This window comes from Pleurodeles waltl, chromosome 8 (genome assembly GCF_031143425.1).
Source record: "Pleurodeles waltl isolate 20211129_DDA chromosome 8, aPleWal1.hap1.20221129, whole genome shotgun sequence".
Lineage (NCBI taxonomy): Eukaryota > Metazoa > Chordata > Amphibia > Caudata > Salamandridae > Pleurodeles > Pleurodeles waltl.
This window is the reverse complement of record NC_090447.1, coordinates 423,435,685-423,694,209: the sequence shown is the minus strand read 5'-3', so window position 1 is coordinate 423,694,209 and position 258,525 is coordinate 423,435,685. Positions and strand designations below refer to the sequence as shown.

General features: G+C 43.6%; 1 protein-coding gene across 1 annotated transcript; it reads right to left on the bottom strand.

Moving 5' to 3' along the window:
• Positions 1 to 29,057: 29,057 nt before the first annotated feature.
• JADE3 (jade family PHD finger 3) lies at positions 29,058 to 241,538 on the bottom strand. The gene is made up of 11 exons (XM_069204297.1): positions 240,986 to 241,538; positions 173,349 to 173,408; positions 167,054 to 167,136; positions 152,098 to 152,255; positions 124,220 to 124,410; positions 99,692 to 99,903; positions 80,053 to 80,220; positions 67,010 to 67,126; positions 60,162 to 60,635; positions 59,614 to 59,731; positions 29,058 to 32,341 (listed from the first exon to the last, which is right to left on the bottom strand). Exons 2-11 carry the CDS (start codon positions 173,398 to 173,400, stop codon positions 31,443 to 31,445), a joined length of 2,472 nt encoding a protein of 823 aa, XP_069060398.1. The 5' UTR covers positions 173,401 to 173,408; positions 240,986 to 241,538; the 3' UTR covers positions 29,058 to 31,442.
• Between the last annotated feature and the right edge of the window lie 16,987 nt (positions 241,539 to 258,525).

Sequence of the window (258,525 nt, the reverse complement as noted above, 5' to 3'; positions counted from 1 at the left end):
CAGGGGGGGGTCCAAAGATTGTGGCAGTGTGGACTAAAGTATTTGTCAAGAGAAGGCAAAATACACAGCATGATGGGGCACATTTTGTGATAGTATTACTTCATTATTTTTCTCCTTTTTACATGTTAACTCTAGCTGTACAATTGTTTAACCCCATTAGTACTGATTTACCATCCAAATACACCAATAAGCAACAGATAGGCGACCAGTCAAACTTTGTGAAAGGCTTTCCATTGTACAGCAAAACGTGCTGCTGTATTTTTAGTAACTTTTGATCTGTTTGAGCTAGATGCGCATTTTATTTGGTTGAAATATGCAGGTTATGCAGCAGATGGTGGATCATGTGGCAAAGGCAGCAAGCCCACAATCAACAAACACTATTATGGCTACAAACTCGCATAATTACACTGGCTCTTCAATTTGTACACAGTACTTACAATGTGGCCTGTTGTTCCAACAATAGCCAGCCCAGTTTCCTCCTGGACGTGGTTAGACTTACAAGAAAAGAAGATTCTTAGCACAACCCTATTTTGAACAGCTTGTAGATTGCAGATCAGTGGCAGAGAGATGTTCAGGTACACCGCTGAGCAGTCCAATAGTCAGAACTGTCAGCCATCTGGACTAGACCATTCTATGATATACGACCAGCAATGGAAATATATTGGAAAGTTTATAGAGGCACTAGCGTGCTACTTTTGAGACTGCTGCTGTTTGAAGAGCGAAGGAATGGTCAGAGTGGTATACGACCATCAAATTCCACGGAACAGTAATATAGTTTTGGCCGGTTACATTAATTTCATTCTTCATAGGCCAAGACATTTGAAAACCAGTAAGGATGAACGGGCATGAGTGTCAGCAATTTCCACGCCTAAAGTCATTTCTGAGAAATTACTGGAGATAGGAAAAGGAGACAGCCAAAGAACATAGGAAGACCTGCAGTGAGCCCACGCCACGGGACATGCTGGAGCAGCGGGTGAGTGCAGTGTCTGAATGCTATAAGAAGGGAAGGAATGCCGTTGAGGGACATATTTACCATTTTTTCATGTAACGCAATGCAGCAAGACACCTTGCTGTGTCTCGCTGCATGAAAGGGAGACGGCAGGAATGCAGCATATCTACCAAGAAATGCCACATTCCAGCTCTCACCTTGCACTGGTGCACCTTTGACTGCCTATCACCAATGCAGGCACCCTTCCATCATGGTGCAACAGTGCCTGCGTTGCAGGCAGGATTGTTTTCGTGCAGGAAGAGGCACCTCCCTGCACAAAAAGAAGACTTTGAGGCTTTCTACATGTGCTGCAGAATGGAGAACACATAGAAATAGGAAAAATTAGGAGAAATAAAAATATTTCTCCTCATTACTCCTCCACTGCAAAGACGTGGCATTTTGATGCATTCCCAGGTCTACTACTCATGGTAAATCTGAGAATGCGTCAAAATCCATGGGTGGATAAGTGGGAACATCGATTCTCCACCCATGGAACGCCTCCCTGGGGCAAAGTAATGCAAGGCAGCGACTTACAGTGCCTTGCGCTACTTCCGATTTACCAAGCACCACAGGTCCACGCACAGTGGCATTGTGTGGCTTGGTAAATGTCATCTAGGTTTTGTGTCACCATTGTATTACCTTGCATGGGGCAAGGGTGATGCAAAACTTTGATAAGTATGCCCCAGAGTGTCTATTTTGCAGCAGAGAAGAGATTCCTGCCTGCATCTGCACTTAACAATGAGGTCAAAAGTGTGCAGCAGTAGTGAGTAATCCCTGGACTGATCATCATCAACACCGAGTCACAGTACTCGTTATCTTGGGCTAAAGTGTAGAAAACAGACATTTTTAAGATTGTACTTTGAGGGTATATTATGGCCCCACAACCTGAGGCAAAAGGACTAAACCTGAACATAGAATGAAGAAAGTAAATGAGGCTTTATCCAAGAGACAAACTATATACTAAAATGTTCAGACTGGCTTTACAAACAATCAGATGTGCAAGAGGCCAGGCTGGTCACAATGGAACATGCTTTTGGATTATTGATTTGATAGGAACTCTGGGACCCAAATTTGGAATTTGATGATTCAACTATGAAAATAAAGATCAGCATTGGTAACCTCAGGATCCTGGATGTCTGTCAAGAAGTTGAAGAACATCTTAGAAAGCAATTTGTAGACCCCAGCATTAAGGCAGAGTTATCAAAGGCATCCTGTTTACCAGACAAGCAGGAGTCCCGATAGGAGGTTCTAGGGGTGAGAATATTGTTTTAACCACTACGAGTGTCTCTGATATAGGAATTCAGATGCACAAGTAAAATATAGTTTTTGTGCAGATTGGTCGTGAACAATGTCACAAATGAAAAAACAGGGAAAGTACTTTTGACACACACACAGACACACACACACACACACACACACACAAAAACACTATTACATATACATTGGCTGGGTGAACATCGTCACTTTCAAACGCAATCACACTCACAGAGTCAGTTGAAAAATAACACATAAGAACAAGTGCGGAAAACCGTATTTCAGTCACAGAAAGGTAATGCTATACTGCACTGCACAGTGCCTTCTGTCCCTTTCAACCATCAAACTATGAATAGAGCAAAATGGCCTGCTTTACTGCCTTGTGGCATGCTAACAGAACTGGTTTTAAGAGTTTTCACCATGGGATGTTCACCGACGCGTGCTTCATGCTGGACTCTGTTCCTTGGTGAATTCCCTCTCCACCGTCTTACCCCACTCCACCTTCCACATGTACTTTTTTTTTTTTTTTAAGAGAGCTACTTTCCCCCTGAGGATTGGACAAAGGGGCGGCACACAGCTAAGATGTTTTTCCTTGTTACAGCATCTTTGGCCTGCCTCCCTTTTGTTGTGCAATTTTGTAAGGGAGAATGTTGAGAGTAAAAAAGACAAGTCGGTGGGGATCCCTCACACTCCTATATCACTTTTCCTGAAGACACCTCAGTATCAGGGTCAACAAATGTGTTGAGACATCACCAAGACAGAATAACCATGCAGATAGGGCTCATCACAATCACTTGCGTTGTAGTTCAGGATATAGCTGAGCGTTCAAGGCAATACACACAAAAGAATGGGTGAAATCAATAACTTCTCCACCATCCTTCCAAACTATAAATCTGACACGCACAAAAAAGATGAGGAGGTAAGATTCAAAGATTATCACCCTCTGAGGACCAATGTATGGAATAAACGTGCCCTCACCCACTAATAGTGGCATGCTTCATCATATGGCGTGCTACTACATCCTCTGTGTAACCAACACCGGGGTTGGAGCAATGATTTTTTCAATTTCAAAAACACTCAAAGGGATCGTTGTATGCATTCTGTTCAGTGTATCATTCCATTCAGGTATCACCCTGGCTGGGAGTCATCTGGCGCCTGACTTCTAGATGCCAATGTAATGGAAGAAAACAAAAGCACATAGCGTATCATATCACAAGTATTTTTGAGAAACTATGATTCGGAGGCAGGTTTTTCCCTTTATTCAACACCCCATGTGAGAGATGTGTATGCACTGTAAGAAAGCAAGATATATATGTGCATATGTGTAATTACAATAACAATGATTTAAATGGCAACTAATTCATTTTTATATAGTTCTTTTATAACAGTACTCATCCCCGTGTAGGGTGGCACAGAGCCTTACATCGCACACAAACACACAGTATATCACACAAGGGTGTAAATCAGTTGATAGCAAATGTTAGTTAAAACATTGAGGGTTATAAGGTGTAGAAATCACATATTGTCCATACTTGGAGACATTATATGCTAAGAGTGAATGGTTGGGAGAAACAAAATGAGAATAAAAAACATAACGCTGTGACTGGTGTTGTCTCTACTAACAAGACATTTTTAACTCCAGGAGGAGTAGCCCTTCTTTGCAGTCTTAGAATAACAACAGATTGGGAAAAAAGAATAAGAATCTATATCCCTGATTTACAGTTTGTATGCAGCTCCTTGATGTCAGTAAACTGATCACTGTGCTATACTAGAAGAAATTCTATTTATGAACTGGAAGCAACAAAGTAATCTCTCTATTGAATATAAGTCGGAACCACGAATGCTGGAACCATGCATGCCTAAACAACGCGGTCGGAATACCGACCGTGTTGTTACCACGATTGCCTTTACCACAAATGCCTTAACCCCTTCTGTGCCCAGGACGTGATGGTTACGTCCTGCGGCACAGTGCTCGTGTGCCCAGGACGTAACCATAACGTCCTGGGCACAGAGCCCAGAGGGAGTGCTAGCGCGCCCTCTTTGGGGTTCCCCCCACCCCCCTAAGGCAGGGATGGAAGGGGAAGCCCTTCCCTTCCCTCCCCCGACCCCCCCCGTGACGTCAGTGCGCGATCGAGCGCTGACTATCACAGAGGCCTCCTCCCATTGCGCTGGATGCTCAGCTTCCAGCGCGATCGGAAGAGAAATGCAAAGCATTTCTCTTCCGATCACGTGGAGGAGGCCGGAGAGGCTTCAAAGGGAAGGAAATGAATTTCCTTCCCTTTGAAGTTTCTCTGAGCGTTTTAGCAGCCGGATTGCAAAGCAATCCGGCTGCTAAAACGCCCACTAGACACCAGGGATTTATTTTTTTATAGGAAATTGGCATGAGGGAGCGACCCCTTGGGCAAGGGTCGCTCCCGGGGGGGGGGGCATTTTTTTTAAGGCCTTTTCTGCCCCCCCCAGGGGCAGATCGGCCTATTATTAGGCCGATCTGCCCCCAGGGGGGGGCAGAAACCTCTAGGCACCAGGGATCATTTTTTTTTTTTTTTTTTTTAAGAGGTGGGGAGCGACCCTTTAGGCAAGGGTCGCTCCCCTAGGGTGCAAATTATATTTAGGCCATTTCTGCCCCCCCTTGGGGGCAGATGGGCCTATTTTTATGAGGCCAATCTGCCCCCAAGGGGGACAGAAACCACTAGACACCAGGGAGTTCTTTTTTTTCGTGAATTTCACGCAAGGGGAGCGACCCCTTAGGCAAGGGTCGTTCCCCTGGGGGGCAAATTTATTTTAGGCCATTTCTGCCCCCCTGGGGGGCAGATCAGCCTATTTTAATTAGGCCGATCTGCCCACAAGGGAGGCAGAAACCACGAAGCACCGGGGATTTTTGTTGTTTTACAGATGGGGAGTGACCCCTTAGGCAAGGGTCGCTCCCCTGGAGGGGCAAATTGTATTTAGGCCATTTCTGCCCCCTTTGGGGGCAGATCGGACGGTTTTAGGTCAATCTGCCTCCAAGGGGGGCAGAAACCACTAGGCACCGGGGATCTTTTTTTTTTGCGCCAATGTCACGCAAGGGGAGCGACCCCGTAGGCAAGGGTCGCTCCCCGGGGGGGTTGCGGTGCGGGGGGAAAATGTATTTTAGGCCATTTCTGCCCCCACCTGGGGGCAGATCGGCCTATTGTTATTAGGCCGATCTGCCCCCAGGGGGGGGCACAAACCTCTAGGTGCCAGGGCAAATTTTTTGGGGGTGTTTTTTTTTTTTTTTTAGAGATGGGGAGCGACCCATTAGGCAAGGGTCGCTCCCCTGGGAGGCAAATTGTATTTAGACCATTTCTGCCCTTGGGGGCAGATTGGGCGATTTTTGTTAGGCCAATCTGCCCCCTTGGGGGCAGCCCCTTGGGCAAGGGTCGCTCCCCATGGGGGCACATTACTGTTGGCCATATCTGCCCCCATTGGGGGCAGATGGGCCTATTTTTGGAAGGCCCATCTGCCCCCAAGGGGGGGGGGGGGGCAGAAAGCCCACCAGAGGCCGGGGAAGTTTTTTTTCCCAAAAATAAGCGGGTGGGGGTATGGCCATACCCCCACCCCAAATAAATGGGGCCAAAGTTGTTCTGCCATTACCAGTGATCCACACCCCGGGGGCAGAAAGTCTACTAGATGCCAAGGAATTTAAAAAAAAACTAAAAATATTGGGGTGGTGGCTAACATCCAGAATGGGCCTGGTTACGCCCCCACCCGAACTGAAGGGGGTAACAGTCTTTCAGCTCTCCCCCGCACTCTAAAACATCTTATCCCACCGCAAGCAAAAAGACATTTGATTATTTGGGGTTTTAGTTTTACATTTGGGCCATAAGAACTTGGCTTACTCTCAAAATCGTCCCACTTGGAATGGTGTGGGCTGCACTTTATGGACTTTGGGACGCTGCCATGGAGAAACCAAGTCATTCTCCCCAAAATGAATAACCAACAAATCTGGGCAAACACCTTGCTCAAGTCTTTTGGACAGTACATATAACAATTCTCCCCACCTCATACCACTCCTACCCACCCAACTAATCTTGATATTTGCCCCATCCAAACCCAATTGCCGACCAAAATGCCTTGATGAACGAATGCCCCACAATCCACAACGAACAAGCTCTGTCCGGGCCCCCGACACAACCTACAAAAGAACATCACAAACTTAAGTAAGTGCAATAACTTAAGTATCAACAGCAGGAAAAGGGGGGGGGGGCAGGTGGGGGGGGAGCGGGGCGCGATCGGAAAAGAAAAAGGAAGAAAAGAATTAAGAGTATTGCATCCTTATTTATAAAACCTCACATAACGCTGAAAACATTGAGACCTCTACCGCCTCAAGTCCATAATAGCTTCATCTGGTTTACCCAACCATTTTGCTTCTGTGGCAGCACCAATCCGAAATGAATGTGTCCCATAACATTGTGGACCCAACCCCAACCTCCTGATTGCCATCTTCAAAACCGCAAGCAATTGAGAAGCTGATAAAAGGGAACCGTCCTGATGAACAAATACCAACCTGGATGTTTTTGGCAACAATCCGGTGAAGGAAATCCAGAGTTTCAGAGGGCAATCACAAGAGTCCTTACCTCTCAAAATGACCTCCTGGCCCCTTCCCAACTCATCCGTTTTAGATGAACGCAACCAAATACAAATATCCCCACCTCTTACCTGAACATCCAAACGTGAAATATCTTCTTTTCCTCTAACTCCCAGCAATTCAAAAACCCGAAAAGCACCATGAAATAACCAAGACAATCAAAGTGACATCAACTGAACTTCCCACATCGAAAAACAAAACCTCCCCCAGAATCCCCAATAATGCCCGTAATAGCTGAGATGTCATAGGATGCCTACGATCTACTCGAGCACCCCCCAACCTTGCCCAGCCCGCTAAAATTCTCCTACAAATTTCACCCTCTGCAGGATCATAGCCCCAAAAATACTTACCGTAGAATGAAACCCCAGATAACTTACCCGCTATCGTAACCGCAGACAACCCAGACTCGATCTGTTGCATAATAAAACGAGCAGCATCCTCTCTCCTTCTTCCACATCCTTCAATCCCACCCTCCCGTTGTACAGCACCTGAATTCAAAAAATCCAACCAGGCCTGAAAATAACTCCTCCTCGTGGACGGAGCTATGGACTGTTGTACCAGCTCCAACATCCTCACTCTCCTATCTCCCATAACTCCCCAGGTACTGCAGTCTTCTGCGCATCCGCTCCCGGTGCCAGCCCACGGAATCTCTGCCACTGAAAACGAGACAGTGCTCCAGCAATATCGTTATTGATGCCAGGCACCTACTTAGCCTTGAACATTATATTGAATCTCAAACAATTCAACAAAAACATTCTCAACAACCTAAGCACTCTCTCATCCCTTGCTCTTTGCGAATTCACCAAATGTACCACAGATTGATTGTCCACGTTGAAAACCACGTTCCTATTAGCCAGGTATGGACCCCAAATGGACAAAGCAACCACCAGGGGAAAGAATTCCAAAAATGCAATACTATGCCGAACTTTCTTCCAGCTCAAAGGCCAGGCTTCTGCCGCCCAACGCCCGTCCCAAAAAAGGCCAAAACCATTAGCTCCAGATGCATCTGAAAAAATTTGAATCTGCCAAAACCAATCAGCCTCCTCCACCAACATTGTCACACTATTGAACTCCTGAAGAAAACCAATCCACATCCTCAAGTCATCCTTAACACCAGCCCGAATCCAAATATGATGTGGCAAAACCCGTCCACGCATTGCAAAACCCAACCTTCTGCAGAAGGCTCTGCCAACTCTCACCACCTGGCAGGCAAAGTTCAAATGACCAAGTAAGGATTAAGCTCATCGCAAGTCAAGCTTGGGTTTACGCACAGCCTCCTCCAACATTGAAACTAACTGCTGCACTTTGTCCTGTGGTGATCTCACCTCCATGTTTACAGAATCCAACTCAATACCCAACTCAATACCCCAAAAATTCAGACATGTTGAAGGCCCTTCCGTCTTCTCTTGCGCCAAAATAGGTCATCATCTGCTCGAACACCAACAACGCCCTACCACACTCACCCGAATCAGGCCTTCCAACCAAGAAATAATCATCCAAATAATGTGTCACAAACTTGAAACCACACAGACTGAAAAAACCACTGCAAAAATGTGCTAAACATCCTAAACAAGGAACATGACACCGAACAACCCATCGGTAACATCCTATCCACGTATATTGCATCATCAAACTGCATGCCCAACAAAGAAAAATCCTCTGTGTGAACCGGCAAAAGTCTAAAAGCTGACTGGATGTCAGATTTTGCCATATTTGCACCTCGTCCATACCTCCACGCCAATGAAATAGCCTCATCCACCGAGGCATAATGCACGACTGTATCCTCAGGGGCAATAAAATCATTAACAGAGGCCCCAGTCGGCCATGACAGGTGATGAATTAAACAAAACTCCCCTGGCTGCTTCTTGGGCACCACCCCCAAAGGTGAGATAGTCAAATTCGGCAATGGCCACTCCGAAAAGGGGCCCACAATTCTGCCCAACTCCAATTCCTGTTGAACGACCAACATGACCTGTTATGCAGAAACTGCCCTCTGTGTCCGAAACCCACCCCAAATTGGATGGGACGCCCCTGAAAGGGCTTATACTGCACAGGTAGACCACTCGCCGTATGCGTCGTAGGCGCATTCCTTACCGATCTTTACCACTACATCCAGAGCTCGTTATCAATTTCACCCCAAACCTTATTTGCATCCATGGCCTTTCTCGCTCGAAACTCATCATACCTAAACCAACCAAAACCTCCATTATCCATCTGAGCGCGACGCACAATGTCCATGTATTTAAACAATGCAACACAACTATCCCGATAACGCTCGCAATGTCCACTTGCATAAATTAGGAAAGCTGAAGTCCAATTCTCAATTGTGGTAGGAACTTTAGGTCTACGAGCTAGCTCCCACTCCTCTTCTTTCAAACCCTCTTTAGCCTGAACCTCCCTATGTAACAACTTAAAAACATCAATAAACTCACCCTTCCATATCTTTTCTTTCAAACTCTGTATGAGATGCCCCCCCAAAGGCATCAACACTCCCATATAAGGTAACCTCTTAGCCTTAGAAGTACCCCCGAACCCTCACCCATCGCATTACCTGGTGTAACCTGCCCATCATACCTTAACCATATCCGATTTACCTAAAACATCCAAACCCAACCCTAAGCTCACTGCCTGCTTACCTGGCAATTCCTCCGAATTGATACCTACCTGGATAGAAGCATCCACACTACCCTTCCCTCGCTCTTTACCCGCCAAACCACTCGTAACCTTATTGGTACTTTGCATAATATCACCCGGCCCCACCCTAACGTCCCCAAGCTCAACAGAAACCAAGCCAAAATCCTCACCTCTCTGTAAATTTCCAATAACCAGCTCCTGTCGACGTCCTCTACGATGATCGCTCTGGACCACTCTAGGCGTCTCCTTCACACAACCTTTCGGCACTGATGCTACCGGTGTTTCCACTTCCTCGTCATAATCAAGCAGTTCTTCCTCTATGTGCTCCAAATTAGAACCAGTGCCCCGGCTAGTCGATGGTCGCACATCAAAAACTGGATCAACACTCTGACCCAAAACTCCATGCTGAGCTGCCTCCCGTGATGTCGGGTAAACCGCTCCGGTTTTACCCTCCCTTCAGCCCGGAGTCTGACAGGTGCTCAGACACTCACTGGCAAACTCTGAACACCAGCCAGCCGCCTGACCTGCTGATGCACCGCATGATCCCCATTCCCGCCCAAAACATGAGGACTGTCACATCCAGCAAGGCCCTCATCCTGGCCCGGTTGCCAAAAATCCAGCATAACCGGAGGCCTACCTGCCTTCCCATCACCACTAGCTTCCCCACAAATCGTACCTCTAAGCACTAAACCACTCCTGTCCAGAAACTCTACCTGCTCTCCAACCTTGAATACCGCCTGATTGTCCACCTCCCGAGCCTGTACCTTATGCAGCATAGGGCTAACCACTCTAGGCACCCAAGGAATCATTTTCCCTTCTTTATAAATAAAAACACTCTCAGAAGTACCTTCCTTATTGTAATCCACGCCAATCTGGCCTCCCTGTTCTTCCACCTCTTCCTCAGAACTGATACTCACAGTGTCTTCTACATTAAATGTGGGCGCTGCCATCTTGCGTGCCCCGCCCAACGGTCTTTCCTCTAAACTCATTGCCCGATGCTGAGCAGAATCGGAGGGCGCCGCCATATTGGGAGCGCCTCCTAATGTGCCTTCCTCTAAAATTTTATTCAACCGCTCCCCACCTCTTTCCAGAAGTGGTGGAGCTTGCTTCCTCATTTTTAAGGCACACCGACGTGACTGCGCATGCGCGTCAACAGCCCTCTCCCCCTTGTGGCTGACAGCACGTACCACACCTGAGGAGCCGGCCCCCCTTCCTCCCGCGGCCACGCGCCGGAACGCCTCAGAAACTTGCACCCGCCCCGCAGATGAAGCCTAACCGAAGGTAAGTTGCCTGACGCTGCTCCAAAATCCTCAGGAAGCCTTTCCGGCGACCGCGTAACCTTTCTCCCCATAACACTTTTTACCTTACATTTTTTGGGGGCTCTCTCTCTGGTGACGTGCACGCCATGATTGCAGCTGTCACGACCTCAGCTGAAAGCCTCCTAGGCCTTCTAAGCCCCACCCAGGCCTGCTCTAACACTCCCTCCCTAATCAGGTCCTCCCTTCCCTCATCCTGCAGCACTTTGGGAGCCTGCAACACTTTATTGGGCTCCATGGCCGAATATACGCCACTAAACAACCACAACACCTGTATAACTCCTCCTACACACTCAAATACCGCCTATCCCCCTCCAAAAAACACCACTAAAAATCCTACCAACAACTTGAGTAACGCCTCCTGGGTGTGACAACGGCCAAAGAGGCCGCCCACACCCTGCCCCTGCCTTATAAACCCAAACCCACCCCACAGTCACCGCCCCATCCAGACACCTCAACCAATCCTCAACTCTGTCTGTGGGCTATCCCAGTGCTGCCCAATAAGCCTGGGGGAAGACCGGGCAAGCCCTCTGCTCCCCCAAGCCCTCACTCTTGCTGCTTTCTCCCTGTTTCTCTCTTTCTCCCTCTTTCCCATGTGTGTCTTTTGCCAGTAAATGCCTGATGCAGAAAAATAAGTTCCGGCACCCAAAAATAAGTGCCGGTACCCCGCACCAGAAAGCACTGGATAATATTAATTCAGATTATTAGTGAATGTGGTTCTCCAATAGTGCCGAGTGAAAACAATGCTCATGCAGTGCATCAAAAGAGATTCAAAAAAATAAAATCAATATCGCCGCAATTCTTGCTCGGCCTGGCCATAAATCTCCTCATAAAGTCTCTGAAAATTGACTTGCAAGGTTAATTCAATGTTACTTCCTTGCCCAGACTGGTCTAATGGTACCGGTCCAAAAGAAGTCAGTCGATGTTTTCACCCGTGCATTACTCATCTACCTGTATACATCAATGTGGGTCGTCATCAGGACTGTGGGGGGAGTGGTGATAATGGCTTACACAACCAGTGCCGTGCGGTCAACGGTACATCATGTGGGCTTCAATTAATCACCCCCAAAAGCCCTGTTCAGCATAGGATATGCGTCACTTCCCATCCTTCAGACATTGTAGCCACAAGAGAAACCTGCCGGTTTTATTAGCGGGCTTCTCCCGGTTGTGCAGTTGCCATCTGTGATGAGCAGGCAGTGTCCCCTAGGGACGAGAGGTCGGTGTTCGGTTCAACGGACCAAACTGTGTAGAACCAATAAGAAGATACGGACAGACACGCGCACATGCTATACGTCAGTGTCTGCTGCTCGGCGCGTTGAGCACGTGCTCAGCACCTCGGGACACTCTGTGGAGATGGCGGCTGTTAGGCAGCTGTGACGTGGGATGCTTTCTTCAGTCAATCTGAACCCGGCATTTCCTGCCACTAAACGTGAGCATCTTGCTACTTGTTACCAGTCCGCCTCAGGGAATTATTTTCTCTGGTGGCTACTTTAACACGTCAATGTCAGTGATATTTTGTAACATAGAATCTCACAGACTATTTTCGTAAACAAGAGTTTTGGCGTTGCTTACCCCCCAACATACCCAAACACCTCCCCCCCAAACACTTGGCAGACATTTTCACTGTGATAATCCTGGTTTCAGCCATAGGTCTGAACCCTTTTAGTATGAAAAGTTATCACAAAGTCAGGAGCCCTGATATATCTATTGTGAAAGGCATACGTTATATCCAAACAGTCTTTAATGTCAGATTGTTATTGTACCGTGTTAAAGATTGTAAACAGGTACTTTTTATGTGTAATCTCACGGATTACCATACTAGGCAAGATTTTTGGTGCTGGTTACCCTCTTTGACAACCTGAGGGAAGAAAATGCGCATAGTGAAAGTTCTTGTTTGGCCCTTTTAGAACATACTGCAGCCCTCGATAGTGAGTGAATTAAGTTTATTGATTCAGTTAATAACTGTTACAATAAATACAACACCAATAAATTAATTAAATAATACAGACAAGTTAAAGGAGATGAAATGATACTCTAAAGTGCACGTGGTGCACGATAAACACGATTTATACAGCATAATTCTCAAGTCTGGCATATTTCTTAAATTATAGACTTATATCATTTAAGAGATTTCAATTTGTTAAAAATTATGGACGTGCATTTACGAAACCAGACTAGTTCTGTGATACGACTGATATTAAAACATAGGTGTAAAGCTTCCTTGCATGTGGAGACCCAATTTTTTTTTGGGGGGGGGGGAATGCGATTTGAGCAAAGTGGGTAGGGCTAGTGAAAATTCAGGGCAACAGCAGAGTAAATGAACAGTGGATTTCCTCCAATAATTGCAAAACCTGCAGCGCTTTTTAAAGGTATGCTTGTTCTTCCAAGTTACTCTAAAATCTTCTATAGGTAAAGCCATAAATCTTGCTTGCAGAATATTGGTTCTGCGTGGCCTATTTAGTGGCAATTTTCAGAAATGGTTGAATTCTATTTTTTCATAAGAGTTGCAAATTGAATCAAAGGTCCCACATCTTCCAGTTTATTTAGATCAGTTTCAAACAATAGGGCTTTTACTTGCCTTTTCATTACAGGTAGATAGGCCACAATTCCTAATAGGCCATTCTTGATGAGGTTTAGATCCTTAAAGGCAGCCTCTAGGTATATTGACCAGTAGTTTTCCCAGATTGTACATTTCTTGGATCACCATTTTAAGTGTATTTGGTTTTGCCTTTGTAACCAAGTAATAATATTTAATGATTGCTCTTCATAAGCAGGACTTGGCATGCAAATTAGCAAACTCAATGCTCTTTGTGTACAATGTGCCAGATTAAATATCCTCCTGTATGTTATACCTTGACAGTGCTACCGGCTACTCACTTGTCACATTTCATCTGCTGTGCATCCCACATATTCACTAGTTCAGCTGGTTGTCTCGGAAGGGTCTTGTTCATAGTGTATGAGTTTTTTTTTTTTTTTTAGCGTTCCACATTGTTGCTTGTAAATGGGCTGACCTTTCTGGAACTTTATAACAATGACACCCTACATATAGGCCCATTGTAAGGTGGAAGAATGCTGCTAATAATAACTTGAGTTTTTATTGCAATTACATACCTACCACGTTTAGCCAGAGTCATGTTCGTTTTTCTAATGTTATTCTTTTAATTCAATTTGTATATGTTTGTTGAATGTATGCAACATTAGTTCCCAAAATAAAACCAACTTATGTTAGATCAAATCTTTTCATATGAGGCTGTGTACTTCTCTTGAGATATCGTATTTCCTTAGAAACTTATAGTGCTCTTTTGTGGGTCCATTTGTTATTGGAAGGCAGACCTTGCTTTACACGTCTCCATTGGGAGGGTAGACCGGTCGTGTAAACTGTCTTTGTTCCTTCTACCCCAGTCTGGTAATCCTATTTTTTGTTATTCCCTATTGGTTTTCACTTAGTTGTTCACAAAGATAAAAACAGAACAATCTATGAAACTGAGCCATAACATAACAAGGCAGATGCATGTAGGGTCTTCAGACATAGTGTGTTACACGAGTGGACAGGACAACCAGTTCTCAGGGCAGGAAGGTCGGCTCAGAGTACTGCTAGACATAATAAAGCAGGTAACAACACTCAAGATAATTCTCTATATGTTGATCACAATCTCACATCCCTATTGTGTGCATTCTAGACAACAGTGCCAAGGACAGGCATGGTCCTTGACACTGTTGTCTAGAATGCACACCCCACCTCACCTTAGAATATCCCGGGTGTTTCATTGGATAAGTAAAACATTTTAGCAGTGCTCCCGCATACAGACAGGCAACAGCAAGTGGCTCTGCCCTGAGCTATGCTGTCACAGAAGCCAAGTAGTGCAGCCACATATTATTACCACCCTTGGGTACTGACATTTGTTGTCTTTTCACTTTACGTGCCTTCAGACAACAAGCAATAACAATTGGTGGTTACAGTGTGCTAAGTACTAACTTGGGACCTTTTTAGAAGTTAAAAAAGACCATTCCACAGAACAGAGAGATGGGAAGGCATTTAGGAATCTGTAGTTAGAGTATCCACTAAATAGAGCATTACTGAAGATATGCAATTTTGGGGCATATTTATACTGTGTGCTGAATTAGCTTTTTTTTTTTTTAATGCTAATTCAGCGCAAACTTAACTCCACATTTATATTTTGGCGCTAGACATGTCTAGTGCCAAAATAGTGGAGTTAAAGTCATTTTGTGCTTGCGGAAAACTACCTTGCGTCAATGAGATGCAAAGTAGGCTTTCCTGGTAAAAAAATTACGATACGGCCTCAGCACCATATTTATTCCCTGTGATAAAATCAAGCACGGGGGCCTTAAATAAAGGCACTAAGCTTGCTTAGCACCATTATTTAACGCCTGGGTCAGGGAAAGCGTTATGGGACCTGTGGGCCTTTTTCCATGGTCAGAGGCCATGGGAGGAGCCCGCAGGTGCCCTTCCTTTGCTCCAGGGACACCCCGCCCCCACCCCCACCAGAGCGACAGCAGAGGATGGGGGACTCCATCCCAGGTAAGTATAGGTGAGTAGAGGTAAGTATATTATTTTAATTTTTGTAGTGCCATGGGGGGGGCCTAACTTGGGCCCCTACATGGCAAAGGGCCCAATGGCCATGCCCAGGGGACATATGTAGATTTGATCTCAGTGATGACAACAACGTAGAAGCTCATGGGGAGTTGCAGGAAGGCACAGTTCATTTAACTTCAGCTGCAGGGGGCTTTTTCTGCTACCCCCATTCTGAAATACAAGAGTGGTTGAAGCTAGGAAAAACAACAGCCCACAGCCTCTCAGACGTCACTGGGCCCAGAGTTAACATTTCCAGAGTTTGAGAATGCAATACCTCCAATTCAGGAGATTCTGAAAACTTGTGGCTGAGAACGAGGATCTCAGGCTCCTGTATCACTTGTGTTATCTTCCAACAGTTCTGGCTTTTAGTCAATAGTACTTGGCATGATAAGACTAAGGGGCATATTTATACTTGTTTTGCGCAGAATTTGCATCATTTTTTTTAATGCAAATTCAGTGCAAAACTAACTTCATATTTATACTTTGGTGCTAGACCAGTCTAATGCCAAATTTATGGTATTAAAGTTATTTTTTTGGACATGGAAACCTACCTTGCGTCAATGAGATGCAAGGTAGGCGTTCCTGTACAAAAAATGACTATGGCCTTAGTGCCTCCCCCTGTGCTAAAATCACGCACGGGGGAGGAGGGGTCAAATAATGGTGCAAAGCTTGCTTTGCACCATTATTTAAAGCCTGGGTCAGGGCAGGCATTAGGGACCTGTGGGCCTATTTCCATGGTGCAACACCATGGAATAAGCCCACAGGTGCCCTCCCCAGGCCCGAGGGACACCCCCACCCACACCAGACGGACAGCGGCGGATGGGTGACCCCATCCTAGGTAAGTTCTTTTTGGGGGCGGAGGGGGACCCTGAAATGGGTCCCCCTACATGGCAATGGGTGCAATGGCCATGCCCAGGGGGCCCTGGTCCCCTGGGCTGGCCATTGGGGTGGTGGGCATGACTCCTGTCTTTTCTAAGACAGGAGTCATGTGGTATGGATGGTTTTGCGTCAGAAAATGGCACTAGGCTGGTTAGTCATTTTTTCTTTTTTTACTCTAACCTGCCTAACATCGTTTTTTGGCGCAGAAACCCCCTTCTCCCATACCGCCATCCCCACCCGGCTAACGTAATTTTTTTAAAATGCTAGCCAACCCTTTGCGCCGGCTTGCTCCATTCCATAAATATGGTGCCCGGCTGGCACTCAAGAATGGTTCAAGCCGGTGCAAAACTTTTTGATGCAAAACTGCATTAGTGCAGTTTTGCATCAAAAAGTATAAATAAGCGCCCCTAAGTATTTCTTTTCTTTAAGTCAAAAAATAAACCACAAAACAGAATAAAAAATCCTGTTGTCTACACCTTTATCACATGCTCACTTTCACATCATCCCTTATCATGTTGTAATAAGGAGCAACTCGTGTTTATCTTTTAGTCAGCATGTTGATTCGCACACCACCAGGCAGCTCAAGCCCCAAAGAGAAGGTGTTAAGGTCCCAGGACCAGTCCCCAGACCACTGCTGAATGAATGTGGCAACAGGCAACCTTAAAACCATTGAAATGTTTCTTCAGACCAACACATACTCCCGCACACCATGCAGGGAATATGAATGTAATGATAAACATGCTCTGATACCTGATGGCTCTGAAACAGTTGATGCAGAAAAACATCCACATTAAAAAACCAAGATTCTCACTCTTTGCTCCCTAGGAGAAGGTGTTCACTTGTTTTTGTTACTTTAAGGTAGAGAGAAGAGGCGACTAGGACCACCACCCAATTCCCCACTGCCTTTTCCTAGCACAGAGATGCCACTTACGTTGACAGTAACACAGTCACTAGGATATTTCAATGAAAGTAATGAAAGAATGTTGACATTAAAACCAGTTTACTGAATACATGTGTTAAACCTGGTTTTGTGCAGGTTTCAACTTGGATTGTTTGAGTCTGAATTTTAGTTTTTTCTCTTTCCTTCTTTTTTTACTTCAAGGCTTCTCTTCTTTGTACAAACACTTCTAACCTCATACCGGATTGGTTTGGATGGGACCAAATAAACATCTCCAACTACCAATACTATCTCTGTTCTCAGTCTATCCGACCGAGCCATGCACATAAAGAGCTGGAAGGTAATGGCATCTTCCTCCAGCATCTCCCATGTTTGGGCCTTTCATGGCATGATGGTATATCGGGGCTCCTACCATAAATTCCCCCTTCTCCTCTACCTTTTCTAACCTACTAACCATATTCCTTGCACTGCCATATTACCGACATCCTTACCGTAGATGCACTCTTAAGGTACATTGTCATACTGCTTGCACCTTGTATATGCCTGGGATTGCCCCCTGTTGCTTATCGATAGACCTACATAAGCACTTACCATGATTGCCTGCAAAATGCTGCATTATTCTGTTTCCTCCTTTGTCATTCCTGAGTGGACATTTCAGGTCATTTCCTGTGATTGCCTGTATCCAGTGCATTCCATTAAGGTTGCCTTTTGCTGCTTTTGGGTAGCCTAGAAAAGACATTTACTATGGCTGCACTGTAATCCAGTGCATTCCTTTGGGTTTCTCCTCTGCTGCTAAAACCCAACAAAGAACTGTAACCCTTGCTCTGATTAGGATGGTAGGAAAGTCCAGATGTGCATCTATGTCTGACACTACTTCATTCATAAGTGCAGCAAACGCGGAAGGCTTTCAGTACTCATGTTCAACGAAGACCATCCTCAACCCAAACACTTTCAAACAGCTAGAGCTATACATTAATATAAAGCATGTTTAGCATCCCTCAGTTGTCGCCCCTCTTCTACGCAATTAGGGCCTATGACGTAAATCAGATTATGGGCACCGATTTGGTCAATCGCACATGTTTAAAGCACTTTCCACAGAGGTGACACTGCAATTCAACAAACATCCAACCAGGCACTTTCAAATGGTGCAGCGGATGGACTGTCTTCTGTGAATGTGCTTCGGTGCCTTATTGATGTGGTGAACCACGATGTAAAAGCAATTACGATAGAGTATCAAAATATATTTGCCATGGTTGGGGTTGAAATGCTCCTACTAAAATAAAAAGACTCTCTGGATGTGGCCGAGTCCGGCGGGGTGCTAAGTCCCTTCTTTTTGAACCCTTTACATCATTCCCATTTTTTGGTTATGGGAACTCTTATGGCGATAACAGTTGCCACATGGAGTGGTGGGTTCTAGGTTACAACACATGATTTGAAGGGCTCTCTCTTGAAGAGGGCAAAGATGGCTAGATGGAATCTAGAAGACTGGGACCATGCCAGTGGCACCAGTAGCACTTGAGAGAGAGAGAGAAGGGCTGGTGCAGCCTTAGATGTGGACGCACTGCCAGCAGCTAATCGAGTTGTGGGCGATTCCTGATTGGCTGGTGGATACAGCTTTAACTGGGATCGGTTCAGACCTCTACAGCTTAAGGGACAGAAGGTGGGTGAGAGCAAGGAGGTTTTTGATACAATTTTGACAGCAGTATACCCCAGCAACAAAGACAATGTTGATAAAATCCCAAGGAGAAAAGACCCCTTTTCCCTACCTTGCCTTTGAAAAGAAGGGATGGGAAATGCTGATGACATCAAGCCAGCTGTCAGACACCGTCTAAAAAAAAACACTAGACACTGTTGAAAAAGCATTCATCTTTGGCTGCTTAGGGACAACTCAAATGTGCGTTTTTGGTAATGGGGTCACCATGTGGAGCACTAATTAATTATTCACCTGCTTAATTGTTGGGTTTGTTCATAATAGTGGCATTTTTCCCAGGTTACATGAGATCTATGTTGGGCTACTTATGGTAGGAGTTGGTTTTGTTGCTGAAAAGCCTCTTGCAGTTGAAGGGCATGTCCATTCGGGCAACCTGGATGTCTCCAGAAAAGTATACAGAGCACATCTAGCTAGGTTTGCGGTGTGGTAACTGAAATAGCCATCATGTCAGCAGAGTCCATCCCACATTTAAGAATTTGGTTAGAGGTGTGAATACTGTTATTCACTAGTTTTGAAACTGGCTGCTTCAAGTGGTCTTGAAGATTAACCATGACCAGTTTAGTAATTGCCAACAGTGTGTTGGAAGTCCAACTCAATGAGGTATGTGCGTTGATCTAAACTGTCAGAGGCGAAAACTTTCTTGCCCACGGTCTAAAACAGATTTGGATTTATGGTGCAGTGGCACAGACGGTAAATCATTAGGGTTAACCTGAGCAGAAGATGCTTGAACTAGAACTACCAAACTCACTGGAAAGAGCCGTATTGACAAAAACTTGGAGTTAGAGACAGAGCACACCTATGGCACTGAGGGATCTATCTGTGTACTGCCGAGTCAGAAAATAAATTCTCAGGCATCCAGCACCAGTTCCAATAATGCCTTGTTAAATGACAGACGAGGTTCTGGGGGAATAAAAGGTGGTGGTAGATTTACATATACAGATATGTGCACACATACACAGATGTTGGATTAGGCTCAGAAGATGCAAGGGCAACTGGATCACTTCCTTACAGACAAAAACATGTAAAATAAATAGAAAAAAAACAAATAAAAACAGTTCCCTTCCAAAGGAGAGGCCAAAGTATGAGATGTCACCTCCTGAAGAGATACTGAGATAACTTGTGTTTTGAAGGTCCACAATTAGCTGAGCATCCGTGTGGTAAGCGAGGAGAGGAGTTATCAGCTATCAAATCATCCTCTGAGAGCTTAAAATCCATAAAAGTGTACCAAAAAAGTGATGGATGATATGCTGGAGTTAAACTTAGCCAAAAGTTAGTTCACAGTCCATTTTTATTTTGCACACAATATCACCTCAGTTTGGACACAGCCATATGTATATCATCACCCTGCTCCCAGGCGTGGTTCCATGTACATATTGCCACTACACACGGACACTGGAACCACGCTATACTGGACTGATGAGCCCTAATAAAGGAGACACTGGTCTTGAGTTGCTGTTCAGGGAGGGGCTGGCAGTTCTGGATTGACTGTTCCTACTGGTGCTAGGTGAAGACTGAAGAGGAGGCCCTCATCCCTGAGAGGCAGATCATTGTTCAGACTTGAAAACACTGTGGCTGAAAAACAGGCAGAAGCTGCTGGAAAGCTAGCACTTTTTGTTGGCTAGGATATGCTTTGCCCATAATGGCACTGAGAATAAGCACTAGAAAGAGAAGTTTGTAGTTGCTGAAGATAGGACTAATTTGCGTTTATGGTAAATCCCAAACTATGAAGAAAGGCAATAGTTGCTCAGTGTCTGAGAGGCAAAGCTGTTTGCTTATACTCTAACAGCCAATCATCTAGGTAGGGAAATAAACCTATGTCCCCCCCTTCTGAGATGGGCAGCTACAACTGCTAGGCATTTTGTTGACACTCATTAAGAGGTGGTAACCCTGAAAGTTAGTAGGTTGAAGTGATAATCTTGGCCACTTACCATGAAGCAAACCTATAGCCGGTGAGCTGGATGGGCAGGAATGTGGAAATAAGCTTCCTTCAGATCCAGAGCAGTCATGAGGTCACAATGCTACTGCAATGGAACAACATCTTGTAGGGTTGTCATATGGAAGTGTTCCCATATGAAGTACCTGTGGAGGGGTTGGAGATCAAGGCTTGGCCTTAGTAAGCCACCGTTCTTGGGAACTAAGTATAGGGAGTAAATCCCTGTACATCTCTGTTGTAGAGGCACTAGGTTCTATGGCCTCTTTAAAAACTGCAGAACCCTGTTGAGAGTGCCATCAGGCATGCGGGGACTACTCTGCCCAAATGGGGTGGTTGAGGCCTTTTACTCCCAATGACCAGGTGCCCGGCCTTCTATGGATCCTGCTCAATTGGGTCACGCACCCTTTTTTGCACCTGACTCAGTTGGGTAGCGTAGCTCATGCAGCCAATGCTTCTTCAGGAGAAGCTCAGATAAAGATCAGTGAACACGACTCCTAACTGAATGTGCGGGGAGAGAGACAATAAATCAACGTCCAGTTAAAAACTTGTTTTTGTATTAAAAAAAAAAAAATAAGTACTTTAATACTACACATGCAAAGGTAAACAACTTTCAGAAAGAAAGAACAATCCCCTTGAGGTCGGGGCTCTAATAGTTGTCAGGACACTCCCAGTACTCCCATGTCTAGTGCAAAGGGTTCAGTGTTATTCCTCAATTCCTCATTCACTGATGGTGGCATCTAGGGAATGTAAAGCAATAGGCCGTACTCACTAGTTCTTCCCTCGGACTCTGCTAGTAAGTGCAGTCATTAGAATCTAGAGGTTAGCAGCATGAATGTCGATATGTCTCCCGGGCCCCCAAAGGACTAATTCTCGGCTTTCTCGTTCTGCCCGTAGAGACCCTGCACGGTGCAGTGCAGGCCTGTTCTGGATCGGCTATGTTGGGCCACGCAGTCACATACAGCAGCATGTGGCAGGCGGTGGCTCTCTTCCTCGAGCCACGCTACCTGTGCATTCAGACAGGCAAGTTTGCTCCAGCGGTCATGCGGTAAGTCACTTCTCCCTCTGCATGAATACGAGGTGGTCTCCTTGCTCTGATGGGGCTCCGTTGGTGTAGTCCACACAATGCAGTTGGGCCCGCAGTTTCCCAGTTCCGGGTGACAACCTCTCAGCTTCAGTGTCTCTGGCAGCCCTTCCTGGCAAAGAGGGTCACCACTTCTATTTTCGCACTCCAATCACGCTGGCCTGATGTTGACGCCGCCAACAGCCCAGCCCCACTTGGCTTACAGGGGTTGCCAAGGCACTGCTGCCGAGGGGCTACAGCCCGATTTGTGCAGAAACTGGTTTCTCCTGTCACACTTCTCAATTCACTCAGCCCCTCCTGGTATAGAGTCACCAAGTCACTTCGGCACATGATTGATGGATGGGTGCGGGAATGGAATTCGCCCACCACAATTCTCAATTCAGTAAAAGGCGGCCAACAAGTCACTTCAGCATATGGGTGACATCCTGATATGTGCCAGGAGTGGGTTTCTCCCACCGCACTCCTCAAGCTCAGTTCATGGTGGTCCCTCGTGGCATACAAGGTGATTGATTCAGTTTGGTACACTGGCTATGGCCCGATCAGTGCAGGAATGGGTTCCTCGCACAGAAAGTCTTCACGCCAGTGCTCCCTTCTCGACTTCGCTCCCTTCAACGCTCTCCTCTTCCTCACAGGCACACTTGTCTTGGCGAACAGGCAGTGGCTGGTGCTCCAGGGCAGGAATTCTTGGCTTCCCTGAGTGATGTACCATTACCTAGTAGGGAGACTAGCACCTTTCACAGCTTGGCTGGCTGCTCTGCAGGTGACAAAGTTTGGGTTCTCCGATTCTTCTACTTACATTTCTTTTCCAGACACAAAATATACTTTATTGTCTGGTTCTATGAAGGGTTCTGCTCCTTTGAAATGGACACTCTCCCCTTTCTTCTTCTGCCTGAATGTCTGTCACAGCAGGCAGGATTCTGCAGTTAATTAACCCATAAAGAGAGTCATCTGAGTGACCAGAGTTCACACTTGGATGTCTGCAACAGTAATATGCACATCAAAAAGTTACTCTTACATCCTAAACCCTAATCATTATGAGTCTCTTATAAGCCCAATCTCCCTCTTTCTGAGATGTGTCCAGCCCCGTTCCTTGTGATCTGTCACTGAATCAAAGAGCTCTTTGAAATGCATAGGGAGAGCCTGGCTCTTCTCTCATCCTGTGCTTGTCCCTCCCAGCTTACAGCATAGCAGCAATACACAAATCTGTCTGGGGAGATTCCTCTACTCATGATTTCGCCAGCCAAGCCTGGACTTTTCAAAATGCAACCCAAGGTCCTCCATGTAATGTACTAATGCAGGCACTTCTGCACTCATTTACAGCACACTCTCGGCTTAGCACTGTTATCCTCATTATGCTACCACCAGCATTCTCACATTCAGCACACAGTCTGCACACACTGTTCCGTACTGCAGTCTCTGTAATGCACTAGAGAAGGGGTGCAGATTGGTGGGAAAAAGGGGCGCTCAAGGGTAAAGAGTCCGCCACTAGATCACTAAATGGTGCCTACACAAGGGACCACACCCATCCCTCAATCGTTTACCAAGGTAAACAGAACATTGCAATAACCTACGTGAGGCACTCATACACTGTTATAGCATAAGCATAAATACATACACAAGTATTACAGTGAAATAATTCCACGATTCCAAATTGGTAATATAGTCAGTCCATGTATATCAAAACGAGTCTCTCAAAGTTTATTATAAGGAACAGTTCTCCTGAAGATAAAAACAAAGTATCCGATCGCTGAAGCTTCACAAAACGATTTGAGACGCAAAACAGATCTTGAGACACATTCAAGCCAACACGTGTTTCGTCGCAGGACCAAAATCCCACACGACTTCTTCAGGGCTGTAAAATGCATAGACACAACATTTGAGTGGAGAACCAAAATCTCCAGGTGTTTGAAATGGGTATCAATACCCAGTAGTGTACAATCCAGAAGAAGAAGGAGAAAGACTCAAAAAAGAAGAGAATAACTGAGAAGAACGTGAAACCCAAACATCTCCCGAATGAAGACAAAAATTACACAGATTACAGAGTGCACAACAGAATAGATAAAAAAAAGTGACCAGAAACTCAAACCAATGAAAAATGTGCACTACCAAAAGTGAACCTGGAAGTTAAATCTGAACAAAAGCAATCCACATATCTTAAGCAAAATCCGATAAAACTTGGTAGTGGAACATGCAGATCAGAAATATAAAAAATAATAAAATAAAAATATATAATGTAAACTATAATAATGAACACCCAAGAGGTTACGTATAATATCAAATGAAATATACAAGTGTAGAAATACATCTATAAATAGCATGCACTATATCAGAATAACTAACTATAATGCTCACATTTACCTTAAAAGTGGAAACATCAAAGTAAGAAGAGATTTCCTCAAGACCAATACAGTCACGATGTCAACAGTCTCGGTCAAACTGAATAAAGTTTAAACACACACATTAAGAAAACGACCAACACCCTAACAAGTGTTACATACATCACCCGACCCGTTAAAGAGAATTAGAATAATAATTTGTGTACCTGAAATAAGTTCATTCATCAATAAACCAAAATATCCATACTGAAAGTTCCATATATTTAATTAGATCCCATCAGTTTAATCTCCACAAAACTGAAACGAGAGAAAGAATCCCAAGCTGAACATTAGACAAAATACCCTTAACCAATGTAATCACCAGCATTCTCACATGCAGCACACAGTCTGCACACACTGTTCCGTACTGCAGTCTCTGTAATGCACCAGTGTTATTGAAAAGCACACCCTGCCAGCACACACACATTTACCATTTGCACACTGTACCACATTTCACCCTTTGTGTAGTGTATTTCTTGCAAGTGCATATGCACTCTGCACATGATTCCATCATGCATGGACTTCCACATCAACCTGATGTATGCCAGTGGTGAGTTAAAGCACACAGCAGCAGAACCTTTAAAAAGGTGGGTGAGCATATAGACCTCACTCCAGTGACAGGGTGGAAAGAATGTGTTCATTACTACTGATCACTACAGAGTATGCTGCCACCACCGCACTTGTACTGTTTAACTCCTGGTGAAGGCAGAAGCCTTCTACCACTATGAGGGTAGCACTTTGTATGCCCCTTCCGGTCTAACAAGACTGCAATCCATGAGACAAGCCTACGTGGAGGTGCACTTGCATAATCCGTGCTTGCCTAGAGGACAAATGCTTGAACCGCTTTGTGAAGAATGTAGAGGTGTTAGGGTGTTTGTATGGGGTGGAATGTTTGGTGGGGCTGAGATGAGTCATAGGACATAAGTGTGTTCTATTGTTGTGAGGATCCATCTGTTTGAGGTGATATCCCCTCATTGTGGAGGAAATTATGTTTTACTTCATAACCTCCTCCCTTCACCCCCCCAAAATGTGCTGTGTGATCAAGGGGATGAAGGACATGTCATGCTTGATCTGGGGGCTCTTTTGGCAGGAGCTCCCCTACCTCTGCCTTTGTTGGTGTTAGTCTCCCTGAATGACTCCTATCTGTAACTTCTCCCTTTTAATAGGTCTGCTGCTGCCTCTGATATGATTGAGGCTGGTTAGGAGAGATGGTTTTGGATCTTTCTCTGTACTGCTGCTTGCGATAGGACCACCTGGTAGGTGGGAGTGTGCAGGGCACACATGGACTTCACCATATCAGTGTTGTTGAATTTTCCAACAACTGATCAACCTACGTTCCGAAGAGATGTTCACCATCGAAAGGCAGGTGGATAGGATGCTGCTGCACCACCTCTGGCTTAAAGCTGGATATGCCCAGCAAAGTGCGACAACAGAGTATGACGGAGGTGTTCATGACGGAGGTGTTCATTGCCCCAGCAACAGTGTCAGCAGCATCAAGACTGCAGTATATGGTGGCGATGGAAACAGTCTTTCCTTCTGTCACAAGTTCCTCTCCCTGAACTGCTCAGGGAGATGTTGCTTAGCTCCTTCACTGTGTACCACTGAGCCCCATCATACCTTGCAAGACGGCTGACTGAATTGGCTGCTTGCTAGTCTGTCTGCCCCAAATGCCACTCTTGCCTGCTGCGTCAATGCACTTGCTCTCTTCATCAGGTGGCAGAGCATTACCTGTGGTTTGCACAGAAGCCTATTTACAAGAAGTGAGCACCACCAAAAAGTCAAGGGACACACAGCCTAGATTTATAAGTGGTCTGATTGAGAGCCTTAAACATCTTTGTGAGGCGGTCTAACTACCCTGGTTTCGACTGCGTCTTTGGAGGATCTCATTTTGGCTCCTTATGTGCCAACCAGAGCCCGAAGGCAGTGGAGGGCCTGAGGGTAGCCATTTCCTATGCACATGGCTGGAAGTTTGACTGTCTCGAAGAGTGGTGCTCCGGCTCTGAGTGCAGTCTTTTATGAGACATGGGGTGTGCTTGGGCTTCAACCTGACTCACTAGGCTGGGCGAAGTCTTCATAGCAGGCCCGTCTCTCTTGAAGTGGATGGAGTTCCTGGTTATTCCTCCTCATATGCCTTGGATGCATCAGTCAATGATGTCTGGGCTGGGGTGCCCAAAGACTGGAGGTCCTCTTCAATCTCGGGACAGAATGTCTGCTTCCCTGAAGATGTCCAGGTCCTTCTCGGTACAGAGGTTGTCTGCTTCCCTAAAAATGTCCAGGGCTTTTTCAGCCTCTTGCCTGCTGATTGGAGAGGCAAGCACAAGCAGTGTTATATTCTAGGGAGAGGCAAACGTTGCATATGCTGTGGAGGTCAGCCCAGGAACACTTAGAATGGTAATGAGGACAGTTTCTAAAAGTGGTCCATCCCATCATCTACCAAGCCTAGACATTTTCTGGTGATGAAGACCAAAGGACTGCACTGGGTTCCAGAAGGGGGCCCAGAGGGTCAGCGGCTCAGTCGCAAGACAGTCTTCCAAGGATGATTAATGGATTAAAGGATGAAAAATTATCTGAATTAATACAGTGACAGTCTTTCTTGGAGTTAAGTGTAGGGAAAACCGTGAGGACCAGAAGCACGAATGCACCACATGTCAAATCCAGAAGCGCCATTGGTACACTTTTGAACCGCATGGCGGAGAAAAACGATCTACGAACTGAATCAGTGTCCATGCACGTTGACAACTAAGGGAGGAGTCACACTTTACCCTGTGACTTAAAAATACTTTGGAAAAAAGCCAAAAACTTGCAACATCCAAGCTTAACACTAGATGACCGGATTATGCAGAGCTTGCATTTCTACAGCCCACATGCTACAAACAAGTGATGTACAACAAGCACACATGGAATGGAACGAGGACTACAAAAGGAAAAGAAAATGAAAATGAGAAGGTAATGAAGCTGCTCACCATTACGAAAATGTCAGTCAGGGAACACTTGCATTCTTTTCCTTAAAATTCTAGCTTGCAAAATTGTAATGAAAAAGGGGGGTAGGAGGAAACATTCCTTAGTTTCGGAGGATGAGAGCCTACTGAAGAGAATTTAGTAACCCCTGATAATGCAGGCTGCAGAGAGGTCAAAGGGGGATCAAAATGCCGGTCTGTGCCAGGTCCAGCAATGAGCAGTTCTTCTTGGACAGCCAGTAAGGGGGAGATAGCAGATTCTACACTGAGAATGAACAAAGCCACTGAAGAGGTTGGTCTGCTCTATCTGTACAGACGATGATGCACTTAATATTTTCAATGACCTCTATGTAAAAGAATCAGATATAATCTGTAGTGATTTACAGTTTCTAGGTCAACCATTTGGTTTCACAACATCGGAGATATTAGAGCATGCTTGCTTTTTTTGAGAATGGTCTTCTCTTTCAAAAGAAGCAGGATTAACTTTGCGTTTAAGGGATGAGGAGAGGCCGCCAGACTGATTAATTTGGCATAGAAGATTAATTTGGCATAGAAGGTTGATTTGGGGTCAGCATATTGGATCATACCAATTATTCAATTTAGTTGCCCCTTGGCTGGGATTAAACTTCTGAAGATTGGTAGGGGAGACTGTTGCCAAAAAAGGTCATGATCTTGGAGGATTCTTGGCCTAGAATATGTTGCTATAGTCTTGGAAGAAGGCCTTACAGACATCAGAGAACTCTTGCCACGTCAGGCAGAGAACCCAGAAAAGGTATGCCAGTTCGATGCAGGCCGAGATTTTTTTTTTTTTTATTTGATGGAGGGCATGTCTCTAACCCCGGTAGAGTGTATGACAGCATTTCAACCAGTGTGTTTACAAGAGTCTCACTGGTACAAAAAATGTTCTTCTATTCTAGTTGGGATTTGTGTCTTCACAGTCACTCAGTGCTAGTCCTTCATAATCGCTTCCACTTTCCCTGAAATACTCCGAGCCTCATTCCATTGCATTTCTCTCCAGTCACACTCCATTTCTATTGCTTGCCAACCATGTTTCTGTCCTTGAGCCAGCCTCTCGTTTATAATATGCACCTTCACTCCATCTAAGTGTCTCTCGCTGCCCGCTTCAACGTATTTTGCAATCTCACTCCTTAGTGTTGATGACTTTTCATTTAAATGAGATCACATACTTTTCTTTCATCTATTATGTCCGCACAAAGCAAAATACATTTGTATCGAATGAGACAGATAGAATTGATCACTACTTATTTGCATTGTTGCACTAAAACTATGGAAACAATAATGGCTAGAAAACTGAATTCTTCCTCAAATTAACTTCTGTCAAGAAAAAAAAAAAAAAAAAAAAAAAAACCTTGACCAACCATCGTGGACTAACTGAATCCCTTTCTCGCCCTCTGTTAAAGGCCTGGCGTTCATTCTATATTCATTGTTCATAATTATTCCTCCCAATAACAAGCTGACAAATGCAGTCAACTTTCAACTCGCGTTTTCAAATACATCAACCATCTATCTTCTCTCACCTGACCATCAACTAGCAGTTGTACATTCACGAGTCATAGCCAGACTGGACTTTGGGAATGCAAATCTTGCAAGTGCTACTCCTACAGCCATTGCACCACTCAACGATGTCGTTCATTCTACATCTATATAAAGCAGGTGTATTGTGCAACAGCAAAACCAGTTATTAGATCGCCTCAATCGCAATATGGCTGCAAAGTATCTTGATTGCAAGCTTTTTGGAAATCAAGTCAATCAGAAAAATGTAATCAGGTCAAACGCTGAATAAAGAGAACCACAACAAAATAGATTTATTTTAGCAGACATAATTTAATGAAAAAAGTACTTGTAAAAAGGAGGACATCTTTAAAAGGCAGAGTCCATTCTGGAAAATTGAATATATATATTTATATATATATTTATATATAAAACAAAATGCATAACACAAAAAAAGATTTTACAAAAGGTTAAGAGGTAATACTTTCAACAACATTTAACAACCAAACAAGTACAGTAAACCTAGCAAATGCACTTTTTGCAGCAAGCAGGGACAATACTTCTGATACCCAACTAAAAGATATCCTTCATTTACATAGTAAATTGATTTAAAGAATATCAAAAATATTGCCCACAACAGAAACACCCTTAGCTAAAATTGGCAAAATGTGTTATTTGCTAAAGCACCAAAACATGTAGTTTCTCTCCATGCTTGCCTTGCATGATAAAGTACAGCAGCATATCTAGGTTAGTGCCTCTTTCGACTTAGAGAGAGGGTCAGTGTGTTAGCTCAGTGTCTTTACACGCTTAGCACGTGTAGAACTAAACAATATAAACAGAAATTAAGGAAAGAAACATTAGAGGTTGGTACAGTGCACAAGAGAGCTGCCTTTCTTTGTCCTAATGGGTAAGGCCCAGGTGACAGCCATCCTTTCACGGACAAGTGCTTAGACACAGATAAGGCCTTACAATTACCAAACGTTTTACCATTCAGAATACAGAGCTTTTGAAAATGAGACAGCTTTAGAGTTCAACTGTACGTCTACAAAGTGGGAGAAAAAAGTCCAGCACAAATTTAAAGAATGTAGGTAAAAAATGACTTTATAAATCGCAAGTTGTCTCAATGTTTGTGTTGGGATTTGCATGTGGTGGAAAGACAGGGAAACAGTCCCGGCGTTTATCACACTCACGTTCTTAGTTTACACATCAGTACAGATTAATTTCAAATATTAGTTTGTGGAAGTACAATTCCTAAACCCTACTGAGACTTTTAGTGTTAGATTCCCATGGCTAGTCTACAAGTGCCATGCATGGCTGCACCAGCTGACAATGGTCTGGCATGAGGTTGGAGTCTCAGTGAACAATACCGAGCCAGCACTCTTACTGTATTAAAAAAGATTATCACCGGCTCAGCTCTCCAATTTCTATCTCTAACCAACGATAGCGCCTGAGATGACAACATTACTTCTGACAAAACCTTACTCACTAACTCAGTGGGTTGCAAAAACGTTTCCCATAGCACCACACTTTCCTAGGTAAGGAAAGCCTGTGTAGTTGTGCAGATCATTTCGCCGAACATATTGCTTTTGCGGTTGTGTGTATTTGCGGTCGCGTGTAAATACGTTATCATTAGAACAGCCCTGAGGTTGAATGCTACTCAGTTTGTTTTAGCATTTAAAAAGTTATCAGCACAAGTGTTCTTAGTTTCGGAAACGGCTCTGACGGCCAAGGTTGATACGCATCCTGCAATGAATTAAAAAAGAAATGTACTCAAAGTAAAAGGAGATTACCACACACAAATGACCAAAGTGAGCTTGGGAGCGCCAATAAGATCATAAAAAGCAAAGCAAACCCCACTGATATTTCCACATTCCCAACCCCGCGAAAGCAGGCACAGCTCATCTGTGATTGCAGCTATATTAGCATAGGAGTCACTTTCATGTAGTGCATCTACTCCAGAAAACATTGTTTGAGAGCTAGACGTTTGTACTTGTTTGATGGGTAAAGGTTTATACAGAAGAACCCCATAGCCCATACCCATTTGTACAGAGCACCCACAACTGTAGCACCAGAAGCTGCATCCAGGTTTGGGGAAGAGGAATAATTTATGGTAATCTTGTGCAGGATCAAAAAAAAAAAAAACAAGTGTCGGGTACAGTGCGAGAACACGAAGTTTAGCACCCCTTTCAAACAAAATTCACAATATGTAAACAGGGATGCACGTTTTTGGTGTATTTCCACTTAATAGCCTTACAGGAACATTCAGTCACAGCAGTGGAAAAACCAAAGGATTACACGGCCTTTCACCAAATTAAAACATGTGTAAATAAAAAACACCTTTCCGGCTGACAAAGAAGCAGCATTTTTTCTTAACCAAAGACTAGGTAGGGCCCACCGATTTTCAAGGTATCTTAGGAAAAATTGAACCAGGAGTTACATCATCCACTTCTACATGCATCAATGCTGCTGCCTTTCACAGCCTTGAAAGAGACACACATTAGGTACAAGCTATTCCTGAAGGCTACTTTAAGGACTTGATTGATAATCCACATTGAATTACTGAAGGACATTTGTAGACATCAATTATATTCTAATATCACTGCACTATTCTCCTACGTTATGGACCTTTGAGGGACGCTCTGGTGCCTACAGTCTCACTAATCTATTGGAAATATATCACAGTTGTCAATGTTTAGAGTTTGTATCACCTTTGCAGTGAGCTGTGAGAAGGTAAGTTTGTTTTGCTTTTGCTGCGACAATTTCTGCCGAAGTCTTTAATTGGGCTTTCAAGGCCAGAAACATTTCTCCTTAGCTGGTTCTGCTCTCTGTTCTCGTCACTCTCTGCTTCAGAGTCACTTAGTTCTACGTCGGGACAGTACCCGTCATTGTCCTGGTAGGGAGCAACTGCTGCAGGATTGTCTGTCTGTTTACTCCATACCTGATCTTTTGTTGTCAATCTCCTATGCGACTTGTCAGAACTCCGGAGGCCTTCCGTGGTCCTCACTAAACTGTTAGTTGCCTCTTTGAAGGACCTACTAAAATGCTCCATAGTGGATTTTCTGAAGCTGCTCCTACTAGTTGAGTGAGAAGTGAGAACAGATTCTTGATCATAAGCTGTATGGCTGGCACGGCCTCTTTGCACAATGTCTCCTGCTCGGCTTACAGCTCCATTGCACTTGCTAATTCTCAAATTCTCATGGTGAACTTTCCCATTGCCATTGGAAGATTGTCCATGTAGCACAGCTTGGAGAGCTAAGGGTTTGCCTAATGTCTGACGCATGTGAAACTTTGAGGATTCTGTAGGTCCTGAATTGTGCAAATCCTTTTTGGCAAGTCTAGTCTCTCTGATTACTCCATTACTCTTATCATCTGAATGTCTGGAGTAGGATTTCTTCTTCAACTCTGCAGACCCCGTGGTTTGAAGACCTTTTTTATTGCGCATTGGGCTGCGGCTATTTTTCTCCACAGAAAAGGTACTATCCAATTTTGTCTGGGTGTTTAATTTAGAGTGACCCAAAGTGACTTTTGGCATTTTTAACTTCAAAGTGATGCGTGGAGGTGGATAGAAAAGTGTCTTTTCCAAAGCACTTGAGAGAGGATGGCCTGAGAAAGACAAGAGAAACAATATTTTAATAACCTAAACAAAATAATTGTAATGAACAATACTAAATACAATGTATTAGTTCTGGCCCATGCATGTTTATGTCGGCCAACCACCAAAAACCAAAACATTATAGAATAGCTATCAGAATTAACAGTGCAAGAAACAGTGGAAAAAACAGTGGAAAAGCTAATGTAGCTGTGCGTGGCCTACATTTGTGAAGGTGGAGCATTTCAGCAGACTTCCCATGTCAACAAATCAACAAAAGAAGGGGAGGCAGATTGAAAATGTCTTACAACTAATTGACGCATAAGAAATCTATGGTGATTCAATACATTTTTAAGTGACAATACATCTACTAGTTGCGGTTAGGTAAACCATTCTATAAATAAATGCTCTATGGAATAGGAGGAAAAGAAGTTAGCGTTTATGCAATGACTAATGAAAATGTCACTTACCCAGTGTACATCTGTTCGTGGCATCAGTCGCAGTAGATTCGCATGTTCTGCAATAGCTCGCCATCTGGTGTTGGGCCGGAGTGTTACAAGTTGTTTTTCTTCGAAGAAGTCTTTCGAGTCACGGGACCGAGTGACTCCTCCTTTTGTCTCCATTGCGCATGGGCGTCGACTCCATCCTCGATTGTTTTTCCCCGCAGAGGGTGAGGTAGGAGTTGAATTGTAGTAATAGTGCCCATGCAATGGAGTGACTAAGTATGCACCTATTTAAGGTTGAGATGATACATATATAAATAATTGAAGGTAACTTCCAAACTGCTACAGGCTCCCGGGGAGGCGGGTGGGCACATGCGAATCTACTGCGACTGATGCCACGAACAGATGTACACTGGGTAAGTGACATTTTCAGTTCGATGGCATCTGTCGCTGTAGATACGCATGTTCTGCATAGACTAGTAAGCAGTTATTTCCCCAAAAGCGGTGGATCAGCCTGTAGGAGTGGAAGTAGTCTGAAATAATGTTCTTAATACAGCTTGACCTACTGTGGCTTGTTGTGCGGATAACACGTCTACACAGTAGTGCTTGGTGAATGTGTGAGGCGTAGACCATGTGGCTGCCTTACATATTTCTTGCATTGGGATGTTTCCTAGAAAGGCCATGGTAGCACCTTTTTTTCTGGTTGAGTGTGCCCTTGGTGTAATGGGCAGCTGTCGTTTAGCTTTAAGGTAGCAGATTTGGATGCATTTAACTATCCATCTGGCTATACCTTGTTTTGAAATTGGGTTTCCTGCATGAGGTTTTTGAAATGCAATAAAGAGTTGTTTAGTCTTTCTGATGTTTTTTGTTCTGTCAATGTAATACATCAATGCTCTTTTGACATCTAATGTATGTAGCGCCCTTTCAGCTACGGTATCTGGCTGTGGAAAGAACACTGGAAGTTCCACTGTTTGATTTAGATGGAACGGTGAAATAACCTTTGGCAAAAATTTAGGATTGGTTCTTAAGACGACTTTATTTTTGTGTAGTTGTATAAAAGGTTCCTGTATTGTAAACGCCTGAATCTCGCTTACTCTTCTTAGGGAAGTAATGGCGATGAGAAATGCCACCTTCCAGGTTAGGAACTGTATGTCGCAGGAGTGCATGGGTTCAAAAGGTGGACCCATAAATCTAGTTAGGACAACATTTAGGTTCCATGAAGGAACAGGTAGTGTTCTTGGTGGTATAATTCTTCTAAGGCCCTCCATGAATGCTTTAATGACTGGTATCTTATATAGGGAAGTTGAATAGGTAGTCTGCAGGTATGCAGATATTGCTGCAAGGTGAATCTTAATGGAAGAGAAAGCTAGGTTAGATTTTTGTAAGTGAAGCAAGTAACCCACTACATGTTCTGGAGTTGTGTGTAATGGTTGTATTTGATTAATATGGCAGTAGCAAACAAACCTCTTCCATTTACTTGCATAGCAGTGCCTGGTGGATGGCCTTCTTGCTTGTTTTATGACTTCCATACATTCTTGGGTAAGTTGTAAGTGCCCGAATTCTAGGATTTCAGGAGCCAGATTGCTAGATTCAGCGATGCTGGATCTGGGTGTCTGATCTTTTGGTTGTGCTGTGTCAACAGATCTGGCCTGTTGGGCAATTTGATGCAGGGTACCACTGATAGGTCTAGTAGCGTTGTGTACCAGGGTTGCCTTGCCCAAGTTGGTGCTATCAATATGAGTTTGAGTTTGCTTTGACTGAGTTTGTTTACCAGGTAAGGAAGGAGAGGGAGAGGAGGAAAAGCGTAAGCAAATATCCCTGACCAGTTCATCCATAGGGCATTGCCTTGGGATTGTTTGTGTGGGTATCTGGATGCGAAGTTTTGGCATTTTGCGTTCTCCCTTGTCGCAAACAAGTCTATCTGAGGTGTTCCCCAGAGTTTGAAATAAGTGTTCAGAATTTGGGGGTGAATTTCCCATTCGTGGACCTGTTGGTGATCTCGAGAGAGATTGTCTGCGAGTTGATTTTGTATCCCTGGTATAAACTGTGCAATTAGGCGAATTTGGTTGTGAATTGCCCAATGCCAAATTTTTTGTGCTAGCAGGCTTAACTGCGTGGAGTGCGTCCCCCCCTGCTTGTTTAGATAATACATTGTTGTCATGTTGTCTGTTTTGACGAGAATGTATTTGTGAACTATTATTGGTTGGAAAGCCTTTAGTGCTTGAAAAACTGCTAGAAGTTCTAGGTGATTGATATGCAGTTTTGTTTGATGTACATTCCATTGTCCTTGTATGCTGTGTTGATCGAGGTGTGCTCCCCACCCTGTCATGGAAGCATCTGTTGTTATTACGTATTGTGGCACTGGGTCTTGGAAAGGCCGCCCCTTGTTTAAATTTATGTTGTTCCAGCACAGAAGCGAGAGGTAAGTTTGGCGGTCTATTAACACCAGATCTAAAAGGTGACCCTGTGCTTGAGACCACTGTGATGCTAGGCATTGTTCTAAGGGCCTCATGTGCAGTCTTGCGTTTGGGACAATGGCTATGCATGATGACATCATGCCTAGGAGTTGTAATACCATCTTTGCCTGTATCTTTTGTGTTGGATACATGCGTTGTATGATGGTGTTGAAATTTTGAATTCTTTGTGGACTTGGAGTGGCTACTCCTTTTGATGTGTCTATTATGGCTCCCAGGTATTGTTGTACCTTGCGTGGCAGAATTTTGGATTTTGTGAAATTGACGGTGAACCCTAGTTTGAAGAGGGTTTGTATGATCTGATTTGTGTGATTTGAGCACTGTTTGAACGAATGGGCCTTGATTAGCCAGTCGTCCAAATATGGGAACACATGTATTTGCTGCCTTCTTATGTGTGCAGCGACTACCGCTAGACATTTGGTAAAGACTCTTGGTGCGGTTGTTAATCCGAAAGGCAGTACCTTGAATTGGTAATGTATTCCTTTGAATACAAACCTTAGGTATTTCCTGTGCGATGGGTGTATTGGTATATGGAAATAAGCATCCTTGAGGTCTAAAGTTGCCATGTAGTCGTGTAGTTTTAGCAATGGCAATACTTCTTGTAGTGTGACCATGTGGAAGTGGTCTGATTTGATGAAAGTGTTCACTACTCTGAGGTCTAGGATTGGTCTCAGTGTTTTGTCCTTCTTTGGTATCAGAAAGTACAGTGAGTAAACTCCTGTGTTTATTTGTGTGTTTGGCACTAATTCGATTGCATTCTTTTGCAATAGTGCCTGCACTTCTATCTCCAGGAGATTGGAATGGTGTGTTGTTAAATTTTGTGCTTTTGGTGGTATGTTTGGAGGGAATTGTAGAAATTCTATGCAATAACCATGTTGGATAATTGCTAGAACCCAAGTGTCTGTAGTGATTTCCTCCCATGCTTTGTAATAATGGCCTATTCTTCCCCCCACTGGTGTTGTGTGGAGGGGGTGAGTGACCTGTGAGTCACTGTTTAGTAGTAGGGGCTTTGGGGCTTTGAAATCTTCCTCTATTTCTAGGGAATTGCCCTCCTCTATATTGTCCCCGAAAACCTCCTCTATACTGTCCCTGGTAACTGGACGGTGTGGCTTGTGAGGTGCTGGCTTGTGTGCTTTGACCTCGAAACCCCCCTCGAAAGGGCGTTTTACGGAATGTGCTGTAATTCCCTCTGCTCTGCGGGGAGTAGAGTGCGCCCATGGCTTTGGCAGTGTCCGTATCTTTTTTGAGTTTCTCAATCGCTGTGTCCACTTCTGGACCGAACAGTTCTTTTTCATTATGTTGAATAAGAAATCATCCTCGACCTTTTCTGAGTGGAGGCTTACGTTGTGAAATTGTGCTGCTCTAGCCACCACTTGAGAATACGCGGTGCTGTCTTCTGGTGGAGATGGCTTTGTAGGGTATGCCTCCGGACTGTTATCTGACACTGGGGCGTCGTATAGGTCCCATGCGTCCTGATCTTGGTCACCCTGGCTCATGGTGGTGTGAGCTGGGGAGTGTGATGGAGTTTGTGCTGGTGAGACGTTAATCACAGGCGGAGGAGAGGGTGGTGGGGTAACTCTTTTCACCACTTTTGGTTGTGGTGTCTGTTCCGTCTGGAACTCCAACCTTCTCTTTCTCCTAATGGGGGGAAGGGTGCTTATTTTTCCTGTCCCCTGCTGTATGAAGATACGCTTTTGCGTATGGTCCACATCAGTTGCTTGCAGCTCTTCCTCAAACCTATGCTTCTGCATTTGGGAGGTTAGCGAGTGCTCTTCTGTATAAGAGCCTGAAGCTGGGTCGCTTGCAGTTTGTTTCGGCATCGAAACCCTGTCTGCGTGTTTTTTCGGCTCCGAGGTGACTCTTTTCTTTTTCGGGGCCGAAACCTCTCGGCGTCGATCTGTTTCGGTGCCGCTGTCTCGGCGTCGAGCCGTGTCGGCACCGGCATCTCGGTGTCGAGGCTTGTCTCCAGCACTTTCTCGGTCCCGAGAAGGCTGCGTGCCGGTGTCTCGACCGGAGTCGGACGATCTCGGCACTGTTTGGGCCTTTTTCGGTGCCGACGGGCGGTCACCGAATTTATGGGTGGAGCCATGGCCTGGTGGCAGTGGCGTCCCCTGGGCCTTGTAAATGTTCTTCTGAGTGGATTTCGACGTCTTACTCACGGTTTGTGTATCGTCGAATCCTTCGGAGTCTGAGTCTTGGATCGAGAAGGTACCTTCTTCTTCCTGTTCCTCGAACTCCCGTTGGGCTGTCGGTGCGGACGCCATCTGAAGTCTTCTGGCTCGACGGTCTCGGAGTGTTTTTCGGGACCGGAACGCACGACAGGCCTCGCAGGTGTCTTCGCTGTGCTCAGGTGACAGGCACAGGTTGCAGACCAAGTGTTGGTCTGTGTAAGGGTACTTATTGTGGCATTTGGGGCAGAAACGGAACGGGGTCCGTTCCATCGGCGGTCTTCAGCACGCGGTCGGGCCGACCAGGCCCCGACGGAGGATCGAAAAACTACCCCGAAGGGCACCGGAGCTCTTCGATCTTCGATGCGGTGTGGAATCAAAGTACGCCGATCCCGAACGCAACAATACCGACGAAAATCTTCCGAAATTAGCTAATTTTCCGTTCCGAAACTCGGAGCGACAGGAACACGTCCGAACCCGATGGCGGAAAAAAAACAATCGAGGATGGAGTCGACGCCCATGCGCAATGGAGACAAAAGGAGGAGTCACTCGGTCCCGTGACTCGAAAGACTTCTTCGAAGAAAAACAACTTGTAACACTCCGGCCCAACACCAGATGGCGAGCTATTGCAGAACATGCGTATCTACAGCGACAGATGCCATCGAACATATCTGTTACAGCATGTGACCTCTGTTGTGACCTAGAAAAAAAGCGTCAAGATGACCTGGATGGAAGAAATCATGCAATAAACAGAGCCACAGTGCCAGAAGCCAGGCTGTAACCCACAAGAACACAACATACCGGTTTCTCTCTCACACCCTCACACATACACAAGATAACATAAATAACATGTACACATATTGCAACATATACTTAACATTTACATGCCACATAGCCTGTAACAATGCTCAGACCAACTAAACAGCTGAAGTTTGGTTTCCCAGGTAAGAACTGGCTTTTGGTTTAATGCCATTATACTCCCTGCAAGACCAGTTTGGACCGCCAATGATCTAAATATGTCCTATTGGGAATACGGACTACTAAACCCACAGCAGCCTCATTAACTGGATACAAAGACTCTATGAATGTGTTCACTGGCATTGTATTATTTGGATTGGATTGGATTTGAGAGAGAACCGGATTTATTTTGCGGTCGATTTTGAGTAACTTGGGTTAACTGAACAGTTTTTACTGACATTCCGGCTCAAACTCACCTGTGTGACGGCTGCCTCAGCCTCAGGAACTGGCTGTACTAAATGTAGCATTCAGAGAGTCTGACAAGGTTCTGATGCCCTTAGAATGACAGTGACAATAGCACCCTCGGTTTCATGCTTTGTTGCGCTTTAATGCTTACCTGCTATAATTGAGTGTTTAGTTGTATCTTCTTTTTGTGTTGTTCCCAATTTGATTACTTTACCTTTCTATCTATAAATCAAAGATCTATAGATGTTCAGATTCTGGCTGAGCATTAGGTATACAGAGTGTAAATATTTGTGTCATGAGGTGTCCAAGTCCCTAAACCCTCTACTAGCTCCTGCAATACGCCTTCATGTACCAAGTGTGGCGAGTTCAGTATACTGAGGGAGTACTTGGATAGCCATTTACAATACAATAGTTCCAAAGAGTAAAACATAGAGACAAACAATAGTAACTCAGCATGCTGGCTGAGGGCTTAGAGAAAAGGTCTCACACCAGTGATTTAAAATAAGGTTAATTCGATGAAGCCCTTGCTGCAGAAATTCTGAATACCAGAGATCACAATTGCACCCCCACAGAAAGAGATGCACTTTATAACAACTCGATAGATCATCCTGGGAAATTGATTTAAATGTCACCCAAGTCTTTACAGCTTTCACAAGGCGGGTAAGAGTACATATAGTAACGTGAAGATGGATTAATCCCTGAAACTATTTGATTAAAAAAAGAAGTCTGCTAGGACTTAGCACTCCGGGGAGATGAGAGGATCAGCAATTATTTTCACTGTGGAGAACAATTCTGAGCTGGAATATTTTCCATTTTGATGTTCTCTTTAATAACGGCATCAAATAGGCTTTTAGCTAAAAAATAAGCTACTACATGATCTCCAAGGTATAGAAATAGGCCACAATGCACAAGAACAGTTGCTCGATCATAGATTTATTGTTCCACATCAAATGAATTAATTGGAACTCAAAGAATGCAACTTGTGAACATAGGCACTGCTGTCGCAATAACTATAAACATCAACATTATCAGAGACACTCTGAAGAACAGGAAGGTTGTGGGTCCTCTCCTCCATACTGTCTGTCCCGTGCCTACGTTCAATGGCGAGTGTAGAGTTGGTCAGTCTGTGCATGCCAGTAATGGTTAGAAGAGAAAAAAACTGCTAACCGATGGTTACAAGTAATATTTTCAGCTTGCGGCATGTGTGTATGTTGTAGATTCATGTCCTCAGCATCATTTGGAAAGAGGTTCACCCCACTCCAATACCACAGTGGAGGGCACAGTATGGTCAAACCCCAAAATAACATCTTCAATAATGAAACATAAAAACACACTACCCTGGAGTGAATATCAAGACAATACTGTTTGGTGAAAGTGCAGATTAATGACCGCAAAGCTACTAACAAGCTTCAGCAAACGGTGTGTTAAACAAAAAAGCCCTCCCTTGTTAAGACGAAGAGTTGCTACAACATTTCTTTTCATGTGGAGCATTACTGAATCCATAGACAATCCTCTGCACCAAGCATGATTTGGAAATTGATTTCTCTTTGTGCAGAATGGCAGAAGAAAGTTGACTGAAGAATAGGTTAAGGGCAGAGAATATCCAAGTTCAATCAGTATCAGACATTATGGAGTGTGAATGTGTGTCACGTTGCAATGTTTGTGGTCCGGTGAAGAACGTTGGGTGTTCTACCATTCAACTGTCATGGAACATGGGGTGGTGGAGGTACCCTTGGTCAGAAGCATGAATGTGTGCGAAGTAACAATCTTGCCTTCATGAATATGCAAATAAGGCCCAGCTATACTAAGTAGCTGCTCCTTAAAAGATACCTTCCATGGTAATTCTTTGAGATTACATGGCTTTAGGGTGAATTCATATGCCTAGTCACCACCATATTTAAATCCCATAAAAGATTCTGGGACATGGTGTTATGGGTCCTTAAGAAAGATGTTGTAAAAATAGCTAGGTGGAGCAAGTATAATCAAAAGCAGAAGTGCCTCACTTGTCCACTGTATTTTATCACATCAGGCATTTTTCTTAAGCTATATATTGCCCACATCGGAGTCTCTTCCTAAAAGGATGTGCTCTGATCCACTCCAGGTAGGACATGGAAGAAGCATTAAGTTCCGAATTCATTTGACAAACTTCCTAAGTTTGTGTGAATAACTTATGCAATATAGTTTGACTAATTGTAAAACTCTTCGGATTTAAAAAAAACAAAAAAAGGTTTTGTGCTGCAGCACCCTAGTGAAGTTTAAAAAGGATTAGCCTTGGACATCCCTCTGACCATGGGGTAAACAGCAACAGTTAATAGGTAAGTGATAGAGCAAACATTTTGCATGTTCACAAAAGAGTTTGAATGTGTGGGTGTTGTGTGCTGGTGGATAACTTTAAAAGGAGAAAAACATTCTTCGAGGGTGCTTTCTGATCCTTTTTAACTTTGTTAAAGTTTCAACTGAAACTGATCAATAATGTCCAAACTCAAGCAATTTCTTTATTTTTACCTTACAGTTTAGGGTTAGAAAATACTTTGAGGTCTTCTATGATCCTAGAGAAGGCGTATAACCCTAAAGGTATAAGAAAGAAGGCAGAAACAGGTTAACCAAATAACCCCTTTGATACTGAGACTTTTCCACCCTAGTGGCTAAGGCCATTTGGTTTTTGGAGCACTTTGCGCTTAGACTTCCACAACACTTTTCCACAAAAGTCAAATTTTCATCCTTTTTTCCCCCCACATGTTGGGGATTTTGGAATTACTGATTGTTTGTGGATGCCCTTGGAAGGAACCAAGCGAATAGCAAAAAAATAGCAACATTTTGCTTTTTTTTGGGAAAAATGGGGAAAAGTGCTGTACAAGAAAGCAGATGTTCCCCCTAAAAATCAGATCCAATAAAAGATTAGATATGCTAAGGTCGCCATATTCTCAGCTTTCAGGAACAAGCACAGCTGTGAAATATATATATGTTTTTACCTAAGTTTAGCATTTTTCCAAGTGGTAGCCACTTTTTGCGGTTTCCATCTACATGCAATTTTAGGAGAAAACTGGTTTGAAACCCACTGGTAAACCTGAAAAGCTATACATTTGTGAAAAGCAGACAAAATTACCAATTCAGCAAGGGGTCATCAATGTAGTACGCTCAGTTTTCTCAAACAAACTCATTTTTTTAAAATAGAAAAAAATGAAAACAAGTAGGGAAAAATATACATTAGGTCATCTTTAGATTTTTGCTCCGACAGCCAATGTCCAAGCTTTATACATCACTAGGTCCATGAGACCATACTTGTCATAGGGATATATAGTGTATGCTGTTTTACAAAAACCCACAGTCAACAACTAAGCTGCAACTTAAAATATTTATTGTGCACCAATTCATATGGTAAAATCTAATGAATGAAAAATGTACATGGAAAAACCTATGCATTTTTTAAACATGCCCCAGCTGCTGATTTTGGGAATAGTGGTTATAAATTTACACTGAATTTGGGGTTACCCATACAGTCATGTGATTTAGAGGGCACTTCGCTAAAAGTGTTGATTCACGCACACTGGATTACATTTATAAGTCAGAATGAATAGAAATGCAATTGATAATAACAAATGTTCTACTATTCTTTAAACCCATACTTTTCTCCATAGAAAGAATACCTCATTCAGGGGTGAGGCATGTTGTCCACAACATGCTAAGCCCAAAATCGAAATGTAGAAGCATCAAATGTACTCCCTCAGAAATGACTAATTTTGGCACTGTGGTTCCCTGCTGTATTTGAACCCAGCCCGGGCTAGGTCATCACCCAGGAACACGTACTAAACCTAGACATTCCTGAAAGCTAGATTCACAGGAGAGTCCCCTGTAGTGTGATTCATGGGGCTCCCACAAAGTTTACTTACCCAGAGTTCCCTGCAAACAAACTTTGGCCAAAATCATTCATTTTTGTCAAATGTCTGTGTGGGAAGATTACGGAATATGAGGGGAGAAACAAAATTCATACCACCCAGCACTATCATGTTTCTCCAATAAAAGCTGTACCCAACTTGTTTGGCTAGACAGGAATGGATGAAAACTGTGACCATATGAAGTCAATGTGATCCTTGCACGGTCCATTGTTTGGTCTGTTTTCATATCAAGTTATTTTTTTTTGCTTAATAAAAAACACACTTTTGGTACCAGGAGAATTTTCGGTAGGGTGGTGGACAAACCATTCAAGTCCACCGCACTTCTGAGGTAATGCAGTAAATATGAATAATTCACCCACCACATTAAAGCAGTTAAAAAGTAAACAGGCAAGGAGAGCATACATTTCCAGCCATTAGTCTTTTTTTTTTTTTAATCCTTGCGATATTAGGAAGTGGAAATAAAAGCAGAATATTTCCCCAACACAGACAAAATAGGACCCTGTGCATGAACGAGAGGACAAAATGAGGAGCGCATGAGCCCTCTGAGCAACATCAGTTACTCAAGAATTGCGTCCCTATGATGAAGTATGGTACCAATGTGTGCATGTGAGGGGATTGCATTCTGGGCAATATCTAACTAAAAGTAAACACCAAATGTGTTCAAATTCAGAAGACAAATGAAAGCTCCTCTGTTTTTGAAGTATACTCATTTGGAAGACTTTGCCTGAAGTACAAGTTACTTACCTTCGGTAACGAAATATCTGGTAGAGACATATTCTAGTTGCAGAATCCTTACCTTTGAATTTCCCCCAGGCGTCAGCCTGGATCCGGAGATATTTCTTCGAGCAATACCCTTGCGTGTCGACAGGTGGCGGCGGTCGACTCGGAGGGTGGCGGCGTCGCCGTGATGACGTCGGGAGTAGTAGCCCTGGCGCAGTGACGTCAGTTTCTTTTAACGACTTTCCACACCAAAGTGCAGAGCCGCTAAGAACACTGAGATTGGTGTGTCAGAGTTAAGGACCTGAAAGGGGGAATCCCTGTCCCTAGAAATCAGTTTGCAAGCTGGGAGGATGGGTGGGTGGTAAGGAATCTGCAACTAGAATGTGTTTCTACCAGATATTTAGTTACCGAAGGTAAGTAACTTGTACATCTGATAGAGACTTCTAGTTGCAGATTCCTTACCTTAGAATAGATACCCAAGCAATGCCATCCTCGGTGGTGTGCTGTGAACTAAGATCATACTAGGAAGTCCTGCAGGACAGAACGACCAAAATAGTCGTCCCGACAGACCTGAATGTCCAGGCAGTAGTGCTTAGCAAACGTGTTCAGGGACGCCCACATAGCCGCCTGGCAGATATCCAGGACAGGAACTCCAAGTGCTAATGCAGTGGAAGCAGCAGTTGCTCTGGTGGAATGAGCACGCAAGCCTTCAGGAGGTTGCTTTTTGGCCAAAGCGTAGCACATTTTGATGCAAAGAAGCAACCATCGAGAGATGGTACGCTTTTGCACCGCCTTCCCTTTTTTCGCACCCACCTACCCAACAAAGGGTTGATCTCCACCCGGAAATCTTTACTACGATTGAAGTAGAACGGCAATGCTCTTTTTGGGTCCAGACGGTGGAATCTCTCCTCCTCACGGGAAGGATGTGGGGGAGGGGATGGGGAGAGGGGGGTGTAGAAAGTTGGCAGAGTGATGGACTGGCCTACATGAAAGTGTGTAACCACCTTGGGAAGGAAGGAAGCCCTAGTGCGCAACATGAATTTGTCAGGGTGCACAGACAAGTATGGAGGTTTTAAGGAAAGGGCCTGAAGCTCACTCACCCTGCGAGCAGGGGTGATAGCGACCAGAAAGACTGTTTTGAAGGTGAGGAGCCTCAAGGGACAATTATGCATTGGCTGAAAGGGGGTACACATCATGTAAGTAAGTACAAGATTAAGGTCCCACTGAGACATGATAAATGGAGTGGGGGGAAATAAATGGGGTGAGCCCTTTTAGGAATTGTAAGGAAATGCCTCCTTGGCATGGTTACCCCCTGACTTTTTGCCTTTGCTGATGCCAAGTTATGATTTGAAAGTGTGCTGAGGCCTGCTAACCAGGCCCCAGCACCAGTGTTCTTTCCCTAACCTGTACCTTTGTTTCCACAATTGGCACACCCTGGCATCCAGGTAAGTCCCTTGTAACTGGTACCCCTGGTACCAAGGGCCCTGATGCCAGGGAAGGTCTCTAAGGGCTGCAGCATGTCTTATGTCACCCTGGAGACCCCTCACTCAGCACAGACACTGCTTGCCAGCTTGTGTGTGCTGGTGGGGAGAAAATGACTAAGTCGACATGGCACTCCCCTCAGGGTGCCATGCCAACCTCACACGGCCTATGGCATAGATAAGTCGCCCCTCTAGCAGGACTTACAGCCCTAAGGCAGGGTGCACTATACCATATATGAGGGCATAGGTGCATGAGCACTATGACCCTACAGTGTCTACGCAAAACCGTAGACATTGTAAGTGCAGGGTAGCCATAAGAGTATATGGTCTGGGAGTCTGTCATGCACGAACTCCACAGCACCATAATGGCTGCACTGAAAACTGGGAAGTTTGGTATCAAACTTCTCAGCACAATAAATGCACACTGATGCCAGTGTACATTTTATTGTGAAATACACCCCAGAGGGCATCTTAGAGATGCCCCCTGAAAACATACCCGACTTCCAGTGTGGGCTGACTAGTTTTACCAGCCTGCCACACACCAGCCATGTTGCTGGCCACATTGGGAGAGTGCCTTTGTCACTCTGTGGCTAGTAACAAAGCCTGTACTGGGTGGAGGTACTTCTCACCTCCCCCTGCAGGAACTGTAACACCTGGCGGTGAGCCTCAAAGGCTCACCCCCTTTGTTACAGCACCCCAGGGAACTCCAGCTAGTGGAGATGCCCGCCCCCTCCAGCCACGGCCCCACTTTTGGCGGCAAGGCCGGAGGAGATAATGAGAAAAACAAGGAGGAGTCAGATGGAGGATTCCCCCAATAGGATTAGGGATGTGCCCCCTCCCCTCAGGGAGGAGGCACAAAGAGGGTGTAGCCACCCTCAGGGCTAGTAACCATTGGCTACTAACCCCCCAGTCCTAAACACACCCCTAACTTGAGTATTTAGGGGCTCCCAGAACCTAGCAAGATAGATTCCTGCAACCTGAAGACGAAGGACTGCTGACCTGAAAGCCCTGCAGAGAAGACGGAGACACCAACTGCTTTGGCCCCAGCCCTACCGGCCTGTCTCCCCACTTGGAGAAAAACTGCAACAGCGACGCGTCCCCCAGGGTCCAGCGACCTCTGAAGCCTCAGAGGACTACCCTGCATCTAAAAGGACTAAGAACTCCCGAGGACAGCGGCCCTGTTCCACAAAGACTGCAACTTTGCAGCAAAGAAGCAACTTTTAAAGACAACACGTTCTCGCCGGAAGCTTGAGACTTTGCACTCTGCACCCGACGCCCCCGGCTCGACCTGCAGAGAAACAACACTACAGGGAGGACTCCCTGGCGACTGCGACCCTGTGAGTAGCCAGAGTTGACCCCCCCCCCTCCCTGAGCCCCCTGACCGCGACTGCCTGCTTCTAAGAACCCGACGCCTGGTAAAGACACTGCATCCGCAGCCCCCAGGACCTGAAGGATCCGACCTCCAGTGCAGAAGCGACCCCCAGGTGGCCCTCCCCCTTGCCCAGGTGGTGGCTACCCCGAGGAGCCCCCCCCCCTTGCCTGCCTGCTTCGCTGAAGAGACCCCTGGGTCTCCCATTGAACTCCATTGCAAACCAGACGCCTGTTTGCACACTGCACCCGGCCGCCCCCATGCCGCTGAGGGTGTACTTTTTGTGCTGACTTGTGTCCCCCCCGGTGCCCCTCAAAACCCCCCCTGGTCTGCCCTCCAAAGACATGGGTACTTACCTGCTGGCAGACTGGAACCGGGGCACCCCCTTCTCCATTGAAGCCTATGCGTTTTGGGCACCACTTTGACCTCTGCACCTGACCGGCCCTGAGATGCTGGTGTGGTAACTTTGGGGTTGCCCTGAACCCCCAACGGTGGGCTACCTTGGACCCAACTTTGAACCCTGTAGGTGGTTTACTTACCTGCAAAAACTAACAAACACTTACCTCCCCGAGGAACTGTTGAAAATTGCACGGTCTAGTTTTAAAATAACTTATTGCCATTTGTGTGAAAACTGTATATGCTATTTTGCTAATTCAAAGTTCCTAAAGTTCCTAAGTGAAATACCTTTCATTTGAAGTATTACTTGTAAATCTTGAACCTGTGGTTCTTAAAATTAACTAAGAAAATATATTTTTCAATACAAAAACCTATTGGCCTGGAATTGTGTGAGTGTGTGTGTGTAGGAAGTTGGCTCTGTATGTACTATTTCAAAGTAAGAAATAGCATGCACAGAGTCCAAGGGTTCCCCTTAGAGGTAAGATAGTGGCAAAAAGAGATAATTCTAATGTTCTATTTTGCGGTAGTGTGGTCAAGCAGTAGGCTTATCAGAGGGTAGTGTTAAGCATTTGCTGTACACACACAGGAAAAAAAATGAGGAACACACACTCAATGACAATTCCAGGCCAATAGGTTTTTGTATAGAAAAATATATTTTCTTAGTTTATTTTAAGAACCACAGGTTCAAGATTTACAAACAATACTTTAAATGAAAGGTATTTCACTTAGGAACTTTAGGAACTTGGAATTAGCAAAATAGCATATACAGTTTTCACACAAATGGCAATAAGCTATTTTAAAACTAGACAGTGCAATTTTCAACAGTTCCTGGGGGAGGTAAGTGTTTGTTAGTTTTGCAGGTAAGTAAACCACCTACAGGGTTCAAAGTTGGGTCCAAGGTAGCCCACCGTTGGGGGTTCAGAGCAACCCCAAAGTTACCACACCAGCAGCTCAGGGCCGGTCAGGTGCATAGGTCAAACTGGTGCCCAAAACGCATAGGCTTCAATGGAGAAGGGGGTGCCACGGTTCCAGTCTGCCAGCAGGTAAGTACCCGCGTCTTCGGAGGGCAGACCAGGGGGGTTTTGTAGGATACCGGGGGGTGGGGAGGGAGACAAGTCAGCACAGAAAGTACACCCTCAGCGGCACGGGGACGGCCGGGTGCAGTGTGCAAACAGGCGTCGTGTTTGCAATGTAGTTCAATGGGAGACCCAGGGGTCTCTTCAGTGATGCAGGCAGGCAAGGGGGGGGGCTCCTCGGGGTAGCCACCACCTGGGCAAGGGAGAAGGCCACCTGGGGGTCGCTCCTGCACTGGAGGTCGGATCCTTCCGGTCCTGGCGGCTGCGGGTGCAGTGTCCATACCAGGCGTTGGGTTCTTAGAAGCAGGCAGTCGCGGTCAGGGGGCTCAGGGAGGGGGGGGGGGGTCAACTCTGGCTACTCACGGGCTCGCAGTCGCCGGGGAGTCCTCCCTGTAGTGTTGGTTCTCCACAAGTCGAGCCGGGGGCGTCAGGTGCAGAGTGCCAAGTCTCACTTCCGGCAGGAAATGTGTTGTTTTCAAAAGTTGCTTCTTTGTTGCAAAGTTGCAGTCTTTGTGGAACAGAGCCGCTGTCCTCTGGAGTTCTTGGTCCTTTTAGATGCAGGGTAGTCCTCTGAGGCTTCAGAGGTCGCTGGACCCTGTGGAACGCGTCGCTGTAGCAGTTCTTTTGAAGTTGGGAGACAGGCCGGTAGAGCTGGGGCCAAAGCAGTTGGTGTCTCCGTCTTCTCTGCAGGTTTTTCAGCTCAGCAGTCCTTCTTCGTCTTAGGTTGCAGGAATCTAGTTACCTAGGTTATGGGAGCCCCTAAATACTCGATTTAGGGGTGTGTTTCGGTCTGGGGGGTTAGTAGCCAATGGCTACTAGCCCCAAGGGTGGCTACACCCTCTTTGTGCCTCCTCCCTGAGGGGAGGGGGGCACATTCCTAATCCTATTGGGGGAATCCTCCATCTGCAAGATGGAGGATTTCTAAAAGTCAGAGTCACCTCAGCTCAGGACACCTTAGGGGCTGTCCTGACTGGCCAGAGACACCTCCTTGTTTTTCTCATTATCTCCTCCGGCCTTGCCGCCAAAAGTGGGGCCGTGGCCGGAGGGGGGCGGGCAACTCCACTAGCTGGAGTGCCCCGGGGTGCTGTAACAAAGGGGGTGAGCCTTTGAGGCTCACCACCAGGTGTTACAGTTCCTGCAGGGGGAGGTGAGAGGCACCTCCACCCAGTACAGGCTTTGTTACTAGCCAAAGAGTGACAAAGGCACTCTCCCCATGTGGCCAGAAACATGTCTGGTGTGTGGCAGGCTGCTAAAACTAGTCAGCCCACACTGGTAGTCAGACATGGTTTCAGGGGGCATCTCTAAGATGCCCTCTGGGGTTTATTTCACAATAAAATGTACACTGGCATCAGTGTGCATTTATTGTGCTGAGAAGTTTGATACCAAACTTCCCAGTTTTCAGTGTAGCCATTATGGTGCTGTGGAGTTTGTGCATGACAGACTCCCAGACCATATACTCTTATGGCTACCCTGCACTTACAATGTCTAAGGTTTTGCTTAGACACTGTAGGGGCATAGTGCTCATGCACTTATGCCCTCACCTATGGTATAGTGCACCCTGCCTTAGGGCTGTAAGGCCTGCTAGAGGGGTGACTTATCTATGCCATAGTCAGTGTGAGGTTGGCATGGCACCCTGAGGGGAATGCCATGTCGACTTAGTTGTTTTCTCCTCACCGGCACACAGAAGCTGGCAAGCAGTGTGTCTGTGCTGAGTGAGGGGTCTCCAGGGTGGCATGAGACATGCTGCAGCCCTTAGAGACCTTCCCTGGCATCAGGGCCCTTGGTACCAGTTACAAGGGACTTACCTGGATGCCAGGGTGTGCCAATTGTGGAAACAAAGGTACAGGTTAGGGAAAGAACACTGGTGCTGGGGCCTGGTTAGCAGGCCTCAGCACACTTTCAAATCATAACTTGGCATCAGCAAAGGCAAAAAGTCAGGGGGTAACCATGCCAAGGAGGCCTTTCCTTACAGTGTGTTGCTCATTTATTGCCTGTGTGTATACAACAAATGCTTAACACAACCCTCTGATAAGCCTACTGCTCGACCACACTACCACAAAATAGAGCATTAGAATTCTCTTTTTGCCACTATCTTACCTCTAAGGGGAACCCTTGAACTCTGTGCATGCTATTTCTTACTTTGAAATAGCACATACAGAGCCAACTTTCTACAGGAATCTACTCACAATAGGAGACTAAAAGAGTGAGGGCCGATCAGGTAGCCTAAGAAAGGCTAAAATGGCAGATAAAAACCCTTTAAGGGTGCCCAAAGCAGAGCCCTGCTGGGCCAAAGAAAGAATGAACAGAACAACCTAGGATAGAGAGGCGGAAAGGGGGATCAACAGATTTGTTGGTACACCATGCCACAAATGTATTCCAACGACAGGCGTATACAGTTTTGGTTGATGGACGCCTGACTGCCAAGATAACATTGCAGACTTCGGGTGGAAGGGCAAAATCCGTCAACTGGCACTGCTCAATCTCCACGCATAAAAGGTGGAGGTAGGACAGGTTCGGGTGAAGAACCGTCCCCTGTTGCTGCGACAGAAGATCCGCCTGAAGAGGCAGTCTGAGTGGAGGATCGATGGACATGTTCAATACCTCTGGATACCATACTATCTGTGCCCAGTCCGGAGCCACCAAGATGATTTGGGCCCGGTAGGTACCGATTTTCTTGAGAATTCTGGGCAGAAGAGGTATAGGCAGAAAGGCGTGAAGGAGGCCGGAGTTCCACTCGAGACAAAAAGCGTCTCTGAGCGAGTGCCGCCTTGGAAACTCCAACGCGCAAAACAGATGACATTGCGCATTCTCTGCAGAGGCAAACAGATCTAACCAAGTCTCTCCCCACTGCTGAAAGAGACCTTGCGCAACCTCCGGATGGAGACACCATTCGTGATCGGCTGAGTTTGTCTGCTCTGGCGTTGAGCGAGCCTGCCAGATGTTGAACCATCCGGGTAATGCCCTGATGTTCCAGCCATGTCCAGAGGCGTAGTGCCTCCTGACAAAGGGTCCAGGACCCTACTCGGCCCTGTTTGTTGGAGTACCACATGGCAGTAGTATTGTCTGTGAACACCTGCACCACTTTCCCTTTGAGAGAGGGAAGGAATTCTTTCAACGCAAGCCTGATCGCCCGGAGCTCCAGCAGATTGATATGGAACCCAGACTCCAGGGAAGACCAGAGTCTTCTGATCTCCGCCTCTCCCATGTGGCCGGCCCAACCCAGAAGTGACGCATCTGTCACTATAGATAGATCTGGTTGGGGAAGGGAGAGAGATCTGCCATGGACCCAATGCAGATTCAAAAGCCTCCACTGCAGGTCTTTCGCAGTCCCCTCCGAGATCTGAACCAGGTCAGAGAGATTCTCCTAATGCTGCGCCCACTGGAACTTAAGGTCTCACTGCAGAGCCCGCATATGCCAACTGGCATGTGTCACTAGCAGGAGGCCATGAGGCCCAGCAGCCTCAGAGTGAGTCTGACCGAAACCCAAGACCGAGGCCGAAAGATTGGAATCATAGCCTGAATGTCTTGGACTCGTTTTTCAGGAGGATAAGCCGGAAACTGCACTGTGTCTAGAACCGCTACGATGAAAGGGAGTGACCGAGAGGGAGTCAGGTGTGACTTCGGCACATTTATAGGTGAACCCCAGCGTGTGCAGGAGGTTCGCCGTAGTCTGAAGGTGGGAGACTACTTTCAGGGGCGAGTCCGCCTTCAACAGCCAGTCGTCGAGGTAGGGGAAAACTGAGACTCCTAACCTGCGCAGATGAGCTGCAACCCCCACCATCACTTTTGTGAAAACGTGAGGGGCACTGGTAAGGACGGTAAACAAAGTGCTCATGACCTACCACGAATCGTATTTAACGTCTGTGGGCAGGCAGGATAGGGATGAGGAAATAAGCGTCCTGCGGGTCGAACGCTACCATCCAGTCTCCTGGGTCCAAGGCAGACAGAACCTGAGCCAGGGTGAGCATTTTGAATTTCTCCTTCTTGAGGAAGAAGTTTAGGTCCTGAAGGTCTAGGATAGGACGTAAGCCCTTGTCCTTTTTTTTGGTTTAGAAAGTAGTGGGAATAACAACCACGACCTACTTCTGGCACAGAGACCTTTTCTATAGCTCCCTGGGCCAAAAGAGCTGTGACTTCCTGGCGGAGAAGCGCCAAATGATACTCTGGAAGGTGGGTTGAAGGATGGCGGTATGGGTGGTGGAGCATATTCGTAAGGGAAGGAGTAGCCCTTTCGAACGATCTGCAAAACCCACCTGTCCGTGGTGATATTTTCCCAGTGGGGTAGGTGATGGCGAATCCTGCCACCAACTGGACTGGAGTGAGGGGACCGACTAGGAGGAGGTGGATGCTGCAGTGGGGGCAGAGGTGGACTGGGTAGACCTCGGGTTCTCTGTCCCACGGCCACATGGGATTCCCCGACCCCAGCCACGCATAGGGTGAAAAGCGTGCGAGGCACGGTGGCTGGGTGGAGGACGCGACAATGAGCCCCTTCCGTGGCCACGAAGTTGAAAAGCAGACTGTGGTGGGCGAAGGGCAGAGGAAAGACCGAGGGACCGAGCCGAAGCCCGGGAATCCTTGAATCTCTCCAAGGCTAAGTCTGCTTTGTCTCCGAAGAGACGGGAGCCATCAAAGGGCATGTCCATGAGTGACTGTTGGACATCCCCTGAAAAAACAGAATTGCGTAACCAGGTGTGGTGTCGTAAGGCCACTGTCGTAGCAACCGATCTGCCCAGAGAGTCGGTCGTGTCCAGCCCACAACGGATTGTCAACTTTGCCGCATTGTTCCCATCGGTCACAGCTTGGGTCGGGGGTAGCTCCAGCAAACTCGGGGAAGCATGGAGCCGACCCAGACACGCTCCGAGGACAGAGGCCTTGTGCATGGACGATCTTCCCACATCAGCCGAGCGACGGGGCGTAGTCAGAGAACAATATGACTTCTTCTACTTCTTCTTACCTTGACCCGAGGATTTAGAAGAAGACGAGTGGTGATGACTCCGCGACCGATCTCCAGACCTTCCTCTCGAGCAAGAACGGGACCTACACTGAATCAAGTGCTGGGCCAACATTAGCTTTAGGGACTGCTCCCTCAAAGCCTTCGGGTGCATGACTTCGGGTCGTGGTCGCGCTCGAGACACCACAGACAAACCTGATGAGCATCAGTCACTGACATCGTCCAATGATAGTCCTCGCATGGCTTTGACCCGGTCTTCAGGGACTTCCTCGACACACCAAAGTTTCACAGAAAAAAGTCGACAAAACGATTGAATTTGGCCAGAAAATAGCCAGGGTAGCTCTTCTCCGGATCAGCGCGTAGCGTGGAAAGAAAACAACTGACGTCACTGCGCAAGGGCAGCGTCTATATACTACTCCCGACGTCATCACAACGACCCCGACAACGCCCACAGAGTCGACCGATGCCACCTACTGACGCACAAGGGTATTGCTCGAAGAAAAATCTCCAGATCCAGTCTGATGCCTGGGGGAAATTCTAAGGTAAGGAATCTGCAACTAGAACGCTCTATCAGATTCCTCCAATCTCTTGCTAACTGTGTGTCAAGCAACAATGGCTGCCAAATTTACAGGTTTTTATGTATATACGCGATCCCCAGCTTACGTATATACGCAAGCCACGGCATATGCATATACGCAGGCCCCCGGCATATATGCTTCAGGATGTCCTGGATAACGTGTGGTATCCCAGCATGCAAAAGGTTAAGGATCCATGCTCTGCAATGATCTCAAGATAGTTTTCATATTGCTCTGCAGCATAAATTGGGCATGCCTCCTGGTGGTCAAACACTCACAGAAGACTGGTGCAGATATATGAACTTCAGGACCTACGAACCATATCCCCAAATTCTGCAACTTAGAATGGTGGTATTACAGGCTTCCTCCTTACCTACTTAAAAGATAAAGGAGAGGCTTCAGTTTTTTGTGATTGCTGATAAAATCTTAGAACTGTGCTTTGAGACCGCAAGCTGGAGCAACCAAGAACATCATCCTAATAGTTTGGCACATATACCATACTACATAGGAAAAAAGTATACGCTAATGTCCTTGATCAATCTAGTTACAGCTCATTTCCCTGGGACTGGGTAGCAAGGCGCACGATTTTGGCATTTTACATAGAAGTGGGCCGATAACCTCTTATTTAATTCCTGATAATCCCGATTATCAATATCGTCCAGATAATTATCCACAACTGGCAGATATTCTGCCCACAGAGATATACTCCTTTCTACAGCCAAAGTCAATATTTCCTGTTACTGTTTCTTTAAATAGCATACTTCTAACAATGTCTGGGCAGAACACCACCATTTAGTTGGAATGCCTTGAAGGATACCTGTAGCATGGAGTTTCAGAAAGTTGACTGGACATGACCACTCTCCCTTTTTGAAGAGATAACCAGATGGGCACCCCTAAATACTTTGAGCTGCTTCTGTAGTAAAATGCAACTTTGTGTCTGCAACAGTCCACAAACTTGTTGCATGTGGCCACTGTAGTACTAAACACTCCTGAAGAGGATAAATCTCTGATCGGATATTCTGAATAAGGAGAAATCAGAAAGTCACCTGCTCACTGGAATTAAAGTTACTGTGTTACGTTTCTGTTCGCTGTCACGCAAAGACCTCCTTTCCCCTCAATTCCTGTATTCGGCAATTGTAGTAGCTAGATCATAGATATTTGCCTGATGCACACCTGAGTAGGCAACCCTCCCAGTGTGTTTGCTTACGTGGTTGTAATGATGGTGTATGTACATTGATTTTGCACCATCTAGTGTACATAGTCTTTGGTCATGGCAGGCTAGTATCTGGTGGATCTCTGAGCACTGCTGTCTACTCAGCTACATTTTCAGGGAGTTTCTCATGTTTACTTATTCTTCATAAGACCCCCTTATGCGGTGTCCATTTTATCATGTCTTTTCTCCAACTACTGATTATAGGTGCCCTTGAGTGGAGCCGTTGTTTAGCTGTGCACATTTGTCCAAGAGTGTCCCCAGCGCATCACATTTTAATTGGGAGTAAACTCAGAAGGCATTTAGTCTCTATGCTTCGCTGCAGGCTTTTTGTCATTTCTGCCCAGAGCAAGCATACAAGGGACATCAAGTCATGTGCAGAAAATCTGCTCCTTCTTGACTGCATCTTGGACAATGGGCTGCAGGTCAAGGAAAAATTCTGCTTACTCTGAATGGTGTCATTTAGGACACATAAATAAATGCCTTAGAACTATCCAAGATTTTACTTGAATGCGGTCTTCCTTTAGAAAATATTTAGACTTTGTTCCAGATGTAGACTTTGCCAGTCTTTTGGTGATACTTCCCTTTGAGGAGGCAAATTTGAAATTTGCTGGATCTTACTTTATCCTGCTCTAACATATCTGGTAAGGTCCACCGCCTTTCAGAAAATACTCTGAAGTTCCTCTAAAGCAGTATGTATGCAGGGAAACTCATCTTGGGGTGACCCTTGTTTAGGAATCACATTTTCCACATGGTGCTTACCTAACTTTTCTGCTGCTGCTCAATAATCAACAGAAGCTACCATCACTGCTGAACTTGAACTCTGCAGGGTGCTAGTCTAAAACTATTGCTAAACGCAAGTCTTTGATGCCTTGTTCCATTCAAACCTAGCATTACACTTGCCTTGGTTTGCCTTCCTTCTATGAATCTCTTTAACCATATGAGATTAAGAGATATTAAGGACTATGACAGAAAAATATTTAACCATCTGCTTCAACACAGATCCAAAACTTGAAAGTATTTGCCAAGTCTTTTTCCAGTTTCTCTGTCAGCCAAGGCTGCCTAACTTAATGCCAACATAAGTTCATTTTGGCTCCTGGACCGCAATGTTATCAGCTTTTCTCATGAGTGGCCATGCGCTACAGAGGCCATTTTGTTACACAAGTAAAGCAACATGCTACTCCAGTCCGAATACTAATAGGGCTAACATAGAGAGGCCTGGAAATCAGTCTTCAGTGCGCTTGAATCTTTGGATCTATGTTGGGAGCAGAGCTACGTGTGACAATAGTGCAACTACATTTAACGTACAAATAAAGAGAGTAACAGCAGCATGACCTAGATGAATAATTATACATAGAATATGTTAGTAGGCAGCATGTAAGATTTCATGGTGGGCTTGCAGAAGTTTGCGCGACAAGCAGTCTCCCCAATCAGTAAGCAACACATCTGGCATTGCAAAACCTGCCCAGGGTGTGTCAGTTCATCTGATGAAGATTCTCAGTTAGGAAAGGTTGGTCTTCGCCAACAACTGATGAATGCAAACATTAAAAGTTCATATCAAATGACACTGCGCTGTCAACCAGAAATGAAAGGGCCATTGTTTCTTTTGAAGACACAAAGTGCTTCTGTCTAACTTTAGAGTCAAAATAATCCACATACATAGCATAAGAAGATTCAATGTAAAAGCAATGTTTTTGAATACTGCTTTGAGATGCATCAGATTGGATGTAAATGTTGTACACCTGAGGGAGAGGGTCTTAATATACCTTCTAATAGCAGCAATATTCAAATTAAACAATAGTAGGCTAACAAATATTCTGTGTGAATGAAAGCTGACAAGATTAAGTAGTTTTAATGTTAAAACAAACAATTACTTCTAACACGATCACAAAAGCCTCAGTTTTTGTATGGATATTTATCAATGAATCACACTCACTGGTACAAAAACAGAACCTAGTAAAGGGTAGGACCAATGGAGAGGTCACCAAAAAGTGACTAGACCACCCTCGAGTGTTAAGCCATGAAGGACAAGAAATATCTTAAGTTTCATGTTTACTTTTTTTTTTTTTTATACAAAGCTACTGTGCACAACAAAGTTGTTTGCCAATCCTTGCAAGTTATTGGTTTTAGATTTACCTTGTTTCAAGTCAGGCTATATGTTTTCATGGTCCGCAAAGAGCTGTTAGCCGTTTTAATTTTGTTTTTATTTAAAAGAAATGAGAACATACTAATTTCACAGTATTAAAATGCTTCAGATCAATGTTATCCACTTGAGGGCAATTTTCATGCTGGATGAGCAGCCCAATGCAGCTCTTAACAGCTACTGCAGAAAACACATGGCATGGTCCAGGTATTTAGGAAGAGACCTGGGCTCACACCTACCCATAAAGAGATGCAATGCCCCATGTCTCGAGGCATCTGTGGGGCATACGATAAACAGTATTCACAACAATCGTACTCTTTATTTACATATGCAAGTTTCGTAGTACCATAACAATGGCAATTTAAAAAAATGACAGCAGTCAAAACTCTCAGCTACTTCAGTGTTTGAATCTGGCAGTCAATTTAAGCAAAGTGGTGAAGTTCACACTATGCTTAAACTGCCCATGGTGAGCATATTTTTGTTAAGGATGCAGTGCCAATCAGCAGTATTTTAAGAACATACTGTATGTGTTGTAGTAAAGCTAAAAAAGCATTTGGAATGCAGTAGGTCTCGCATTTGCTCGAGTTAGAGCTATTGGTGTTGTAAGGGCATAACTGGATATTTCTTGCCAAATAAATGGGTCAACCCTGCTGCATAATTTGGCCTTCTGCGGAAACAGAATTCAAGTGACCCTGCATATAACTAAGGTCTTCCATGTACCTTATTCCTATATCTGCAGCAAAAAATGAAACAATTACCATTGATAACTTATATTATAATTCCCCCCTCCCCCCATGCAACCTAGTGTGGGTACCCACAGAAGACCTAGACAGAGTACATTGTGCAGACGGTTTGGATGGTGGTCCGATTGTCCTAGGGCCACTACATGGTGAGTTATGGCCAAAAATGTTTTGTAAAAGGAATGCCGCAAAGCATTATGGGACGAGTTTCCGAGTACAGCAAATATTGTAGCATCTTGACTGTAATGCCCAGAACAAACCCTAGAGGGCACCACAATAAAACCAGCATTTGTAAGAAACATGGTAATTTAACCATATAGTCAGCCCCTAGGAGAGCATAACCTCATGAACACAGAATGGCAGAACGTAACAGTGCAACTGTATATTTACCCCCTAAAGGGTGCAGTGCATTACACATTTTCAGGCCAAGCAGGCCTACTAGATATTACAAACAAAGCCCTTAAAAAGCGAACTACTCCCAGCTGTAAAACAAAAGATCCAGCCATAAAAGAACTTAAAAAGCCACTGTATGGTGGGAGAGTTTATTATTTTGGGATCCCCCAGCCTAGCGTGGGAACTCAGAGACCTAGACAAACAGTGTGTCGTGCTGAACGGATTGGTGGTGGTCCCATTGTTGTAGGACCACCATAGGCTGGGGTGTGGGCCAAAATGTTTTGTGAAAGAAATGCCCCGCAAAGCGTAACGGGCATGTTTTCCCAAGTGCAGTGACTAGTGTAGTATTGGCCCTCCCACCGCACCATGAGAGCCGTGTTGAGGATTTTGGTGTGTTTTTCTGTTTAAAGTGTGCCAGTTTGTATATTTTTCAACTGCTAACCTTGTATGTAAGTGGCATTCGTGCACAGCAATATTCTGATCGAGTTCGCGCTATACATGAAACTTCAAAAATAAACAAAAAACAACCCCCCTACAGCTTGCAGCCTTTAGGCACAGCCACCACAAAGAAACAGCAGCACGTCCAAAAACAAGAAAGAAACAACATATGGACATGGAGCAGAAAGCGGAGTGGCAGAAGAAAAAAGTAGTGAGCCACATTAAGATATATGTGCAATAATCCATGTAACGGGGTCAGCCTCCAAGACAGTTTTAAAACAGCCTCAAGGCGAGACAAACAAAGCATTTGCCTTCGAAATCAAGGGAACTTTGAAAGCAGGCCAAATAACAAATGGAAGTGATGGGCGTGAGATGGGCATGGTGGAAGCCCACATAAGTAGATTACAACATGTCGAGAGGCAGCGCATGGTTCGACCTTAAAGCAACTCTGAAAAAAAGATCTTAAAAAAAAAAAACAATTTAAATTAAAAAGTCAAAAGGATGAGAAAAAAAAAATCTATTCTGAAGATTGTTTTTACAACAAATCAATAAGTCATCTTGCTTTTTGTTCTGCATGCTACTCCCTCGTTTACAGTTCGCCTCAAACAAGATAGGACTTTGAGTAAGAGGGTTAATTCTGCACTTGTGCTGAAGGAATGGGAACTAGATCTTAGCATCTAAACATAAGGGCTACAAAAGAGGAAAGAAGCGGCTCACAATCTCAAGTAGACAACCACCAAGATAAAACCTATGTCAAGTTTCCAGATATGTCATTCATACTTCAGGTTACTGAATCATCAAGTCCCTTATCGAAATGTAGGCCAAATCTATAAGAGTTTTGCTAAGTCTTCAACTGGAGTAAACTCAACCGCTAAATTACTTAAATTGTCAAGGAGCCCCATTGTTTTGTAGTGTGCAAAGACTATCCTCAAGTCACTCTGGTAAGATGGTGAGGGTTTATTTTCATGGAGAGCAAGCATATATGCAGTCAATCCCTGACGGGCAGTAACTATCAATAGTAGTATTTTCTCCCCAATATTCAGTGACTAGAAAGAATCCTTACATGGAATACAGAACTCCAGATATACCAACACATAAGAAACCAATGTAATAATTGTTTGACTAATTTTACTGTGCCACGTTTTAGGAAAGATGTCTTGGTGTCTTAAGTGGCTGGAGATCTAGCTTTTGTTATGTTATGAGAAGAAGTGTTACAACGGTAATCCTAAAGAACTCATAGATGCTGTACCATGCTCCTAATTTGTAAGGCACCTGTGTAAGTCTCATCGGTGGATGCTAGCGAGCCATGGAGACCTCAATATTGGTTTTACACTGACCGCAATCTTTCCAAGCAGGAGTTTGGAGGTTAAGGGAGGGAGAAAAAGTTAAGAGTGCAAATAATAATGCCCTGTTAGAGGAGCTTGGTATCAAGAGCATTTTGCTTTTTTATCCAAGTCTGTGTACCTAAATTCATGCAATGATTCATTGTGGGACAGAGGGCAAGGGAGTTAAGGTAAAATGACGGAGAAGGGAATGGCTGCTGCTGCCAACAACGAAGCGCAGACAAAGCTAAGGAACAATGGTAGTGCATAGTTATATATACACAATACCTGTAGTCATTTCCTGATTAACAAGCTGGACTTGTAAATTGAAGATCTGTTCGTGAATTTTGCTATGAGATAACTTCAGCTTCTCCCTCCTGCTCACCATGTAGCACAGATTTCTGACCTGTAATGAAGAAAGACATATTCACATGAAGTCTAAATAAGCAGTAATTTAATATGATTTAGGGGCACTATCCTTCTTTTCTTGGTAGACTAACTCAAGCAGAATGAAAGTTTGGCCAGCCTTCTCGGTCGAGAGTTTGAATACCTATATCAAATCAGATCTACATAACTTTATGGAAACAATTTCACAGAAGGGAAAGCTTTTCCCCAACAAAAAATGGCTTTGCGGTCAACATTGACAATGGAAGCAATTAAGGTTTTACATATACCAGCAAATAAAGACAGCCACCAGCTTCAGTCACTGATACGTATGCTTAAACCTTTGTATGTGGTTTGACAAGTGACAGATGAAATATAAAATGTTGCAATTTAAGCCCAACAACATGGTTTGCTCACTGTCCATCAAAAGTGTTTAGTACATCAAAACTCACCCTCTCTAGATCTTGCCTAAGATGCATAAACATCCTCATGCGTGTATGAATGCTGTCTTCTTTTGGCTGCATCAGGCCATTTTCTTCATCCTCCTTGGGAGGTAGCAATGGCTTATTGAAATTGCTTTTCCTTTTTAATTTCCAGTATTTGAAAATGAAGTCCACAATGAGCCATGGTAGTCCTAACTCAGTAGCCACTTCTTCGACTTTTACCAGTGTGTAGAACTCCTCCTCCAGCTCCCGAAGCTTCTGAGCACGCAGGCTGGTTTTCTCGCTCTCCGACTGCTTCTGGTCAATAGGACTCTTACTAGTCTGCTCAGGCTCTGGCAGCAAGCCCTGCTTATTCTTGCTATGTTTCAGGCAGTAGGACTTAAACTTTACCTCGTCACCCTCATCCAGAACAGTCTTCATCTCCAGGCTGTGCTCAAAGGCACAAGTGACGTGAAAAGGAGTGATGCAGCTTTTCACAGAGCACTGCAGAGAGGGGGCAGACAGAGATTGTCAGAATCAGAGTTTATTTCCGTAACTCATTTTCATGCATCACTAAACTGTACAGGTTATTGATCATCTCTTGATACTGCTGTATTTAGTTTAAAATAAACTGCGAAGTAAATATTATTGTAAATATTGTAAGACAGAAGCAATTCTGAGTTCTCTCTCAGGCGCCATTTTTCTCAATAATGAGCTTCTTGATCTGATTAGATTTAGAAGCAGTCTTATTTCAAGGGGGTTGAAACACCCTCCTATTGCCACTACACATCTACCACTCACGTATCATGAATTATCAAACAACTAGATTTTTTTTCCAGGTGTCTGCCTCATTTATCACCACATTCTCCTCTTTCTAGTCAAAGAAGCTGAACATGGTAGTGCTTAGAAACCACCCTTGAAAGCAACCATTGAGGTACTCTCCAGAAACTTCAGGCACAAAAATTATGCTCCTAGACAACCATCTGTCCAGAGATGGTATCCATACAACAATATATGCAAGGAGGGCATGGGGCTGAGTAGACAGCATATTTATGAATGCGAACTGGACATGTCAGGGTAAAATGCCATGCTAGACACTGCTTTGGTGGCATTACCGTATACTCCCCAAGTAGGACAAATTAAGTGGAATACATGAAAGTATTCATTAACCATGTTCACAAAACAATAAAACCTACTACAACACTGGTTTGGGCCACAAAGATTTAGGAAGGGGTTAGGATTGTTTATTTGAGGAAAGGAAATGGATCAACAGGCCGCGTTCCTCTCCCCTCAAACCGTTTTCTATTTGGGTTAAACACTATTTTATGGTGAGTGACAAAGGAATGCAGGAGGTAAACACTTGTGTGTGCATGCCCTTGTCTAGTTGAGACAGGTGCATATGAAAGGCTTTTTGTCCAATGGTGATAAGAAATAATTTCCCAATTCACCTCAAATGGCATCAAACAAATTAAGTCTTTGGGTTGTTAAATATTTATACGCTCTTCCACATTAGTATACAATTATTAGTCCAATAGACGTTATTAGACCCTTTGAAGCCTGGAGTGGGCTAATGTGCTTTCATACCCACCTTTATACAAAAGGGAACACAATCTAAGTAGGCATCAGACTTACAACGAAATGTTAAATCAAACTCATACAACTCTTTAATAGCCAATTCATTGGCAATGTGCAAGATATTTTTTAGAGAAGCGGACTATCTTGATAGACTTGTGGCACACCTTGTAACAGAGGTGCAAGGATAAGTATAGTGGCTACTGTAAGGTTTTGTCTTTTTTCTTCTCCTTCCTTAAATACCTACCATTTCCTTGAATATCATTGGAACTTTACCAGTCAAACAACCAAAATGCCCATGCATCACACGTCTGCCTATAAGATGCCAACACAACATGTTTTAACCTGTTTTCTGCTCCCCTGCACTCCTCGCTGCATGCTTCTTTGAAACCAAAGACTGATTGTTATCGTAAACAATTGTAAAGATGGTGGATAATTTGGGAATAATTCAACTTAGAACACAGAAGGTACTATACACCTCTGAATATTTTTCATACAATTACACAGAACCACTTTTACTCCCAGTCTGTAGGAAGATTTAAAAACAGCAAGTGACCTAAAAGACAAAGAGAACGTTGTGAGGGAGACCAGTCTTGGCAAAAGCCATAGCGCTCACTGTCTGTTTAAACAGTAGACTTTGCAGAACACATGGGGATGACCAAATGATTGCCTTGTGTTCTTCAGATAGTACATCCTCCTAGAACTCAATTTGGTCAGATGGAAAGTTCAATGCATGTATTCTGAGCCACCCTTCTATGGATCAACTATACAAGATGCGGGTTAAATTGTCAGCAGTATTCCCCTGTAAACCACAAGGAATTATAGTCACAGGAGTCTGGAGCTAGGTTAGTGGGTAATGCGGAATGATGGTGTTCTTGTGTAGTCAACTCACCTCTGATATCAATCCCCCTTTTCAGTAATTCGAATGGGGTCTATTCACACACTTGCTTCCAAACTACACACTCTTATGCCCCGCATTCATTGTTGCACCACCACTATATACAGTGATCAAGTATGATATACAAGTTACTAAAAATAGATTTAAAGGGTCCATCTGGTGAGCTGTATCACAATACATCTAAATACTCACCCAGATGTCAAATAAGGCAACATTTCTGAATGCCAATTGTTGCAGATTGTCAGTGAAATAGGACTGGTTAACGAGAAGTCTATTCTTCTTCTAAACTGGATGACCACCATCTTACAGTATATAGTGCATGCTATTCTTTATTTCAATTAGCATCTTATTTCACACACAATCTTTAATAGCAAGCCCTATCGCCTACCAGAAAAAGATCCCACAGCTCAAACTGCACTAGAAGCGGCAATGTATTGGAATACGTCTAACTGGTCATTATCTAACCAATGTGCAATGCTGCTAAAGTATACAAAACGGTCACAGGGATCAAGCTATACCCGACTAATTAGCCCCAACTATGGCAAAACTGGTCCTGGGTTGCTTGTAGTCTGGTGAAGGGAGGACCTGGCCTGGTAGTTCAGGCTGGACTGTTCCCACTGGAGCAGGGTCCAGATTGATTTGTGTGTGGCTGGGTCCAAGCGGAGGTGGCACGGTGTGCAAAATAACAGACTGGGATGCAGCCTGAGTAATTACCACAGGATGATATTAATTCAAGCATTCAATCTATTACTTTTTTGTATTCTTTAGCATACAGCTTTCTGTCAGTCACAATGTAGCAGTTAGAGAAAATGCTCATAAATTAAGAGTTGTGTTGCCTCTTTATCTGCTTGTAATGAGAACATATTAGCATACTAGAAATTGTGTATGAATTTCTCAGGGCATTGCCATTCACTCCTGGACCAAAAACATTAGGAGACAAAAGCTTTTCCCCAGGAACTTTAAATCCAAAAACAGTGACAGTCTAAAGCTATGGAGTAGATGGTCCGAGGTGGCCGATTTCTTTGGCGAGTTTCTCAGTAGTGACTGAGGTTAGTCCTGCCCAACAGTTAGTGCCCAATGTGACGTTACTGAGAGTAAATAATTTACACCGCAATTCTGTAGTACTATAAAACCATCTTCATTAATTTGTTTTATCATGATGTAAATCTGCAGGATGCATTCATCCTGTGGATACTCATCTTATCCCCACAATGCTTCCCCGTCCTACCCCACAGTGTTGCCCTATTTTGGAGTTGGCACTAATCTGGGGGGTACACTTCAGTCATATGAAAACATTTTGAGATCCAACAAATCTACATTTCTGTTGAAATGATATGCAAAGGTGAGAGATCCCAAAAGGCCAGCCTCTTGTCGCAGGCATAACCAAGAAAAATGGTGCAGATACTAACATGGAACAAAAACAGAGCGACAGAACTAATTAGCCAGGCTCAATGATACACAAAGTGCTATAAGAAACACTGAAGCACTTCTTCGACACTGAGTACATAACCAGACTTACTGGATGGGGTTGTATATGTGCAGTGTAAATAAGAAGGTGGAATGGCAAACTTCCTCAAAACTCAATAGGAGAGAGGTAATCATTAACAGGTGTTAAGGCATGAAACCTGAATCCTCTACCAAGCACAATTAAATATTTCAAGCCTGAGTTAGCAAGCAAAATAAATTATCTATGGAGAATTCTCTTTGGTAAGTCCTGGACGTCACATCTCTCAAACAAATGTGTAATTATGTGATTCTGTACAACACATCATTTAAAAACAGACCATGCAGGGCCTGACATACGGACATGCAATTACGCCAAATACAGGAAACAAACTAGCACAGGAGATTCTAGTGTCTGAAGAAAGACTGTCATTCCCCAACATTTGGCCTACCTCCCTCCACTTTTCTAACACTATTTTTGCTGGTTTTAGGACTCTGCGCACTTTACCACTGCTAACCAGTGCTAAAGTGCATATGCTCTCTCCCTTAAACGTGGTAACATTAGTTCATCCCCAATTGGCGTATTTGATTTACTTATAAGTCCCTAGTAAAGTGCACTGCATGTGCCTACAGCCTGTAAATTAAATGTTACTAGTGCACTTGCAACACTGATTGTGCCACCCACATAAGTAGCCCCTTAACCATGTCTCAGGCCTGCTATTGCAAGGCCTGTAAGTGCCATTTCACGGTCACTTCTACTTGGCATTTATAAGTACTTGCCAAGCCTTAAACACTCCTTTTCCTACATATAAGTCACCCCTAAGATAGGCTCTAGGTAACCTATACTGCAGGGTGCTATCTGGGTAGAAGGCAGGACATGTACCTGTGTGTTTTATATGTCCTGGTAGTGGAAAACTCCAAAATTCGCTTTCCACTACTGTGAGGCCTGCTCTTTTCATAGACTAGCATTAGGACTGCCCTAATCTACTTTTTCAGTGGTAGATTCTGATCTGAAAGGGGTAACCAGGTCATATTTAGTATGGTCAGAATGGTAATAGAAATTCCTGCTTATTGGTGAGGTTGGATTTTATATTACCATTTTAAAAATGCCACTTTTAGACAGTAAGCATTTCTCTGCACTTAAAACCATCTGTGCTTTCCAGCCGGTCTCCAGTCAACGTCTGGTCTGTGCTGGTTGACAGCTCCCTTGTGCATTTCACCCAGACAACCACAAACACAGGACACTCACTCACATCTGCATACTGAATGGGTCTTCCCGGGCTGGAAGGGTGAAGGGCCAGACACTTGCATTTCAAAGGCTAGTGGCTTGCCCTCACACAAAGGAATGATAAACCTCCACCCCACCCCCCACCCCCACTGGGATAACGACAGGGGAACTTTTGCACTTCTAAGTCTCCCACACTTCATTTTTGGGTATATAAACTGGGTCTCTGATCCCACCAACTCAGACACTTCTGGACCTGCACCTATCAAAAGACTGGCCTGGCTGCTCAAAAAAGATTCTGGACTGCTTTACTGGGAAGGACTTCTACCCTGCTGGCCTCTGACTGTGCTGGAAGGATTCTGCCTTCCCCTAAATGTGCTCTCCAAGGGCTTGCATTGAGCTTGCCTCCTGTTCTGAAGTCTCAGGGACAGCAAAGACTTCAACTACTAACTTTTTGCTAGTACTCTACTTCAGCGACTCCGGAACAACTTCACGGACACCGCAGCCTGCTCCCGCTCCATAGACCTCGCTGCACACAACGACAGCGGCCTGCAAAGCAAGTCTTAAGTTGCCAGGACTCCACTGACATCACTCAGGGTCATTGTGACACTGTGAAGTCGACATCACGTCATGACGGACTGGAACCAGCAACCTCGCCGGCTACACCGACTTTAGCCATGCCTCTTTCCGCCCCGTGTAATGTTCTTGTTCATTGTTTTCAAAAGGTACTGTACCTGGGGGTTCGTGTGACTCTGTGACCGGCACCAATGTTTTTGTATTGTTGGGAACGACACCATCAACAACGCCAGTCAGAGCTATTGTGTTTATAGGCACTTTAGTTGGATGTGAACTGTAAATATTTATAACTTTGCCTTTGTAAACTGGAGTTTCCTCGTTTCAACACTATTTTATTCAGACAAATATTCTCTATTGTGTTCTAAACATGTGTGGTGTCTTTTGTGGTGTTTCACTGTGTTATGGCGTAAGTTTTAAAGAAATACTTTACACATTGCCTTTTAAGTTAAGCCTGACTGCTCAGTGCCAAGCTACCGGAGTGTGGGCACAGAATAATTTGGATTGTGCTGGGACTTACCATGACTAGGATTGTGGTCCCTACTTGGGCAAAGGTGTATACCTCTGCCAACTAGAGACCCTATTTTTACACTGTGCTTTTGTCTAGCTGACATAAAAATAAACAAAGCATGTGAAGTATATATCAAAACAATAAACAGACAGCAGACAACAGAGCTAAATTGGGCACTGGACAATTAAGTGTAAAAGATACACTAGACATATGATAGCAGCAGGAAAACAAAAGTAAAGCTGGTGTAACAGCAATTAGTAAAACAGGGACTGTGTATTCAAGCTGAATTCACATAAACGTATCGAAAATGTATATTCTTCAGATCATCTAAGTAGAAGGGGCAAACAGAGAGAAATTCAATTTGAGACATGCTTTGGAATGGCGTAAGTAAGGATCTGTGATAATGACAGCTCTCAACTGATCACATCTGCAAGCATCAAAATGTATTCTTTATCTACACAAGTGAATGCGTCTGCAAAAACATACTATATTTATTATTTTATCACTTTTTAGATTATATCCACTGTGTCTCTGTCATGTCACATGAGTAAACTGACAAATTCTAAACAACAGATCCTCTCAGGTATAATCTGCTTTGAGTTGTGTGGCGTTTTAAAGGGTTATAATTGCTCACAAATTAACAGCTGAGAATGTACCTGAATGCAAGCACCAGTCTTTATCTTGCACAAACTGCAGACTAACGCCCATCGACTTGGTGGGATGTGGGACAATTTTGTGATTGGCTCCATCCTTTCCGGACAAGCAATGCTAACCTGTGAACAAAGAACAAAGTACCACAGGAATCACTTAAAATACAAACTTTAAAAATAAGCATCAGACATTACTGCATGGCGTAAGGGTAAACAGTATGCCCATTCCTTCAATGGTGGTAAACTTGAAGCGACTTCAACTGGAAGTTCACTGACAATGCAAGAAAAAGTATTTTTATTCTAGTGAGAAACAGGTAACAGTAAATTGGCTTTGCAGCCCCCAAAAAGTACATTCATAACGATGAACACTCTAAATGTTGCTTTAATGCTTCAAATAACAATCAAATAGCTTACCTCAGAGATACCTAAGGGGAAGGGGGTGGCGAGTCCCTCAGCAGTTAAGCTCCAGGCCCCAGGCAACCAAAAGAAAACGACTGAAAAAAGTATGTTAGATTATACTGCTTGAGTATTTATTTATTTATTTTTCATACTTTGGGAGACCTGAAGCACTGACTACCTGCTGCCAAGGGGTAGCTTCTGCTTCTTCATGAAGGCATTTGAACCTTACCGTGTAATGTATTCTAGGCAAAGCAACTGCAGATAAGTTGAGCTCCTCAGAATAGGAGTAAAGATCATGAAGCAGAATTAATGCGATTTATTACTCAGAATGTGAATGTGGATTCAAATATTAGAAAAGTATGAAGGACTTAAAATGTTACAATGTAGTCAAGCGTACCTTGAAATCAATGCCTTAATTTTATGAAGGCTGTCCTGCATTTATTGCACTGTGGCCACACTTCAACCAATGTTAAGTAGAGTAGTGGTAGAAAGTAAGTATATTAGGATACTTGTCCATAAAACATTCTTAAAACTACAAAACAATTACATTCTAAAATCATTTAAAAAATTCACAAGACCCCTGAAAAGTACCACAACTTATTTAAAACCATCTTTAAAACTCTGCTTAACAGCAAGAATAGAACATGCAGTTACTACTGCAACATCAAGATAGCGCATTTCAGATAAAACCCACATTGTGCCTAACCTTGAAGGCGTTTGGTGTTTTAAAAATAAGGGTCTTAAAAACTTGATACGGGTGGAGATCTAAAAACACAATCCATAAGTACATGAGACAAGGAGCACTTTGCATTGAGGAAGCACATACAGAATTCATTTCCATCCCAAATAACATTACGCCATAACTTGAAAATAATTGGGTTACACCCCAGTCTCAATTTTTTAATTTCATATGTAGCCTGGGGTCAAGTACCTGGGCCAAATAAGAGAAAAAATTATCTTTGACAAAAGAGCTTAATGAGAAGCTAATGGAAGGTTTCTCCCTAAGGTAGGCCAGGTCCAGAGAACAGTCAGCCTTTCTTAAAGATTCTCTCAATGCTTGTTTACTATGAAAGGGAGACAATGTTTTAATTGTAGCCAAAAGGAAATGTATTTTTTTAAGTCTATTATCCAGGACCAAGATTTCCTGGTCCACCTCCTTTACCTAGTGAGGATTTCTTCCAAACAATCTAGAGGCCATTAAAGCTTCGCTATCTACTGATAGCTTATTAAGAAATCTCAGAACGAGGAAGTTTGCCTGCAAGTTCCAGGAAACCAGATTCAATTATCTCCTTATTTCCTAAACCATGGTTCCTGGTAGTAGCGGCAACAGTCTCCTAAGGACAGCTCCCTCCAACATATCCCAGTTACAAGAGAGGTCAAGTGCAAGAGTGTTTGCTCCAGACAGCACCAAGAGGGTTATATTCCCTCTGCAAGCCTCCAAAAGAGAGGTAAGAGCCAAGCCCCCATACCTTTGGTTAAATTTAACCAGACATACAGTTTGCAGAATGGACCTCTGCTTGATGTTTCCCATGTGGGTATCCCATTTTAGGTTCCTATAGAAGGTCAGTCCTATGTACTTCTACCACTAGAGAGTTCAATTGAAATTATTCACTTTTTCCTAAGACCACTACCTTTGTTTTTTCCAAGTTTATTTCAAATGAGTTCGGTTTGCTATATGTCTCAAGGGCATCCAGTTTCCTTTTCAGACCGATAGGAGCGTAATTCAGCAAAACCTATGATGGATATGCTGTTCCACAACTTTGGGGGAGAATGAATTTGATAATTCTGGAAGGTTTGCCAAGAATAAGCTGAAAAGCAAGAAACCAAGACACACCTCTGTCGTAGGCCACTCTGAATTGTGATTGTTATAATCTACCTATTTATCAAGTTCAACTTGTGCCCAATTATTCGTATATAATGGTTGTATTGCCCTGAGGAGTTGAATGAATTAATGAATGAGCGAGTTTTCTAAAGAACAATATTACCCAAGAGTGTCTTGGAACCGAGAACTGCAACATAGTGAAAACAAAAACAGTGAAAAGCAGAGCACCTTGGAGAATAAGAGAAAAGCCATGATTTCAACTGTTTCCGACATTTAGAAAGATCAGATTGATTTCTGAGATGAAAAGGCATTTTATTTCACAGCTGACAAGTGGCATAAACAATGCTTCGCCCATTCCAAGAGTTTGATCTTGGTGACTTGCATATAAAATAATGCAGCTGATCTCAATTTTGGGATTGGTTGGTAGCATCTCAATTTCCCAGCCGGACAGCTGAATTTGGTACTATATAAGGCTCTGTGGGCCAGACAGAGCCTTAAACACTACACATTTCCTAACTGGAAGCCAATGCAAATCGCTTAAAACTTTAGCCACCAAACTGTATTTCAGGACTTTCTTTAGGAGGCGGGCAGCTGCATTTTGCAGCGTCTGAATTTTTCTTTTTTAATCAACTGCCGAATGCCCATATAAAGGGCATTACAATAGTCAATTCTCGATAATACCAGTCCAATAACTAGTTTTTTTTAAACCTGGAAGGGTAGAAACGGCAACACTCTTAAGGACCTAAGCAATAAAAAGTAGGATGATGTACGTTTGTTAACTTGCTCAATAAAGGATGAGTCCGCATCAAAAATTACCCCCAAGTTTCTCACCTTGGAGACAAGTTCTGGGGGAAATCCCAGTACTTGAGGCCACGAAGAGTGTCCCCAAAAGAGGGATTATTTTCCAAAAATAAGGACTTCCGTTTTAAGTAAATTTAATTTCAGACAATTGGTGGTCATCCAATGAACATCTGCGCTCATACAATTATTAAACCTGGCTGCAACTTCTGCCACATTACCTGGAATTGCTAACACAGTCTGAGTGTCATCAGCAACATATGCTACGGAAGAAAAAGCGCAAAAATAGACTAGCTTTTCCAATGATGCCACATAAATGTTAAAAAACAAAGGGCTGACCAATGACCACTGGGGCACCCCACAAGGGAGAGAAAAAAGGTTCAGTGGAATTGCCCCCCCCCCCAAACAACTGAGTGCACTATAGTCATTAAGAAAGAGTAATAAGGTTATGCGCTATACCCTTGATGCCAAGCTCAGACAGACGATCCAACAGGACACCATAGCTGACCATGTCAAATGCGGAAGAAAGGTCCAACAGGACCATCACTGCTCTGCCTCCATTATCTTCAATAGCTCTAATCTCTTCCACAACAGCAATTAAGGATTTCTCAGTGCTGAAGCCAGCTTTAAAACCATACTGTGAAGTCTCCAACAAGGTTATCTTCTAAGTACCTAGAAAGGCTTTTAAAATGTAGTTGTTTTTGAAGTAGTTTAGTTGGATAGGGTGTCAAGATATTGGTCAATTTTTTTTCCTCATTAGGATCCAAAGGTTTTTTTTTGTTTTTTTAATGGTAAATTTGAGACAACTTTCCAAACAGTGGGACGGAACCCAGTCGCAATAGTGAAATTCAACTGAGTCGTTAAGACTGGCGCAATGCGATAGCGGCAGCTTGCATGATCTTAGGTGGACAAAGATCAGATGGTGCTCCAGACTTTACCTGGTCAATAAGCTTGATAGTTTGGTCAATATTCAACTGTGAAAAATCCAAGAAGTTAGTTTCCTTGACATCCGAAATCAAGGGCTCTTGACTAATAGTGACCGCAGAACGAGAAGAACCGAATTCTTTGTAGACCATTTCTATTTTATTTCTAAAGAAATCAAGAAATCATCTAATCTGTCACAAAAAGGAACAGTAGGAGACTGTACTACGTTAAACAGTTCCTTTGTGGAATTTGCTGGCAGTTCCATTTTATCCATAAAGTTTGGACTTCTCACGGAAAACTATTTTTTTATATTCACCAATGGCTCTCATATAATTTTCTCTACCTAATTTGCTGTAATCAAATCTCCACACTCTTTCCAATCTGCAACACTTCTGTTTCATGGCTGTAAGTCCTGGGGAGAACCAAGGAGCAGATGGTTGTTTCCTATGAGACTTTTGTGTGGTGCTAATTTTCAGATGTCCCCAGTCAGTCGTGATTGATAGAAGCCGCAACATTTGGCTCCATGCAGAGGTCAGCTTTAGTCCAATCCAGGTTTTCTACCAAGACATTTTTATCTAACTTGTACCATAAATGGATGATATTAATTTGTACCGGTGTAGTAGTCTCCTGCTACCTAGAAAGAGTATTTAAGTGAAAATGAACTGCACTGTGGTCTGCCCACATCAGGGGTAGAGTAGCCTCATAGCTTAGATTAGGATAATTCGAAAAATATACCATCCCAGGTATGACCATTTTTTTGTGTAGCAGACTTTACTCTGACAGTTCGAAACAGATGAAGGTTTCTTGGAAAAGATAACAATCCTTGCTCCTCTCACCCACCGCAGTTCAAAAACATGTCTGTGAAGGGGGCTATGGTATCAAAGAGGGCAAGCAGAACTACAAAGAAGCATCAGATAAGATTGACAAACTGGGGGCCTTAGGGTTTACCAAATAAATCAACATACACACCCAAACAGATGGCAACACACATTTATTCTTTTAGAGTACATAAAACAAAAGAGAATCCCAACAAGAGGGCAAGGATTTCTGAGAAGGCTCGGCATCACACAGAAACATCAGCATAATCATCTTATGAGGAAGTATTTTAGAGATAAATGGCCCAGGTACTTCAAATACCAATACTATGGGCTATCTTCCATGCTTATGAGCATGTCCACACCATTTATTGACTTCCTTTTCTACTAACACCCTAAATCTTACCTTATCTAGTGGTATAGAAACGTTGGGCCTAACTGGAAACCTAAATGGACGAATACAGCAGCCAGTGAAAGGTTCAACTATAAATCAGCTAACAAAGAGAAAAGCACGAGCCATAGAAGGAAACTAAAAAATACACAAGTCCATGGACGTGAAGAACAAAATCAAGAGAATAATTCAAACAAGTTGCTGTTACAGGGAAGATGGTAAGTGAGAACTATTAAACTGGATCAGCAGACTGAAAATAGCAGCAACACTAGTGCAAGGAAAAAGATATTTGTGGCTGGTTTAACTCCTAAATCTTTCAACGGACAGATTACAATTGTCATATAGATGCACAAACTATCAGCTTAGCAGGGTATGCTACAAATGGACCACCACAGTGAAATCTCAAAATTGATAGTTCTATTTAGGAATCCAATAACAGTTCACATCTCTTCAGCCCTTAAAAGCGCTCCACTGACTTCAGTGGCAGAAAGAGTCAAATTTAAGGAATATACGGTATATGACGCCTTTGACTTGGAAGCAAATGCTCAGAACATCTACCTGGACTGCCTTTGCTAATTTCAACTAAAATAAACATTGTACACAACACAAAGGGGGTTATTCTAACTTTGGAGGAGTGTTAATCCGTCCCAAATGTGACGGTAAAGTGACGGATATACCACCAGCCGTATTACGAGTTCCATAGGATATAATGGACTCGTAATACGGCTGGTGGTAAATCCGTCACTTTTCCGTCACTTTTGGGACGGATTAACACCTCCTCCAAAGTTAGAATAACCCCCAAAATGTTATTATGTAAAGTAGGATCTTGCAGAGTGAAGCTGCTCTGGACTAGAGTAAAAGTTAGTGAATGTGGATCTTATGAGGAATAAACTTGGAATACCATACTTCGTTAGGAATGGACAGCACGTCTTTGCATTGCCCACTTTCTGCAACCAAGGCTGCAACTCGAGATAAGGCAATGTCAGACTGCCATGTCAATTCAAATTCAGGAGACATTAATACAGGAATCCCAGCAGAGTAAATAGTGTACTGTTCTTCAATACAAGCTTGCACCAGTGGGTCCTTCACTGCGTAGCAGCCTACAGGATACCGCTAAAAACCATTCTATTAAAAAAGCATGCATCTCTTGGCCAAGTGCCATCATGACCATTTCCTACTTTAAAAGGGACAGGATTCACGTCCTAGCAGCAGGAACTTGCGATACCCACTGGAGCAGAAAGCAGGCAAAGATTCTTGAAAATGGTTACACTCACATGCCTCTACAGGACCTTGGTTGCCTGCAGCCAACGCAATGAAATGGCTTTAACCAACAAATCAAAATAAACAGATGTGCAGTATATAGAAATGTTTCTGTTTGTGCATGTCAATCTAAAGAACAAAAAACCAAGAAACCTTCAAAACCACGAAACCTTCTGCACCATTTCTCTAATGTTGTCCAGTTTTTCATGTGGTAATCTTTTTCAGGGTGAAAGGCCAAAGCGATATACACCTCTGCACAGACTATACAGAAAAAAACGGTAATATTTCCAAAGGAATTTAGTAGCCGTTGAGGTAGCTCAGAACATACAAAGAATTACAGACACATTACCCTTTGTATTTACCCATTTTCAACAAACCCGGTAAAATCTTACTAGAACGTAATGATCTAACTAGACGTCTGGAAATTCTAACAGGAAAACTAAACAAAAGATAATAAAATGCAGAGGATGAACAAGCTGCAAATGTCTCTGCAAAAGGGCCTCGACAATGAAAATGTCACTTACCCAGTGTACATCTGTTCGTGGCATTAGTCGCTGCAGATTCACATGTTGTGCATAGTCCGCCGTCTGGTGTTGGGTCGGAGTGTTACAGGTTGTTTTTCTTCGAAGAAGTATTTTCGAGTCCCGAGACCGAGGGACTCCTCCTCCTTCGTTCCGTTGCGCATGGGCGTCGACTCCATGTTAGATTGTTTTCCCCGCAGAGGGTGAGGTAGGAGTTGTGTATGTTAGTAATAGTGCCCATGCAATGGAATGAATAAGTATGTACCAACTAAGGTTTAAGTAATATATTTACAAATGTACAAATGTTGAAGATAACTTCCAAACGGCTACAGGCTCCCGGGGAGGTGGGTGGGCACATGTGAATCTGCAGCGACTAATGCCACGAACAGATGTACACTGGGTAAGTGACATTTTCCGTTCGGTGGCATGTGTAGCTGCAGATACACATGTTGTGCAGAGACTAGTAAGCAGTTATCTCACCAAAAGCGGTGGCTCAGCCTGTAGGAGTGGAAGTAGTCTGAAATAAAGTTCTTAGTACGGCTTGACCTACTGTGGCTTGTTGTGCGGATAGCACGTCTACACAGTAGTGCTTAGTAAATGTGTGAGGCGTAGACCATGTGGCTGCCTTACATATCTCGTTCATTGGAATGTTTCCTAGGAAGGCCATGGTAGCGCCTTTCTTTCTGGTTGAATGTGCCCTTGGTGTAATGGGCAGTTCTCTCTTTGCTTTAAGGTAGCAGGTTTGGATGCACTTAACTATCCATCTGGCTATACCCGGTTTTGATATTGGGTTTCCTGTATGAGGTTTTTGAAATGCAATAAACAGTTGTTTTGTTTTCCTTATTTCTTTTGTTCTGTCAATGTAGTACATTAGTGCTCTTCTGATGTCTAATGTATGTAGTGCCCTTTCAGCTACTGAGTCTGGCTGTGGGAAGAACACTGGTAGTTCTACCGTTTGATTTAAGTGGAACGGCGAAATAACGTTTGGTAAAAATTTTGGATTGGTTCTTAGGACTACTTTATTTTTGTGTATTTGAATAAAAGGTTCTTGTATAGTAAACGCCTGAATTTCACTTACTCTTCTTAGAGATGTGATGGCAATGAGAAATGCAACCTTCCACGTTAAGAATTGCATTTCGCATGAGTGCATGGGTTCAAAAGGTGGGCCCATGAGTCTTGTTAAGACGATGTTGAGGTTCCATGAAGGAACAGGTGGTGTTCTTGGTGGTATAATTCTTTTTAGGCCTTCCATAAACGCTTTAATGACAGGTATCCTAAATAGTGAAGTTGAATGGGTAATCTGCAGGTATGCAGATATTGCTGCGAGGTGTATCTTTATGGAAGAGAAGGCTAGATTTGATTTCTGTAAATGTAGTAAGTATCCCACTACATCCTTTGGAGATGCATGTAATGGTTGAACTTGATTATTATGGCAGTAGCAAACAAATCTTTTCCATTTGCTTGCATAGCAGTGTCTAGTGGATGGTCTTCTAGCTTGTTTTATGACTTCCATACATTCTTGGGTGAGGTTTAAATGTCCGAATTCTAGGATCTCAGGAGCCAGATTGCTAGATTCAGCGATGCTGGGTTTGGATGCCTGATCTGTTGTTTGTGTTGTGTTAACAGATCTGGTCTGTTGGGCAACCTGACACGGGGTACTACTGACAGGTCTAGTAGTGTAGTGTACCAAGGTTGTCTTGCCCATGTTGGTGCTATTAGTATGAGTTTGAGTTTGTTTTGACTCAATTTGTTTACTAGATATGGAAGGAGAGGGAGAGGGGGGAAAAGCGTACGCAAATATCCCTGACCAGTTCATCCATAGAGCATTGCCTTGAGACTGCCTGTGTGGGTACCTGGATGCGAAGTTTTGGCATTTTGCGTTCTCCTTTGTTGCAAATAGGTCTATTTGAGGTGTCCCCCAAATTTTGAAGTAAGTGTTTAGAATTTGGGGGTGAATCTCCCATTCGTGGACCTGTTGGTGATCTCGAGAGAGATTGTCTGCTAGTTGATTTTGGATCCCTGGAATAAATTGTGCTATTAGGCGAATGTGGTTGTGAATTGCCCATTGCCATATCTTTTGTGCCAGGAGGCACAGCTGTGTCGAGTGTGTTCCCCCCTGTTTGTTTAGATAATACATTGTTGTCATGTTGTCTGTTTTGACAAGAATGTATTTGTGGGTTATGATGGGTTGAAATGCTTTCAACGCTAGGAATACTGCTAACAATTCGAGGTGATTTATATGCAGTTTTGTTTGATGTACGTCCCATTGTCCTTGGATGCTGTGTTGATTGAGGTGTGCTCCCCACCCTGTCATGGAAGCATCTATTGTTATCACGTATTGTGGCACTGGGTCTTGGAAAGGCCGCCCTTTGTTTAAATTTATACTGTTCCACCATAGAAGCGAGATGTATGTTTGGCGGTCTATCAACACCAGATCTAGAAGGTGACCCTGTGCATGTGACCACTGTGATGCTAGGCACTGTTGTAAGGGCCTCATGTGCAGTCTTGCGTTTGGGACAATGGCTATGCATGAGGACATCATGCCTAGGAGTTTTAATACCGTCTTTGCCTGTATCTTTTGTGTTGGATACATGGCTTGTATAACCTTGTGAAAATTTTGAACCCTTTGTGGACTTGGAGTGGCTATTCCCTTTGTTGTGTTGATTGTCGCTCCTAAGTATTGCTGTGTTTTGCACGGCAGAATGTGAGATTTTGTGTAGTTGATGGAGAAACCGAGTTTGTAGAGGGTTTGTATGACATAATCTGTGTGTTGTGAACACTTTGTTAGGGAGTTGGTCTTGATTAGCCAATCGTCTAGGTACGGGAATACGTGTATTTGCTGCCTTCTGATGTGTGCAGCTAGTACTGCTAGGCATTTTGTGAATACTCTTGGTGCGGTTGTTATACCGAACGGCAACACTTTGAATTGGTAATGTATTCCCTTGAATACGAACCTTAGGTATTTCCTGTGCGAGGGATGTATCTGTATGTGGAAATACGCGTCCTTTAGATCTAAGGTTGTCATGTAGTCTTGTTGCTTTAGCAGTGGTAACACGTCTTGTAGCGTGACCATGTGAAAGTGTTCTAATTTGATGTAGGTGTTTAGTGTTCTGAGATCCAGGATTGGTCTCAGTGTTTTGTCCTTTTTTGGTATTAGAAAGTACAGTGAGTAAACTCCTGTGTTTACTTGTGTACATGGTACCAATTCTATTGCGTCCTTTTGTAGTAATGCTTGAACTTCTAGTTCTAGAAGGTCTAAATGTTGTTTTGACATATTCTGTGTTTTTGGTGGGACATTTGAAAGGAGTTGGAGAAATTCTATGCAATAACCATGTCGGATAATTGCTAGGACCCAAGTGTCTGTTGTTATCTCCTCCCAGGATTTGTAAAACTGACTTAGTCTTCCCCCCACTTGTGTTGTGTGAAGGGGTTGAGTGACTTGTGAGTCACTGTTTGGTTGTAGGGGTTTTTGGACTTTGAAATTTTCCCCGGTTTCTAGGGAATTGTCCTCCTCTGTACTGGCCCCGAAAGCCTCCCCTTTGGTACTGTCCCTGGTAGGTAGACGGTGTTGATTGTGAGGTGCTGGCTTGTGTGGCTTGACCCCGAAACCCCCCCTCTGAAAGTTGTTTTGCGGAAGGTGCCGAAAGTGCCTCTGCCCTGCGGGGAATAGAGTGCGCCCATGGCCTTGGCTGTGTCAGTGTCCTTTTTCAATTTCTCAATTGCCGTGTCCACTTCGGGTCCAAACAATTGCTGTTCATTGAACGGCATATTGAGCACCGCTTGCTGTATTTCCGGTTTAAAGCCAGATGTGCGCAACCATGCGTGCCTTCTTATGGTTACTGCTGTATTTATTGTTCTTGCAGCTGTGTCCGCTGCGTCCATAGAGGAGCGTATTTGGTTATTGGAGATGTTTTGTCCCTCCTCAACCACTTGTTTTGCCCGTTTTTGAAATTCTTTGGGCAGATGCTCGATGAGACGCTGCATCTCGTCCCAATGGGCTCTATCATATCGCGCTAGGAGCGCCTGAGAGTTCGCGATGCGCCACTGGTTTGCAGCTTGTACTGCGACCCTTTTCCCAGCTGCGTCGAACTTGCGGCTCCCTTTATCCGGAGGTGGTGCCTCGCCTGATGTGTGCGAGTTGGCTCTCTTGCGAGCTGCCCCTACCACCACTGAATCTGGTGGCAGTTGTGAGGTGATAAAAGCAGGGTCCGTGGGCGGTGCTTTATATTTTTTCTCCACCCTTGGAGTTATCGCTCTACTCTTGACCGGTTCTTTGAAGATCTGCTTTGCGTGCCTTAGCATTCCTGGAAGCATAGGCGGGCTTTGGTAGGTGCTATGGGTGGAGGAGAGGGTGTTGAAAAGGAAGTCATCCTCGACAGGTTCTGCGTGTAACGACACGTTATGGAACTCTGCTGCCCTAGCTACCACCTGTTCATACGCTGTGCTGTCCTCAGGTGGCGAGGGCTTGGTAGGGTACGACTCAGGACTATTGTCTGATACTGGGGCGTCGTATAGGTCCCAAGCGTCTTGGTCATCTTGGCTCATGGTGGTATGAGCCGGTGAATGTGACGAGTCTGTGCCGGTGATATGTGAGTTACAGGTGGAGGAGAGGGTGGCGGAGTTACTTTCTTCACCATTTTTTGTGGTGTTTGTTCTTGAGTTTGGAACTCGAGTCTCCTTTTTCTCCTGATTGGGGGAAGAGTGCTGATTTTCCCTGTCCTACTTTGTATGAAGATCCGCTTTTGTGTGTGGTCTACATCAATGCTTTGTAACTCTTCTTCAAATCTGTGTTTGCGCATTTGAGAGGACAGTGATTGTTCCTCTGTATATGAGCTGGCAGTTGGTTCGGTTGCTGGTCATTTTGGCACCGAAACTGTGTCTCTGCTTGTTTTCGGCTCCGAGGCGAATTTTTTCTTTTTCGGCGTCGAGCTTTCTCGGCGTCGATCTTCCTCGGTGCCGCTGTCTCTGCGCCGAGCAGCTTCGGTTCCGCTGTCTCGGCGTCGATCTTTTTCGGCAGCACTTTCTCGGTCCCGAGATTGCTGCGTGCCTGTGTCTCGACCCGAGTCGGACGATCTCGGCACCAGTTCGGCCTTTTTCGGTGCCGATGGACGGTCACCTACTTTATGGGTTGAGCCATGGCCTGTTGGCAGTGGCGTCCCCTGGGCCTTGTCTGTTTTCTTGTGTGGTGCTTGCTTCGACGTCTTACTCACGGTTTCTTCGACGTCGAATTCCTCCGAGTCCGATTCATGGATGGAGAAGGCTTCCTCTTCTTCTCCTTGTCCCTCGAACTCTCGGTGTCCTGTCGGCGTGGACGCCATCTGCAATCTTCTGGCTCGCCGGTCACGGAGCATTTTTCGGGACCGAAACGCACGACAGGCCTCACACGTTTCTTCCTTGTGCTCGGGCGACAGGCACAAGTTACAGACCAAATGTTGGTCTGTATATGGATATTTATTGTGGCATTTAGGACAGAATCGGAACGGGTTCCGTTCCATCAGTGTCGATGTTACACGCGGTCGGGCCGACCAGGCCCCGACGGGGGATCGAAATTACCCCGAAGGGCTACCGGAGCTCTTCACGATTCGGTGTCGATTCTATTCTTACCCGATCCCGAGCGAAACAATACCGACGTAGTTTTCCGAAGTTAAGACTATCTTTCCGTCCCGAAACCCGGAGCGAAAAGGAACACGTCCGAACCCGATGGCGGAAAAAAAACAATCTAACATGGAGTCGACGCCCATGCGCAATGGAACGAAGGAGGAGGAGTCCCTCGGTCTCGGGACTCGAAAATACTTCTTCGAAGAAAAACAACCTGTAACACTCCGACCCAACACCAGACGGTGGACTATGCACAACATGTGTATCTGCAGCTACACATGCCATCGAACATTCCATGTTACTCAAGGGAACCTTTCCAATGAGATCTTATATGGATATTAGTTCACATTTTATGTTAAGTCTGGAGGCAACAAGGCAACAAGGACTAATACGAAACATATTCACAGAACTATGCTACTCCCACTGTTATATAATTGGCGAATGGCCCTTTTATTAGGCAAATGTCAATTTGTTAATGATTTTATGATCGCACAAAAACAGAAAGGTCACTTCTGTATTACCTCTGGTATCCAAAGTGCGCAGCTCACGTGGGCCCACTTAGTCCCCGTCCTGGTGGCTTTCATGGCTCCGCCGCTCTTTGGACATAAGATGCACTGTGGATGAAGCCCAAGGACACATGTGCGACAAAGCCAACTGCCTTCAGGAACTTTCAGGATACCATAGCAAGCCTGGAGGAGCAAAGGAAAACAAAACCCTGAATAAAAGTCCCTATATAAGCCATGCACCAAGGACGCAATCGGAGAACAAGCAATGCCATTAGGAGATACTCAACACATACAATCCCAAGTGCCTACAGAATTTGTTTTAGGACTTTGTAGCTAATTTTTACTGAACATAAATTGTAAGTTTTAGCATGCCATTCAGACAACATATTGAAAGTGTGCATTCCTTGCTTGCTGTAACAACACATTAAGTCTCCAGTTGTGTTCTCCTATTTCTATCCCAGGAAATTATGCAATTCGGCTACAGATTGATTTGACCTCTTCCATCCACCGACTACCCACCTGGCCTTCCTTATTTTACAAATCGCCCTTCTGCTGACAATAGATCACAATCCCTTAATTGGGGACCACACCTCTGTGGTTATTCATTCACCTCTATTGAATTCATACCTTTAAATGACCCTCATCCTATCTCATGCAGACCCTGTAGTATCTGCATTTCAATCCTCTCATCTTTGAGATTTCCTTTTGGATATATGACCTCCAGAAACAATACTTTAACGCTACACCTTGCCAAATGGTGAGATTTGCTTGCCATTTAAGCATGTCCTGATAGTCTTAGCCATCCTTGTGGCTTTGTCAGGCTGTTTGGGAACATTAAGGTTGCTGGATAAGATGTCACATGAACATCAGAGTCACTGAAAGACTGGGTAAACGCACATTCCATAGACTTCAGTGTTCCTACTATGCAGCCTGTACTGCCCTTAAACATTTATCTACACCAACCTGACTTCTTTCGGCTTGGCAGAAGTGAACTGACGTTACCACCACCGTAACACTTGCATTCAGGGCCAGATTCTATAGAAGTTCAATGATAGACATTCCTACGTAAAGGTTCTAGTAATATCTCTTGTGCACCCTCTCTAAAATGAAAACACTGTTCCCAAAAGGCTTTGTCTTATGTCACGTGTTCCCCATCTAGATCATTTCCCGTGACAGAGGATAAGAACTTGGTCATAAGCCATCAGAGTACAACTGTCAATGATCTGGCGGATAATCCAGTTGGTCCATCATGCTTGACTAATGCCACATATTACAGTCAAAGACATTAGTTAAACTTGTCTGGTGAGGTCAACATAAAAAAGTAATGGATGGAATGTCTGAATTAAAACAGAACCACTGGTAATTACTATGGTCCGAGTTTCAGCCCATCATTTGTTTTAGCCAAACTCCACAAGTAGAAACCAGTAACAAGCATTTGCAAAGCAGTCGTGCCCCCCCCCCCCCGAGTCTTTTAGCACAGCTAGCTCTGACTTACATTTAAGCACACCAACAACAGTCAGTGAGACTGAAACAAAATGTGATTGATGGAATGCTTGAAAAGATCTTGGTCACATATAATTAAGCTGGGTTGCATAACAATACATGATACTTTTTTTAGCCTCATAAGCAATGCCACATTGCTATAAATCTTGCGGTGTCAAGATATTCCATCAATCTTTCGTTCGTAAGCGTTTCCACTATATTCCCAAGAAGAGCAGTCCTAGAGATGGTAGTCTTCTCCACACTTAAATGTTTCAGAACCTGTGCTACATCTACTCTTAGGTCAAGGATTTTGGCACAGCTAAGCATTTGAGAGAACAACTACTTCCATTAAGAATGCAAAATCAAGCTTTGTGTTCACAAAAACCAAGTTTACGCTCTTAAATAAATTTCTCACATGATCAGTAGTTTAGTGTACCATTACGGTCAAACGCCTGCTCTAAGGGGCATGTTGCAATCACTCTGAGGCATGGATGGCTGAGCAAATGCACATTTTCAGGTATTGTTAGCAGCATTTAATACAGCGCAGAAAGCTCACTCCAACAGGAGTATTCTGGCGATATAAACCTAATACAGAGAAAGGCGAGTAGCAGGCAACTCAGAAAAGGGGGCCGATGGTTAAAATATCCAGGGTTTTAACCATAATGACGATTTCCTGGCTAGCTGGTAAAGGACAATGTTACTTAGCAAGGAAGCATCGGTTTGTGGCATTTAGTGCTGAAGGTTCTCATGCTCCGCATACTCCTGCCATCTAGTGTTGGGTTCGGAGTGCTGCAAATTGTTTTTCTTCGAAGAAGCATTTTCTAGTAACAGGATCAAGTGACTGACAAGATACTGTGCATGGGCATCGACTTCTTTGTAAGACTGTTTTCTCGCAGGCTGGTGAGAAAAGGAGTGTAGAGGAAGTATAGAGAAAGAAGTCCATGCAAATGAAACTACATATGTAGAACTATATACAAGTATAAGGCAACTGAAACGGCCACAGGTATCTATGGAGGATGGAGGGTGCATGTGAATCTACAGCACTACATGCCACAAACAGATGTTTACTGGGTAATTAACATTTTCTGTTAGATGGCATGTGTGGCTGTAGATACATATGCACTGCACAGACTGTAAAGCAGCCCCTCCATGAAAGCGGTGGCTAGTCTGTGGGAGTTGCAGTTGACTGGAAAAGTGTTCTTAGTACTGCTTAGTAGGCCTACGTTAGCTTGCTGGTGTGCAAGTACAACTGCACAACAGTGTTTTGTAAATGTATGGGGTGCAGGCCATGTAGCTGCATTACAAATGTCAGCTACGGACATACTTCCAAGGAAAGCCATGGTGGCTCCTTTCTTTCTAGTAGAGTGTGCTCTGGGAGTAACAGGAAGTTGTCTTTTGCTTTAGCATAAGAAGTATGGATACATTTTACTATCCACCTAGCTATGCCGTTCTTAGATATTGGATTGCCTTTATGAGTTAGTGAGAAGGCTACAAAGAGCTGTTCAGACTTCCTAAACTCTTTAGTTCTGCCAATGCAGAATATTAATACATGTTTAACGTCTAAAGTGTGAGGGGCTCTTTCAGCAACTGAGTCAAAGCGCAGAAAGAAGACTGGGAACTCAATGGATTGACTAATATGGATTTGAGAGACCACTTTAGGGTGGAATTTCAGATTAGAGCGAAGACCCACCTTGTCCCTATGTATTTGGAAGAATAGTTCTTCCAAGGTTAGTACCTGGAGCTCACCAACAGGTCAGAGATGTGATAGCAACTGGAGAAAAAAAATACTTTCCATGACAGGTAATGAAGAGGGCATGAGTGAAGTGGCTCCAAAGGGGGACCCATGAGCCTGGTAAGGACAATATTGAGATTCCATGATTGTGCAGGGAGGCACGCTTGGTGGAATGACCTGTTTAAGGCCTTCCATGAATGCTTTGATTACTGGAATCCTAAATAGGGATCTATGTTGTCTGTTTTGTAAGTGTGCAGCTATGGCTGCGAAATATAAGCAAATGTAAGCTAATGCAAGTTAAATGAGCTTTTAGTGGATGAAGCAAGTAGCAGACAATGTCTTGGACAGTAGCTTCAATGGGATTAATGTGTTTGGGGACAGTAGCAAACAAAGTGTTTCCACTTTGCAGCATAACATGCACCAGTAGTGGGTTTAAAAGCTTCTCTGAGGATGTCCATGCATTCTGCAGGTAAATGTAAGTAACCAAACTCAATGACCTCAGGAGTTATATCGCAAGGTTTGACCTGACCTTGGTTTTGAGTGAGAACGGACGGTTGGTGGGAAGCTTCTCATGGGGGGATTACAAGAGGTCCAGTAGTATGGTGAACGAGGGCTGGCGTGCTCATTTGGGAGCTACAAGGATCATGCGGAGATGTTTGCGTCAAACTAGAAATGGAACGAGAGGGAGAGGTGGAAAAAAGCATAGGCAAATATCTCTGACCAGTTCATCCATAGTGCTTTGCCCCTGGATAGAGGATCTGGGAACTTGGAGGTGAAGTTTTTGCATTTTGTGTTTTCTGCTGTGGTGAAAAGATCTATTTGAGGTGTGCCCCACTTCTGGAAGTGTTTTGGAAGGACTTGCAGGTGGAGTTCCCATTTGTGAACCTGTTGTTGCATCCTGCTGAGCAGCTCTGCAAAGTCGTTTTTCATTCCTGGGAGATACTCTACCACTAGGTAAATGTGATGGTGGAGAGCCATTCCCATATTATCTGAGAGAGTTGTGACAACCGTAGTGACTGTGTCTCCCTCTGTTTCTGAAGGTAGTACATCGCTGTTATATTGTCTGTGCAGACTATGACAACTTTGTGAGAAAGGTGACGAAGACATGCTTTGAGGGCTAGAAATACTGCCTGAAGCTCTGGGAAGTTTGTGTAGGGATTGATGATGAGGATCCCAATGGCCCTGTACTGAGAGGTCTCAAAGGTGAGTGCCCCAGCCTGATCCGAGTCACAGGATTTAGAAAAGGCAGCCCTTTCAACAGGGTGGTGGTGTTCCACCATTGCAGAGAGTATGGCAGTCTAACACAAGATCTTCCCAGTGACCCTGTGACTGAGCCCACTGACGAGACAGACACTGCTGTAGGGGACGAAGGTGGAGTCTGGCATAGGGAACAAAGGCAATGTAGAAGGCCATTATCCCTATCAGGCACATCACAGTCCTGACCATGTATGATGAGTTCCCTCAAAACAGAGAGAGACAAAGTTGTGAACACGAGCCAGATTGGGGTATGCAATCCCCAATTTATAAATAAGGCTCCTAGATAGGGCTGTATCTGGAGAGGTTGAAGGTGCAATTTGAGGGAGTGTGAAACCTTAGTTGTGCAGAAGGTCCACTGTCATCTGAGTGTGGCGTTGACATTGTGACGTGCTGGCTTTGATGAGCCAGTCATCTAGGCAAGGAAATAAGTGTACGTTTTGTCTTCTGAGATGTGCTGCTACTACTGCTAAGCACTTTGTGAAAACCCTAGGACCTGTGGTGACTGTAAGAAAGAACCTTGAATTGGTAGTGTTTTCCCTCAATCACAAATCTTAGATATTTGCTGTGTGCAGGGTGGATGGGGATATGGAAGTAGGTGTCGTTGAGATCTAGTGCGGTCATGAAGTCACCCTGTTGTAAGAGGGGGATAACGTCTTGAAGAGTGACCATCTGAAAGTATGTAGTGGTTTAAGGGCTTTAGGTCCAGAATGGGTCTGAGAGAGCCGTCTTTTTGGGGAATTAAAAAGTATAGAGATTATACTCCTGTTCCTCAGTATTGTAGCAGAACTGAGTCGATGGCTCATTTGAGAAGCAGGGATTGTGCCTCTTGTTTGAGGAGGTGTTATTGAGAGAGCCTGTGAGAACGAGGAGAGGAGGAGGAGTGGTAATGAGCTCCAGACAGTAACCATGTTGGATAATGGAGTGGACCCAGTGGTCCGAAGTGACGTTGACCCATTGTGTATGGAATTTTTTTAAGGTGACCCCCGGCAGATGGGGATTGGGAAGACGTAGCTAGTCACCGTTTAGATGTTGATGTAGAAGTGCAGGTGGTGGCGCTCTTACATCTACCTTGTGTGTTGTAACCTCTATAAGTGCCTTTACAGAAGCCTCATGAGTATGAACTGGAAGGCTGTATGGCCCGAGATGTGGAGGCCTCTGAGTTTGTTAGTTTGTAACCACCTCTGAATGGGAGGTGATGAAAAGTACCTCTTTGGGAGGGGGGATTGTAAGGCAACCGTGACCTTTGCGGTATTGATGTCTTTGGTATTGGACATTGGCTTCTACTGATGTTACATGACGTGAGGACAAAGGAGGCCGTGGTCGAAGCTGCAGAAGCCACTAGAGCCAGACGCAGCTGCAGATTTTCAATTTACTGATTCTGCTACCCTGCTACTCCGCCCTCCCCCTCTCTGGGGTCTCTGCGACCCTGGAGCTCTCTGCCTCCCCACATTCCCCCCGCAACACTCTGCACGCCGCATTGCACCACATGCACTTGGCCCTTAGTGGTTTTCTGGGTTCGGTTCTCTGCGCTGGCTGGCATTATCAATGGCCGGTTGAGTAGCTGGCCGGACCGCTGGGAGAAAGAAGGAGGGCAGCGGAGTTCAAGCCTGCTGGACACTAAGAGGTGTTGGAAGCAGAGATGGAGGGCAACAGGAGCCCAAGCCACAGTAGGCCTGGTACAGTGCAGCAGGAGTAGGAACTAGAGCAGCAGCAGCAGCAGGAGGAGGACCTGGAGAATCAGGAATTTCATGTGCAGTTTTGTGGGGTAGTTCCCACAGCTCAGGCTGAATCCACATGGTGGTAAAAGCAGCCCTCATAGGTGCGGCTTGCAGCCGGGTCACACCCTTGCTCCAAGTATCAGCCCACAAGAAATCAACAGGCTTGCATTTGAGAACAGCCCCCTTTGCGTGGTGATCTTCCTCCCCAGCCTTGCTGAACATCTTTAAACTAAAGTGCGCTCGTACCCCTACATTCCAGCCATTGACCGACATCCTGGGGAGGTGAGGCGGTACCCATCTGCCTACTAGCAAGATGGAGAACTCTGTGCAAGAAGAAGTCTGTGCTTCTTCCCTTCAGTTAGGAGGAGGGAGCTAGCGCTAACATAGAACGGGCTGAAGTGTCAGCAGATGAGATCCTGCCCCTTCTCCACTCTTCAGCTGTAGAAAACACATCTGTGGTGAGGTGGCGTCCAATGGTCAATTCACAAGAACGAATTTGTGTTTTGCTCCGCTCAGCCATGTGTGTGTTGGGGGGGGGGGGGGGGGGAGGGGGCGCACTGCTAAACCAAGAGAAAACAGCAAGTGACAAGTCACGGCGTGCTCGTGGCCCTCCCCACCTTTTAGTTGCTGGAAAAAGCCACTGTAAACACGCCAGTAGGCAAGGGATGAGGTGGTGTCCAATGGTCAATTCGCAAGAAGGAGTTTGTTTTGCTCCCCTCAGTCAGGTGGGGGGAAGCACCGTTAAACCAAGAGGAAATAGCAAGTGTCAACAAGTCAAGGTGAGCTTGTGCGCCTCCTCCACCTTTCAGTTGCTGGAAACAGCTATTGTAAAGATGTACGCAGGGGAGGTGAGACAGCATCCAACAGTTTGCCAAACTACGAAGGAAAGATCCCTGTGGTCCTCGTGGTATGGAGACCAATATCGTTCCAGTTAGCAGGTACCATGAGATCTGGCAAGGTAAGACAACAAGTCTCTCACAGCGAATCTGAAAAGCAAATGCAGGCCATGTCAGGCCATTGATATCGCCCATTCAAACACCTTTGGGGATGACAAGCCGTGACAGCGTCAATAAATTCATATTTCTAAAGGACTCTAGTGCAGTCATCTACGTGACATCAGAAAACATCAAGGACCTGCCAACCCCGCTGATGTCCCAAAAGTCAGTTCCCGCATGCCCTGACCAGCAATCTAACTTATACTAAAAAGAGGGAATGTGCGCTACATTTGCAGATATGAACGTAATGCTGGAGGGTGCGGGGGTACATTATCACAACAGAGGCCATGGTCCATGTCTCAAATCGGCACAACTACACAGCCTGAGCAACAACTGGACCCAACCAGGTTCACTAAACAGCTCACCTGCACAGGTGAACACCACAAGCAAGGATGCAAGTAATGCAGATGGTACTAACAACTCCTGGCTACATTCAATTTCGTTAACAAACAACTCGGATCTCATACAAGTAATGTAAGTGAAGATCATCAACATGGCCAGTCACCATGAAGAATGCACCCACTCAATTATTGAAATCTCAAGTCCTCTTGACCCTACTGCACAATGACACCCAAGTATGGAAGTCAAGCTGCCTAGACAGGCTACACCACCCTTAGCGCAGCACCAGGTAGACGACACAGCATTGTGGGCAAACAGTGATAAGAACGATGTAAATGTGGGCAATCACTGCAGCATGAATTCCGACATCTCAAAGGTGGCGAGTATTTCGAATCTACACTTCTCACTAGTAAACATCTTACAAACCACTATCTCGGCTCTCAATCGGCAATCAGACAAACTACATCTTCTGATTGAGCTTACGAACATCCTAGCCACCCATATCTCTGGCATTAACATCAAGATGGAAAAATTGACAGAAATGGTCAGCGTACAAGGAATAATGCCCCCAGGTAGGCAAGAAGTCTTTAGTCGTGGCCCAATCATTGATAAGTTAAGGTTCATTCCGACCATTTTAACTAGTATTATAAATGAGCACAAACATCGTGTTCCCGGCACCATAGGCTGGAATACCTGCCCTTAAGCTCAAACACTAAATATACAGCAGGACTCTGAGCAAAATTACGAGGCAAGTACCTGGGAGATGCAATGATTTTGGCACAGGCAGCCCAACCTTAAGTCACCTAATGCTAGGCATACCAATCAGTACAAACCTTTGACCCTAGTACAAACAAAGACAAAAGAAACGTGCCAGGAAGGCAAGAAGGAATGCCTGCCATCAGGCGAAGGAGAATGGGTGCAACAACAAATTATATCCCATCTTCGAAACTAGGCAGAGATATCAGGACTCCTCAACTGCTAAAACAGCTACAAATTTATTTAGAAGTGACAAACACGAAGATCTGGAAGCACCAGTAAGAAAGCAGATGTATCCTGAAACATTAGATTCTTCACAAGCATCTGTGGGTAGGATAGACACCACAGAAGTCAGGTGATAGGACAACACAATCTGGCTCAGAACGGAGTGGGCAGGATGGATACCGGGGTCGTTCGATTCCACAGCCAGTATCTCAAGTAACAGCAGATAGTTTTGACAAAATGCAGAAGGGATGTGAAACCACTGCAAAACAACGTGGTGCAGAGCTGCTGGAGAGAACGACGAGTGTGCGTTTTAAAAAACACACTCAAACCCCTCTGTAAGCCAGGACAATTCCCTTTGCCCCAAAAATAAAATCTCATCACAAGTCAAATTGGGTCACCAAAAATGCTCTTCCAACAAGGAACACAGGCACGATGTATAGCGACAAATGCAATAAAGGCCTAATTTCTGCAGGATGCACTGTACCATTCTCCAGCAATTCTCTGGAGGCCAATCTCCACAACTTCACTCAAAGGCAAGGCCTTCCTAGGATCTCTCCATGAAGTGGCAAGATCGTATCAAAAAATTATGCCACAAGTAAAGGGAGCACGTAAAAAGTCATGCACTCACAAAGCAAGGGCGAGGGCAAATTACAACATTCCACAGCCTCATCAAATCTCTCCAGGGACTTGGAAAGTGACAATCACTAAGTCCTTCCAACTCCTCAATAAGCCTCACAAGGCCATAGGATGCACTGAACAGAGGCAACATCATGAGGTTGCTTGCAGAAATACCAGCTTTGGAACAAATTAAATCATCAGATTGGTTATCTGTCAAATTTCTAGCCAGCGAGGACCACAGGCAGCCAGAGCAAACCCTAACCACATGGAGGTATATCGCTTTTAATTACTAGTGAAGCTCAACAATTCGAATCATGGGATATAGTTCTCTCCAAGCCCATAAAGCCACGTTACCCCTCTCCTCTACTGTAGGAAAATGCCTCTGTTGGCATGGGTACCCCCTACTTTTTGCCTAGTGATGATGCCAACTTTGACCGAGTGTGCTGGGATCCTGTTAACCAGGCCCCACCACCAGTGTTCTTTCCCAAAATCTGAACGTTTGTCTCCACAATTAGCACACCCTTGGCACACAGTTAAGCCCCTTGTAAAAGGTACCCATGGTACCAAGGGCCCTGTGGCCAGGGAAGGTCCCACGGGCTGCAACATGTATTATGCCACCAATGGGACCCCTCACCAAGCACATGTACACTGCCGTTGCAGCTTGTGTGTGCTGGAGTTGAGAAAAAGGCGAAGTCGACATGGCATCCCTCCCAGGGTGCCATGCCCACAAAACACTGCCTGTGGCATAGTCAAGACACCCCTCTAGCAGGCCTTACAGCCCTAAGGCAGGGTGCACTATACCACAGGTGAGAGCATAGCTGCATGAGCAATATGCCCTTACAGTGTAAGTCCATTCTTAGACATTGCAAGTGCAGTGTAGCCATATTGAGTATATGGTCTAGAAGTTTGTCATTGCGAACTCCAACGCACCATAATGGTTTCATTGAATACTGGGAAGTTTGATATCAAACCTCTCAGCACAGTAAACACTCACCGATACCAGTGGGGTATTTATTGAAAAATGCACACAGAGGGCAACTTAAAGATGCCCCATGTGTGTTAGCCAAACTGCTAGTGTAGGGCTGACGAGTCTGTGCCAGCCTGCCACATTCAAACAAGTTTCTGACCACATGAAGCGAGAGCCTTTTTGCTCTTGTGCTCAGAAATTAAGCCTGTCCTGAGTGGAGGTGCTCCACACCTCCCCTCTGCAGGAACTGTAACACCTGGCGGTGAGCCTCAAAGGCTCAGGCCTCGGGTTACAGTGCCCCAGGGCACTCCAACTAGTTGGAGTGCCCGCCCCCAAACAAAGCCCCACTTTTGGCAACAAGTCTGGCAGGAAAATTAGGGAAAACAGGGAGGAGTGACCACCCCAGCTAGGACCACCCCTAAGGTGTCCAAAGCTGAGGTGACCCCCACTCCGTTCAGAATCCTCCACGTTGGTTTGGAGGACAGGAACCAATAGGGTTAGGAATGTGCCCAGACTCCAAAGGGAGTGGGCCCAGGAAGGTTGTAGCCACCCTCAGGGACAGTAGCCATTGGCTACTCCCCTCTGACCCCAGGACCACCCCTAAATCCCAGATTTAAGGGCCTCCCTAAAACCAGCTCCCGAGATTCCTTGCCACCTGACAAGGAGTGCATAGCTGAAACCCCCATCAGAGAAGCAAGGCGACAACTGCTTTGGCTCCAGCCCTACTGGCCGGTCTCCTGCTTCAAAGAATCTGTAAAAGAACAGCAACACATCCAGCGGAACCAGCACCCTCTGCCAAGCTCCTGAGAACTGCCCTGCACTTGAAAGGACCAAGAACTTACGTGGACAGCGGCCCTGTCCAAGAAGAAACAACAACTAAGGACTCCAACCTCATTCCAAATGCGTGAGTCCTAACAACTCTGCACCGGACGCCCACAGCCCATGTCCAGGTGGACCAACCAAGCTAGAGAGGATCCCCAGGCGATTCTAAGCAAGTACCCACCATGGGTTGACCTCTCCACCCCTCCATGGCACCGCCTGCAGAGGGAATCCAGAGGACCACACTGACTATGAAGCTCCGGACAAAGATATTGGACGCCTAAAGACACTGCACCTGCAGCCCCCAGGCCTTGGAGAACCCAACCTCTGGTGCAGCAACGTTCAGCAGGTGGGCCTCCTCCCTGTTCAGCCTGTGGTTTGCCCGAGACGACCCTCTGGACCCCACCTGCAGCCTCTGAGTGATCCCCGGGGTCCCCTCATTGAGAAACATGGGAGACCAGACATCTTGTTTGCACCCTGCCCCCGGCCGCCGAGGGTGTGTTTGTTGCCTATTTGTGGTCACCCAGTGCTCCTCTAAACCCCCAGGGTCTGCCCACCGAAGTCACGGGTACTTACCTGCCTGCAGATCTGAAACCGAGAGCCCCAAGTCTCCATAGAAGCCCACGTTAATTTTGCCTACACTTTGACCTCTGCACCCGGCCGGCCCCATGTTGCTGGTGGTGGGTGTTTGGGGTTAATTTGAACCCCAACCTGTGGACTTCCTAACCCCCGGAGACTGGAACTGTAAGTGTTGTACTCACCTGTAAAACGATCCACCTTTTCTTCCCCCCAGGAACTGTTTCTGAAAATTGCACTGTGTCAAGTTTGCCAATATTTCAAAAACTGCATAACTTATCGATTTCAATACATGATACATATGTGAAATATGAATCTATTGAAGTACTTATCTGCAACTTGAATCTTGTGGTTCTAAAAATAAATTAAGAAAATATATTTTTGGTATATAAAAACCATTGATCTGGAGTTAAGTCATTGAGTGTGTGCTTCTATTGTCCGTGTGTACAAAAAATGCTTTGAACTACCCTCTGATAAGCCTAGCTGCTCGACCACACTACCACACAAGAGAACATTAGTATTATCTACATTAGCCTCTGTTAAGCCTCTGGGGAACCCCTGGACTCTGTGCACAACAGATCTCATTTTGATATAGTATATACGGAGCCAGCTTCCTACAACTAAAATCGGTTACAAAACCAAGCAAAATCTGAAACTCACCTTTGTGTACTCAGTTCTACAAAGCGCTCGCGGTCCAACAGGAACAAGTACACAGACGAAAAATCCGACAGCATCTGGATGGGAATCAAGATCAATGGCACTGGCTGGCTTCAACCATAAATGCTTCAAAAGGCGAGTGAATTTCAACGCAACTAACACCTCAGGTCAATCACCCAATAGAAGTTACAAGCAAATCCCAGGAAAGCATACTATGTATCCGCTCGTGGAACACTGCAGGAGCAAGGTGCGAGCTCTGTGAGGGAGTGCCTCCAGCAAACTGGGGAAAATTCGAGATCATTGCACTTAAAGAGACCTAAGCTGATCTATCCAGTGCAAAGGGCCGGCTATGTCTTCCACTACGTTGAGCTCAGAAAGGCCCAATGATTTGGGTGACCAAAAGGGGGCCTTACTATCTATGTGTCCACAGGATTAAATGTTGCCACTGAGCAGCTACCCAACTCAAGTCCCAATAAACAAGCTGTCAAGCTTACCATGCATATCTTAAAAACCACACAAATACTATAATCTTATTCAATGTCTATTTCCATCTTGAAGCACAAAAAAGGCTGCGCTTTTGACCACTCTAATTTCCAAGATAATAGAATTAAGGTTTACTAAACCAAATTGGAAAATCCTCATGACAGGCGATTTTATTACAAACTTAATATGTACCCCGGATGAAAATGAGCTGTTGGAAGCTGAGAACTCAATTTGGCCTGTCCCGCAACAGGCTGTTTGATCTGGTCTACGTCCTAATACCAAAGGGAGAAAATCAGTCACTGCCATTGAACACCTAGGCTTGAGAGTAATTAACGGCAGAACCCAGGATGATAACCCCCCCCTCATAGTTCATGCATTTTGGGGCGAATTCAAGGTCAATAATAGACTACACAATTATTTATTTACCACTATTTCAGCATCTAAGGAAATATATCTTCAAATACACGACGTAAAGCAACCACTCTTATCGATACCTGGAGCGGAAATTGAACCAGTCAAGCCACATGTCAGCGCCAAGTGAAATAAGAAACCTTAACACAACCAATTTGAAGCATCTAAGATGGACACATCATTCACTACCAAGGCTAGCCAATAAAGCAAAGACTATCTTAGAGACCAGATCCACATCTAAAACTACCTTAACTAATGCTTGGGACATGCTTTTCAAGAAGGTTGATATTATGTGGCCCTGTTCTAACCTTCACCAGAAGGGAAGCCGATCAAAGGAATCGATTGCCTAGATGGCAAGTCCTTAAATCTGAGAAACAAGATAAGGCAAACAGTAAGGGACACTAGAAAATCCAATACTGCAAATTATGTTTGGGATATGATCAAATCATTGATGATTCAATACAAAAAACAGCTGGAAGAGGATAGGAAAGCAACCTGCAACAAGTTCTAGACCAAATGACTTTGATGCCAAACAAACCAACACCAGAATCTTCTGGGAAACAATAAATGGTATCAACAGAAATCCACAAGAAATAAATTGCTCAAGCATCCCAGAGAGAGAGTTCATCTGACCAACGCATTCATTATGGTACACATACCTGAAGACTGAATCTTGAGCACAGACATGGCCCTTCTGAAGTATCAACCCTATAAAACCGTTGCCATACCCCAGACTGCCGGATCTACCAAACCGTTGCTATACCCCAGACTGCCCCCATTCCAGTCAAACCATGTTATACAGCAATAAAGGTGGTGAAAGTGATAAGGGCAAGACAAACCGACAGGGCACCAGGTCCAACAGGTATTCTGCTGGCAATCTATAAGCTTGACCTCGAATACTGGGCAAAGCCGCTATTGGTGCTGTATAGCACTGTGAAAAGAACAGGTATTAATTCCAAGCAGCTGGAGAGGATCAATAATAAATCGATCTTCAAGGGTGGCGATTGGTCCAAACTTGCCAACTACAGGCTGTTTGCTTTCAGTTTGCGAGGCCAAATACTAGGCAATACTTATTCTGGAGGATTTAGTTGACTGGTCGACCAATACCAACCTTGTGTCTATGAATCAGACAGTGTTCCAGAAAGGATTTGGAACCACAACGAATATTCTGGCCGTGATAGCAATAGCAGACAAATCCAAGCGTTTAAAGAAAAAGCTCCATCTATGCTTCATAGATGTTAATGCAGCGTTCGATCGAGTGGATCGAAGTCTTCTGTGGCAAAAACTCATCAGAGGGGGCTCACGTATAGTATACTGCGTGCCACTGAGCATATATATATATATATATATATATATATATACATACATACACACACACATACATACATAGACACCTGGATCCAAGTCAAATTGGTGGACGGTTCAAGACTTGAGGAGAATTCCAACAAAAGTGGGCCTTAAGCAAGGCGGCGTTGTGGCCCCGCATTTATTCAATCTGTTTATGGCAGATCTGTCCCCAAGGCTTGATCAGAGTTACTCTCATCCACCGTGACTGGGCCTATTAATGTTGTCACATACGTGGAACGATATTGTCCTCCTCAGCCACACAAGAGTGGGGCTGCAGTGATCACTCAGAGTTAGCAGCATATGCCAAAGTTAAGTTAAAATAAACACAACAAAAACAAAAATAATGTCCATATCGAGTTGACCCGGGCCTCTACTCAAGGTCACATTCGGAGATAAGACACTAGAGGAAGTCACCAGCTATAAACACCTGGGGCAATATCTAGATATGAAGTTAAACTTCCAAGCAGCAACTCCTGAGGAAGGTAAGCAGTTTGACCCATGCCTTCAGCGTTCTTGCCAAAAAGCTGGATGGGTCCTCCTTTAAGCCACTATTGGTAGTTATTGCAGCTAAATTATTACCAATGGTTGCCTATGCGAGTGCTGTCATGTATGGAACTGACACTTTAACCTTGGACAAACTGCAAACACATATAAGCGAGTATTTTGACTGCCTCAGAGCGCATCACCTGTGCAAGTCCTCTTGAAGTTTGGATTATTGAACAATCCATTGAAAGACGTTATGCCACTATTAAATCGTGGTACAACATATGGTTAAATTAAATCAGTCCACTCCGTAACGCTTAATGGCAGTCAAGAGACAAGGACCCTTGCTCCATCTATCGGAAATTTCTCTGGTCAGCACTAAAAGAAACAAATACAACTGACCTTTGGAGCCTGAACTCACCCTAACCTGCTTTTTGCAAACCAGTAAATAAAATAGCAAAAATGCACTCATTTACAAATAATAAAAATAACGCTGTCCCTCGTACGCAGGCCTGGATGGTAATCCAGTCGTACCGCAAACTCGAGCCATCAGCTTCCCTAAACACAATCTACTCAGCTTATTTAAAAAGAAAGCTGATGGCGATTTGATTCGGGGCCCTGCCATCCTTAAACGATCAACCATCTTGGAAATATAGCAGCCCACCGTCATGTAGGTTATGCGGTGCCACAAAGGAGGACATTATTCAAGTGGCCTGCATTTGTCCTTTTTTAAAGGCTGCTCGTATTGTGATGTTGAAAAAAAATCTTTAATAGCAGGGGTAACAGAACCTGCAGAATGGCCATTACAAATGGTCTTAACACTCTGGACCCCCAGATTAATTGTAACTTGATGAAATTATTATTATTTTTAATTAAAAACTATTTAAATAAATTATTTTATGCTAATTCATTGCTAGGTACCACACTTCTAATAAGATCTCGATGTAATGTATTATGTTATGGTGGTGCACAGGTCGGTTTACAAAATGATAGTTGCATGCCTTGCAGACTTATTCACAGTTGTGCAGGACGGTTGGTACAATGCAGTGTGATCTCATGATAAGCACCGGCTTAGCAAGCCGGTGCAAGGATTTATACGTTTTTATCTATGAGTTTCGTGCTTTACATTATATCATGTACACAGCAATATTGTGATGGTTTTTATTAACTTAAAACAATAAATTACTTACTTTTTGGTGTCTTTTTTCAGCTTCTCAATGGTGGAGTCCGCTTGACAGCTGAAAAGATGCTCCTTATCTAAGGGCATGTTTAATACTGCTTGTTGTACCTCAGGATTACAACCTGAGCATCTAAGCCAGGCATGTTTCCTTACTAGGATGCTAGTATTGATACCATGTGCAGCAATGTCTGCAGCATCCAGGGCACATCTGATGGAGTTAGAGACTGTCTGCACTTCTTTGACAATTGGTTATCCCCTTTAGAGGTGCTCATCTGGGAGATATTGGAGGAGCTCCTTCATCTCAGCCCAGGGAGCCCAATCATATCTCACAAGTAAGGCTTGTGAGTTCACGATGAACCAGTGATTGGCGGCTTGTGCAACCATCCTTTTACCTGCAGCGTCAATCTTTTGATTTCATTATCTGGCGGAGGAGAGTGACCTGTGACCTGATTAGTGGCCTGTTTGCACGTGGTACAAGCCACAATAGGATCTGGGAGGACCTGTGATCTTATGTATGGCGGAGCAGCTTTGTATTTTTTTTTGTCAACTCTGGGGGTGGACTGATTCCCTAAAGATTTTGTCAACATGGGAAAGCATGCCAGGGAACATGGGGAGGACCTGGATATCCCTATGTGTGAATATTAGGGTATAAAAAGTAAAGTCCTCTTCAATGGGGTCCCTGTGAAGCTTGACACTGTGGAAGGTGACTGCTCGAGCAATCACCTGCTGGTAAGATGTAGCATCCTCTGGCAGTGAGGGTCGTGCAGGTTATAGTCCAGATCTGTAGAGATCATGGAATCAGGGCCATGTGTGTCCCATTGATCTGGGTCTTGCTGTATCCCACCCAAACCTACCGCAGTGAATAACAGGGAACCCTGTGGTGTTACATCTCCTGCAGTAGAAGAGGCTGGTGAATGAAGAGGGTGGAGGAGAGGAAGGTGGTGCAGAAGGTGGTTACGGAGGAGGAGGAAGAGGAACATGCTTTTGAATAATGGTAGCCTTGTCCTTGGTCTTCTTTGGAGGAAATGTGTCCAGAGCCTCCTGAAAAGATAGTTTCTGCTTGAAGCCAACAGAGGGGGGTGGAGGATGGGGGGGAGCAATGATGTGCCCTGTAAGCTCCTGGATGTGGAGGCGGCATTGACAAGCATCCATGGTCTCCAAAATGGGTTCAAGAGCAGATGGTGTGGCAGAAGATTGGCTGCAGTTTTTCAGCTCCGAATAGGTTGAATCCCTGGTTTTCGAGACTAAGCTTTTCGGTCGATGCCCCTTTGTCTGTACCGAAGCGGAGGTGGAGCTTGGTCGTCTCAGTCCGAAAGTAGGCAGCTACAAGGTTCGAATGGAAATTGCCACAATGTCTGGGACTGAAGATGTTAATGTCAATGCCGAACACAATATCTTTAACTTGCCAATTTTCGGTGCCGAGCCAGAAGAAGGGGCATCCAAGCCTGTTTTTGAAAGTCTTAGGGGTGAGGGGGGCAGGAGGGGCCACAGTACTCCCAGATTGCGTGGATATAACCTTGTGGCTTTTGATATCCAACTGGATGTCGGAGTCCTGGATGGAAACGGCCTCCTCCTGGGGATGCTCCTCCCCAAAGATGTCCAGCATGACTTTCGGAGTCCATCTCCAGTCGACAAGCTCTCAGTCTTGAAAGGTCTTTTTCAACCAGAAGGATCTGCAGGCATCGCAGGTAGCTTCTTGATGATTGGGAGCGAGGCACAGGTTACACAACAGATGTTGGTTAGTGTGTTAGAATTTAGAGGGACACAGAGGACAGAAGCTAAACAGAGTCCGTTCCATCCGCACTGCACACTGGTCGGTGCCACACAGTGAGGTAGGCCCAAACAGGCGAGGACGTCCCAGAGGTCATTCGGTTGGTCCCCAGACCAACAGACAGACTAGCATGAGTGTGAGGAAACGTAATCGAGAACAATACCGTTGATGAAGGAAAGACGGAAAAGCAAGGTTTTGCAACCGGAGTGAATGGAAGATGGAGTGAAGAGACAGGTCTAAACCAGAAGGCGAAGGGAAAACAATCTAACAAAGGAGTCGATCCCCAGGAGCAGTATCACTGAGAAGGAGGAGTCACACGATCCAGAGACTCTAAAATGCATCTTTGAAGAAAAACTTGCAACACTCCAAACCCAACACTATATGGCAGGAGTATGCCGAGCATGTACATCTCCAGCCACACACATCATCGAACACCCAGTTCTTGACCGAAGGTAGCCTGAAACCTGACAGTACAAGGTTCTATGGGTGTGGAAAAGGAGCTTAAAAATACAGAGTTTCCAGACAGGTAGACAATTAAGGGATCTCAGAACCGAACCATTTGAGGTGCCAGATGATAAACTAAACTGGCAGCTGTGTTCTGGACCACTTGCAAGTGCGACATTCGAGACTCATTTGCCACAACTAGGAAAGCATTGCCATAGTCAAGACGGCTGATTAGGACTCCTTCTACAGTTCTGGGAGGCAGAAGTCCTTTCTAAGCAAGCAAAAGATTCTAAAACAAGTACTGCAAATAACAGTAACCTGACTTGCCATGTTAAGCTTGTCATCTAGCTTAACGCTAAGATTCTTTACAACTTTTCTGGTGCAAGGTGGTGTGCCCAATTCCATGGGCCACCAGTCATCAGACCAGACCCGAGAAGCTCTGCCAAATAATATGATTTCCGCGCTCCCCATTCAGTTGAAGACAATTCTGCTTCATCCAAATGCCACCACATGCAGGGAATCACAGAGCCTACTATTGTTGCTTCCAAGTTTTGCCCAATCTATAAAGGTATTAAACTCCTGGCAGACAAGTTCACATTCTGTTTACAGAAAGGGATTTCACTACTTTATCTGAGGTGGGGATGGGAATGAAATTCCGACAGGCAATGGCTAGGGAGAAAGGCTTTTTTTGTGGGATAACCTCAAATAGCTACCATTCCAGCTAAGAGAAGATGGTTCAGGTCCTGCCACTTGAAGTTGTACCCACAATTTTAGAATGCATTTTTCATTAATGAGGATTTGAATTCTGCATGCATAGTTGTAAGAAAGACGTGTATAGACTGGATGTACATAAATATCATACATGGTTTAAGTCCCACAGCCAGATTTGATATAGAAAAACAAAAACATGAGCCTACCAAAGAGGAGCAAGCAGATACACTGTCAATATTAAGAGATAGATCCTGTATGCATAGGCAGTAACAGAGAAGAGGAGTCTGAAATCAACTGGATAATAAATCAATTTATGTTTCTGGGCAACTAGGTGATTGATTTACAAGACTCATGGGTCAGATTTACAATGATGCCCAAAAAACCAAATGTAAATGGAGGTAATATCAAAGTTAGTCTCTCACCAACCATTCACTGTCAGAACCAGGCAATATGATGCTACCTGCACAAAGAAAGATACAAGTAGTCAATTGAAACATCAAAGATTATACCGTTGGGGCACTGGGACATAAACTTGTGGAGACAATCTGGTTGACTACAGAAAGGAAGTTGACTTTAGAATGTAATAAGGCACAAGCAAATACCTACTTTACAGATGACCACAACAATCTTCTGGAGTGACTTAGAAAGGAGTTTAAGGTATTCATAAGTTTTGTGGTAGGTACCTGATGAACACAGATGTTACACCGATCACAAAAGACCATGTCATTGCCCTCCTCACTGTCAGGTGACCGGCACACATCACAAATGACATCTTCATCGTATTCAATCCCCAACCCTTCCTCTGTCTCAATGGCATGGTTCATATTCACATGACAGTGTCGCTCCAAGACCTCAACAGTCTTCTCCATTGTGGCTTCGTCCACATGCCCAAATCCTAGGAAGAGGCGGTAAAAGATGTAAAAATTCATGCAATTAAACCACATGATAGATGCACAGAACAAGCTTTAAACATTTTTTTAGGTTAAAAAAGAATTAACAAACAGATGACAAAGCTGAATATGTCTTAACATGTGTCTGTACTAGGACTGCTATGCCTTGAAGATTACACATTTCTACTCCTTTACCCACACTGGCAAGTTAAACATATCTGCAGCCCTCTCCAGTAAGGAATGGCATTTGTTTCCCACTGTATGTGGAAATTCTAAAGGTGGCACTCCTGGCATGGCCTAGTCATTGTGCACTGTGATGCCGTTTGTGGATGTTCTCCAATTATCCCTCACCTTTAAACTAAAACTGGACCAACTTGCAACTTTTCACTAGATTCCTCATAATACCAGTGCAAGGGCAGTAGTGGCACATACTGTATACTGGGAAATCCTCCGGGGGCTTTGCTCGCTGATTAGTTCGAGTGAAACTTCTTGCAGTGGAAATATCACCAAAGCAGTTTGAAAGGCTAGGTCTGCAAATTTCTGATATAACAAATCAATCTTTTTTTTTTTTTTTTTTTGTAGCACTGCCAATGCATTAGTTGCTAGGTGGGCCTTGGGTAGTGGAAGCAATGTGACCGTAAGACGCAGAGACCGATGTGGAGGAAGGTGTGAACAAAGTAGAATCTTTACAACCTTCTTCCTCACAATACTTTTCCTCCAGTCATGATCTTGCAGGAAATGGATATCCAGCTGTTCTCTGTATTCCTCATCTTTATATTCCTCGTTTTCCTACTCCACAAAGATTTGCTCCACCTCAACTGACGCTACACACCTGATCAAAGATACAGTGCACAGTAAGGGGTAACTAGAAGAACAACTATAAGTGGATGTCAATAAGACAATTAGTTAAACACTGTTGATAGTGGCTATTTGCTAGTCAATGAGACAGTTGTTGGCAATGACTTTCTGGCCGTTTCAATAGGAAGAGGATCATTGACAGACCTGGTTAACTGAGCTATCAATGATGATCGTAAAATTGACAGCGATATGAATGTGTAACTCTGACAGAGGGGTCATTGATGGGGTCAGAGTGGTGAATAAGACACCTCCATATTAACAATAAAGGTTGGGCCAAGGAACAGGGCATTAATGAAAAGGGTCCGGTTGAAGAAGTAGATGCCAAAGAGTCTGTAGTTGTTGGCTGTATAAGAGGTTTTGAAATCTTCAAAGATGACAGCTTTCAACTTGAGACAGTTTCTTTGAAGGAAAATAGCATGAGTTACAGCAAGCAGGCATCCTACAGCTCACCATTTTCCACTCTTGTACACTGTCTTAGTAGGATTAACATTTCTAAGCTGTTTTACAAAGAAAAGACCGAGGGCAAACTTGAACAATTACGCTCCAGGTACTATGTCCCAAAGGTGCACAAGCAATTCAAGTATTATTTATACAACTTGTCCACAAATTGTTTTTTGATCAACAACTTTATTCCATAATGAACATAAAAACCATACAACAACACTTCATCAGGCACACCCAAGTGTCTTTCTTCAGCATTATGTTGGGTTCAAATGACCAGTCCGAGGGGTCTAAATGCCCAGTTCACAGCAGTCCATTTTTTTGTCCCAAATTCAGGCATGTTTCCTTGGACCGCCCCTGGCAATATAGATAGGTTTTCCAGCTGTACGCACCAGTTCATACCTCTGCTCGAAAATGGAGATAGCCAATCCACCTAACCTCCTTGAATGGCGCAATGTTCTGCTTTGCTGTCATCACTGCCATCCCAATCACAGCACAATACCCCCTCCCCCCCCCCCCCCAAGACCTCCCCTGGTTATCCCCCACATCATTAAGAATGCCCAGGAGTACCTATTTTTGGGTGAGATGGGAGCAGGTTTCTCCAGTATATAGACAAGGGGGCACTTAATACATTGTCAGTATGATGCAAGAAGGGGTGACTGTCATTGCCATACAACAAGAAAGAAGTCAGCATCCAGGCAGAGACATCAGGGGCATTCAGGACTTGGAACCCTACCCCGCCTGCCTAAGTCGCCATGGGGCAAGATAGGCGGCTGGGAGGTAATTGATCTGTATGATTCTAGCCTAGAAGCTATTGCTATCTCCTGAGAAGCAATAGGAACCAAGGTCTAGTCTTTCTCCTCAAGTTGCCCAACCAATCTCTCCTAATTCTGACTCTGGACTGGTATCAGTCAGGGGCATTGGTCACCAGTGTGCGGTAAATTTGTGACACCCCTTCCTTCCCCAAACTATCCTTCAATAGTTTTGCTTCAAGGGAAATGATCAACAAGATGGGAGATCTGGGGCTTATACAGCTGCAGGGTGTCTCTCTTTTGGAGGTATTTATGAAACGGAGTTAATAACCAAGAGAAGTGTGCTTGCAGGTCTTTGGAATTGTGCAACCCAACCAGACATCCCCCAGGGTAATGATATCCCATTTGGCAAATTCCTGTAACTGGATGCTGTGTTCAAGGAGATGGCCGTGTCACGTCAGGATTCTCCCCCAGCCATTATCCCTGGAGGCCTCCAGCCAGCTACCGAAGACCACCTTGGTAACTTCAGGAAGTTGATTTGGGATCAGGTCGTCAAAGAAGGTACCCATTAGTTGGTCTGGCCCTAGGAGTAAGTGTTCAGTCTGATAAGCTACCTGTCCCACCCACTTGCCAACCAGTCATTAATAATCAGCAATTGCATGGATTGTAGTATAACTGGATGTCCCCCATACCGTAATCTCCATCATATACTGATTTCCTCAGCTTGTCCCCTGCTATGCGAGGAGGGCATTTGGGCCACACAAAGGTTCGGATTTTGGATGAAAAGTTGGAAAACTAGATGTGAGGGATGGGGAGGGGTAAATTTTGGAACAGAGATACCAGGGGCGAATCATCATTTTGAAGAGGACAATTTTCCCTAGAATCTGCAATGGTAGCACCTGTCAGCACTGGAGATTCAGTTTCACTTTTTGGATCAGGGAGGTCAGGTTAAGATTCTGAGTCTCCTTAATATCCCTGGCGTTCTAAATCCGCAGTTATTTAAAGCTTATGTCGCGTACAGGTATATCCATATGCCACACTGCGTCCCCATCTTCCCCTTTTAGCAGCACCAGTAGTGATTTACTCAGGTTGACGGGGAGGCCTGAAGCTTTTTTTTTTTTTTTTTTTTTAAACACAGGTTCAGTATTTCTATACCTCAAGGACTTGAAGTCTGAGAACGTGAGAGGAAAAGGAGACCATCCACTTACAGAGGAATCTGGTCCTCAGTGCCGTCTGCTCAGTGCCATCCCATCATCAGGGTGTCACAACGCATCAGTCGGGCCAAAGCCTCGATTGCTAGGACGAAATGGAGTGCCGACAGTGGGTGCCCCTGCAGATAGGGAATGGGCCCAACAGAACTCCATTAACCAGGGCTAGGGCCTGTGGTTTGCTGTATAACACCCCGATGTATATGCAAAGCCTGGGGCAAGTCCCATTTTCTCTGAATCCCTGGCTAAGAAGGACCAGTCCACTGTGTCAAAGGCCTTTGAAAGTCAAGGAGGAGAAAGGCCAGTGGTTCCCGCAATGGTCCCATCCGGGCCATAGTTAGGTGGACCCAGCGGATATATAGTGTTGCTTACTGCGCCCTGGCATAAAGGTGCATTGGTCTGGGTGGATCAGTTTAGTCCATACTGGCTGGAGCCTATTGGCTAAGAACTTGGCAAATATTTTGACCTCAACATTGATCAGTGAGATGGTACTATATGAAGCGCATTGATTACATGGCCTGGTTTAGGCAGGACCATGATGGCGGCCGTATCCATGAAGGAAGTGACCTCTACCTGCTGGTAGAGACTGAGTAAATGAGAGGTAAGTAATGCGGAGTAGTTGTGATAGAATCCTGTGCGCAAGCCATCGGGTCCAGCATCTTGCCGGAGTTTAAGCCCTACATAACGTCACTAATTTCTTCTTCGGTAATTGGACAGTCAGGGGCTGCACAGTCCCTCAAGGAGGGCGTCTCAAGTGGTATTTCATCCAAGATTGAGTTCTGGCACTCACAGCTTGGGCGCTATGGGTGCGTATACGTGATTTGTGGCAAAGACTGCTGCTATCTCAATGGCGCTAGTAATTAGACAGTGATGAATATCTCTGGGACTAAACAGGAGGTCACACCACTGATGACTAGCCAGTACTGCAATTTCCCCATTTTGTCATCATGTTCAGACTCTGTGTGGAGGCCATCCAATACTGGCAGGCTTCCTCCAATACGGAATGCCAGAGGGTTGCTTTCGCTACTGTCAGTTGGCAGTTGACGGCCTCTGCTGGGTGCCTACTATATGGTCTTGAGGTCCTTGATGCAAGTTTCAAAAGCTACCAGGGTTCGAGCTTTCTTTTTTCCCGCATTCCTGGCATATGCCTTGGCATTCCCTCTATGGGTGGCTCTACCTGTTGCTCAGAGGATGCCCGGTGATGTGACTGTTCCCCTGTTGGGCGTAAAATAATTTTCTTATTCAATGGAGAGTAAGTCTGCACATTTCTCAACTTTCATATAAAACTCGCATTGAGGGCCTTGGGGCCCTACTGTTGTCCACCAGCGTCAAAGTCACTGGTGAGTGATCTGAGGTGCCTCTGGGGTGTAATGTTTGCAGAGGTGACCTGTTACATGTGCACCGCTGGGAGAAGCATGAGATCTATGCACAAGAGCGATATGTGTGATGGCAATCTGCGAGTATACTCTTTCCTTGTAGTATGCCAGGTTCTCCCGCTTTCGCAAAGGCCTAATCCCCCTGTCATGTGGTCTGTTGTGGAAGCTCCAGAGGCACCTAGGCCGGGTCTCGGGTAGAATTAATGTCCCTTCCGATCACTGTCAACCACCACAACATGCTCTAGATAGCCCGGGAGAACCCCGCGTGATACATATCTGTATCTACTAAGGAATGGGCAGTATGACACAATCAAATGGGTTTCTTGAATCATCAGGACTTGGGGCTGATAGCGTTTGGCATACTGAAGGACTGCCATCCCCTAATCCATTCTAGGAGACTTCAAGTTCAATGACCTAATGAGTTGTCTCATCTTTTAGGGCAGTGGAGACACAAGCATGGGTTCGGTGTATGAATGGATAGCTTTATGTATTGGTTCTGGGGTCCCCTTGGTACAGGCATGGGTAACGTGGTCCTAGCTCTGGGTGGTTTCATGAGTTTGGGTGGTGCAACACCCTCAAATATTTTATTGGATCTTTAAGTCTTCAAAGGCCTAAAGAAAGTTTTTTACGGGTATCGCAGGCAGCTCACCCTTAGAAGACAGGAAAACCAAGAAAGATCTACCATAGAGATGGACCTAAAGGGAACCTAAGGCGGCTCCTACTCTTTGTGGAGAAATCATAGAGAGAAGCAGCAAAGTTCTTATCTGTACAGTGGATGACCGGTTCTAGCAGCTCCTGTGCTTGGATGTATGTTTCACATAGCTGGAAGTGTAAAAAGAAGAACTCCCAAAGAGGGGTTAATACATACTTGGGGAGAGGGGGGTGGGATTGTGATATTTGGCGGTGGCTTGGCGCCAGCTTCTTTCTGAGCATACCAGCAGACCTCCCATCTGAGCTGCTTCTCCATTGAGACCCCATCAGGCAAGCATATGGCCGACCTTGCCCACAAAACTTAAGAGTGATCCCATAAACTCCCCTCCACCCCCAACCCCTTGCTGGTGAGATAGGTCAGTGCCGCTTCTCCAGACAAGATGACGGCTGCAGAGTCTGGTATGCAGGCCTGACACACAACGGATACTCCTGCCCGGCTTTCCAGCAGGTACTGATGAAAGCGGAGGGGGGTGTTGGCATTCAGACATCACCTGAGCTACCTGGGGCCCCTCCTGCAATGTGCGTATGAATGAAAGCAACGTGGAAATGCCTGGGTCGGCACCGCTGGCTCCGCAGAGCATCTCACATGAAGTGGCCAACCCTGGCGTGGCTGCTCTTGCCCGGCTGGCAGGCCCATCCTTTTGGGCACGAACTGACACGGTGAAGAGGCGGCGTTCCTCACCATGGGGAGATGTAGTGGCCCATGACCACAGAAGCCACAAGGACCAGGACAGGTTAGGAGGAGGCAGTAGTGGGAGCTGGAGCCCGGACGGAAGGGGCTACTCTCTGCGGCTTAGCGGAAAAGGAGATCTCCAGGAGTGCAGTGTGGCAAGTGCCCCAACAAGGCATAACACCCTGCAACTGGTGACTACCCAGTGAGGGAGGGGACTTGCACCCCTCCCCCCCCACCCAGCTGTGCCGGAGGAGGAACGCAGAATACGCTGGGGCTCTCTGAACAGCGAGGGTGAATCCCTGGGTGCCACCCCCGCACCTGCTAAGTTTTGAAGAAACATGTAGCGCCACTGACATCTTTTGTGCAGTGGGAGATGCTATATATATATATATATATATATATATATATATATATATATATATATATATAATATAATATGTCACTTACCCAGTGTACATCTGTTCGTGACATGTTCCGCTGCAGATTCACATGCTATGCACAGGTCCAGCCATCTAGTGTTGGGCTCGGAGTGTTACAAGTTGTTTTTCTTCGAAGAAGTCTGAGTCACGGGACCGAGTGACTCCTCCTTTTCGGCTCCATTGCGCACGGGCATCGACTCCATCTTAGATTGTTTTCCCACAGAGGGTAAGATAGGAGTGATGGAGTGTAAAGAGAGAGATGTCCATGCAGTGGAATAGAGATGTATATACATATGTACAAATGTATATGTAACTTAAACGGCTACAGGCTCCCGGGGAGGAGGGAGGGCGCATGTGAATCCGCAGCGGAACATGCCACGAACAGCTGTACACTGGGTAAGTGACATTTTCTGTTTGATGGCATGTGTAGCTGCAGATACACATGCTGTACATAGACTAGAAAGCAGTAATCCTCCCGAAAGCGGTGGTCAGCCTGTAGGAGTTGAAGTTGTTTGAAATAATGTTCTTAATACAGCCTGTCCTACTGTGGCTTGTTGTGTTGATAACACATCTACACAGTAATGTTTAGTAAAGGTATGAGGTGTAGACCAAGTGGCTGCTTTACAAATCTCAGCCATTGGTATATTACCAAGAAAGGCCATTGTTGCTCCTTTCTTTCTAGTGGAGTGTGCCTTTGGTGTAATGGGTAATTCTCCATTAGCTTTGAGGTAACAGGTCTGAATACATTTGACTATCCATCTGGCTATGCCCTGTTTGGATATAGGGTTACCAGCATGGGGTTTTCTGGAAAGCAACAAACAATTATTTAGTTTTACGAAATGCTTTTGTTCTGTCTGTAATACATTAGCGCTCTCTTTATGTCTAATGTATGCAGTGCTCTTTCTGCTACCGAGTCTGGTTGTGGGAAGAAGACTGGGAGCTCAACTGTTTGGTTTAGATGAAATGGTGATTTAACTTTTGGTAAAAATTTGGGATTTGTACGGAGAACCACTTTATGTTTGTGTATTTGTATAAAGGGATCTTTGATAGTAAACGCCTGTATTTCGCTAACCCTTCGTAGTGAAGTGATGGCTATTAGAAAAGCTACCATCCAAGTTAAGAATTGGATTTGACCAGAATGCATGGGTTCAAACGGTGGACCCATGAGTCGTGTAAGTACAATATTAAGATTCCACGAGGGTACTGGTGGGGTTCTTGGAGGTATAATCCATTTTAGTCCTTCCATAAAGACTTTAATAACTGGGATTCTAAAAAGTGACTTTGTATGTTTGACCTGCAGGTAAGCAGAAATTGCAGTGAGATTAATTTTGATGGAAGAAAAAGCAAGATTAGCTTTTTGTAAGTGTAGTAAGTAATTCACAATGTTTTGTATGGAGGCCTCTAACGGTGTGATTTGATTTGCTTGACAGTAGAAAACAAACCTTTTCCATTTATTAGCATAACAATGCCTTGTTGTCTGTTTCCTTGCCTATTTAATGACTTCCATACTCTCATTTGAAAGGTTTAGACAGCCAAACTCTAAGACTTCAGGAGCCAGATTGCTAGGTTGAGCGATGCTGGATTGGGGTGTCCGATCTGTTTGTGTTGCGTTAACAGATCTGGTCTGTTTGGGAGTTTGATGTGAGGTACTACTGAGAAGTCCAACAGTGTGGTGTACCACGGTTGGCGAGCCCATGTTGGCACTATGAGTATTAGTTTGAGTTTGTTTTGACTCAGTTTGACGACTAGGAAAGGAAGGAGCAGGAGAGGGGGGAAAGCGTAAGCAAATATCCCTGACCAACTGATCCCTATAGCATTGCCCTTGGACTGAGGGTGTGGGGACCTGGATGCGAGGTTTTGGCATTTTGCGTTTTGTTGCAAACAGATCTATGTCTGGTGTCCCCCAGAGGTAGAAGTTATCGTGTAGAATCTGGGGCTGTATTTCCCACTCGTGAGTTTGCTGGTGATCTTGACTGAGATTGTCGGCTAACTGATTGTGAATGCCTGGTATATATTGTGCTATCTCGAATGTTGTTGTGAATTGCCCAATGCCAAATGTTTTGTGCTAGGAGATACAGTTGTGATGAGTGTGTCCCCCCTTGTTTGTTTAAATAGTACATTGTTGTCATATTGTCTTTTTTGACAAGAAAGAGTTTGTGGACTAGAAGGGGTTGAAAGGCTTTAAGTGCTAGAAAGACTGCTAGTAGTTCTAAGAGATTTATGTGAAATTGTTTTTGTTGACTGTCCCATTGACCTTGTATACTGTAAGTGTTGAGGTGTGCTCCCCACCCAATCATGGAAGCCTCTGTTGTGATAATGGCGTGAGGCACTGGGTCTTGAAATGGCCGCCCTTTGTTTAAATTTACAGGTTTCCACAATTGAAGCAAAGAGTGTGTTTGGCGGTCTATCAACACTAGATCTTGAAGTTGACCCTGTGCCTGCGTCCATTGTTTTGCTAGGCACTGTTGTAAGGGCCGCATGTGTAGCAGTGCATTTGGGACCATAGCGATGCATGAGGACATCATGCCTAGTAGTTTCATTACAAACCTGGCCGAGTATTGTTGGTTTGGTTGCATGCTTGACCTTATATTTTGAAACGATTTAACTCTTTGTGGACTTGGAGTGGCAATTGCTTTTTGCGTGTTGAGGGCGGATCCCAAGTATTGTTGTATTTGGGATGGTTGCAAGTGAGATTTTTGGCAATTTATAGAAAACCCTATTTTGTGTAGAGTATCTATTACATACTGTGTGTGACTGTCACCGATGTTGTGTTGGCCTTTATTAGCCAATCGTCTAGATACGGGAATACGTGCATGTGATGTCTCCTTATGTGAGCTGCTACTACAGCTAGGCATTTTGTGAATACTCTGGGTGCGGTTGTTATCCTGAAGGGTAATACTTTGAATTGGTAATGGTTGCCTTGTATTACAAATCTGAGGTACTTCCTGTGAGATGGATGAATGTGTATGTGAAAATACGCGTCCTTCAGATCCAGTGTTGCCATGTATTCTCCTTGTTTTAGTAAGGGAACTACGTCCTGTAGTGTGACCATGTGGAAACGATCTGATTTGATGAAGAGATTTAATGTTCTGAGATCTAGAATTGACCTTAATGTTTTGTCTTTTTGGGGAATAAGGAAATATAGGGAGTAAACCCCCGTTCCTTTTTGATTATGGGGTACTAGTTCTATGGCTTGTTTTGCTATTAGTGCTTGCACCTCTATTTGTAGTAGGTCTAGACAGTTTGTGCGTCCTTGGGGGAACATCTGGAGGGATACTCTATGCAGTAACCATGTTGGATAATTGATAGAACCCATGTGTCCGTGGTAATGTCTGACCAATTGTCGTGGTATTTTATTAATCTCCCCTCCACTGGTGATGTGTGTTGGGGGAGTGGGACATTGAAGTCACTGTTTGCTACTAGCGGTCTGCTTGGCAGGCTGAAATCTTCCCCTTGCTCTTGGGTATTGTCCCCTGTAGGAACCACAAAACCCCCCTCTCTGGTACTGAGACTGGTAAGTGGATTTTGTTTGGGAGGTGGATGGCTCTGAGGGTTGGTGTCTAAACCCTCCCCTAAACTGTGGCTTCCTAAATGTTCCCCTATACTGGGAAGAATAGAGAGCACCCATGGCTTTGGCCGTGTCTGTGTCCTCCTTCATTTTCTTTATTGCGGTGTCCACCTCCGGCCCAAATAGTTGGTGTTGGCTGAATGACCTATTTAGTACCACCTGCTGTATTTCTGGCTTAAAAACAGAACTTCGTAGCCATGCATGCCTCCTGATAGTAACTGCTGTATTGACAGTCCGTGCTGCTGTATCAGCAGAGTCCAGTGCAGACCGGATCTGGTTGTTGGAGATGGCCTGTCCCTCTCCACCACCTGTTGAGCATGCTTCTGATGTTCCTTTGGTAAATGTTGGATAATATCCTGCATCTCATCCCAATGTGCTCTGACGTAACGGGCAAGGAGGGCTTGTGAATTGGCGATACGCCACTGATTGGCCGCTTGCGATGCCACTCTTTTTCCCGCCGCATCGAACTTGCGGCATCCTTTATTAGGGGGTGGTGCGTCCCCTGACATTTGAGAATTTGCCCGCGTTCTTGCGGACCCCACTACAACTGAGTCCGGAGGGAGCTGTTGTGTAATAAACAAAGGGTCTGACGGGGGAGGTTTATATTTTTTCTCGACCCTTGGTGTAATGGCCCTTCCTTTCACTGGTTCCTGGAAAACCTGTTGTGCATGTTTAAGCATGCCCGGTAACATTGGCAGGCTTTGATATGAAGCATGCGTGAATGCCAGTGTGTTGAATAAAAAGTCATCCTCCACTGATTCTGAGTGCATTGTAACATTATGAAATGTTGCTGCTTTGGCCAGTACTTGTGTGTAAGATGTGCTATCCTCTGGAGGTGAAGGCTTTGAAGGATAACACTCAGGACTGTTGTCTGAAACTGGTGGGTCGTATAGATCCCAGGGGTCTGCATCATCCTGCGTCATCCCAGTATGTGTGGGTGACTGTGCCATTGGTGTGCCAATTGGTGACCTTGTCCTTTGCGGCAAGTGAAGTGGGGACGTTTGTGGTGAGAAATGTGGGAGTGGTGACCTTTCTCTAACCACTTTGGCTTTTGGTTGCTCAGTTTCAGTCTCATGAAAAGCCAGTTTTCTTTTAAACTTGAGCGGAGGGATGGTTTGGATTTTCCCTGTGTCCTTTTGGATTTGTAGCCCTGGTTGAGTCTGGTCAAGCTCTTCCAAATCCAGTTCCTGCTCAAACCTGTGCCTCTCCTGGCGTTGTTGAGAGAGCCCATGTTCTTCCGTTTGGGAAGTCTTTTTCGGCTCCGAAGCCGTATTTTTCGGTACCGAAACCCCCATGGATACTGTCGGTCTTGGCTCAGAGTGGCTCTTTCGAGGCTTGCTTGATTCGACCAACCGATGAGGACTTTTTTCGGTGCCGGTTTCTCGACCCGAGTCGGAAGACTTCCGCACTATCTTGGCCTTTTTCGGTGCCGAAGATGGTATTTGGTCACCGCTTTTCTTGTGGGTCGAGCCATGGCCTTCCGGCAGTGGCGTCCCCGAGGCCTTCTGTTTCTTTACTTGACTTTGGGGCTGGGTCGGGGCAGGTGTACTCACTTTTTGTGCCGCTGTAGGTGGCCAGTCCCCGGAGTCATCATATTCGGAACCTTGGATCGAAATTGTAATTTCTTCCTCCTCGACATTGAGGTGTTGTGTCGACTTCGATGCCATCTGCAAACGTCTTGCGCTCTATCCTCTATGTGTTCTGGCAACAGATTGGTCTGTATAAGGATACTTGGCGTGACACGTCGGACAGAAACAGAAGGGGGTCCGGTCCATGAGTCTTCGACGACGGGTGTGGTCAGGCCGACCAGGCCTCGGTTGAGTGCGGAAGCCCCGAAGGGCTGCCGAAGCGGTTGTGTTGTCGGTGCCGATGTATCTATACTAAACCGGTCCCGAATGCAAACAATATCGACAGATTTAAATGTTTTTCTAAGTTTTCCTGATTCGAATTACAGAGCGAAGAGGAACACGTCCGAACCTGATGGCGGAAAGAAAACAATCTCAGATGGAGTCGAAGCCCATGCGCAATGGAGCCGAAAGGGAGGAGTCACTCGGTCCCCTGACTCGAAAAAACTTCTTCAAAGAAAAAAAAACTTGTAACACTCCGAGCCGAACACTAGATGGCAGGAACAGTGCACAGCATGTGTATCTGCAGCTACTTATTTATTTTGTTTTGTTTTTTTATATTTTTTCTTTTTGGGAGAACACTGGATGTCACCCTGTGAGAAATGGGTGGAAGGCTGCTCCGACATGAACTGTGACCACTCACTACGTGGGCCATTGCACTACATACAGCAGGGCCTTGCATCCCCATAGTGCGGCAGGTGCAATGCAGCTGACCAAGATGAAGTTTGGGGCCCTGGCAGGAGTTTGGACTAAATGCCAGGATGACTGCAACAACTGAGCCTAACCTGCAACACTCACTACCAGTGGCACGAGGTGCGCTTAAGGAAACAGCAGTGCCCCCACCACCACGGCACAATACCCCAGGTCCAGAACGAGAGGGGTAAATATTCAAAGTGAAGAGACGCCAGAGACTCTTAACAAGATCAGATCAGAAAGCTATTGCCACAGCGCCAAGGGCCATGGATGGGACTGAGGGCCCTAATAGAGGGACGCCATGGCGCTACACTGGACACTTTTCTTCTAGCAATAGCAGTGTTTTGCGAAGCATTGGAACTCAAAACAGATAGACCGGTCACAGACCTGGGACTCCTCCAAGACGATCACAAATTAGCAGAGAGGGTTTCAATGACAGAACGTACTGTGGAGAACATTAGTCCAGAGGTGACCTCAGTGACAACCCATCTGGTTGGGAAGGGAAACAGAGTGAAAGTATTAGAACTGCAAGCTGAAGATGCTGAGAACATAGCCCTAAGATATATTATATGGATCATTGGTCTACCAAGCGAATGGAGGGCCCTGGTGCTGACATGACTGCATTCTTGGAGACCTGGCTCCGCATTGAGATAGCACCTGAGGGCCTCAACTGCCCATTGACTACCTGCTATATGCCAGAGTATTGCATTTCAAAGACAGAGACCATATCTTATCAGCGGACACACGGAACGGAGAAATTACTGTGGAAAGTACCAGTCATGTTCTTTCCTGACTTTAGTAAGGCAGTACAACAGCAGAGAGCCTCCTTTACGAGGCTAAACAGCAACTCAGAAAAATGGGTCTCACCTATGCTATGCTGTTCCCTGCCAGGCTCAACCATACCAGCTCACATTTTTTTCACATCACCACTCCAGGGTTGAGAATGGATAGAACAACTCCCTAATTGAGAGTAACCCCTCCCTGGACATTCAGCGCCACTCCCAGAGGGGCCAGAAAAGAAGGGCTAAATCGAACACATGGGCAATTCCATCACATTCCCAGGCCTTGCAAGGGTGGCGACATGTGGTGAAGGAAGTCGCAGCTATCAGCGGGGTGAGGTCCACTCCCCCCCCCATCAGAGATGGGAGTTGATGAACTGGCAGACTCGGACGCAGACACAGACTCAAACATATTGTGTACCTCTGATGTTTCCCTTCCACAGCTTAAGCCTGGAAAAGCAGATGAACTGATTTGATGATATGTTGCACAAAGTAAGGGAGTTGACGATATGATTTTGGGGGGGGGGGGGGGGGGGGGGGGGGGGGGGGGGGGGGGGGGGGGGGGGAGGGGGGTGGTTCAATGTCAATAGTAGGAACCTAGCACTATACAATACTGTGTATTATATAGTGTAATATAATGTTGATTATGTGAACCGATATCTGCCAAATGTAATAAACGCTGACCCTGAAAGGGAAGATGTAAGACAATTCCAGTCACATGTTGTACAAAACTGGGGAAGGGGGGGCGAGATGGGCCTACTTTGGTGGTCCAACATTGCTGTCTCCTTTGCCTACAGTGCACCCGAACTCCCAAACCATACTCCTGTGATTTGCTGTTACAGGTCCTCAGGTCTTTGACTAGGATGGGAATGTTTAAAAAAAAAAGAAGAAAAAAAAAAGGGGGGGTGGTGATGTAACAGAATGGGAAACATATGGCATTACCAGGGTGGGCAATTTTTATAGGGATGGTGAACTGCTGCCTTTCCAAGCAATAATGAAGACATATGACTTGCCTTCCTGGGCAGTTCCTATTGCATCGTACAATGACATTGATGGTGCAAAACCATTCGGGACAGAGATTAATGGAATCTCCACCCCATCAGAGTAGTACCATATTCTGCACTACAACTGGCAAAAAATGGGCACTCACACTCTTGTACTTGGCACTTAGGGCAGATGTTAATACCCCATTGACAGAAATGGGACAAATACAGGAGATGGTGTGGGACTCCCGTTCAGACACCCAATGGGCAACAATCCTGACCAATATATACATAATGTCCAGCAACACCAGATTCGAATTGATTAACTACTACTATTGACACAGAGCCTATCTCACCCGGGGAAAATTATGTGAACTTATGGCTTGCAAGATGTGCGGTGCCAACGCTGTGGAGCACACCAAAACGAAATGTTACATATAGTGTGAAACTGTCCCCAGCTGAGAGACTATTCAAGAGAAGTGGTGGACAGCATTAACATTATAACAGATATCTCTTCACTGGTCTGCACTTCTTTGTCTTCTGGGAGGGTTCCTTTGCATCGCCAAACCTGGCAAAACCGGAGATTACAATGAAATGGAAAGCAGCCACGAGCCTTCTGTTATATAAATGTAAAGAGACCTTCACAAGGTGGGCAGGTTACAATGGAGGGGTACGGTTTCAAAATGTGAAGAGAAGGTACAGCACTATAGAAGCAGCAAGAACATGGGGTGCCCTAGTAGAATGTCTGAGAGCCAGATCCCTACTCCCCTGACGGTTCATTACTGCCTGAACATAGGCATGCCATACCTTGATCGTAACCAGTGATGGAGAATGTAGAAAATATAACTATTTGGGGAGCCCCACCAAAGTCTAATCCTGTGGGTAACCTAGAGTAGGAGGTGGCAAGAAGGTAGAAGATGCTCAAAGTTGATGAAAGTTTTAAATGCTTGAGTAGACCAAACCAAAATGAATAACATTGCAACTTGTTCTATACAATGGCCTGCGATGTTCACATTGATATGAAATATATGCATTTTAAAACTAACATCTGAAAGTACTCTAGTCAGAACTTCCACAGCACTGTATGTTCAAAAGCAATACAAATCTATTTAAAAAAAGAAAAAAAAAAGTGGAGTTTATGCAGACAAAGTGTAGATGTTCGGAACGAAACCGGCTTCCAGAAGGTTGATAGTTTTAAGGCACGCCACCTAATTGGTTGTCTAGCATAATCAAAATTAGTTGAATAGGCCACACAAAGTACAACCGTTTAATGCTGATTTACAGTCCGCTAATGGGAAGTAAGTCAAAGCATGTAAAACCATGAAGGAGTCAATGGTGGAAACACACAGGTTTTCCTGAAATTGGATTGCAGCTTCCCTGCTAACTCACAGGAATTTACTATGGATTCAGGTGTGGCTAATTAGTGGTGAACATTCACTTGTTTTCCAGGGTAGACAATAGAAATATGAAAATTTCTGTACTTCTCAAATCCTTTCTTGCAGCTCTCAAGGGTCCGACTGCACACTGCAGAACTTATTTATGGAACTATGAAGGATGATCACAACATTTGTGAGATGCCTCTATAGGTTTAACCTGGCAAGGCTGCTGTTCAAATGTAAGGCTCTGGCAACTCATAATGTAATGCTCTCAAAAGATCTAATTAATTGGCGGAAAAGGTAAAGCTCGCTGAGTGCTCCAGATTCAAAGAATAATTGATTCTATGGATCATAAGGTTAAGAAAAAAAAAAAAAGCACACAACTGAGGAGTCAGTCTTTTATTAGAAGGCACTGATGGCCTCAAATTTGCCATCTCTTAACCATCCAATCCCACCTTAACAATAACCCCCCCCCCCCCCCCCCGAAAAAAAGCCACCTAAAAACCCACTTTTTCAACGTTTACTTCTAGGAGGTTTTTTGCACATAGGAGTTTAGCGAATGTTCCATTGTTTTAATTGTTGTCTTAACATGATGTTTTATGATTTTAGTGTTGTGATAATTACCTATAATTTGTATAGCACTTTGGTGACTCCGGGAACACGGTAAATCGGTAAAAGTGAACCATCTATATTCTATAATGTTGCTTTAAAAACACATTCAATGAACGTCATCCTCCTAGAACACAGACACTTGGTGGAAAACAGTTTTGTTTAGTGGAAAATTGGCCTACGATGTGCCATAACTGTTTATGGTCCCAAACAAGATTAGGAGAAAGTACCAAATTGTGCAATCATGTAAAGATTAAAGATAGAAGATGTATGAAGAACAAGTTATCTACCTTCAGTAATGCCTTACCTGGTAGAGACTATCTAGTGCAGATTCCTTACATTAGTAAAACTCTAGACGTTAAGATTAATTTGGAAGTTTTTTTTTAGCAGTACTCCTGAGTGCTGGTACGTGGTGGCATTCAGCACTGCGTTGTCCGCACCTGATGTGACATGTCTGGATGCTATTTAGTCACCACCACAGCATGCAAATATCAATTTCTTTTCGCAACTTTTCACACCAGAAGCGCAGAGCCACGAAGAATGCTAATGCACTTGTGTGCGGTGCTAAAGGCCTTAGAAGAGTGATCCTAAAATGAAATCTGTTCGCAGAGCACAGAGGATGGGTGGGCCGGCAAGGAATCTGCAGCTAGGTAGAGTCTCTACCAGATAAGGCGTAACTGAAGGGATGTAACTTGTTCATCTGATAGAGACTTCTATCCGTAGATTCCTTACCTCGGACTAGATACCCAAGCAATACTCCATGGAGGAGGGGTCTGCAAACAGATTTTGATCACAAAAATCTGTAGGAGCAAACAGGCAAAATGCCCCTCACCACAGATCTGACTGTTCAGACAGTAATGTTTGGTGAACGTTTGCAGTGACATCCAAGTCGCTGCCTGAAAGATTTCCAGGACAGGGACTACGTGACCTAATGCACACTTCATAGCCTTGCCTCTGGTGGAGTGAGTGAGCAGGGGGCTGCTGTTTGGCCAATGCATGGCTAATTTTATGCAGAGTACTATCCATTGTGAGATGGTTAGTTTCTGCCTTACCCTTCTTCGCTCCCACATACCAAACGAACAGTTGATCGTTCACCCAGAAGTCTCATGTGCAATCAAGGTAGAAAAACAATGCGCTTTATGGGTCCAGTCGGTGGACCTGTTTCTCTTCTTTAGAAGGGTGAGGTGGAGCAAAGAAGGAAGACAGACGGATACTTTGGCCTACAAGAAAAGGTGTGACAACCTTCAGGAGGAAGTAGGCACGTGTTCTTGGAACCAGTTTGGGTAGAACGTTGTATAGGGAGGTTGAACAGAGTGATTGCATTTCACAGACCCTCATAAGTGATGTTATGCCCCTCAGAAAAGCCATGTTTAAGGAGAGTAGGCAGTTGTGGCTTGAAGTGCACCACATGAGAAATGTTAAGATCAGATTAAGGTGCCATTGGGACATGAAGAATGGACTTGGAGAGAACAGGTGCTGCAGTCCCTAAGAAAACAGGTCAGAACACACGACTTAAACAAAGAAGGATAGTCCAGCAACCTCATGAAAGTCGAAAAGGTTGACAATAACCTCTTACAGTGCCCAGAGCAGAGCCCTGCTGGGCAAGAGAAAGATCAAAACAATAGAACTTCAGAAAGGGGTGCCGAAAGAGGGTCGATGTTTTTGGATGCACACTATGTGACAAAATTATTTCAATGGCAGCCTTATACCATCTTCGTGGAGAAACGCCTGGCTGCCAGTATAACATGACAGACTTCAGAGTAAGGACGAAAGCGGTCAACTGTTACTACTCAATCTCCAGGCATGAAGGTGAAGGATGTGTAGGTTTGGGTACAGCACCCTCCCCTGCTGCAGTGACAGAAAATCCTCCAGAAGAGGCAGCCTGATCGGAGGCCGATACTCAGGAGTTTGGGATGCCAGACTCTCCATGCCCAATATGGAGTCACAAGAATGACTTGGGGCTAGTCATTCCTGATCTTCTTGTCTTCTCGAGGATTGTAGGCAGAAGTGGTATTGTCAGAAAGGTACACAGGAGGCCGGAGCTCCACTCGAGGTGAAAAGCGTTCCAGAGCGAGAGTCACCTTGAAGACTCCAGCGCACAGAACTGCTAACATTGCACATTCTCAGCAGTAGCAAACCTATCTGACCAAGGCTCTCCCCATTCTTGAAAGAGACCTTGCACCAACTCTGTATGGAGACGCCATTTGTGCTCTACTAGGCATTGACTGCTAAGCTTGTCCACTCTAACCTTCAGAATGCCTGCTAAATGTTGACCCACCGGGGAAATCACTGGGCGCGACAGCTATGCCTAGAAACGTGGGCCACTTGATAGAGGGTCCATGACTCAACCCCGCCCAGACTGTTGTAGTACCACATGCCGATGGTGTTGTCAGTGAACACCCGCACAAGTCTTTCCCTGACCGCAGGAAGGCAAGCTTTCAATGCCAATCGGATAGCCCGCAGGTCCAACAAGTTGATGTGGAATTGGGGCTCCAACGAAGACCAAGGCCTCTGATCTCCACTTCTCCCATATGGCCACTCCAGACCAGAAGTGAGGTATCTGTCAACTCCACTTGTGGAGGAAAGAGGGGTCTGCTACTGACCTAGTTGCAGTTCATCAGCCATCACTGTAGATCTTCTGCCATTCCAACAGAGATCTGGACCAGGTCAGAGAGATTCCCCTTATGTAGTGCCAAGAGGAAATTGAGGTCCCACTGCAGAGTCTGCATTTGCCAACTGGCATGTGTAACTAGCAGGATGCAGAGGCCATAAAGGCCCAGCAGCCTCAGAGTCAGTCTCATCACGATCCAGGATAGAGGCTGAAATGTCAGATTCATAGGCTCAATATCCTGGACTCACCGTTCTGGAGAACAGGCCTGAAATTGCACTGTGTCCAGAACAGCTCAGATCAGGACTGGGCCGATCTCTGGCTGGTTGCCCCCCCCCCCCGGTCTGTGGAAACAGTATCCACGAAAAGGCTAGGAAGCCTCCTGGCCTTGTTGGCTGGGCATGAAAGAACACAGTTGGTAGCCCCTCAAGTAGCCACGGACAGGATGAAAGGCAGACTGGGGTTGGCGCTGGCATGGATAGGCCCAAAGATCTGGCAGTAGCTTTGTTGTCTTTAAAGCGCTAAGTATACTCACACCAAAAAAGGTCAGCGCCATCAAGAGACATGTCCATAGGGGAAGCTTGAACATCCCCTGAAAAGTCAGTGCTTCTCAACCAGGTGTTGCGACTAAGCACCACCAACTATGCAATCGCTCTGCCATGTGATTCAGTTGGGCCCAACCCACATTTGATGGTGAACATTGGTATATATCCCTCATCAGAAATTGCTTGAGTGAATATGGCTAGGGCCTCCTTTGAGACCAAAGGCAGCACTTGTTCAACCAAGTACTACACAGTGTGGGTGTATCGGCCCAAAAGGCACACACAGTGTTCTCCAACCATGGTGCTAGGCTGGCAGAACAGAACATCCCCTTGCTAAAGGTATCCAGGCTTTTGGATTTCCTATTCGGTGGAGCGGTAGGGGACGCACCAGGGTTAACACCAGAAGTGGAGGATTAGACCACCAAGCTCTCTGGGGTGGGGGTGCTGGGTGAGGAACCTAAGCTCCCCAGGAGCGGGCGGTGAAGAGGGGCAATTGTACTTTGCTGGGTTTGGACCAGGCCCCAAGGAGGACATCTGTAAGGGCTTCATTGAATGGCATTAAAGGCTTGGAAGGGGCGACTCACGGCTGAAACACCTCAGTCACGACGTTCATCTTGGCTGCAAAGAAGGAAAGCTTAAGGTTCGGGATCTCAGCCGCCCATCGCATCACCACAGCAAATGAAGCTCTGTAGCCACCGTGGAAGGAGAGAACAAGCAGGTGTCTGGTGAGGTGTTAAAACTGCTGGCATCTACCAGTTTCTCATACCAGTTGCCCACTGATACTTCAAGGGGGTGATGGTATCTGTAAGGGTCCTCAGACCCTACCAATCGTCTCCCTCCCCAGGCCTATCGAAGGAAAAAGGCGCTGGCTCCTACTCGGAAGGCATGAGACCAGTTTGTATTAGAACGTGTGCTGGGTGGAGCTCATCCGGCGGCTCCATATCACAGATGGGAATGACTATGGGGCTGTCATGGAGGCGCTGTTGATGCCAGGAACAGCAGCACTGGAGCAGACTCCAAGGAAGGTCATGGTCTCACAAGCAGAGATGCCCTGGATCCAAGGGGCCCAACTGGTGCTAAGGGCAGACCCACCAGCGGAAATCCACTGGCACTCCAGAAGGGTCAGACCAACAAAATATGAGATGTATGACCCCACAGAACTCTTAGTTGGGCAGGGATAACTCTGGCAAACACTGGGGAGGTGTGGACCCACGCACAGGTTCCTTATTGATGCAGATCCTAGAGTACCGACATCCCCCCCACCTCGTCCTATGACTTGGACCAGCACAAAGAAGTCAAAGAACGCTTTGACTTCTTGTGTTTTTGGGACTTAGCCGACGACTTAGACTGGGGTGACAAATGCTAACAGGATCTTGAAAGGCAAGGGGTTGTCTGATGTCGTGCAGCGAGGAGCTTCAGGGAATGGATCCCTCAGTACCTTTAGGTTCATGGTGTGGCAGTCCTCGCAGGTCTTGGAGTCGTGGTCCTGCTATAAGCACCACAAACAAACCAAATGTGAGTCTTTCACAGACCTCTGCCTGTAACTGGCAACAACATGCCTTGAATCCTTCAGGTTTCTTATGGGACATCACTAGCACATCAAGTAATTTCTCAAAAATATCCTCAAAAAATGTTGATAAAAGGTCAGTGAAAAATTGGCTGAGGGTAGCTCTCTCCAAATCTGCAATGACAAGCATGGAAAAAACTGATGTCGGTGCGATGGGGTTGCACCTGATCAGGAACCACGCACATCACATCTGGCAAGGACGATGCCAACACCGTGCTGAATTACATCACATCCTAGGGTGCCTGGGTGCTGCTAAAAGATTTCAGATCCAGTTGGATGCCTTGGGATTATTCAAAGGAAAGGAATCTGCGGCCAGAAGTCTCCATCAGATATTATCCGGTTCAGTTCTGTACTGAAACAGATAGATTCTAGTTATGTTTACATGTATATGTTTAATATTGCTTAGAAAAGTGTTTTCACTTATTGACTTTAAAAGGTTATGAATTCCTTGCTTGCATCTGGCTGTTTGCATCCCTTTTTCATAACTATATCACTCCTCTGTGGAACTTGCACTAGAGGAATCTATTAAACCACACTGTTCTACGGTGGCACAAAGAAACAGGGGAGAGAGGACTTCTATGTGTATAATGTGCTTGCAGTGCTAGCTGAAGATCATTAATGCAGCTCCTCGCAGAATAAGACCAACCACTGATCAGATTTTGAGGTGGTCCCACTAGTGCAGATTGCAAAGATCCCAAACTGACACTGAGTGGCTTACTAATGAAAGACATTCTGGCTCACCTCCAAAAATCAACTCTATTGAAGCCAAGATGGCCTTTACAGAGATTGTACTGGAACAGGCAGGTGAAGGGTCTGATGGCAAACTCTGAATCTAAGGTGTGCCATCAGAGGTTAATAAAAGGTGGGATAGGTGATGTAGAAGGTGGAGACTGAATTCCGGTTGTGCAAGCAGTTTGATACCTGTGTAGTGATCTCAGGGACCCGTTTTGGCACGAAGTTGGAAACATGGAAAAATACAGTACGAGCCTCTTCAGTCAGGAACTTGGGGGCCGGGCAATGCAAACGTTTTTGAATGTAAAGGGCCTGGTGGCAGAAACTTCTGTAACCATCTATGTGATTGCGACAACATAAATGCCCACCAGGAGTAGTGTGAGTCAATCTATATATATATATATATATATATATATATATATATATATGCGAGGGTAACACTTCTGGTCAAACAGGAACATCCTAGGCAACAAAAAATAATAATAATCACAGTGATGGCGAACAAGATTCATGTCTATCTGGACCTTAGCCGCCACTTGCACTTGTTTAAAAAAAAGAGTAACACGAAAGAAAGTGCAAATGGTTAAAAAAGTATCTGCTATTGCATGGAACTGAATCTATATTATGGAACCCAGGTAAGCATAGAGTCAAACGAGAAGATGTTACAACTTTTGTACCCATTGAATGCTACCCAGGGCTTTTTGGAGCACAAGAAAAAGTAATACATCTGGGGCTGATGGACATCATTGCCTTGAGAAATTATGTATGTGACCACGTGAAGTAAGGTCAACACATTGTTAGACAGAGGACTGTTTCCCAGAAAAGGTGGAGGAGTGATACAATTTGCAAGAGTGTTTGGTGTTCTACTATTGGACTTTTTCGGAATTACTTTGTTGCCATATCAGTATGTTAGTATCATTCTTGGTTATGCAATTGTCCCCTCCTTCCAATCCATGAAACCCTTTGGCTTTAGTCTTGGATAAAAATAAAGGAATCTAACTGACATTTCTCCCGAGTCATTGTCTATACACAATCTGAACTCTCAAACGCACAAAGAAATACATTCTGTACGGGTGTATAGGTGATTTTCTAGGGAGCGGTGCAGGAGAGAACACTTTCTTGGAAGAAGAGAAAAAGGAAGCTTGGTTTTCCTGAATTTAAGCTGTACCAGAAAGCACAAATAATATAGCAACTGTCAAATTGGTTTAGGGACGGTAACTATTACAGTACGCCACGGAAGAACACTATGAATCCATCTACAAACCAACGAAAATACTCTTATCAGCAGGTACGTAATAGAAAGGAAAACCTAAATTGAAGTTTATATGATTAATTACAAAAAAGGGGTATTGTTTAATTTGCTTCAGAATGGGCCTTTTGCATACAGGTGCTATTAATAGTTTTTTCATGAAAAGGACGGACAGATAAAGACTCTGTGCATTCGATTAAGCTTAGCCTTGAGAATTTATTTGGAGTTTAGGGAAAAAAGGAAAATGACATTAATTTTACAATATTTTTAAGTATAAAATGCAGAAATCAGAGAGGACTATTTATGTATGCTAATTTAAAATTAACTACTGAAGAGCACAAATCTGCTTAACTTGAGAAACTTACTCTTTAACTGGCTAGAGAATAACAGAAAGATGATAATGCCTTATGTAGTGCTGGGTAAACAGAATTAACTGAACAGACTGAAACAATATTTATTATTTCTTACCCTGACAAAAAAAAAAAAAAAAAAAAAAAAAATCAATAAGTTGACAGATGGCTGTTGTATATTCTGCAATGATTTATTTTCTGGTTGGATGTGTAAGATTGGTTTTGCACTGGAAGATAACTTCATACTACCAGGAACGAATCTCATGTGCTATGGCTCAGTCAGAAAGTAAAAGCATTTGTCAGATTCTTCCAGAAGAATATATTTAACTCTAGAAACTGAAATTTAGAGTTTTCCCGATTGATTTTTGTTTTGTATTGGGGCATGTGTTTTAGTCATCTGGTATTAGCACTAACATCTGAAATCCTTCTAATTGTAAAAAAAGTAATCTTCAAATATGTTCAAGTAAAAAAAAAAAAAAGACTCCAAAACCGGAGTACTGGTTAGCTTTAGTTGCCGATTTAGATTCAGATGAAATATGGTCAAACTTTTTCCAACTAGGACATTGAAACTGGTTGTAGAGCTCAAATACGTGTCTAGAGGTTTGACTGCACCTTTTTCCCTTGCTTCTTATTTCCCCAATATTCCCAATTGCATCTATATTCTAAAAACAAGTCCAACATGACTATCTGTTATCAAACTATGTGTCATTGCTGTGGTCATGGTTAAATATTCTTATATACATAAAAAATGAGTAAATAAAAAGAAAAGAAAACAGATGTGCAAAAACTAATTTGCAGAAATAAGCTGCAAATATTCATTCACATAATCGGGGTTTGCAGAATGTTATGATCGTAAATTTCACTTCTACGGTGTTAAAGTCATCACTGAGGAGAATGTTTCATTATGTTTCCTGGGTGGGTCAGTAGTTGTGCAGCAGTCTCCGAAATACAAATTATTTTCCTTGCAGTGGGGAAAAAAACGCAGCATTACCTAGTATCACTAGGGACATTGAACAATTTAGAAAGTAAAAGTACTGGAAATCTGTGATTACAAGGAAAACCTGCCAGAATAGATTTTCAGCAGTATCTTTCTGTATCAGGTAAGAAGGCTGCAAAATTTCCGTGCTAACATAGCAAAATTTAAACACTTGGATCACTAGGACTTTGCGTCCTTGGCAATAGATGTACGCAGAACATTTTACCCATTTCCAAAAGTTCTAGGTTGAGTTCTTGCAGCCAGAAGATATCCACCTCATCCAGGTCATACCGGCACATCCTCTCGGCCAGCTCCAGAATGTTGATGTAACCTGGTTCGACTGGCTCTTGGGTGGAGCAGTGGATGTATTTTCTGGGGCGAGAGAACAGTATTTGCTTCTCTTTCTCTGCAATAACCCTGAATGGGGAAGAAAATAAGGCATCAGTTTTAAAAAAAACGTACACAGGTGAAAAGTATATCAAACAGGGGTTGTCGAAGTGACAATGCTTGAAAAAAAACACAGAAATATTTTTCAGTTTTCAAGATTTAACAATAGAAGACACTTGCCAGTTCCTCACACCTGACAAAAACGTGTTGAACTAGTTATAAAGTTTCAGTCCGATGTATGTGTATGGCACATTTAACAGGCTTGCAGGAAAGGGGTTCTTCACCATGCTAGTGTCCATGTTGTGGGTACAGACTGCCCCTCCAAGTCAAAACCTTTCATCAGCTTCAGAAATAACTTTACAACTCCATCTTCTCAAACCCAGAGACCAAAAACAGTCATCTTGCCATAGTGCAACATAGTGTGATGTTTGACTGATCATGAAGTAGCTAATTTGCATGTGTTGTGACAAAAAAAAAAATTCAAACATGAATAATGGGAAACTATTTTTCATACTTGTCTGAACTAGAAATATCATTGACACAGCAAATGTGAAGCACCAAAAATAGTCACATTTTAAAGCGACAGTCACAGCCTAACAACCCCTTTTAGAGTGCCAAGAGGGCAATCGGGGATTACTGGACCCAATCATGGGGGTAGTGGCTTTTTACTCCTAATGTCCAAGGACCTTGACCTTCTATGGGTCCTGAGCAAATGGAACAAGTACTACCCCTTTAGCACTTGATTGTCAGTGGCAGCACTGTTCTAGCAGTCCAAGATTCTTCATGAAGACCATGGTGGTGGTGCGGAGGGGAGGGTCAAAGATACTAGATGAGAAGTTCAAAAAGCATCCACAATAACCAGACTGTCCAGTCCAATACTTACATTTGGTGGGAAAAGGTGTATTTATGATACATGCAAAGTATACTTTGTAGGATACATGTAAAGTATACTACGGCACGGTAAATAATGCACACTAGTCTCACAGTGTGAGTGCTCTAGGGCTTTCCTAGGAAGTGTCCCTTGTCTCTTCTCCTTCCTCCAACCTAACCAACGTTGCCATGGCACTTTACAGCAGGCAACCCCATAGGTGCTAACTGCACTAGCAATGCACAGCAAAGTCTTACTTTGGTCCTGAAAGTTTAGCTCAGTATAGCGTTAATACACCAAGCTCGTATAAGTCTTGAAAGGCCTGCCAGCGCTGCTCCTGTCTTACCCAACCATGGCCTGAAGAAGTGTTCAGAAGCCAGAGAGTGTCTTCATGTGTTCTGGCTATGAGCAAGATGCATTACGTCTATTCAGTGGAAGGAGTTTACAGGTGCAGCAGGCAGCTTCTCCTTTGCAGTTCGTGCAGGTAAGCTGATGGGATAGCATTGATGAGGTAGGATATTTTGCTTCATATCCAGAGTCTCTTTTGGTCTGGGGGACTCCTCCCGTCAGAGTGGTAGCAACAATGATGTTGGTCCAACAGGCGATGGCCCCAATGGTCCTGGTGGCTTCCTCCTGGCATATGGGCTTGCAGAATACCCCGCTGGGGCTCGCTCCCTCTAAGCTCTCACCTCTTCCTAAAAGAGGAAAACTCGTCTTTACAGGAAGGCAGAAGGCTGGTGCTCCAGGCAATGGGAAGTGTTATTGGGCTCCTGGGTGATAGCCCCTCACCCAGATAGGAGAATAGCAGATCTTTGTCCCAAGTCATGCTTGCATCAGTTTGAAGTCATGGTGCTCTTGTCTACACTGAAGTACAGCTTGAGGGACACGTGCTTCCACTTCTATGGTCCATATTCAGACACAGATTTGATTTAGTGTCTGGTCCTTTGAAATTCTGGTTGTGAGTGTCGACTGCTTTAAAGTGCCCCCTCCTCTACCCTTTCCTTTGTCAAAGGGACAATCTGCACAGCAAGAATGGCTCATATTTTGATTAACCCACAGCACAGGCCAAAGGAGTAACCGGGGAACACACCTGGCTGTCAGCCTCAAATGAAATATGCCATACAAAGATTCCATGTTTTCCCCTCTATTAAGATTCACTGATTCTAGGGTGCAAACTTACCAGACCCACAATCTCGCTTTACAATGAGCCCAGCTCCCACAGACCAATAACTCTTCCTTTTATCAGAGAGCCATTTGATGTGCAGAAAATGCTCTGCTCACCCTTTCTCCAGAATGTAAGTTCTCATCCCAGTCATTACGAATTTAAAGCAATGCACATCTCTTGTCTTTGGGTCCTCAGCTCCACTAGCCTTTTCAGGCCCTTTGCTTTCAAAAAATGAAATCCAGAGGCCTCCATATTATGTACCACACACAGGCACACACACACCCCAAGACGCACATGGAAATATCATGCGTCGTCCAGTGCTACATACAGTCACCATGTAGGCCAAGGGTGAGTTAAGTACACAGCAGAGGAGCTTTACATGAATCAGCCAGTGGCACCACTCCAGTGACACAGGTAAAAAGGCCTGTTCACACTACTGATGATTATTACTAAACACAAAATGGGTGCCCTGCCACCACAGCACGTTTACTAACTCCTGCCAAGGGCAGGACCTTCTAGTGTTATGAGGGCTGGGTTATGTGTTCCCCTACCAGTTTAATTAGGCAGTATAATAAGACAGGCCTAGATCATGGCCCACATGCATGATCCATCTTCAGCCATTACCTACCATCAGTACCAGGGGTCCAGATACCCATGCAGCTGGCACACAGAGCAGGGCTGTATGTCCATCACCATGCATGGGACTTTTCCATCCCATCACAACCCCAAAAACCAACTCCCACACTGAAAGGTCCCAACTCCCTGATTCGCACCAATCACATTTCTGCCCACAACATGAAAGAAATCTGCCCAAATTATGAAACAAAAATAAAGCACTAGTCAATGTCCGAGAAGTCCAGATCAGAGATTTTTTTTCCCAGGATGTCGATCCTCTTGGGTATCTCAGCAGCTTTTGGTACTGTGGATTATGATTATAACAGCCTCCTCAGCCTACATCTGACAGATTTATTCGACAAAGCAGGCAAGGGGTCTCAATCTTTCCTGAACAACCATAGCTATGGAGTAAGAGTAGGTGACAGCTCCCTTGCCAAAGCACCGGGGCACAACTTCTCTTTTCTCTTTAATATCGTCATCGAAACCCTTATGAACCTCCTCTAGGCTTGCACATTGTGAACCATTTCATTGTAGGCAAACAGATATACCAGTCGTAGGCATATTCTACCTCCTCAAACAAAATGAGCATCCCATGTCTACCAAATCCACATTTGCCAAAACAGTGCACCATCAGGTACACAATAAGAAATGTGGGCATAGTGGAGATGCCGTCATTGATCTCAATTCTCAGACAGGGACTATAGTGAAAATTATCATTCACCTTAACGTCCTAAGAAAACCTTACCATTAATCTCTCCTAGTAACCATTCCATGAATTAGAATTTACTAGCCGACTAGCCACCTGACTATGGCAGAATCCTTTACAGAACATTACCTACACACCAAATCAGAAAATATGCATCAATCCCAAAAAGCACTAGGTCTGGTTTTTGGACTAAAACAATACACAACTTTCAAAGCCACCACTGACTTCCTGTCCAGGCAAAAACATCTTACAAAATAGTAGACAAGCCTAACCAATGTCTAGTGGGCTCTGCTGCAATACTTTCAAGGCCATATCAATTCTTGCAACTTCATCATTAAATCTCAATATATTGTATTTGTTACACATATATTCCCTTACAATGTAATAATGTATTTATATATTACTTTAGTCTTACTATACAAGAGAAAAATACATTTTGAAAAAATACCCTTGAAAGCTTTATTCTGTGTTACCCTCACCATATACCTCTATCAATCCATCCTCACTCTGACTCGTCTCAAACCCTTTCTACTACTGGGATCTCCAAAATAACCCCTCATAGACTCTTCCATCCTCTCCCCCTCCTGGCTCACCCCAAACCTCAGTTTACTACTATGATCTCCTAAACAACCCTACTAAATTCTCCTTTGACTCATTTCCACCCCCATTTCACTACTATGATCTCCCTAATCCGTTTCTAAAGACTCTTCCCTCCTCCATCTCTTTTAGTCATCCCAAACCTTATCTTACTACTATGATCTACCAATTAATACCAGGAGATTCTACTGTCTTCTTTTCCTCCATTATTCTCACATGTCCTCCGCTCAAATTAATGGCCTCGTACGAAGTTTTTTTGTTTATTTTTTAATAAGGGGGCAGTTAATAAAAGCTACATCAGCAAGCTGTATCCACAATTCCAGCCAAAATGACGGATTCACACAAAACGTGTGCAAAAAAGCTCCTCACAGGCCTCAGGGAGCATGGATTTAGGACCCTGCTCCAGATTCACAAACAGGCTAGCAGCCAGGGGGATGACATGGTTTCAAGTACAGCCTTTGTGCTATCATTCACACACAAACAGTGCTCTGATATGCACTGGCTTCCATAAGTCATGTGGTGTAAGGGACGGCCCTGACAAAATTAGCTTTCCTCCAACCCTTCACCCAAGTGGATCATGGGAACTTATTTACAAGTTAGGAACCTTAAGGGGCACGTACATGAGTGCATTTCATTATAGTTGTAAACCTAAATTAGACATAGTAAGGTAATTCAGTACCAAATTGCTCAAGGATCGTATGTGCATTTTTGAAGGGCTGCTATTATTGAAAAATATTTATTTTCAGTTGATGGAGGAAATAATGGCAAGAACATGCTTCAAACTTGTAACTTCAAAAGGACGCTCAATTCAAAATAAAATCTGGTATGTAGAGGGAGGAAACAACGGGTATGTAATACAAAGTTACACAAGGAATAGGCAATTGAGTCACTAAAAACAGAACTTGAATGACAGAGAATGAATTTAATGATGGCGTTTGAGTAACACACTGAAGGTTTCAGTGGAGCACGTAGACGTGGTACAATATAATGTGAGGCAAATATGACCTGGACACTAATGATTTCACAACAGTAACATTTTTTGTGGTTAGTTTTTGACTTAGAAACACGTTTTTTTTTTTTTTTTTTTAACTGTACAGGTTTATGAAATTAACCTAAATTTGATTGGTAAATTGTTGATATATTGATTGAAAGGTATAAGCATGGCTTTATGCTACACAGTCTAAGCTAAGCTTTTAGCATATTAATGCTTGAGAAAAGGACCAAATTAAGTGGTTGTTTTTTTTTTTGTACATTTAAATTTATTGGTAATTAAATCCTGATTAACAATCAAATGCCATACTCCAAGATCTGCTGCAGTTATATGACTCTCTCTCTATGACTGATGAAAAAACAGATAAGTATTCAGAGACATAAAAATGTTGACTTGGTGAATTTGAAGAACTACATTAAAAGAATTTAATGCGGCAACAGTAGTGAAGAAAGATTTCGAAAAAAATTGTGTGAGCTGCAGAATTAACATTGCGGCATGGTGTGCCCAAACACAGCACCCACAGTACTATGTTTAGGTGTTCACCAACATGTAGGTGAGGGAAAGTAGCACGGTTTACATATTTTATAAAAAGATGCAAGTTTAAAGGTTTGAAGATTATTAATGAGTGTGGAAAAATAAAAGTATTAAGAGAAACAGTGGAGTAAATCCTGCAATGCAGAAAAGGGAATTTTAATTTAGCGTTGGTACTATTGCACAGCTACAGACTGGCGCCGTGGAGAAGCACTGTATAGGAATGAGATGCGCGCTAAGAGCACACCCTGTCACAACAGGCAAGCAAAGAAATATGTGCCGGTCATAATTTTAGGCCCATTGCAAGGACAAAGGTTGTGCTTAGGGTAAACGTACGCAGTTTTTGTTTTGTAATGAAACCTTTGGTGCATTCGGCGCATTCGCAAATTTAGTTTGTGAATTACTATATGTGAAAATTGTTTTTTTCCTAAACATATCTGCGCTAATGAATATACTGGAAAAAAATCCTAAACCAAGCATTTAAAGTTTATATTCTCCCCTGTAAACAAAAATAAAACAAAAAAAAGCCTAAACAATAAAAAGGACACAAAAAAATGTGGAGTTTTAATTTTATTAAAAATAACCATACAGCATACACTTTTAAAGATAATAATATAGTCATTGCACAAACATAAAATCAGAACTGGCCAATCGAGGACCATATCATCATCGGTCACACTACCCCAGGCACTAGTAATATTTAATTATTTTAATTATTCACTCAGGTTAAAGAACATGGTTTTGATAGCAGCAGAGATGTCCTACTGCATTAATGGCGTGAAACCAAACAGCTGGCACTGGACAGATAAATAATTCCCAAAGTAAGTCGAAATAGAAATTCACTATTCAGGCTAAAACGGCTGCAATACATAAATAAATCTCCCAGTAGAATGTTTTCCTTTCACATTTCTGACCGGAGTTCTATTATCAAGGTTGCCTGAGGACAATGTAGGTCCGTGTTTTCAAATAGGTTGCGAGCAGACGTCCTGAGGAAAAGCATTAGAGTGCGACTGTGCCATAAAATAAACTTGAGGACAAAATAAAGGAAGGGTGAGGACCAAAAAGTGGTGCTTGCAACACTAAGGTCCTCAAAAAAGCTGCTCAAGAAGTAGTAATCGACAGGAAAGAAAGAAGGGCTGGAGAAAGCCTGTAAACACAATTTTAACACTGAACAGCAAGAACGTGGAACCATGTCAGGTAGGTAAAGGATTGTGAGAGGAAGGAAGCTGGACGAGGTGGCGAGCCACAGACTTCAAAAATAATTCACTGACCTGAAAGCCATAAGGCGAGAGAGGAACAAAGAGGGCAACTGCATTCTTGAGGTCAGGCCCTACGTACAGAATATGGTACATTGATTAGGTCCAAATACTGATGCCACTATCGACTCGTACTGCTCCTGTTTTCTGATTTGGATTTATGGACCTCGGCCACGCAGTATGGAAAAAAAGAAGAACATTCTCTTTGCCCGGTCCAGCATCTAACAATCACCTAGAAAGTTTTTTTGCTTAATGATGTTGAGAGAGCGTAGCTTAAACATATATTTTATAGACGTGAAATGCTTACGTTTGACAATGCAAATTAATAAATTGTATTAATAAACGTGAAGATATATTCGCTTGGAAATACTAATGCTGAATAACAGAAAATAATTATATGTAAAACTGTTTTCATTAGAACTCGTATATCTTAAGTTAGCATGAGTAGCGAACTAGCTGTGTAACTCATTTAAAAGCGTATTTTTCTGCTACTACAGTGTGCGGACTTGCAAACAACCATGACCCAGCTATTGTTCTTTTCTGCATTTATTAGATACATCGTGGAATTTTCTCATCCGCATGTTAGTAGCTTCTAATATGAAACTGTGAGGTTTTGAAACAAACATAGACACATCCAAGGACACTAAAGCAAGGAGAAGAGAACTCTTGACCCGAGACGTGTGCCAAGATGGTGAAGTAACCCCGGATATGCCACCTACGAAAAACGTCAATTATAAAGACCAATTGGGATTTGAGTAGATATCAAGAAATGGCAAATGCATTACTTAATGTATAATTTGATTGGTTACCAATAGTGGGGTGTAGTGACTGACCAATAGAATCTTGGGGGAATGTATCACGCAAAAGGGGATAAAAACCTATGACACGAGAAACGAGACACATTAGGCAGGGGATGATAGTGATTGCATCCAGAAACTCTGTCACTCTATTTGATGACTTGAGACTTAGAAAATCCGTTAACTTTCCCCTTAAGGGAAAGTGTTCCTTGCTTCCAATTTAGATAGACTGACGGTGACTCTATTGATGTCCTGAAGACGAAGACAAATCCTGAATGCTGACCTCTCTCGAGGAGGGTAATTATTGCTAACGAGTCTTTTTGCCTTTCTTTCTAGGTACCAACTGCTGTATGTTTAATTAGATAATATAGTTAGATGCTTTTCCAAATTGATATTCTAAATTGTTTTGCATGAAGCCCAACATGCTAATGCCAATTTGAGGTTAGATGAGGTATTCATTTGACTGACGGAACTGACGTGATTGACACATAACTATGCTGAACTGAAATCTTATGAATTATTATGCACTATGATCTATTCTTTGCTAACGTATCTATCCTATGATTCTGATCATCGCATTATTGAAAGCTTATTGTAGTTGCCATTTTGTGATTATGTTTTTATACTTCTTGGTTTTGAAACTAATACGTTTATTATTAGATTGTAATCAATAGGGAATAAATTCACAAAAATCTTCCTTCAAGGTGTGGTTATTTGAGTCTGAAAACTAATGAATGCGCCGAAGGTTTATTAATGGTTAGAGTGACATGTATTCTGATGTTAATTCTTATAATACTATTGATTAATGTCTGGTAATCTCGTCTTACGGAGACTCACCACTGGGTCCAAAGGTTCATCGACCTTAAACGAGTCCTGATGTGTATAAATTAACATAGACGGACGCGTTAACAGTTCTGGTAGCAGAGCGACGGTTTGGCCCTTGGGGGCCCTAGGACGGAGTTTTTATTGTTAATTTTGTTTTCTGTGATAATGAAATTTGGCACAACGAGGAGTGGCTAGGTTCACCATGGGCTTTCCTGGGATCTCGGAGCCTGTCTAGATGAGTTGGGAATGTTCTCGGCGCCATAGTATGTGTGGTTAGGGTCTTTGCGCTTGCCTTAAAGCTTATGTATCTTGCAGAAGATTGTGAAGACTTGTGTGTATTTAGGCCAAATTCAGTGTTGTTTAGCAGGAGTGGGTGTACTCCACGGTATGAGAGTAGGGAAGTCGGCGTACTTCATGTGAATGCAGCGCTTATTGTTCAAAATTATCCACGTGGTTGGTTAAATGTATACGGACCAGTTGAGGTCTAAGACTCCGGAGTAGGATGAGAAACATGGTTTATGTTGTAATCTGTGCGGTTTTATAGGTCAATCGGGCGTGGTTGACAAGTCAGGTTTGAATCACAACGTATGTATGAAACCTTCGATGGAGATTTGACGAGCTCTAAAGTGCACTAGAAGGAGTCATTGACAAGTCGAGAGTAGGATTTGCGGGTCAAATTCTGCTTGCGCATGTGGGAACTGAGAAGGAGAGAGTAGCGGCCGAGGCTTCAAGTGAAATCTCTGTAAAATTCTGAAGCGAATGCGTTACCCTTCCTGTAGAAAACCAGCAGATTTGTATTGTCATTTAAGTGTCTGCAATAAATTGCATTAGTTCATATGAATTGTATGAGTTAATAAAGGTGTGGACAAGCCGCAAGACTTTGTCAGCCGCAGTGTGAGTGAGTGTGACGTCAGTGGTGCCGCGCTGAGATAGGTCAGATGTTAACAGGGGTCGCGCACGGATTGGCTGCCGTCCGTGAGAGGCAATAGGCTGAGACAAGGATAGGTGAAGAGTGTCCTGGGAATTAAGCCGTTTTTCTGAATAAAAAGAATTGTAAAATGAATTTTGTTAAGGCATTCAAAAGCGCTTTGAGGGGAGATGTGTACATTGTCGCAACCGATGGGGAACCTACACCCCCCCCGAGGGTACTCCAGCTTATACGGTTATGGAGGAAAAGGGTGTTGCACCTTGTTTATGGATAAAACAATGGCGCAAGTTGACGGAGAAAGAAGGGTGTTTAGCTTTTCCGTAACATGGGACATTCAATCAAAGGGTATTAGAAAACTTAAGGTGGATGTTAAGTACGCAGAAACCACCCCGAGACCGGCACAATATGAGGCTTTGGCGATTTGGGACCTGATGGCTCAAACATAGGCAAGAAAGGTTTCACAGGAGATTGACAAGGGCAGAAAAATCCTATGCAGAAGCTAGATGGGACAATGAGAATAAAATGTGGAGACGGGGAATAGTAGATGGGTTAAAGCTGTTTCCAGCGATAACACAGGGAGAAGAAACACAGGGAAAGAAAGCTTCTAGTAAAACTAACAAAGATTCAGACAAAGTTAAAGAACAAAAAAGGTCCTGGGAAGAAGAAGATGATTCAGAGGATGAGGAGTTTTTGGATAGATTGTTACATGATCGACCACCACCTTATGCGGTGAGCGATGATGTTCCGAGAACTAGCTAGAATCCTGGGAACCAGACGCAGGAGAAGGGAGTTACTGATACGGCACAGACTAGCGATACAGCATGGTGACAGTGTACCTACTGCACCAGACGTACCAACACAGTTGCAGCCTCCATCGCAGATAAAAAGAATCTATCCCGATGTTCCAGTGCTTGAGACTACTACAAACTTGGTGGTGCCGCCAGATCCGATATACACAAAGCCAAGACTGATTCAAATGGAGTCAACTCCAAAGCTAGTGTCACAACCACCACAGCTGATACCAGGATATAACCCTGTAGCAGGACCTCCGTTAGTGCCTGTACCAGGTACATTAGAACAGACCTATGGTGTTGAAGCTCCGAGAAGCCTGGGAGCGGGTCAGACACCTGCTGCTATATCACTACCCATTACTGTCGGTCCTCCAGTGCCGTTATATGCCCAAGAGAAAACAAGAACCTGTGAACAGGGGGTTATGACTCATGACGCGATAAGAGGAGGGTCTATTAGAACTCCACAGATAATGGCACAGGAAGGACAGGTATGTGAGCAACAGAGACCCTTAATGGACCTCAGTCCAATAGGGGCACCTTTAGAAGCAATGCGACAAGCAGGGCTGGGAGTTTTGACTCCCCAAACTATGAGTACGAATGCCTCACATACTCCAATGATACATGCAGGAAATATCTCACTGCAAGGTTTTACAGTACAGCAATTAAACGAGTGGTTAGAGAAAACTTCTGCTTCTCGAAAAACGACAGTAACCGAAATTGATCCTGAAAAGGAAAGACAAGGCGAATATCTGAATCCTGTACGCCTAGGGGCAGAAGCTGCTGAGTTAGTGGAAGGAACAATGGGAGTAAATAGGCTGGAATCCTACACTGAGGCAGAACTGAGATACTTATGTCCTAAGATCACCAAAGAAGTAGGGAAGATACACCAGAGATTAGCAAACCTGGCAGACAAATACAACATTGATATTAGTAACACGAAGCATTTGAAAAGAAGTTACAGATTAGACTTTGACATCAAAGATTTTGATCACATGAGATCTGCAGGCATGAAGACACACCTGAAAGAATTACTACAGAGTGCACAGATTTGGGGTGCATTAGAAAAATGGGAAGGCCGGTGGGCAAAGAAAAGAGACAAAGGGAAAAAGGATAGCCCAGGGTCTACTGAAACCACAACCACACCCAATTTAGATTCAGTAAAAATTCTGCCTATGAGAGAAACGGCTGGTGGTGTTTTAGTTCATGTGCCTTGGTCCAGGGGAGATATTTTGTCCTTTACAAATGATTACCCGAGATTAAGAGAAAAACCGATCGAGTGGTATCAACAGACAGACAGATTTGTGAAGTTTGCAAAATGTCTTTGGGAAGACTTAAATACCTTGTTTGAGATTATTGTTCCACCGGATTTGTGGCTCGAGTGCAAAAGAGGGGTAGATTGGCCCACGAAGGAACCAGCAAGGGATAAGGTGACTGGAGCACCTTCTGAAGAGGTGATGAAATATTATCATAAGGTTATTGAGTTTTTGAAACAAAAGGTGTCGCCGAAGGTGACCGATTGGCAGAAAATCGACCGGACTTCGCAGGAAGTTAAAGAATCAATACATGCCTATTATGAGAGATTGCTAAAGGCATTTAAACATTACAGTGGTACTGAGACGATCGAACCGAAAGACATGATTCATCTTGTGTTCAGATTTGTTGAAGGGCTGAGACCAGAAGTTGGTCAGATGATTAAGAATCACTTGATTTGTTGGCAAGCTAAACCGATTGATGAGGTGTTACAATATGCGAAATACTGTAGTGATGAAATTGAGTTGAAGCAGAAAAAGCTGAAAGAGAAGGTGATGGTGATGCAGATAAGAGCTGCTCAAGCTGGAATTCAGGGAAATGGTGTTCAGCAAATGATGCACCAGCAACCGCAAATGAATGGTGGGTTTCAGGTACAGCCGAGAGGTAGAGGTCGAGGTTTTGTGAATCGTAATTTGGACATGAATAATGGCGTCGTTCAGAATGACGGACAGGTAGTAAAGAGGATGTCACCATGCCATGTGTGCGGGGGCATGGGACATTGGAAGCGCGATTGTCCAAATATGGTGCATGATGGTGCAGTTCAGCAGAGCATTAATGTTGGTACACAACAGAATCCGCGAGGTCCAAGAATGAGACATCAGAACCCGAACTTACAAAATAACAATGCAAATGCCAGGGGTACAACCTATGCAACAAATGTTAATGTCGCGTTTTCAAAACGTGCCAGTACAACTGATGCAACAGCAGATTCCTATGGTGCCTAGACAGCAAATGCAGTTACCCTTAGCTCCAATGGGACAGCAGCAGGTGACGCTTCCTCAGCAGGTCACAGGTCAGGTGACAATTCAAAACAACACTGTGCAACAATTCCCATTACGAGGTGAAAATGAAATGAATGAGGAATGGTCAGATGACAGTTCAGACAGTGAGGAGTGCAAGCTTGCAGCCTCATTAGAAGTAGATCAGAGAGGCCCATATGTAGAGGGAAAGGTGATGGGCTATAAGGTTTCGTTTTTAGTCGACACTGGAGCTACACGCTCTACAGTCCGCAGCATAGAAGTACCAAGACTACCTCTATCAGGGCGCACCATACGAGTGGTTGGTGTGTCTAACCAATACCTGACAAATCCAATTACTGACCCAGTACAGGTTGAAATCGGAAGTTTCCAAGGCTTGCATAGATTTGTCGTATGCAACTCAAGTCCAGTATCCCTATTGGGAAGGGACTTACTATGTAAGACTAAATGTTCAATTACCTGTTCCAACGAGGGAATAGAAGTCCAGACAAACAGTGATGATGAAGGAGATGAGGGTCAATTCATAGAAGGGGGTGAGACGAGTGAGGATTACCCTCTAATCACTCTATTCCCAGTGTTCACCCTGATCGACTTACCTGCTGACCTACAGGGGTCTGTGACAGAGAGAGTGTGGGATTTGACAGGAAAAGAGGTCGGATTAATTAAAGGGGTTAAACCAGTTAAGGTGCAGATAAGACCGAATGCAGTATTTCCACAAGTACCACAATATCACATGACTCAAGATGTACTCATTGAAGTGACACAGATAATTGCAGATTTTCTCAGACAGGGAGTTCTGAAAGAAGTTTTGAGTAGTCCATGCAACTCACCTATCATGGGTTTGAAGAAACCCTGTGGGAAGGTCCGAATTGTGCAGGATTTGAGAAAAATAAATGAAATTGTGATAAAATGTTGCCCTGTGGTACCTAACCCGGCGGTAATAATGTTCCAAGTTCCTTGTGATGCTGAATGGTTTACTGTGGTAGACCTATCACAGGCATTTTTCTCAATACCACTACATGAAGATAGCCAATTTTTGTTCAGTTTCAAATTCCTGGATAAGGTGTACAGTTGGTGCAGAATCCCTCAAGGGTTTTCTGAATCACCATCCTTCAATCAGATATTGAAGAAAGATCTGGAACCTCTTGTGCTGCCTTTTAACTCAACTCTTGTGCAGTACATTGATGATTTGTTAATTGCATCCAAAACCAGAGACAGTTGTAAATATGACACTATTGCATTACTGAACCATTTGGGGAAGAACGGGCATAAAGTGTCACCTAAGAAACTGCAATATTGCCAGAAAGAATTAAATATTTGGGGCACTTAATTGAGAAAGGATCCCGAAGGATATCAAAGGAAAGAATAACAGCTGTCTTGCAGATGAATCCCCCAACAACAAAGAGAGATGTCAGGATGTTTTTGGGAATGGTGGGTTATTGCCGTCAATGGATACCCAACTTCTCAATCATCGCAAAACCCCTAATAAAATTGACAGGGAAAGACGTCAAAGATGAACCATACACAATCACTTTGACAAAAGAAGAGCTTGAGTCATTCTTAGAGCTGAAAGAGTGCATGTGCAGGGCACCAGCATTAGGAATGCCCGACTATGAGAAACCTTTTCTGTTGTTTTGTCATGAACGTGATGCTTGTTCTTTGTCTGTTTTAACACAGGTCCACGGAGATGCAAACCGCCCTGTAGCATATTTTTCAGCTACTTTGGACCCTGTCGCAGCAGCCTTACCGGGTTGTTTGCGAGCAGTTGCAGCAGTTGGTCAAAGCCTTACGCAATGTGAAGGCATAGTCATGGGATACCCTTTGACAGTATTAGTCCCACATTCTGTCGAAATCTTGTTAACAAGAACGAAAACACAACACATGACGAATGCACGACTTACCAAATATGAGACGATTATTTTGGGGTCACCAAATGTTACACTGAAAAGGTGCACAGTACTGAACCCGGCAACTTTAATTCCCAATGAGAATACAGAAATCAAAGATGGGGAAGAATTTGAGCATGATTGTCTTGAGGTGACTGACCTCTGTACCAAACCTCGCCCAGATATACAGGACACCCAGCTAAAAGAAAACGACTGCATTATGTTCGTGGATGGGTCCTGTTTAAGAGATTCAACGGGAACATTAAGAGCTGGATACGCAGTATGTACTATATCTGGCATAGTTGAGGCCTCTTGGCTTGAAAAGGTATTCTCTGCACAGATGGCAGAATTAATAGCCCTTACAAAGGCCTGCCATGCTGCTGTGAATTTGAAAGTTACAATCTACACTGACAGCAGATACGGATTTGGAATTGTACATGATTTTGGTCAAATCTGGTCCCAGAGGGGTTTTATGACTTCCTCTGGATCACCAGTGAAAAATGGAGAACAAATAAGAGATTTGTTACATGCAATTCAGTTACCTCTTGAAATTGCCGTGGTAAAGTGAAGTGCCCACACCAGATCACAGGATTTTGTGTCAATGGGGAATGGTTATGCAGATCAGGTTGCAAGGTTTTGTGCACTGAACTGTATATCATTTAAAGAACAGTGGGAATTGCTACCACAGCCTGAAAACGACACAACTTTGAGTCTAGCATTACAAGTGGTTGATACTTTAGATGAATTAAAGACACTACAAAATCGTGCCAGCAAAGAAGAAGAACGTTCCTGGCAGAAAATGCAATGTGTACAAAGGGCAGATGATATATGGGTCTCAGATGATGGAAAGTTGGTCTTACCAAATAGTCTTCTATCACAATTCGCCCGATTATATCATGGGCAAGCACATTTAGGAAGAGATGCCATGATCAGATCTTTTAAAATTGATTGGTTCAATCCAAAATTCAGACATGCCGCAGAAATCACTTGTCACAGGTGCATCATCTGTCAACAGATGAATGCTGGAAAAGGGACAGTGGTAAATTTGAGCCACATTGGAAGAGCTGGAGGTCCATTTAATAGAATACAAATGGATTTCATTGAAATGCCTGTTTGTGGAGGATTGAAGTACGTGTTGGTAATTGTGTGTGTTTTCAGTCACTGGATTGAGGCATATCCTACACGTAAAAATGACAGTCTCACAGTTGCAAAACTATTACTTAGAGAGTTAATACCAAGATTCGGGTTTCCGGTTTCTATAGAATCAGATAGGGGAAGACACTTCGACAATGAGGTGATCAAGCTTCTGAGTGCAGCACTTAACATCGAGCAGAAATTGCACTGTAGCTATTGCCCTGAAGCATCAGGACTAGTTGGACAGATGAATGGTACCTTAAAGTCCAGGATAGCGAAAATGTGTGCAGCAACAAACATGAAGTGGCCAGATGCATTACCGCTAGTACTGATGTCTATGAGAAACACACCAGATAAGAAAACGGGACTATCCCCCCATGAAATCCTCATGGGTAGAGCAATGAGGTTACCAGCGGTTCCTGCAAATGCTCTAGTGAATATTACAGATGATATGGTGTTGGATTACTGCAAAAGTTTGGCTGACGTGATTCGCTCTTTCTCTCACCAGGTGGAAGCTAACACATTGCCACCAATCGGTGGACCAGGACATTCCTTGCAAGCTGGCGATTGGGTGGTTGTCAAGAAGCACGTGAGGAAATCGTGTCTTGAACCACGTTGGAAGGGGCCATATCAAATAATACTGACTACCACTACTGCTGTGAAGTGTGCCGGAATTCCCAACTGGATACACGCCAGTCATACAAAGAGGGTAACGTGTCCTGTCGAAGAGGAACTTGAAGAATCCGGTACAGTAACTTCAGGCGGAGAGGTCACAGAGACAGAGATCAGTCAAGAAGGATCTGAGACTACAGGTGAGCCCACTGAGGACAGCCTTGTCACCCAAGCTAACAGTGAGATCGAGAGGGGTGATAGAGTGCCTATCTCAGTCGAGGCAGCAGGAGAACTAAGACAAGGAGAGGTTCTCCCAGAAGCAGACGAATACAATTCTGAGTCTGAATACAGTATCGAAGCAGAAGTTGAAAGAGAAACTGTAGATTTAAACCAGAACGAATCAGAGTCTTCTGAACTTGTTGCAAATCAGACAAGAGAAAACAACACATCACAAGAGGAGGGTGCTATCCAACGTCCAGAAGGAAGACACCGAAACAAGACACAGAGGTGATAAATGGCCAGATAAGTCACATCTCAGAATAAGAGAAATAGCAAATGAAAAAATAATTGAAGAAAGTGATACTTCACAGGCAGATGATCTGAGTGAAGGAGAACAGCAAGGTGAACGAAGACTAAAAAGAAAGAATAGCAAACCGAAGGTACACGGGTCCTGAATGGGCATATGCTACAACTTCTGAATGGCAACAAGAGTTCTTAGCATTCTGTTTTGATCGAGAAGTACCAGGCCAGTACTACGGTACCTGAGGATAAACTACAGGAGAAGAAATTCTGAACTATCGCAAAAAACTGAAAAGAAAGAGACTTTATATACTTACCGGAAAGAGACATTAAAACTGGATTTGACATTAGGAAACAGAATTACGACAAGCTGCTAACCTGAATTGACAAGAAAAAGGTCCCAGAGTGAGAGAAGACGCTGTAAATACTCAGAAAGAGTTTGCCATCTTGAGTTGATTGTTGATCTGCTATTCTGATTCTATACAAACATGGCTAATAATAACAAAGGAAGTAAAGTGTGTGGTTGGTTAGGATTTATAGTAGGTGTTGTATGTGCAGTAATGATTGTGGGAGTGATTGTAGGAATGCCGTGGAAAGAGAGAAACTATTAATGCAACTTCAAAACCAGAGACTACTACTATTGCTAATAAATTATCACCATGGGAGAAATTGGAACAAGATACTAAGCATCTGCATGAGGGAACTAATACAAAAGGGGAACTTTCTACTAATGTCTTCTATCGCTTATTAAATGAGTATGCAGAAACTATGGATGCGAAAGAGTGTTGTGTGTACTAAAATTCCTTCATCTGTGCAGGAGGGGGTTACTTATCATAGCCTCCCTCTTACTTATGGGATTAGCTGCAGTTTGCTATTAACAAGATTCTATAATCAAGAGCATGTGCAATATTTCTATTCAAATCTGGATGTCGTGTTTTCTTTTGTGCCTGTGATTGAATTTTTGAATAAGTTAGCTAAAGAACATGATATTAAAATAGTTAGAGGATTCTTTGAGCCGACACTTACATTTGGAACTGCTTACGCACATCGCAATAACCTAACTTGCTTACTGTCTTCTGTAGAAAAGAGCTTTTTAGACCACACAGATGATAGACGCAAAGCATTAAAAGAGAAGTTAGAGAAAGGCTTAGAAAAACGTACTTATGCAAATGATTATGCTTACACAGCCATTAAAACTCAAGGCAAATTAGCTATAGATGCATTACACGTAGGTAGGCTATGTGTATATATAGGCCAAAATCTGATCAAGACAATTTATTTGTAGGTACGAGTGAATGTAGGCATGTGTTTTTGTTTCAGAGCAAATGGACCTTCATGTTAAATGGACAAGACCCAGCGATTCCTGGAATCTATTACATCTGTGGGTTAAATGCATATTACCGTCTCCCAAAGGGATGGTATGGGACATGTTATTTGGGAATAGTTTTCCCAAAGATATACCAGATTGATGACTTAAAACAAATACCAAAGTCTTCTGAAATACAACATACTAGACAAAAACGAGAATCAGTGGCGGCTGTCATTGGTGACATATTTGGAGCAATAATCCCATCAGTTGATGTTATCTTAAATTCTATGAAAATTCAAAAGTTGTCTACTATTGTGGATAACATGCTGACAAATTTTACAGGAGCAATATTATTAATGGATACTGAACTTGCTGCAGAAAGAGCTATGACTCTTCAAAATCGGCTTGCTTTAGACATTCTTTTAGCAAAGAATGGAGGTGTGTGCAAAATGCTTAATGAACGTCACTGCTGTTCATTTATACCTGATAATAGTAAGAAAATTAGAAGTATGCTTACTAACCTTACTAGAGATAGTACAGATTTGAAGGATTTAAAAGAACCTGGGGTTTGGGAAAAATTTGGAAAAGGAATAGCCCGAGTAGGAAGCTGGTTTACCAACATTTGGAATGGAGTTCTTGCAAAAATCATGTTAGGTCTATTAATTATCCTGATTTGTTTATTAGGACTATGGGGAGCATGCAAAATTAATGACAAAATTAAAAGAAATCTGTCAAAAAGAGCCCGACTGAACGAAGAAAGTGAAAGAGAGAAAATGTTCAATGAAATATGGGAAAGTTCACATAAAGGGCAAGATGTTGAAGTGCGTATTATGCGCAAGGTAAAAAATTGAAAATTGTGTGATGACTAGCGTCATCAGAGGAGGGACTGAGAGAGCGCAGCTTAAACATATATTTTATAGACGCGAAATGCTTACGTTTGACAATGCAAATTAATAAATTGTATTAATAAACGTGAAGATATATTCGCTTGGAAATACTAATGCTGAATAACAGAAAATAATTATATGTAAAACTGTTTTCATTAGAACTCGTATATCTTAAGTTAGCATGAGTAGCGAACTAGCTGTGTAACTCATTTAAAAGCGTATTTTTCTGCTTCTCCAGTGTGCGGACTTGCAAACAACCATGACCCAGCTATTGTTCTTTTCTGCATTTATTAGATACATCGTGGAATTTTCTCATCCGCATGTTAGTAGCTTCTAATATGAAACTGTGAGGTTTTCAAACAAACAGACACATCCAAGGACACTAAAGCAAGGAGAAGAGAACTCTTGACCCGAGACGTGTGCCAAGATGGTGAAGTAACCCCGGATATGCCACCTACGAAAAACGTCAATTATAAAGACCAATTGGGATTTGAGTAGATATCAAGAAATGGCAAATGCATTACTTAATGTATAATTTGATTGGTTACCAATAGTGGGGTGTAGTGACTGACCAATAGAATCTTGGGGGAATGTATCACGCAAAAGGGGATAAAAACCTATGACACGAGAAACGAGACACATTAGGCAGGGGATGATAGTGATTGCATCCAGAAACTCTGTCACTCTATTTGATGACTTGAGACTTAGAAAATCCGTTAACTTTCCCCTTAAGGGAAAGTGTTCCTTGCTTCCAATTTAGATAGACTGACGGTGACTCTATTGATGTCCTGAAGACGAAGACAAATCCTGAATGCTGACCTCTCTCGAGGAGGGTAATTATTGCTAACGAGTCTTTTTGCCTTTCTTTCTAGGTACCAACTGCTGTATGTTTAATTAGATAATATAGTTAGATGCTTTTCCAAATTGATATTCTAAATTGTTTTGCATGAAGCCCAACATGCTAATGCCAATTTGAGGTTAGATGAGGTATTCATTTGACTGACGGAACTGACGTGACTGACACATAGCTATGCTGAACTGAAATCTTATGAATTATTATGCACTATGATCTATTCTTTGCTAACGTATCTATCCTATGATTCTGATCATCACATTATTGAAAGCTTATTGTAGTTGCCATTTTGTGATTATGTTTTTATACTTCTTGGTTTTGAAACTAATACGTTTATTATTAGATTGTAATCAATAGGGAATAAATTCACAAAAATCTTCCTTCAAGGTGTGGTTATTTGAGTCTGAAAACTAATGAATGCGCCGAAGGTTTATTAATGGTTAGAGTGACATGTATTCTGATGTTAATTCTTATAATACTATTGATTAATGTCTGGTAATCTCGTCTTACAGAGACTCACCACTGGGTCCAAAGGTTCATCGACCTTAAACGAGTCCTGATGTGTATAAATTAACATAGACGGACGCGTTAACAATGTCAACTGGGGTTTTGAGATCCGGGGTGATGTGATATTCACCGGATGGCTCCTTTAAGACAATGCCAGTACCAAAAAACAAAGGCTTTCTAGCAGAATTAGAACGTGAACGCCGATATTCTAAATGCCTTATTATCAGAATCCTATAATATGCATGAATATAGCAAAGGTAAAATATTGTTTTCGCACCGGTCTCTTTACATGATTATATGTTCTGCTATAGGGTCAAACACCTTGGTTATGCATCCCCGCCAAGTAAAACTGACTATCCCTTTAGATTAGTTTTCCTGTTATGTTCTTTGCTTCTTTAATGAAAACATTCTCAAAGCTCCATAATGAGAGACATATATAACAGACCCGGGAAGCTCAGAGAGCAGCTCTGATAATTAATGTCTGCATGTCATCAGCTGTTATTAGGCACACAGTCATTAAACTGAAGCTCACAATGTATAGTCAGTGTGTTATTTGGGAGACCAAAATTGCTCTCTGTTGGTTACTGAAGTGTCTCCAAGTCTGTGTTGTTCATTGTTGGATTTTCGGTCCCAGGCCTACAATGGAGATGACCTCAGATAGATTCACGAAGGATGTGCAGCCAGAGTCTCTGCCTGCACTTTTGCTGGTTATCTACCTAACAGTATAATCAAAGGTTTGGTGAATAGATATGTGAATAAGTATATCTGTACTTTTTTTTTTTTTTTTATAAATCAGGCCAATTAATTCATCCAGCCGAAAAATGTTTAATTCAACTTGGATATACAAAAACATCACACTGTGAACATAAAATGGTAATCCCAACTCAAAGTCATGATTAGTACAATAAGTTGATAAAGTGAATGTACAGACACAGAAAACCCACCAGAATGCTGGATTTTCCATATTCCTAAATGCAATCAAAGGAGAGAAAAAAAAAAGGTTTGGGCATTTCTGATGGGGCATCCTACAGGAACTTATTCCCAAGAAACCACACACAAGTTTGCTCTTGTCAAGGGCACGAGTATGTCATTTCTAGATGCCAATGGGTGGCAATGATATGAGAGAGATCATATTTATTAGGGCTGTCGTGAAGAGTAGTAAAATAATATTTTGAATGAAGCAAAAAAAGTTTAAGTAAGCGTAAGCACATCCGCAGAAAATTAGGCATGGATAATTCTTACCCGGTGGAAACAGCAGACATTTAATTTTTGGCACGCACGTACACCTGCAATCTATGTAGGTTCTCCTTCTATTATTGATGAATACTGTAAAGAAATGGCTCCCTGTTGCAGATACCCCCCACTTTTTGCCTGATGCTGACTTGACTGAGAAGTGTGCTGGGACCCTGCTAGCCAGGCCCCAGCACCAGTGTTCTTTCACCTAAAATGTACCATTGTTTCCACAATTGGCACAACCCTGGCACCTAGGTAAGTCCCTTGTAACTGGAACCCCTGGTACCACGGGCCCTGATGCCAGGGAAGGTCTCTAAGGGCTGCAGCATGTCTTATGCCACCCTAGGGACCCCTCACTCAGCACAGACACACTGCTTACCAGCTTGTGTGTGCTGGTGGGGAGAAAATGACTAAGTCAACATGGCACTCCCCTCAGGGTGCCATGCCAACCTCACACTGCCTATGGCATAGGTAAGTCACCCCTCTAACAGGCCTTACAGCCCTAAGGCAGGGTGCACTATACCACAGGTGAGGGCATAGGTGCATGAGCACTATGCCCCTACAGTGTCTAAGCTTAGACATTGTAAGTGCAGGGTAGCCATAAGAGTATATGGGCTGGGAGTCTGTCAAAAACGAACTCCACAGCTCCATAATGGCTACACTGAATACTGGGAAGTTTGGTATCAAACTTCTCAGAATAATAAACCCACACTGATGCCAGTGTTGGATTTATTAAAAAATGCACACAGAGGGCATTTTAGAGATGCCCCCTGTATTTTACCCAATTGTTCAGTGCAGGACTGACTGGTCTGTGCCAGCCTGCTGCTGAGAGACGAGTTTCTGACCCCATGCGGTGAGAGCCTTTGTGCTCTCTGAGGACAGAAACAAAGCCTGCTCTGGGTGGAGGTGCTTCACACCTCCCCCCTGCAGGAACTGTAACACCTAGCAGTGAGCTTCAAAGGCTCAAGCTTCGTGTTACAAATGCCCCAGGGCACTCCAGCTAGTGGAGATACCCGCCCCCTGGACACAGCCCCCACTTTTGGCGGCAAGTCCAGGAGAGATAATGAGAAAAACAAGGAGGAGTCACTGGCCAGTCAGGACAGCCCCTAAGGTGTCCTGAGCTGAGGTGACACTGACTTTTAGAAATCCTCCATCTTGATTTTGGAGGATTCCCCCAAGAGGAATCGGGATGTGCCCCTATCCCCTCAGAGAGGAGACACACAGAGGGTGTAGCCACCCTCAAGGACAGTAGCCATTGGCTACTGCCCTCCCAGACCTAAACACACCCCTAAATTCAGTATTTAGGGGCTCCCCAGAATCTAGGAAATCAGATTCCTGCAACTTAAGAAGAGGAGGACTGCTAAGCTGAAAAACCCTGCAGAGAAGACGGAGACACCAACGGCTCTGGCCCCAGCTCTACCGGCCTGTCTCCTCCCTTCTGAAGAAACTGCTCCAGCGACGCCCTCCCCAGGGACCAGCCACCTCTGAATCCTCAGAGGACTGCCCTGCTCTAGAAGGACCAAGAAACTCCCAAGAACAGCGGCCCTGTTCACCAAAGACTGCAACTTTGTTTCCAAAGAAGCAACTTCAAGACAACTGCGTTTCCCGCCGGAAGCGTGAGACTTGCTACTCTGCACCCGACACCCCCGGCTCGACTTGTGGAGAAAGAACACTTCAGGGAGGACTCCCCGGCGACTCCGAGACTGTGAGTAACCAGAGTTGCCCCCCCCCGGGCCCCCACAGCGACGCCTGCAGAGGGAATCCCGAGGCTCCCCCTGACCGCGACTGCCTGCATCGCTGAAGAGATCCCTTGGTCTCCCATTGATTTCCATTGAAAACCCGACGAGTGTTTACACACTGCACCCGGCCGCCCCCGTGCTGCTGAGGGTGTACTTTCTGCGCTGACTTGTGTCCCCCCCCAGTGCCCTACAAAACCTTACTGGTCTGCCCTCCGAAAACGCGGGTACTTACCTGCTGGCAGACTGGAACCGGGGCACCCCCTTCTCCATTGAAACCTATGCGTTTTGGGCACCACTTCGACCTCTGCACCTGACCGGCCCTGAGCTGCTGGTGTGGTAACTTTGGGTTGCTCTGAACCCCCAACGGTGGGCTACCTTGGACCCAAACTTGAACCCCGTAGGTGGTTTACTTACCTGCAAAAACTAACTAACTCTTACTCCCCCCAGGAACTGTTGAAAATTGCACTGTGTCTAGTTTTAAAATAGCTATATGGGATTTATTTGAAAACTGTGTATGCTATTTTGATTATTCAAAGTTCCTAAAGTATCTACCTGCAATACCTTTCATTTGAAGTATTAGATGTAAAATTTGAACCTGTGGTTCTTAAAATAAACTAAGAAAATATATTTTTCTATACAAAAACCTATTGGCCTGGAATTGTCTTTGAGTGTGTGTTCCTCATTTATTGCCTAGGTGTGTACAACAAATGCTTAACACTACTCCTTTGATAAGCCTACTGCTCGACCACACTACCACAAAATAGAGCATTAGTATTATCTCTTTTTGCCACTATCTTACCTCTAAGGGGAACCCTTGGACACTGTGCATACTATTCCTTACTTTGAAATAGTGCATACAGAGCCAACTTCCTACAAATACCGTGAAAGCCATGAATGTACCCCAAAAAGGACCCCGCTTCTGACGCCTCTCTCATAATCCTTCATAACCACGTGTGGCTTTTTCCCTCTCAATTTAGCCAAATGAGATTAACCTATCTCGCCTAGCTTCCGTTAAATAGTTCTCCCTCTGCAAAGCTGGATGATGAAGGGACATCAACACCGCCCTGTAAGACCATGACTGTTGCTTGCATTTATTACGCTGTTAAAAAAAAAAAAACACCATAATTGTATTTGGAATTCTTCCTAGTCAGAAAATAATGAAACTTATTTTAAAAAGGAAGTGATGTGGCCTACTGGGCAGCATGCATGTCTGGATGCATCGCAGCAGATCGATGCTTTCTCCCTCCACGCAGAGAGCAGTATATTTGGGTTCATTACCTGGACCTCGTTTCTGTGAGGAGCACAGATTACGCCGCGCTCACTTCATGTTTTCCTTCAAGCTCCTACAATTTACATATCAGCACGGGTTACACTCTGGCCTCCACAGCGAGGGCACATTTGCACCAAACATTCAATGGAGCCAACACAGAAACACAAGGGTACACTCGGGACAGGAAGCTAATCATACAAGACCCTGGAATCACTTACCACATGTAGTACTCAACTCTCATGATAGATTTATGAGTCAAACTCGGTCCTTTTGATTTGATGGATGGATACTGTGATGGATACTGTACCCCCTTCTTAGCAGGACAGAGATCCCTTATAAGGAGGCCATCATTCGAATAGTGACCTTTCCAAAGGTATTGAAATGGGCACCTTAACAGCGCCATTCACCCACTCAACTGCAAAAGAAATGCAATCTTAATCATGCAACACACACTGCAAACAATCCACCATCTATGCCGGCTATTACACAAGCACGCATGGTAGTCTTGCTCATGCCTTGCCTTCATATTTTCTTTAATTTGCACTGGAATGTCAGACAGAATGTGTCTGCACTCGCTGACTAACATCTACTTAGGACGTCATTATCTTTAGGCAGCTTTTCTCATCTCTGGCCTCAGGGAAGCCAAGACTCTGATCCTGGGAGGCGCCTTAATGGATTTCAGCACTGAACAATCCACCTTACGCACTGGGAGCAAAGAATTAAAAGTGCTCCATAATGCCAGAAAAATGTATTTGATACAAGAAAAGGCATGTAAAATGGCAGGACGCATATGCACAGATACCAACACAATCAACGCACTTACTGCAATGTTTTACACAACACAGGAATGTAAAACATCCTTAGAAGTTACGAAAGGCAGAAAGCCTGCACACAACTTTCTTTTGCAGATCCCAAAACTCAAAATGTCTACATCATTAGGACAACTCTCAAATGATTAAATACTGTTAAAGATGTAAGAAAATATTATTATACATGCATAATACAGCATTTGTTACCTATGTTCAGTCAAGAGCACTGGATGTTATGACAATGGATGATGCAATATTCAATCCAATGGAAATGGAAGCTTTACCAGTAAAGAACATTTAATCTGTAAGCCTGGAAATGCAGTCAAACCCACTTGCTGAGATAAGTGTCAAACTCAACATCATGTTTCATGTATAGGCAAAAAAAAAAAAAAGGAAACCGGAAGCAAAACCTTCTGCCCAATATGGAAATCTCAACTGACAGTAGGAGCAGAAGATGAATGGCTATAAACATTGCCTGTGTAAGCTCTGTACGTTTTTAAAGTAGACAGAGCCTGCAGCTCTTTGGCTTCAGACTAAGGTTTGCTGCTACTAGAAAGGTCCTCATACATTCACAGAAAAATTGATGCCTCCCCCTACGGTGCCAAAAACAATATTGTTTTCAGTAGCAGATGAAGGCCACATACATAGACTTCTCAATTGTCTCTGACAACAGAAATGAACAAAGAACAAATCAGCTCATGCATTTGCAGAGGATCCAGTCTCTGCAGACTACCTTTTGCAGGCGTTTAAATATTTATGAGTGACCATCTACTTTGAACTCTCCCCAGCTTAGCCTTTAGAACCAGAAGCCAGCAAAAGGCGGCTTCATGAGGTAAGAACTCACCCCTGACTTCTGGCATCACAGGCATGTAAGGCATAAGTCTTTTTTATAAATCTTTTATTTTTAACAAGCGGTATAATAAATATTTGTCACCAATGGTACACCTGGAGTTATGAAACCCAGGGTACTTCCTTTTGAAAGATTCAGTGGTGCAGTCCCAGTTTAGAGCCCTGGATAGGACCTCCATGAAGACCTTATTTTCGCCCATTTCTTGGGGCAGCCTCTCCCTCATAGGCCACCTTCGCCGATTGCACGCACCAGTCCATGTCCTTTTCCCATTCCGTTGCCTCTGGTATTGTATAGATCCTGGTAGAGTATTTCAAACACTCATCCTTCTAAAGTTAGTAAACTGAGCACCATTACGTTGGGTAATAGTAGTACCTGCTACTTACACCATTTCGAAATGGGAAAGCAGCAGCTGTGATCACTAAATAAAAAAAGCTAATTATTAACTGAAGGGTAAATATCTGACTCAGCATAGACATTTTGTAGCAGTAAGATAAGCACACCGCTCGATGGGGTGGCGACAGCAGGCTATTGGTTTAATGCATTAATAGGCAACAGACAGCACAACAGTTGAAATAAAGTGCCAGCATCTTGCACACTTGGATGCCCCAGGTGCAACTGGAGCAGGTATTTAAACGATGGATAAGTGAAATAATGATATCGAACTGCAGAGGCTGCATTGCCAAAACATTAAATGTCCATAATATAGGGGTACAAACTGGATTTTGAGGTCTTGCTAGCTTTGAATATTCTTTGGACCAGTTAATGGGGATACAATATTAGTAGGCCAACCTTTTGCATGAGCAATCCAACATTCTGGATCCTCAGTTAACTTGCTTAGAACTTTAAGAATTAAGCAAAAAAATGTATAATCGGTTATTGAAGGTGGAAATACCGTGATAAGGAGATGCAGTACTCCAAAACATGTTGATGATATGTACTGTTTAAAGCACCAAGCAGGGTATGGTTCAAAAATTCAAAAACTGTATTCTAGTCATTCTAAATGTGGAGCACAGAACACGAAAGAACCCTCCATCACAAAATGTTTGGTTTATCGCTCTCCAGTGACAATGTGCCATCGACATTCTAAGCATCCACGAGTTAAAAGATTGAAGAAAAAAAAAAAACCTCTGCTACAATACGTATTAAGAAACAAAATTGTAGGGTCAGACGTCTGAATGGTTCTATCTATAGAAACACAAGGATGCCAATAAGTTAATGACTTCTGCATAGCTTTTGCAGCAGGACTCTATTTTTGATTCACATACTGTGCATTCCTCCATCAGCGAGTGATTGGAATGCAATGTTTTCTGAGTGTCGACCAAAAGCTGAGTCTCAATGACTGATTATAAAACCACAATGCTCCCCAATGTAATACCAGCTTCAGATTATGGAGTTTTTTGTTCTGATTTATGCTGCTGGTATAGAAACGCAAACACAATTTCATGTATCTTCAGGATACAAAGAAGCAGCAGCTGAGGATTAGCAAGGGATGGAAAACTAATTTCCATTCATTTCCAGTCATGCTGGGTCTGCGTTACATTTTCAGTTAAGAAAGCAATCAAGTAGTAGAAGTTGAGAAATAGTCAAAGTTTCGAAATAAAATGTTACCAAAGTAAACTGGTCTGAAAACAGTTTTTTTTTTTTTTTTTAAGCAAGCAAGTTAAACCCATACAAAATACGTAAAACAGTAACACCCCCAAGAATGCGAAGAGATGTTCAATATATTTTGAGTAATAGTTGTAGGCCATTACCTGAGCGAAGCCTGAGGTATAGTTTCGGGGCTGGCTGGGACCTGAACACCCTTCTCCCATTCTTGCTTCCATGAGTCAGCGAAGAGGTAATATTCTTCTAGGTTAACGTGGTGGGAGTCGGGAATTTTCATGGCACTAATGAGGTCCTTCCGGAAAACCTATGAGAGAAAGGACACAGTTATCAGCTTTGATTTGAGGGTATACTGAACTGATGCTGTATTAATACATTTGTGTACAGTACTTGGGATTTTTCTTCTGCAGGGGTGGTTTTTCAGCAGGAGGAGCTTTCACAAATTAAATATTATTCCCCAGGTTATCTGACCCTCTCCATTCAAGTACAAAGCCTCTCTTTGTTGTGTTCAAATCATTTTATTAGTATAACAACAATTAAGTAACAGAGACCAGGGGATACACTTAGATGGATAATCTCATGGGAAACACACATCATTCATGTACTTATATTGCATAAATTATCCAGAGAGCTAACAAGGTTGACATAAGGATAATTCACATACACATAGGTCAACGTAGAGCAGCCATTGACATTTGTAATCGTACACGTTTTAGACTGGTTATTACATGGAGGAATAGGTATCTGCTAGTCATAGAGGGAACAATATCAACTTGGGAGGCGAAGGAGAGGAGAAGGAGTAAAAGAAGGGCAGGGCGATGGTACGTATGTGTAAGTAGGTATGACTAGTGTGGTTGTCCTAATGAAGTGTGGTAGTATACAAGCAGTGAGAAACACTGAGTAAGATTCTCTTCTTTTTTCGTAAAGTGATCTAAGGTTCGCCATATATTATTCTGTGTCTTTTGAAAGCATGAGGGCGATTCAAATAGCTTATTAGCTCCTCTTAGATATGTTACCCATGCCCCCCCATGTGTGACAGAAAACATGTTTGAGGGATTTCCAATCTGCTAGGATAACCTTAATTGCAACGGTTACAAGGAGATCTAATAAGGCCATGTTGCTCTCATCAAGACTGGGTCTAGTTGAGATACTCCAAGGGCACAGGACGATTAGTGGGAAATTAAGGGTATTTGATGTCTCAACCATTTAATTCATTTGGTTAGATATATGACAAAAAGAAAACTAGTTGAGGACACTGGAAAAACATATGTTCGTGGGATCTCGGAGCAGTTCCATAGTTCCAACATTTGTCGTTTTTTCGGAGACCCAGCTTGTGCAGTCTAGTGGGGGTCCAGTGTAGGAAATGCAGGGTAAAGAATATAGATTGAATCAGTGAAGGGGCAACTTTATTTTGAAGGGCATAATTGCCTACATTAATCCAGTTCTCCTCAGAAATCTGTGTTAAATCTGACCCTCCTAGACGTTTTGACCATTTAGAGATAAGAGGTGACCTGCCCCGTGAGGTAGGTGATTGGAGAGCCTTGTATATCTTGGAGAAGATATGTCCTGAGGAGTGTCATAGTTTGTCGTTGGTATATGGTTGAATTTGTAGCTCAGTCTAATTTAGAGAGTTTAGCTCTAATTTTCAGAAAGTTATAAAAGTCGATTTTGTGGGGGGGGAGGGGGGGGGGGATGTCAGGGGGACTTGTGTTTCGCAGCCACAAAAGCAAACATAGGTTCTCCGCTGTCATCATATAGTTCACAAATAACGAATGTTTTTTGAGGCCCAGGAGCAATGTAGTTCATCTGTAGTGTCCAGTTTTATTCTGGGGTTGAGCCAAAGAGAAGCCATTAAAGATCTGTGCAATGGGGTTTGTGATTGTTTATCTAATATTTTAAAAGCGGAAGCAGTATCAACAAATATATCTTGCGATACAGGAGGTCTGAACTTCATGGATAAATATGTGGCGGGTGAGAAGAGTGAGCCTATAGACTTTAATTTCAAGCATCTTTGGGGGGTAGGGAGGGGGGGGGGGGGGGTAGATCATAAAGTAGCTAAAAAGCACCCTGTGCTGCCAGGAAAGCCGTTGGATATAAGCTCCAGTTTGGTAATCTGCATCCCCCTTTAAGGATTTAATGGAGATTCTAGCCCTCTTCCCCTTCCACAGAAAGGAGGATGTTAGGTAATCTGTCTTATGAAAAAAATGAGTGGGAAAGTTGCATTGGCAACAGAGGTATTGAAGTTAATGATTGGGTTGATCATCACTTTCACTGTCTGAAGTCTACCCCACCAGGATGGATGTTTGGGTGACCAGGCATCCAAAACGTTGTTTATCTTGTTGATAGTTTTCTTTTATTTGGAGTGTGCCTAGGATGTCTCCAGCAAACCAGATACCTAGATATTTAAGTTGTTTAGGTTGCCATGAATTACCCAAGTGTTAAGCAAAACATAAATTAAATTAAAAGGGAAAACCTCAGTCTTTTCTCTGTTAAGTGTATAACCAGAGAATTTAGAGAAGTCTGATATTATACTGATTAAGGCAGGGATTGCATTCTCTATATCTTACGAATAAATAACTGTGCCATCAGCATATGCTGAGGTTTTATAGGTGTTATTGCTGAATTTGAATCCCGCAATCTCAGATGCAGATTCAATTTGTAGGAGCAAGGGATCTTTTGCTAAGAGGAATAATAATGGGGATAGGGAGCAGCCCTGTCTCCTGCCCTGAAATAGATCAAATGTGGCAGAAAGTTCCCTGTTAATGTGGTATTTGCTTTAGGGATGGCGTACAGGACCATTGCCATGTTAATAAAAGATTCACCTAAGTCATGGGCCTCCACAGTAGCGTGTAACTACGGCCAATAAACCTTGTTGAAAGCTTTCTCAGGGTCAAGTGCTAGGGCAGCTGCTGGGAGAGTTGCAATTTTTGCCTTATTTATGACGTGGCATAAGGTACAGATGTTATCTCTTGCCATTCTACCCTTCAAAAAACCTGTTTGGGAATTATGTATGAGTTTTGGGATGAGCGATTCAATCCGTTTTGCAAATTTATTTTTGCTCCCATATTGAGTAAGGAAATGGGTTGACACTTTTTTGGGTCCGTGTGGTCCTTGTCCTCTTTTGGGATTGCTACAATCGTCGCTTAGGGCGAAGTTCCCAAAACCTTCCCTTGGTGTACAAAACATTTTAGTGTTTCTCTAAGGTGGTCGATCAGTGAGGTCTGAAATGTTTTGTAAGAAGAAATAGGGAACCCGACCAGACCTGGTGCTTTTCCCAATTTAATATATGTAATGGCATGTGCAATTTCAGTAATCAATGGGCTTGTCAAGTTAGTTTTTTTTTATTTTATTTTTTTACTCAGTTTATTTTTTGATGGGAGATTTCAGATAAATGTTTCACATTCAGATTTTAGGCATTGAATTTTTAGGGTATAGAGTTTAGCATAGAAATTTCTAAAAAAACTTCTAAAATCTTGCTAGTTTTGTATTTTAATACTCCATTGGGCTCTTTGATATGAGAAACATTGTTGGAAATATGTCTGAATTTCAGTGTAGCGGCCAGAGGTTTCCCAGCTTCGTTTAGGAATAGGAGTTGTTTCGATTTTTGTGTGTGGACCCAGAGATAGGATTGTTTACTAATGATAGTGTTGTATTTGTATTTCAGTTGTTTGAGCTCACCTAGAGTCACTTTATTTGTTGTTGGTCTAAAAGGTGGGTTCCTTAGCTTTAATTTTTGAGGCCAACTGTTAGAGTGATTCTTTTTTTTTTTTTACCTGGTAGTTTTTGTGGACATGCGTTTGATTTGTCATCTCATTAAGCATTTGCATGCATCCTATATCACTGGGGAGGAGACCGAGTGGCTATTTTCTCTGAAGAATAAGTCAATCTCCTTATCTAGGACCCCTATATCTTGGGAATTGTCAAGAATTTCTTAATTCATGCGCCAGATTCTATTATTCCGCTTAGCTGGTGCTAGGAGAATGTTCATGGAAACTGTAGCATGGTCAGACACTTAAATTGGGTGAATTTTTGAGAATGTGGTGTACTGAAGAAGAGAGTCTGAAACTAAGAGGTAATCAATATGTGAAAAGCTGGAGTGGGATGTGGAGAAAAACGTAAAGTCATTGCTGGTTGGATTATGAATTCTCCATCCTTCTTGGAGTCTGTGTGTTTGGCAGAGTTTTGTCATGTATTTGTGAGATTTGGGGATTCTAAACTGAGCAGCAGAGTAGCAATCTAGGATAGGGTCCTTTGGGAGGTTAAGATCGCCACCAACAATCAGTTTAGAGTTTGGTGGGATCTCAGTTAGTTTCTTTTCTAGTTGAACCCAGAATTCATGGGCGTCAGTGTTCAGTGCATAAATGTTCATTATGTATATTTCCAGGGTGCCATTGGTTACTCTAGTAAATAGCCATCGTCGTCTGTCATCACGTTCTGATGAGATGACCGACAGTCCAGAACTCTTAGACACGAGTGCCCCATTTTTCTTCCCTGCCGCTTCAGTGCTTAGAACCTCGGACACCCACCCTTCTCCTCAAAGAAAGGGCTACCCTATAGGGGTATAATATCACCTGCTAGTTCTTTACAGTATTCTAAAATGTTCATTCTTTTCACTGGATTATTCAACCCTTTAGTGTTTAAAGATACTATATTAAAGGACAACACATGGGGATATGTTATTGATTGACAGCCACTTCAGGCTAGAATCTGAGTAAATAATGAAGACCATCTCATAATCAATGTACAACAGTAATACCATCGCAAGGACTAGAGAAAGGCAAGTAGGTGTATGGGGGTTAGGCGTCATCCACAAGTGATCGGGTAGTAGCACGGCCCAGGCCCGCCACTAGTGCCCATGTCAAACATTTGGGCGAGTATATGGCAGTATGCATAATATGACGACCTAATAGGGAAGAATATGGTTTAAATCTGTGGCAATTTCATCCTGAGTGTGGGTGTTTGTATATAAGTAATATGTTTAAGAATCAACATTCAACATAATGAAAAGTAGCAAAGGTATTACTTTCTAGAGTTTATCCACATCATCTTAGAAATACATGTTAGAGCACATAGACTGTGTCCTTCCTGACAGTATTTAGGTATATTCTATCAACCTTGTTTGACAACATAATAGAGTTGTGGTGCTAAGGCTTAAATGAACATATATTGAGAAAAAAAGAGCCCAACTACTAAGGTGTTTGAGGAACCAGTCTCTTGACCATAGGGCCTAGGAGGACCATTTATCATGCGCAGGTGAAGAAACAAGTGGATAACTTTCGGAAAGCCCCAAACAACAAACAAACGAATGCGTTTCCAGTAAATATAGCGACAAGAAATAGCAACGGCAAAAAGGATATGACAATAATCACATGCTATAGCCGCCTGTGTAAGATGATCAGTTTGGAGTACAATTCGATGACAAGTTAGAGGGTTGAGCTTACATCCGTGACTCAGATATATTGTCTGGAAACCTTGTTAGCTCTGCAGGCTCCGATAAAATTTTTTGGCTGGCTTTTGTACGCAATACGGAACTTGGAGGGACCACTGAAGGCAAAAGAGATTTCCATCATCATGAGTCTCTTCCTTAAGGCCAAGAAGCCTTTTCGACAAATCACGGTTTCTTTTGCATAGTCTTGAGAGATGGATATTTTCAGAGTTTGCCACATTACCACTTTAGTTTTCCTTATCTGGGCCAGGATTTGTTCCTTGTCTTGGTGTCTGAGAGGTTTGAAAATCATGGCTCTTGGTGCGGTTCGATTGATTGGTTTGTAGGTGGGGACCCTGTGTGGCCTCTGGATCTCCAAATCTTTGCAAAGTCTAGTTGGAGGGCAGTTGGAATCCATGAGATAAGAAAGTCAGCGGCTGATTTATAGTTTGATTCAACTCCTTCTGGGAGAGCAAAGATTCGGAGGTTGTTTCTTCTATTTCGATCTTCCTGTTCCGTTATTTGGGATTTCAGAGTCGCAGCCACCTTTAAAACTCAGCAAACTTTCAGAAATTTTCACTGGGAGTCTTCCACTCTGCTTATCCGGGATTCTGCGGCAGTGACTCATTTTCTGATCTTTTAAGGTCACCACGTATTGCTGCTACTTCCACTTAGAGTAGATCCGTACTAGTCTTGGTGCTTTGGTCATGCACTGTGTTCGACTTGCGCAGAATTGCATTAATGTAGAGGAGGTAAAGGAGAAACCACATCATCTAGCAAAACATCAGAATCTATTGGCTTTGCCAGTTTTATTTCCTGCACAGTTCGGCTGCACCTACATATTGGTTTGCACAGGGTTAACTGTAGTTACTGCCTGGCTCTGTAGTATTCTCCAGGTCTGGCCAGTCTCCTTCGGGTTTCCTCTTAACATTAGCAACCCCCATGCCAGAGCAAAGCATCTCTTCTAATTACTGACAGAGGCTGCACAGGGGTACATGAATCCCGAGCTGAAATCCAGCCAATGGGAGCACACGAATCCCAAGCTGAAATCCAGTGAACGGAGCACACATCTTGAGCTGCAGTCCTGCTACTGGAGCAACGGAACCCTTGCTGCAATCCAGCCAGTAAAGCACATATACCTTAAACGGGAGTCCACTTGAATAAAATGCTCTAAAAAAAAAAAAAAAAAAAAAGGCTCTGCTACATCACAGCGAGAGACTTTGTAGCATGCACACTCAAGCACAGTCGACACTCCATGGCCGTCAGTGATACTGGCGAGAGTCTACTGCATTTACTTTAAGAATAGTGAGACTAAGTCAATGTCTGACCTCTCATTTGTTCTGCTGGGTAGCTTGAATACCTCGTACCCATAACCACGAGTGAGCTCTTCACACTCCTTACTGGAACTACTGAGTGCGCTGGTCGGTCTCATACATGAGAGTTTGCTCCGGACTGTCTCTAACTTATCAGTGAGTGTCTGAATGAGTTCTAACCATGCGTGAGTTCTTGGCTTTATCCCAAATAAAGCTCTCGACTTATCTCTTCAGGGGTTTAAACTTAAAAGCGCTCCTGGACATGGTCCTGACTATATGTAACTCAGAAAACGCTTCAATGAGCTCTTGAATATCCCTCTCCTTAAATTAACTTTTGACTGTCTCTTACACTGAATGAGACCCTGACTGTTCAAGGCCCTGAGTGAACTCTTGATCTGCACCAAAAACCTGAGCCTGGACTGGGTGCAGCTAAGCATGCTGGGTTCATCAAGGGTGGTGGTGGCGGCGGCGGTGTACCACTGTCGAGGGAATAGCAGTACACAGTGAGAGAAGTCTTAGGGATCCAGAGTGAGTGCTAATGTAACATAGCAGATAAATTCAGTCCTAGCACAGTGACCTCTGTCGCATCAATGCAAGATTGACTCCACTGGGTGTCGGAAGTCCCCGAGCTACAATCTATACATTTGCATCAAATCATGAAAGTGTAATGTTTTTTCGATTGGTATGTTTCAATAAAACAAAAAATGTAAGTGCCCAGACAGCATTTGAAATGCCACCCTCCATAGCTTTGAGAAACTGCATTTCAGTCCATGATGCCGGGACTTTGGCCTAGTAAGGTCAACCACAACCAAAAACAGCAGCTATGCTCCGGTCTGCTTATTCATCCTAGAATAACAGCAGTTTTCTACACATTTAGACATACCCAAATAAGAGACTCTCATCACCAATGCAGCACCAGCCATCATGGCACTCACATAGGCTTTTCCTATCTCCTCAAGATTCATTCAGGGGCAATTAAAATTAAAATGTCCTTGAGTTGTTTCTCTTGTAGAAAACATTTAAAAGCAAACACACACCGGTTCCAGGTGCAGCATTCAATCAAAGTTCAGAGCTTCCTGGTTCATAATTTGTAATGAGCCTCTGAAAACGGCCACACCACAGGCCGGGTCTGGTGGCTCAGTGAACCAATACGTTCAGTCCAAAAACGTGGGTTTGACTTCATGGCCATAGGTTTGAATCCTGGTGGGACCACTCAGTCTTTCATACTTGTGAAATCACTAAAATGAGTACCATTGAATTCAGTAGCAATAAACTCTTGTTACTTAGCACTGAGATGCCCCAAGGGGTGAACAAGCACTTTACAAATACACATTATTATGTAATATGGTTAAAGTGCTTGATGGCTTTCCCAGCTCTTCAGAGCCGATACTTGTTCTGGTTCTGGGTGAGTATTTGTCATAAAAGAAGGCAGTAAGTGCTACATCAATTTATGTGATGTGGGGTGTAACCTATATTTGGCTTTCCCCCCCCCCCTCGGAAAATAAACGTTTTTAAGAAGCAGATATTTAAGTACAATTACATTCAGACGTCATCTGGGATGAGACCACAAATATTTTTCAAGCTGTTCTTCAGTAACATTTAAGACTACTGAAGCATCCACTTATGATAGTATCATAATATAGAGAGATGCCAACAGAACTGAAAGAGGACCACTCAAGCAGACTGTAGGAAGTTGGCTCTGTATGTGCTATTTCAAAGTAAGGAATAGCATGCACAGAGTCCAAGGGTTCCCCTTAGAGGTAAGATAGTGGCAAAAAGAGATAATACTAATGCTCTATTTTGTGGTAGTGTGGTCGAGCAGTAGGCTTATCAAAGGAGTAGTGTTAAGCATTTGTTGTACATACACACAGGCAATAAATGAGGAACACACACTCAGAGACAAATCCAGCCAATAGGTTTTGTTATAGAAAAATATATTTTCTTAGTTTATTTTAAGAACCACAGGTTAAAATTCTACATGTAATATCTCATTTGAAAGGTATTGCAGGTAAGTACTTTAGGAACTTTGAATAATTACAGTAGCATATATACTTTTCACATAAAACACAAATAGCTGTTTTAAAAGTGGACACAGTGCAATTTTCACAGTTCCTGGGGGAGGTAAAGTATTGTTAGTTTTTGCAGGTAAGTAACCCACCTACAGGGTTCAGTTTTGGGTCCAAGGTAGCCCACCGTTGGGGGTTCAGAGCAACCCCAAAGTTACCACACCAGCAGCTCAGGGCCAGTCAGGTGCAGAGGTCAAAGAGGTGCCCAAAACACATAGGCTTCAATGGCGAGAAGGGGGTGCCCCGGTTCCAGTCTGCCAGCAGGTAAGTACCCGCGTCTTCGGAGGGCAGACCAGGGGGGTTTTGTAGGGCACCGGGGGGGACACAAGTCCACTCAGCAGCGCGGGGCGTCCGGGTGCAGTGTGTAAACTGGCGTCGGGTTTCCAATGGGAGTCAATGGGAGACCAAGGGGTCTCTTCAGCGGTGCAGGCAGGCAAGGGGGGGGTGGGGGGGGGGGGGGCTCCTCGGAGTAGCCACCACCTAGGCAAGGGAGAGGGCCTCCTGGGGGTCACTCCTGCACTGAAGTTCCGTTCCTTCAGGTGCTGGGGGCTGCGGTGCAGGGTCTTTTCCAGCCGTCGGGATTTTAGAGTCAGGCAGTCGCGGTCAGGGGGAGCCTAGGGATTCCCTCTGCAGGCGTCGCTGTGGGGGCTCAGGGGGGACAACTTTGGTTACTCACGGTCTCTGAGTCATCGGAGGGTCCTCCCTGAGGTGTTGGTTCTCCACCAGTCGAGTCGGGGTCGCCGGGTGCAGTGTTGCAAGTCTCACGCTTCTTGCGGGGATTTGCAGGGGTCTTTAAATCTGCTCCTCTGTAACAAAGTTGCAGTCTTTTTGGAGCAGTGCCGCTGTCCTCTGGAGTTTCTTGTCTTTCTTGAGGCAGGGCAGTCCTCTGAGGATTCAGAGGTCACTGGTCCTGGGGAAAGCGTCCCTGGTGCAGGTTTCTTTGGAAGGCTGCAGACAGGCCGGTAGGACTGGGGCCAAAGCAGTTGGTGTCTTCTTTCTTCTTCTGCAGGGGTTTTCAGCTCAGCAGTCCTCTTCTTCTTGTAAGTTGCAGGAATCTAAATTCTTAGGTTCAGGGGAGCCCTTAAATACTAAATTTAAGGGCGTGTTTAGGCCTGGGGGGTTAGTAGCCAATGGTTACTAGCCCTGAGGGTGGGTACACCCTCTTTGTGCCTCCTCCCAAGGGGAGGGGGTCACATTCCTATCCCTATTGGGGGAATCCTCCATCTGCAAGATGGAGGATTTCTAAAAGTCAGAGTCACCTCAGCTCAGGACACCTTAGGGGCTGTCCTGACTGGCCAGTGACTCCTTGTTTTTCTCATTATCTCTCCTGGACTTGCCGCCAAAAGTGGGGGCTGTGTCCAGGGGGCGGGCATCTCCACTAGCTGGAGTGCCCTGGGGCATTGTAACACGAAGCTTGAGCCTTTGAAGCTCACTGCTAGGTGTTACAGTTCCTGCAGGGGGGAGGTGTGAAGCACCTCCACCCAGAGCAGGCTTTGTTTCTGTCCTCAGAGAGCACAAAGGCTCTCACCGCATGGGGTCAGAAACTCGTCTCTCAGCAGCAGGCTGGCAGAGACCAGTCAGTCCTGCACTGAACAATTGGGTAAAATACAGGGGGCATCTCTAAGAGGCCCTCTGTGCATTTTTTAATAAATCCAACACTGGCATCAGTGTGGGTTTATTATTCTGAGAAGTTTGGTACCAAACTTCCCAGTATTCAGTGTAGCCATTATGGAGCTGTGGAGTTCGTTTTTGACAGACTCCCAGCCCATATACTCTTATGGCTACCCTGCACTTACAATGTATAAGGTTTTGCTTAGACACTGTAGGGGCATAGTGCTCCTGCACCTATGCCCTCACCTGTGGTATAGTGCACCCTGCCTTAGGGCTGTAAGGCCTGCTAGAGGTGTGACTTACCTATGCCACAGGCAGTGTGAGGTTGGCATGGCACCCTGAGGGGAGTGCCATGTCGACTTAGTCATTTTATCCCCACCAACACACACAAGCTGGCAAGCAGTGTGTCTGTGCTGAGTGAGGGGTCCCCAGGGTGGCATAAGATATGCTGCAGCCCTTCGAGACCTTTCCTGGCATCAGGGCCCTTGGTACCAGGGGTACCAGTTACAAGGGACTTACCTGGGTGCCAGGGTTGTGCCAATTGTGGAGACAATGGTACATTTTAGGTGAAAGAACACTGGTGCTGGGGCCTGGTTAGCAGGGTCCCAGCACACTTCTCAGTCAAGTCAGCATCAGTATCAGGCAAAAAGTGGGGGGTAACTGCAACAGGGAGCCATTTCTTTACACAGACACTAAAAATCTGGCTATGCTCTCAAGCATGGGCAAGTCATCACGGTCCTCTGGGGCACTTACAGATGGCCAATAGGGACTATCAATTTTAAGTTGCATAAAACAGTAGGACCCAAAGACATTCAGGTTTCAGCCAAGTTATAAAAATGAAGAAGGATGTCGGAGCAGTTTGAGGCTGAATGAACAATTTACTTACCTTTGGTATCACTTTTTATGGTAGAGACTAACCGCAGATTCTTCACCTTGAACATTCCCCAGGTGCCTGGACTGGATCTGGAAAATCTTGAGCAGTACCTCTGCGAGCCAGAGGATGACGTTCAGCCCTACGTCCAAAGTGACTCTAAAGTGCTTATATAGGCGCCACCCTGCATGCGGACATAAGTTTCCTTCATGACTATTTCTAAGCCGTAAACGCGAAAACAAAGGTTTCTGTTTTAACCAGTGTGCTGAGTCTATTTGGATCTTTTGGATGAAGAGGCCAGTTCCCAGAGAAGGGAGGATGGGAGAGTCAGTGAGGAATGTATGGTTAGATAAAGTCTCTACCAGAAAAAGCATTATCAAAATAAGAAGTCTATGTCAGAAGAACAAGTTATCAAAAATTCCTCAACTCAGGATAGATACCAAAGTAATACTCCCTGGAGGTGGGTCTGCAAACTGACTTACACCAAAAAGTCCTGGAGGACCAAAGAGACGAAATGCCCATCACAACAGACATGACTGTCCAAGAAGTAGTGTTTTGTGAATGTGTGTAGGGACGTCCACATAGCAGATGTACAGGATAGATACCCACGCGCTAACATAGTAGTGGTGACCTTGGCCCTGGTGGGGTGAGCCTGCAAGATCTCAGGAGTTGCTTCTTCCCCAATGCGTAGTAGATTTTTATGCAGAGTGCTACCTATCAGGAGATAGTCTGATTATGTACAACATTGCCCTTCTTCATTCCGGTGAACCCAATAAGAATTGGTCCGCCAACTGATGCTCTTTGGCACAATGAATGTATAGAAGGAGATAGCTTGCTTATGGTTTAAACAAAGAATTCTCTTCTCCTTGGAAGGATGAAGTGGAGCATAGAAAGTAGGCAGACTGATGCTCTGGACAATATAAAAGGGGATGACCACTTTCAGAAGCAAACAGGAATATGTCAGAAGGACCAGCTATACGGGAAGAAGTTTGTGTATGGAGGGGGAACTGACCGATCCTGAAGCTCACTTACACTCCTGGCCAATGTAATGGCAGCCAGGAAAAAGCGTTTTGATGGTCAAGAGCTGTCAAGAGCAGCGACACAAGGGTTTAAAAGGAGAACACAGATAAGGACCAAATTAAGATCCCATTGGGGCATCACAGAGAGTAGGTGAGACTAAATGCTGTAAACCTTTGAAAAAGCTAGTCACAACCTGTAGCTGGAACAGGAAAGGTTGACCCGGCAGCCACAGAAAAGCAGAGACAGCCAAATAGTGACCCTTGACAGTGTCCAGAACAAAGCCTTGCCAAGCTAACGACAGAACAAACAGCAAAACCTCTGACAATGGTGCTGAGAGGAGATCCACATGGCATGAGGGAAACTAGGCCACAAACTTATTCCAGCGGCAGGCAGACAGTTTTAGCGAATGGGCGCCTGGCTGCCAAGATGACATCACATGCTTTGGGAGGGAGGTTAAAAACCCTCAAATGCTACTGCTCATGAAGGAGGAGCGTGCACAGGTTCGGGTGCAGAACCCTTCCTTGAGACAGGAGGTCCTCCTAAATGGGCAGCCTGACCGGAGGACAGATGCTCAGGAATTTGAGATGCCATACTCTCCATGCTCAGTCCGGACCCACTAGGATGACTTGGACCCAGTGGATCCTGATCTTCTTGAGAAATCTGGGCAGGAGTTGCATCAGCAGAAAAGTATACAGGAGTCTTGAGTGCCACTCAAGGTGGAACACGCCTCAGAACAAGAGGTGCTTTGGAAACTCCAACGCATAGAAGTGCTGACATTGCATGTTCTTGGCAGTGCTGAACAGATCAAGCCAAGGTTCTCTCCATTCTAGGAAGAAACCCCGTGCTACCTTTGGATGTAGCCACCATTCGTGATCTGCAAAGCAGTGATGGCTGAATTTGTCTGTCCTGGTGTTCAACAATCCTGCCAGTTCCTGCATCAGTCAATTCCAGAGGCGTAGAGTTCACCCGCCTTATTTGTTGCAATATCATACGACAGTGGTGTTGCCCCTGAACACTTGGAAGGAAGGACGGCTTTCAAAGGCAACTGAATAGCCCTCTACTCCAAAAAACTGATATGGAGCAGAGATTCCACCATGGAGTCTTCTGATCGCCACCTCTCTCAGATGGCCACTCCAACCTAGGAGTGATGTATTTGTCATCACTGAATTCAGGGTGGGGAAGGGAGAGGGGTCCGCTGCTCATCAAATAGTGGTTAATCAGCCAACCCTGCAGCTATTTCACAGTTTCCTCTGAGATCTGGACAAGGACAGAAAGGTTCCCCTGATACTACGCCACTGGGACTTAAGATCCCACTGCAGAGTCTACACGTGCCATTAGGCACGGTTTATCAGCAGGATGTAGGAGGCCATGAGACCCAGCAGCCTCAGTCAGTCTCTCTGAAATCCATGTTAGAGGCTGAAACACCAGAATCATATCCTGACTATTCCATACTCACCAATCTCGATGGCAGGAATGGAAATGCACTGTATCCAGAATGGCTCCAAAAGAAATGGAGCATCTCTGAAAGGGTAGGTGTGACTTTGGAATGTGGACAGTTCGATGGGGTGGTTTTGGAGCTGGAAGATTGGTGTCCACAGGCATTTGCTGTGCTGCAAGGAGCTTCCTCGCCTGCTCGCAAATTTCCTTTGAATGCACCGACTTGCAGTCTCTGCAGACCTTTGGGTCATGTCCCAACTTCCGGGACCAGAGGCAGATCTGCCTGTGACAATCCCCGCAAGGCTTGAACCCTGAAAGGGTTGCATGGGGAAATGTGCCTAGCGCACTGGCTGTGAAAGATCAAAAATGTTGACAAAAAGTTGGTCACAAAATTACAGAGGTAGCATTCTGAATCCGCACTGTTGGTGAGTAAATAAAGGAACTGAAAAAGCGCACAGGGATGGCAGCTATGTGGACACCACTACATCACTTCGGACACGGTCAACGCCAAGATGAACAACGTGCCTACTGCTGCATCAAGGTACTGCTCAAATTTTTCCAGATTTAGTCGAACGGCTGGGAAACATTCTAAGGTGAGGAATCTGCAGTTAGAAGTGTATCAGAAATCAAATCTACTAGCTATAGTTAGACACAGAGGCAAGGAATATGCCATATTTTCTCAGTTTATTTCTCCAGCAGCATTTATCAATTGTTTTCATAAACTGCATTTCGCATGGTATTCCGGAAAGGGGGTTAAACCCAACGGTCACATTTCCAATCATCATTCTTCTGTCAACTGAAGAATTTTCTCTACTTCCTGTGCCCCCCCTTTCTTCACACACTACAGAACCACCGCAGACCCTCTGACAATTACACCACACAGGCTCTGGGAAGCCTGACCTGCAGTCAACTACGAGTGAAAAAAAAAACAAATGAACTAAGCAAGTGGTATTCCAAAACAATCTTTCGGTTATGTAAATTCCAAATGTAATCACATAGTTCAAAGAGTACTTATGTGCTGATGGGCAGCGTAGGAAGTCGTAAATAATTTTCAGTGGAAAGAAGTATGAGGATTAGTTATGAGACTGTCTGGTATTCTCACCCACTACTACTGCCAAGTCCCAAGGGAAATGTAGTTTATGAAATCCTTTGCCACTGGTGCTGCTGGAGAAATAAATGCAGAAAGTGAAGCAAAATTTGAGCCTCCCGTACTTAACCAGAATCACAGTGCTTAATCACAAAAGATCCTTTCAAAACTTCTGACATGTCTGAGAAGACCAAACAGAACGTCAAAAACTATGTAGCAATGGAGACTGTAACGAGGTAAGGCGGCTCTGGTTCTTCACAATGTTATACGCTCACCTCAGCAGGCTTCTTCTGGTCCTTTGTTGCACTTTTCGATTTGCTCCTGTACTTTGAGCAGTTGAAAAAGGAAGTGGAAGGACCTACAAGCGAGGAGAAAAAAAATGAAAAAGGGAAATAGTGGTAAGTGTTTCATGCAAAATGAGACACAAGCAGGAATGAAGAGATCGGTCAAAAGATACCGGCTAACAGAAGTACAAACAGAAAATTGATATACAACAAATATTTGTCAAAAATGGAAGAAGAGGGAAAACAATGGGATCAGAGTTCAGACCTCCATGTACACGGTTAACAGAAGCCCACCAGCAGTTAACAAACGAGTTGTCTTTGGCAAGACCAGCAAATTGTCCAGTTCACAATAAATCATTTGAAATTATATTTCAATACAATATTTGACAAAGATTTCATATACACCTAATTCAACAGTCAGTATTTTATCACAAAAAATTTACTGGAAGTTATTTTTCTCTTATGCACAACACTGAAAAGGCAATATTACTGCCTATACAATCTCGATGAAACATGTATTAAAATGGATTCCCATGAGACAACCGACCAGGAATAACAATTCAATTTTCAGATCCAACTAAGGTATATCTCAACCTGTCAGAGAACCAGATTGAGGTTTGATTTTCACTTGCATTCTAGCAGCAAGCATATTTATTGGATGAAAGTTGGGGGTTATGGCACAATAAGCCACCAACAATTTGGCCAACTCCCTTTAAAGCCTCAGGCATCCTTATCTAGCAATCAGAGAAAGAGACTTGTCAAACAGCATTCAGTTTTTTAGCTTATTATAGAGTTCAGTGAACAAAACAAGTTTAAGTAAAGGCTCTAAGACCACAGTCAAAAACCCCGTGGGGTGGTATCCATATCAAAGTGCAGTTGGTAAGTGAAAGAAGTGGAACCCAGCTCCTGTGGACACGGGGTCCCCCTGCATTCAAATATTGTATACACCGACTTACCATGTATGAAATAGCCTCTAAAAGACCATCTTTAGTCTTCAGTAGGTCTCAAACCTAAATTATGACCTACAGAATCAACAGTTTAAAAAGGAAAAATGAAGGATTTGAAAGTGGTTTTGCCCATCAATATAGCCGCTGGCACAAAACTCTTATCAGACAGACTCTGCTTCAGCCAGGAAGATGGGCGCACTTGGGCCATCACGCTTTGCCAACCCTCTTGTACTTTTATAACACACATTGTCCTAGCATTTATACAAATGCAGAAGTAAAAAGTTAAATGTTGCAGTACCCAGTATTTGCTCTAGAAAAGACTGATAAAACCTGTGACTCATTGTGAACGGGTGCACCAGACAACTCTGCCCACTGAAAGTAAATACTTTCACTCAGAATTACTCAGTTTGATTCATATCTGGGCTATGAAACAAGCAGTGCCTGCTTGACCTGTGGTAAGGTCCTCTTGCCACCTGCATTGCTGTGGGCGCTGTTTTTGCCTTAGACAGAAGGCTATACCTCGGCCTGTTTGTCTGCATCTCTTCTTTAGAAATGATGGTCCAAGAAGAACTTCCCTCAAACAGTACAATATATTTTTACAAATCTGAACACTCATATAATTCAAAGTAAACCTAGATGGGCAATGAGATGGCCGCTTCTCTCAAGCGCCTGGGCAAGACTCTCAATCTTGTGCTGCTTTCAACAGCTAAGAAGGGGCTGGAGATGCCAAAGTCCAGGTGGCCAAGGTAGCAGCCCACTTGCAGATTGGAGCTGGACCCAATAATCCTGAGGAACAATACCAGGCCTGAGCACGCACCTGCAAGGAGCAGAATGGCCACAGCGCGATGCTAGTGAGTCAGCCAGCAGTGGAAGACCCTCAAAGTCGGGTGGGGCAACTTTGATCCCTGTGATAAAATCAGCAGTGAAGGAAATTCCTGCCATTTGATTGAGAGCAGAGGATGATGCCTGCAGCGTAAGGATGGCTGAAACGCATCATACCATGATGGGAACTTTTGTAGCTGCACCACCAGAGACAGACTTGGGGAAACACACCATGGGAGTGGGCTGCTGTGAACTCAGGTGCCTTCACGACCTTGGCAAAACTTGACTGTTTCCTCCATATCTCAAAAGGAGAGTCAAAGTGGATTAGAAGAAATATGACGTTTATGCTGCAGATGCGGCCTAAGGGAGTGATTCGATTCTGACAACCCCGACCCAGAGAAATGTTGATGGTTATGCTCAAGGATCTGCAGAAAAGGGATGTAGCACAGATGGGGGCCCCCCAACCGTTCATGGAGCCTCCACCCCTTCACAGGGACCCCATTCTGCCAGAGGTCGATTCATATCTGTGAGATATGGGAAGACTAAGAGGCCCCTCATAACATTATGCAGGGGCGAGAGGGACATTATTTTGCGTATGGCACTGCTGCAGAGGTAATCTATCTCACTGAGACAAAATGCTTTCAATTGACGGGGTGATGGATGAAATAAAAGGTCAGGTGACCAGAATTAAGCAGCGTGTGTGCCAACCTGAGCAGCAAATCTGTATCTTGGGCTGTGATAAGGACGTTGCAAGGGTAGACCATGGTAATTGCGAGTGTTGTGCGCAGGAAACATCTTTTACTTTGCTGGCGTCCACAGTAGTCGAGAAACACATGCCTAGGAACACTAGTTGGTTTACTCAGCAGTTAATGAGTATTACCTGAAATCTTTGGCACAAGATTTCCTGTAAAAAAATTAGACTCCCCAGAAAGTGTCCATCGGAAAGGAATTTGGAGGTGAAACTTTGTTGGCAGAGACCAGATGCATAGCAAAAAGGTCTAACATGCATATGGCAGGAAGGGGGGTTTATTTGTTTCCAGACCTGACCTGGTTGGCTTTACAAATGAGAAAAGGCTTGCTGAGATTAACAACCGTTCATCACTCAGGGCTGCCAGGCTTTACAAAGGTTTACAACTGGCCAGTTAAATCTTAGGGGAAGATGTTCAGTTTCTCACACTCTGGCAGAGCTCGTGAATTTACTTGAGGGTCACACAGAAGGTGCAGTGCTGCGAGACAGGGTGGAGCTCGCAGTGGGTCCTCTCCACCCCCACCATGAGTTAAAGTGGTGATATTAATTAGTTTATAGGACGTTAAGCTTCCTATTTTAGGGCGAGCCTACAGGACAACACAGCTGTCTGGCTATGAAAGGCATATTGTGGGCTTACTAAGAAGCTAAAAGGTACTTGAAGTCAACTCACTGCTTACCATTGGTTGGCTTTCCCGTCACTCATTTACCTCTTTGTGTCCCCACCTAGTCACCCTTGTATTTGTCCGTTCCATGAAGCATAGCCTCTATCCGCTCTTTTTACTGGCTGGCTTCTATGCTTTCCCTGCTTGTTTTCCAGGCACTACTTTCATTCGTTTTGGCGGAGCACTCCACAAGGGCGCAAGTCTTCACCAGTTTTCTTCCTGTTGTACTTCTCTCCCCCGTACTGCTGAGCCACCTGTATGCGCCCCTTGCCTACCCTGCCTCCGCCATGGTGCACTCGCTCGAGTCACCCTAATGTTCCTTTCTCACCCGTGAACTTCTCCCCACAGCTCCACGCTGTTCTCTCGCCTGTTGCTTCTCTTCCCCACTACCGCACTACTGCTCCTTCTGCTAGGGAGACCAGGCGTCCCGGATTTGCCGGGACAATCCAGGTTTTTCACTAGCTGTCCCGGGAGAGTAAGCTCATGTCCCGGTTTTCAGAGATGGTTTCCTGAAAATGGTGGGAGGTAATTTTTGTGTTTTCCAAAATAGAAATATTTAGGTGTTATCACGAAGCAATTTCATTAGTAATCATTATACTGGCTTTAAGAATTGCATTTTGTTTCTATTTTTTGTGCCATTTCTGTAATTCTACTTTGATGAGCGCTGTCATTCTTTGTTCGCGGTTGAAGTAAAATGTTAGTCCTTTTATCTATTTTTGTGAAATGTCCAAGTTTTTGGCTTTAGGATTATGGTCACCCTACCTTCTGCCCTCCGTGTTTCCCCACCTACGCCCTCCTTTTTCTTCACCAGCTGATTCCCACCCGCTGCACTTCTTCCCATAGCCTGCACTTCTAAAACACACTTTTGAACTTTTTTTTTTATTTGGACTTCCCAACTTGGAACATTAAATAAAAAGAAAAAATAGTATTGGGATTGCTGCTTCCTTTAATTGTCGAGCATAGTCAAGTGTTAATAACATGAGATGCATGTCAACATATCTTTGTACTCTGCAAAACCTTCAATAAAATATTTAAAAAAGAAAAAAAATTAGCAGTCTGGTGATTTTGTAGGCACACGCATGTGATGTGCACCTACAAAAATTACACTGCCAGCCAAGCTATAGGCTTTTCTCATTTAGCAATGCTGTAAAGCATGGCAAAAAAAAAATCAATGACAAAGCCAATAAGTCTCAAAAAGCAAGACCTATTTGCTTTGCCGGTGAATGGTATTAGTGGAGATGCCCAAAGAATAGTACTAATTTTTCAGGGGAATACTCCTGACAGCAGACATGTACATGTTCTGAATGGGTCCCCAAAGACTTCTCTCCCGCCACTCCACCCCTGGGTCTGGTATTCGGTTTATTGATCCATTGAATATTACCGTGAGGATTTTCCTGGTTCTGCACACCATTGGTTATTCACCTGCAATGTTGGGAAGTTGATTTACTCAAAAAAAAAAAAAAAAATGTATAATAATAATATATATATATATATATATATATATATATATATATATATATATATATATATATATCTTTTTTTTTAATTAAATTTAAAAAAAAACTTAAATGGCTGGCCCGGGCTGGTCCTACAAAACATCCACGAAACACTTACCAGCACAAAATACTCAGCTTCATTATACAGCAGTTCACCACCAGGGCGCAGAAAGCAAGCCTCCATTCTAATGGGCAGAGTCTAGACCCATTTCTGCCAAAGTCACAGACAAACTGCTACAAAAAACATTTTGGTTACAGAGGAAAACCGTCAAACGTGCATGTGTGCACTAGACAGAAGCGGACACCACAGACTAAAGGGACGTCCTACAAATCCTCTAAACATTACCAGCATCTATACATGCTAATACAATCTATTCAAAGAGTCAGTGTGGCCAGTACCCGTATTTACTACATTTTGAAGCACAACTCTGAATGAAGGCAGCACATGCGGTCAGAAAGGAAATACCTATGACATGCATATTCTATTCTGTTACGCAGCCATTTTTTAAACTCACGCAGTGGGTCAAATAAATCTCTCATCTAAAAAGTGTACTGAACTATATATCAGTCAAACCGATGTCCCTGCCCCTTTGATCCTGCTGAGGACATATTGCCACATTTGCTAGCACACTTCCAAGGCACATCACCTTAGCATCTGTTAAACATGTCGACACAAACCTGTATAAGTACTAGCGTTCACTTCCCAACCGTGGTTTCTGCTGAAAATCTAACCAGAATCTTAAACTCACAACAAACATCTTAGTCCAGCCTGACTTCCAAATACATTCCTAGCTACCTTCCTAGTAATAAATCCTAAATCATTGTCGAACAATGCAACACAGATCCATGTTTTTCAATCTTGGTCTAGTTCACTGACCAGGAAAAACTACTTGTCTGTAACAATACTTTGCAGTTCAAGACTACTCTATATTCATATGTCGTAATCATAACTGCTATTAAGCGGATGGTGTTGGAAAAACATCATGTTTTTTGGGTGTTCGTGTGCACAGATATGTTTGTGGGAAACATGAAACATTCTGGGTGAAGAAGACACCATACACTAATAGGCTGTCAATCCACAAAAGCAAGCATCTCAGTCCAGACTTTTTTATTGCTCCAGCATTGTAAAAAAAAAAAAAACACATCACCAACTCCATCAACAATCGTCAGAGGCTAGGTTAGTTGCAGGTGGACCACCGTCATTTCTGTAACTTTCAAAATCTCCTTGATGAAACAACTAGATCGCACTCTTGGGGAGGCAAGCCAAATAGAAACCACATGAAGAATAACTCAAAAACTTTCTTTCGATCAAAAGATTTCACCACAATCAAGCACCCATGTCTCATACCATGACCTCGTGTATCGTTGCACTCATGCTACCGGTCACACAACAGCTATAAGACGACCTGGGCTGCACCATCAGTTTGTGCTATAAAGAGGAAAGGGGGGGGTGCAAGAAAAAAACATTTTAAACCCATGTCAAAACAAAGGCAGACAGAAAATAATGCTTTTTAACAAAATGTTTTTAAACAGAATCTGGTCAGTGCACGAAAACCATGTAAGGGGGTGGGGGGGACAGCTGTGGAGTGGGAACCACAAACAAACACTTACTTTCATTGTCTGAACTGTCGCTGCTGCTAGGATTCCTGTGGCGTTTCATCATGACGCATCCTAGGGAGAACGAAGGGGAAAGTGTTACAGAGTAATTGCAATCACTTGCACAAGCTAATTCACCCCTGCCCCTCCCGCTCGCTGTGAAGCTCCGCAGCCCCGCGTTTACACAAGTAAACCAGATGGGGAGACCCTCACAACTGCAGGTAAAGCTGGCACGTGCTTGAACCTCAGGCGTCGGCCAGGAGCTACCGCGGGGGACAAACTGCATTCAACACCCATCCAACCACACCCTCGGAAAGCACCTCCGTCAGGGTACGAAGCCCTGTACAATCCTGCTCTATCCGCCGCCCTGTCCCTCTTCTTTGCCCCCGCTCGGGGAGAGGATGTGGCGTAACGGCCTCAGCTGCCGACCTTGGAGCTGGGGAACCAAAAGTGGGACAGTGATTCTGGGCAAATCATTTCATCTCTCTGCGCCTACCGAAACTGAATGTGTGCTTGTGGAACAGAACCGGTACTCACGCAAAGCGCTGCAATACCTTCAGCTCGAGTTCGCGCTATATTTAAAAAAATAAATAAATAAGCGCAAAACCCCTTCTAGTTAGCAAAGGAGCATCTTCAAATAGCAATGGTAGTGACAAGAAAGCATACGACTAGAATGACTATTCAAATGTACATCTGAAAGGGAAAACCCCAGGCAACATGGGCATTTGCTACACCACAGACAACCCAATGCAAATTTAGAATAAAAAACAAAATGCGCATGCCCACAACACGCGAGCACCGAGCTGCTGCCCCTTCCAGGAGACAGAAAGACCTGGGGCCTTGTGATGGCTGACGAGGCCTGTGTTTATGCGCCTGCAGGGAGTGAGGTGAACCCGTTTACCCCGATATTTCCCAGAGACCATTATTTAAAACATCGCAGCCCAGAAGCAGAGGTAGACCTTGCTCCGTGTTTCCGAGCTGTGCTGCACGAACGCAAAGCAGTATCGGGTTAACTTAATACAATTTACACACCGCAGGCGCATAAAATGACGAGGCTCGGCTCTGCGCCAGCAAAGCACAGGCCCCGGGCGCGAAACCAAAGCAGAACGTGAAAAGCAACTTTCAGGTCCCTCCAACTGCCAGGGACGGAAAGTGTGTGAGGAGGACGGACGGACTGACGACGCGAAGGGATACTGCGCTCCTGTGGGAGCCTCTGCTCTGTGAAAGATATGACTGAGCACTTCTAAACGCGCACACGCGGCACACAGCAGCGTGAGATTTAACCAACAGGAAACGCTCGGGGTCTGAAGCACAAAACAAGGCTATTTTTAGAAGGAGTTTCAAGTCTGTTAGGCAAGACCTAGCTTGGTATTTTGTTTAAGAAGTTATGGAGTGTACTTCAAATCCACATGGGTAAACCTGCTTACAGCCACGCGGGAAACGGGTTTCAATATCTGCAGCTTTTCCACCTTTGCGATCAACCAAGAAGTTAGACACTCAGGAAAATACTTCGCGAGCACAAGTGCCATTTTCGGTTCAAAATCCGCTTGAGGTTTCAGGCTGCAGCCACTATTTTCAAAACATTGCCTCACTGGGCAGCAATTCTGAAAACCCAGAACCACGTCAACAGCAGAAGTTAAAGTTCAGTTCACCTTTTAAGCTCGCTTTAGCAGACTGAAATACTCGAACCTGAACGTCCACAGTATAAACGACCTACTGAGTAGAGGAGTGAACATGTTCACATGTGAATCGGATTTGGAACAACGAAAGGGAACTACACCAAGAAACAAAAACTGGTTTTCCAGTAAACCGGCAGTACTCAGAGGCTCACTGCTATATTAAAGTAGATGTTTTAACGTATCTAAAGCTAGGCTGAAAACGGTAAAACAACGAAACTTCATCCTTTTTTTCAAAATAATGATCAAAATTTCCGTCCACTGATAAAAATGTGTGCGAGTTCGAAACAACTTCTTCCAAAAGCCCAACAAGGAAAGCATGACCTACTAAAAATTGAGCAAGGAGTGGCGGGCAGAGCACACCTTAGACTGCTATCAATAGTGGTCACTTTTTATCTTTCAAGTGTGCGCGAAGGGTCTCATCCTCTGATCAAGGCGTGAACATTAATGTACTAGAAGCACTGTTCCCACACAGGAATAGCGTCCCTTTCACGCACTACTGTATCTCCTCAAACAGGTTCATATTAATCCCATTATATGAATGATAGTCATCAACTTTCACCAAAGATTACAGTTTCCTTATATTTTACATTCTGGGCCACATTTAACTTCATGTGTCATGCGTCATTCTTAGTCAACAGAAATATTTCCAATGGATAGATTAATGCTTGAAATCCTGATGCATTTGGGGCCACAGCCATTCTTCAGGGCAAGTTTTCCCCATAATAGTGGTCGATACTCAAGCATCGTCGGATAAACGCACCAGTACAGACCACTATTACGATGAAAACTTCCCCTGAAGAAGGGCAGTGGCCCGAAATGCATCAGGATTTCAAGCGTTTAATTTTCTTTGCACCAACACCATCTGTCTTGACCTTTGGATAGATTCAAAAGACTACAGGTGACACAGGCGGAAGGCCAAGTTGATTTTGTTTCAAGGTTTTCCCTCTCTACAAAAAGATCAAACTCCTTTGTTGAGATTAACCTGGGAAAATAGCCTAAAGCACCCCCTCCACTGCCATTGGTTGTCAGCACCAGAGGCAAGATCAGAAAGGGGGGAATATGTATCACCAAACACATTCAACAACAAATAAACCTCCGCGTAAGATTGGCACCCCGCCTCAAATCATCACCATACAAGAAAAAGACCATAGGTGGTACATCCTTCTCAGTTCAAGCAGCCAAATTATGGCATTCATTGCCCCCCACCCCCCAAGTATAAGATCCACAGATAACTATCTTATCTTCAAAAGACTACACAAGAGTGGTCTCTTTCCTACATAACCACCATATTCAAATAGCAATGGACTGCATATCCACATGTATGTGAACGTAATAATTTATTATATATATATATATATATGCATTTCTTTGTACAAATACGTATAACTCTTATCTTAAAATACATACATACTCCTTAGGCCTGTTTAACAAATGCATATTTTACTTCAAATATATATATATTTGTATGTGTGTGCATTTATTATGGATATGAGTCAGATCACTGCATAGTTTCCATATGAATTGCTTGATTGGATGCTTATGAGTCTTTGTTTTAATTTTATCTATCACAATAGGTAAATATTTTATCTACAAGCATTTCACTATTGACATATTGAGGACAGATGAAATACTGTTTTTAAAAGTAGACAAATAAACTTAAAATACTGTAACTCGTGAAAGCCTGTGTTTATAGGATACAGCTTTAAATCTCAATGTTATGTCTTACACATTTATTCCCTTGATTATGTAATCAGGTATCTATATATTTACTACTCTAATCCTATTGTACAAGAGAAAAAAAAAAAAGTGCTACGCCAGAATTTGCTTTGACGCATATGAGGTAGTAAGCGCTATATACACGCAATTGCTTGCAAGATATTTCTGAATGACATCACAACTGTAGCTACTTTAAAATCCACACTGTGACCAGAATCTCATTCCTTAAGTCTTGAGCGCTGGGATGCTTAAGGGGTAAACAGGTGTTTTGGCCCATGAAATTACAAGTAAGGCCTGCCAGTCAGAACAGAACATGGGTGAGAACTCACCCGTCCAACAGTATTCCGACCACAAATGTCATGATCTTGTGGACACTCTTGAATCAGATGGGGAGAATCAAGAACTAGTAGTAGGAACCTGTGGTTTAGAAAACCATAAATCTCTTACGCTACCTAGTTCTTGAAAGTATAGATCCTGGCGATCCAGAGAAGCCATGAGCCCCCCGGGAAAAGGATACCTTAGAAGGAATGAGGCATTACGGGCAGTCCATCTTGAAGAGAACCATAGTGAACCACTGACCAACCTTCCACTCCAGAAAATACTAGAAACCACTTATCTTAACATACTTTTATCCATGATACTAATGGTGGAATATACACAGCTCCCCAAAAGACACCTATAGGAACATAATACTTCCAGTTCCACACATGTTCTTACACTAGACAGTCCAATTGCTCCAGAGCTTCAAACACTTAATCCATATGAATGCACTTGCCTTCACCTTATGGCACATCTTTTACGGGATTGCAGTTTCAATAAGACACTGGATGCTTGAAAGATCACTTAAAGGTCAGGACAACATCTTCTACATACTAGCTGGGGAAAATCTAAATCTCCTGGCTCTGCTGGACCTCTCAGCATTAGCTGCTACACTTGACTGGGTTCTTGGAGACGCTAAAGGGCTCCAGGAATGATGCTATGCTAGTTTGTGTTTTGCTGATCAACTACAATCTACGAAGTCAGGTGGTTCCGGCTTATCGCTGATCCCTGCATCATTTGGCATCCTGCACAATAATATCTTGCCTTCACTCCTTTTTTTAACTTGTAGAAGGAGTTACTGGAATAGAGCCTCAGCTTGCAGCGTGTCAGTGTTCATCAGTATGTAGGGGATACTCAGTTATACCTTCACATGTCAATGATGGAAGAGTTCAGTAGTTGGTGTTCAGCCATCCAGCCTTTAAGAGGCTTAAGACAGCCACCGACCTCTAATTCAGCACCTCAGAAGACAGAGTGGCTAAGATTCATATTTCAGATCTGTACACTTCCTTAGACGCTACGGCTGCAAGAACTTCCAGTGAAGTGTGTTGTCACTGTTCACCCAAACCCCTTAGTTTTATTTTGGATCTCAATCATAATATGAAAACTCATTAGTTAAGCCTCCCAAAGTGATTTAAGCAGTACATTTCTGCTCATAATCTGAAGAATGAAGTGTACGCTGAGCCAGCAGACAGTGGGAGCTCATTACTGGATGGGATTCCGAAGGCCTCCTTTTCATGCTTTAGAGCTAGTCTCAACATTCAGAACAACAGACTGAGCACTAAGGCTAAATCATGCGTCTTCCGTCCTATGCTCACTCTAGTGGCACGATAGCCAGTCTCTATAGTAGAATGTCTCTCTTAGAAAGTGACCTTCTTCAACCAACCTCAACACCTGTATCTCTGCATTTAGTCACAGGGATAGCCTCTGCCTCTTTTGCTCAGGCTATACTAAGAGTGGAAGTTGCAAACGTTCATCCAAACAAAACCCATTTTTTCTTTTTTCTGTTTTTCCTGATAAAGTACATTACTGGTGAAATTCCATTAAAAAAAATTATTTGTAATGTACCAAATGACTCACATTTTAGGGAAAGGCTGGCGGCATCTGTTCTTTTAATACACCATCGTAGATTTCTTGTGTTTATTGATTGCTTTTGTTACTGAACCTCAAGTTCTTAACTCTCCTCTCAAAGCATTTCAAGGGCTCTGGACGGGCTCAAGATCGATTAACATGGCAAGTAAACAAAATAAAGAGGTACAGCTTCTGTGCATGGTTATCTTCCTCCTGGATGGCAACTATGTATTTTCCGTGCATGTGCCTTTTGCAACCACCTTAACCAACAGGCACTGTGCTTCTGTCCGGGGTGTAAGGACCTTACAAACTACAATGGGATGCTTAGGCACTTTGCTTCCATAGTAGAACTACTCATGCTACACGAAGTTCTTGCTGTAGAATTCTCAAAGGAAGCTCCCTCAGTTTTCTGTTCCTTTTGGAAGGACAAACTTGATTTCTCAAGAAGAATCCAAATTGCAGGGCAGAAGGATAATAGGCAATGAAAAAGGTACCTTCTCACCTTAAATAAAATCACTGACTAGCCAGAGTACTGTTGTCACTGCACATAACTGTGGCTTGCCATCTCATCAAATGCAGTGGCAAGAACCATGGGCCTGCCATCACTAGCACACACTATCGAAAAATAATACATAAAGTTAAAGGCTTCAGCAACAGTGTTTGGCAATTGGACCACTGATGTTGATCTGTATCCAGAGCACCTGCAGGCTTATCCAGGGGTGTGGAATTTATTAAAATATCTACTTGTCCACGGGACAGGTTGCTTCTCAAATCTACTTGTCCTGTAAAAAGATCTACTTGTCCCTTTGGTGCCATGTAGTGTGGCGCCTAATTATGGCAGCAATCTCATTATGTAAGAGCTCTGATAATAGCCTCTCTGATTATGCCAGGGCTACTACCATAGTAGGGCTTGAATACTTGCAGTTTCAATCCCTACTGTAGCAATTTCCTTATTTTTCCACCTTTCTGCAGATCTGCATACTGGGGCTGGAGGAAGCAGTAAGCAATAGTTCCAGGGCTGGAATGCCTTTGAGTCTGCAGACCTACTAACCTGCATGTTTTAAAGATCTTCACCAGCTTCTCTCTAATATTTTCCCATAATAAGAAAGGTTGGACATTTACTCCTGACAATGGCAGAATTAGAACTTCTTCCAGGGTTGGGAAGAAAGTGGCTGGAGGGAAAATGAACTTGCAAATGCTCAATAGATTTTCACATAAGCAAATCTACACATGCGTATTTACCCATGCTAAAATACAGTTCACAAATATTTTATAGGGGTACGACATATACCATGGGTGCACTTTTGTGACTTTCTTTAAGAATTTGGGGCCACATGTAGGTAGGTTCAGATTTGCGACCCGCAAATTGCGAGTCGCAAATCCGAATGTAGGATGGTGTCCCTGACACAATCCGTGATTCGCAAGGGCTTCGCAAATGCACACCTCATGAATAATCATGAGGTGGGTCGCAATTTGCGACCCCCTTGCGAATGGCGGCCTCACAGGGATGGTGGCCTGCTGGAGACAGCAGACCACCATGTCTGTGACTGCTTTTCAATAAAGCAGTTTTTTTTTTTTTTTTTTTTTTTAATGCAGCCCGTTTTCCTTAAAGGAAAACAAGATGCATTACAAAAACGAAAAATGAAACGTTTTCGTTTCATTTTTTCAGAGCAGGCAGTGGTCCTGCGGACCACTGCCTGCTCTGAAAAAATGTTTACAGTGACATTCACAATGGGGAAGGGGTCCCAGGGGGACCCCTTCCCTTTTGTGAAAGTGTTAGCACCCATTTGAAATGGGTGCAAACTGCGATTGGTTTGCGCCCGCGTTCGCAAAACAATCCTACATTGCACTGCGAGTCGCAATTAGGAAGGGAACACCCCTTCCTAATTGCGAGTCGCAAACCCGTTTTGCGATTCGGTAACCAGGTTACCGAATCGCAAAATTGGGTTTGTGCACCGCAATGTGCTTTTAGCACGTCGCAAACAGCGAAAGTCGCTGTTTGCGACATGCAAAAAGCTACCTACATGTGGGTCTTGGTCCCTAATTAGGTCTGGTGTTAGACATTTTGTTTTTATTAAACTTCTATTTCTCTCTCTTTCGGCTGGCTTTACTGTGAGTGATCGCATTCTTCTCTTCCACAAGGAGCATATTGGCACACAAAGTAGTTTTGTTCAGTGTCAGGAACTACAGTGGCAATCAGTGACGTAACGAAACTGGAGGGTGCCCCTTTGCAAAGAACATGGAGGAGCCCCGTCTCCAGATCTTTGTTATGCCACTGGTGGCAACGTGCGCTTTTAGAGTTCAAAAACGTTTTTTTTTTTTTGCCAGTATTTGTTACAATGTTGAGGGCCTGGTAGCTCCCAAAACAATAAAGTGTTACAAAAGCCATGTCAAAACAAGACAGGCATTGATGAAACTAAAAGACTTATAAAAATAGGTCAGATCAGTTGGCTTTGTCAGTGTTTGTTTATTTTCATGCTTCCCATAATCGTGTTGAAAATGGTTACACTGATTTTCCATTAGAAATATTTTTGGGAAATACTAGCATGCATCAAAACATTTTACTAAATGACACCTCATTTGCATCTAATCAGAGAGCATTCTGGGAGCATTATACTTAGCCTCATAGCCTAAACTTTTCAAACATGTGTATACACGTTTTTTTTATTTGTACTGGAACCAACGTCAGTAGTGAAGTGTGACCTTAAAACATTTATTTACAGCACTCACCCTAATAATGAAGGTTTTCAAATAATGAACCATAAATACAAGTTCGAACAGCATTATCTTTTGGAAACACATTACCTCAACTGTAGAGAGTTCCACTCTCTGTAAACAGGCAGCCAAAGGGTTTGTGCTGCAGAGGGTTGGGCCTACTTGTCCCAAGGACAAAGTAAACATAAAAACTTGTTGTCCTTGACCCCAAACAAGATGTCCCGGGCGTCGGGCGATAGGTCTATAATATTGCATAATATCCAAAACTCCGAGGTACTGCAGGGGGGCACTCTCATCCTCAAAAGGAGCCTGCTCTGTAGAGTCTCCACAGCAAGTGCCCAGGTCTCTCAGTGAACTCAGACACCAAGCCCTGCAGTGTTTCTGGAAGAAGTTCTTATAACCTGCACCCAGTGTCTAGGTACGTCAGCAACCACAGATGTGCACGTACAACTACTCAGATAAAAGATGCCTTCTATGTTGGTAGTGCTTTATGGCCTCTCCTGGGAGGAGTGGGGGTGCCTATTCCGGCTGGGAAGATGTCACAATTGGGGCAACAGAGTGCATGTCTATGGATGTTGGACTCATTTCAAGAAAGGACTAACCAGATTTATGAAGGACAATTATCTAATCAATGCCCTTTAAATGCTGTTCATGGCAAATCTACTGCATATGCAAAAAGCATTAGCAAAACCACTAGGTCTGGCTCTGTGAAGCTTGCCACTTTTTTTTTTTTTACATTTTTTTATGAAGACATGCAAAAAAGTGCAAACAAAAGTAAATAGGAGCCAAAAACCACCTCAATACACTTTTCACCTGCCTATGCACAGGTGATCAGGTGAAATGCCGTTATTCACACTGAAGACAGACAAAGGACAAAGTGGGCTGACCAATAGCTCTATTCTGTGTGCTGTTCTGAGTGGAAGCAAGATGTAAACATACCAGTGCACTAAGAGAGCTAACTAAGAGCTCCACATGTATCAATCAATAGATGTGCATATTTCGGTTATGATGTTTTGAAAAGAAGGGGGCAGGTGAAACAACTAAACCGGTCTTAAGGCCAATGTGTCTTGTGTTGGCTGCCAGCCTTTTGGCTTAATCAATGTGAGATCGTTTTTTTTTTTTAATTGAAAGTCGTTATTGGGGCAGCTGCCAACCGATCGCTAATATTTCACAAAATAATAATTGACTAAAAGCAAACTTTTTTAATCTCAGAAAGCCCATACCGCTATAGTAGCCCTTGGCACTGAAGAAAGAAACTGTGTTTGGACGTGCTCTTGTGAAAGAGCAGAATTGCTTTACTTACTGGTGAGCTAGCCGACTGCCGTGGTGGGCTCACCCACTGCCCCCGCTCTATAAGCAAAAGAAAAGTGTGAATGAGAAAAGGCCAATAAATGTTGAGGGGCTGAGATCATATGTGCAGGTGTGCTGCAATGTAATGCGTGAGGTGGCAGAATTTTCCAAGGTGTGCTCATGAACCTTCCATGCTCGACATTCGCCAATCTCTTAAGTACCCCTGCCTGCAGGACCCACTACAAAGAGACAGGTTAAATAGAACAAAAAAAACTGCCGTTTGGTTAACAGTGGACCACACTGAGTATTTTTGGGGTCAGTCTTGTGCTATTAGCTGATTGTCGATTGCTAGGAGACAAATTGATGCAACTGTGCAAAAAGGCTTCTGCGTGCCACATTCACCCACTGAGAGAAAATGGATATCGCCAAAGTAGAAAGACACATTTTCAGTCTAAATTATAAGCAAATGAGTAAAATGTACAATTACTGATATTTAGAATATAAATATATATATACATACATACACACACACACACATATACATATACACGAGAGAGAGCGAGAGCCGCATATATACACTTTACTTAAAACAAAAAAAAGTTTAAAAATTGCTTTTTTTCCCCGAGTTCATTCGTGATTACTAGAAAAAGGCGAAGCATGTTGGTTTTCGGGGAGCAGATCTGGGGCTGTAGCTCGGTGGTGGTCGCGTGCCAGGTACTCCCAGGCAGGGGCACGAGGAGCAGCGCTGGCCCGAGGCCCCGGGTCCGCAGCAGCACCTGTCAGAGCCCGTCAGTAACGCGAGACGAGCCAGGCGGGAGAGGAAAATCAACCAGACGCAGACTTCCGGCCGTGTTTACAAACAAACCCATCAAAAGTTACAGCTTGCTCCCCTTTTCCTTAGAAGAAAGCGCAGAGCAACAGACTAGAGGGGAACAGGTGCGCGCAGCCAAGCACCATCCGCAGATGAGGCACAGGAAGACCTTTAACAACCAGTCCTCCAGTCAACTGGTCTGGATTGCGCGTTACAGGAAAGCTTTTGTGGGACTGTCACGGATGCGCACTGTGGAACACTGGACCTGTGAATTCGTTTGCCAAAAACGCAGTTCCCAAATGAGACTGTATCACGTTTGTTAATAGCGGAGCCAAGCGAGTTCCAGTTCCCACAATGGGTTTTCTAAGAGACTCGCGCTATTTTTAGCGCGCTGAAACCGAGCTCACGCGAAGCAGACAGGCCTGTCAATCCTCACTGGCACTCAAGCCCTGTTTCACAAAACAACTATACTCCCAACGAGGAGCAGCTGCATTTGGAATACATTTTAGATTTTATGGAAATATAAAAAAAATGCAGGAGTACTACTGTAAAACTGCAGCAGTTATTGCATTCCACGAGACTCCCCTTCTTGAAAATATACACAATACTTAATGTACATTTACAAACCCATACGTGTTTAACAAAATAAATGATGCACTTTTTAAACACGTTCCCCCATTACTCTCCACTCTGAAAATATTTTTCCTATGTAGAAAGCTTCCCCTTGCAAGTTTCGGGGCACTACTTTTCTGAGCCAATCATGGGAAGGGGTTTCTCATGCTTTTCATAGAAGTAAATAAATACCTGCCTGGATCTGAGATATGAATGCCTAATGACCGACCCCCCCCCCCCCCCTCCCCCAAAAAAAGTGAATATAGACTAAACCAGGTCTCATGCGAAATACCATATTGGACAAATTTTACACGGTAGTAAATTAATTTGCGAATGTATATTCGTATTTTGTGCATTTCAAACGTTAATTTACAATTGTAGTCCATGCCACTTGCGCGTGCAGGGGTGCAAACTTATTTGTGGACTGGGCCCAAGTCAATTTCGATATATATTGCATCCCATACAACAGATCCTTTTCAAACTTTCCAACAAATGTGTGCTTGTGTTCAAAGTTTCGGAAGCTACAAAGAGCACATTGGGTCCCAAGCACCCAGGGCAGCTGCTGTCTGCAGTGTACTAGCCACTTCATTTAAAAAGCCTGCATGGTAACCAATGCCCCGTTTGCTGGCAGAGGCACACGCCACAGTGCCATGCCAAGACCCCAACGATGTGCAGGACGTTGTGCATCACCTGCTCCCACCACAGCAACGCCACTGTCTGCAACGCTAGCAGCTGCCCGGTGATGAAACCAGATCCTTAAAGTTCGTTCTGCAGCTATGAGCGGCTGATCAGGCTTCGAACTAAACACACACATACAGAGTAGAAGAAAAATTGTTGCGATAAAGTTTAAATGTAATAATCGTTTAAATTAAATATGATTATTTGTGTAGCGTCTTTTGCCGCCCTAAGGCCACAGCAATGTGGGCAGACACAAACAAGGGACCAGTGGCGAGGAACGGTCAGAGCAGAGATAGGGGGGATCGATAACCTTGGGAATGGACTTGAAGTCCCCAAAAGTGAAGTGATAGTACGCTGATGTGCATTATGGGTAGATGGCCCTACGCATTTGGCCAGCAGATTGGAGGAGCAGGAAGGTGGGAGTTGCTGGTGAGTTTGGGGTGGCAGGACATGCTAAGGGTGGCAGTAGAGGGCAGGGCGGGCTGGTAGGTACCAATGTTTCGGTCACTCTTCGCAGTCAGAAGTCACGGTACACAAGTTGACGGATACAAGGGAGTGTTGCCACTACCCACTCGACAATGTCTAGGTTTCAACCACTTTTTTTTTGCATGCCTCTTCCCCCCTGGATACAGGTATGTGCGGCTCCACAGCTGGAACGGAGGTGGTAGAAGTGGGAGTTTGGGGGCATCTCTTACCTTTTATTTTGTGCTCTGGCTTCCGGGAGAAATGAGGCACCAGGGTGGAGGAGAAACCCTCTCCAGAGTGCCGATGGCCGCTCTCTACTGCTCCCCGGTCCAGTGCGGCCTTGACAGTGATGACCGTGTGCTCTGGCCTGGCCCTGTGAAGGGTGAGACTCCGGGGTTGGGAAGCATGAAGCGTCAGGAAGCAGAACCCGGCACATTTTGCTTCAGGGTTTGCAAATCGGGTGCAAAAATAGAGATTAGCAGAATCCGTGACTTAACAGCATCATGCTGGCACCATTCTACAAGGCCCAGCTTTGTGAAACACCAAATATATATTTTTTAAATCCTGCATTGATATGGCATGTTTTTCAAAGTGAATGCCTGCATTGCTTAAATGATTTATAAATTCCTGTCCAAGCCCATTCCTATGTAATGGTTGTTTTATCGCATGTCTCTGCTCGCACCATGCAGAAATGTACTTTGCAGGCCTGCCAACTCAGGGTGGCCCATGTGACAGTTTTACCCCTCATCAGACTGCCAACCTGTAAAAAGGCAAATTCACAAGGGACCCTGGAAACTGTCACAAAATAGATTTCAAGCTGAGGTGTGAATTCTCTGTACTGCAGGGCTTCATTTAAAACCTCCCAGGACATGGGAGGTAGCTGCAGGGGAGTCATTTCTTGTTGGGGGGAGCAGGTATGAGTTGAGTTGCTTAGGCATAGCAGAGGGACTAATGCCCAAATCGCGATCTACCCACTCCCTTGCCAAGGTAACAACCCCTACAAACACACAGTAAAACAAAGCCTATAATTTCCAGGTCTGCCTTTGCTCTACTCAAACTCTCCCAGAGCTCACCTGCCGTTCCTCACAGTCAGACCCACCTAAGTGGAAGCCATGCGGGTAAGGTATGAGGTGCCTCTCAGCATCTTTTTTTTGCCTGGTAGTGCATTGGTATACCTACCAACCTGATGCACATTAATATTGTTTTTGTTTAAAACCCAGTCTTCAAAGCATTCCTGAGCTCAGTGCCTCAGTCAGCAGTCACACATTCATAGCGATCAAACAAGCAGAGCAGGCAGGTCCTACCAGTGCAGACAAGCCCATCACTGTCACTCACTTGGAAGACAGAGAAGAATTGGAGAAACGCAATTCTGGTCCACTCATTAAATATCAACAAATTAATAAATGAAATAGAGATTATAACGTCTAAGAACATATTTATCCTTAACTGATTAAGGAGCTATCCAGGAAATCTACGAAAAAAACGCAAGGATTTACAAAATGAAGTGAGTCCTACATTGATTAAACTGTGTCTAATCATAACAGGTTCTGACATCAGAAAAGGTCATGGTAAATCTTCAGATCCAACATTTTTCAATGTATGTGGACGAACTAGAGTGACAGTAAAATGAACAATAAACCTCAAGGAGGTTACCTTACCATATATTACGTGGCAGTTCTATTAAATAGAGTTAACATCTGAAACATATCTAAGTATCCCAAACAATAAGTCACCATAGAGCAACGCATGACAGAAGGCAAAGGGAATGACGTGGTTAGGTAAGGTATTGAGGGCCAAGTAAATTTACTGTCTCCATCTTGATTAGTAGGATTAAAAAAAGTGATTTTTTGAGGGGAAAAAAATAAATAAATAAAAAAAAAACTGAAAAAAAGAAAGCAAATATGTAAACCTGTTGAAGCAAGCCTGGTTATGTTGCAGGTAAAAAAATAAAAAATAACGTTTTTTTTTTCCTTTCAACACGTAAAGTTCTTGCCAAGACCTCAAATCAACAAAGATCCTCTAGCAGCAATAAAAGGGCCTATAGACACGATCTCTGTAGTAGAAAATTTGTTCGAACGTTTTTTTTTGTCTGGGTAAAACAAAAGATTCACTTTGTTTTCTATGTGAGACACTGCTTCAGCAGCAGAAATAAAAGGCTCCTGTAACGGACATCTGGTTTCCAACGAATGGCTTAGATAGAAGTAAATTGGGTAATTTAAAGTACCTTAATCCCAAACCCAATAATCGGAAACACATGTAAATATTTTGCATTGCAAAACATTGGGCACGTGGTGAAAAGCAGCATCTCTATCGGACAGAAGTGAGAAGAAAATTACTGTAAACAGGTGGCACCTTCCAAAACTGTAAGGCAGCCCACACTAACAATCAAAGAGCAGAAGATACCACAGGTTAATGAAACTGCTGTATGCACAGCCAACTTACAGCTCAAAGGGAATGGAGCATGACTAAGAGAACCTGTATCAGTTATAGAGTGTACTGTTCCATTTACGCCTTCAGGATCTGGACAACACCACTTGCATCAATAAGGATCTGCTCTAGTTTAAAGATCACTACATCACAATGCAGTAACCATCCAATACCCAGCTACCTCTCCTATCTCCCTCACTGACTTTATGCTTACCTTTGACCACGTACAGCACGCCACTGCCTTTTAGGCTAGGATCATGCTATGAATATAGGGCTTACGTACAGAGGCGAGACCTATTTTCTTCCTAATGCTTTTTCAAATTGCGTGCTACTTACACGCTCAAGACGAAAAGTTGTTTTCAAACGGTTTCCATTTGGTACTCCAAGAAGTCTGAAGTCGAACAACTGATGACAAGCTGCAGAAAAAGTACAGACTCCAAAATATATTATTTTAGATGTCAAGTATGAAGGTTCTCGAATGTTCAAAAGGGAGACGTTATAGAGATTTTAGCTTCAAATCATAAAAGCGATCCTGGCCTTAAGAAACACCAACTACAAACCACAGGCAACACTTTAAGGGCCTTCATTACAAGGAATAAGTTACCGCACATTCCAATACTTCCTTAGTGGAAAGGTCTCAGACCAAAATTTGGGCTGCTTCGAGGCAGGGCATCAACTCAGCTTCGCTTCCAACTTGAGCAAAAGAGCATCACATAAGCGTACGGGATAAGGAGACTTTCAGCACGCCGTCACACACGTCTACACTAGAGCAGTTTAACATTACACAAATACTGCGGAATTGACTTCCTCCAAGTTTGCAGGTTGAAGCAGCTGAAGGGAGAGCAGGACGAGCTACTGCCAAAAGGAATCCTCCATTTTTAGGTGAGCAAGCAAGACAAGCTAAGACAGGTCTTCAACCTGCAATGTAACTACTACAAATAAAGCTTGAGATTTGAAAAAAAGGGGATTGCAGCAGCAAGGAGAAGATCATGAGCCTTGAGAATTGGGCAAGGCAACTGAAATTATTAAGCAAGATAGTAACTATTGCAGATATTGAGGACAAAATGCCATTCAGAATGCCAAAATGCATTACAACACTTTGTGGTAGAACTATCAGCTAACAAACCGGGTGCGAACTGTACTGATCTCTAAATGACTAAAGTTGAATTGGGGGCAGTAGGACTCAAATTTGTGACCCACTTCTCACTAAGGGCTCCAGAGCCAAGCTGTGTTTCAAAGGATGGCTCTACCTGTAGTAGCAACCAAGCAATAGAGATTTTTTTTTAGGATTTTTTTTTTTTTTTTTTTTTTAGGTCTTTACCCATATTACTCAGTCCTAATGCAGAGATGATTGCAATGAATTTATCCTAGCACATTATCAGAACCTCTCATTTCCTTATTCTCCAAGCTGCACATCACAAAGCTTAGGCCCTATAAAGACACCAAGTAGCTACATTTTATAAATTCTGACAACCGAAAACTACACATCTTAATCATCAGATCATGAAGAAATGGGACACAAATAATTTATTTACAATTGAAGATTGGAATCTGATATGGAAATCAGTTGCATCACACAAAATAATTCCTGTGTTGTCCCAGACTAAATATTGCCTGTTAAACAGAACATATCTGAACACTGACAAGTGCACAAACTGACCCTAAAAGATGATCTGATATGCTGGAACTATAAAAAGAAACAGGAGAGCTTGACATTTTCGGTTTCTTTGCTTTTCTGGGATAAGGTATTCAAATTTATCTCAACACTATTTGGCTTCCAGCCCAAAAGAAAATTATCTTGTCCTATTTATGGATTCCTAGATCCACCTATAGAATCTATTAAAGATAGGCCGCTACTGGATCTTCTCCTATAGGCAATAATAAGCTTATGAATAGAAACTGGAAAAAAATATCTCCACCACACCTCACTCAAACTGGATAATGCACATAAGTGGGGCAGACAACATCACATTCCGACACTCCCCCTAGAGACCCAAACACAGACCCATGCAGATAACGTTGGGCAACTATTTTGCCAACACAACCCACCCCCCCCTGAAATGTTCAACACTATAACTGCAACAATACTACGCTGGTATAATCCTGCGTGTGACTACTTAAGATTGAGTGCCCTTCTCATACCACAACATCAAAATCAAATAGCCTTCACATTCATTATTTTCTTTCCACTCTTCTCTTTACTTTCTTCTATAATCTACAAACCCTATTCTACAAATATATATTGTATTAAGTGTACCAACACAGTGATGCAACCTTCATGGATACGCTGCTCTCTGGTTCTCTCAAATTTAATGGATACCCGGTTCATTGCTTCATCATGAGAGACTTTATGTACGAGGCACGGATGTTTGCTCGGATATACTGACACTCTTCTACTCTTATGTAGTTATTTGATTTTACATTGCTGTACTATCTCTGTTGGATTCAATTTTCCTGTAAAACCTTTTTTTTTTTCTTTTAAATTTAAAAAGAAAACTTAGGCCCGTTGTCTGCAGAGCCCAAACAGGATCCAGATCCAAAATACAAAGCGCATTGTGGAAGCCCATCAATCTCAAATGGTAAACTACGCAACAGGTTTGCCACGTCTGCGCGCACAACTGTGCTGAAATAGAATTTTAGAATGGGTTAATAAATGTCCAAATACCCACAAAAATCATAGGTTTATACTTTCACAAGGTACCATGTTAGCGTCTCATATCAGGACTAGGCAGCTAGAAAGTTAGCACAAGTTCTTCAAAGCACACACCTTTCGATCGCGCCCATCATATATTCTCTACCACCAGGCGGTTCAGTTTATCAAAACTCTCCTAATCCGGTTTCTTTTACCATTTTTGCGTGCTCACATTCTCCCAGAGAGCTGTGATGCATCTAGCGACAACATGGTGGATTACATCAGCAACACAGAAAACTAACTTGAGGATTTGGAGGTTTGTACAAGCAAGTAACTTGATCCATACTGGTCTAGTCGGCTGAACCAACTCACCCAGCAGCTAAATCAACAGCTTCAGAAACTGGCTCCAACACATTCTGTAATGCACAAAATTGGAACATAATCTTGTTAAAATCAAAATGTTTTTTCAACGACCTGGTTAATTAAGTGAAAAAATGCAAAAGAGAATTCAACCTAATCACAGGAACAGTCAACAGGACGGTGAGAAAATACTATGTTAATCTGCCATCACTGTCCTGGCCATCTTACTACTAGGTGTTGTAAAGCAGAGACGAACAAGAGACAAGTTACCAATAAGCAAAACACGATTGCTAAAGTGCAAAAAGAACTGCTTAAAAAAACAAGCAGAGTGGGTCTCCATCAACAAAAAACAAAATGAAACCTGGAGACTTCCAGAAATTAACAGCCACTGCACAGCCAGAAAAAAGCATCAAGTACTCTCAAGAAAAGGCACTACACCCAGAGACCATGACAACTAGTAGATATTGCATATTTCTAGCATTTACATAAGTACTTTTATTGAATCGCAGCGTTTTCCAAGCTTGGGCCTCCTTTACACAAAGTTCTGAAATTTCCACTGATCGGGTGTGTGTGGTTCGGTTTGGTCAGAGGAGCTGTGTTTGTTTAGTGTCTAATTTAGTGTTGGTTCTTAGTGATCAATAGGAGTAAAAGGTCTGAGGCAGAAAAAGATCTTGGTGGTGGGTTATACATATTTTATTAGCGTGTAGAAGGAAGCTGCCGACATGGCACAGCACAGGGTAGTGTGAAGAGGATCTAAGCAGGGTGGAACAGCTCAGAACATCAGGAGGGTCTTTAGACAAGAGGCAGGTACAAATGAGACTGGATATTCTGACGCAGTCAGTAGCCCCACAACCGGTTCCTTGCAAACCACGATACTGCGGGAAACAATTACACACCTGGGTGATCGGGTCTGCATATCTGCAAAAGTAACTCAGACCTGCAACGTAGATGAAGTTTCCCGACACAATGTTAAAAACGGAAAATTTATTACGGAGTCAAAAAAAAAAAAAAAAAAAAAAAAAAAAACACACCTTACAAACCCTGCATAAAAGGGGATACACATGTTGACTGGATGAGGAGCAAAAATGCAATTATAACACAATAAAAGTATTTTTGTAAAGCACTGAAGTCATGGCTAGGAATCACAGGGCAGGATTAATAATGTCTCTTATTGTGGAGAATTACAGAGCCCCAAAAAATGACTAAACAAACAGCAAATATAGTCAGCCATCTCTCGAGAGCGTAACCACGATAGCTGGTTGGCCAACAGGAAGGTACCTACAGTTGGACAGTACGTCACTTCACGTGCACCAACGAGCACAGGACCCATGCTTCGTGAATCGTAAACTAGCACTTAAGATTTACAAACCCTCCTACAGGACCTTTCAAACACTGCAGAGGGCAAAGAAAGAACAGACTCGACGCACAGATCTGAAAAACAGCAGAATGCGGAGATTGAGTCAGCAGACTCCGATATAGATGACCATAATCCCAAACGTGTTACCGTTTTAGCCCAACGGCCACCGCCACGTGAGTTGATAAACACCAGAGAGGAAGTGGAATTCTAGTGTGAAGCAAAAATATTTCCGGTTTGTTGAAGGCCATGATCATCACAACAGCACCTGAACACTAAATGGCCGATGATAGGAATTCATATTTACTCTACAGGTCCAACATTGTTGCAATTATTTTCAAAATGTAAAGAACACATTTTAGTTGGACAAGAGTATAGGCAAACATCGGTTTAGAAGGGAAAAAAAGGAAGTCACAAAGTATTGAGTAAATGCCATTTTGACAACTCCATACAGAGCACAAGGTGTGAGTAAACGCTGCCCCCAACATTTCTTCGCCATTAAGTACAACGGATGGTCTTGGTGAGGAAATGTGTAATGCTTTACTATTCAAAGTGTTCTATAGACTCAAGATCCCCGAGGATAGGCTCTAAAGGTTGTAGTTTACAACAGCAATAGAACAGGTCAGAGGATTAAGGCATCCGCTGCTGAACCCCTTTTATGGCTTTCAGGTAAACAGTACCTACAGCTCAGTGGGAGCCAAGGCGCATATGCGTGTGATCAATAGAACGTGGGGCTTTTCTGGCCTATCTAAATAAGAGTCACTTGAGAGCTATGCAGTGTCAAAGCTGAGCTTGCCTAAGATAATCGATTAACACAAAAACCACTTCTTAGGCACACCCACTTTGAGTGATTTTATTTATTTTACAATTTTTTTTATTAAGATTATGTTTTACAGACAGATTTATAAGAACAGGACCCCTATCCGGGACAAGCATCATCAAAACGTTCTAAGACATGCAACATGCATTGAGCTGGTCGATCACAATATAGACCATAATACTAAGTGATGTAACATAGGTCCCCAAAACTATCCTCAACTCTGGTCACTCCCCCGACCCCCAAGAGAGGAACAACCTATCATCATACGTATTAAGTCTGAACTTCACATCCATCTTCTCCCCAAGTCAAATACATCAGGTTGTCCCTGTAGCTCCGGCACTCAAAATCCACAGGACCAGTCTTGCTAGTTACATTCAGTCAAAAAGACAAAGGGCCCTCCATAGAGCTGGGAGCAGTGTGATCGGAAGGCCGATACACAGTACTTCATATCCCGGCTTCCAAGTAAAGATGTAAGCCATTCACGTTGCTAGTTAATCACTCCATCGCTAGGACGGTCCACATTCTATGGCACTTCCGAAATTGGTGAAGTAACTTCTTCCAAATATATGCTATAGTTATTTTTGCCACCCCTAGACACTGAAGAAGCGTATGCCACTCATGCTTGGTTATTGCCATAAGATTGTCCCGCTTCATGCCCAAGAGCATTACAGCATTTCCCTCCGGTTGGGCACACTCCCTCCCCAAAAGGTGCAACGTTCAGTGAAGTCCGAGGTGGATATGATACCATCCTTGCCATAATTTATAAAGGATTTTCCTGCAGATTTTCCTTTACAGATGTAGAAGAGGAGTGATCTTCTCCTGGGGCCCAACCCTCACTGTTTGCTGGAAATGTGGTTGCCCAAGACTCTTTCCTACTCCCCATTATTCCTCCAAAGTTATGATTTCTTTTTTTCTATGTAACTGGCTTACACATTTGAAAATCATGTTAGTTTTATTAAATTAAAAACAAACAATATTATAAAATGTTTCTAATATTTGTAAGCCAGTTACATAGGAAAAAAAAAAGACAAAGGCAAAATGTACTAGCATACGGGAAAGACAGCATAGAGGAAGACAGAAGGCGGCAGAACACAGAAAACAGCAGAAGAGGGGAAAAGACAGAAGACAGTATGCAGAAAGAAAGAAATAAAGAAGAAAAAAAAAAGGACAGATGGCAACCTGCATGGCATACGGACGTCATTTCACTGACAATGAAAGTGAAGTGAGCAGGACGGCTCATTTCACTTTTACTGCCTAGGTGCCATGTGGGGCTATTTCATCCCCAGAGCATCTAGGCAGAAAGGAGAGGTATCACTGGAAATGAGAGAATCTCACTATTCCAATGGTACCCTTCCTTAGTGGATCCCTGCTCGGGCAAACCGACTAGACACCAGTGCTTGCCCCCCCCCCCCCCCCACACACACTCTAAGGCTTTTTTTGCTATTTGAGGTAGTACACACTTAGAGCCCCATAAAATTATGTCCACATAAGGTATCAATAGCAAATTTGCATCTTTTTCCCCCCAACATCCTGGGGATTCTGAAGGTACCCAGGGTTTGTGGCTTCCCCTGGAGGGGACCGAGAAATTAGCCAGAATACAGCTAAAGTTTGGGGGGGAAAGTGCTGCAGAAGAAAGTGTCTGTTTTTTCCCTGCAAATGGCATTTACAATAGGTTTGCAGTGCTAAAATCTCCACCTTCCAAGCTTTCAGGGACAGCCAGACTAGAATCAGCAAAACTTTTTTTCCAACAGTTTTGGCATTTTATTGGACACAGCCAATTTTTCAAATTTGTGTTTTCAACATCTTTCCAGTTAGTGGTAGAAATGGGTGTGAAGCCAATGGTGGATCCCAGCCATAAACTGCTGAAAAGTAGACAAAATTCTGAATTCATCAAGGGGTCATTTGTGTAGATCCTCAAAGGTTTTCTTATAGAAAGTAACAATTGAAATTAAAAGAAAATAAAACAAATACTGAATTTGAGTTAAAAATAAATAAGTAAATAAAACCGCCATTTGTGTCTACATTTTCATTTGTAACTTTTTCTGTCTATGGCAGATTTTCAAAAGCAATATACAGTTACATCATTCTCCCCTTTCCAACGGTATCTTGCTCGTTCAAACTGGTGCTCAGGGGGGCTGAGATACGCCCCTGAGCACCGAAGAACATGAAAGCAAATGAGCTGATCGCTTCATTTCACTTTAATTTCCTGTGGAATAAAGTTGGCATGCACAGTGCACCAATTGTCATTATAAGGTGGGGATATTTTTTGCCTAGGTTGCCAAGGCTAAAAATATCCACTGGAGGAAGTGCCACGAGAGTGGACGGCAGGGAGCCCTCCAACACATCTGAACGCTGCAGGGCTGGACGGCCCCAATATATTATAAAACTGAGGTGGGGGTGACAGAGTGAGAGTGTGAGTGAGAGATAGGAGTGTCAGAGCCATACGCTACCAATCTAGGTTTGCACTTGCAAGCTTAGCATCAGAAGAAACTTTGGCTTTTACTGTATATAACTTCAAGTAGCTAAAATTTCCCTAAAACAGAGTTGTCTATTTAAGTTGGATTGGTACGGACTTCTTTGTACAACAATGTTCTACCCTCAACAATGGTGCCCAAAAGAGAAACCAGTAGTAGGACGTAATCTAGCTGGGAGATCAGTTTCTGATTCGAATCCTAAATTGTAAAACAAGTCAGACAGTGTTACCAACCAACACAGAACCCCTTGCCGGCTCCAATAGTTGTTGGAAGAACCACATCTGTAAATGTACGCAGCACTCATCTTGCACTCCATGATCTTAGGTCGAGGTCCTAGCGTTCTTCAATACTTATATTTCACTAATCACCATCTGAAGTGAGAAGCAGGCGTGGACCTTTGAAGCGCACTCGCATCACTTAAGGAGAGCTGCTGGTTTGTGACAAACAGATGTGCCAGTTTCTTAGCCTTCTTTGTCATTAAGCAGTGATCATACAGGAGCAGCAGGCAGTTTGGGCTTTTCAAGGCAGTTTATCGTAGCTAATAAGCTCTCTCGTGTGCCATCGTGTTTGATGGGCTAATTCAGACTATTCACATCATCTGAACAAAATCTCCACTAAGGACCTTTTAGCTCTGAAAATTATCGGGGCATCAACGGACAGCATACAGTTATAAGGGTGCCCACCTATACCTGGTGTCCTACCAGCACTGCAAACTAGACTCACATGAAGGATTTGTGCAACCGAAAGACTCAAGTTGTGAATCAGATTTCACCCATTCACTCACTTTCCATTCTCCGTCTCTGTGCGCGTTAGTGTAGTACCCTGCAAGGCAGAAAGCTCTTAGAAATAGGGTGGAGCGCTTTAATTGATAGCATCTCACGACCGAACTGCATGTTACAGATGAATGCAACTCATTCCCAGCTCTAACTTCAGACCCGTGGGCACAAAGACAGCAAGACTACAAGAGAGCACAACTGGTGACTCAATCTCCGAGCCAGTGAGATGTTTAGAAGAGACTCAGAAACCAGACTTGCCAATTTGCCTGTTTGAAGCCTGAAGAAAGAAATGAGGAAAAACTGCCTTTTTGGTGTGTAATTCATTTCAGTCATTATTTGCAAGAATACAGAGAGGTTACGATTAAAGTGCTGGACAACCTAACAACCATGAAGAAACACAATGAAAAAGGAAAGCGGCAGCCGGCATTTATTTTAGTATTAAAGCACTCCCGCTACAAAGCCCCACAGTTATCCAGTCATTTTAGTTTTCAACAACATGTGCTTGTTATTTGTATCCGACTACAACAGGGAAAAGTTCACACTTGGCAACCACCAGCTTCTTCCCTTCTTTCAATTGTAACAAATTTCAAGGGCAAGCGCAACATCTGTTTCTTCATTGGAAGCGCTCGGCCAGTGCACGCACTAAAGAAACCAAGCAACACTAGAAACGTGTAGAACAGCAAGGAGGGCGAGAGATCGCAGCAGCCAAGTGTTAACTTTCACCTGCAAAAAGTTGGGGAAAAAAAAAAAAGTGACGACCAGAACATTGTAAAAAAATAAAATGATATGATTATTCTATAGTTTTGCAGTGTGGCCACTGGGAGCTTCGTGTTTAAATCAGATTACTCTGCAGGCCATCCGTAACCTGAGCCTGGCCTCAAGAAAGGTTACTTCAAAGCTGCACACAACAGGCACTGGAAAGGCACGGCTGAACACTTCTGGAGGGGCCATGCGCCAAAGTCCAATGTTTAATCCTTAACAAACAGACTCTAGGCCAACAAAATAGGGTGAAAATCTTAATCACATTTTCTCACTCGCGATAGTCCCAATTTCCACGATATGGTATTATGGGTATATTACCGCCCCCTCACCCCAAACTTGTTAAGTACTGCGAAAACAACTTCATCCAGATCTATTTCAAGAACCTCTTCTATGCACTATAACAAGCACTGACGAGGCCAACAGGTATGGTGCTGATTGCCAGCCTCTTGGCTTTGTCAGTACTTGTTTTGTTTTATCATAGTCTTTCTAAACGTAGTTAGAGAAGCTGGCAAGCCTTCATTAATCTTTAATGCTGTAGGGTAGGTTGTCTAAAGTCAATGCAGCAGGGCAGCCAGACTTCAAGACAGCAGCAGGAGCACAAACCCAGGGACAGCGCATTTACCACAAAGTAATGCATGCTGTAAAGGAACCAACATCCCACGAAGAGGATTCCTCTGCACAGGGCCAACAAATATATAAAACTCTATTTTATTTCACACCACGTTTCGCATTTCTGAAATTTTAATAACGGGTTCTATTGCCAGCATGCATGAATTCCAGGATACCATCCAAGATGTCTGAGCCCTCTGGGAAAACAGTATTTATGGAAGAAGTTAAAAAATATGAAGGGGGGTTGTGGGAGTCAAAAGTAATTATTTATAATATACTAAGTGAGGGAAAATGTGTTTTTCCTGAACCACAAGCATGGTGATGTGTACGCTTTCAGGCCACTGCATCATCTGTTCCTGGCCAGTTGAAGAGGTGGAAGCCACTAACCCCCAACCCACTGGGGTCCAACCTCAAACAAAAGGACCACAACAAAACAAGAATTGGTAAAGTCAATAGGTCTGGGTTTCATGTGCTAGTGCATACATCGTTAGAATATTAGTGTGAGACACAGGTAGAAGTCAGCAAGAGCAGACAGAAAGGGCTTTAGTGGTAAAGGAGTCAGTCATGCAGTTACACAACCACTCAGAGGGGAAGGATACACCCAAATGGCCAACTGCATTACGTAAGAGATTAATACTCCAGTGGGCTAAGCCAAGGCGTGGTTTACAAAGTCTCTAACCAACGGCTGAAAGAGGCTGGCTTGAGTAAGCAAATGGTCAAAAGGGGAAGGCCCGAAAGTCATTATATTGTTAGCATTAGGGCAATTTGACAGCTATGCTATAAAAATCCAGACCTAAAAAGCTGTCCCTGAGAAAGGCAAGGTGCTGGTGCCTTCTTAAAAGAGCAAATATTCTCAGGTGCCTTAGTAGCAGGTGAAGGACTGTGCAGCCCTAAGGTACTGAGCTTCTGGATTAACTGCATAATGCAAAGAATAGGATGCATGGAGCAGAAGAGAGGTGGGTATAAAAGTACAGGATTGGACACTGGGCCTGTAATCAAGAGGTCAAATAAATAAATAAATAAATTTAAAAAAAATGTGGTTCGCCAGTAAGATGTCTCAGTGAGTCAATACTCATGATGAGGCACGTGCAAGTCAAAAATTAGAATTAGTGTAGACTAACTAGGCCCTCTACCCTTCACAAGTCAATAAACTGAGGAACGGTAATATGTTTTATTAATTTGCTTAGAAAATCAGACTAAAATGCAACATAAAAAGAAGTTAGGATTAGGTCAGCAGCTGTGGGCAGGTACATTTGTCATCACTACGAGAGATGGGTCAAGCTTCTGCTTGACCTTTCTCACCTCCATCAACCCTTATCCTCAACAGTCGTGCATTTCACAGAGGAGCTGGAGCATAACACCCAATGATTTCCTCAAAATACCAAAAAATGAGCCTTTGGTGGATTCCCCGTTATATCCAATACACATTTACAAATAGTAATTTTTTTATACATGAAAAACACAAGTATTTTTACGAGAATTATAAACCTATTAGCTCAATATTTATATTTTTCCTGTGGGTTTTCATAACCATTTAGGTCCTTTCGCCAGTCCCGCTGAGGCAACGTCTGTGGTTCCTGGAACCTAGCAAACAAAAGAAAGATGATGTTGTCTCACAAAAGGCTAGATAGATAGCTGGGTGATTTTCAGCCCAAGGGTCTGCAGAAGTACATGTGTGGCATTCCCTTCAGACGCATAGCAGGTCATTGGCTCAAGCAGAACATTAGCTCCGGCTGTGCTCTGCGGGCGATATATGCTGACGGACAGTGCTCTTGGGAGCTATGTGATAACCGCTACAAGGCATGTGCTGTGCAGATTTACGCAAGATACTCTATCTAATGTGGCCTAGTGCATATTAAACTGTCCCGTGGGAACCATAACACAACACAAACTTTGCAATACACACATGCCAAAGCTATCAATTACACGAAGCCTAAAAATCACACCACTGATGAAGTTACCATACATTTCACGAGCAATGGGGAAATAAAGAACTAGGCTGTAGATGGTTTTTCATCACCTGGGTCCCTTGTCTAGGTCCTGGCCAGACCTCTAGAAGACCGTCATTTTTAGGTAGAGCGTGCAAGCCCGTTGTAATTGATCTGTGGGCTTTTAACCACGCCCACCACACGCCCATCACTATCACTCGTTCATGGGCTTGCCTTTCCAAAATCCTTCATCATTGGTAAATGCTTTACATTTGTCCCTCCTTGGGGCAGTTTTGTTACCACCTTGGCCATCGACCCAGTTACATGGATAATTGCACTTTTGCCGATAGGTTTGACTGCGAGCAAACAGTTTTGCTTTTGTGTCTTTCCTTCGTGCTCATGCTAGCTTTGAATCGGCTCGCTTATGTCAAGTGTTTTACTTTTCATTTTCAATTTGTGTGTCAAGAAAAGTCCAGGTAAGAATTTCACAACGCTAATAGCTCCAACTCGAGCAAATGCGAGACCCGTTGCGTTGCAAATGCTTGTTTCTGATGTGTTTCTATTGCTTTCAAATGCACCTTTTTTTTTTTTTTTAAAGAATAAAAAAAAAATGCCATTTTACATTTGTCAAACCTTGCCATTTTTTCTTAAATTCTTTACGTTTTTACTTGTCATGTGGACTTTAAGTCCCTTTGTTTTGTTAAATGTAACCGTTCACATTTTAGCGGAGGCTTGCCTAGCTAACATAGAGAAGCCACACGCTGTCTCCAGGTGTTTCACTTTGAGAAGGTACTGCAGCCCAGTCACACCTCATACCAAGAGTCAGACCTCTCTAAGCTATAGCTAAACAGTAGGATTCCCTACGGTAGTTGTCAAAACACATTATATAGAACTGTTCCAAACAGAACTGCTGAGCAGGACAATATAGAGAGAGCATGGCCAGACGCCAAATAGAAACCTACGAAGCACAGTCATTTTATATTTTTCAGTACAGAGCCTGTCATTGGTACATTGAAGCTGTATGCGATTTAGTTAAATTCTTGATGTTTCAGGCTTGCCGCTCAAAATTCTTTAAGAAAATCCTTCGGTGCAGTGAGGAGGTAATGCTAAAATTAACGGAGGCCATTAGTGTAAAGCAAATGCATCCATTAATTGCTGTGTCTCTCTCCATTATATTTACAAATATTTTGTGAAATGATTGATCCTACAATTGCATGTTTATGCAGATTTAATACTTGGCATTATTAAGCGGCAGCTGAAAGACACACAACACTACATCAAAATGCCTGCCCTAATATAAAGGCCCACGCGATGCTTCACCGTTCGCCAGAATCTAAAGCGGACGAGCAACCCGTATACCTACTTTGGCTGGACATGCTTACGCTCTGCAGCTGCATGAAGAAAACAACGTGGACCTTTGTAAATAGATTAAAAAGACAATGTCTCAGGCTTGAGTCAATGGACAGGTCAGCAAAAACGTTTAAATGTGTGAAAAAGAATAGATTTGGGGAATATTTTAAGAGAAAAGAAAATATTCACGGGCAAAACTTTACAGAGCCCTGCCTCCACAACTTCTTGGTAAGTGTAGCATTAGCCAAGATCTTTTGATTTTACTTTAACTATATAATGCATATCATTTATTTGAGAGGCTTGGACAGTCCTTAGTCCATGGTCTGTTATTTTGTCATTCTCATTTTACGTCCACCCACTAAAGCATACAGTGTGGAGCAATGGTCAGCAAACTTCAGCCACTGGCTAACTTCACTGTGACGGATGGAATTCTTCCCCTTCACAAGGAAGGCATCCTCACACAAAGTTTCCTTCATTGTCTGGGACTACTTTGGCAGTGTGTGTTTTTTATTGGCTAAAAGCAAAAATAAGTTTTGGCCTCAGTTATCTGTTTTTTACTGACAGGGGGCCAGCAGCTCACCAACAGTAGGTCATGTTTTCTGCAAAAACATGACAAAATTAAACCAAGCACTGGCAAAACCAAAAAGGGGCTGGCAGCCAAAACCAGACCTGTTGGCTTTGTCAGTGGTGGTTTACAATGTAACTGACAATGACGTTCAAAATTTTAAATAAAGTTGAATCGGGGAGTTTAACAAAGCCATAGTTGGCCGTTCTCGATTTACTCTGTACACACCTCGGTAGCATGTGCGACTGCCTGTCCACGCGCAAGCAGTGGGTATTGTTGAGGGATTTCTTGAAAAGATTTATTGGGGGAAAAAAGCTAATCCGGAAGCCCAGGACAAATAGGTCATGAAAGAAATCCCACATCTAACGCCTTGGATGGTTTTACACGTTGCCGCAGGTAAGATCCGCATACAGGTGTCTCTAAAAGCCATTTGTGACATTTAATCCTCAATTTCCCTCCTACCCTCCAGGCTTAAAATTGTAAAGCGCGAATAGTCAGCGCGCGCACACACTCGCAGCTTGCATTGATTGGTCCATGGCAGGTTCGGAGGTTAGTCTTCCTGCTAAGAAGTCTTTCATAACAAGCAGCAAAAACAAATATAGGTAAATCCTTTTTTCAGAGGAAGAAATGCGAAACTTGCTTTAAATACCAGTAATTACTGATTGATCCTACATGACAATAGGTTATTTAGAGCACTGCAGTAGAGGTAATATTAGTCAGTAGCTATATTAAAAAAACATATATTCTACACTTTAAAAGTAAATTAAAGTCACTTTCACCGTTATGAAAAGGTAATGTACCTTTAATGAGCGTGCGAATAAGGGCCCTGCAATGAGTAACACAAACTCTAAACCGCTTCTCGGGCTGGTCTGTACTTTCATCTTTCAGTGGCAAACCACAACAGACGGCTGGAGCCTCCCACAGCCACACGTCTGCTTCAGAAAGGATTTCTAAGTGAGAAAATTAAGTCATGTCGGTCTCCTCACCCAACGTGAAATGTAATACAACAATGAGCAGGAGCAGTGTGGGGTGTTGAGTATTGTGCAACTGTAAACAGGGCAGGGACCTGGGGGGCCTAGAGTACTCACAAGGATATTATGGTGGCAGGGGGAGCAGAGCCGACATGGGACAGCATGGAAGTGGAAATCAGAGGAGGCACGACCCCTGCTCTCTTGTTTCCTGACCCAGCGGTAGCACAGTGCCCATAAAAGGAATCTCGGTCCCGTTTTACTTTTTTTGCAAATTCCTGGCGTCTGATTTAACACTTCTTCCAGAAACCAAAACACTTTCTATTCCTACCAAACTGTAATTCCGGTGCGCCAGTGTAAATTTTAAATTATGCAACTGAAATGTTGTAAGATTTGCGTAATTTGAATTCCACATTTTTTCGCCAACTTTTCAGCTGCACTATATTGCGAAATTTTCGTCTGGTGGAACTAGTTTGAGCAGAAAATCTCTCATGGGCATTGTAAAACTGATGCGGCGTTTTCTGTTCGAAGCTATCTCCCACCTGCGTTTCATATGACATATTCATGCAAGAAAACTAGTAAGTATATTGTGTGTACTACGGGTTATTTTTGCTAAATTTATGCAGATCTTGCCAGAGAAACATTTTGCCTAATCATAGCCTTATGACTGCTGTGGTCCAAACCGACGACTTGAAAAAACACTAATATGGAGCCTCAGGCTAGGATTATTCACCCAAAAGGTGTGAATCAATATAGGTCGAAAAGGTATTTACAGGAGACACGCCGAGTGCCACAGGTGGGCGTCTGACAATCAAAAATCCCATCTGAAGGCTACACATGGAATCAGCATTAATCCCTTCCAGATATTGGCCCCTGTGATTTAAGTAGCATATAACACACAAATACCATCTGGAAATCAATGACTTGGACATCAGGTTGTTAGATCTATTTCTACTATATAAGCTAGGAGAGATGTTATTGTTCTGACACCCGAGAACACCTGCAAATGATCCACAATCATGGCACCCCACATATATTTCCCTTTGTTGCCACCTGGCCCATACTGCTTTCCATGAGACACAAGAGGGGCCTGTTATACTGCTGGCACACACCTACAGGCAACACAGCAGGACCCATGACACAGCAATACAAATCAGCCACTATCTAAATGTGATCAAGATCAGCTATGCAAATAACACATATGGCACGATGTTAGACACTGCAGCTGTGTTGTCCATTATTTCACATCAGTGAAATGCTCAAGTAAAGCAGACCAATGGGCTGGATACACATAAGGACATCGATATTTACATTTTAGTGCGAGCTGAGGCAGCTGGATATTCTTTAGAGGGTAGTACGGTCCAGGCATGAAGGAATACAGGAATTAATCAACCAATGAAAGGGATGGAGCTTCATTTGTAGAGCAACGCCCCCATTTAAATGAGCTCTAGTGGTGGTGGACAGGCACCTACCAACTGGATCTTCATACCAACAAGGGCCTGTCCCTACGCATTATGACCCATCAATTTTACGCAATGCCCAAGGACTCTGCAATGCTATCAGTATATGGAAAATACAGGAAGTGGTAACTGATCAGATGTAAAATAGAAATGTCAAAAGCTCTGAGTAAACTTGCAGAATTTTTCAAGTGGGCTAGCTGAAACAGCAAAATCTTATGTCAGCAAAAACAGAAGTACATAGCTAATGCGGTAATATTTATATTAGTTTTCTACACACAGCACAGGCTCTACTGTTAAGAATTCTTCAAGGTACTGGATAAAAAAAAAAATGCATTTTATTCTGCTGCCTTTTACAAGATGTCAGCCAGCCTGGCACATACTCAAGTGGAATTCTGTTGTCCCCATTAATCATAGTTTTTCTAAACACATTCCCCAATTAGTTTGGTTCTTTGTTGTTTTGGGTGTGTGTTTGTACCGCAGGCAGTAACAGTAAGTTTGCCCAATGGAGATGAATCTGTTCAAACAACCAGGACGAGTTCAAACAACCTGAGTGAAGTATTTCCCTCACACTACAGAGGGACAGGGAGGGCAAGCCTGCTGCACCCTTCCAGTGGAATCATACGAGTCTTAACTGTTTCCTGACTTATCCAAAAAGGGTGCTTCTGGTAGTCGAACGGGTTTTGCGCCTTGCTCCTTAACCAGTCAAAGCAACGGTAGTCGTTGTCATTTTTAGAGTCGCGACCCACCCAGTAGGATGAATGGTCTTCTGTTCTTCCACTGACTTATGTGGGTGTGCATGTTCTTACCTACCCCAATTTTCTTCTGGGGTTTTTGCCAACCTCTGTCAGAAAGAAACCAAGGAACAAAGTTAACTACGTGTCCATGGTCTCTTTTTAATTGAAACAAATCCGTCTTCTTACTAATCCCGTAACCTGTCTTGCTCTTGAGGAACTGGTGCCACAATGCTTCATTTTCCCATCACCCCAAGACGAATGTAGAGCTTGGCCCATTTTTAAGGGGAAGTGAGGTGATGCAAAAAAAATAAAAAATAGACATCTTGTTTAGTATATTTAACAAAGCCCATTAGCCCATTATATAACATTGAACAGAGCATTCTTCTCAAGAATGTCTTCTAAATCAAACAGTACGATAAACCAATAAAACAAACTACTCGAGGAAATTCCACTGGACAAATTGCACAATTACTTTATAGTATCTGGTTGTGTGTTCGGGTTTTTGGTCACTATGGGTTCATGTATTAAGAAAAAATGATAATCTCTAACAAAAATTCTAAAGAAAAGACAATCCATTGTGTACAATAAGACGCAAGTTCAAAGAGAATCTCTCTCTAATTCTGCACCCACAGTTTGCGACACCCCCCTAAAAGAAGAAGTGACTCATTACTTCTGGGGGGGGGGGGGGAATCAAGGCCTACCTATTCACAGGACAGCTTAGCTAATAACTTTCAAGTTAAAATACTCCACCTCAAGGAACCAAGAGGTCACAAGACATTCCATATACATTACAACTGCCCCAATTGGCGGCTTCCAAAGAGGCAGAAAAACTGTCATGTGTTACAGTCGTGTTCCTACATAAGATTCCCAGGTCTACCTCCCTTGACTGCAGCTCTCCCAGCCAGCTGCACATTTGGTACATGTTGTGATGCACTTGTTGTAAACTTGTCATGTGTAGCAGTCGAATACCAACCAGTGAAGCGATGCTGTAGAAACACGGTGTAAATAAAGAAGTCACCAATAACACTTCTAGATTCCGCTCAATGGACCCGGCAGAAACCCTACGTGAGGAGTCATCTGAAACGTGCACGCAGTGAGCTGGTGCGCACAGACAGACACGGGAGCCCTCCGACCCGGCTTCAGGAGTTGGTTACCAATTGAAAACACATTTATGCAAATCTGGAAAGAAAAGTTCCAACCCCGCATCCGACCTTGGGCAGCGCGCACAGGAAGGAGCAGCCCGCGCCAGACAGGCCTTGTAGTGTTCGAGAAAGAAAAAGCTGAAAGGAGCGGGGAGGGCCGGGGGAGGGGGTGTGCAGGAGGAAGTGCAAGGCCTGGTCACCCATGGGAAGAAACAAAGAATCTGACACGGGTACGTAAGAAGGGGCTTCCTTTACACGGGGCGGTCACAAAAGGGTCCGTCAACAGAACAAGCAAACGGCCCTTCCGAGCAAGCGAAACACAAATAAAATCACAATTAATCCAAAAATGTGTGGAACGAAATGTTAATAGGAGAAGCACAGGGTTGAGACGCGTCGGTAAATTGTTGTTCAGGCTATCAGACACGGAAGACTCGAGACGCACAGCCCCTTGCAACACTCCGGCGAGGGGAGGGCATGAGGCAGTCATCGGAGGCGTCTAGCGCTTCTAACAGAGACTTGGCCGGTGATAGCGCCGAGGTGACCCTGACAGGGGTTTACATCCTGCGACAGGAAGCACAACTGTGTATGGTTCTCAACACTGTACCTACCCCTGGGTGAGGGATGACTGCTCTTCTCTACCTGTTCACCACACGCCAGCCAGAGCTACCGGCTTTGTCATGCTCGTCTCCCGCGGCTACAGGAGTCTAGCGGTGCGCCGCCCATTCTCCCTCGACGCAAATGAAATCCTTTTATTGCAGAGAGTAAGGCAGCTAATGTGCATCTCGTTAGGAGGCAACAAGCTGAAAGGGCTAAAATGCTACATAAAGAGGTGACACCAGCCTTTATGGCCCTGAAAACAGCTTTGCTAAAGTTATTAGGTCTACATATTCATAATTTATGTAAAACAACATAAGCGCAACCATGAAAAATGAGTGCAGTGTTGTCAATCCCCATAATTGATACCAGTGGCAAATCAGTAAGGTGCTTTTTTAAAAACCTAAAACGCCCTATTTCTGCTGTGTGCCATGAACGATAAAGTCAACTGGATTTAGAAAAAATAAAAATTTGTAAGTGGTTAGATGAAATTTCCACCCAGGACAATCCTGGCTAGTCAATTCCGTATGTGCACTGCAACAAGCCTTATCTTTCCCAAAAAATGCACTGAAATCAACTAGCATTTAACGACCACAAAACCTTTTTTTGGTTTCATACAAAAACGGGTTTTATTTTCAGTTAGTGACCACAGCAAAAAGGACCAGATTAGTAAATCCCATTATGTTAATTATAAACCGAGGAGGCGAGACGACTCTTCCTATGCCCTGCGATGCAGTAGCATTTTATAAAACCTTAACATATTCCTTACTGCAAGAGAACTATACTGCAGTAACAAAGCAGACCACTGCACTCGGAGTCTGCTTTCAGCATGGTTTATAACTTTTCTACAATACACAAAGAAGAGCACATACACACTTAAGCAGTATTTTGTAAGAGTGGGAGGAAGCATCAGTGATTGCTTCAGTACCGCAGGCAAAAATTAAAAATTGGCAACTGGAGTCCCCTGCTTGCGCCAATACAGACACTTTTCGGGCATTTTTAAGCAATTAGGCACCACAACTAGCTGGGTCCATAAGGCCTTACCCAAAATGAAGGAAGTGTTTGGCAATTTAGTTTATGGATCGGGGTTTATCAGAACCCCAGTGCCCATGTTATCCAGGCGTTCAATGAGGGTAACAGGCGTTTGCTCCTATTTTACCACTCCTCGGGCACTGTGATGTCACCGCGCAATGCAAAGTAGACATTCCAGTGTCTGCATAAGTGTGGGGGCCCATGTCAAAAAGTGTGACAAAAGTATGTGCTGAAACGGAGGCAAGGAGGATAGCTATGCCTCAAGATGATGAATGTTGGGACATTTTCAGACTGGGAACAAGGCAACTAGTCTTTATGTTAACAAGGGGCAACGAGATGATGTACTTTAGGGACTATTGTTCCTCCGACCTAATCAAGATAAGGCAAGTTGATTCTAACATACATAATCGTCTACAAGCAAAGCAATATTCCACAATGAATACCGCCACGGAACTAATCAGTGACTTTGCAGTACCCCGACTGCTTAAAAGCAATGGCAATCCATTACGGATATTTTTCTAGTGCTCTGGTGCTCTAAAGCGGACAGAAGCCAGTTTAGGAGCACATGCTGTTGATAATCAAATGGCGGGTGGCCGGTTCTATGATGTTTTCAGAGGAGGAAGCATTTCTTTAAAGAGAACGATTCGATGACTTGACTAGAAATTGCAGTGACTTCCTCATTTCTCAACAACCAGGTGCAAAGACCAGTTTACTAAATACTAATAATTTCAGCTTCATCTAGTTGGCACATGTGGTCTTAGACCCCTGGTGGACTCCAGTTCAGTGACCAAAGATGCATACTTGTTTTTAATTGGTATTTTTGACCTGTAAAAACCCCCCTCCCTGACATACATATTGTACTAGGTCCCTTAAACTACGCAGCTCAACTGGATACAGCAGAAAGCATTCCCAACAGGTCAGTTGCACGTTCCACACGGGAAATCCAAACCCAGCCAGTTCCACATATGCTTTCTAGTCATGCATCTAGTCTTTCCTCTATGTCACCTTAAAAAAAAAAAAAACACTCAGGGCTGCACATTTTTGAAGTGGTGGCTTGGCATTGCTTTCAGGGTTGCAGATATTGTATTTGAGGAAGCTCACCCATATGGTCAGTTACTAACAGAAGTGGTACTATTTTCATACTTCCGATGAATAATCGTGGAAGCACACAAATGTGCCTAAAATTCAAGAACAAGATATTCTGCTGTTGCAACCCCAATTCTTGACAGTTTGTGTAAAGTGTATTGTGGGGTGCCACGCCAAAGTCAGCAAGCATGCAGAGCAAAATGCAGGTATGCCTCAGTGTATTCAAGAAATGTCTTCGCATGTTCAGTAAAGGTGGTAGGGCCGGGGGGAGGTTGGCAGTCCTAGGTCAAACAAGCATTGGCAGAGCCAACAGATTTGATGTTTGTATGCGGAGCAGATCGGGCGTGCACATGCTGTATAAATATCAAACCTACTGTACTAAAGTGCAGACAAAAACATTGCAAAATGGATTCAATAGACAAAATGGGTTGTTTTATTTTCTGTTGCAGCCCTTTTTCAGATGCTTTTGTCAGCACTCACTTGTACTGCAGATGATTTCAGACGTAAGATAGTCACCTTCATGCACTCCATTCAAGTCGAAAAGCCACTCTCAAGGAGCCAACAGAAAAACAGGGGGACTAATATTCTTACAGGGTGATGGAAGATACCATCGACAACGTTTCAAGACCATGGATTACGGTTCGGGAGCCAAAGAAGGCAATGCCCAAGGGAGGCTGAGCCAACGCCCCTTGAGTTAATACAGAATACAATATCTTATCCATACACAAACCTAACAACCAGCATGGTTACTGACATGGTCATAAGGTCAATACATTTCGAGGTATAGTGATGAGCGTGCTCCTGCAGTTTAATTTTTTTTTTTTTTTTTTAAAAAGACAACTGTATTCCTACGAACAATATGATGGTATACAAGATGATCTTTACAAGCATGCCTGTCAAGCGGCAATACAAATGTCTATCTTGCAACTGCATTAGGTGTCCTTCTAATCCAAGACTAGGTAAAGGGTGTTCAACAGGTCCAGGTAAACCGAATTCAACGCAGAATTTCTAGACTCTTTATATAGGTAAGGTAACCGGTACATACAATGAATCTAAATAGAACTCATTTACATAGTCTGTAGTTATTCTAAAAAGTAGGAATGCTTTAAACTCTCCATGACCTTCTGTGCATTTCCCTTTTATAATTCAATAATTATTACAAGACTGGGGAAATGAGAGGAAATGTTTAACTAGCAACTAAGTACTAGCTCAGTACTGTTACCAACACCTTAAAAAGGGATTCGGTTACTGGTGCATGGAATATAATCTACCCTGCTTTACAGGCCTGTGGCTTAATCAATTTTCTACAGCTCCGAATGGATGTTTTTGTACAAAAACGCACCCCCTCCATACTAGGCAGGTGGTAGGCATCAAAGTAGTGCTCATTCGCCAGCAGCTAATGCTGCAAGGTAGGCTCTTCCCAGAGTTCTTTTTTGAGGATCTGCTTGCGTTTTTAAAAGGGTTAGTCTAAACTTATATTAAGAATGAATTTGTGGCATGGACTGATGTACAAGGGCGGAGGAGTTTTATATAAATCCAGGGGGTACCTGCAAAAATACCAAAAAGTGTGGGGTGCATGGTGGGACGGCATGCAGGATCAGGACTTACAATGTGGGCATGCATATACACGTCTTGTGAAGATTTATCAATATCACTTTCATAACAAGATGATATCTACTGTATACTCCATGTACAACTCAATAAAAAGTGTTTTAAATTGGTATTAAGGAAAGAAAACGTTTTTTATTTGGCTTTCCTCCATGTTTTTTTACAAGATGAAAATATTCAGAATGGGTGAATTGGAACATCTCCCTCATCTAGCCTATGGTCGATGTGTTTCTCCCCAATATTATTGTTGTTGTTTCCTTTTCAAATTACAGGGCTCATTAAAATGTAAGTACCTGTCTCTTCCACTACTTCCAACGCGTTCTAGCTTGCTCTACGCTAATGTGCTGGTTCCCACCTCCGCTACAAACTTCGAAACTAATTTTTGAAACAAAACAAAAAGAAGAACGGGGCTCTAACTCAGTAATAATTTGCACCAAAAAGATTTATCGGGCCGGAGATAACCACTATTTAGTTTGTGATGGCCTTTCCGATACCCACCAATGGAAATCTGCAGTCACTTCCCAGTTAATTCCTTAACACAACTGGAAGTTCTATTCCTAGCGTTACCGCTGGACAAGCATGTGTAAGACGGCGATTTCACATTGTGCATGAGTGTACAAGATTACTGGAAATTCAGGAAAAAAGTAATCCTGGTGCTTCCCAGATGATGCAGCATGACACTGACAAATGCACAAACTATCGCCCACGCAGTTATCAGGCAAAAACAAAGCACTTCCTACATAGGCCACAGCCCACACTGCAATTCAGCATTCTACCAAAGATGCACACCCTGTGGGGCAGCCCGTTCCCCAGCCAATAATGCGCTTTAGCGGTTCATCGGGGGAATGGAGCGCTATATTAATTCAACTACAGAAAGTTACAATGAGACTAGCTCTAAAGGGGAGCTGTAGTTGGGGGGATCCGTTTCCCGATATGAATCATTTGTCATCATCCACTGCACGCCAGATTAACCGAGCGTGTGGGTTACTTGAACTTTTGTTTAATCGGTGAAATCATTTTCAATAACGGGACTCCAGCTCGATAGCAATTACACAATATTGCAACCTCTGCTGTGAAATATGTGAAGCCTTCACGCGCGATGTACGGAGCAGTGTAATGACCCCCTTAAGGCCTGCAATGATTCACTATTTGCTTCTCTTCAAACCCGAATAATTCTTTACATTTATGTGGTTTCAGGTGGCTCCACACAATCACTACTCGGCGCGTTTATTCGTTTAAGAGATAACAAAAGAAAAGACATAGCCAGGAGGGAAGGGCTGCCATTTTGGAAGGTTTACGCGCACCGCAGACTCCTAGGTTTGTGACACAGAATGTGGCAGCCGCCCAGTCGACTGAAACCTGCCCGCCAGATGGCACACAGCAGCGGATTTCAGGCACACGTGAAAACTACACATTATTTGTAAACCTGCGGGCCCGCTGGAGCACATCTGCATTTCCATTCAGGGCCGAGTAAGAGGTGATGTCCCTAGAACCTTTTCTGAGGGGTCAGAGTTCACCGGGGGTACATTTATTTTTATCGCCATGGCGGAGGGATTGCTCGACAACACTACCCGCCATATGTGGCTCTCGAGCCAAATCCTTCCATCCCTGATCGCAAGCTCAAATGTGAGGAACAGAAGAGCAAGGCTGGCTGGAAAACAAGAGAATTATTTTCCAGTGGCCCCGTAGTTAGGAGTACCGCCTCATTAATGCTGCCAGTCGGCGACCCGAGAAACGGCGCAGCATTCGCGCACCTCAGCAGACAACCCTTCCAAACAAGAGAAACATCTGCAAGGCCATCTACACACCATGACCCCCCGCTCCCCCCCAAAAAAAATTAAGCGGGGCTAACTACAAATAATTTCAAGGTTATGGCAAGAAACGAAAAAAGCGTAGAAGAAAAAGAGACGCCGTTTGATCAGCAGGTGCTGCTGCAGTTTGAGACCGGGGCAGCCTCCACGGATCACATCCAATGTTGCCTCGGACAGTCTGACTGCGGGAGAAGGTATTAGCTCCTCCTTCCAGTCGAAAACAAGCACTGGAAAGGCTTCTAGGCCTGGGCTTAATGGCAATGCATCGAATCAACGATTATGAACACCGAATACAAAAGAAAGCAGGGCCATATTGACGCATTTTCACTCTATTACAAAAATTTTTGTTTCTACATGAAGAACTGATGGCAAGGATACCTTTGTAAGAGAGAGGGTAGAAAAAAAGCACTATAATGAAAAATCCCTTACAACCCAAGCTTCATTCCATGTAGCAGCAAAAAGAGGACGGGGATGAACAAAAGGGAGGCTTCAGTGCAGACTGCTTTGCTTTGTATTTCCATTAAAAAGGATGAAATGGAAAAGGAGGCTTACTAAAGGCTTTCCTCACCTACTAATAGAAAAATGACATTGGCAAAGCCAAATAGATCTTACCTATGTTAGATCTATTGGCTTTGTTGGAATAGTGCAGCATTGGAGTTGTGTGGTCCTGTGTGGAATGGCGTGGCATTGCGTGTGGTGGAGCAGCTTTACATGCAGGGGCACTGAGTGGATTGGCATGGAGAGGCATTGTGTGGAGTGAAGTATTATGGTACTATGCGGCGTGGAGTGGCATGGTATTTTTCAGCATGTATTGGGTGGCGTGGAGTGGCATTGTGTTGTATGTAAAGCTGCCACTGAATTTCTCGATAGCACTTCAAAGACTCCTACTATACAAACACATTTATAATGCAGTATGTTACCAATTACTGTGATCTATACAAACATCTGATGCATTTAATCCAGTGCAGGAACTGGTTGGTAAGCATAAAGCTTCTGGAAGAACTTGCTTGTTTACAAATAAATGTATTTTAGACGAGGAGGCGTTAGTGAACAAGCAACGTATATCATACCGGTTGGGGATAAAGGAGATGGAGCCAGGTGGCGGCAGAGTTGTGGAGCTACAAATGTTAAAAGCCTGTTCCAAACGGGAGTAGCATGTGTATTCAGTACTCAATCATGATAGAGAATGATAGCAATAATCATCTTGTTGTTAAAAGCACACCGAATAAACTGTTGGCGATTTAAACCAAAGAGATTTCAGTGATGAAAATCGGGGAGCTCTATGGCAACTTGCTCAGACACGGAGGAGGGGTAAGGAGGTGGGAGGGGAAAGAAGCAACACAGAGGGGGGGGTCAAAGCAACACGGTCAAGGGGGTTGTGAGGGAATGAAGATATAGTACCTCAATCACTACTCAAAACAGCAGACAGACTCTAATTAAGATGAATCAATCTGTGCTCGGTCCATGTTCCACAGAAAGAAAAGGAAGTGACGTCTAGCCAATTAGGAGATAGCAAAAAGTGACAATGATGCAAACGTATGGTAACGAATGGGTGGGCTCCAAACCCTTCATAGTAAACAATACCCCTCGCAGCAACCGCACATGCGCTGCCAGCAGGCACAACCTAGTAATAATCCACCCAGAGGGGACAAAAAAAAATACACAGAGTAAAGGGTAAGGGGCATAATGGCGGAACTAGAGAGGAAACCAAAATAAGGAAGGAGGAACAGGACTCATGTGAAAGTGGGTTGTGGGAGGAAGCAACCAGGAATAGACAAAAAGAAAAGTAGATCAGGTAGGAACAAGCATCAAGGATCAAACAGAGGCACTTCAATGTGAGCACTCCATACTAGAAAGAACGATACACCCTAAAAGCCAATAGCACTGGGTGAGAAATGAGCTGGGCCGAGCCAAGATATGACTGACAAAGTGTTATGGAAATGGCTGAAAGAAGCTGATCAATTTTTTTTTTTTTTTTTTAATGCAACTGACCTAAAGCTCACCGAGTGTTTGAGACAGCAGGTACGTTTGATCAGTCTGTTTACAAAACTGGGACATAAAAACGCATGCTACGAAGGTCACTGAAAACTTTCTTATTTTGTAATTCTCCCATAGGAATCCAAACAGTGATCAAATCCGGTTTCAATCCTGTAACACAATTAACTGACTTAACAGCCATGGAAAGGAGTTTATTTTGCATATTCTGAAAGAGAAAATCCTGTATTTTAAGTTTTGGATGGGCTAACCACCGATCATGACCAACCACCACCTACCGACCAGTAAGCGGCTAGTGATGACAATGTTGCATGGTCACCTGCTGCTCCCTTGCCTCCTAGTGGTCAGTAGAGACCAGAAGTAGACACGGGATTTCTCTTTCTGAGGACAGTATGTTGCCTGCACTAAACTCTCCCTCACTGACACATGGCGTCAGGTACGTAGGGTATGGAAGGCCCGGAAGTAGATGAGGGAGAGACACAAGTGACAAGTTTTTTTATTTTGTTTTTTAAATGTTTACAACGATGGACGGAGGTAAAGGCAGAAGGAAGTGGTCAAATATGGCAAGACAAAAACGTACTGTTTAAACATTTATAATAAAAAAAAGACGTATGATAAGTCAAAGTTGAGAGTGGATTGCATGTTGGCATTTTCCTATCATGGGGCAGGAACACTGTACAAGGCGAACAAGGTGGTGGGCGGGGAGTACGATGAAGAGTTTTGTTCACATAGCTCACCTACGACTCCTGCAAAGTTGAATTACAAGATCTGCTTATGCAACACTGGCGTGGAAAACATGACCAATACGGATAGCTTCCCATACAAAATTATATGTTATCTGTATTGCTACCCAGGGTAGCCACTACCAGGAAAAGAAAAATGTTCCCACTTGGGAATGGGTTGTAATAAGGTGGCAGCTCAATGAAGCAGTGCAATCCTCACTCCACAAAGTCTTCACGGACCAAAGGGATGCGACAGGATGACAGATGCTAGAACATTGGGAACTTATGAGAAGCAAAGTGGGAAGCATGGTTAATGAAAGCTTGGACGGGTTAATATAAACAAAATAGGTGTTTTTTCCACTTTGGTGTTTCAAGGGACATCATAGAGTGCTCAATATTCCCTCCTGTTGTCTAGGCCATCACTCATAACTGTTTAGCGGACAACAACCCTAGTACTGATATCTACCTACCCATCTACAATTCTATATGTTGGTCTGTATAAAGTAGTTCCAAAACATAAAGCCAAGATTTTATGTGTTCAGACAGTATTAAAGAAATACACCATCTAAAGGATATCATAAGCATCTCAAGTCGGAAATACTGATCAAAAACTGGTAGACAGGTGGCAAAAGCGATTCTACCCAAATCTTAGTAAGGCTAAGACACTGGCGCACCACCTATAGTATTAAAAAAAAAAAAAAAAAAAAAAAAACTGAGGCAATGCCGTCTGGCGCTGCAACAATTGCAAATACACTCTGTTAAACTTGCCCTTATCTTACACGTAAATGGATTTCCCAAAGATAAACACAAAGCAATATTTATAATATTTATATACTGTACGCATCTCTCCATCACCCTTACCATGTGAGACATAACCAGAGATCAATCTGTGACTTGAGAAGGCTACTACTCCTTGGCCAGACTTGCAAGGTTCATAAGTAAACCCTTCTCTGTACAACACTCTCTTGCTTGACAAAGAAAGAGGTGCTTTGTAATGAATCATTATAAGCTAAATTAAATTAAAAAAAATATATTAACACCCATAAGAAGTTCATCCTAATCCCATCTGGGGCCTCCCTATATCCCACTGAATACAAAGCAGAGCATCAAGTCACATTAGCTGGAGGGCTGAAAGGTGCACTAGACAGAAGATATATATTTATTTTTTAAAGGTGCAGATACCCTGCTTCTCACCACGGAACATTACTCCAGCATGCCCTCACTAGGTAATTAGGTTATTTTCGTTCCTCACATGCATGCAAGAACATATCTTGAAATGCAACAGCACAACAACGTTGGTATTTCAAACAAGTACCAACATGGCATGTATTGTACTATTTAAAACCTATGACGGCTTTACAGACGCACCAGACCTGCTGAGCTCTCATCATGCACCTTTTATCTTTGCGAGAATTTCAGAGTGAACATCAATGATTTAGAGAAGCATCTCCAATACAAAGTCCTAAGATTTCATACACTGAAAGAGGTAAGAGAATAAGTAAACCTCAGGACTACAAAAGTAAATACTTATAAAAACCAGTAGAGAACAAAACCATCAACTGACCAGCAGACCAGATGGTGCTCCAGACAGCAAGTACGACAGCTCCAACTCAAAGCTCCTGTCCCAGACAGAACAAAATACGCCGTCAATGCAACACCAACAGCACGCCTAGCACATCACTGGGAGCCAGAACGAGAACCCTAGAGAAGGCACAGTCTGGTTGCTAATGAGTTGAAGCTTTTAATGTTGCAGGGGAAGGAGTCAGAATAATTCAGTTAGAGTAAAAAAAGGCCTGCACTTTCAGCCCATTAAGTGAAGTTATTCGACACTTATACTGGCGCTCTATTCCAAATAGGTTCGTAGGACTATCATTAAGTTGCTGCGGGCAAAATACTGCTATTGTTTCTACAAATTAAAGAGGAGCTACGTAAAAAACAGAAGAAAGATTTTACATCCAATGTGTAGAGGTAGTACAGGTTTCACAAGCTTGCACTGAGTCAGTACGATTTAAATTAAAAATGAAGATAGGTATTCACTAACAATCATACATTTGAGTCAAGGAACACCAATATTATTCTTGTGTAGTTTTTGACTATGGTACAACGGTTTGTACATATTTTATAGAAATTATAATACTGAAATAAAATGTTATAGCACACCAGTGGCACATTGCGGTATGAAGTTGGCAGGGCTTCAGTAAGTTGGTTTTAGTTTCTGTGCTAAACAGTCAGTTCATCTCAACTAAACGTGATTAGGAACAGTTATTTGATTTTTAGGGGATTAGTATCAGTGTACCGTGGTTAAGGGTAATTTTATTGTAAAGTAATAATTTTAATTAATCAATACAATAAAGTATATACACATCAACAAGCTCCCAGAGTGAATGAATAAGTGTGGGGAAGCTAGAACAGACTAAACCGGAACGCAAGCATGCCAGGTTATGCTACTAGTTATTGCGCAGGAAAACCTCTGGATGTTTTGGGAAAGATTAACAGTAGCTGCTGGCAAAAATCACATCCTACGCAGATTATAGATTGCCAATCCCATAAAGACTGCTTGAAAATCCAGGATTCGGGTACAATGAGAATGTAGAGCTGGATCTCAAACCTTTGTTCTAATACACCTGCCTGTATGTAGATACTGGATAACATGGAGCATATCTAGGAGCAATTTCTGCAAAAAGTTAACTGAAGTTTACGTTCACTTTAGTAATACAAATGTTAACGTGCACATTAAGAGTTAAGAAAAATAACACACCTCAGATATTACGCCAGTAAAATCAAATGATGGCCTTCATGAAAACTACACAAAAACACCATTGGCAATATTAAAAAAAAAAAAAAAAAAAAAAAAAAAAAATCTGGCTTCCAACTAAAACGGACTTCTTTTTTTCAATTATGAGTTCAGACACTCAATAACTGATGCTTACACTCTACTACCCACCAACTCATTCTTGCTTTCAATCATTCACAATAAAAGCACAAACAAAGCATTTGGAATAGAAGTGAAACAAGTAAAGCAGACAAAATGCTGCCACGCAGACATGGGCTGCACATACTTGCAATAAAAAAGTAAAACGTTAAAACAGTAGTTAGCAGTCATCTTAGAATGGTACTGTGCACAGTGTATTTTTTTGTAAGCAAATGTGCCTGTCATCTTGGCATGGTTAAAAAAAAAAAAAAAAAAAAAAAAGGGGGATACACTATCCCGAATATAATTCCAAAATGGCCACTCACTAAACACTGCAGTGGGTGTCCATATTGGGAACAGGTTTCTCAATAATGTAAACGTTGCAACAACTTAAGGGTCGGTCTGTTACTTATAAATGTGGCATCCATCTTGGAACTGTAAAACAATGGTACACTATGAACAATACCATTCGAAGGTATTCAATGCAGAAGCATTGGCTGCATGGGATACCGCATACTGCAGAGAACACTAAGAGCGAGTGGCCCTGCAGGAGTAGCCACACGCACTATAAAATAAATGAATCAAATAAATAAGCACAAACTAAACAATAATCACCTGGGTGGCCTATTGGTTTTGCCAATAGGTTTTAGTTATGCAGTAGAGTATCCCCGATTCTCTGCAGCTTGACTAAAAGAGAATAACAAGCCTATGCCTCTTTCCGGTCATTTTGCCACTGCAAAATGACAAGGGCTCTTGATTTTTTTTTTTTTTTAACCAATCCATAAATTAAAAGAAAACATAAAAGCTGCACGAGTGCCAAGAAGCAACATAGCGATGAAGCACACAGTGGGGACAACAGTGAACGCATCACAGAGAAGAGGGAGAAGTACACGAGATAGGCAGCTGGAAAACATGCACTCATGAAATGCTTTAAATAAAAAGTTAAAAAGTAACTACCAAAAAAAATGAGCGATACTCTGGTGGGAAGGGGGGGTGGCAAACAATAAGTAAAATTCATAACAAGGTAATGAAAAAGAAGAAATTAAGCTACTTATTTACAATAAGGCTAACCAAACGTATGTGGCACGCAGGCTCTGGACCCACTGCAAGCGTACAATAGGTATTTTTGTCTACAAACAACTTTTGCTGTCTGGTGGGTAAGACCTAAATCGAGAAGGAATTAAATAACAGGTCCTACGAAAAAGAAAATGTAAACCTGAAGGACTGGACCCACAGACCTCGCACTGAAACACAAATTCAGGTGCATGTGATTTGGGGAAATGTAATCACTCATAGGGCATTAGAGCCAATGAATGACCCACTGCCACAGGCTGTATGTTGTGATGGGTGAAAGCGGAATGTGAATTAAACTCAGCCAGCTTCCATGCTGCTCTACGTATGTACATGCATGTGTATGAATATTTTGCATTATAAAAGCTAGCAGACAGCTAAGGCTATCAGGCCAGCTCTAAAACGTACTTTAATACATGCACATCTAAATATTACACACACACACAATGAACAATATTTACTAAATTATTGCTTGCAAAACAATATACAACCCCTCCTAAACTGGTCTGGCAATAATCATTACAGTACACATCTGCAACCCCTAGGATTTGTCAGAGGAAAACCAACAAACTCTTGCCTAACACAGAAATGTGTGACATTACTTGTAACAACTATGGGTCTAGAGGCTTTAACACGGTGTAACACTCCACTTTTAAAGACCTTTGGCTTTAACATTGTTTTCACTGTAGAAAAGTCAGTCCTATTGCCTTTGTTGCAACTTTTCATAATAAACAGATCAAATCTATGGCAGCTGACATTTGGCATCACTGGCTTGCCAATATGGCCAACTAAGGCCTACTATATGGAGCATAAGCTTCCCAAAATATTCACCTAAAGCACTCTTCCAGCGCATGTACACAACTTCTACCCAATGATATGCTAAAGGAAAGTGAGCAGAGCCGGAGCTCTTTTTTCCAGTACTGTTTCTAAAAGCCCTTTTCTGCTGATCATATAATGTTTGGTGACAGCTATGCTAAGCCAAATCCTGAAGAAGATCAAAAGTAAACTTCCCTTATACTGCTTTTGCAGCTGCCTGTAGCAATTGGCATTAAACGTGAAAAAATAAACGGAAATGTGAGTTCTACATGTCATTTGCTTTAGTCTAAAGCAATGAAAAGCAAACAAAGAAAATAAAATTATTAATTTTCACAGTCAGCCAGTCCTACCTTACCTAACTTGTGAAGACGTATCCACATCCCACCAGGGGATTTCCTTCTCGGAGCTGTAACGAGCTTCAGGAGGAGTATTTCCACATACAACTCCCTGTGCATCCCCTAGAGAACCACAGCATCTGCAGATCACCAAGGGAAGAACAAGTCCCGTACTCACATCACCATGGAAAAATGTCTGCCAGCAAAGCACACACTTCCCGACTGCCAGGTAACTAAGACATTCATTAACATTACAATACTTGTCGCCGGATCAAGGAAGCCCAAACCATTGTCACCAGCCCACTGGCATACCACAGAACGGATGAATCATGAATAGACTAATTCCCTCCTTTTCCTCCCACCTCAGTTCAGGGAATTACAGCTTTCGCAACACGACTCTGAGCTTCCACTGACTGGGAGTGGTTCTAACAGTTAAAAACATGAAATATTTCTACCAAAAGCAATTTTCATGTACATTAAAGACAATACTATTGAGATCAACGACGCAGTGAAACAGGAGCTGAAAATACTACTTGTTGGTGTTCACGGCCTGTTGATGACAGGGACGTCCTTTCACGTGGAACTTTAGGAAACAAGCCACTCCTTTGGTGGTGTATAGCGCTCGCTGGTGTTTGGTTATGTGTACTTAGTAGAGAATATCAACAGGGATTCGTTTCTACGAGAGAAGTGGGGGTAAAATGACTTATCTGGGGAGTTCTTTGGAGGGGTGTTGTGAGTAGGGAAGGGTTTAAGAGAACTCGTCCGTCTTTCTTTATTTTGGAAAGGGAGAGGCAGGCCCTATTCGCGGGGCCAGAGGGTAGGCCGGGCCTACCGGTCCCTACTCGTGGTGGTGGAGGTAGATTGCCACCGGTGTCCATCCTTCTCTTTCTACCCTCGACTCTCAGGAAAGCGGGCGAACAGCTGCAGCCATCTCAGGGAGTTAGTGTGAGGGCAAGAGCTCAGGATGCAATAGACAATTTCAAAATCAGTACTTTTCTTTTATGGAAAAAGACAGTAATCTAAATCACATAGAAAACCTATTTTACAGCAGAAGAGAGGATAACAGGGTATCAATAACATGTCAGAATGAAGGGCTGATCTGCCCTACCCTCTAAGCACCTCTCCTCCCAGACACCGTCAAGTTCTGTCTCCACAGTGCCCAATGTTATACAGACTAAGCAAGGATTAGGCAGGGATGCAGATAAAGCGTTTTTGCTTATTAGCAGAGCAACTCATTTCAATGTCTTTTTTTTTTTTTTCGACCTTTGCTAAAAATTCGAAAGCAATATGGCAGTCTTGCCCTCGCACAGCAGTCTGTCCCCTAAAGAAGGCCAAGCCCTGCGTATACCTGCTCCTTGTTGTCTTGCAGTTCAGGGTGTATAGCAGGAACGGGACGCACTGCCAGCATTAGGGCAGTGGTCCTTCCTTTGCAGGGTAGAGCGGTACCAGGTCACACCCAGTTAGAAACATTACCAACAGCCCTAAGGAATAACAAGGGGCCATCATTTTCATCCCGCGGCTTGTTGTAATGACTCCTGAGGTATTACTTGCAGCGCCCTTTTTAATCCACCAACAGACAAGGGACTTTGACTTTAAGTCTCAGCCTCCCTACAGCCTGCCCAGAGGAGGCACAGAAAGGGAGTGTTGCATCCCATCCCTGTAGCTTTCCGGATCCAACCCTGCCCAGAAAGAGTGGGTCCCTTGGCATGGTGAAAACATGATAAGGTGCCGCCATCCAACTAGTCAGCCTGAGTGCAACCAGGCATGAAAACTTTTTGAAGAAAAAGAAAAAACACACCACCACCACCACACACAACACACTTTCAAATAGTAGCGAAAAGGAAACCCGTGCATTTTCTAATTTTCACCTCAGTGAACCAAAGAGTGTACAACATTCTGTGGTAAAAGTCACTTTCACACACACACAAAAAGTTGTTATTAACGCTGTAAATTTGAAAGATATGAATGGAGACAAAAATGGAGAAGCTATTTAAACCAATGGTTCCCAACCTTTTGATTCCGGTGGACCCCCACTTTAACATTAATGGAACCCAGTTGGAATCCAGGGACCAACCCCCCCACCCGAGTCATTACTGGCAACTGGGGAACTAATTTGTCAATATTTCTTAATGTTCTAAGCAGTCGCGGACCCCCTTAGAAGGCTTTGCAGACACCCAGTGGCCCCCGGACTACAGGTTGGGAACCACTGATTTAAACAATGCACATTCGCTAACATTAATAAGGATTTATGCACTGCTTTATCTGTTCCGAACAGGAAAAAAAAAGTGGAGTGTATTATTGATCTATCTACTGCACCATCACTAAGGCCAAATCTTGTGGCTAGGAACCAGCTGAAAGAGCCAGGGGAAAATTAAAAGAAGGCGAAGATAAGAGACAAAGCAGAAAAGCAAACAAAATAGCTAGATCTGCAGAGTCAGAGACTCTTCACTGCTTTTCTAAATAAAGCTGTTATTGTTCATAAGTTGAAGAGTCAGTGGAAGCTCATTCCACAGTGGAGGCCCAAAACACTGAACAAACTGCCTGCCCAAGCAGCGCTCTTTAAACGCAGGACTTGAAGCAGGAACTAGGCTGAGGAGCATATAGAGAGTGGACTTTTTATAAACTCAAACACCTGTAGATCTGATTTCACACCTATGTGCTTCCAGGGCTGGGGGAGCTCTCAGGCAAACAAAGCATCACAACTGAACTTCAAAGAACAATACACCCTTAACTCGTCAATGCTTCACTGAGGAGACTGCCTGTGGCGCCACCGATTACAAGTAACAACAATATTAAAACTAACATGGTAAGACTTCAAAGGCCACTTTCATGACATTTCAGGAAGAGCTTCCGGCAAATGTGATTTGCTTTTCTGTTCTATTGCCATGTATGACGTAATAGTGCTATAACCTCTGTCATCTACATTTTGAAACTAAGACTACTTTTGTTGAGTCCTTTTTCCAACGTCAATTTATTCTCAGACCTCAAGACAGATTTCAGAACCCCCTGGCAATTACACTTCTCACGTTCTGTTCATTCAGAATTTTCATAAGTTACCTACTATACTTTAAGACACTTCCAGGAAAAGGCCTTTGATGGATCTGAAAAATGTACATAGCGCATTTGCACTTTAAATTTTCTTTTCTACAATGGACAGTGCCGTACATTTTAGACAGCGGTATTGGGGCTTGGCTCTTACTAACTGCAAACACTGCACTCCCATCTTGCAACATCTCATGCGAATTTCCGCATAATAAGGAAGCTGTATTCTTTCAACATTAAAAAGCATTATGACATCGTCTTTATGTCCACACACAAGCTACATCATTCTTCTATCCATATGACAGTAATATTACATTTCCCTATGCTCGCATGAAGCATGGGACTTCACAATTTGAGCATGTTTCTTCTGCAATGGCCGCAATAAATCATCAGCAACATCCTTGTTGAGATCACTGGTAACCGGCAATGTGAGATGAATAACCTGGTTGGGGTTAACTTTAAAAGTAAGCATTTCCCACCTTTTGTCAGTGTGCTGTGACCTTCAAGTCTTTTTCACTATTAATTATTTCAATACACATATATAATTAACACATACATATATGAGAGAGAGATGAAAAATCTCCTGCTCTTGCGTATCTTTTGAAGCCAAAATACCTTCCAGTTACTTTAGGAAAACATGCAGTAGGCAACGAAAGTGTCTTACCCCGACACTGAAATGATTACCAGGTTGAGGATATTTGCCAACAACAACAATGGTAAAGCAAATAGGTCTCGCATATAAAAGAGCTATTGGCTTTGCCCTTCTGTTTTAGCTATGTTGTACACCAGCTTGGCTGATGTTCAGAGTGGCTAAGAGAAAGTGGCGTAGAGTGGCACAGAGTGTCAGAAGGAAGTGGCATGGAGTAGACTAAAGTGTTAGAGTACAGTGGTGTGGGGTCAGTTAAAGTGTTGTAGAGTGGCCTAGTGTGTTGTGTCACAGTGGAGTGGCGCAGAATGGAGTGTTGTGGCATAGTGTCGAGAATGCATGGTGTGGTAGCGCACTGCCATTACAGACAACACATTTTCAACTGAAATTTCAATTACATTTACACATACAGTTTTACTGATCAAACTCTACAGGTCACAAATGATAGTCTGGAAACTGCATCACCTACTGTTCTAATTTTTTCTGATCGTACTAAAAAACGTTTCCACCACACTTCCGATTTACAAAAAATATGCTTCATTTGGGTTTTCCTAATTGATATATTCTGAAATATTTGCACACTTCATTCACAGACATTTATGTGCTAGAAAAAAAAAAACTTTTCTTTCCCAGTACCCGACAAGGATTGTCACATAATTCCTCTCACTTTGAAGTCAGAGGAAAAAAAGTAAACACCAACCTCTCTCAGAAGACAGAGCTTGACCTATGACCTCCATATTTGACCGCACAGCAAATATGTCAAGATAAGAACAAAATGTAAAGGCCTGTTTAGAGAGAAGGAGAACTCGTGAACAATACATGGAACTATGGTGAACAAGGTTTGCCCCACAGGAGCGATGAAGACATGCTGGACAGCCTAGAAAAAACAAAGCTAGCAAATAGAAAGCCAGAAAATAGAAGTTACAAACCACAAAGCCAAATGCAAGCAATGGGTGGAATCCATCCCCAGATAATCTTTCAGAATGCCCACAAGAAGTACTTTTGCAACCAGACTGCTGTACTGTCTGGTAGGCTTTGACCTAAAAAGGGAGTGTGCACAGTTAGGATTTAGAAGCAGTAAGCATCTCCACAATTGCCCTAGTTCTTCAGCAGAGAAGCGCCATCTTGTCACATACATGCCTTTTAGCATTCACACCGAACACTGCTGTTCAGAAGGTATTTTAGTATGCAGTTGGTTCCATACCTTAAACTTCGCTAAAGATACATACTTTTGCAACTAGTTATGCAGAAAATTTCTCAGAAAAATTGCAGAGCAATATTTTACATGCAGCTTGCTTCATGTGTTTTTTAAAGATCTCAATTTGATATTGGAGAAGTCACAAAACGTACCTTCCATTAGATTGGTTTCCAAGACGTTATAAGAGGGTCTAAGTTTGATGATAAGGAGCTAGTGGGTTTCAAAAGTGGAAGCATTGGAGCGGGTCTTCCCTCCACCCCCAAATACATTTCTGATTTCTTTTTTAAAACAGACTTTTTGCGACTTCCCGGGGCCTCATCTGCCACATGATCTGTAGATGGGTCTTTAAAAAAAAAAAAAAAAAAAATCTGTAAAAACAAAGAAAACTTTTGAAGGAAAAAAAAAAGCGCTATTTTAATCCTAGTCACTTCAATGAACTTTATTTCTATTAAAGATGTCCTCTATTATTCACATGGAATATTTTTGTAGATCGATTTTTATCGGGAGGTATTTCCACCACGGATTTAATACAGATTACTGCAGTAGACAACTAAATAGGAGAGCAACTCTTCCAAAGGGTCTTTTTTAGACCGTGCATTAAAAAGCCAGCAGGTACTGGGGCATCACACTTTGCACAAGGAGAATGATATATTGTTGTCAGCCTCCATGTCATCTACTCTATACTGTTTAATGCGAGCATGCACTAGTTTGTCTCAACAGCTTCCTGGATGGTGAAAGAACAAGATCTTAAAAAGGACCTACTAGTGGACTTCAGATAAATACGGACTATATGCTAGGCAACGTGTTAAAAAGAAAAGGACATGAGTTAATAGTCTGGCAATACTATAGTTTTATCACCCCCCCCAAAAAAAAACACACTAGAAATGCATACGTTCAGAGAGCGCTGTTAGTACAAATAACAATATCAGAGTGGGACAACCCTTGGCTCGCCACCGGGTTGCTATGAGCACGAGCAGGTACAGAGTAAAGACGAGGAAAATTTCCACAACTATATCAACCTACCCCTTGCAGCCCATAGTAAAGCCCATAGTAAAACCCATAGTAAAACGTTAGGTATGGTTTGTGGTAGCAGAGTCAGCTGCACATAAAAGGGGAGGGTGCAACAAGGGAGGTAGGAAAAAGTAACCAAGTGAGGCAGCAGCTTTTGGGAGGAAACTCTGGTACCGAGAGGACAAGCGCTTCCCTTGCCAGGGAGTAAGGCAGACCCCAAGGTTGGTAAAGGCCGGCCTGCGAAAACACCACATGAGGCCTCCTTATAGAAAGGAGTGGCACTCGCAGACTATTTTTCCGGACAAAAGACGTTACAAGGAATAATAGTCAGAGGTACCAGAGCATGCGGACGTGAGGCTTAGTGGTTACCGATAACCAGCTTGTCCGAATGTGGCATTACCAAAAGAATTTTAGAGCCACTTCCAGAAAGGTGGTTCTGTTGCCATGCAAAGTGCCTTGGAAACAAGACTATACTGTTAACTCGGAGCATCTTTGGACCCAAGGTTGTGAACTACCATCATTATCTTTGCAGCTTTTGTAAAATTAATCCTGCCTCAGATTGTGCTTAGCTTTCAGTGTAACGACCCACACATGCAGCAGTTTACATGTCCTCGTGAACTTAATAGGAAGCAAGAGATTAGTTTTCAAGGCTTGTGTGCCACGGGCAGCCGTTTGCTTCAATTCTAACCAGAAAAGATGTTCTTTATGGATTCCAATGTGCAAGGCACAGTAACGCCTTTCGTACACAAGTACAATAACTGAACCAGACTAGCTCCACTTTGTCTTAACATTTAAGAGAGTTAGGTATAAAAAGGATAACAAAGTTATATTACATAAAAACGTAGTATCGGCTGAGAACTAACACCACAGTTACGTTTACAGGATTCATGTTAACAATTGCAACCATACCAATCAGTCTCTCTCTGGAAAGTCATCCTTAGCTGTGAAGGAAGGTGCATTGATTCCCTGGAAAAAGGTTAATTTGCTCACTATGGTGGATCCCGCAACAAATTATATGGTTACTCATATACTTGTACGATTTAAACCTAGGATTTAGCATTGACCTTAGGGAGGTTTTTTCTTCCACCGATCTGGATACTGCAATTACATTTTAAACCTCCAACTGGACCCTTAAAACTATGCATGTGGAAGACAACCAAACGTATACAGAGGAGCAATCTCAATTCAAGTTTACTAGGAGCACAAATTCCTTTCCTAAGGTTTACAGGCATCCAACAATGAAGGAATATTAAAAGCCAACGAAATCAAGATAAGCATGGAATTACAGAAGCACTAACCTTTACTTCCCCTAATATGGCGTCTTAAAAAAAAAAAATAATAAAAAAAAAGTTATAGGACTTCAGTTACCAAAACATTTTAGGCAATAATACACAACCGCAGTTGTCGTTTAGGTCTGGCTTACAGACAGCTTTCACTTAGAATCATAAACATAACATCCTCATGGAGCTTTTTTTATCTCTTGGTCTGTTCAACCGATTGCTTCAGCCCACCATAGCTGAGGGCACTGGGGATGGGTCAGCCAACTGCAGTCATCAGCTCCCTTGTCCTGCGAGTGACCACATTTTGCCAAAACACATAAGCACAAAGGCCCCAAACAGCGTGCAGTCCAAAACTAGGACAAGTACACTGACAATGCTTTCTTCCTTCCATTCTTTATCATGGATGAGAGAATGACTGCGAAGCAGACCTTTTGCTTACAATCTTCATAAGAGTGGGTTTTGGACACTGACCCTTTGAACCACTGGCTTTCTTCTGCCAGCCTCTTTCACCTCTTGTGTTGAGACTGTTGAACTCTTCTGGGCTCACTCCAGTGGAGTATTCATCTTTCACCTAATGTTTCTGGCTGTCTGGATTGCACCTTCCAACTGTATTTGGCGCTTGCAATGAACTGCACGAAGGGCTATTCTACAACAGCCACCCTCTGTCCACTCCTGCCCGCTTTAACGTGCTTAAGCTGCAAGTGTTAGCACATTAAACCCAGATCTACTGGCTTGTCAGTGCTTGCTATTGTTAGTCACCTTTGCATGCTTAAACTGTGGCTTTATGTTACAGTAATTTGAAACCAGTATTACATTTTGTTTGCATCAATAAGAAAGAAATATCCTCTGTGTAATACATTAAAACGAAAGTGTTTCTCTACTTGTTCTAAGCACAATAGGGAGAGACGCAAAGGGGCGTATTAAAATGATGCAGAATGGTGTTTTTTTTTAATTTACCATTTTTATTGCAAGTTAATGTTTAACTGACATTGAAAAAGAAAAGAAGAAAAAGAAAAAAAAAAAAATGAAAAAAAAAAGAAGAGGGGGGGGGGGGATACGGGGGGACCGTCAACCGCCCCAGCTTATCAAAGCCAGACCAACAGTTGTTTCCAAATGCCATCATTTTCTGTAGAAATTGCAGTTTTCAAAACGAGTCCTAAACATTTGACCTTTCTGGACACGCAAATTTTTAAAAAGTGTACAGTGAAGGAGCTCCTTTTCCCCTAAAAGTCAACTGTAGCTTGCAAAGCCTAGACAAGCCGAGGAGCGCTCCCCCGCTGTGTTCTATGCGCAGGCACATCAGGAATAATTTTTTCCAATGCCCAGCGGGACACCACCTTAGGGCCTTATGCGCTTTAGTGTGAGGAATAGAGATAAGATGTGTTCTTTTCTAATGTTGCATTAAGAAGTGCAAAAAAAAGTGTTGATATTAAAGATATTTCTAAAAGTGTTTTTTTTTTTTTTTTTTTTTTTTAAGAGTATCCATGTTCGTATTGTTTTTCTGGTATGTGATGATATAGTTTTAAATATCTATACAGGATAAAAGATATAGTGTGAACAGATGAACCCCCATAGCCATGGATTTCAGCGCTCAGATGGAACAAGTCTTTCATGGCAAGCGGTCCTGACTCAGGGCATGATTAGAGGTGTATCCCGAAGGAACATGTATTTGTTAGGAGGGGCTGAACTGTTCCTATGGCGAGTGTCACATGGGATCTGTAGGGACTCACAAATTAAGACCACTGCCATTTTGAACCAATTTCTTCATAAGATGGTGCAAAAAGGATCAGTACCCTCAAAAAATATAACCTTTCCAAACTCAGGGCAATTAATAGCTGAAAAAAGGAAAATGTGAAACAAATTAAAAGTACACAATACAAGCACCATTATAAGCAGGCTGTGTTCCTGTTGTACCCCAACGAAACAAATGTGAAAACATGTGCAAGAACAATACTACTGGAAAATGAATTACACTGGCAGCATTCATTTAAAGCTCTTGGCATTCACACCCCAAAAGGAAAGCACCGTGAAATCATGAATTCAAAAGAGCTGATGAACACACTTCAGCAAATATCCACTGCAGAGCCAACTGTGAAACCAACTGTAAGACATTCTGTCGAACAATCATCGACAGCCAACACCAAGGATTTCAGCAAGTACAAGTCGGCCATTAAGGCTTCCTTGTCCCATGGTAGGATAAATAAATACACCCATTATTATTATAGATACAAGTGAGGCAGCTGGTGCAGTGGGCCTCTCGCACCATGGGCTGTGGTGTACCTGCTCCTGCTTCACCAACAACAGCAATGCCCTCCTTATAACTGCAACCTGCCATTCTAGAGAAAGGTGCGAGAAAGAGGTTGTGTGACTGCTTCAGGATTATATAGAACCTAATATCCTCCTTCCCACCCACAAGTCTGGCTTAATTCTCAGCAGGCAGATATACTCAAGTGGACCACAACCCATTAAACAGGCAGAACCCCAACACAACTGCCCACAGATCAGGAGTTCTGCACCACCGGAGCCTACAAGATCAACTATGCAATGGGGTGAAAGTGTCTAGCAGAACCCTTGAAAGGGATTCTAACTAGAGTATGAAAACTCTTACGCTATGGGGCACCTCTGGTGATCATTCTCTTCGCTTCTACTGCGTAACGTTTGTAAGTCACGTATGGCCCACCTAATCAACCACACCCGTCAAACTCAGATATACAAAAAGTGTGCCTAAAAACATCTGCAACTGTAAAGCTACCTTGGCAACTGCTGCTGCATCTTGAAATGCCTGGACCCTATATCTGCGGAATAGTTTTTTATTTTACCAGATCTGAAACAAAGGTGCGGCATGGCCGAAATACTTGGAAGAAAACCATACAGTTAAGCATAAAAAAACGGGATAGAATATTCACATCTAAACATAAAAAAAAGTAAAACTGAATATGCTTTTCTGCTGGGGTTCAAGCCACTGTATGGCACTTGCTCAGCTCCCTATTAATTTAAGCTTGGGCTAGTGCAAAAGTCCTTGCACAAGCCTAACCAATGCAAGATTAGGAAATGGCAAAGGATTCAAAACCAAGAAAAATAATGTGCAGCAATCTGGAAAAGACCAGACAATCTATCTCCAACAGCTCTCCATAGGATACAGGATACTCATTGTTTGATATGCTTTACGTTTTCTGAAGCAAGAGCCTAGCATATCTGTAAAAACTTCTCTCTCAAGATCCCACACCACGATCCTCAGATCCACCTCTACATCTTGAATCTGTTAAGTATAGTTTAGACATGGGAGGGGGGTTTGGCGGCAAATTCCTATGCACCTTACTGCGCATTCTGCTTAACCAACGACGATTCACAAAAGAACACAAAAAGAGCATAATCACTTGCACCTCGAACAGGCCACCACTTTGCCTACCATTATTACCAGGACTCGCCACTCAATATGCTTTCGGCATAGATTAGGATGCAATGCAACAACTCAACTCACATCTGTACTCCTGGGGGGAAATCATTAAACGGAGTCTCATGGGACAAAAATTGGCCCACATGCCAATATCATTAACCACGATTTTCTTAGCCCACAGGCGACCTCTGTTAATTTTGACTCATTGGGGATTTCAAGCATTCCTATTCAAATCCTCTACTTGCTGGAGTGTGCCAATGCTCAGTTCAATGTAGGGATTGACAAAAAAGGCTTACTGAGTGTAATACATGTAACTTTAAAGAACATTTTGCATAATCCGATTGGGCAGTTGTCTGCCTGAAAACTGTAAGGTATGCCTTCGTATACAAAAGTCACATGTGATATCTGCTCAAAATGTTTGGCATTCATCTTTGTGGAAAAATGGAACACAATATATGCCATTGCACACAAGTGTTATAGAAAGAAGAGAATGATGCATATGACAGTAGGAACCTGGGTATACAATTATACTCAAAAACTATGGTTGATCTGAAACTCCTTTAGAAAAAACGATTTGGCCAGTGAAAATCACTGAATACACTTAATGCATATATACATAAGCCAGCAATACAAAGATTTGTTAATGAAGATTATGCAATGAGAACATAAGTATTACAATAGAGATATTATCGAAACTTAATAAAGTGCCCCTAGTGAGAATGAAAAAATAAAAACGAGTAAAAGAAGGAAGTGAACAAGGTATACGTAGTGTGTGCTTACAAAGCACACAACTACACTATATTGATTTGTTCAGGCATAAGATAAGAGTCATTAGATCTCTAATTTGAGTCTGTGTGCGGTTTAATTGCAGACATCGTTTCATTCTCTTGTACATTCTCATGGTCTCATCAGGACAGTAGGTGTAAGGGGCACCTTAAGATGTGTAAACGACTATTTGTGTGAATCCATGGTCCAAGGGTGACTTAGGTATGCAACACCAATTGAGAATATAATAAGGAGTCATGTACTTACTCTGGGGTTTGAGGCACTACCCAGAAGCAGCATATCCCACGTGAAGTATGGTGTTACAAAGAGCACAAATTCAACATGGCGAGCAATGTGCAAACAAGGTTATTCAACCATGAGGGACAATTAACCAAACCGTAAGGATGTGCTCAATTGTGCAAGGGCAATGACAAGTATACTTAAAGAAAGGCCTCCTCGTAGGGTAGCAAAACACCCATATTTGACAGTCCGAGAGCTCCAAAGAAGAACAGTGCAACCGGCTCTGCCTCAAATTGAGTGATTCCCATCATTCACTCACTGGCTATTAATCCTATCTCACTCCCTGGCTGATCCATTTAATTTCTTGTTTAACTTGGCCAGAAAGTCACACAAAGATAAACCATACGAACAACTAAATAATACTAAAAACATTCTTAGAAATCTAGATTCACATCTAGTCTTAGAATAAATCATTAACCATTTCTATATATTATGGCATGGTCGATGATGACACGCCACTTGCAAAACACAATCTTGTATAATCCTAAAGTGCTACATACTCCGCTAACAGCAAGGTAACTTAATACATTGTACAGTACCTCCTACCACCAAACCAAGCTATTACTTCTTCAAAGAATTTACCCACATTACAGCATAACATTCTAGTTACGATTAAATCCTGCAAGCATCCAATCTGAAGAGAACTTATAACAAGCAACAGCAGTCTCCTCCTTGCTGCCCAAACCCCGTGCAGAATACTAAGTGGCAATGTGCACTGTTTACGGCAACGCCAATAATTATTTATTCTCCATTTAATACAAGCCAACCCTTGACCCATTCTGAACTTCAACATCCATCTTATACTGTTCCTTGCTTTTATATAATTTCATAGCAGGTGTAAGGTGCCTTTATAGTCTATACACTATAAGTGCGACAGTTAAGCTCTTTTCCTACAGTGTTCCAAATAGGTTGTGATAGAAACCTCTCTAGCCAAACGCTGTATCGTGTGTTTTTTCTCCATTTGGACAGTCGAAATGTCCTCTAAATTAGGTATGGTTGACATTTTCCAAAGCCTTCATAACATTACAGAGATCCGCTGTCCAAGGGGTAAAGATATTAGACTGCAGGCAGCATTTTATTGAGTGTCCCAGGGTTCCTGTGTGTGCATCAATTGAACAGAATCAATAACTTTAAATTAGTTGCCAATAATTTCATTTGATGCTCATCTTACCCAACTCCAACTTTAATGCACTTGCTAGTAGTTAAGAAATACGAGGGGTTTGCTACTCTATGAGCAGACGTATCTGTAAGTACACTTGCCATGGCTCATAGATAATGGAGTGCATCCTTGTGGTCCTAAGGAGATGTCGAACCTGCAAAAGAGGTTAAAACGTCTCGAATACTAACAGCGCACAAACTAAAAATATAGAGATCTAATCAAAAGACAGGCCGATTTTCACCTCAACAAATGAGGAGATTTTAAGTGTGTGATTTTTAAACACAATGCGTGTATACCTTGTTCACAATCTGTTCACTTTCTTTCTGTGGTTTTAACTTCTCAGTACCACAGCATGATATAAGCACTGGAAAATCCACCCATTCATTAATCGTTCTACGTGGCCGATGCTCTGATCAACTCACCAGCACCACGGTAACTAGACTACTGTAATCAGATACTACTTTGTCTACCTCAATATTCCTTCTCCTACAGACATGGTTTAAAAGTACGCCATCTGCCCCCTATTCGATCTCTCTAATCACACCTCTTCCGCGTCCTGTCGGCAACAATCTGGCTTGCTCGATACCAAAATGAGAGCTCTGTACAAGAAGGTAACTGACTTTTCGAGACATCCGTGGCAGAGTCCGTGGACACCAGTCCAATACCGCGCCCTGCCAAACTCCCACTCAGGACTGCAGATCGGCCAAACTGAGCCGCCTTTTTTCCACTCAAACTGCCCTACACTCTGCTTCTTTTGCCTTTCAGGGCGCTATCCCCTGGAATTCACCCCTCCCTCCACAATTTGAGCACGCTCGTCACTTCCCGTATTCAAAACGGCCATAAAGAGAAACTACTTGAAGAACAACGTGTCTGTGACTATCAAGATACTGGAAAGATGTGTAGTTGTGCTTGTAAAATTTACTGGTTAAGATTAGTAGACTCCCAGGGGAGGGCCAGTCCGTAAGGCATATCAGTTAAGGCCCCACACGCAAAGCTCCCTTGGGCAGGACAGTCGCCCGGTGAGGGCAATAAGTGCTCGAAAATGGCGAACTCGGATTGGCAGGCGTCCTTTAAAACGGTCAATACAGGTGCACCATGTTAAGGTAAAAAGGGGTCTGCAAAGGTCACCCATACACTGTATGACTGGAGTGTTGACCACCCACACCTAAAGAGCATCATGGCGTAGCAGCTGCTAGGCTAACTAGCGGAGCAGAAGGGCAGAGACGGAAATGACCTCAATTTGGTCAAAGCACAAAAAGCCCAAAAGAGGCCTGCTTTAACATGGTCCTTGGGATGCCTCACGGCAGGGACAAAAGGCGGGCAGGCAAGGTCCTAGGGACGCCTCACAGCAAGGACAAGGAGAACAGACAAGGGTACCACAAGGTCAGCAGCGGGCGGCCACAGCACTTGTAGCCCATGGGGTCATAGGGACCACCCATCGGCGGGAGGGGGCATGTAGCCACCAAACGCTTTGTAGCAGACCTCAAAGACCATCACGGAATGAGGCTGTGCTGGACTAGCACCATGAGCAGAATGACGAAAGATCTTGAAATTTGGGGGAGGTGGGGTGATGCATGGGGCATTTGATGACCAGTATATGCGAGGTTGATGCACCATGAAATTCTCTTCTGTTGTATGAAGAAACTACGGCCAATTGTTATCCCAGAATTGTCTCCCTCATATTTGAAGTAGGGACAGGTTGGGGATCATGGGAGTCGCTGGGGAGAGCGGGAGTCCTTGCCCAAATTTGCTCTTAAATTTCACACCATCATGTCGCTCATTCATGCTTCAAATGCTCACTTTGACTTGTCAACCAACCCTCTTCTCAAAAGGGATGTGTTCTCTTGTACTAAGTTCTGGTTGTAAATATTACTTATGCCAAATAAAGTTGCATTCATGACCACTGTCCACTCCTATATTACGCATAAATTATGTAAAGGTTATATATAAAAATAATAAAAAATAAAAAAATAAAAACACACCAACACAAAGTATGGCTTCCTTGCGTGCTATACTTCACTTAGCTATAAATATTTAAAGCCAAGCACCATAGCAGCATAAGCAATGGCCGGAGGGTACCTACAATCAAAGCGATATGTTTGCTAAGAAAACCAGAGTTAACACACACACAGAACATCTCCAACTCACAACAATAGATAGCCAAGCAAAACTTAATGTAAGATTGACAAGGAGAACACTTATTTATGTTGAAATAAATTACAATGCACTGTCTTACCAAAATGAGCATCTTCGCTTGAACGTACAGCATACTAGCTTAGCCATACAGCTCCCCTTTACTGTTCAAAATCAGATCTCTCTGGAAAGCAACATAGCGGTCGCCAAAAAACACACTGCAATGGGGAAAAGCGACCTTATCCCCATTAGGAACATACTATCCGACTACACAAAGATTCAAAGAGTAGAACTGATAAGGTTTGTAGCCAGTGTCACATTATAAAATCAGGGCTGTCCAATGGCCCATTAGACTAGAAGTACAGAGTCTAGCAAAGACGACAATGGACCATATTCTACTCTTGAAATTAATGACCGGATAGGACCTTGGGATAGAAGGTCAGGTGTTCACAGAGTATCTAATAACCATGTATTTAAAGAATGAGGAAGCTGAAGCTCAGACTCTTGCAACATACACTATGGCTGCAAGGGAGGTTGTGTTCCAAAAGAAGTTAAACATAAATGGACAGGCCATAGGTTGCAAATAAAACCCTTGATGTTTTGGGTATGTTTAAATCCTATGAAGCTCAACTGAATTGAGAAATGGGACTGTAGCAGGTATCTTGAGCTTTAGGACATTAAGGGACGACGACTCTGGGTATTTCTGTAACCCCAGAAAGCTGCTGGATTTATCCACTGTAACTAACCTTTGTAAACCAGGTACAGAATAAACAAAAATGGGAAATTCACACAGCAAGTGAGATTAACCTTACTCGCCACACCTTGGCAACACAACCAGGGGAGCTTAAAAGTATGGTAGCTGGAAATGTCCTGCCAGGCAACCGCCTGCTTCAATAATTGGGGATCGATTCAGGTGCCAGAATGCATTTTGGGAAGTAAGCCACTGAGCCAAGAAATGGCCGGGATGGTTAAAAAAGCAGCTCCTGCTTCTAAAACAACGAGGAGTGAAATCACATGGGCTTGGGTTGGTTTGTAAATACCACCGCCAATCAGTTATGGTTACCACCTTGCTTGGTGTGGTCAAGACACTTTTTTCCCCCCAGTCCCGAGATTCTCTGTTAGAAATGTTTACCTCAGTGTGTTAGTTAATAGGTTCAACAGAAGCAAACCAAGACAAAATGCATTTGGTTCACAAAAGAAGGGCCAGGGCTAGAAACATGGCATTCTAGTAACATGGAACAGGGTGGCAACCCTTTTCAGGTCTGGATGTTGTCCGACGTCTTTACAGGTGCTAGGATTTGAAAAGTGTCAACATCCTTAGTGCACTACTCCAATGTCAACTCACCACCTGGAGGTGAATAATGTACAAATTCACAACAGTGAATGGAAATGACAAGTGCTGACCATGTTCCAATACCTTGGGTGCTTTCTTAAGGGCAAAGAAAACAGCAGGGAACACTGGAGAGTTCCCATTTTTTAAATGGGAAGCGTTTCCTTTGTATGGAGCACTCTACAACACCAGACACTATAATGCTACCCACGTCAGATGTCTGTTTTAATAGAGTTTTTTTAAGTATAGGGTTAGCACAGTGCCATTGACACCGAGCTAAAAAAGCAACAAACCTTTTGCCATTTTTACAGCAAAGTATTTAAGCATAGGATTAGCTATTGTCATTCATGCCAAACTGGAAAAAAATTACAATAGACTTTTACCATGCCAAGCAGAGAATCACATACAGCTTTCAATTAGTAAAATACCAACAAAGCCAACCTGGAACAAATAAAAGCAGCATGTGACGTGTTTCACTCTTACTAGAGCTTGTCAGAGAGGCATCACTTTGTACGGACATAAGGGAACACCAGTTATTAGTAAAAACAATACCCTTTTAAACAGAGTGCTATATAAATTAGGCAAAAAAAAAAGTAGAGAACCCTGAGTAGTTTTTAAAGGCCCTGAATAGTCAGCAGCTCTTGAATAGGGTCTTGTGTCAGATACCAGCCTAAAAGGAAGTGCACAGCAGAACACAAGCAACAAATTAAATTCTATTTAAAAAAAATGAATGAGAACAGCTAGCCCTTGGTACAGAGGCAGTTTACACTACAGGTGCCCTTTTTCAAACTCAGAACAAAATAAAAATAAAGGAGATGCAGTGATTGAGGTTTCCAGTGGATGTAAAGTGAAAGAGAGCTATAGACACATGGTGTCCCCATCTTTTACTTCAATTCTTAAGGTGCAGTTTCCAGCCTGGCTATGGGGGAATGCGAAATTTTGTTTAATACTCCCAAAACACCAGTCAGAAATGAAAGATACATTTCAGATCGTCTGCTGAAAAGGTAAGCAAAGTTAACATATACGGTGAATTAAATAATGCAAAAGCAACAAAAAAAAAAAAAAAAAAAAACACACAACACACACACAAAATAAAGTTATGCACGGCTGATTAAACAAGGCCGGGCTTTCCTCTAGTTGGAAGGTCTAGCAGCTAAGACAATTTTTGTCTAGGAGATTACTAGATCCATGGCATACCATACACTTCTATGTCTAAGCTACCAGCAATTCATAATCATACACTATCTGTGGGTGACCGCTTTCCATGCAGCAGACAGCCTTACACCCAAATACATGTATTCTATTTTCAACTGCATTTCTTCCCACTTTGATTAATTATGGATGTAACCAGATAATATGGTTCATAAATAACCAATTCTTCTTACAATTCATGTATTTGCCCAACTTTCCTTTGTTAGAACTGGGGTCTCTAGTTAGCAGCCGGTTTGCAACCTGTCCAGGTAAGGACCCTCACTCTGGTCAGCATAAGGGGGATACCCAGCTCAGATAACCCCTGCTCACACCCTTGGTAGCTTGGCAAGAGTAGTCAGGCTGATCTCAGAAGCAATGTGTAAAGTATTTGCACATAACACACAGTAATACAGTGAAAACACTCCAAAAGGACACCACACCAGTTTTAGAAAAATAGCCAAGCTATGTAAAAGAAGAAAATTCCAACGTACAGTAATAAAGATAAGAATTTTGCAAGAATTAACTGAAAAATACAGGTCCTTGGAGTCGATAGCTCCGTATGGGGCTATCAAGGCGGCGTGAACAACAAAGGCAACAGTTCAGGCCGGCCACTGCGGCACGGGCCAGCTACATTGTCGGGAAGACCTCCAAACAGTACCTTGGAAATGCAGGACGCCATGATCCTCGCAATGAGATCCGGAGTGCGACGTTGGTTCCGGAGGTCAGTGCAGGGGTTCTCGGGCCATTGAAGTCACACTCTATGCAGATCAAACTCCGGGCGGATGATGAAGTCAGGAGTGCTGGCGTGGATGGTGTCAGGGCTGCGATGCGAAGTGGGACGATGTGACATACAGTGCCCACAGGTCACGGTGCAGGCAGCAGCTCGGTGACGGCGTCCTGTGGCGCGGGTGAGACCAGGGCTGCTGTGTGAAACATGTTGGGCTCTATGCGGTGCCCACGGGTCGTGATGCAGACAGGGGCGTCTGTTGATGACACTGGAGTCGATGGGGCTGGTGGACCAGGGCTGCGGGGCGGTGTTTCGTGTACCTCACGAGCGGTGTCTACAGGCCATGGTGCTGCCAGCAGCACCAGTGTCAGCACAGGGCATCATCATTAGGGAGGCAAAGGCTGTGGTGAGAGCAAGGCGATGCGGAGTGCGGGCCCACAGGTCACGATGCAAGCTGCAGCTTGGTGACGGCATCATCGATGAGACCAGGATTGTAGTGCATGTGCAGCACGGCTCAGTGTGGCGTCCTCAGGTCACGGTGCAGACAGCAGCGTCGTTGACGGCGTCGCCGTGGTTTTTCTTCAGTTGCAGCACAAAACACACAGTTTCTAGTGCTGTAGGCAGATGAAGCTGAAGTCTTTGATATCCCTGAGACTTCCAACAGGAGGCAAGCTCTACTCAAAGCCCTTGGAGAAACTTCACAAGCAGGATACACAGCAAAGTCCAGTCTTTGCATCTTTAAGGCACAAGCAGCAACTGCAGGTCCACCCAGCAAAGCACACACAGCAAAGGGGCATTACTTCTCCATCTCTTCTCCTTGGCAGAGGTTCCTCTTGATCCAGAAGTGTTCTATAAGTCTAGGGTTTTGGGTCCACCACTTATACCCAGTTCTGCCTTTGAAGTAGGCAAACTTCAAAGGAAAGCCTCTGTTGTTGACAAGACCCTGCATTACCAAGGCCAGGCCCCAGACACACTCCAGGGGGTAGGACAGCCCTTTCAGGTTTAAGTGTTGGCTCCTCACTCCCCACTCTAGCCCAAGAGAGACTGATCAGGATATGCAGGCTACACCCCAGCTCCCTGTGTGTTACAGTCTAGAAGGAATTCACTGACCCAGATGTGGAATACACAAGCAGGCAGAGGCACTGAATGGTTTAAGCAAGAAAATGCCCACTTTCTAAAAGTGGCATTTTCAAACAGACAATTAAAAAACAAAAACAAAAAAAACAAAAAAAAAAACTTTACCAGAAAGTGTATTTTTAAATTGTGAATTCAGAGACCCCAAACTACTCAATCTGCTCCCAATGGGAAACTGCACTTAAAAAGATATTTAAAGGCAGTCCCCATGTCAACCTTCGAGCGAGATAGGCCTTGCAATAGTGAAAAAACTAATTTGGTGTTATTTTACTATCAGGAAACACCAGTGCATGTCCTACCTTCTAAATACACTGCACCCTTCCCATGGGGCTACCTAGGGCCTACCTAAGGGGTGACACGTAGTAAAATGGAAGGTTTGGGCCTGGCAAGTAGATATACTTGCCAGGTCGAATTGGCAGTTTAAAAGTGCACACACAACCTGCAGTGGCAGGTCAGACATGTTCACAGGGCTACTCATATGAGCGGCATGGTCATTGCAGGCCCACTAGTAGCATTTGATTTACAGGACCTGGGCACCTCTTGTGAACTTTACTAGGGACTCACCAGTAAATCAAGTATGCTGATCATAGATAACCCAATCACCCATACAATTTACATAGGGAGCACTTGCACTTTAGCACTGATCAGCAGTGTTAAAAGTGTGCAGAGACAATAAACTAGCAAAAACAGATCAGAAAAAATAGGAGGAAGGTGGCAAAGGTTTGGAGATAAGCCTGAAAAAAGGCCATTTCCAACAACCTTTCATAAAAATTTTACTGATGTCATCACTATCATGTAGAGTTTGATCTATTAATACTGAACCACCAACAAAATGTAGCCTTTCTTTGCAGTTTGCCGATACTAGCCAGTGCAAGGTTACAGCACACATACATATTGACTACAGACTGGAACAGTAAATGAATGGATCTGCACAATTTATCAGAAGTCTGTGTTCACTACGTGCTGTGCCTCTTATGACCATCCCGGTTTGCAGGCAAGTGACCAATGAAAAAACGAGACATTATTAATTTTGCAAAATAACAGCACGATCACAAAAAATGACGCAACCATCAAGGTTGCTATTATTAGCAAAAATAACATTACATAGTCACGGTTAATTGGAAAGCATGTCAAATACAAATCAATATTTTGCTCTTTCCCTATTACTGTGGTATTTCTATAAATTGAATATTTAAGGCGAAAGTTGATCTGGAAGTTTACCACTAACCAACAGCTGAGGATACGCAGTTCTCGCTGTAATTACATCACATCCCCACTGACAAGCATTCGAGCAGCGGGAACTTTCGTCGTGAAAGCCTGCTTGCTTGGATTCAAAAGGGGCGCGAAGGTATCCGCACCTCCTTCCCCCCACCCCCACCTTTATGGCTAGCATATAAGAAGTCGGCACATAGACAAAAGAGGGTACAAAACCAATTTATGAGTGATAAAACGAGCACTGGGCACAACTGAGTTCTAAACTTAGCAAAGTTGGAAACACGGGGCTCTAACAAGAAGTTAGTAAGGTCGAATTACGTTTTTAGAACAGAATGACAAAACATTTTGACGCTTAGGGAAAATGACATTTGTAGGCCATTCTTGGATATAATATTAGGTTAACTGTTGCCCTTTTCCTGTTAGTCTGACTGACCTCTGGGCCTTGTCAACAACGCCAAGACTAAGTACTAACTTACTAAAAGGTCCGATAAAGCAGGGTTTGATCTCCGTCCCCAGGCACAGCGCGCAGAGCCTCTGCCTAAGCCACACAACTACCTAGAAGAGCCCAGCACTCGGCGGGCACGGGGTGCCCCAAGGACACGGGCTGGCATGGTAAGGAGACGCGTGGTGAGGGCAGGCAGCAACGGTTTGGGGAGGCGCGGACACAGAATTGGCAGCCTGGCAGAGTCAGGGGGAGGGTAAAGCAGGCACATGTGCAGGGCCCAGTAGAGCTGGCAGGGGTACCGGGAAGCCAGGAGCTTCCTGCCAGTCGTCCACCTGCGGCCGGGTCATCCCGTGATCTGCTCCCAGTGCCAGGGGCTCCAGTGCCCGGCGGGCTCCGGGAGCCAGAGGGTGCACTTTGTTGACACTGCGCTTCGTGCAGGGGCGGCGCTCGCACCGCCGCTCCGGGCTCCCTTCCCTTCCCTTACCTCGGCTCCGTTGGCGCCAAATCAGACGCAGGGCTCCCTCGGCGCCGCCTCCCCGGCCGGCGGCCCCGCGCCTCAGCCGATCCCCGTGGTACCGGGCGCCCGGCAGCGTCCGAGCGGGAGCCGCCCGTCCGGGCCCTGGGGCCGCAGCGCGGGGGCTCCGAGGACAGCCAGCGAGACCCTCCGGGCCGTGCGCGGCCCCCGGCTCGCAGGAGGCCGCAGAGCCCGGCGCTCGCCTCACAGCCTCGCCGCGTCTGCCGGAGCCGGGCGCGATGGGCTCAGCGAGCGGTGCTTGGGGAAGCCCCGGCCCGCATCGTCCCGGTCCGCGCTGCTGAATGGGCCAGTACCCTGAGCGCCGGAGACGCCTCAGCCCGGCGGAGCTGCACAAGGGCCTGATTGTGTTATGGGCACCGCTGCGCCCACGCTCCGCCTCTTCCCCCGCCCTGCTGACAGCTCCACGCTGCCGCCGAGAGCGGCCTCCCCGCCAGCGCCCGAGCCCCGGGCTCCGCGCCCTCCCGGCTCAGTGCGCCGCCAGCGCGCCGGGAACTCCCTGGGCCGTGCCGGTGCCCCCAGGGGGGCTGAACGCGCACCGGGGATGGCTGTTCGCTGGCAAACATCTGCACCAAAGTGAACCCTTACAGACACCCGTGCGGGTCCTCCGTTTTACCAACACGTGGGCACGGCTCCTCTTTTATTTGCGCACTCGTTTGTTCTTGTGCTACTACCGTTTTCTTCTCTGGCTGTCAGATTCCTTCTGACAGCCGTGTGTTTTAGATAGGGAGGCTTTGGACTTGTTAGATCGCTGTTTTGTTTTCTTATTGATCTGTGACTCTGTCACAGTTCAAGTTGGTTGTGATGGGCCCTGGATAGTGGTCAAAAGGGTTTGCAGAAAGGTCAGCAAGTTTCTTGATCAGTGAGTTTTCTTTTTGATGGAATCATTTGTAGAATTTCAAGTTGAGTTTGCAGAGATGCTCGTCCAACATGTCAACCACCCAAATCTCTGCAGAGAGCCCCTGTTCTTGCAAAGCAAGGAGCACCTGTAGCTATCTCTAAGGCCTTTTTCTAGAGTATCTTCTGGTACGCAATATCATGCAACCTTTTATACAGACTCCATAAACTGATTAATATATGTATACATTATATTTTAAATATACAAAAAATATTTTGTAGCAAGCTACAGAGGCTACTTTTTTTTAATTTACTTTTTTAAAATAGTAATACCCGTTTACAATAATAGAGAAATAATTAAGATCACAGTCCTTTATATCTAGGAGTACATCTTTATAACACAATTATAGATTGGTAACTGACTAACAATGATGTTCTTTGCCAAGAGTTCTATTCAGAATTACATAAAATGGACAAGGAGAGCAAAGCTGGAGTTTCCCATAATGTCACTCAGAATATCTAGGTGAAAAAATACCTATTAGACAATGTTACCCAGCTATATTTTTTTCTTGTACTGGGTTCTGAAATGACCAAGCATGGATCACTTAAAAGATGTATTCTTGTGTAAGTACCACCCAAGTCAAACTCTATGAACTCCATGTGATAAACTGCTAAATTAGGAATATACAGGTGTTCCACAAGGGCTGGAGGTGCCAAATTCAGTATAATGTAAGACTACAATATAAATCAACACATCTACGTCAGGGATTCATGCTTCCTTGTAATAGAAACTCATACTTTTAGCTATCTTTAGACAAACTAGGCCAAATTAACTATCCCGTTTTGTGGCTTTTCATTGTATCACATGAATAGACTTGTATTTTCATGTCTCACTAGTATAACCATCCAGTGTACCTTGCTGAGACAGACAATGACTTTCACAGACTGCTTTGAACAAAGTGTACTTATTAAAGGTGTAACCTAGCTGTCCCAGAGAAACCACATACTACGTATCCATTTCTGTTCCTTGTTTAGACATTTGCTTGTGAGAAACTCCATGTAAGTAGAATTATGAAAAATCTATTGAATGTATTTAGATGTAATGTGTCTCGTTTGCCTTATTCTAATTGATTGAGAGCTTGGGAAACATACACTACTGTACTGAATCTTGTTTGTTGTTTACAACCCAGTAAAAATTGTTTGTTGTTTGGAACACAAGAGTGTTAGAAAATATAATTTCTTGATGTAAAAGAGAGCTCCATTCCCTTACCTTAGAAGGCAAATCTATGCCGGAGGTCCCTCTCATTTATACTCTGACTTGTACTGATCCGAACTTTAATGAGTTCATGATTGGTCCTGCACTTAATTTATCTTGCATTCTGGTTATGTATTAAATGGATTTTGACTAGATTGAAATAACTTCTGTAGACTTAAAATCTTTAGAATAAAACAATTAGGATTGAAAAGTCAGTGTTTGTCATTCTTGTAGGAGCTGATACGTTCTGCATTTCTGTTACTTGACATTTCAATGCTTGATTCCTTAAAATTGAACCAAGTACACTGCTTCCAATCCATTCCTGGATGTGCATAGAGAAGGCAAATAAAGTGTATTTGCAGTAAATGAATAATGGAGATGATCTTTGCTGAGAGTTCTGAGTGACGTGAAATACGTAAGAAGAGCAAAGCTTGAGTGTTCCATAATGTCACTCAGCATCCCTAAGTGAAGAACATCCCTGTTAGTCAAAGTAATCCAGCTGTAATTTCATGTTGTATTTAGGTTCTGAAATCACCAAGCGTGAATCGGGTAAATGATTTATTCTTGTTGAAGTACCAGGTATGCCAAACTCTGTGGGCTCCTCAGAGTAAACTGCTAAATCAGCAACATAAAATGTTTCTACACAGACTAGAGGTTCCAAATTCAATATGATGTAATTTAATAACATGAACACATCTCTGCTCCTTAAAACCTAGATACATTGAGTAATCAACAACAAATGCAAAGATCACAATAAAAAGAATATTCACCAAAAATAAATTTATGTGCATTGGTGTATGATAGAGAAACTAAGGTCGAGGCAGAAGTAGAATCACAATTTACAATCAAACTATTTACACCTACTTTAAACATAATCCTTAGTCCACACTTGTGCAGTTCCTGTCGTCTGCAGACTCCTTATAGCTATCATGTTCTTCTGTGCCGTTCTCAGATCAGTTGCAATCTCATTCTCCCCCAACCCAGCTCCTAACTGCACTTCATCCCTGACTGTAACCTGGGCACTTCAAGTTACCTGTAAGGATCCCACATAAACTAAAAGATACATTATTTTTTCCCCTTCTTAGATACGTCACCCATGCCTTATCAGCACACTTATTTCAGTCATAATATTCAATGTAAGGGTATTGATGTTTTCCCACCATATCTATTGCTTTCTTCCTTTCCACTTCCTCCATTCTACTACCACACAACCATGCTGGTGACAATTTAGTCTACAGGTCTCTCCCTTTTAGTGAAACAAAAGATGAGAAACATTGTGACAGTATGGGGAATCTGCAATATGACCACAGCATATCCTGTAAGGCCATATTACCTGAAATGAGATTAGCTCTTGCCAATTGTAAACAGCCTTTGACTAACCGACTCGTCCTCTTTCCACTGTTTTTTCAAGCACAATATAGTGCAGTCCTGAGGTATCTGATAAATATTTCCATAAGAAGCCGCCCATTTCTTTCAAAGTAAATTATACCCCATTGTCATTAACAATGATTTCAGGTTTCCCTTCCTTCCAAAATATTTTCAGCAGGAAATTAATCAAAACTTTGGTAGTTATTAACTCTTCCACCTTGGTTGGTTGCGACCTGTCTTGAGAGATAATCATTTGACAGAAAACCAAATGACACTTTAAGTTGGTATTCTTCAGATGGTCCAATTATATCCAGTGCCAATTTCATACAAGTCTGGAGCTTCATCTCAAGATAAATGCACATTCCTGACTACCTCACAGTTGTCACTAGTACACACATAGAGTAGGAAGCTGGCCTGGTGTGTGCTGGACCCCTATGGTGTTGGTACCTTATACCAGGTCCCGGCAACCCCTAGAAGTGAATGAAGACAGTGTCTAGGATGCCAGGGCTCTCTAGAGGTAGCTATGGATGAGCAGCCAAGACTTATCTAGTAAGAGTGCAAAGTACTTACAATACCACAACAGTCAAACCAGCAGCTTATCACACCTGAAAGGAACCACACAGTGTTGCAAAAAGAAAGGTACTTTATTAAAGTAACACTGAACTAAATTACTTGTAGGCAGTTCCCCCAAACTGGAGGCAATTACACACTAATAATCAGGAATTAGCATAGGGAACAACAAGCATTGGCAAGAATTGTAGAAAATAGCTAGGGCCCTAGGGGAGGGCCCAGTGCTTCATTTGTGCTTGTTGTTTCCGATGCAGAGCACTGGCACTTATTTTTGAGGGCCGGCAATTATTGTTCTGCCTCAAGCGTTTCCTGTGAGCAAAAGACACTTATGGGAAAGACAGAGGAAGAGAAAAACGAAAACGTGTCACAAAGGGAGAAACAGAAAGCTGTAAGAGTGAGCTGAAAGGGCAGGGAGTGGCTTTAAATGGATTAACGAGGCCGGAGATGGTTTCAGGGTTATGCTGCCTCAGTATTCTCGCACATGTAATTGCAGCAGCTGCATGTGTGAAATAAATGTACAAGTCTCTTCTTGTAAGAGGCTGTATTTCTACAAAATAGAATACAAGGATTCGGATTATGCTTCAAGATAGCATTTTATTTGCTGCTGCAGGTCACTTCCAAAGAGTATCAACATTAAACTCTTTGGACAAAGCAACTGACCTTTCCCTCAGCCTTTGATGTCCTTTATTGCAACAAAAAAAAAAACACCTTACCACAATATACATACGTCATAATTTCCAAACATGTTCAAGCAAACATTTCCTGTAACACTTTTGAACCACAAGAACAGGATGTTAAAACACAGAGATAAAATTTCTAGAACATGGGATGATTAGCCCATCTACAAAGTTTCGAAAGCAATTCTAAGAAACAAGCACATTTGAAAGAAAAAAAAATTGAGCTGGGCTGAGACATACTATTTTGCTTGTAGCACGGAACAAATGGAACTGAAATGTTAGACAAAATGGAGCCCTCACGCCAAGTTAAGAAATCCATTTTTCACAAACTGCCCTTTTTGCTGTGAGGCGAACAATTTGTCTACAATTCAATCTCACGCATTTCTCTAAAGGCCACATCTCTTAACATGCATTGCTTTTCTCTTGAAACAGCAGGTGGTCGACAAGCAGATGCGCACATGGAACATATCATAGGCAAACAATTGATACAAAAATAAAATCCCAATATTCCACCAGCAACTATAAACAATACAATAAACCTTTTCCATCCCCACGGGAAAGTAGGCCCCAGAACCATCCTGAAAGGAACTAGATACCTGTCTCCTGGTGTATCTCAGCAGCTATTCTGTGCAAATATTTTATGGCCAATTGTACTGAGGGAGCGTTATCCGGTATATAAATGCAGCAAGATGACCCTATGACCGTACAAACACCACCACGTTCAGCCAGGATGGTGTCTAAAACAATCCTCTTTTGAAGAGTCATTAATCTATTAGCTTGCATTTCAACAGTTATGTTAGCCAGGGCTCCTGCAGTCTCATCTATGACAGCCTGAACTACTCGTGCAAGTCTTCCTATGTCTCTACTAGCGGGAGAAGCTCCCACTGGAAAGAATAGTCCCAAAAAGAAATCCTTTGTTACCTCCCCTTTAGTGTCCCTTTGGTTTACCTCTCTTTTCTGCAATCAATTATCTTTATGGTAATTTGGTGGGGCAGGGTAGACGAGAGGTACCAAGAAAGCAATAAAACAAGTGCCCAACCAATTGTTTGGTTACCAAGTATAGGCACTTGTGCCACATATAAAGTATGTATTTGTGGACGGTACAAGCAAGGAACATGGGGTACAGTTTAACGTTATTACCATGGAGCAATCACTATTACCCATAGGACATGTGCCATGGGCACGGATACATAGTCTACCCGTTACAGGGAGTACGGATATAGGTTTCCTTGCACTGCTAATATTGTGTGGGTTATACCCTACCAATCAGACTATTGTGGAATCATATTCTTCCATTTCCATGGCGGTACCATTGTGTGTAATATTATCAGCCCAGCATATTCTGGCTGTGTCGTTTACCAAGATGCATGTCCAATTATTTTCTTTTTTCTCTGCTGCACTAACCACTTTTGATATTTCATAATAAGCTCTACATGATCCATTTTTGGTAAAAAAGATATAGGAACAAATCGGCTTTTAGTATCAGTAGAATGAGGCAACATACCACAAATGTAACAGTTGGACTTGCTATAGGCCTTATGGGCTGCTCCTAATATTTTAATGAAGGTATTAGTCATATAATTCATTCTGTGGGCCTCCTTGTGGGGTTCTAAAGTTATGAAGTGATGTTCTGGAGGGGAAACAGTGGTGGGAAGAACCTTATGTATGGTAACGTACCATTCAAGCAATAGAAACGCCACCAATATAAGTAAATAAACAAAAAACAATGCAGCAAATATTCTGATACCCTGTTTTTTTCTTGTTCATTTCCCTTTTCTCCTCCAGAATATTGTCATAACTAGCCATTTTCCCTATCTACTCTAACAGACAAAAGATATAATAATCCCCAGTGTCCCTTACTTCCAAGCTTCACTGGCAAGCTTATGTTCTGGTCCGGACGTTGGCGGTCTTGACCACCGGCATGGGGTGCAGTCCCTCCTGGTACTGTTTCTTCCTTTCAGTTTCTTTATAGTTCAACCGTACCCTATTCCTCAAATCGTATCTATGTCCACATATCTCAGAATCAAAAAGTTCAGGAGAAGAAGATTTGTCAGTGTGTTCTTCTGGTGTCCTGATTTCATCATTTAAAATCACTTCCCCATCCCCAAAAGGAACTTGGCACGGAATGTGCTCAGTCTCGGTATCCGGGCAATTGTCTGATACCCACTGGTCATAAGGTAAAGGCAGAGGGCACTTTTTTACATGTGATGCATGAATCCAATTTTTCTTTCCATCACATTTTACAGCAGTCTGGGTGGCCAGGAGAACTTGCCAGGGCCCCTTCCATCTGGGTTCAAGGCTCCTTTTCTTTTGGAAATTCTTTACAATCTCCTGGCTTGATGGAGTGTCTAGAGCCCTCAAGTCTCATGGGCAGTTCCTCTTTGACCAGTTCATGGATACAACACAATTGTTCAGTTAACTGCACGCGATAGTCTAGAAACAGTGGGTAGTCTATATCAGCAAACTTATTTGTCCTAGGTACACCCCAAACATTGGCGGGTCGCACCATTATTACCTCATAAGGAGAGATTTTGTTTTTAGAATGTGGTGTGTTTCTCATGGACAGTAAAGCTATAGGCAGTGCATCTGTCCATTTTAGTTTTGTCTTAGCACATATCTTAGCTAGTTTGTTCTTTAAGGTACCATTACAGCGTTCCACTAAACCTACTGCTTGTGGTTGATTGGCACAATGAAATTTCTGTTTTATCTGCAACCCTTTACATACCAGTTCCATTACTTGCCCAGTGAAATGACTGCCATTGTCACTCCAAATTGTTCGAGGCAGGCCATACCTGGGAAAGTATTCCTTCATCAAGGCCTTGGCAGCACTGGCAGCAGAACAGTCCGTCAGTAGATAAGCCTCCACCCATCGACTGAAGGTACATATTACCACCAGCATATACCTTTTCTTGTTCACCGGTTCCATTTCTACAAAATTAATTTGCAGGACTTCGAATGTCAAGTCAGGTGGTGCAAAATTTCCTTTAGGGACAAGAGTGCCTTTTTCTACACTGTATGTCTGGTATATGATGTACCTTTGTACATGAGAACGTGCATATTTTTGTATGTTCTTGTAATGCCATGCATGATCCAATGTATCCACTATTCCTTGAGCGCTAATGTTTGCTGGTACATGGACTGAGGAAACTATGGCATTCACATAAGCGTTAGGTAACATCCATCTCTTTTTCTTTGTCTTGTCTACCAAGCATCCTTCACTATCTAAGGTGGCACAAATGTACCACTCAGCAAGTTCCCCTGGAGTAGCTGCGTCCTGAATATCCTTTACACAATCTATTGTCTGGTTCATCATGCCAAGCTCTGGTAACCGTCTAGCTGTCCCTGTCACATACATGGTACTGTACTCCGCTTGTGCAGTATTTTTCACTGTCCTGTCTGCAAATGCATTTCCTTTTCCTACATCATTCTCAATTGTCTTGTGAGATGGACATTTTACCACAGCGAGTTTCTAAGGTAACGTTAAAGCATTTAGGAATTTTACAGTAGGTTCACCATGATGTATTTGTGTTCCATGAAAGGTCTTAAAGCCCCTTTCTCTCCGTAATTTACCAAAGGAATGTGCCACACCAAAAGCATATTGGCTGTCAGTATACACATTAACTCTCAAGTCTTTACTCAATTCACATACCTGAGTCAAAACTATCAATTCTGCAGCTTGTGCAGAGTTGTAGGGTATCTTGTTGCTTTCCTCTATAGTCTGTAATGTAGTAATAGCATAAGCTGCAACTGTGGTCCCATCAGATAATTTTGAGCAGGAACCATCAACATACAATACGCCACCCCACTCTTCCAATAGCCTGTCCGTGAGGTCCACTCTACCTTTGGTCTCTTGTTCTGTTCTGATAATACAGCCATGTATTTCTTCTGGTAACACTTCATTAAGTAAGAGTAACATAGTTGCCGGGTTCAAAACATTACATCTCCATATTTAGATATACGGAGAAAACAAAGTGAGTTCATAGCCTGTCAACCTAGCATTTGTCAAATGTTGTGTCTGTGTTTATTCAGTAGGACATCTACAGCATGGGGTATCATCACTGTTAATGGATGTCCAAGTACATATACTTCACTCTGTTTTACTGTTGTCGCCAATACTGCAAAGTGGCAGTGGTCGTGCTACTGGGTCTAAACTGGACGAAAAATAAGCACATGGTCTGTTTTTGGCTCTGTGTGATTGTGTCAATAATGTAAGACTGCAACCTTCTTTTTCATGCACAAATAGGGTAAATGGTTTCCGATAATCTGGGGTGCATTACACAAAGCCTTTTTCAATTCACAGAAGGCACTTTCACATTCATCATTCCAAGTGGTTGGTACATGTACATCTTTGAGAGTGAGGGCAACCAAAGGTTTCGCTATGAGGGAATAATTAGGTATCCATTGCCTGCAATATGAGGTAATACCTACAAAACCTCAAACATTCTGTGTTTGTGGGCACTGTAAATTGCAAATTATTGATATTCTTTGTGAGTCTAGTCTTCTACCCCCCCACCCCCTTCAACAGGAGGTGCCCTAAATAGAACACCTCCTGTTGACAATATTGCAACTTGGATAGGGAGACCTTATTTTTCATGTGTGGCTAAATGTGACAGCAATTCTGATGTGGCCTGTTCACATTGTTCAAGTGTGTCAGGTGCAATGGGAAGCGCATCAATGTATTGTAAAAGAATATTGCCATCTGGTAATTTTAAAGTGTCCAATTGTTTTTTTAGAGCCGAATGGATATACTAAAGAAAACATTATTTAAATCTTTTACAGAGAAACAATTGGTAGTTGGTGAAATCATGTGAACAGTGTAGTGACATCTGGTGTACAACTGGGTATTATGGTACTACTATCTTGTTAATAACACGCAGGTCAATAACCAATCTATATTCTGTCTGTTGTCCAGTAGGACTTTTCTTGATGACGGGAAGTATGGAACTATTACAGAGACTACCATAACTCTCCTTCACAATACCCTTATCAAGGAGGTCCTGTACTATGGTAAAAAGTCCTTCCTCAGCTTCAGGGAATAATGTGTATTGTTTTTTTTTTCTGTAGCTCAAAAGACAGATCTATATATGACAACTGTTGGGGTAAATTAGATGTGAAAAGAACAAGGTAACTCTTTGAAATGGAAATATTAACAATTGTCACTGATACTCCATCAGGGAAACAATAAATATGAGCATGCACTTTCTTTAACAAACCCACCCCTAACAAATTTTCGTCACAGGCTTCAGTGAAAATCAATGAATTGGGAAAACTGTAAGGTCCAATAGTAACATCCAAAGTCTTTGATGTGGGGGCTTCGTATGGGCATTCCAGCAAATCCAAGTGAAGTATTAATAGACCCAGAGAGGGGAGCCCAAGGAAAATGGCTGTGGATGACGGAGGTGCAGGTAACTCCAGAGTCTAACAACAAAGGCTGCTCTTCACCACGCACCTGCATGTCTATAAACGGTCCCCGCTGATCTACTGGAATTGCCAATCTCCCTTCTCCCTCTCGTGGGCATCCCTAGTCCATATTGTCTATTTGGTCATCTACCACGTATGATCTGTCCATGTGTGTTGTATCAAAGTAATTAGAGCGCATCTGTTGTTGAGAATGTGCAGCAAAATCTTGTCTAGATCGTTCACCTCTTCCTCCCTGTTTTCTCCTATTTCCCATTCCTCTCTTCATTCCTTGGCCAGAATTTTGTGGTTCTGGACAAGTATCTTTCCAATGCCCCTTTTGTTTACAAAAGGCAGAGGTATTATATCCTATGACTCTCATTCCCTGTTGCGCAGGAGTATTTGTCCTCTGACAACACACCGTCTACGTCCTCTTGCCCTCTCCATCTGTCCTGTACCCTGGGCCTGATTAGGGAAGCCTGTGGCATTAATGTTTGTGAACACGTTTTCATAATATGTGGCCATAACTAGGAATTCTGACGGGCTCTTAGTTGGCCATGTATTTTCAGTATTTTAAATAATTACAGAGGTCCTTTTGCATGTTATTAATGAATTTATCTGCAAACATTTGTTGGCCAGTCTGCTCCTCGACTTCCTTTATTCTGTCAATAGGGGCCATGTTAAACATTCCACCTGGATCTATTTAGACATCAAGTCCAAAAGACAATGTTGTTGAAAATCATTAAACTTTTTAAATTCATGTAAAATGATGGCTGAATTTGTATATAGAGCATCTGTCATTCACCTATTTACAGTGACCGGTAAGGCCACTCCATTTGTTCGAGATCTACTTATTCTTTCTCCTTCAGAGAGGAGACCATTTTGCAAATTAATGCGAGAAAACCTCACAGTGGGGTAATTCCGAACACTACATCGAGTGGTGCTGAAGTGTGTCCCACAGAGGAAGGCCTGTGTTCCTTCTTGTATGTCTTATATTTAACATTGTTACTAGTGTATGGTGACTGTTGTGGAGTATAAGAAACAGTTCTTTGTTGCATGTTAGAATGAATCTGTGGAGTCACCATTATACTTTGAGTACTATTCAGTTGAGGTATTCCTCCCATTGTAGTATTTAGGATAGCAGTATTTTGTGTAGTTTGTATGGGGACTTGGTTGGGAGGAATATTTATTGTCTGGGCCAGATTAAATATTTGAGGGCCAAGAACCTGATGGTCAACATTGGGGACATTAGGGGCAGATCCAGGGGGAGGAAGAATAGTAACATGAGGAAAGGGATTAGGGATATTAACATTAACATTTTGCACTGGAGCATTGTGCTGGACGGGAACATAAGGCGGAGTACTGTCCAAAATATTCTCCAACAATTTGTCCTATGTAGTCCTTTGCCGTATGTCATGTTCTGACCAATACATTTTATTTGTAGTCATTCTAAATTCCCTGTCAGTATATTCTTTCAGTTTCAAGGCAGACTGTTTTTTTAATTTTTACATTTTTCATAATCTTTGCCTCTCGCAAGGCCCTTTTTCTAGCCTCTTTTTCCCAAGTCTAATAACTGTCCCACATTGTCTGTCTAAAATTTTTCTTAACTAATGTCTGTTGTAAAAAATTTAATTTGTCATTGTCAAAGGATCCATTTAATGGCCACTGCCTGTCTCCCCCTATCTTCGTATACTTGTGCCAAACTGAGCCCCAGAGGGTCGGGCCTGCACCATATTTTTTCATTACTATCCAGGCTGGACTACCTTCGGCTGGCACGGGTATAGACTCGTCCAGGCGAAGAGTCCAGAAACAAGAAAAACATTTAGAATTGCATTTCTTGAACTTACTCATGGTTGTCCTAAATGCGGAATTTACCTATAAAAAGGTCACAAACAAGTACCAAGATCAAATACCAAGATGAATATGACGTCAATACCAGGATACAAGTTTACAAGTTACAAGTGACATAGAACAGTCTCACCAAATAGATTGGGTCCGGATCCTCGTATTCTTGAGGGCAAATGTCTTCTCGGCCTCCTACTGGGTCTCAGTAGGAGAAATTCTTTACAGGGGATGGAAGTTGGGGACATTAGATGGCAGCTGCAAGAAGCTTGTCTTTTAGCAGGGGCCCCCACGATCCACAGTCTCCGGTCTCCTTCCTCTGTCACAGCCTTTTAGTCTGTTGAATTTCTCTCCATGACTCCCCATTGTGGGCCACCAAGTTTGTGAAATAAATTTACGGGTCTCTTCTTGCAAGAGGCTGAATTTCCACAAGATAGAATACAAGGATTCGGATTATGCTTCAAGATAGCATTTTATTCGCTGCAGCGGGTCACTTCCAAAGAGCGTCAAAATGAAACTCTGACCAAAGCAACTGATCTTTCCCTCAGCTTTTGATGTCCTTTATTGCAAAAAAAAAAAAAAAAAAAAAAAACACTTTACCACAGTATACATGCGTCATAATTTCCAAACACGTTCAAGCAAACATTTACTGTAACACCTTTGAACCACAAGAACAGGATGTTAAAACACAGAGATAACATTTCTTGAACATGGGGTGATTAGCCCATCTACAAAGTTTCAAAAGCAGCTTTAAGAAACCAGCACATTTGCAAGAAAGAAAAATTGAGATGGGCTGAGACATACTATGTTGCTCGTCGCACAGAACAAATGGAACTGAAATGTTAGACAAAATGGAGCCCCCAAGCCAGGTTAAGAAATCCATTTATCACATGTTTCAGAGTAGGGCTTTGGGCACCGGTATGCTGTTATTTACAAATAAAGCACTGGAAGGGCCAAACCATGTACTAAAATAGTGGAACACAAGGATACAGAGTAGTTAGAGGGGAGCAGGGACCCCAAGAGGTGAGTACCTTAGTGACCCCCAGCGACCAGGAGAGTAGAGGTAAGTACTTGGTCTTCCCAAGTACTGACAAGAGGACTTAGAAAGTGGATGAAGCAAGAACAGGACCAGACTTGCAGAACCTAAAGGTGGATTCTGGAAGAAGAGGGCCTGCAAAAGAAGGGGACAGAGTACAGTCCAAAATGGAGTGTCCAGACAGGGCAGAAGCCACTACGCACCCTCCTGTGGATGAAGATCCGGGTCAACAGGGGAAGGAGAAGGTCAGTTGTGGAGCCCAGGAGCTGCAGAGAAGTCCATGGAGCAGTGCAGATAATGTCCCACGTCGGTCGCAGATGGTCAGTGGTTAGAAGGACCACCAACAAGCCTTGACATATGCAAGAGGAGGCAAAAGAAGAGTTGCACGGCTGAAGAGGACCAGCAAGGTCTAAGGGACTCGACTCTTGGAGGAGCAAGTAGAGGAAAGGGCTCACCGTCTCCCAAGATCGATAACGGGTAGAGAGGACCAGGGGGACCACTCCAGACCACCACCTGTGATGCAGGAACCATGCAGTTTAAGAGTAGAGCGGATCCACGCAGCCGGACGTTGTTGCTGTAGGTGCCTGCTGATGCAGGAGAGTGACTCCTTCACTCTAAGGGAGATTCCTTCTTGCTTCCTAGTGCGGCTGAAGTCTTGCGGACCCCCGAGGATGCACAGCTGTGGAAATGTTGCAGTTGCTGGAAGGATCCGTTGCAACAATGTTGCAGGGTGAGGTCGTCTCAGTAGTTGCATTCTTGTGGGTTCCTGAGGTGCCCAGTTGCAGTTCTGGTAGCCAGGAGCAGAAGCAAACGATGCAGGGGAGTCCTGGTGGAGTCTTGCATGCCGAATCTAGGGATCCACCCTCAACGGAGTCCCTAAATAGCCCTTCCAGGGGAATTGGTCACTTTGCACAGTGACCACCTATCAGAGGGGTCACTGATGTCACCTGTCTGACCTGGCCACTCAGATGCTCCCAGAGGCCTCTACATTCCTTGTTTTCAAGATGGGAGAATCGAATGTCCACCTGGAGGGGCTCTGGGCACCACCCCTGGGGTGTTGTTGGACAGGAGAGTGATTACTCCCCTTTTCTTTGTGCTGTTTCGCAATGGGCTGGTACAAACCGGTTTATGCAAGGAGGGCACCAAATGTGCCCTTAAGTCCAAACCGATGGCTTGGCGAGGTTACCCCTCCTAAGGCTTGTAACACCTATTTCCAAGGGAGAGGGTGTTGCCTCTCTCCCACAGGAAATCCTTTGTTCTACCTTCGCCTGCCTGAGCTGGTCAATCATCACAAGGGCAGAAAAATATCTGAGGGGCTGCCTGCAAACTCTGGATGACTGGTATGAGCAATACTGAGAGGTCCTCTAAGGAGCCCGCAGAGTGCACTGAATCATGCAACCAATACTGGCAACAGTATTGGTGTATGATTCCGACATGTCTGACACCTAACTTGTCCAGGTTCGAAGTTACAGTTATGTAGCTGGACACTTTAGTGACCTGTGGCCAGTACATGGTTAAATGGCTTCCCCACACTTCCGAAGTCCAGTGCATTAGAACTGGAGTTCCTAGAGGCACCTTTGGCCATGCAGGGAGGCCCTCACACACAGGGACCTGCACCCTGACCTTTGGGCTGGAAGGGCCTACCAGAGGGGTGACTTACAGTGACCATGTGTAGTGACCTGTGGTGAAAAGGTGCATGCACCTTTTCACTCCAGCTGCAATGGTAGGCCTACAGACATTTTGCATGGGCTCCCATGGGTGACATAATACATGCTGCAGCCCATGGGGGACCCCTGGTGTCCCAATGCCCTGGGTACATAAGTACTATATACTAGGGACTTGCACAGGGACACCAGTATGCCAGTTGTGGAGTGCACAAAGGTCTAAGGTAACACAATTTGGAGGGAGAGAGCACAGTCACTGGGGTCCTGGTTAGCAGGATCCCAGTGAAAACAGTCTAAGCACACTGATAGCAGGCAAAAAGTGGGAGCAACCATTCCAAAAACACGATACTTTCCTACACACACCACAAACTTTAACTTTTCTCTCCACTTTTGTTTCTATTCCTAGCCAACCATAATGTTGTCTTATTTTCCTTTGAGTCAGAATCCTCTCTAAATGACCTTGAACTGGCCCTCCATCAACAACTTCTCTTCTCTCTAATTTGCCAATCAAGCATCTGTTCTGTAGACAATTCCTGAGACAGGAATGTGGAATTCCTGTGGTGCAACACAAAGTCTAGATTGACGTGCCAAATCAGATGCATAGCTCCCTTAACTTCAACATTCTGAATGTCAGACAATCCCCAGGAGTACCTGATTGGTGTACCAATATTATTGTTTCAAAGAGGTATTGGTGCACTTGTGATGTACCTTGACACACATCACTTGTTCCCAGATGACGCCCCTGTACTCTCATGCAGTCTAGCTCAACAAAATATTGTAAATGTTTCAAATTATTTGTTTATTAACTTGCATAGTTCTCTTAACTATAGTCTCATTGAAGAACAAATTTACTTATTAAAAGTTTATGTTTATTGAAAGAAAAGTGCAAAGTTAATTAAAACCATTATACCATTATTAAAAACATGTTTGAGAGCATATAATGTACAAATACAATTCCTACAGTGATTCCTACAGTACAACAACTAGAAAGTGTCAGGTATGCAAGTGTTCAAGTGATAAGGAAATATCTTATGCTAAAAACCACATGAATACTTCTAGCGTTTTACACTAGCAGCTACTTTACAAAGGAGTGACAATTGCTGCGGCTTGCCTGTAGGATGAAAAACTCTTTAAACTTAAATACAACCCCCACCCCTTTAACTTAAAAAGAATTATACACTTAACTCTGATCTAATTCATTGTTTTGTAGCAGAAACGAGGCACGAAGCCTCATCACCCTCCAACCCTGTTAACTAGGATTTGGTTGCAATCTTGCTGCTTTTTTGACACCTGTTGCAAATATTTTGTGACCTTAGAATTTAAAATAGTGTCAACTGTTTTAAAGCAGCTAATCACTGCTTGTGTACAAGTGTGAATCCCTCTCTGGTTAAAGCAGTACATAACAGGGCCTTCCTCTGTTCTAACAAACCTCTACAGAGACTCTTCTCCAAACCCGCACAACCTCACAGTCTCTTTCCTATCACATAGACAGGGGACTGCTTTGGGCCATCCTGGCAGTAGACCAAAACATATCTTATAAACAAGTTGTTTCCCTTCCTTGTCCACCCGGCCTTTAGGTAAGGCTGGGGTTTGAATACTTTATAGTAATGTATTATCATCCATGAGTGGGCTGTCGCTGAAAAATACCCCTTATCAATCACTGAAGAGAGTATTTTCATTGTGCAGCTGATAGTTTTTTTAAAAACATCATAAGAAGTGTTACTTTCCCAGAGTGTTCAAACACCCAAGTCATCTAAAGCACAGTCCAAATACTGGTGCTGATGGGTTCAAACTTAACTCCTCACAAAGTGCTTGACAGAGCCAGTTCACTGTAGTTAGCTGCAGATCTTCCATACTTTGATATAGCTCCCCTTTCTTGCTATGGTTTGATTCAGGTACCCAAAGTCCAGCCTCATCTGTGCTTGGGAGGTGTTGCATGGGAGATGAAAAGGGGATTATTAAATGCGCCTCTATGTTTATTTCAAAATCGGTGACCTTTATTAGTTAATCTTTATCATTGAATATTAAATCTCAGTCCACATGCACACGTTGAATAAACTTGCATAAATTTCAGTAGAAGACAATACTCTAAACATCTTCAGAACACAGACTGTTGGGACGGAAAAGTCCCTTCCATAGGGCTAGAGTGTACCCCTTAATGCCTCAGCTTTCGTGATAACTGGATCCTTGATAATTATTTTTGGTCATGAGGGAGCAAGGATCATGCATGTGCGTTATGACTAGGCCGGTCTCATGGATTGCAGGCTATGTATACAGGAGTGTTGCCCAAAGCACTGCCCGCAAGTGGTGGTAGGCTACTGCCTTCATCCGCAGTTAAGTAGTATGTGGTGGCAGCATACTGTGTTTTTAGTGATCAGTATAGTGAACAGGCCTCTTTACACCTACATCACAGGAGTGGTACTCCCTGGCCCACACTGGTAAAGTTCTCTTGCTGTGTGCTTAACCCACCCTTGGACTGATATGGATCATGTGCATCACTGAAATATATGTGTGCCTGTGTGACGGTGCAGTGCATCAGAAGGTAACACACGTTTGTATGTGCTCACTGGGATATGCGTGTGCCTGTGAGAAGGTACAGTTCATTACAAAAAATAGCATGGGTGGTTGCCTGTGCTTGTTAGAGTTAATGTGTGCCTAAATGGAGGTTCAGTGCATCAGGAAATAGCTCAAGTGGTTGTTTGTACACGCACTGGAGGAAGGAAGACCTTGGCCCTTCGGAGTAAATCAATAGGGTCTCTTTGATTCTAAAAGGAGGTCGCTGATGAAAAAAGCCTGGGCACATCTGAGGAAATAGATTAAATGATAAGAGACTCATAAAGAGTAGG

Bases quoted from the DNA above. Each gene is read 5' to 3' on its own strand.
- JADE3 (XM_069204297.1), bottom strand. From the start codon at position 173,400: ATGATGAAACGCCACAGGAATCCTAGCAGCAGCGACAGTTCAGACAAT. The intron at 167,137-173,348 runs GTAAGTGTTTGT...CCTCGCTTGTAG, and splicing joins CGACAGTTCAGACAATGAAA to GTCCTTCCACTTCCTTTTTC. The intron at 67,127-80,052 runs GTAATACAGAAG...CTTTGTTCACAG, and splicing joins GCGCACTTTGGATACCAGAG to GTTAGCATTGCTTGTCCGGA.